The 288,358-nt window shown below is 40.2% G+C and overlaps 10 protein-coding genes and 1 long non-coding RNA gene across 11 annotated transcripts in view; 2 read left to right on the top strand and 9 right to left on the bottom strand.

Annotated features, from left to right (window-relative positions):
• Positions 1 to 908: 908 nt before the first annotated feature.
• On the top strand, positions 909 to 4,422 carry aqp8b (aquaporin 8b). Its single transcript, XM_084743750.1, has 5 exons — positions 909 to 1,204; positions 2,030 to 2,156; positions 2,811 to 3,025; positions 3,440 to 3,574; positions 4,236 to 4,422. Exons 1-5 carry the CDS (start codon positions 945 to 947, stop codon positions 4,276 to 4,278), a joined length of 780 nt encoding a protein of 259 aa, XP_084599876.1. The 5' UTR covers positions 909 to 944; the 3' UTR covers positions 4,279 to 4,422.
• Positions 4,423 to 7,719: 3,297 nt separating this feature from the next.
• LOC146309572 (meteorin-like protein) lies at positions 7,720 to 15,250 on the bottom strand. The gene is made up of 4 exons (XM_084744158.1): positions 15,010 to 15,250; positions 13,517 to 13,932; positions 11,855 to 11,914; positions 7,720 to 8,960 (listed from the first exon to the last, which is right to left on the bottom strand). The coding sequence occupies exons 1-4, from the start codon at positions 15,087 to 15,089 to the stop codon at positions 8,623 to 8,625; spliced, it is 894 nt and encodes a 297-aa protein (XP_084600284.1). The 5' UTR covers positions 15,090 to 15,250; the 3' UTR covers positions 7,720 to 8,622.
• Positions 15,251 to 18,926: 3,676 nt separating this feature from the next.
• cbx8a (chromobox homolog 8a (Pc class homolog, Drosophila)) lies at positions 18,927 to 21,745 on the bottom strand. The gene is made up of 5 exons (XM_084745101.1): positions 21,498 to 21,745; positions 21,333 to 21,376; positions 20,860 to 20,925; positions 20,348 to 20,414; positions 18,927 to 19,925 (listed from the first exon to the last, which is right to left on the bottom strand). The coding sequence occupies exons 1-5, from the start codon at positions 21,564 to 21,566 to the stop codon at positions 19,095 to 19,097; spliced, it is 1,077 nt and encodes a 358-aa protein (XP_084601227.1). The 5' UTR covers positions 21,567 to 21,745; the 3' UTR covers positions 18,927 to 19,094.
• Positions 21,746 to 30,729: 8,984 nt separating this feature from the next.
• Positions 30,730 to 40,208, bottom strand: cbx4 (chromobox homolog 4 (Pc class homolog, Drosophila)). The gene is made up of 5 exons (XM_084744810.1): positions 39,738 to 40,208; positions 39,578 to 39,621; positions 38,846 to 38,911; positions 35,728 to 35,794; positions 30,730 to 33,253 (listed from the first exon to the last, which is right to left on the bottom strand). The coding sequence occupies exons 1-5, from the start codon at positions 39,804 to 39,806 to the stop codon at positions 31,850 to 31,852; spliced, it is 1,650 nt and encodes a 549-aa protein (XP_084600936.1). The 5' UTR covers positions 39,807 to 40,208; the 3' UTR covers positions 30,730 to 31,849.
• A 46,743-nt stretch (positions 40,209 to 86,951) lies between these two features.
• On the bottom strand, positions 86,952 to 125,308 carry tbc1d16 (TBC1 domain family, member 16). The gene is made up of 13 exons (XM_084745103.1): positions 125,119 to 125,308; positions 118,427 to 118,639; positions 115,893 to 116,055; positions 115,295 to 115,603; positions 104,877 to 105,071; positions 103,697 to 103,844; positions 103,416 to 103,580; positions 102,109 to 102,257; positions 97,480 to 97,614; positions 95,168 to 95,354; positions 92,501 to 92,680; positions 90,394 to 90,540; positions 86,952 to 87,976 (listed from the first exon to the last, which is right to left on the bottom strand). Exons 2-13 carry the CDS (start codon positions 118,605 to 118,607, stop codon positions 87,677 to 87,679), a joined length of 2,259 nt encoding a protein of 752 aa, XP_084601229.1. The 5' UTR covers positions 118,608 to 118,639; positions 125,119 to 125,308; the 3' UTR covers positions 86,952 to 87,676.
• A 2,523-nt stretch (positions 125,309 to 127,831) lies between these two features.
• On the bottom strand, positions 127,832 to 139,081 carry gaa (alpha glucosidase). Its single transcript, XM_084744629.1, has 19 exons — positions 138,325 to 139,081; positions 137,124 to 137,275; positions 136,199 to 136,364; positions 135,649 to 135,745; positions 135,402 to 135,521; positions 135,158 to 135,276; positions 134,749 to 134,880; positions 134,464 to 134,574; positions 134,267 to 134,380; positions 133,990 to 134,074; positions 133,387 to 133,504; positions 132,890 to 133,023; positions 132,500 to 132,651; positions 132,184 to 132,332; positions 131,405 to 131,546; positions 130,854 to 130,952; positions 129,645 to 129,809; positions 128,425 to 128,577; positions 127,832 to 128,267 (listed from the first exon to the last, which is right to left on the bottom strand). The coding sequence occupies exons 1-19, from the start codon at positions 138,847 to 138,849 to the stop codon at positions 128,202 to 128,204; spliced, it is 2,799 nt and encodes a 932-aa protein (XP_084600755.1). The 5' UTR covers positions 138,850 to 139,081; the 3' UTR covers positions 127,832 to 128,201.
• A 1,973-nt stretch (positions 139,082 to 141,054) lies between these two features.
• On the bottom strand, positions 141,055 to 150,892 carry samd9l (sterile alpha motif domain containing 9 like). The gene is made up of 3 exons (XM_084745064.1): positions 150,796 to 150,892; positions 147,339 to 147,396; positions 141,055 to 146,027 (listed from the first exon to the last, which is right to left on the bottom strand). Exons 2-3 carry the CDS (start codon positions 147,340 to 147,342, stop codon positions 141,382 to 141,384), a joined length of 4,650 nt encoding a protein of 1,549 aa, XP_084601190.1. The 5' UTR covers positions 147,343 to 147,396; positions 150,796 to 150,892; the 3' UTR covers positions 141,055 to 141,381.
• A 5,649-nt stretch (positions 150,893 to 156,541) lies between these two features.
• On the bottom strand, positions 156,542 to 185,236 carry ern1 (endoplasmic reticulum to nucleus signaling 1). The gene is made up of 22 exons (XM_084743536.1): positions 184,993 to 185,236; positions 176,381 to 176,501; positions 172,914 to 172,947; positions 172,660 to 172,732; positions 171,560 to 171,632; positions 169,980 to 170,102; positions 169,363 to 169,464; positions 169,017 to 169,278; positions 167,370 to 167,448; positions 166,801 to 166,960; positions 165,320 to 165,435; positions 165,032 to 165,226; positions 164,345 to 164,612; positions 164,171 to 164,261; positions 162,771 to 162,960; positions 162,370 to 162,469; positions 162,041 to 162,240; positions 161,641 to 161,788; positions 161,345 to 161,472; positions 159,939 to 160,062; positions 158,371 to 158,438; positions 156,542 to 157,927 (listed from the first exon to the last, which is right to left on the bottom strand). The coding sequence occupies exons 1-22, from the start codon at positions 185,068 to 185,070 to the stop codon at positions 157,382 to 157,384; spliced, it is 3,279 nt and encodes a 1,092-aa protein (XP_084599662.1). The 5' UTR covers positions 185,071 to 185,236; the 3' UTR covers positions 156,542 to 157,381.
• A 151-nt stretch (positions 185,237 to 185,387) lies between these two features.
• On the top strand, positions 185,388 to 186,341 carry LOC146309565 (uncharacterized). The gene is made up of 4 exons (XR_014772395.1): positions 185,388 to 185,602; positions 185,691 to 185,794; positions 185,978 to 186,022; positions 186,201 to 186,341. It is a non-coding gene; the product is annotated as an uncharacterized LOC146309565 (long non-coding RNA).
• Positions 186,342 to 189,171: 2,830 nt separating this feature from the next.
• tex2 (testis expressed 2) lies at positions 189,172 to 229,872 on the bottom strand. The gene is made up of 13 exons (XM_084743813.1): positions 229,375 to 229,872; positions 225,734 to 225,821; positions 207,271 to 209,017; positions 203,978 to 204,178; positions 202,232 to 202,595; positions 200,600 to 200,889; positions 200,244 to 200,387; positions 199,184 to 199,283; positions 194,825 to 194,945; positions 194,109 to 194,231; positions 192,625 to 192,834; positions 191,063 to 191,183; positions 189,172 to 190,152 (listed from the first exon to the last, which is right to left on the bottom strand). Exons 3-13 carry the CDS (start codon positions 208,990 to 208,992, stop codon positions 190,003 to 190,005), a joined length of 3,546 nt encoding a protein of 1,181 aa, XP_084599939.1. The 5' UTR covers positions 208,993 to 209,017; positions 225,734 to 225,821; positions 229,375 to 229,872; the 3' UTR covers positions 189,172 to 190,002.
• A 45,969-nt stretch (positions 229,873 to 275,841) lies between these two features.
• axin2 (axin 2 (conductin, axil)) overlaps positions 275,842 to 288,358 on the bottom strand; it is a 22,258-nt gene continuing 9,741 nt past the window's right edge. Inside the window, exons 4-11 of the mRNA XM_084743721.1 lie at positions 288,318 to 288,358; positions 285,963 to 286,103; positions 284,847 to 285,379; positions 284,306 to 284,482; positions 283,994 to 284,209; positions 283,532 to 283,666; positions 282,344 to 282,511; positions 275,842 to 277,517 (exon numbers count right to left, since the gene is read on the bottom strand). The exon at positions 288,318 to 288,358 is cut by the window's right edge and continues 62 nt beyond it. Coding sequence (XP_084599847.1) covers positions 277,391 to 277,517; positions 282,344 to 282,511; positions 283,532 to 283,666; positions 283,994 to 284,209; positions 284,306 to 284,482; positions 284,847 to 285,379; positions 285,963 to 286,103; positions 288,318 to 288,358 — 1,538 coding nt within the window. The 3' untranslated portion in view covers positions 275,842 to 277,390. The remainder of the gene's footprint in view (positions 277,518 to 282,343; positions 282,512 to 283,531; positions 283,667 to 283,993; positions 284,210 to 284,305; positions 284,483 to 284,846; positions 285,380 to 285,962; positions 286,104 to 288,317) is intronic.

The raw sequence follows: 288,358 nt of genomic DNA, 5'->3' as shown, positions 1-288,358 counted from the left end.
AGGATCAATGATGTTTTGTTTGATATCTCCACCTACTGGTGTATCGCAACTTCCCAACACTCAGTCACACAGACCAAAATTATCCTTGTGTGATAGATAAGCACTTTTTTTTATTATCGTATGTCTGACAGATATAAACAAACAATCTTATAAGAACAGCAAATGATTTAAAGTTACACATTTCTTTTTAAAAAGATCTACCCAATAACGATGTCTGGTTGGCCCTATGTACTGTATGTGTTCTGTAATGTGTGCTTTTTTCTGTTTAATGTGTGACCATTTTGTAGGAAATTATTCATTAGCAAGTGAAATCTGCTGTATCATGAAATTCTACAATTTAACTTATAGTAAGCCATCTTTTTCCCAATTAAAAACAACCTAGAGACTTTGCTCTTGGGTAAATATTTAGCAAGTGCCCTGGCTTGCATCCTTGTTTTGTTTGGTCACAGTTTTAGTATTACTGGTATTTAGGAAACTTGACTTTGATAGAACTGAAATCAAATTCAAAATAAGAGGAAAACTTGTGTTTTAGTCAAATTACTGCATAATTAGCAAGAGGTCTTTGCCATAGTGTCTGTCCTGTCCTGCTTTGACCCTGCCATGGAGAATCTGAAAACACGTTGGTTATTAGGGGACAATTATTGACCAAACTAGCTGATTTTTAAGCAGGACATGGCACAGTTCACCAACTTGTCAGCAGATGCATTTAATATTTATCTTTGCAAGTGAACTGTTGTAGTGATGAGAGGGCATATGATGAACAAACCATCTTGGATTAATAAGAAAAAGGGTCAGTGGGTCCATGACAGGTCAGTGGGGCAGACTATCTTTACACACCAAAGTCCATGTGATTAGCAGGCATAAAGATATTTGTATGCACACTTCAGGGCAGTGCACTCAGTGTCACATCTTCGGCTCTCACAGCTAGACCTCACTGACGACTCATGGCGGATGAGAAGATGGAGATGGCTGAAGCTGGGACGTCTCTTGTGTCTTCTGAGGTTAAGACACCTCCAGCCAGACCTCCTAACAAATTTGAGAGGGTGTTCCAGCCATGCCTGGGGGAGCTGGTGGGAACTATGTTCTTTGTGTTTATCGGGTGCGTGTCGGTCATAGAGAATGTGGAGGCTGCAGGGAGGCTTCAGCCAGCTCTGGTGCACGGCCTGGCTGTGGCCATTATGGTGGCTTGCATGGCTGAGATCAGGTGAGGCTCATCTTCAATGTTCTTTCCAAAAAACATTCTCCTACAGATTATGTATAGTTTATTGTGCCATGCAAAATGTGTGCGTCTTGGATGGACAATAACTAAACTTCTTTTTTCTTCAGAAACAAGATTTTAAAACACTTTTTTAACTGGAACAGTAGAGGACAAATCTCTGCTGGGCAGCCTGAAAAGAATATTTGGATGTTACCCCTTTGTAATCACCAACATTTTGATTAGTAACTGTGATTTAATTACAACTTTTTTCTCAGTAACTGTAACGGATCGTAATTATATTTATTTTGTAATTGAGTTACTCTCCAGCACAGCTACTATCCTATTAGACATTTGTGTGAAATTTTGTCATAATCAGTGTTTGAAAAAGGTTATGGCCAAAAATGTATTTTGTGAGGTCATAGTTATCTCAAAAATTACCATCAATTCCAGTCAGTTCAGTCCCAGTGGACATTTGTGCCGAGTTTGAAAAAAAACAATCTTTTCAAGGCATTCTTGAGATATCATTCAAAGTGAATAATGACCCCAAAACATAATGGTACACACCCACACACACACAACCAATCACACAATCCTCTCTAGGCTTACATTTGGCAGGGATAATAATAATTTTTAACTGTTTAAAAATATGTTAGTTATTTTCCCTGGTGACTTGCTCATTATACTTCGATTTATAGTTTGAAAAGAGCCAGGTAGTCAAACCATACAACGGATCTGAGAATATCATTTTGCACATAGTTTATATATATATATATAAAGCTATGAACTTTGTAACTAAAAGTCAGGCTCTCTCCCTTGTTTTTACTTCTCCAGTGGTTCTCATTTCAACCCCCCTTTCACCCTGGCCATCTATCTGTGTGGAGGGATGGAGTTGTATATGGTGATCCCATACCTCGCATGTCAGCTGGCTGGAGGAGTACTTGGAGCTGCAATGGCGAAGGTGAACCTGTCTCATCTTTTTGCCATCTTAGACCAGGGGTGTCAAACTTAGTTAAGTTAATTGGGCACACACAGCCCAAATTGATCTCAAGTGGGTCAGAAAAGTAAAACTACTGCATAATAAAATAAATAAGCAAATAAATAAATAAATAAAAAAACTTCAAATTTTCATGCAAAGACATAAATATACTGTGTGAAAACATTTGCAGTCAGTGAACCATCTATTTACAAAACAGATGATGACCAACTTGAGATGTGTTTGGTGCAAGTTCAGCAATTTCCAGATCAAGTCAGTCTACCTTCATGCACTGGATTATGCAGATCAGAGTGGCACCAAAAGGCACAAAAACTTGTATTTAGGAATTTTACATAGATTTTACAGATTATTTTTTGTACAAAGGTGCTGACAATATTTTGCACAGTGTTCAGTATCTTTAAACATGACCACAATAAGTTTTCATCATTTTCTCACAGAACTGTATTCTGGTCTGGAATTACTGACTGCCCTGCAATTTTTTACACTTTGCAAAGTCATTCACTGAGCCGAACTGGACCCTTTGGAGGCCCAGTTCCTGCCCACAGGCCTTACGTTTGACACTCCTGTCTTGGACTTTTTTTCTTTGTGCACTTATTATGGTTGAATTGATGCCAACAGGCGATGACCTCAAGAGAGAACTACGCCAAAGCCCATGGGGCTGCGTTTGCTCTGCTGCAGCCAGATGCCGAAATAGCAGGGCCTCTGTTTGGAGAGATCGCCATGACCTGCCTGGTCACCATGGTGGTGCTGCTGGGGGCCGTCAACACCAAGACCAGAAGCCCCCTGGTGCCATTTATGGTGGGCTGCACTGTTATCATCAACATCTTGGCTGGGTGAGTAAAATTAGGAAGGACAAGAAATGTGAATCCAAAATCTTAGAAATAACAGTGATAACTACCATTCGGGGTTTTTCTGCTTGTTTGGTCTGCGGATTGTTGTGAATAACTGAGTCATGATTTCTGGAAAGAGACATTGATGCTGACATTGCTGAGTGCCATCTTGTTCTATGATATTTGAGAGAAGGCAGATATCTCTGTGGTCAACATCTACAAAACCTGACAGCTCATACTAAAATAATCTATCTGTAAAGATCTTTTCATGGTCTTTTACAGGTTTGTTTAAGTGAAAAAAAGGATGTCATTCTGTAGCTGTGATGCAAATAGAACAAAACAGACAATAAATATCATCGTCTTGACACAAATAATTGAAAACTCATCTGAATATCTCATACCTGTCTGTTTTATCAGTGGAGATGTATCTGGCACCTGTCTGAACCCAGCCAGAGCCTTCGGTCCAGCCGTATTGACCAACTACTGGACTTATCACTGGATCTACTGGGTGGGGCCCATCGTAGGAGGCATAATAGCAGCTGCACTGGTTCGGTGGGTGCAACTCACACAGATATCTCTATTTTTATTTATTTCCCTAAATTATGTTGTTGTTTTTTTATTGTGCACTCAGGGGAATATTAATCAAACTGATGATGGTTTAATCACTTTAAGAATGGTGTTTATCTGTTTTTGCAAATTACCTCAACACACTTAAGGCGCGGTGTCAAACTCAGTTGGTTCAATTGATAACTAGCTCTGAAATTGAAAGTAGGATAATTAATGGCAAGCAGGTATTTAAGTGTTCAACTATTGTACAACTTATTGAAAAAATGAAAGAATAAAGTAAAAGTAATAAAGTCAAAATAGCAGTAAGGGTTTTATTTTCAGTTTGTGTAGCCTACGAGCAAGGTTTCAAGTTCAAAATGTATATTTGCATTTAATGAAATAACTGCATTTTGCTCAGCTTCGATTATTAATGATACTCGACTAGCGTAGCACTGCTGGAAACAGCTGAGATCTAGCATACACTGACACCCATTGTTTAGATGCCGTCAGTGCATGGATTAAACAAATTGGAATGCATTCTGCAGTTTTTGGACTCTGTGTTATTATGACACATGTGACTTAAAGGACCCTAATGTAACTGCACTGATAAGAAAAATTCATTACTGACAGAAAAATATTACAAAATATGCTTTTCCTGCTTTTTCAGACTCGTGCTTGGAGACAGGAAGACTCGACTCATTCTGAAATGAGGTCCTACATGAACTTGAGAGGGATAAATCATGAGATTGCTTTATCATCTACAGTTAAAATATGACCAGCTTCTAGTGTTCCCCTGAGATGTTTGTGTACAATTATTCTTTCTTTGCTACGTAATAAAAATCAGCCTTTTTGTACGTTTGTTTTTGGGCTAATGTGACTCTTGTTCCTCAAAGTACAGGTGTTGGAGTTTGATGGTTATAAAACACAGCTTGTAATATTATGATGAGCTTACAGTTAATATGATACTGGTTACACTTCTCGGCAAAGTTAAAGTTAAACAGAGTTGCAGCTGATTAGCGAACTGTGTCAACTTGTCTCTCCGGTCTCTCTTATAATGCCTTCACTGTGTTTTATTTAATTTAAGGAAAATCTAGTTTTCAAACAGGTGCATGACAGGTGCTTGAGTGATGACAATTATACATAGAATCTAAGAAAAACTCTCAAACTCATTACCTTTTGAATATAGAAAAACAATCTTGAGCCACAATTCAATTACTTCAGATTTTCAAGCACAAATGCTGCCCACCGTTAAAAAGAGACCAAATGGCAACCTTTTCAAAGCCAGGACACATCTCTGCCTCAGCTTTGTCTTCCTGGTACTCTGTGCTCGGTCTCTATAGCCAGAGCAGTGAATGCCTGTTCGGCACTGGAGGGTATCATGCTGTTTCCATATTGTACCCCTGGGCCTCCCCGCAGCAGTGGCCCACATGGGAAAGCAGGCCAGGCGGTGGGATAAACCAATTACCCCCCAGTCTGGGTGGACTCCTGCCGGCGCACCACGCAGGAGCTCCCGGCCGAGCCCTCCTGGTCTCGTTCCCCATGAGAGCCTGCTGGAATTCCCAGAAATGAGAATTGTGTGGTCTCAAAAGCCCGCAGAGAGGCTATATTCCACTTGGAAATTTGACATGGTGGCCCCCCTGGTACAATACCAAGGGAGGAGACTTCAAACTGGGCTTCTGTTGGATGAAAAAAAGTTTGTGGAAAGCTGGATTTCTGGCCATCATTTATCAATATAAGCTCTTTTTGCAACCTTTAACCAGGTCTTATACACATAAACTGATAATAAACTATTTGTATTAACTTAAAAAAAATGGTATCAGGGCTGCTTTAAGATTTTAAGTTGACTGAATTTGAAAAGACAAGTTGAGGTGATTTTAAGGTAATGTTCTGTAATCAAATAAACTTGAGAGAAAAATACTGAAAAAACATGTTCAAAACACTATGAAGCTGAACCAACAATGCTCCAGTCACATTGATGAACATTACAAACAAATTTGATTTCTCTGTTCTTTCAGTTTAAAAGTCAGTTCTTCATTTCACACAAAGAACTTTGTGATTTACACTGTAAAAAAATGTTTTAAATTTTTTTCAAGATTCAAAACTAATAAACTAGTCTAATAAACTTTGTAGTAATTCAGTTGTACTTGAGAAAACAGGTTCAATAACCTTAAGATATTAAGTTGAACCAACAACTGTTCAGTCACACTCATGAACACTACAAACAAATTTGATTTCTTTTCACATCGTCCCAGTTAAGACTTATCTTAAAATGTATTAGAGACAAATGACAATTATATATGCTTTCTTCATACTACAAGAAGAAGGGTCTCAGGAGAGTTTTAACTCTCAGGCAGTGTATGCTGGGAAGTCTGCTAATATGCATCAGTGTTTCTCTAGAAATTTATTTTAATGAGTTGATTGAAGTCAGCACAGTATGTTCATTCAACTCAAGTCAGAAGAGTCCAAGTAAGAAGAACGTTTTCTGAAAATAAATACCATAAGTTTTAAGTTTAATTAAATAAATGAATGAATTAATTAAATAAATTAAACTTCTATATTTATGTTAAGTTAGTGAGAAAAAATTAGTTGAGTCCCAAACAATGTTTTTAGTTGGTGAAACATCTTTATTCTGTGTTTCCCTAAAATCAAGTATAAAGTGAAACTGAAAGATAAGACATGCATACAAAGAGGAGCAATAGAGAAAACTTTTAAAAATAACGAGAGCAGAAATACACAAGAAGAGTTCGGACTGAGTGAGAGTAAAAGGCAGGGATCAACCCTCCTCTGGCTTCTGGATTCATGAGCCCTGATTGTTTCTAGATGAGAGCAGCCGTGACAATGCTCATTATGTCTGCCAGAGGCCTTGTCACTGCAGGGCCATTGTGCGGGCCCCATTCACCACACAGTCATTTACACTTTCATTGGCAGCTATTTAGTCCTCATAAAAAGTTCAACACACCAATTTGTGAGCCCTGCTCAGCCAAGGAGAAGTGTGGAATAGGCTACGAAAGCAGTTGCTTTAAAAGTCAATTAATTGTTCCCCTCTTAGGGGAGGGGCCGAGGGGGAGGATCTCCAGACTTTGGGGCCTCACATCTGTCCATTTGTCTTCTTCGACCGTGATGCAGGGGCCACACAGCTCAAAAGAAACGTCCAATTCAGTCTGCGCAGAGCTTTGGCCATCTAAGGAGATTTTGTATTTAATTTTATGGTAGGGCTATCTTATTATCATAAGAATCTGATTACAGGGGAAAAGATGGGATGCAGAAGGAAAAAGGACAAAATAAGCTTGTAGGACACTTCAACTCTAAATCCCATTCTTCTCAGAAATCAGAGATTATGCAGCGTATGATGGGAAAGGGGTGTGTAAGTTCATTTAAGCCTTCACCAAACCAGCTATCAAAAAGAGCACCAAGTCTTAAGGGGCCAGAGCATTCTTATTAAGCTGAGGACCTCATGAAATTTAGATTTTTATGCACTTTTCATGAGCTCTGTTCTCTTCTAAACACTTTATCAGACACACAAATATATGAACTGGCAAGATTCTCTGTCAAAATGTAATCAAATCCTTGCAAATTACAATGTTGGAAATTTTATTTTGTATTTATTGTGCTCCCAAGACAAACACAATACGAACTAAGATTTATATCAGACTCTGATTCTCCTGATTATATATATATATATATATGTATTGTATGCCACATATCCATGGATCAAATGCACATTTGTCTAATTTATTAAAACAGCTAAGGTCAAGATGAAATGTGGACAAGTGACTGGCCAGAAATCTCACAAAATTGTTTGATGTGCCAGTGTTATTTTATTATTTAGGTCCTATTCTGCTGTGTCCACCACTTAAGACAAAATATTAAAAAACTTAGTTCCTTCTCAACATGTAAAATAGATTTTTCAAAATCTGAAAAACAAATCTGATTTATTACATCCAGTCAAAGCTAAGCCAAGCTAAGCATTTCAAAAGTATCCATTACTAAAAACTGCCATGGACTTTCTAATTTAAAATGGTAAAATACAAATAATTTTCCTCATTTTAAAAACAAAGAAATATACAATTTCTACCTGAAAATGCCAGACTAATTGTTCACTATTACAGTGGAGTTTTTATAGGATTTATTTTGCATTATAAGTACAATAATCCTGATGCGAAAATATTTAATTCAAAGGTCATAAGTAGAGTACAGCACATATAAATAGACAAAACAAAGAGGATTTTAAACTTAGATACAGATTAATCAGAATAAAAATTGTTTCACAGTTGTATAAAGTATATACAAGCCTATTCAGTCACTCTTAGAATTAGGGGTTCCAAAAAGGATCGTCCTGAGGGGTGGGGTTCTACCCAGAACCCTGTGCTTCTAAAAGAAACCCTTTTTTGAAGGGTTTCTTGTTTGGATCCAGGAGGAGGAAACGTTCCTGATAGAACCCCAGAGAGAGTTCTGGGTGGAAACATTACACCATAAAAAGGTTCTCTGTAAAACCTGGGTTTTGTAAGACACCTTTAACAAATAGTTCTATGTACAACCCTTTATGGTGGGTTTTAGGTGGAACCAGGAACCAAAAAGGCTTCTTCAGTCAAAGAAGTCTTTATGGTTCTAGTTAGCACGTTTATGTCTAAGAGTGTAGGACAAACTGTCAATTACAAATGGCCATGCTTCAGTCTTCCCTCCCACCTCAGTTCAGAGGGCAGTTGTCACACAGAGGCAGCAAAATGAGCGACGGTTGATGCTGGGAGAAGCACAAAGAGAGAGCAGCAACTCAACCCCTTCTCAGTCTCGCAGGACTGAGGGCAGTGATGGGATAGAGACAAAGGCCGGCCCTCTCTGAGCCTCAGTGCAGGAGGCCCTGCTGTTTGCCCCCGTTCTTCTCCTCCAAATAGGTCTTTTTTACCAGCAGTTCAACAGCTTGGTCCCTGCTGGTGATGCTGGATGCCACCTTGCTGGCACATGACAACAAGGGACCCCACAGTGCCAGTGCAGCAGTGGGGATGCCTGTGGATAGAGACTGGTAGGGTTCAGCCGTGCTAAAACAACACACTTCCTCAGTCTAAAGGGAAGTCACAGGAATTCCGACGTGCCGCCCAGGCAGTCTGGTAGACTGACAGGAAGTCTTTGTATCGTGGGGCACACCCTAACCAAGCTTCCCCGAAGTGCTCTGATCCCATAAAGAGAAACTCTCCGTCCCCAGGCTTCACGTGGCACTGCAGGAGTGTGTGGATGTGTCCACGCCAAGACGAGCCGGGCTGAGATGACCCAGAAGCATCCTCTTGTTGTTCAAACACTCCACTGCGCTGCCAATACAGCCTCGCTACTGCCACCTCCACCAACGAGGTCTGACGTGCAGAGTCATGGGAAACGTTCCTGATGGAGCCTCGGACCACTGAAAGAACAAAGAGCAGAACCATTTCTTTACTAGAGGTGCAAAGAGACTGCATTATCTGTATCTGTATCTGTTCAACCAACTAAATCATCTGTCTCTGTATCTGTATTTGTATAGGAGACCAGAAATGGATGTCTTTTTTTTTAGTGGAGGTCACATTGAATGGAGTAAATGTTGTATTTTCTAACTTAATTTTAATCGGCAACAAATTTCCTGTTCACAAGTGGCTGCAGTGGGTTAAGCACTAAGCTTTTAGTTTAGTGTGAAATTAGAAGTCAGTTTTTTACACTTAGACATAACTACTTGGTTAGGGTTTGGAAACAAAACTTCTTTGTTGAATTTAGAGAGAGATCATGATTTTTCTCTGCCATGGTGGGTGTAGATATCCACACTGGATATTCCACCCTGGGTGCAATCAGCATCTGCCTTTTAAAAAAATAATCTCCGTGCATGAAATCAAATCAGTGACTGATGGAGGAAGAACTGACTTTTTCCAAATGATAAATAGCAACTTCAAACAGAAGAAATATCTGTTTCCATTTAATTATTTGCGCTTTCCAGAATAAGGTATTTAGATTTGAGTGCCTTCTTAATCTTTACACTACATGCATTAAGTAAATCCAATGACAAACCATTGTGCTTTGGATGTAAGTTGTCCATAGAAATTCCCTCCAAATCTTAATAGATTCCTACATGTTTTTTTTTTTCCTCTCTCTCTCCCTGTCTCTCTTTTTGTCCTTGTTTTTCTTCTTCGGGCCATTTAGCCCGGTGGACCTATTACTTCTGCTCTACAGCACAAGTCCCTCTCATTCTGCAGCCCCCCCTCCACATCTGTTCGACCTCCTCTGCACTGCCAGCAAAGCTGCTGATTTCTAGGCGCACACCAGACCAGTAGAACAGTTTTTGACATTATCTCAGAATTACTATTGGTGGAGGAAGTATTCAGATTCTGCATTCAAAATCTTCTTATTCAAGTAATAGCACAGGCATATTATCAGCAAACTGCATAAAGAAGAAAAGATCACAGTACCAACAAAAACAATCACAATGACGTGGTACAGCATTAACATGTAAGGAACATTTTAGGGTTGTAGTGGCTTGTCCAAGTGGAGCTTTCTATTTTATTGCACTGGTTTAACTCATGACACTGAATCATATTTAATAAAGTGATCTTGTGTTTTAGACTAAAATCTACAAATCTAAGTGTAACAGTGAACAAAATTGTAAAATAATAACTACAATATTTTTTACACTAAATAAGTGTAGATGAGTAAAAATACAAAGTTGCATTCAATCTATAAAACAAAGTAAAACAGAAGTTCATAACTTTGCATACTATATTTAATACTTGACCGTGCTAAAATACTTTCAACACCTGAGATTACGTGTCTCTCAATTGGAAACATTTATGTTAGCACCTTATACAACAACCATTTACATCCACTCTTTACAACGTGGGTAACTCACAGAGGGTGCTCAGACAAATCTAATTAATTTTCTCCTTCAGCTTTTTACAGTTTGGCAAAATTACATATATTACATTGATTTATAGCTCCAATATGTGGAGGCCTTGATACCTCAACAAAAAGAAAAATATGCAAATTGACAAAACACAAGAAAATCAAGAAAACATTGTCACCAATTTAACAAAACAGCATTGAGAAGAATGCTGGAAAGTGAAACCTACCAAATACAGAGATGCAAGTAGCACACATGGGACTCCAGAAAGTGATGAACACTCCTGGACACCACAAAACCTTACATTTTACCTCATTTTCTAGCACTTACTGAGAGCTGCCTTTAAGAACAAGCATGTCACGGCCATGCTCCAGCATTTCTGCATTTGGTTGTGTTTACTCACTTTCCAGCATTTTTAAAAGCCATACATGTGTTGTCAAATTGGTGAAGATTTTTTAATTTGCTTGTTTTTTTTTGTCTGTTTGCATGTGTTTTCTCGGGTTGCAGTGGATTGAACTCCGGGGGTGCAAATACAGACAGATAGGCAATGTGACTGAACTGGGGCCCATTGAGTGGGGTGAGTGGGAGTGGGCCCTCAAACAATGTGTTGGGTGGAGAATAGGCAATTGTAAATGAGTCAAGTGTTCAACCCACTTTAAGTCCAAAATGGTGCCATTTGCTATGTATGCCCTCAAAGGCAAACCTATCCCCATCAGGTTTTCTCTTTTTTGCAGGGGAGAGGGTGTTTCTGTGGTATTTTTGTCATATACAGATATGCAACGATGATTACTGGGTAATATGCATGTTGTTGTTGCAGCTGTTGCACAGGCACCAGCACACATGCAACAGGCAGGTGCCCTCAGGTGCATTCATAAAGAGTAGATCAGAGTAATCCAAAAAGGGTAAAAATATTGCTAAGATCAAGTGCTTCTTTGCCTGAAGGGAGAATCTGGATTTTTTTTTTTCCCCAAAAAGATTTGCATGACAGGTTCTGATCAATAATAACACCTACATATTTGTATGTTGTGACCATTTTGATTTTACCTAAATTGAGTTAAATAGGTCTGAACAACATCAAGGCAGACTGCAGGTTTTCATGAGTTTTTATTCCTAAAGGGATAAACAATAGATCTGTGTGACTGTATCATCTGCATTACAAGTAGTATGCAGCATTTTTCACAGAGATGATTTACATATATGGGGAACAGTGGTTCCAGTATGACACCCTGGGGGATGCTTTTTGACACTTCGATACTTTGCATATATTTAATGGTGTGTGTGCGTCATAACTATTAACCTGTCAAAAGTATCTTACACAACTATTGTGCTCACAGGGCCACAGAAGTAGGAACTTAATGGTGCTCTTTCAATGTGTTTAAATAGAAAGGTAAGTAAAAGAGCTTGTTGTCTGTGCAGTAAAATTATTAGGTACCTACCAAAATCACTGTTGCAGATGGCCAGCAGGAGCTCCTTATCATTGCATGGTCGGCATGAAGCTGAGAAAAGAAGGTGAGAAAATCAGTGAAAGAAACATTTTTCATATAGAATGGCAACATAGAAAAGTAAGTATGCCAAGTATGATTTTCCCACTTTTCCTGTTAGTCATAATCTCCCTCTCCCAATCCATGTATGACCCAAAGATCTATGACTGACACTGATTGATGGATGGGTGTCACATCTCCTCCCTACCACTTCACTGGCCTAAAATCTGACACACATACTGGTTCCATTCACCAAAGAAAGAAGAAACCAAGGGTTTGATGAAGGAATGCCGCTCCTTTAAGCATCAGCCCACCAAACCGCCTCCAGATCAAAAAACTCTCACAAGTCTTGACCCCGTGTTTGACTCCTATTGTATCTACCTAATTGAATGACCCCGTGCCAATGCAGGAGACGGCAGCAGTCAAACACTTCTGCCAGTCTGGCAATGCAGAAAAGATGAACCAGCAGCTGTCTATTATGGACACAGAATGACATCACCACACTGGGACAGGCCCGCACACATGGATAAATGCTAATAAACAGACATGCACAATGAAAAGGCATTTGCGGAATCTGCAAAAGTATTTGTGGTCTCAATTCAGGCCCCTTGGCCCGGTGCCCTTCAGCCGCCCTGTGGTCTGCTCTGTCCCTGCTGCTTTGTCCCTCGATGGAAACCAGACAGCCAGACAAAACACAAGACTGACCAGCAGCTGCATGCTCAAGTCAGCATGGTCTATAATTAAACTATCACTATTAGACTTAGGACTGGTCGGTCCCTCGCAAATGGCTTTAAAATTGTATTAGAATTTTTGGTGGCATTTTCTACTAGGCAGCCTTTATAAAGGCTTCATAAGGTGTAACTAGGCTAATTAGTATGCATCAATGCATTATTAATTAGTTACGAAACACTGACAGAGAATGATGTTGATGTTTATTATTTATATTTGGTGTATGTGTTTTAATATATGTTCAATAAGGAGGATTAATAAGATTAAGAAGGAAATAAGAGAATAAGACAGAAAAAACATTTCTATTTGGCAATAAATCAGTTATATGTGTTCATAATCCATTAATAAATGCTTAATAAGTTTTTAATAAGTGGATTTTGGTCACAATCTGCTGCAGCCTTTCTAAGGTAAATGGTCAACACCCCCTTCACTAAAGGAGACTATTCATATCCTGCCTTATACATAGCTTATAACTGATTTATAAAGCCTTAGTTAAGTCATAATTTATTAACCATTAATAATGCCATTTGTGACAACTTATACTGAACCCTTAATAAAGGGTGACTTACTGATGTGGTACCAAATGCATCTAGGACTGATCTTTATTAACCAAAATTAGAGACACTAAGGCATAAGGCATCCTTAAAAAGATTTATATTTAGGGGATCATTTACAGCTTTGTGGTGAGGCCTGCACCACCTTATCATTATGTATATCCTGCTAATTACATGGCTACCTATTTAAAAACTGGCAACCCCAAAACTGGTCTTATTAATGGCTTATAACTGATCTGTAAGGCTTTAATCAGTGACTTATTCTTCGGCATGGTATTAAGGAAATGCATCTACTAGGAACTGAATGAATCAAACTTAGTGAGGCTCTACTCACTCTGCAGCCCTCTGAGGCCCAGGTTGGGTGCAGCACTCCTGTTGCCCAGCAGCTCGTATCTGAAGCCCATCGTGCGTCTGCTCCAGGCTCCATCCCCCTGCGGGCTGGGCTGGAGATAGATGGCGGGCCTGTGCGGACCGTCTGCCCGGAAACAGAACACCTGTTGCTGCTCGGGCTGCAGCCAGCCGTCCGTCACCAGCAGCTCCAGCTCCCCTTTGGTGCGTTCAATGAACACGCTGGCTCCGCGGAAAGAGGGAGACGGTTTGATGCAGACAGTGGTGCGCCGGGCGGAGGACAAGTTGGGCTCCAGGACCACCCGGAGAGCCTGGCCCGGGTATATCCACCGCACCGAACCCTCTGTACAGCGCAGCCGCACCTGGAGAACAATCCTGGAGTCTACGCCAGCTGCAAAACCGCTGGACCCAACGAGATAAAACCGAGCAATATGTCTGATTATTCAACCATGTGAAACAGGTTCCCAAGATCAAATGACTCCTACATGTATGTCATGGATTACTTTGTTACTAATGGCTTTATCTATGGTTAGTACAATGTAAAAAAAAACAAAAAGAAAAAAAAAACATTCAAGAATTTAATGGAATCAACTAATTAACTTAAATAGACATTTTATTATCCAAGTAAATTAAAAAGGAAACTGACTAGCATTTGTTTCAGAACACTTCTGAACTGATTAACAATGAGTTCTCCTCTTTTAACTTCAAATGATGAATTGAACAATGTACTGTACAGAGTGCAGTCAACTCATTTAGTTAAGTTTCTACAGAAACATGGTGCACATTAGCAGACATTATTTTGTGAAAGTTTAAACTCTCCTTAGTTCTTTCTTTCTTATAGTTTGAAGAAAACATATATGATGAACACTATGACTGAACAGTTATTGGTTCAACTTAATATAGTAAGGTTATTTAACCTGTTTTCTTAAGTGAATGAATATCAAGTTTATTTGTCTAGAAAAGTTTGTTTTGAATCGTTAAAATATACTTCAACTTGTTTTTTTTTTTCAAATTCAATCAACTCAAAATATTAAGGCAGCCCAGACACTAAATTTTAAATTTAAAACAAATTGTTTATTTAGTAATACTTTATAAAGCAGTCATAAGCTAATTAGAACAAGTTTTAGGTTGCAGGTTCCAATGATCCCAGTGGTTGTTTTTGTATAATAACACCATGTTTCTCACTGTCTAATAAGCATTAAAACAGTAGTTATAAATGTTAGAAATTAATAAGTCATTAAAGAGGATTACTGATATCATCAAGCTGAAAGTGTTAATACATTTTGGCGCAGATCATCTGTTCGTATAAATGTATTTTAACTGATTCATAAATAATTAGTTCATGATTTATTAACATAAGTAAAGCCAATAGAAACCTTGCCTTTCAAAGGGCCAGTCTGCCTTCAATAATCTTATCTAAATCATTTCCCCTCTTTAAAAATGCAACAATATTACGGATCAATGAAAAAGTTTCCTCACCTTCCAGACCAGTTGCACAGATCTGCCGCGCAGTGCCGCAACTGAAGACCCAGCATGAAAATAATCACATTTGGCACCATCTCAACCACACAGAGATAATAAAAAATCAGAAACAAGTGGACGGCGGTGCATGGCTAGAAACTTTGTCTGCCACTTATCAGGAGAGCAAAGTGCTCTGCTGCTTCTGCACCGCATCTGCTGCCACACCGCGATGATTCAGCTGCACGAGATCATCTCTCTCTCTCTCTCTCTCTCTCTCTCTCTCTCTCTCTCTCTCTCTCTCTCTCTCTCTCTCTCTCTCTGTAACACACTCACTCACACACACTCACACACACACACACACACACACACACACACACACACACACACACACTCTCTAATTAGGACTGATCCAGTTGTTGGGGACTGCTGGCCTCTGCAGCTCTTTGTCTTTGCTCAATAAAAAGACAATCAGATTGAAACCCTTCAGCCATCTGTTAACGTCACTGCGCCTTTCTGCACAGTAATTCACTTACTTACTAACTTCAACTTCTCAGTTATATACTTCACATTTTACAGCCTATATTTTGTTCTTAGCACAACTGACACTCTACATCTCAATGTAACTAGAGCAAATGTCCTCTAGAAGTAGATAAATTGACTCACTAACTGTCTAATATGGAAGCTCATTTTCGCCAATGTAATGAAAACAACAAAGATCCTGCAAGTCATTATAATAAAAAACTGTCTCAAATTAGTTATTATCCCAAAACAATGGGTTAATAGATCGAAATAATGGCTTAGTATCTCAAAATAATGAGTTAGTGCGTCAGAGTTAAGTTATTATTTTTGAGAGTTTCTCCTTATAATGAGAAACTCTCAAAAATAATGACTTAGTATCTCAAAATAAAGAGGAAAAATTATGATTTAATATCTCAAATAATGACTACCTTTCTCAAAAATAATAACTAAATATCTCAAAATAATGAGAAACTTTCTCAAAACAGTTAATTAGTATAACAAAATAATATATCTCAAAATAAGTTTCTCATAATGACTTGCAGGATCTTTACTATTATTATTATTATTATTATTATTATTATTATTATTATTATTATTATCATTAAATCTTTTTTTCACATTGCCTGAATGGGTTTCCAGAGTTATAAGAGCAGTTAACCAAGGATCATGTCAAAAGTAGGCCAACTGAAAAAAACAGAAAAAATAAAGGGGGAAATATAGCTCATGTCTGTGTTTCTGTGCTCGAGCTTCATCTAGTGGCGGGATGATGCAGCGCACAATCCCCTCACATCTGGAGGACAAAATGTAGTCTGCTGCTGCTGTAGGCGCTCACGGCCCACAGACACCGAGGCTGTAACTCAACAGCCGCTAATATTGCAGACGAGTACAAACTGGAAGCAGCTTTCACCAGTGATTAATCCACTGGGACGACGAGGAGCTTCACTTTATTCGAGCCTGCAGGGGTCTTTTGTGCAAAAAAAAATAATTTGGCATCGTTTCAAGGTCTTTCAAGGCTGGTGGCGACATCTTGTGGAGGTAAAACTCCGTGGACCGTAACCAGGCAGGCCAAGCTGCTGCTGCAGCCCCTCTCAAGGTTCAGCTTATATGGGCCCTCGGGCAGCATCAGATCAAAGCGGTTTGGATGGGGATGTCGTGGAGTAAATTACACTCATGTGGAGAATTTGGCCAGATGTTGTCTCAGCTGCAGGAAAAACCTCTGCCGCTCGGGTCACCAAATCTTGAAGTTTGGAATCCGATCACATCTTGTCACCACAACTTTAATTAAATACGTGCCTGCTCACAAAATGTTAGAGTATAAATGCAGCTGTGATGACACATTTTAGTAATGGCAAAAGGGCCGTGTTGCAATGTTTTTTTTTTATGATTTGGCTTCAAATTACATTTGTAGAAACTTCGCCTTTATTTTCCATCACAAGCTCTGGCACACAACGTTGACATTACAGCGGCCTGAGTCGTCTCACATTTAAAATGATGAACCAGAAACCAGACGGAGTTTCCTCACAGGAGTACCGGATGGTCAGACTGGCTCATGTGTCCCAGAGAGACAAAGCAAAGCCAAACTGAATAGAGGCTTTGTGCCTGAAAGAAGTGGCCTCTTATTGACGCAGTGCAGCCTGGATCTTTCATATACTGTAGGCCTATAATGAACCGAGGTGGTGCACATTGCGTGCTGTCAGGAAACGCTGTCACTGATGTGGGAAAGAAAAATCACGGCCTCCACGTGATCCGCGCTTTAAAAATGTCAGTTTAACGCTTAAAGTTCAGTCAACTCAACACGGGGTCACAGCCTGTTCATCCTGTAGTTTTCTGTCCATACAGCAGTGAAATGGGTCACTGATGCCACTGAGTAATCATATTTAAATCATTTAGGTCCTTAAATTAAAACGATCGAAACAATCCCACTCCAGACCCACTGGCAGCTTTAAGGCCTAACACGCACTTTGCAGTCTTTTCGTCTGAAATGTGACCAAGATGAAGATGATTACGATGAAACAAGAAGAATATGCTCGTAAGTTTTAACTGGCAATTAGGTCTAAGATATATTTTATTCTCATGAGATATGGCTCATAACTTTTAAACCATAAAAAGAATAGAAAATTAAACAAAAGTCAGTTCATTGCAGGATTTCTTCAGTTTGAGATGAGGCCCTCGTTGTTTGAAGTGATCAGGTGGACATCAATGTACGGATGTCAGTCTCCTCATACAAAATTATCTATTAATCCTATTGTAAATCCAAATGAGCACATTTTTAATCTTTTTTTAAAATCATTTAATCTCATGCATTTGTTCAATTATCTTCCCAAAATTCTTGTTTGAATATTTTTTTTAAAAAAAAGAAAGAATAATTGTTCAGAAAGAATTATTAATATATGCACCCCGACCAATATATCAGATTTATCGGCCCAATACTGGCTTATCACAGCTATATCAGTCTAAATGAGTATCGGTATATATGTTGTCTGATATGTGCCAATATAAAAACTTTTAACAGAACATAATACATATTGTTTTTCATTTGTTAGCATTATAGGCAGCATTTTATGTATATTTAGTCCATTTTCTTAGTTCAACTTTAAAACACATTTTATATTTAGTTGTGTTCATATATATATTTAGTTGTTTATAATTATTAAAAATAATCAATAAGTTTGCTGTTTAACTGACCTAATAGAACTTTAGAAAATAAAGTTTATTGTTAAACTGTAATATATCCTGCCTCCATTATATAACTTTGACCACTTCTGTGGGATCATTTCATTGCATATTCTGTACATTATATTCTGTAAAAAGAATATCAGCCTATATATCAAGATCAGATTTTTTTTTTTAACTCCCCAATATCGGTTTTGGCAGGTCGGTCGGGTCCTGATATATTCCTAAATAAGACATTCAAACGTTTAATCAAGGATTTTTATATTAGGACTTCGTATTATCTTAAAGACTAAAATACTTTGTGAAACTCTGGGATAATCTTCTAAATATCTTGACGAAGTTGGAGTTTAGTTTTCATGTTCTTTAATATTACCAGCTCTAAGTGAAATTTATTTTTTCGATTATTTGACGTGATCCTGCTGCCTACAAGCATTTCAAACAATGAAATTGGATTACAAAAGAATACATATTATAACCTTCAGTTTAGGACTTTATCAGACGGTGAAAGACATGACAGGAAATTTATAAAATTTGTAACTTTATATTCTTGTTTTACTGGGGAACACTGCCACAACCAAGTTAATATTATGGAATTATTCCACAAATGTTCTAATGAAATTGTTTATGAGTACATGGTTGAACAGCTTCTCTAAAACAAATGATAAAAAAAAAAAACTTTATGGATAATCTTAACAAGATAACAGATACTGTGTGTAGAACCCGCAACAAAACACCCCTTAAACTCACAATATCACTTTCATTTTTAATTTTCTCAGCAGCGTATTAAATATTTGTATGTACATGTTTGAAAGTTACATAGAAAAAATATAGTATTACAGTAGGCAAGTTAGTTAGTGGCTTGTTAAACATTTATTTATAAGCATTATGTTAGCCTTCTGTGACCTACATACTCATCTCTTCTGTCTGAAAAAGCCTTTGTCCGTGCTGCTCTCTCTCACGGTCACTGTCAGGAAGTTCATGGTCACGTCTGTCACGGTCACAGTGTCCACGTTGGCAAAACAGGGGGTCCAGGACGAAGCTGGGGTAGCGGACGAATCGTGGATGTCCTCTGTGTCCTGCAGTGCGGGGATGACAGCAGGTCCAGGACAGCAGTCCTTCCCCTGCTGTCTCCGGTGCTCTGCGGAGTGCTTCAGCTGAGGAGCAGTCATCCTACTGACACACCTAGTCCTGTGATCACTTTTTTTGCGCACATCTGGACTGAATGCGCAGCTGTAGGACAACCCTGAACCACCCACATGTCTCTGCTCACTGGAGGATTTTGGTGTTATCGTGGTCTCCTCCTCAAACCTCTTGGTCAGCTGCATGAGGCTGTGATCTGACGTCTCTCCTCCGTGATGGTGCAAGCGTCGGGGCATTTTGGACTGCTCCAGCAGCCTGCTGCGTTTGGCGTCCGGCTCTGCTGAGCTGCCTCCATCGAATGCATCGTAATGTAAATGCAGCTTCGGTTTGCGGCCTCTCTTTTTGGGGACCCGGGTGGATTCTTGGACTGACAGAGCAGCTCGTGGAGTGGGCCTGGGCCTCCTCTCCGGCTCCGGTGGTCCAACGTGGACACTTTCTCCTCTGTTGACCGTGCTCGGTGGGAAGATTGTGGGAACCACGGCGCGTAAACCCTCCCGGGCCCTCGGTGTTATGACAGGCTCCGGGATGGGATAGGAAACCTGGATCCCTCTGGGAGCCTCTCCTCTGAATTCATATGTCTTTTCTTTGGCTTTGGCTTTGGCCTGAGGACAGAGCAAATAGCGTTTATGAGAGGAGGTTTCCCAGAGATGGAAATGTGAAGTCTCCTGAGGAAATTTAAAGGTCTAAGAGAAACAGCTGGGGATCTGTTGAGGGCCTCGTCCCACAGCTGCTGAGTGAGTTTAAAGGAATGTGTCATATTTATAAAACATATAACATGTAAATGATGCTTAAAATGTATAATCGCTGTACCCAAATAAACCCCATAAAAAGCACGGAGTAAATCAGAGGTTTTCGTTTGGTTTGTATGTGTCATTTTACTAGTTTGTATGAAAGTCTGAAACACAGTGTAGCAGTTTCGAAATTAATAAGACCGTTTAGTTGTCAGAACATGGAAATGATTCATCACTTGTACCGCCTGAAAAGACGACAAGATGAAATGAAAATCATCAAAAGATTCACCCACCTTTAAGAGAAATGTTTCAGGTTTGGGTCCCCTCTTTTTCGGTCCAAACAGCTCCCTTTCACGCTCCCTGATGATTGAAAATCATGAAAAGAATCGTCAAAACACATATGAACAGAAAGTTAAAGATAATATTCATTTTTAAAAATAATTTAATCGGAAAATCTATTTTCCACGTGTGGGGCAAACTCTGCCAAATGGAGTGACATTTCTCTACTTTTTTAAAGAAAAGTTCTCGTAAGAAATCGGTGAAATTAAAATGAAAAATGTGTCAGAGTAAAGCAGATAACCTCTTTGTGATGGAAAATTACATCACACCTTGCGACTTTATCAACTGGAAACGGAATCATTTCGCTCCACTGACACTTGTTACCATTTCCTTTACGAAAAATAAGATTTAAAGATCCAAAATAACACTAAATGTCGGATTTTTATGGACTTTTCTTCGAGCCCAGAATGCGCGGTGCCATCTCGGTTCTGCAGAGCGGCCTACTGCTGCGCTGTCAAACCCTCACCTCTCCTCGAAGGCAGCGAACAGACGTGCATCCAGAATGTTTTCCTCCGGCTCCCAAGTGCTGTACCTGTGTCCCCACAGCGAGGAGGAGAGGTGTGTGTTAGTATACAGTCAGTGGATCACATGTCAAAGTGTACACACGCGAGGGGTTATACTTTTACCAAAGCAATCTCGCTGCGTGAGCTGCAATTACAGACTACGTAGCGGACAGTGACGCATGGTGAACCCAGCCATTGCTAAAGCTACTGTGGACTTTAACACATCACAGCGGGCTGCAGCGCAGACAGTTACAACCCCTGACTGCTGCACACGAGCCACCAGACTAACGATAAACTGCGTTTAGCTACAGTACACAGCAGATATGGTTTTAAAAACACATCCACAAGCTGAAGAACGACAGAGTGTGAGGCGGTGCAGTTGTACGAGCGGCCAGGATGGAGCGCTGTCCTTCACAGCCTCGGCTATTATACTCACTTCTGAGACCAGCCCTTCCATTTCACGAGATATTCCCAGCGACCCTGCAAAACAGATCCGTAATACAATCAGGTTATCAGAGGTTTGCCTGTCGGCGCTGGACAAACAAATGGTTGCGTAATATGTGCGGAGACACAGCCTGCGGCTGAAAAACGCAACGAATACCCGTCTGATTCGCCGTTTAATGATGGACTCGGCTGCGAAGACGCTCTCACCAACAGCCGAGAGCTCCATGGTTCACCATGCACCTCGCTTATTTCTGTCTCTTTTATTATTTTTGGCTTCCCCGTGTCCTCTTCGGGTTGTTTAATTCCGCACATCCCATAATACGCAATCTGAAGAGGACGTCATCACGTCTTTTTCTGTTGCCAGGCACCGCAGTCGGTAGGACGGATCGCGGTGGAGCACATTGGCTCAGTTGTTGCTACGTGCTCCGTGTGTCTGAGTGGAGGGGAGGAGTCCCGCTGCTCTGGCAGCTGTACAGGAATGTCTGGCACAGGGGTACAAGCGGAGTCAGAGGCTCCCGGAGCGGCTCCACGGACCCCCCCGAGGACCCCGTGGGGGGGTCCGTGGAGTCCAAACCAAAAGAAAAAAAAAGGTTAATTTCACAAGCATTAAAATAAATAAATAAATTAAACCAATGAGGGAGGAGAATTGCTGGTTTAATAAAATGTTTCATCCTCACGGACAAACAATTTACACAAAACATCTGTAAATATTATCAATATATGTAAAATCATACGTAATTCAACATTTTAATTCAAATATGCTCACAAACAGAAACCACTGCATAAAAACTGTTCTGAATGGGATCACAAATGGTCAGATATCTGTCCTTCTTGTGGAAGAAACCCCCTTTAGACACACTTTGAGTTTGATTAGTCAGTAGCTTCATAATTGAATATTTCAAATAATTTGTTTAATTCAAGTTGCGACAACACAGTTCATTTTTTACCTACACTTGCAGCCGTTTTCAGTGCTGAATATCGAAAGAAAAGGGCCTGTGTAAAGACATACCATAAATGGACTCCTGCGCATTAACATTTTACGCGCACCTTGTCAGCACACAATCTTTAATGTCTGCGCACGTGAGTCAGAAAAAACACTGCACTGATAACAGAATGGAAAGCAAAAAAAAAAAAAGGAAATAATTTTAAGTCTATCGGCTCTAACATCATTTCAGCGGTTGAAGATTTGTTGCAGGACAACCTGTATTTATTGCGACCAGGTATTCCTGGAAGAAGATACCTTGTATTTCAATAAGACCTTCCTCGCAAAATAAAGGATAAATCAATAAATCAATTGCACTTGAGCGGGAAAGGGAAGTTGCTTTGTGTTGACTCATTACAGTATTGACTGTTAAAAAATTTTTATAAGGCGAACAAAATGATTTGAAAAGCAAACGTTGTCCAGAGCGACCGCTTATTTATCGACTTCTTCCCTCAAAAACAAACATAATTTTTATCAGCCTTCACATGAGTTTTTATTCTCAGGTTCTAAATGATTTAATTTGACTTAATTTGTTTTATTACACGTCACCCTGCAAAGCGGAACCTACTCATCTGTTTCTGCTTTATGTAAAATTAACTATAAAATACTGAGGACCAGCTCTGTTTCTGTAATCAGTGGAATGTTTTGAGCATCTAAACACAATCAAGATTTGATTTTTAATCTTCATTCTTTGTTAAATATGGTTATGAGGGCCTGTTGTTTCTAAGATGAATTTTTAATCTACAACTGTTGGGATATTAACAGTTATTATTATTATTATTATTATTATTATTATTATTATGATTATTATCATTAAATTTTTACTACTACTTAATTTTTTTTTATTTATTGTTTCTGGGTTATACAAATAAAAGGAAGGACTTTTAATTGAATTAAACATAAAATGTTTGTATTCAGTTAGTAGCAAACTATTTTATTATTATTATTATTATTATTATTATTATTATTATTATTATTATTATTATGAAATAATGGAATAATGGAATGGAATAATGAAAATAATAATACTAACCACTTACCACTCATTTTAAACCTAATAAAATGAAACACTTTGAAAGCAACCCTACAAAGTATTATTATTATTATTATTATTTAATTTTTGCCCAGAAGCCAGGCTTCTCTAAAACATACTGAACAACTGTGATGGTGATAAAAAACATTCACTTGGAACATTAATCACACAAATGAATAACTAACACATGAAGTGAGAAAAGGGGGAAGAAGTGCAGAGCTGTTGCTTCATTTTCTGCAGGCCTCATGTGCAATTCTTCATAGTCATCAGCATTTAACTGTAAATGAAATGATTACACATCTCGCCCAAAGAAACATCAGTGCATGTTAGTCTTGCAGCCTTAATACCTGCCAAATCCTCCAGGTCATCAATTTCGGCCTTGAGCTGAATGGAAGGTCAAATAGATGCCACTTTGAAAATTAATTAAATTATTACAAAAAAAAAAGCAGAGAACAGTCCTAGAAATACATTATTTTTATTGTTAGATGTTAACTCTTCCTCTTTTCCAGCTTGTCTTAAATGAGCACAAGAAGAGATGCAGCCACAGATACAGATATTGATGTATATATATTTATTAATTTATTGTGCTGTTAACCTGAACACTGCTGCATATACATATATACTGCTGCATTATAGGTCTTTTTAAAAAAAATACCTTTATGCTGAGATTTGCGTATTGATTACTAGTTTGATTCTAGCTGTGTTTTTATTCTGTATTTCTCTTGATTTTAATTACTGCTATTTCCTGCACCGGGACCTGATTGGCCCACCTCGTTTCGTTCTGTCATATTCATTATGTTCTGGAATGACAATAAAGCATCCAAATCCTTATCTTTCCTTATCCTAGATATAGATATAGATTAGATATAGATATATGTTTATGGGTGCAGTCTCAGTTTATTCACTGTTAAATGAATGAGGCAGGTCTAAAATCTCCACACCATTAAAGTGTTGGTTGATTGTTTGGGACTGAACTGTGGCCAGAAGTTTCCGTTGACCGACAACAAATTATTTGTCCTCTGTGGTGAGTTTAAAAGACGTTGCAGCTTTCAGCTCCTTACAGGTGACACTGTGAGAGAAATCATCACAGTTATTTGGCATGAATTTACCGCAAAGTTTTGGTGATATAGATAAATATTGCCTACAAATGTATTTACCTCCATTTTTTTTTAAACTGCGCTCTGCTTTAAGCTGTATAAACCGTGAAATCATGACTTAATATTTACCTTAAACGGCACCCGTGACAGCAAACAGGCAGGATTTTTAATTGAATTATTTGCCAGGTTAATTGGATGAGGGATTATTTCGCGGATGCAGATGTGTTAAATGAAATCGCAACACAAGCAGGGAGGCGGTGTGTCCTGCGGAGAGGTGCAGCAGCCTCGTGTTTAAAAATACAACCTATACTGGAGGATATATTTGCTGCTATCTGTCTGTTTAAATTCTCCCCGCTGTGGTGCAGACAAAGGCGGGCGCGCCGCGGACAAAAGATGCGTTGTGGCTGCCGTCGAAATATGAACCACCATTTTGATAGTCATAGGCTGTAGACCGACATTTCCTGTCGGTGCTATAATGGCTATGAGGCTGCACGGTTAGTGTTCAGAGAGAAAGACTGCACGGCTGGTGCGGTGCTGAGAGGAGAGGGCTGCTGCGGTTCTCTCCATATTTGGCCGTGAGTCGATGAAAAGTGAGTCTGCAGGAGCCGCAATGGCGACAGCCGCACATGAATAAACAGTGCTGGCTCTGTGAGAAGAACATTATTGGCTCTCTGGTTTCTGGGCAACTGCTGCACACGCTGTTCACTGTCCTACTTACCGGGCGACATTTTCTGCTGAAGGTGGCTCAGACAGAAACAAAAAAAAAAAAAAAAAAAAAAAAAGAAAAAAGAAAGAACACTTCAAGCGATGAGGAACTGTGCGGCTCCGACCTGCACGCTTTGCCATATTTCAGCGCATGAAAGCATCCTGATACACCCCTTCCATTGCCCCCCATGGCTCTGCTTTCTCACACGAGATCTATTTTGGGTTTTTAGGTTAGGTCTATTTGTGTTTAACAGCACTTTTATACAAAACGACAAAGAAATGAAGGCTTAAATTAGGATATTTCTGTTGCTTCGTGGGTTTGGAAAGAAAACCAACAAAGCAATTTCACAATTAACGGCTCCTCTGCTTTTTTTTTTTTCTGTTTATTGGGAACTATTAAATTTAGTGAGCAGCAGCAGCAGCAGCAGCAGGCCTCCGCCGGGTCACACACAGGGATTTAAATTAGCCAAATGATCCCGCTGCTGACACTGTCCTGTGTGTGGAGATGAAACCGAGACTGTGAAGGCTGCTGCTGCTGCTGCTGCTGCTGGAGGGTACGATGATAAAGAGGGAATGTGAAACATCACACTTGGTCTATAAATATGCCCCCTCTGCTCAACGATGTTTCAGTTTCCTACTGGTGCATGACTGACTCACATAGTTGGGGCAAAGCCATGAAAGGCCTTGAGAGATAACCTTCATACGCAGACAGTGTGTGTGTGTTCATAGGTTTTGTTTTCTGCTCATGTAAAGTGTTATCAACTCAGTTTCCAAATGAAAACGTGCTGCATCATGCGTGTCTTTGGTTGACTGTTTGAGACATTTCCCCCATGGGCCTGTTTGGATTAATCGATTGATTGTCATAAATTTGCCCTTATTAGACTCCAGTAGCTCAACACATACCAGATAACAACAATAGTACATTCTTTATTTGGTAACTGATAGATTTATTCCGGTCGTAAAGTGGCCACTGTGTGTGATGTTTGATTTGTAAGTAAATTAGCTCTTAATTCTCCCACTTCAGCGGGTTATTCTAATAAATCATCTCCAACACACGGTCCTAGAGAAGGAGAGGAGAGGAAATGTCTGTAAGAGTGAAAGGTCGAGAATGAGTTAAATATAGAAGTTGGGGTAATTCTTGTGAGAGATCCAGACAGATTACAGATCAGTAAAGGCATCGGGAGCCTGTTGTTGGCCTTTAGGACCTGGAAATAATTTTATTTGGTCTTAGTGTTGATTTTACGTTCCTCAAAGTAGTTCTAGTTCATACAGCCCACTTTGAGTGGACCGGAGCAGCAAAACCTTTACATAATAACCTTTAGCCTAATTTACAAGACCTTTCTCTTTTTTAGTGATAAGAAGTGCACGTGCATTGTGAAAACGTTCGCAATTAATGAACCATGACAAAGCGGTTGATGAATAGTCTTTAGAAAATAAGGGCAGTTTAAGCAATGTCTCAGTTTTTCCACATTCCGGCAGTGGATCTACAAATGGACAAACATTTCTGTATTTTGGAAATGATTAAGAATATAGTATCTTACCTCTTTATGATTCAAACAACTTTCTCTCAGTTTTCTATAAATTTCTACTCCTGTGTAGTGATGGTGACATCACCACTTTGCAAAGTCATCCAGTGGGCCAGAGTCCAGTGGTTGACACTCCTGAGAGAAATTACTTCTTACAGCAAAATCCAGGAGTTCAGAGAGACAGTTTATTCGTTTTAAAAAAAATGAGTGGAGAGGCTGGAAACCTCCGCAAAACTCCGTTTCACTTAACAAGAACGGACGCAGAAAGAGCACTACTTTAGTGACCCCAAAGCAGCCTCTGCATCAGCATAATGTGCAATATTCTCCTTTAGAAAACAATGTATAGACTCACAGAGACATAACCCCCCTCAATCATCACTTATGGCCCATCAAAAATGCGTGGTGGTGTCTGTATCTTTTCACCCTTCCCTGTATTGTTATATTTTATCAATATTTTGCTGGATGCACAAAACGTCTGTGCTTGACGTCCTGGAAAAAAAGACTCAACTTAGAAACTATCTTTCTGGTGCATTTATGAACAGCTCGGACAATAAAGTTCTTTCTTCCTTGTTCTTTTTCCTCTTCAAGGTTCCTGTTTCTGTGTCAGCATTCTTTGATAAGCAACTTGCATAACTAAAGTAAAGACGCCATCACACACACACACACACACACACACACACACACACACACAGAGAGAAAGAGAGAGAGACACACACATTCCTGGGCCTTTATATCATTCAAATCATTCAAGTCAATCTTTCCACCGGTTTAACAGTACAACAAGCTCTGCCTGTATTTTCAGATCCTGCAGCTGCAGGCCTTTAAATTATCCTCCTAAAGACTGAAGGAGGCCAAGTAACATTTAGAAATGTCATGAAAGGTCGGTATTTAAAGTTCATTCAGAAAGGTTGAGCTATATGTGTCTGAAGCTTTGCTTGTGTATCTGTCGTCGAGGGTCCAAACTTGCCCCTAAATTTTACTGTATAGGAGAATTGCTGTGTCATAGTGACACATGCCTTTTTTGAGAAAACAAAGCCCTTTAAAACAATGTGCCCAATGTTGTGTGAATGCCAGGAAGCCTATTGGAGACACATTACATTTAAATGGCACATAATTGACGCCCTTCCCTGCCACATTGTGCTGGACTGTACACACTCAGAAGGCGTGTGGTGGCCAAATACTCACCCTCCATGAAGCCTTTCTTCTTGATAGAGCCTGAGAATTGCATAATAAGCCTTCCCCTGCACTCCTGCTCCAGTTATGTTATGTGTTTACATTCCTGCTTGGGGTCGAGCTACAATAGAAAAATAATGCATGGGTAAAGTTTTAATAACACAAGTGGCCAGTGCAGTTATGCAATACAGAGGGCCCTTTGTGCAGGATAGTTTGTGATTATGCAACACGATCTGTTTTTCTATTCATGGTTCACAACCGAGTTAGTGTTTAATGTTCCATTCTTTCTCTGTATGAGCAGAAAGACTTCAGATCAACTGCAGGACATGAACAATGATACATAAATCTTTCACAGGAATGCTAGAAAAAAGAAAAAAAAAACTATGAAAAATTTGCCCATAAAATAAAGACAAAGTTCAATACATCAGCATGCCCACACTGTAAAACATCATACAGAAATGTAGTGGAATAAACTAATACCTTCTCATTAACTTAATGTAAATATATACATTCTAATACTCTCAAGTTAAACCAATTTAAACATTCTAGTTTTTATGTTCAGACAACTTCAGAACTTAATAGTGGAAAAAAGAAATTTGACCAGCGAATTAGCAGACAATACTGAGTATTAAAAAAAATCCTCAGACCCCTCTGATTGATAGTTTGAAGAACACATAAATGAGAAATTTTTAATTGTTTCTTTTAATTAAAACAACACTAACTGTGATTATTGAAGACTAAACATCTTCAGTGTATTGAACTTCAAGTTCACTTAACTTATCTCAATTGGTTTTACATTTTCAAAACTGGCAATATGACTTTTAACCAATTATTCAACCCAGGTTCTGTTATCTCACTTTTTTTAAAAGGGACAGTTCACCAAAACATCTTCCTCTGACCTGTAGTGCTCCTTACTGTCTTGGCATGAGTTGCAGAGTTTTAGAGATACTGGCTGTAGAGATTTATGCCTTGTCTCAAATATAATGGGAATAAATGGCACAAGTCCTGTGTTGGTCCAATCACCAAAAAAGTAGCATAAAACTAAACTAACTACTATTCCAAAAATCTCAACCTAGTTGCTCAAAATAATCCACAGACCTTGTTGTGAGCAGTTTCATGAAGGAACTACTTTCTTTCTGAAGTAGAATTTGCTGGAATGACTTTCTTTCTACTAGAAAAAAAAAGTAATTCCTACATGAAACTGCTCACAACAAGGTTTGTGTATTATCTTGAGTAACCAGGTCATGTTTTTTTTGGAAAGAGACAATAATTTTTTTAATTTTAAAATGTATTTTTCTGGTATTTGGAGCAAGACAGGACTTGTGTCATTTAGTGCCATTATATTACAGAGAAGGCAGAAATCTCTATGGCCAGTATCTCCAAAACTGCGCCACTCATGCCAGAAAAATCTAGATGGATAAATATCACTACAGGCCAGGGGAAAAATATGTATGTTTGATTTTGGGGTGAACTGTACCTTTAAGGCAGAAGGGGAACTTACATTTTAAAGTTGAACCAGGTGAATGATTTAGAGTGCATGAACGATGATATACATAAATCTTTCTCTGGAATGCTAGAAAAACTATGAAAAGGCTGCCCATGAAGTAAAGACTAAGTTCAATATATCAACATGCCCAATTTGCACCCACCACATATCAATGCGACAACATGTCAGAGGTCATTTCTCTTTCTTTATTGTGGAACATACCATCCAATAAGCTGTGCCGACAGCAATAAGTCAACCAACTCGTGGTAGAAGATACTTTATAACAATCGTTTTGACTTTGAAACAAGTGCAAGAAAGAAGGAACAAAACAAAGCATAAAATAGAGAACAAAACGGAGCAAACAGACTCAAAATATCTTCCAAAAAGGACAAATCACCTGCAGCTTCTGCAAATGCAGACAACATCCAGTAATTGTTTGTGAACAACAAATTAAACGGCAATAAATATGCACTCTTCATTTTTCTTCTTATTATAGCATTTTAGCATTCTCACTGGTTTTGCATTAAATGTGCATGGAAGGCAATTTAGACTCAAATGTAGGTTACATCCAACAGCTTTGACGTGTGAATTTTCAGCAGCATAATCAAAACAGCTCTCACTCACTGGATCGCATGTAACAGTATACAAAGTCAGCCTCGCAACTCACATTTAATCAGTATAACATACTCATTAATGACCCTGGTAGCTTTTTCTAATGTGTTTTCAGATCATATAATGAGCTTAAATAGCAGAATGAGATGAATATCACTAATCTGCGTGACATTAGCAAACTAGCATATTTTTAAAGTAGCCCCAGCATTATATGAGGTCAACAATAAGGTAATAAATCACAACCTAATTATGGTCTGAGTCAATATGTTGTCCTAATGGGAAGTCACATGTTTGATAAATGGCACCATTTTCATAAAGGGATAGTTCCGATTACTTGAAATGGGGTCGTGTGAGGTGCTTATACTAGAGGAATACTAGCACAGAAGCTAAGCAGTGTGCAGCTGTGGACAGGGTCAGCAGCAAAATGTATTTCAGCCATGGAAAAAAAGGTCCACCTAAAAATCTAATTTAGTTTAAGTGTTTAGAGTATTTTCACCTCTTCACTTTGCCTTCAGACAGCCTTTTCTCATGGGAATGCGCTGTTATTTAAGTCAAATATTTGTCTCTCTAAACGAACCAAACTCCATACATGAAATCAGTCATTTTTTTTCTCTCAGAACATGTGAGGTTCTGGTCTACTGCTGCCTTGATCTATTACTTTGCTTGTGTTATTGTGTGACTTTGGTCTTTAAAAAGGTTAGTTCAGATTCGCCATAGTTGCACAATAACACAGACAGACTGATCAATCGAGGCAGCAGTAGATAAAAAACTGTTTTCTGCAAGGCGAAATGAATGTTTTTGCTAAGGGAGTCTGGCTGCTTTAGAGAGAGAAATATTTGACTTGTATAACACTGGTTTCCCATCAGAAAAGGCTGTCTGACAGCGAGGTAAAGGGGTGAAAATATTCTCAATATAGTTTACACTTAAACTGATGTTTTCAGGTGGTTCTTTTTTATATAAATGACAGCTTTCGTCCACAGCAGTTCATTGCTTAGCTTCGTACACTGGTGCACCTGCTGCTTCCCCAAACTGAGGGGAAACCTGCCGACTGCCATCTACAATAGGTAATACACTGAGTGCATAAGAAGTACCTCAAACAACCCCACTTCAAATGATCCAAACTATCCCTTTAATGGTAACTGACCTTTGGGAAAGTACATGTCACATGTCATTCTATAAATGTTTGCTAATGGTTAAATGTGCAATATAGATCGGGTAGCAATGGCATATTCACGGATGGCTTAGTGCAGCTCAATGGCAAGACAAAAACCTGACAAAAGAAAATACCTTTCTTTAAAGTTGTGGACACGGTTGTCTCTGTGTTTACACGGCATTCAGACACACCTACATCAAAATATGCCAAGTCATTGTGAGGGTACCTGTCTGGAATAACAATCAGTGAAATAAGACTTAAAAGAGCACAGCTTCTTCTCCACTAGCAAGGACACAAACCAACATATGAAAATGTAATTAAGTGCTTTCAATTTGATCTTTGATCACCATATACTCAACAGCTTCCTCTCTACCTCCTATCAGGACCAAAATAAGTGATATTATTCATACAAAATATGTATAAACCTTCATACATCTCAGGTTATATAAGTTTGGTACAGGTATGAAACAACAGCAAAAGTATCCCATTAAGCTCCATATGACAAATAAACTGATTTTTTTTTTTAGTGGAATACATCCACCTGAATGCATTCGCTCAAATCCTCGAGGGCACTTACTTGGCTACAACGTCACAGAGGAGTTACAGTATAAAACATTATAAGAAACATATTGAATTTGAATGATAAATTATAAATTTCCACATATACAAAATTCTGATGTTTTTACATATGCACATATTAACACAGGATCATCCGATCGGTCACTGGTAGTCCAACAGTTTCTTAGAAAGAGACATATTCCTTGAAGGTCACAGTGAGGCTGTTTGTCGTGATATCAGTGATTATGATATTTCCCATAAACGGGGAGATTTTTTTAGCAGGTGCTTCTTTAGATTTCTCTGTGGATTTTTGTGTGTCCTCTACTACAGCAGGTGTGTCTTTGACAGCAGGCTCAGGCTCCGGCTGTACCTCCGGCTCCACCTGCTTCCTAGTCTTTGGGCAGCTGAGATCCATCGGCTCCTCTTGGCTGCCGGAGTCCATGACCTCGTATGTACATGTCAGACTGTGGCGTGGGCCACTACAGTGGAGGTCCATAGGTTTGTCCTGAGGCGGAGTGACCACAGTGCTGGGGACACTGAAGCTTCTGGAAGTCAGGTAGGCTTTAGAAACACACCTGTCCTCCACGGGATCTGACAGCTTCCGCTTGCGGTCGCTGGGAAAAGAAGGGATCCTGATGTGGTCGACAGCTGTGGGGGTCAGAATGGTGGCGTCAGCAGCCCATGATGTTGTAGGTGAGCTAGCGGTCAACTGAAGGGGTAGATCGTCTGGTAAATCAGCCTGACCACGAGCCACTTCAGTATTATATTCCTCTGCTGTACTCGGCGAAGGTTTGGAGAAATGTCTGTCCTTTTGGGAACACTTTATCGGATGCTCTGCAGCAGGAACAGAGCTGCCATTGCAGATCTCTTTGGGGATACCGTTCTCTGGGTAATCCAATATTTTGGTTGTGTGTGCTGGATTGTTTTCCAATGGTTTGGAGTTTTGGGGTTTCTCTTCACTGGATGATTCCCCGTGTTTACCCTTTGCTCCGTGAACTTTGTTACTGTCCATGTATTTGCTCATGACAATGACAATACGTCCATTCTTGTTTTTGTTCTTGATTATCTTCATTTTGCTGCTAACAGCGCTAGGCAGCGTTGCGTCTTTAGGATTGGGTTTAAGTGCTTGTTCGCTCTCTGCTTCCTTAACAGCTGGTTTCCTCACCTCCACGGCCAACTCTTTGACTTTGCTCAAGCAGCCTGTGTCTTTGTCACGAACCCATTTCTGCTGCAGGGCCAGTGGTAAGTTCCAGCCAGGATTTGCTGGTTTACTGGCTGGTTCCTGAACTTTGACCACCTCTTTGAGCCTGGAAGCCTGTGCGTCGTACATGTTCAGGTCAGGCTCGTAGTGGTGGTGTTTCTTGCTGTTGAGCTGGTAGATGAACTTTTTCTTGCTGTTGGTGAACTGGTCAGCAGGCACCTCCTGGCTGCTGGGCTGGTACTGATGGTGCTTCTTGCTGTTCAGCTGGTACTGCTGAGGCTGGGGCCGCTGGATCTGGACGGGATCGGACTTGAGGCCACCATCTGCATCCTGAGATGATTCCTCGAAACCTGCAGGAATACTGGATCTTCTGGCAAAGGAAGGTACCTTAAGGAAACAGAGAACACACTGAGTTTAACACATTTTCATCAAAATCTTACTGTCAAATCAAGAATGTTAAAGGGCAAATGAAGAGACCTCAAAATGGATTGACGTTGTGGGATCTCTTTAAAAGGCAAGTCCATTATTGTTTGTTGTTTCCTCAGCCCTTCTAAAGACATTTTCTCACATGATATGACGTAGGTATCTCCATGATGACACTGCTAAATAAACCACTTAGGATGAGGAAGTGGAGGGCATCAGCACTTTTAACATATGCCACTGCTTTTGCTAATGGATGAGTGGGAGTTTCCATTTGAAAAAAACACCACAGATAGAGTGTCACCCTTTAAGTAATCCTTTAATCCTTTAATATAAACAAAAGGCAGCCAAAGTGTTAGAGTACATTAAAGGGGTTCCCCAGTGATTTAAAATTGCACTTTTGTGAAGTTGGGGGCTCAAGAGAAAAAAGAATGGTCAAGAATCAGAGCAACAGAGACCTGAGATATCCTGATTTTTGTTTTACCCTCCCTACCAGGCAAATCGCTATGTCTTTCAAACTTAATATTCCCATGTTGTAACACAAGGCTGGGGGCATTACACGCCTGTTTTCACTGGCTGAGCGTGGATGAGAGCAACCCATCCAGGTACTAAACTCTTGCATCTCCTTTTTGAGTGAAAACATCCACTCTAATTTGACTGGTGGTAAATATAAATTCCGAGGTCTTTGCCAGTTTAAACATAAAATACAAAAACTGCTTACGGGTCGATGATTGTCCTCCATAAAAGAGGATGAACCTGATATATATAACAGACATAGATATATATATAACTATCTTATGTATGGTTGCTGTCATCCGTAACAAACTGACTGTGCAAATCTGCACACTGAAATTAAGATAAACCTTAAGTTAACAGGATGCTGAAGCCCATCAGAAACTATCCAATCAGTGCCCAGCTTATGACCTCCCTCCCACCATCTTGTCCCCTCCCCCTCCTCCTGTACAGGCTGACCCCACGGGCCGTCAGAGGGGCACTGCAGCGGAACGCTCAAGACGCTTTGGCTGTGACCTGAGGTCAGAGAAGTGCCACCAGACATGTCACGCTTTATCCCTGATCGCTGGCCACGTGTGACTCTGGCAGAGTGGTATGCCTCTTAAGGAGTGACACTGCATAGCAATCAGCTTCGAGTCTCTCAAAATATATAATCACATTTGGCTAAGAATACGGCCCTGCGAAGGCCTCAGCTAACATAGTCAAAGCACGGCTAGAGTTCTACTGTCAGCCATCTATTTTTGTCCTGGGAAACATCTGCGAACAGGGAAACGAAAGAAAACGTTCACTTTGTGCAAAAAGACCCTCCAGTTATAAGATCTCTCTTTAAAGGAGAAATCTGTAATATATTTACTGTTGCAAATCATATAATGTCACTGATATGTCATCAGAGATTAAGGAAATGCTAAATTTGTTTGGATTGGTCAATTAATAGATTTGTTGATCAAAAGAAATTTAGTTCCTATTTTGACATCAATTAATCCTTGCAGTACAATATGACAAACATTTGCTGGTTCCAGATTCTTAATGGAGAAATATGCAAACATTTACTTCACTAAATCATTAAATGGCTGTGATATATAATCAGATTTGCCCCTTTCATATTTATTAGAGTTCAAATTAATGCAGAATGTTTGCTGAATGAGTGTTTATGAGTCGTAAACAAATCATTAATAATCTTTTAGAGGGAGTAGATGTTAGAATGGCTAAAATGAGCAATATGTTAATGGAGTCTGGCAGGCAGTTACTGAACTCCATCTCCAGAGTGTGTATTTTCAGTGCAGTGGGCTTTTGTTTTCCGGATGAGGGGCTTGACGTGACATCAACCGCAGACTGATAGTTATAAACATCTGATAAATTGACAGTGTAGAACTTATGCTGACTTGTTATTGTCAAATTACAATGTTGTGCTCATCTTGTGCTCTTGCAGCCTGCCTGAGCTTCCAGTACCTGGAGAAGAAAGGGAATTCACTTCAACCATAGACGGTACATCAAGTAGATATTCAACCAATTTAATACACCGTCTATGGCTCCAACTCGCTATTTGGACAGCAATACTCATTTTTGGATGTGCAAATGCTACATATAGCTGTTTCTCAAAAAACAAACAAACAAGAAACTGTATTTTTGCATATAGAGCTATTAAATATTGAACATGCAGATAAAATGAGTGTACTCGAGCAACGCTTACATAACCTCAGGCAACCAGTCTGGTTTCACGATGAGTGTGGCGACAAATCCAGCTGTAAAACCCCATCCTCTCTGTCTTTCTCAAAGACATCTATAAATATCCCCGAGCATAATGACGGCCGCTCCAAAACACCTGACGGGTCCTTTCCCCTCCTGGCCTCTCATAGAGTGAAACAGGAAAGGCAGGACATTTTCCCAGAAACCATTATGCATGTGATGATGATGAAGATGATAATTACCTGCAGTAAAAGATGTTTTGGTTTTGGCCCCCGTTTACGATATCCCATCAGCTGCTCCTGCCTCTCTCTGTGAAAACAAAACATAATTACATTTTCTTGCACCATATAAAACATCTCATTTGACAGACAGTGTTTCACCTTTTTACATTAAAAATCTAATTACAACACACAGAAAATTACAGGTTTGGCATTTAGACTATTTGTTCGTTTTCTTCCACCTATTCAAGGTCAAAAGAGGAATTTTGATTTGGAGGACTAATGAATGCCCACGTGTGACCTGCTGCAAAGCATTATGGTCCTTATTTGCATAGCTCTCCATGGTAATCGGCCCATTCCATATTCTCATTATCCTGGAGAAATTCAATTAAGGCTACAGCAGGGAAAATCTCTCCCTGCCTTTCAAACATCCCGTCTCCTTCAGCACGCCCTTCCTCTTCTTACATTCAATCTCTAATTAGGGTCATGAGGTAGGGATGATATGGGATAAAAACAACATTGTGAAGCACTTCTGGGATGCATGCTGCTGTTGAAAACATGCAAACCACAATGCGTTGCGCAAAACAACGTCTGCACTCTGAAATGCAGGGCCGTAAATATCAGACTAATAACAAACATCTCTTGGAGCAGTTTTTATTGAGGGAGGAGAGAGCAGAACATGTTATTGTAGTTGCACTGACTAGACCAAGCACTAGGCTGACTGTGAAATATTGCTCCCTGATATAAACCTTGACTCATCATTGGCTCATAAATAACCAGCGGTGGGTGAAGGCCGGCTCCATGTAGGCTAACCGGGCATGCGTGAAACCCAGCCTATTGTTGGCCTCTTGCTACAGATGTTCAAACGATCAGAGCTGCCAGAAAATTGTCACAATAAACTGTCTACATTTTAATGCTATAATGTGTGCGATTTCAAACAGCGTCCAACGGGGTGACCCCTATTCACAGAAGATTTGGCAATTACAGCCTCCCTTGTCGGATCCCCTCCCCCATCCTCTGGGAGCAGAGAGGAATCCACACACACAGTGCAGAGGCAGCACTCCATGACCATCAGCGCAGAGCCAGGCACACACACACACACACACACACACACACACACACACACACACACACATACAGCCAGGCAGCGAGGCAGGCAGGCTGTGGGGGAATATGAGAGCGGTACACTGGAAACGCTGGAGAGCTCTGCGTGTCAATTAGCCTTTTCAGAAATGCGAATTCCTTTCCCCAGCCATCATGTCTTTACCCGGTCCCATGAGTGGCCTGATGGCCTACAGAGAGAGCGTATCTCAAAGGCCTCATGGGTCCAGACAAGATATGGTCGTGCATGTGCTGCAGGGCTGAAATGACAGCAGCATTTGTATTCATTAGCATCTCGACCTCTGAGATTGACATTTATGCCTTTCTGATTATTTTACAGGCCATTATTAAGCTTACTGCTGACCCCAAACTGACAGCAGGTTGAACATTTTATGCATCCAAGATGCAATATTTTGTTTCCACAAGGTTAAACAGAAAATAATGGCAGAAGTTGCTGTGCGATGATGTGTCAAAACTAGTGTAGCTGAACGGTTTTCCCAAACTTAGATTTTCAAATTGTATCTTTAGCCAAAATGGCCGAAATGATTTTTTGATTCTAAAAATGTTTTGGAACTATTTTTTTTCAGCTGAGTAAGTGTTACTCGACTAGCAAGCAAGACATTGGCAGATCATTTCTATATTGTGTCGGTCAGTCTAGGACCACATATGTATGTCTGCATGATGAGTAAATCAGATTCAATATCTGGATGTCTGGCTATCTGAGATTTTTTTGGACATTCGTGAACATGCAAGAACGATGGCAGTAATAAACATGCAATCAATTAAATATTTTTCATTTGTAATATATGTAATTTATTAACATATTTATTGTTGTTTTATGTGCTAAATTATGGCTAATGCTACTGTGGACATCAACATTGGAGATTCAGAGGATGTCATTAAAACTCTCACATTGCCTCCTCAGTGGACGTCTTTTCAACATAGGACAAGATGTTCAAAAGATGTCTTTGGGCTGTATCTTTTGCTCAGTAGGATCAATGCAGCTCTTGTAGTGATGAGAATCCCATGATGCAGCAGTTTGGCCTTCTCACATGAAACCACGACAAACTGCACCTGTTCTGCTGAGGCTTTACTAGGGCAATATATTTATATTATATGGATACTGTGATATGAGACTAGATATCATCTTAGATTTTAGACATTGTTATATCATGATATAAGTGTTGTCTTTTCCTGGTTATAAAGGCTGCATTGCAGGAAAGTGACATTATTTTTTTGAACTTATCAGTCTGTTCTAGTTGTTAAATAATTTCACACTTAGTCATTATATCCACATTACTGATAATTACTTAGCAAAATGAAGTGTTAATATTTTGTTTTGTGAATGCACCAATAGTCATTCCTAACATGAACATGCAGGGTCTGTGCAGATACAGCCACCACACTCATTCAGTGTGTCATACATGATGACTGAAAGAGATTACATTTATATTAGTCTATTTTTTTTTTTCTAGGAAAATGTTGCATTTTATGCCTTTAATCAACTAATCATTGCAGCTCTCATAGGAATGAGAATCTCAGGCAGCAGTTTGGTCTCCCCATATGAAACCACAACGAACCGCACCTGTGCAGTCAAGGCTTTATATTTGCAACACAAACTAAGTGCTAAAAATATGACAATAAACAAATATTTGTAGTTTGTTTGTTTCTATTTTCATTGGTCCATCATGCACTTTCTCGGTTCTCTGTGTGAAACTGGGTCACGGCATGCAACGGGCCCTCTGATTCCTGACGCAAAATTACGTAATAAGACGACCATTTGTTACAATTTATAACACACATTAATGCATATCTCCGCGTGTCCGATCGTTTCCATTAGCATGATTTAGGAATTCTCACTACCACATCCCCAGCCTTTTCCCCTAGAGACAGTCCTGTGGGGAGGAGGGGGAGGAGGAGGAGGAGGAGGAGGAGGGGGTCAGTGATAGAGTTACTGGAGCGCCCCTCCTCCCATGCCCATATATGGTCATGGCTGAAGTGGAGGCTGCGCGGCCTCGTCCGAAGTCCACATCTCTCTCACCTGTGTTGAAACGCGACGAGGAGCCGCGGGTCAAGGATGTTCTCCTCTGGTTCCCATGTGTTGTATCTGCAGAGACGAAGAGCAAACAACTGTCAGAGAGCCGTCACATGTGCACACTTCCTTTTCTAACTGACACTCACTCACTCACAAACACACACACACAGGCCTCAACCTCTGTCCCTTACACACACACACACACATTCCCACATCTTCACCATAGCTGTACAGCCCGTCCCGAGTGGACAGGTGAGGTAATTTAATGTAAAAGATGTGTTTTTGTGGATTTTTACTCCAAGATTAATAACGTCACACTCCCGCTGCAGCAGAGCAGCCGTGAGGACATGCAACTGCGGCGCAAAAACAAACAAATATTCTGTGTATGTGCTCTCCAACCGGTCCTCCAGCACCAACATACAGTCGGCCATTTTAACACCACTGTCTCGTAAATTCGCTGGCAGAGCAGAAATAATTAAAACGGGATTACATGGCTGTGCCTACCCCCTTCCCTCGCATAAATTAGTGAAGGCATCCGCGGATACACTGAAACACATACCAACCGCGCTCTCCCAGTTTACACACACACACACACACACACACACACACACACACACACACACACACTGTACATGCACGCCCTTGATGAATGCCATTTTTAAGTAACGACACTTAATTTCGTTGCATATTTATGATGCATCTTGTCTCAATGACTGCAAATGTTGCATTCGGACTTACTTAGGAGACCAGCCTCGCCACTTGACCAGGTACTCTATCTTGCCCTGTGATGGTGGAGGAGAAGGAGAGAAAAATGTTGGTGAGGCTCACGTCAAACGTCCGGAGCGCTTTTTTTTTTTTTTTTTTTTTTTTTTTGCAAACACTCTCCCTTCTCTGTTACCTTGCGGATGCGCTTCTTTTCGATGCCCTCCACCGCAAAGACGTGCTCTCCGGCGGCGGGGAGCTCCATTCTCGCCTGAATCCGAACCGATCGCGAGGGGGACGAACAGGGGTAGTAGGTGAAGTAGATGTTGGCTACGGCACCGTCGATGTGCCTCCCGCTCGGTGCGTGCTGTGCTGTGCGCGCTTGGTAGTTTTCCAGTTGTATCCAAACCCAACTGTATTCCCTCCACCTCTCTCGCTCTCCCTCCTCTGCACACACTCCTCCTCACACAGTCCTCCTGGCTCTGAGCGTACAGATATTCACAGTGGTGGTGCGGCGGCGAGCTGCTCTTCTCGTGCAATAGCTCCAGCTCGGTGCATGACGTCAGGAGAGGGGAGGGGGAGGTGGAGACCTTGCACAGAGGTTTGGGTTTATCCCGTGCGTACTGGACTGTAGGAGGGATGTCTGTAAATTCAAATCAGCCACTCCGTTACTGTCACAGCAGCACATATGCATAAAATCCACTTGTGCAGTTTGATTTCGATAGCGAAGCTGGAGGGAACTCCTCCTCCTCCAACAGTTGATGTACTATTCATGAGGGGAAAAACACTTGGAGTGGTTGATTCAAGTACATACCATGCGTGGATGTTAATTAACAGTAGATGAATTTTAAATAGATGCATAGACGTGTGAGAAAATATATACACTTGAGTATCTTGAGATTATGTTCTGCGATATAGATGATCAAAAACACTATATTGTGATATCGTGATACATACATAGATTTGTGGCAGTGGTTCATTTTGTGCTGTTTAAACCCCAAACAGTGAGATCTTCACTATTTTAACTACATAAAAAAGCTGTTGAACTTAGATTTTATGCATATGGAGGTGTCTTCTTTATACTATGACAGTTTTCCTAAAATTAAATGAGAAAAAAACAATATATTGCCTTGCTTACAGTATAGCCATAAATGCCAATCCCCTGTATCATGATATGTACATTGCCAATACACAGCCCTAAAATGGGCACAGAAATAAGAAAATCTGATATAACTACATCAGGCTTTTTAATGCTGCCAACTGGACCTGAGAAAACTGGAAACGGCCAGTTTCGTTCAGCACTCAACTATCTCCAAACCCTCTCCACAACAGTCTTATCAGCACACCCGCTTAACAAAGACACGGCACCGTGTCACCAACGCATGTTTTATCACCTCTAACTGAGGCTGATGAAAGACAAGTTCCCCTTTTATATACGACTCGCTGAAAGCAGCACAGTTGTAGATGTGCAGACGGGGGCTTCAGTTCGATCTGCAAACTGTGCCGAGCAAATATAGGTCAGCCACACTCTGATCGTCAAACCAGTGCCATGTCCTCTGGGCTCAACTGCCATGAATTTGACACATGGCAGAGTGTTGCTGTGCAGCCTTCAGTCTACCTGTGGCAACTTTCTGATGGTGAACTCCTTCACTGCCACAGCGCTCAGCTGCTTCCCTCCTAAAATCAACATCACAGCCTGTTACTCCTTGTAATAGTGGCTGCCTATCTTGACAATTTAAATCCAAAAGCATAAACCACATCATGTACCCTGTGCTGTAAATGTCATCCGCATTAAGTCACTTGGATTTATGGGCACTTAATTAGAAACATGAGAGAAACTGCATCACCGTGCATCAAAAACACGTTTCTGTGCGTAAATCGCGATTTGCGCGCATGATTGGCATCAAAAAAGGCGCAATTCGTTTGTATGCTTCGCACGGATTGCGTCAAAAGAGAATTAAACGAGCTAAAAACCCGATGCTTTTATCGCTCTAAAAATAATTCAGCATCACAAGGGTTAAAATGAAGCCTCTAAGCAGAGCGGCAGCGGCCAGCCTATTAAATACAGGCACGATATATCTCTGCCCTGCCATATAAGGCAATGGACAAAAAGCGCCGAAATAGTGCATTTTACACTCATTCATTCCCGAGTTTTGCTCTGGAATCGGGTGCAGGAGGGGGTTAAGACTCTGTCGGTCGCAAACATGCTCGATTAAAACTCCCGATCTTCGCCCTATTTCTGTTTTTTTCCTGTGCCCTTCAGCCGCGGCCAGGGAGCGCATACGCCCTGCTTCCCTAGCAACAGCATGAAAGGAGAGACAGAAAGAGAGAGACGGAGAGAAACACACAGGGAGGGAGAGAATTTAAGTTTGTCACAAACAAACGTGCTCTTGATAAAATGGCACCAAGGAGATGTCGTTTCCTGAAACATTATTTTGCCTCATGAACACATCTTATCGAATCGAAATGCGCATTTCAAAAGCACACATCACGTCCTGAGAGCTTTACAGAGCAAAGAAATGGAGTTGGAGGTGTTTACTGTCAGCTCTGTTTACTCAGCAGGTACCCAAAATACAAATTATGTATCATTTAGTGTTTGTACCGACGGGAATGACGCCTCGAGTCAAGACGGAGATCATCATTTAGAAAATCCTCCGACTCAGACTGTCGGCGGGGTCTGATCACAGCTCGATATGAAGATAATTAACCTGAATATGTTTTGAAATACTTCCAAAAATCTGTATACTTTGTCAGAGTGGGATTCGATCAGCTGATGAGTGAAACACGCAAAATTGCGGTGTTTCCCCCCCAAACTGATCATTCATCAAGTGTGAAGGTTTAGGGAATTAGAAACCATTCATTCGCTCTTTAAAAATATTTTTTCGTCTGTCTGCGTTAGATCTATACTGCGTGAATCATCCGATAAGTTCTTACATCCGCATGTCCTCACTGCGGTCATATGTCCTTCTTTATGAATGTGTCATATTTACAGTGTTGTTGATCCCAGCAGGACTGTGCGCCCTCTCAGGAATGCGCTCAGGTGAGTTCATGTCCCCACTCTGCACTTGTTCACCTCACTTGTGACTTTTTACATATAAGATGCTGATAAAATGCGCAGACTGCTTATCAACCATTTTCCCTCCGGAGTGGTTCATCGCTGACAGATGAAAACAAACTCTGCGGGCAAATAAAAAAGACAAATAATAATAATAATAATAAAAACGAACATATTGAACAGGCTGACTGATCAAAATCATTTGCGCTGATCAGGTCATTTGGTTGAGAAATCGCTGTGAAAACTGCCCAGTCCCGCATTTCACAGCACAGAGACGATTCTCGTGTATTTCTCTCATTTTAAAGGATTTTTTGCGACGTGAAAAAGCCTTAGAAAAAACAAAAAACCCGTTCTAAGTGTTGTTCATATATCTCTCAAAACTGCCCTTGTCCTTTGGTTGTCTGGAGCAGTAATTGTTGAGTTTTTTTAATGCTCCATGAGTGCTTTTGCAGAAACCTTTCAGTGTTTATTTTGTCCTTGCTGCAGCCCGTCAAGGTCAAACTAGCTGTTATCTCCAACATGAGGATAAACTCAGGGTCAGCCAGTCTGTGTTTTTTATCTCCTGCTGGAAGGGACTCTTCTTAAAACAACCTTGGGTGCACATCCCAGGCGGAGAGAAGGGGACGAGCCCCCCCAACTTCTAAAAAAGTATTAAGTGGCCACCCCTCAATGAATTATTTCAAACTAATGTGACTGAAAAATGTATATTTAATAGATGCAGACTCCAATTTTGAAATAATTCTCACACAAACACAAGAATTTAAGAAGGTTTTGTTTCTGCTTCCCTCATGTGTCTTGTGGGGTGAAAACAAGCACTGCAACACTTCATCACACCTTAGTTAATAATGTTACTGAGGGGAGTCTTTGTGATGGTGTAACTTAAGTTTTTACTGTGAAAATATCACCCTACCATAAAACACCTGCTTTTAGAATGGAGTTTGGTTTAAAGTAGAAGTGGAGCTAAAACCAACCTTGTTTCCACTTCTCTTGCCCAAATGGCGATTAAAAAAAAAGTAAATCCCAGCGGATAAGTCCCAGGCTGAATTTCTTTCCCAGTACACCACTTTCTCCTTTTAGTTGTAACAGGATCTACGTTCTTGCAAACGACCTATGGCGTCATTTTATTTCAACAACGATGCTCCTCTTCCTTGATTTATTCCACTCTGAAAAAAGAAAATATATTTCTTTGAGACATATAAAAGCAGGATATACAGTTGCTGCAACATTTGATGCAACTTTTCCTGCAAGTTTAAAAGAGGTTGTCTGGTGGTCTTGAGTGTGATTTCTACACGGTGAAAGAGTGGAGATGGGATGATTGTGAGTGCATGAAAGAGTGTTTGTGGAGTATATTTATGCGGGTGTAAATGCAGGAGGGCCAGGGTCAGGTTAAAGTCCTGCTCTCTGGTCTGGTCTCAGCAGGAAAGCACAGGGAGCTCAGCCTTGTGACCTTTTTTTCATTGCAACATCAATTTCTTTCTTCATTCACACTCTGCATGCACACAGCTGGCTCACACTCGATCCACAAAATGGTGGCTCAGCTAAGGAGGGGGGGAAAGCCAGCAGGCCTCCCCTCCTTGGCACATGCCACCCACAGTGCCAGGAGTGCCAGCTGAGGGAATGGAGAGATGCATGAGGAGAAAGGAGGAGGGAAGCTTGGGAAAGTGTGATTGATGCAGAGGGCAAAGGGAACAGAAAAAAAAAGGTGTGGGTGGCAGAAAGAGGAGCAGAGGGAGGATGAGAGGGACAAAAAAGGAGACTGGAGAAGAGGAAAGATCTCTTGCCATGGCTGAGCATCCGATTCATTCCTCCACAGCGACAAGGAAAGAAAAGAGTTGATTGGTTTAAGGGACAGAATACAAGGACAGGGAGGAGAGGAGGGGGGGGGGGGGGGTACAAAAAATGTTAAGAGGGCCCTACAGCCATTCTCACGGCGCTCAGCGGGCGGTCATTAAGCCCCACTATCAAACAGGCTGATGTAGCGAAGACATACACATGAAACATGCTCACAAATGGCAAAGAAGATACAAGAATGCAGAAAACAGAAGAAGGAAACTTAATCACTGAAATGTTCTTTAATAGGCAGTATTAGACTTGTTGTAAAGTGTCCATAATAACCCTACAAGAAAGTGTTATACAGGTCTGACAGTTCTTTAGTTTACAGTACAGTTCTGTGGTAAAGTGTCTGTAATTACCCACTAATAAAGTCTAATAAGGTTGTAACAGTGGGGAATAATACAGTTAAGCTAACAGTACAGTTCAGTTGTGATGTGTCCCAGATTATTCTCTTAAGAAAGTCTAATAAAGGTCCAATACACTTTACAGAATAGTTTTGTTATAATTTGGCCATAATTACCATTTAATAAGGTCTAACAAGGGTCTAACAGGAGGAAATAATACAGTTTAGTTTACAGTAAAGTTCTGTTTTAATGTGTCCCTAATTACTCTCTAAGAAAATGTAATATGGGTTTAACAGTGGGAAATAATACACTTTAGTTTACAGTACACTTCTTTTGTAATGTTTCCATAATTGCCCTCTAATGAGGGTCTAATAAAGGGTCTAATAGTATCGAATAAAAAAGACATTTATCAATTTTGCTGAATTTCATACAAAGCACAGTTTGTTCAAGTCATGCACAGAAGACACAAGAATGCAGGAAACAGAAGATGGAAACTCACTGAATCACTGAAATAGAAGCACTTTAATTAGCTTCTGTAAATATGCTGTATGATTGCAACATACAAGTCTATTCAGGCTAATTATGCTGTAACAATAGAGATCCCTTTCCAGTGCCTGCAGAGTGGCTTCTGCTTCAGGTGCTAACATAGAAATCTCCCATTTCCTTTGTCTGCCCCTGACATATGTTTAATTATGATAATTGTAACAAATGAAAGCTATTAGGAAGCCATTCATCTTGGCGCTGCAGATTTTAATGCACTATGAAGATGGGGTGGGGAGGTGTGTGTGTATGTGTGTGTGTGTGTGTTTGTGTGGTGGCGGTGGTGAGGAGGGGGCAGCGGAAATTCCTCCTCCAGTGTCATTGTCACGGCCATTGTTGCACCAAGGCGACAGGTCTGCAAGAGAGGGGTGCTCCTCTGCCAGGGTGGGCTCTCCTACACCCCTCCGTCCCTCCCTCCCTCCCTCCTCCTCTCCTCTGCGCCCTACCGCCTGCTTGCCTGCAAGGTTGCCGTCGTGTGGGGTTCACCCCCACCCTCACTACCACCATACGCTTCCCCCATTGATCCCCCTTCTACCCAGGAGCCTGAGCAGGAGGTGTGGGGGTGCCTGTGAGAGCGAGGGGAAGAGGATGAAGGGGGGCCTGTATGCAGAGCGCCAGGCTTTACAGGGGGGTGGTAGGGGTGAGGGCCGAGGCCAGGGGAGGAGGAGGGAGGTGGTGCAGTGGAATTCTGGCAGAATGCGGCTGAATGCACGACCTGTCGATACTGTATTGAGCTGCAGTGCGATACAGGCGAGGAGGAGAGCATGGATACAGCTGCACCGTCCTGTTCCTGCAGTGCTACTGTATGTTGAAATTATTCATTCACTGCCATCAATGATAGATAGTCCACAGCTTTGTGCAGGAAATCACAATACTGAGCTTGTACATGAAGCACAATAGTAAGCACACAATGGTGCGCCTCATGCAGGGAACAATGGCTGAATAATCCACTGAATAATTGTGTGAATTTTTTCCTCTGATATAAGGCAGAAATGATTCCCTCTGCATGGGTTAGTGTGGTTATTTTCATTGGCATGGAGACCTTGCGGTGGCAGCTCCTGCTAAATGTGTCTGTGACCCAGTGTTCAGATTTAGCTCCCTTCAGTCTAATGCCATGCTAATGATGAGTGACGCAGGCCCTTATCCTGAGAGCCCTTTCCTCGCTTTCCTCCTCTCCCCTCCCTCCTCCCTTCCCCATCTCCAGGGAACAGCTTATTTGCCTGTTTTTAATTGCGTTTTAATTTACATGTAAGCCTGGAAGCACCATGATGAGGAGCTGTCTTTCTTTCTTTCTTTTTTTCTTTTTCTTCTTCTTCCCCTTTTCCTAACCACTGAGGAATCATGAACTGCAGCTTTTGCAGGAGGAAGAAGAGGCCAGATTGAGTAATAACAGCTCAGAGATTACAAATGAATACAACAGGAGGGGAAAAAAACACAGGCGCAGGTTCCTCTTTATGGGGTCAACACCGGTTCAGAACCAATCAAGTGTCCAGGGCAGATAGAAACACGACATTGAGAGAAAGAGGGAGCAGGGAGGGGTAAAGGGGGGTGTTGCAAGTTGATGATGTAGATGGAACGGCCATCTCTCCATCAAAATGTAATAAGAGGAAGAATGGACAGTGAGCTTGCAGATAGACAAGTTTAATGTGCTTGTCTATCTATATGGAAATTCAGCCATGCAGGCGTTCACCCTGCTGCTGCTGCTGCTTCTTCTTTTTTTATCATAATTCACTTTGGGATTTTGATTGGCTGCGTGGAGAGCAAAGAGAAGGAGCTTCAGAGGAGGAGCTGAGAGATAAAGCGAGCTTTCTTTACTTGAGCAAAGAGCACAACAGGGATTTAAGATTAGTATTAAATTTTGAGAGATAATCAAGCTGCCATTTTCAGCAAAAAGGTGACAATCACTGAGAAACTGCTGTCCACAGCACAATATCAACAAAGACTGCACTGCTCAATATTATCTATTGTTTACTAGCCTATGCTCTTATTCAATCTTTATCACTTTTCTTTCGCTAACTTGGGCTGTTTACCCATCTTCTGTGCATGCATATTTGAATAAAACCATCCTACATTATCTGGAACTTTTCAGACAATAAGCCATAACACCCTCACAGCTGTCTAATCGCCTCTCACTTCCACACTGATGGCCTAAGGCGAGCCTGTCAGGACTCATTCAGGCAGAGCTGGTGTGCAGCGTGTGCGTCACTCATCAGCCTGCCACGTGCACCAGACATCATATACTCAACACAGGAACTCGGTGCATGTCACAGGTACTGCAGCTCGCCACATCAGAGCGAAATAGGCCTCTTCCTGAACACAACAGCACAGACGGCCCTTTGTCTGCTGCATGTCCTGTATTGTCCCCTTCTGTTGTTGTCTCTGTGCTCCGTGTGTATAGTCATGCATTAGATCAGTAGTTCTCAACCTTTTCGAGTTGAGACCTCCAACAAAAAATGAAAAAATCCTCCCTGTCTGCCTGAGACTGTTCAGGAATTAGATGAAAGCTACTTGCATTAAACTTACAGTATGTAATGTAAAATACATTTTGCAGTGTAAAACATGGCCCCCCATTTCCCATCATGCTTGATGGACTGCAAATATTTCTTTATGTTAGTGTTTGTGTCTGATCAGTTATGTTGGTAATTCTCATTTTGTCCTGGTTTTATATTCAACATTGATGAAAACGGTTGTCATCTGCTTACTCTTTGTGAATCTCACTGATATTAACATTTCGTGCAGATAAATAACAAGCCTCCTAAATGAATAACAATAGAGAATGGGGCTCTGAAATTATAATATAGCTCTGTAGCTCTAAGGGGTCTGAAAGGGAAAACCTGCTCTGGCTCCACTACAGGAGGATTACACATTCCTCTTTTGCCTAACACATCAACAATCTAATTCTTGAATCCAAACATAATTTTATATACTCAAGCAAAACTACAATTACTCCCCTAAAAGATGACTCAACTTAAAGTTAAAATTACCATTTAGGAAGCACACTTAAGCAGAAGTACTATTACTCAAAGTGCTTTCCATTTTTTAGTGTATACTGCTATTATGAAAGTAACATTAGTGTTAAAGTTGGCGTTAACAGCTTTCTAAAGCACACGATTTAAAACACCCACAGATCATGAGCTACAATATCAGCTAGTGGTAATAACATCAAAGACAGCACTGTGCAACTTACTTAAGTGCATGCAGAGGTTAGAAGAAGAGTTTTAAAAGTGGAGATCTCAGAGTTTTCTAGTGGACACACGCAACTGTTGTCTTTTTTAGATTTTGGTATAAAAAGTGAGGCCAGATGTGGCCAGGGATCGACGCTGGAAGCTGTCTCTTGTTCTGAGTTTTGCTCTGTCATCATTACAATGAGGTCAAAATACAAGTGGTGCTTCTTTTCCTTCTAGGCAACTAGTAACTTGTAAAGGTGCTCCTTGTGTGCTCTTACTCCTACACTAAATCCCGTGCACTAAATTCACTGAAAGAGCAAATAAGTTTTAGAATTGCTCCTCCTCTCCATTCTGGCACCAAAGAGATCCCTTCCTGACAAAATCCTCAGTCCTCATTGTGGGCAAGAATGCATCATTAAGTTTTGCCTTATCAAACATGAAACTTCTTTTTGGTGCGATATTCCATGTTTTGTTTGCTTTCAATTCTGTTGCAAAAATTATAAAACTTTAACTTAAAAAAATATCTCCTTTTAAACTTAGACTTGAGTAGGTTTCACTTTTAAAATGTATTTTTTAGATGGATTGAAAAAATAAGCAAGGTCCTCAAAGACAGTTAAGAGACAGAAATCAATCCAATTAAGCATTATCATGCTTCTCTTTATTTCCCTCCAGTCAATAATTTAGCCAACATTTTTTCTCTTCTTCTTTCTTTTTAGTTATTTTAATTTGAGTAAGAGGGCATCTCCATATTGATTAAACTCTATTCATTGACTAAACTGAATTAGCTGTTTATCATGCAGATTTACTCATTTTAAACCTATAGTTTTGTTAAACTCTTAGAATAAATTATTCTTTGTTGGTGCAACCCAATCAAAAACAGAATATTGCTCTAAACACACAGTAATTTTGGAAGATGCCCATTTCCTTTAACGAAGTCTGAACACTGAAGCCTTATGTTAGGTCTGGCTGAAATTCAAAACACCGTTTTGTAATGGAGAGGAGGAAGGACATAATGAACATAATGGCATGTGAGTATTGTTTTAAGATGGACTTGAAAAAATAAGAACATATTCATTAATTATGATGTCTGAGAAACTCACTTTTCAATCAAATTCAGTGCATCAGTATGATCACAACTCAATCTACCTCTAGTTAAAATTAACAAGTGTACTTTTAGTTCAGAACTATTATTTCCAGGATCAAAAATTAACTTTCAGGCTTGAATTTAGCTCAGTTTAAAAGTCGTCAACATTACCCAAACCATGCTTACTGCCTGATATGAATAAAGACATGTTGGTTTAGCTCCTATGTGAGGAGGAATTCCTCACAACAACAACACACACAGATCAGGGTCTCTAGAAAAGCCTGATTCAGCAAAGCTTAAGATAATTCACCAGCTCCGTCTTTGTCAGACATAAGACACACACAGAAGATTGCCTTGCTTACACCAGGCGTCCCATGTGTTCCAATTCGATATGGTTTCTCCATGATATATCTCTCTTGTCCTCATGTGATGGTTATTTAAAGGGAGAGCCATGGATTTTCTCCCCCGTACAACATAATGGCAAATCAATAACGCAGACCATACGGGGAGAACGGGCATTTCATAAAGCTGCCTAAAGGATGGGAGGCCAAATTGGACTGGAGTTCTGGCCAAAAGGAATAGATAGATTTTTAAACTGCATTATAAAAATAAATGCTTAATCATTCTTGCCATTTATGGTGATGAATACAAAATTTCTCCTGATCAGTACGTCACACGGTGAGATTTATCCTCTGAAATCAAGGAATAAATCCACTGCATTAATTTAAAACTATAGACAACAATTCTTAAAGAAATTGCAGGTGTGAATGCTGGCTGCTGAAAAGCTGATGCTAAGCTGCAATTTTGGCTTGAAAAGTTAAATATTAAAACAATTAAATCAATAGTAATCATGTAAAAATGATGTTGAATATCTGATGCTAAGCTGAACTGCTGTTGAATAATAATAAAAAAACAACTAATTTTTTTTTGCTTGCAGCATTCACACCAAAATAGTTTTTTTCTTTACGGGTTTCCTTTGGTGTGTGTGCAGTTCAATTACAGTTGTGGATGCGTCTTAAGTGTGTGCTTACACACATGTGGAACATAAGGACGTCTACTCCAATGTGCCTGCAAGGCCCCTGCGGTGTGTGCACACACACTTAGACACACTTATGCGTGTTTTTCCCATGGCAAAACCTGTCAGCCAGCAGACGTCTGACATCATGCTCTGAGCAAGGAGGAGGTTTTCCACTGCCTGTGTTACAGCGTGTGTGTGTGTGTGTGTGTAGGAGGGAAAGAGGAAGACGATTGTTATCATGACTTATGGATTGGACAGCAGTTTCCTACTGGGCAGAGAAGACAGGAATGGTTACACAGAGGAATGCAGTTGGGGTTTTTTTTTCTTCAGAGCAAAGGGGTTTGCAGGGAGGAATAAGAGGATGACGGAAGGAGAGAATTCAGAGAAAACGGGGAAATGAATCTCCACCAACCACCAGCAAAGGCAGAAAAACCACAGGGAGAAAAGAGACAGATGTCAAAAGACAAGATGCCCGGGGGTCCTCTGTGTTTACACTTTCCATGCTGTCAGTCAGTCAGTGCCTCCTCCATCGTCTTTATCTCTGACACGGCTGGCAATCCCTCAATGACTCACTGCTCTCTGAAGTGCTGTGAACCTGGTTTTGCTGGAGGTGGGGGGGTGTTGAGGATCGACAGCAAATCCTGCTTAATCATTCCCACCACCACCATCACCGCTACCTCCTCTGCAGCCGATAAAATCATGGCCTAACTTTAAATTATGTTGCATCAAACTATCTTAAAATTAAGGAAGATTAAATTACAACCTCAGTTTAGTTTTTACTTCAAATCTAAATTAAATTTAATGCTGTTGCACCAGAACTTTAAAATCTAATTTAAAATGAGATCCAAGTTTAACTTAAACGTACATTTGAAGAATTTTAACTATTAAAATAGCTATCTTTTGTCTTTTCTTGTTTTTATTTATTTGTGTAAACAAGCATCTCATCATCATATTGATTAAACTCTTTAATTTGGATTTAATCAAATCCTGCTCAGTCATTCCTGCCATACCATTACTTACTACCTTCACAGCTGATAGACTTTAGGTATGAAAAGATGTGGAAAATGAGGGAGAAGCACTTCAAATCCAGATATGGTGACAGCTGAAGTAACAGTTTGTGACTGTTCAGCTTTGCTCACGCTCCCACACTGACAAAGGGAAGGTTGTCTTCCTTGTGTCCCAAGTTGGAGAGCCCTCGTTGGGGTGAAGCTCTCACCAAACTCCTTGGGTCAAGGCTGGGGCTCATTTTCAAAGTAAAGAGCCTCTTTTGTGTTTGTGCAGTCTAAGAAGAGCGGATGACTAACAGGCTGTCAGTGTGATCCAGTATTCTCAATGTGAACATGGTCAGACCAAACCTGATGAGCTTCTTATTCATGTTTTCATTGATCTATGGGACTGGAATGCCCTCCTCCAGGAAAACACACAAAAACAGTAGTTAACAAACAACTGAAGTGTAATTTTTCCGACAGTACTGTGTCACTCTTTATACCTCTGCAAAAACTGCATCAGATGTGGCAAAAGTACACACATTGTTCACCAAACTAGAAGCACAGATACTTGTGTAAAATAAAGACTCAAACGTAGAAATGCTGATTCAACTTCATTATTCAAGTAAAAGTGAAAAAACATGTATTGAAAGGGTAAAAGTAAAAAGTCACCCTTTGAAGGACATTTCTACCGGCTGTTTCTGTGCAAAGCTGATGGAACATCATCTTTTCTCTGCAGTCGAGTCTCTTTCTGCTGTTGAGTTGATCTTTTTATGTCTCTTACGTTGTTTTCATTTTGTTACATCTTTCATGCATGATATGAACTGATGGATACACCATGAAACTGTCTTTTCTATGAGTTATTGTCCCATCCATTTAGGTTGAAACCACTCTTACAAACGGAGTCAGTTCTGCATCAGATCTTCTCCATACATATTGCTACCTTGCTGCATGTAATGTAAAATAGGCCTTAGTCTAAATGCTTTGGTAAAGAGATAACCCAAGACGCTTTATGCAAGAGAAATATTTTGCTTAGGGGACAAACTTAAGCTTGAAACTTAAGGTGATTTATGCAACCAGGCACAGGTGCCTGAAAAAAAACTACTTAAAAAAGAAATTTGTAATATATTTACTGTGATAAATCATACAATGACCATGATATGTTATCAAAATCCTTAAATCGTATATTAAATAGGGTTTCAACCTATTGAATATACAATCTCTGGCGCCAACTCGCTATTTGGACTGCAGGACTCATTTTTGCACATGCAATTGATACATATTGCTCCTTTAGGTACAGTAACAAAACATGTGTACCTCATTATTTGTTGTTCTTCCCCTGAACTGCATACATACCCTGTATAAATTCATACACACGACATGTAGACACACAGATACTCATTGGTGCAGCAGATAAAATTGAAGTATGGAAGGGACCACAGTTTCATGACTTTTCCCCTAGCACGCAAACCCACACACACACACACACACACACACACATACACTCAGAAGCACACAGACACGCACACACGCGCACTTCTCCGTAGTTGCTATACTGCCTGGGTTGAGCAGTGGATGACAGAGGGCTGGGATGTGTGATGTTAATCTAACACTTTTGAGCTTGAGAGTGAGCACAGTAGCTGATCTCACACTCACACCTTTCTGTCACTGAATCTGACTTATCACATCTACAGACACATACACATGCACAGGCGGGGACACATGCATGCACACAGAGGGCTGTTCGTACATTTTTTTTTAAAGTTTTGTCGCTCTGGATGTTATTACTCATTGTCAGTGGGGCAGAACAACCAAATAGTCGCTCGAAACAAAATTACACACAGTCAAATTTATGCAAAGAGCAAGACAAGCTTTGTGTTATATCTGGATGAAGCTCACTGATTAAACATTTTGGAAGAGGACAGCAAAACTCCAGGCAAAATTACACTCACACTTCCTGCTGGACCATCCTCACAGAGGTGGGTAGAGCAGCCAAAAAAATCAATTAAAATTCCTGCTACTTTGCAAAAGCAAGTACTCAGGCAGAAGTAAAAGCAGTCATCAAAATAACCACTTCAGTTAGAGAACAAAACTACTTGAGTACTAAGTAAGAACAATGAGAGTAAGGTAGTGTAGTAATTTGAGATTATTTCAACCTTAAACGGAGGGCAATGAAATGACAGACAACCTGCCACATATAGACCAGGACAATATTCCCAATCTGTACCTCACATGTGTGTTCACAAAATAAGACATTAATATTACAGGCTACTCTACTAAATTCAGCAATAAGTAAATATTTAAGAACAAACTAACAAAACCATTATTTGCATTTGCTTGTTGTTTCCTCTCCTGCACTGTGAGCTGTTCATTCATCTAAATATTAGATATTAGCTGCTTACTAGTGTTATTTTCACTTTCATGTTACTGGTGTTGTGGCTTGAGACTCTATGCTTTGAACGGAGTCACGTGGAGGTGTGCTACCTTAATATGTATGTCTGCGTGTGTGTGTGTACTTCATGTCACCCCTGCATAAGTCAGTACCCCACCTGGGCCACCTCGCCTCGGTGGATCATGAATGCAGAAAATATAGAAATAGAAGTAGTGACATTAATGTAGCCATATATAATAGAGTTAAATTATTTTTCTCTAAAGAAACACTTAATTAACAGTAGAAAGCATGCTGCATTAAAACTACTCTGACAAATACAATTAAAAAATTGCTTGAGTAAATGTAACTAATTACTACCCACATCAGGGTGCAGAAACACAACCAAGCAGAGTACGAGGAAAATCCACTGAGTATTTTTTCACAAGATAACTAGATAATCACAGTGTGGGCCCCCCAAGATTGATCAGACCCCTCAGCGGCCCTCTTTCAACATTTTTCTGGTTATCAAGCATACAAGTGCAAACAGAAACTTCTCACTAAACACACACACACACCATCATCTTCCTCGTGCTCCTTGTCATCTGCTCTCACATATTTCTGCAGAACTGCCAGATCGTGTTGTTTATAGCAGCTCAGCTCAGCACACACACACACTATGAGCTGTGAGCACATGTTTGAAAGCTGAGGAGAAGAACAAGGCTGTTTTAGCGCCACATACACAAATTCCCTCCTTTTCGGAAGGCCTCTATGAAAACTCGAGGGCTTCTGATCAGAAAACCAACGCACGCTTCATGGTTGTGAGGAAACACAATGATTCTGCACACATTATAATTATTTCCACACCCGATCTTGCCAAGCGACAACATAGCTGATTCCCCAACATGATATCATCTCTGTAGATGTCTCCCCGATGTCCCTTATTGTGGCTGTTTTTTCTGTAGAGGAGCCACTTCAGAAAAATCATTTCTTCATTTAAAATCATTCCACTATGTCAAGTAGTCCCATACCTGACATAAGATGTCTGCATGGGTGCAGACAGCTGCAGAAATGGAGGAACTGGTTTTTCCCAGGATGGCAAATTCATGAGATGTCCAACCCTGACTCTGATTGGCTAGCACTTTGGTTTGGCTCATTTGGGTTGGGTAAATTTTGGCATGAGGAGTGTGATTGGGTAAGTAAGCTAAATAGAATCAGGTGCCTTTGCCATCCTGGGAAAAATATCATGTCAGAGACCTAGGATGAGCCTGAAAAAGCCTGGATTATACTCCCAAACACGGCACATACAAAGACAGGAAGAGAAGCTTTGTCTGATAAGGTTCAAAGATACCGTTATCCTCTGCCTTCTGCGTAGAAATGGTGAATTTATAACTCCCAGCAACTTAGCATGATATAGTCTCTGGATTTAAATAATGAGTGAAAGAAGTGCTGCATAGCTCTGATGGCTAACGACCATGTTAAAAATGCCAAGGCACTCTGTCTTCTGGTGAAATTATGCTATAAATTTATTCTTCGAGCACATCAGACCCTGATGAAGACCTAGAGTCGATGTGTGTTGGTCTGTTTCAGCAGAAGAGAGGAGTGCCTTAGTGTGTTTTTGCATGGTGGTCTGCACAGCTCACCTTAGGACACTTGTGTTATCTTTTGACAAGTGTACCGCCCCAGTCAAACACTGCTCCCAGACCAGATTGAACCCACCAGTACCATGTGCTTGACACCAGAGGTGAGAGCCCAGTTAGGACTTTCCTCTCTGCCTCACCAGGTAAGTGAAAATACGTTAAGAGCAACGGTATTTCAAAAAGCCTCCTACTTGTTGCACCTTTCTGATCCGCCATGGACCACAAATTCATTGTAGAAAGAGTCATACTGTTGTTTACAGTTCGAGGTGTCCTTGTCAACAATTTTTTAGACATCTCTTTTATAATAGTGCCTTATGGGGGAAAATGTGTTTTGGGTCGCAGGGGAATTTTTCACTGCAATACTTTGAGTCACCACTGGGAAAAATTGGTCACAGTACTGACCGGCAACCTTATCAAGCTTTATATAGTACAACTGTGGTTGCCTGTAGCAACAAGCTAGCCGAAAACACACCTTGAATAAATTTGTGTGTTTAAACATTGTTGGAAACATTTGGGATTATGCAAGTACACAACAGTGTGTGTACTGGTGTTTTTAGACATGTTAATGCAGAAATGTTACATATTATAGCTTTAAATAAAAGCTATGAAGAAAGCCGTTATTATTACTGTTATTGTCAAAATGTCAGCTTGTGGGATAATGTCTGTCCCTGCTTTCTATTCAAGTTATTATACACAGGCCTAATGTTTTCAAATAAAAACTATTCATTCATGAAAAATTGAAATAAATACAATAAATGCTATGTGATAAAGTGCAATGAGTTCAGTGACTATTCAGGACAGTCTTGAAGGGTCTCCTTGAGTTCATGTAGGTCTCTCAGGTCACAGATCCAGCTCGTTCCAAGGAAGACTCTGATTTTTATCCAACAATTTCCTCCTTCTGAGGTCAGCAAGCACGTGTTTAATGACCATGTCATGGTCACAGTCTGTTCGATGATCAAGGCACATCTGGTTTTCCACAGTTCAACATACTCAACACTGACAAACAGTTTGAACAGTTCTTTTTGTTTAGAGGACATCTTTTATTCCAGCAGACCATACATGACAAGTTTATAGTTCAGCCTGTTTCCAAAGCTGCTAATGTTTGTGAGTCGCTACATAAAGTCTAATGAATGGACCCATTTAACCAACAGATTGATAGTAAATGGCTAGTAAACTCCACATAGTAAAAGGGCTGGAGTAACGATGCCATAAAACTGATGTTAGGTCTCGGTCGCATGACCCCAGAGTTTGGCTGCAGTTCTCATGGAGGTATTGATTGAAATGGCCACATGAATGATTGCATCAGTTGGATTATTGATGGACACATGGAGAGGGAGTGTGTAATTAAACAGTCCCTGGTGTGCGCTCTGGTCACCCTGATGCCTATCGGCAATAAACACAAGACAGGCAGAGATCAATGTCTGGGTCTTAGATTTCAAAACCAGAAATCATGGCGTGTGACATGAGTTCATCGAGAGTAAAGGTCCAATTTCTGCATTTTTTGTGTCTGTTAACTTGAGCACAGTTTGTAAAATGAAATATCTAAGAAATTAAGATGCTAAGTGGAATCAAAAAGGGTTCTTTAGCTTGTCCCCATAGGAGACCCCTTTTTGGTTCCTGGTAGAAGGTTCCCACTTTGAACCTTTTCATAGATTTCTACGTAGAACCCAACATAAAGGATTATACCTAGAACCATCTGTAAAAGGTTCCACTCAGAACCTCCAATGAAAAGTTCCAAAGATATTTCTATGGCTCTGTTCAAGATCCATGGAACCTTGGTGTTGTCCAGTGAACCAGCCCACATTTCCATCAGTTTTGTGTGGAACCACTGTAATCAAGGAACAGAGTGTGTTGCACAATACACAACAACCTGGTTCCCAATGAAAACCTACTGTTTTTTGGTTTCACCTGGGAACCAACTTTCCATAATTTTAAACAAATTTCTTTTAGATATACTCAGTTTGAAAATCAGGGCTTGAACCAGAACAGGGCTGGTTCCTTGAAGGATTCTTTGAGTGAAAACCGATTTTAATGGAACCCTAAGTCTTACAAAGAACACTGAATAAACGCTTTCTTCAAAAAAAAAAAAGGCCTCTTTAGAAGCAAACGGTTCATTTGGAACCCTTGTTTCTAAGAGAATATACATACAGTAACAAACATGGCAGATTCCTCTTCATATGAGCTAATTTTCCGTCATGTTTTCATGTCACACGTATGTCCGAATCTTTTTCCCTCTGGGCCTGCGTGTGGTGACCTCGTCCATCATCTGCAGCCGAGAATGACTTTGATTCCCATCTCATCACCTCATCTCATCCATCTCTCGCGAGCTCTCCATTGTCTGAGGCGTGCATTTAAATGACATTGATACATATGGCACATTACAAAGACAAAGGGTCGACAAGGCTCCGGTTTTGGCTCACGTGAAAAAACCGTGACAATACCTTACGCCATGGCTCGCCCTCGTGGCGCTGCATGAAAAATTCACAGGAGCCGGGAAATAATCGGCCCCCTCTTTAACAGCAGCATCCAGAGACTTAGCCGGCTGAGGTGTGTGCGAGGATCCCATTAAAATGCACTACAGAAAATGAGATTTGGGGGAGCCCTGTGAAAAACCATGCATGTAATCATCTCTCTTCCCCTCTCAGTTTATCTGCGAAGGATTTGGAGGAGGCTTTGGTTCCCCACCCTCCCTGCCCCTCAACCTCCCCCTGTACCACACATTAATATTCATAGAGAAGATTCTCTCCTTGCTGTCTGTTGCTGCCTGTAGCCCACAGACTTGGCTTATTAGGAATCTAAAATATGGCTAGCAGACTCTCTATTGGGAGAGGCTATTGTGATTTTCATGCACTGCCTGTGTGGACTGATAATGTGAAGGCGATACATGGCATGAATCACGTTATGAATCCACCATATTTTGTTAATCTTCAGTTTTGGTAAAATATAAGACTTTACGGTCACACTTTATTTTACAGTACACTAATAAGATGAAACAAGAGGTACTTTGTATTAAATTAGACAAAACTATAACATAATATGTTCTTAGACTGTATTAGAACCTTTATTAGACCCTTATTAGACTTTATTAGAGGGCAATTAGGGACTCAAATCACATTATATGCCATATTACAGTGCAGTCATTCATACATACAATATTTTTCTACTTTGATAAATTAGGCAGTAGCAGATATGTGATTTCACTTTAGTTTACAGAACAGTTCTGTCATAACGAGTCCCTAGTTGCCCCCTAATAAAGTCTAATAAGGTTTTAATGAAGGGAAATAATTTAGTTTATAGTACAGTTCTGTTGTAAAGTGTCCCCAATTAACCCTCTAAGAAAGCCTAATAAGGGTCTAATAAGGGGTCTAACACTGTCTAATATAGAACCTGTTATTCAAATTTTTGTCTAATTTGACACAAAGTATGGCCTGTTACATCTTATTGATTTACTGTAAAATAAAGTGTGACTGACTTTATTTGGCTTGTTGATGTGTTTGTGAATTTGTTGCCTTGTGCAGCTGAGCAACTGTGCTGCAGGTTCACACATTGACATGGTTGCTTTTGTGGCTTGTTTTGGTCAAAGCCACGGTGGTGGGGTGACTCAGAATGAAACTCAGTGCTCCACTTTGCCTTTCCTGCTTTGGTTCATGATGAACATTGAAGAGAGGCAGAGAGAGGAGGTGACTCATGCCTGAACTGCCTCTGTAATTACATGCACAAAGTCATTAAGTCCACCTTGCAGAACAACAAGCTTCACAATGACTACAGCGTTTCCTTTCCTCTTGGGGTCACCCAAGACAAACTTCAACAAACTTCCAAGTTCACTTCTCTTCTAATTTATTTTTCTTTCTTAGAGGATCAGGTGTGACAGGATGCCAGATGTTGGCCTACATGCAGTATGCAAAACTTCCATCTGTCTCACACTGACATGTATAGCACACACACAATACATAATACCTGGATGATCTAGAACTTTAACATAAATCAAGGGATTTTCGGCCATTATTTAATCCCCTGAATGCAATTAATAAATGATATCCATGATATAAAAGCTTTTTTTTATAAGATTTTTGTGGGCATTTTATTCTTATTGTGTGTTGTGTCATTGTGTTTAGTAAACCACAGCCCACAATCATCAACATATTTATGCACATAGTTATTTATGCACATAGTCCGTAAAATTGTTATTGTGGAACTTTTGTCTACTAACATCAAAAATAAATTGCCCACCCCATTAACTGCATTAAAATTGCTTATAGTGTGATATAGTACAAGGCAGAGAAGGAGTCACTAACACACATACATGTGCATAAATGGTCAAAATCTTGGTCAAGGCTTCTGCAAACATTTGCTTGTACCCTATCTGACCCTCTTCTCCAGAATACACTAAAGTGAGTAGAGTGCAGTCTCCCTCTCGCTCCTCTTTCACATGTAAATGAGTCTTTAATCTCTGCTGCTGTAATAGACAACCATGGCAACGGAGGCAGGCCTAATGAGGCGGAGGCACAGGTTAAAATCTGCCTGCATGCTCTCACCACTTGCGTGATCAACAGTTTAAATGCACAGACACTCAGTCATGCACACACACATACACCTACACCTAAATGCAAACATTCCACACATGCATATATTCACTCTTGCGTTATAGCCCTGCACAGGAGAATTACTGTTCAATTAAATTAACATTTGACTTACATGAATGGTAAATCGTTCTGTATTATAGACATGTGAACTTGAGTCACATGACTTTGACTCAAGTCACAAATTTAATGACTTCAGACTCAACTTGACAGAATCAACACAGACTTGCAACTTGACTTTAACACCAAAGACTCTATTCATTCTCATGATGTTGACACTTAATTCTCCAGATGCACTTTGTTTGAATCAATCTGACAGCATCCAGTCAAGTTGCAGGAGAGAACCATAATAATGGACATTATGTTACTTAGATCCACTCCTCTGTTTGTACCTTCAGTTGCTATAGTCATAGTAACTGCACATGTTATACTCCTGGTTAATTTGCACTTTATCTTCTCCTATGTTCTCTAAATTGTGTATTCTACATCTTATAATAATATACTGTGTATTGAGCTATTTTAATTTATTTCACTTTCTTTTGGTTTTTGTTGTTTGGTTTATTTTCATTTTACTCTGCTGGTGTCTGCATGTATGTTTATAATGTCCCTGTGCTACAACTGAACATATGAATTTCTCATCCTCTCTATCTATCTAATTTCATTAGTGTACAAAACAAAAATACATTAGTCAACAGAATACAAATTACTGTGTAAAATGTGAGTCGAAAAATTGAGAAAACAGAGAGAAAGGCACAACAATTTTCAACTGCGTTTGACATTTGAAGTTGCCCAGACAACGGTAAGTCGAGTCTCTGTTGTTAAAATGTGTTGCATTTGGTGAAAAGAACATTATGACTTGTTTAGGACTAGAAACTGAAAGTTTAAGACTTGTGACTGGTCTGTCTTGACCTTGATTCAGGACTTGAGTAAAAAAAAAACAAAAAAACCTGAGACTTAATTTGCACCTTGCAAAATAATGCCTTGGTCCCATGTCAACAAAAAAAAAAACAGATCAGAAAGGCCTGAAAGCTTGGTAGGTGTCAGTGTTGAATGTTGTGAACTGAGAAATAAAGGGCCACTTGCAGTTCAAAGTTGGAGCATTTAAAGGCTATTTTTAAAAGTCATACTCATATAAACATATTCCTTTTTAATCATGTCTTATGACCCAGTAAAACAGTCTGTATTTCCTCATTTTCTCATTGTTTTCACTGTGCTTGGGACACTTAACCAACCCAAAACACTGCCTTGATATCCTGGAAATGTGACTCAGCAACCAACTATCTCTGTGGTGCATTTACAAACAGCTCAGACGAAATTCCACTGAATCTACCTTAAAGCATTTGTCAGAATAATTAGACAATCCACTCAAATGAAGCATGAAATGAATCATAGAGTGACAAGAAATCCATTCAATCTGCATGAAACAACCCATGAAGTGTATGATGGACATAAATCATAAGCAGGAGACATCTGAAAGCCCTGAAAGGAACAGAAATACCAAAGACATAACTGACTGCAAACTCATTCAAAGACACATGGAAATGAAGCCGTGCACACACACACACACAGAGACACACACACAGCAGTGATAAAGCTTTGAATACAGCGTTAAAAGGCACTCAAGTAGTGCTCATTTCCATGTGAGTGGTGCTGATGCTCCAGCACTCTGTTGACTGTAATTTACAGCCATATTAAATCCATTAGACCAACATGTGTTTTCAGAATAGTTCAACCCACAGACAAGCTTTTCAGCGTGCTGTAGTCCCAAACCTCAAACTCACAGACACATGCTCTTCGTAGGCAGCGAGTGAAGAAGAATGTGGGAAGATGTGAGGCCACGTGCGTTTGTGTGTGTTTTTTGAGCGCCACAATAAGACAGCAGTGTGTTGCAATTATTTCATGGGAAGAACTTTGTTGTTCATTACCTTTAAATCCTGTTTTACTGGTTACCTCTGGAACAGTGCCTCACAAAATTCCTGTGTGTCACACACAGGTATATTTAAAATGAATCAAAAGTAAAGCTGTCTCTGGACTGAGAAATGCTTTGCATGGTATATATATGACATTCATGCTGCAGGAACGTGATGCCAGAACTGACGCCGTTTGGTGTTTTCATCTCTCTCTTTTTTTTTTTTGTATTAGTTCATGGATTCTTCATGCAAGTCGCAAGTCATGCAAAGTTCATTTACATTTAATTGTTTCAAGAGGTGGAACAAATTACAACTACTCAAATGACTGTAATTAAGCCATTTTTTGGGTACTTGTACTTTCATGAGTATTTTTTTCAAGTCTGTAATTCTACTCTAACTTAATGCATTACTCTATGTAATCTACTTTTTAAATTTATATTTCACTCCTGAGTAGGTCTACAATTTGAATTAACATCCACACCTTGTATCTACATTTTTCTCGCCAGTAAGGCTAAATAAAAACCATGACATAAAGACTGGTTAAAACAAAAACAAACAAACTAGAGGTGCACAGACATTCTTTGTCTTTATCTGTATCTTTTCAACCAACAAAACTGTCACTGTAGTATTCAGATAGTTGACCAGAAGTCATGTTAAATTGGGCAAATATTTGATTTCATAACCTAATGTGTAAAAGCACAACATTATTTATTATAGGCATATAATTAATTATTAATTAATAGCTAAACTAAATGTTATGAACTGTCTGAAGCCCACCACCACCACCTCACCTTTAACTGGGGGATAGTGAAAAATCTGAAACTTTAAAAAATGTTTAATAAATGTAAAGATTCTGTTTTGCACTGGAAATAGACACTCAACAGTACAGATATACAAGCATTTAATAATGTTCTTCAGTTGACAGAAATAATCTTGGTGCATTAAATCAGTGATTGATTAAGGTCGATGCAACCCTTTTTTTAATCATGCAGAGGTAATCATGGAGCTGCCTTTTCTGAATAATAATGAGCAACTTTGGATAGAGGAAATATGCTTCTATTTAATTATTTGTGTTTTCCCGAATAATGTATACAGATTTAGACGCATCCCTAAAACAAAAAATGCAGCAGTGGGCACAGGCTTGAAGAGATGACTGTGACCACTGAGCAGAGCAGCGCAAGAGCAAGTTAGACTGAAGATTAAGAGAAACAGAAACCCCTTTGATTGAATGTCGGTGTAATGCATTAAACATAAATGGTTAAAAAGTAACTAATACTCTGAGTAGGTTTGGAGATTAATAATTTGTACTTTTATTTTAGTATGTTTTACACACAAGTAGTCCTACTTGTAGCTGAGTAATATTTCAGTAATATAACAGTACTTGTTCTTGAGTAAAGATTTTTAGCAACGTTTGAAAAATTGAACACAGGTGTCTTTTTCCAGTAATCATAACCCGGTTATTCAAAATAAACCAGACACCTTCTTGTGAGCGGTTCTACAAAACAATCTAGATGGATAAATAGCACTACCGGTAAGAAAAAGAATATGTATTTTTGATTTTAGGATGAACTGTCCATTTAAATAACTCAATTACTTATTATATAAGCTTCTATATAAAGGAAGGAAAATGAGTTTATGCATGAAAAGATTCACACCATTAAATCTTCTCTCACTTCTTGCTCTAAAACATCTGCATCAGAAACACAACTGTACCAATAACCTGTCACATCTGCACGAGGTCCTCTCACAAACCTTCTCTTGTCTTTAAGCCACACGAGGAGCAGATGTTGACACGCTGCTACGACACCTTTCATTGTAATTATTCTGTGTACACTGACACAGTGATATCACCTCACACAGGGGTCTGTTGCTACACCAGCCTAATTAGCAATTAACAGTCATATAGTCATGAAAACACTGTCTACCGGGACTCACAGGGGGATAGAGGCCGTAAATAAGAAAAGACAGGAAAAGAACAGTTAAATAAATACGTTTACCATATTGTACATAATATACAAGAAGTATAGCATTAATGGCGGAGATACTGTGTGTTTTAAGATTGTTATGTGATCATGTCATTTTGTGCTCATAGAAAGGCATAGACTGCAGAAAGAACACACTCTGACTGTCTGTCTTTGGTGCAATGTTATTTTTGCCCTGAGGCCCAACACAATTAACACCCACTGCCAACTGGTAGCTTGTGTGTGTGTGTGTGTTACGTTGTGAGCATGTGCATGCGTGTGTGTGTGCACATGCATTAATGTGTCTGCTCTAGATACATAAACCGGTTTAATTTGTTTATTCATTCAGGCAAAAATTACTGTTTTTTTTCCCCAACAAAATGTGTGTTTTGCCATAATTACAAATGCACATACATGTCTGCAGATGCACCATGAGGGAAATTTCAGTCTGATTGATTTAGATTTTCATAATTTCCGGCACCTAATTAATTGCTCTTCAGAAGTTAATTTCTCAGTAAATGTAAAATAAACAGGCAATAAAGCTGTGTTTAATTTGGCACACAAGGAGGAAAATTACAGCGACACACAGGCACACAAATATGCTCTGCTTGTCATACAACATCTGTTAAAAAAAACACAAATCTCCCCAGATTGATCACTCAAAGGCAAATCAATGACATTTGGACGTTTTGGAATGTATCAGTAAATCAATTCAACCCCCTGCAACAAGAAACAATAAACCTTTCTTCAGAGGTAATAAAAGAGTACAGCCCATTCCATTAATTTATTGCCCCCCCTGTGTGACTGTGTGTGTGTGTACGTGTGTGTGTGTGTGAGAATGAAATATGAGTGGATAATCACAGGCCAGGAATTCTTCCGGCGGTCCAGCAGGCAGGTCGGTATGCCGTGCGTAGGAATGCGGAACCTGGAAAGTCAAAACAGTGTTGGGTAATGGAACGAGGGGAGAAATGACGTGAGGAGGGTCCTGGAGGACGGGAGCGAGGGAGCGGAAAAAAGGAGTGGTCAAGATGTGGAGGAGGAGGAAGAGGAGGAATTTTTAATCACACTGGAATGAAAATATTTCCAACCTTTCTGTGGCATCCAAATCTGTCAAAGTAATGGAGCAACACACTCTTAGAAATAAAGGTGCTTTCTGGAACCCTTTTTGGCTCCTGGTAGAACCATTAGAACCATTTCAGAGAGCTCTACCAAGAACCCAACATAAAGTGTTATACCTAGAACTATCTATGAAAGGTTTCACACAGAACCCCCAATGAGAGGTTCTACAGAGAACCTGTTTATGGTGTAATGGTTCCACCTAGAACCATCCCTGAGGATTCTGTCAATTCTACAGTGAACCATTCCATAATCCAAGGGTTTTATCTTGAACCCACCTGGGGGGTTCTATCAAGAACTGTTTTATTTCCCAAGGTTACATCTAGAACCCAAGAGGGGGGTTCTAATGAGAAGGTTTTATCTCAAATTGAAGCAAGAAGTTTTATCAGGAATCCTGTCATATTCAAAGGGGTTTAACTAGAACCCACACAGGGGATTCTTCTAAGAACCCTTTTGTATTCCAAATGTTTTATTTCAAACTCAAGTGGGACATTCTATTAGGAACCCTTTTATATTCCAAGGGTTTTATCTAGAACCCACCTGAGGGATTCTACTGAGAAGCCTTTTAGACTCAAGGAGTTTTATCTAGAACAGCCCAGGGTTATGGTACAAAGAATTCTTGATGAAAAAGTCAGAAACTTTCTGTCTAAAAAGGGTTCTTGGAATGAAAAAGGGTTCTTAATGGAACCCTTAGTCTTATATGAGCACATGACAAACTCTTTCTTCAAAAAGTGGTCCTTCAGAAGCAAATGGTTCTATCAGGAACCTTTTTCTATCCCAAGAATTTTATCTATAAGCCACTCAGGGAGTTCTGCTGAGAACCCTTTTATGCTATGGTACAAAGAACCTTTCACAAACACTTGATGAACAGGTTCTTCAAGGATCTCACAATAACAATTGTACAACAATAACAAGGATCTAACAATCTCTGTCAAAAAGTCTTACAAAGAACACTTGACAGACTCTTCCTGCACAAAAAGAGTTCTTCAGAGGCAAATGGTTCTGTGTAGAACCTCAGCCTTTCAAGAAGAACCCTTGTTTCTGAGAGCGCAGTAGGAGTCCGGATATTTGAATCACAGTTTGAATGTAGACACTCCAGGAGCTGAAAGAATCCACCCTGCTTTGAGAGAACATGCTTTTCAGGAACCGAAATGTGCAGAAGCACTCTGTTTAGGTGTTCTGTTTATTATGAAGCTCCAAAATCCCCCCATAAAGGGGGTTTACCACAATAATCACTCTTATTCTCCACCTTCTCCCTGCCTCAAACCTCATCCACGTTGTATCCTCCCATGGCCCATCCAGAATCACTCTAAATCTGTGTAAATAAGGAAATGCTCCCATTTCGATGCACGCCGCAGAAGAAAAGATGCATGAAAAGATGCGTGAGCCCCGTAACACAATACAATTCAGAGGTGTGGAAATCTCCCCTCCTTAATCCAGAAATCAGTGCTGTGGAAAGAGGGATTTGGGGCTGTCACTGCTAAGCTCCTTGTCCCCGGTGTATTATTGGAGCTGCGGCATAGAGGAAAGACACTGCGGGGATGATGCCGCCGCTCGCTGCATTGTAAACAGGTTTCAGTGTTTGGGAAATAAGCATCATGCCATAACTGAATTTCCAGGAGCAACGTAGGAAGAATGATGGCATCAACGGCAGCGGACGCTTATCTCTGTGCTGCATCTGCGTGCATATGCAGCTCTGACTGCTGAGCTGCAGTCTTTGGATGAACGTACAGTAGGTGCTGCCGACTGGTGCAGGAAAAAGTGGCGGGGGGAAATGTGTGCAGACTGCAAAATGAGTGTAATCATTTATTTGCAGTTTCACACATCATCTTTTTTAGCTTGAGAGCAGCAGAGAGAGGCTGCACGTCACCTGAGACACCCACGGTCAGACACTAAGATAAAGAGTTTCCTGTTAATTAACTGTGTTAATATTATTCGAGAACTGTGAAACAATGCCTTGTATCTGCACTCTGAACACAACATTTACTACACCACATAGTATGTTATTCAGTTGCACTTTCTTTTACAGTACACTAATAAGACATAACAAGCCATACTTTGTATCAGATTAGAAAAAACTAGAAACAATATGTTGTTTTTAAGACAGTATTAGACGCTTTATTAGATCCTTATTAGACTTTTTTGAGGGTAATTAGAAACAAACAGTGGTGTAAACTAAAGTGAAACCACACATCTTTCCCATTTAAAAACAACATGTGAACCAGATCTACCAAGTAAAGGCCAACATTATAATGGTGAGGGAATATTTTGTCTGTGGGTGACTCATTGTAATACTTTAGGCAGATAATGCGATTTGATGAAAGATGTAAGATTTGGTCTTGACTGCTCTGCTAATAGTACAGGCCCAGTCAAAGAAGGTGTGTTTCAAGTAGCAGATATGTGATTTCACTTTAGTTTACAGTACATTTCTGTTGTAATGTGTCCTAAATTGCCCTCTAATAAAGTTTAATACAGGTCTAATAAAGGGTCTAATAGTGCCTGATAAAAAAGTTATTTCTGGTTCTCTAATTTGATACAAAACACGACTTGTAACATCTTATTAATATACCATTTTGTGTATGGTGTGTAATTAGGGTATAGTTTGTTTTCTGTCTAATAAAGAACATATTATTTGTAGTCTAATTTAATACAAAATACAGCTTGTTACATCTTAATAGTGTGGTGTAAAATAAAGTGTAATTGTCTAAAATCTTCTGGTGGAGGTGTCATAGCAGAATTAGTAACAGAAGCAATAGTGCTTGAGAGATTCTACATGCAGAAGCAATGCATAAGACATGAGCTCTGTCAGGGAGGTGAGTGGGTCGCAGCTCCAACCCTGTGCTATTCATAGACCCTGCCGATAACAGGTTGACTTCTCTGGGAAAGCAGCAGGCAGGGAGGGGGGGGGGGGGGGGGGGCGGGGTGGCAGACGAGAGACAAAGGAGGGAGGGTGCAGCAGAATTCACCTGTGGAAAGAAACAGAACAGAGCAGAGGAAGAGAGGAGAATGTTTTAGGCTCGGAGCAAAAGGATGAAACAGTGGATAACGAGGAGGAGGAAGCATCTTTCCAAACACCTGCACCTGACAGTTTCACATCTGATTGTCGATGACAGCGAGGGAGAAAAGAGAGATTGCCACAGAGGGGGATGAATGAGATGGATTTTCACCCGAAACAAACATCCACATGTCAGTTGCATCTCAACGTGTAGGCCTGGAGGAAAAATGTGCTCCATCTCTCCATAATGTGTGAAAATAAACTTGTGAAATGAGATGACAGCAGCAGACTCAGGACAGATGCGACGTATCAAACCGGCCTCATTCAACTGTGGCAGCAGTCACGTTGGCCTGGTGTGACTAACTACAATCATGTCGTGTGTGAGCCCTGTGACTACAGCGTGTGTCTGCAGCAGCGATTTCACACATATCCTCACACTCCAATCTCAGACCTGAAGAAGGGATGGAAAAGAGAAACCAGAAATACAAAAGCTACACTCCAGTCCACCCTGATTACAAAGCTGTCCTCCTAGCCGATAGTCGGTAGAATGCAAGACTTGTAATGGAATATTTTACACTGAACAAGATGTTTGTCTGGTACTACATGGCACTTGTGATGCCCAAAGTGCAAAAAAAAAAAACAATTGAAAAACTCAACAGGTTAACCCAGTTAATCAAGATAATCCACAGACCTTATTCATGTAAGAAGAATTTTCTTTCTACCAAGCTACGCCCAGAGACATGGAAATGTACTTTTTGGTCTTTGAGCCGCATGCCACCCAGTCTCTTTATAGAGAAGGCAGACATCACTACAGCCAGAATCTCAAAAACTCTGCAACTCACACCAAAACAATCCAGATGAATAATAAATAGCGCTATTAGAAACAAATTGTATGCTTGATTTGTCCCTTTAAGTAAATGATCTGAGTACTTCTACCACCACATGTCCAATGCAGATCTTCCAGGCATCATCATTTATCATCAGTTCACCTTTAATAAGATACTGGGTTATTATGATTCACAATTAGTGGGAATGACCATTTTTGTATCACAGTTTTCCTTTTTTTAAATCATGATGACGTGCGATGTAGACCACTGAATCTCTGCAGCACTACAGGGCTTCATTATAATGCTGTTATGTCATTTTTCCTTTATCAAAAAATTACAGCTTCTGCAATTTACATATTGCACTTGAGGATACTGCAATTTCAATTATATACAGGACGCCTGAAAAACGATGTTTTGGTGGGACTCTTCACTGCTGATTTTGCAGATGAGTATCTCCTCAAACAATGACATCACACCCCCCAGTGTTTTTTGGTCCCTGATTGGCTCCCTTAACTGCTTTACTCCATATCACAGTGTCCATGGTCTCCCCATCGAGGAGCTCTGCCAACGTAGCCATACCCTCATGCCAGCGGAAATGGCTGCCTCTAATTTAGCTGAACCGGCTGCATTCCTCACCCTAAAACAAAGCCGTTGCTGTTCACCATATTAAGGCGATCTTGCAACAGATACCAGCTCCATGTTGAAATGGACTCTAATCCCTCTTTTCATGCTCGCCTCTTGGTCCTCATCCAGTTGTACTACAATTGACAACTGAACTCCCTCGGGGCATCCGCACTCTCATTTTTTTCTGGCCTTAATAATAATAATAGTGATAATGCAGTTTATAAATAACACATGTTTCATTAAATGAAAATCTCAAAGGGGAAATAAGAGGGTAGAGCCACGTGGTAATTAAAAGCAGGTAAAACAACAGGGAAAAGGCAAAATGTAAAGATGTTGGATAAAAATTAGTGGTTGGCTTTTTACTAACTTAGAAATACTGTTGTAGTTTATTAAGAAATGTGGTAACACTTTGCAATAAGATACACAAAATTTTGAGTAGTTTCCAGGAAACAAATGAGAAACAAATGAGGGACTAACCGCAAGTGAAACATCAGTTAATGAGTAACTCCTAATCAAAATGTATAGAGTTGGTAATGATTAGTTAATAATTAATTAATGAAAAGATGAGTGAGGAACGAATCAATCACTTGATAATCAATGAATGCTTAAAAGTACTTCCATAAAAATTCCTGAAGGAGGACTAGATAAAGTTGAAGTTACCAGAGAGCAGACTGGAAGATCCTATACTAATGAATCATAAGGTAATGGTTAGTTCATCAATATCTGCGAATTGATCATACTGGTGCTTTCTTTATGAATAGTTCCTGATTAACTCTGAACCAGCCAGTGAACGGCACAAAACTAGTAAGGTAATGATGAAGTAGTGATTCACTATTCAGTGACTACTCAGTATTATGCACAACTTAACCTGAAGGGACACAACAAGGGTAAGTAATCGTAAAATAATGTTGAGATAATGAGGGACTACTTAATAACTACTCAGCTACTTTGGTGCCATAATTTCATAGTAAATAGGTGGTAATGATCGAGTAATATATTTGAAATGTCTCGGAAATTACCCGCAAATTTCATGTTTAGTTATGTGATGATTTTGCAAGTATCGTTTTCATGCAGTGGGTGGTAATTACCAAGGAACACACTGAATTTGCAGTTAATTTCTAAGAAAGTTCAAATATGTGAAATGCTAATTACCACCTACTTAAAATGACACTTGCGAATTATCACATACTTACTATGAAATTAGTGGGTAATTCGCAGTTAGTTTCTAAGAGATTTCAAATATATTACTTGGTAATTACCACCGAAATACCATTAAATTATGGGACCCAGAAATAGAAGCGTTATCTTACTTTTTAACCGCTGATGATTATCAATAGAAGACATTCTTTTTTTCCCTCATCCTAAGTTTTAGTTTCCCTATTCATCAAATAGATCCACCAGACCAAACAATATTGTTTGAGGTGCAGCTACTACAGACTAAATATACATTAGTTTTTCATCCATACGTCCTGGTTTTCATTGAGCTATTTGCAATCAGATCACCTGATTGGCTACAAAAATGCAAATGAAAGGTGTGGACATTAATTCAGCTTGCACTCAATACTCAATTATGATTTTTAAAGTAACCAAGTATAGATTGCATGGTGTAATCAATACTTAAGTACAAGTACAGACTTAGAAATCTACTCATAAAAGTACAAGTACCCCAGAAAACTTCTTAATTACAGTAACTTGAGAATTTGTAATGAAATACTTCCACCCCTGGTATTTTGTGTCATTACTTTGTGGGACAAGAAGAGTAAGTGATCGTAAGATAATGATGAGGTAATCATAACTCAATGATTCAGTGATATAGGATCTCACAGTCTGTTCTCTAGCACCTCATAATTAATACTATATAAGTCCTCCACTATCCTCCTTTATTATCAAGTCTTTCCTGATTCATTCCTCACTTTTTTTTTTAATTAACTGATCATAACCTAATCATAATGGTTTACTAACAGTTAGTTCCTCATTCGTTTTTAATTTGTTCCCTGGTAACTCCTCAAAATTTTGTGTACCTTATTGTGAAGTGTTGCCAGAACAGTTCTAGGATTTCTTTAAATGAGTGTCAGCATGCCTTCAGGTGGCTGGCAAGTGTGTTCAAGTGGTACAAAGCAGCTCCTTCCAGAAGTCGAAACCCCCTGTGGTTCATATTAGACCCTGAGGCCTGAACCTGACGGTGCAGTTGGAGGTTTTACAAATTATTTTCTCCCTTTCTTCGTGCTTACATCTGTCTAGCTAAGTTTCAGTCTTATTTCTCTCATTCACACCCCTCACTTCCCGTCCTCTCCCTCGCAATCTCTCTGCCTGAGCCTGCCCTGACCCAGACGTCTGTTCCCTGTCTGAGCTCCTGCCAGATTCCTGCAAGGGGAGGAATGCACGAGAGGGCCTCACTGAGCCACAATTAACATTTCGTCGGTGCTGCGCCCACACCTATGCAGGGTGCTTAATGATGGCATATTCATGAAACGCAAATATTTGCACAGAAAAGCTGTCTCCCAGCGACCGCCGAGAGGTTGGGGAAGATAATTGAAAGGAGCTTGCGGCACTTCTAAAAAAGGGGAGATAAAAAAAAGAAAGGGAGAGCTGAGATAAATGGAGGGCTAGGCTTTAAAGAGACTGTCGGTAGCGAGAGGATACCCTGTGAGGAGTGTGTAGTGACAGGAGAAAACCCTCTCTGTGGGGGACAGAGGCACATGCTGAGAGGGCACCAGCAACAGTGAAAAAAATCCTGGCACATCAATGTGGGGAGAGACAGAGAGAACAGGACAAGGAGGATAGAGGTGTGTGTGGGGGGAGGGGGGACAGGTAGGGTCTTTTTTTTTTTTTTTTTACAGATACAGAGATACAGAGAAATCAGATACAGCAAAACAGTGATGTGATTAAAAAATGAGAAGAAGAACAAATTCACAGCTGACAAAGGATAGAGAGAAAGGAGAGATGATACACGGACGGTTTTCCAAGAGGAGCAGACTGCATACCGTCCTCCATTTCCCCAAAGAACATCCCTCCCTACTGCTGCCCCCAGCTGGGAGCGCACATACACACACACACGCACATGCACACACGAACACACACACATACATCCAGCCTGGCTGTCTGGTTGGGGGAGGGGTACGCTGAGATGCAGGGAGACGGCGAGGGATAGTGATGGAGAGAAGAGCAACAGAGGAGGATGCAACAAGAAGGGGAGGAAGGGAGAGACGGGAGCGGAGGAGGAACGCTGGCAGAAAAAAACAAAAGAAGAAGAGAAAAATTATGTCTGTGTGTTAGGGATGCACTCAAATACGGATACATTATTTGGAAAGCACAAATAAGATGATGGAAATATAGCTGTTTCTTCTCCCCAAAATTGCTTGTTATTATTCATGAAGACTCGTTTCCAAAATGATACGTAATATCATTCAGAGCACTGGTTTTTACTTGTATGTTAGTACATTTTTACAGAAGTACATATGTAAATATCAGAATATTATTATAATATATTATAATATATACACACACATATGTATAATTAAAAAAGAGAGAGATGAAAAGTACAGTGAGAAGATGTGGAAATATATTATTATAATTGATTAAATGGCAAGATTAAAAAACATCAAGTTGATTACTTGATATTTTGAAGGCACAACAGTTGCATTGCCAATGAATGTTAGGTCAGAAAATATAACATTTGCTTGATTTAATGCATCCAGTATAAACCACACCTGCTTTCAGTCTTTTATCCAAATACAGATACAGATACAGATAAGTGTGTTGCTTGAGCAGATACTGACACAGATAATAGTGTTGGTTGTGTTAGTTGAAAATAATACAGATATAGATAATTGTATTGGTTTAATATATACAGATACAGACAATTGTGATGGTTGGACAGATACAGATACGAATAATGACGTCTCTATCGTGCGTGCATGTGTGCCTCCACCTGCACTGCAATGCTTACTCTGTAAATCCCCCACCTGACTCAGCATCCCACTCTGTCCACACACACACACTAACACACACACCTCACTATTCATCATCCATGTTCTCCTGCCTGCCGCTGCTGCCACACACACACACACACACACACACACACACACACACACAAAATTCCAACAAAATCCACCCTGCAGAGAAGAAATTCAGGAGTCAATAACACGGTACACATGCGCTCACTCACACACAATGTCCCCCCCCAAAAAAAACACACACATACATGCACCATCCCCCTTCCAAGCACACTCATAAACACATATATACATGTACACACTCGCACACACATGCAGTCCTAAACGAGACAGCTGGAGCTATCAAACCAAAGCCTGTGAGAGCCAGCTTTCTTCAGATGGATTTGAGATGTGGGCTTTACCGTATCATCTGCCAGCACGCTGCTGGGAATGAGACGTCACATTCATAACAGCCTACTGCCTTATAAGGCAATTATCTCTCTCTCTCCCCCTCTGTCTCTCCCCTTCGGTGGGGGGAGGGATGAGTGGTTTCAATTATGTGCGACAAAGACCAAATTAGGCACCTGGCAATTTCAATATGGCCCCTTTCTCTGCATTAAGTTGATAGGATGTGGTTTTGATGGGGAGGTACACTCTTAGAAATAAGGGTTTCAGTATGGTTCTTCATGAAGGGTTGAGGTCCTACCCAGAACCAATTCCCTCCCTTTTTTAAGAAGGGGGTTCATTATGAGTTTTTTGTAAGACCAAGGGTTCTGTTAGAAACCCATTTTGTCCAAAGAACCATTTTTTTAGAAGAAAGAGATCTTCAAGGATTGCTGAAATTAATTTTAATTTAATTGTAACATGGATTGTTAAAATGAGGCACATTCTAGATGAAACCTTTATAAAAAAAAAAGGGTTCTTGGTAGAATCCCCTGCAGGGGTTCTAGATGAAACCCTTGGAATATAAACAGGTTCCTGATAGGACTTCCCACTTGAGTTTTAGATAAAACCTTTGGAATATAAAAGTGTCCTCAGTAGAACACCCTGCAGGGTTTCTAGATGAAACCCTTGGAATATAAAAGGGTTCTCGGTAGAACACCCTGGGTGGGTTCTTGTTAGCACCTTTAGAAGGTGGAAAGGTTGTGAATGGAACCCCCAGGTGGGGTTCTGGGTGAAACACCTTCTCAGGGTTTTCCATAGAACCTCTCATAATGTGTTTTAGATTAGAGTACTTGTTGTAGATGGTTCAAAGTATAACCCTTTAGGTTGAGTCGTTTCTCTCAAAGGGTTCCATCAAAAAGTGTTCTCTTATGCCAAAGATCCCTGTATGGTTCTAGTTAGCACCCTTATTTCTCACAGTGTAATGTGGTTGCATGCATCTCACGCTCCTTGGTGTTTGCACAGTGGCAAACAAATTGCTTTTGCATTAGAAAAAAGAACATTTTCAAACCTGGAACATCTTGCAGAAAAATGAGCAACAATAGGCAACAATGCTAAAAGTAACAGGAGAAGTTCTTTTGTTCGTTGTAAAGCAAACACTGCTGTGCACATTCCATTATGCCGCTCACACAAAGGCTCAGCAGCAGGCTGTGATCGATCCGTCCGCAGCAGCTTTGAGGGCACATTGAGACTTTACTCTCATTGACTACTTCACAATCAATAGTAGCTGATTACTGACTGGAGAAACTAGCGGGGGTATGTGACGCTGCTCACTGCTGCGATCATGCACTCGGTTTCACACCCTGACCACAAAGAACAGAAGATATATAAATATAACCAGTTGCTGCTCTCAAACACCGTTTCTCTGTGACACCAGCACTCACAACCACACAGAAAACACACTGTATAATGTAGAAACGCACACCCACACAGGCTGTAATGTAGATAATCTCTCTAATGAGGGATGGCAGGTTGCAGCTGTATGGAAGCTGTCATCTGTCGGACTGCATGGTCTGCCCTGCACACAGGGCCGGGAGATAGAATGACTGCAAATGTGTGAATGCAGTTTTTATTTAAATTTCCTTTTTCTTCAAGTTAGTTTAGCACCATCCAGCCGTAAAGCCTGCCATTATCTCCTGACACCATATTTGAACACCCCAAGTCAAGAATGGAAAAATCAACTCTTCGTCTTGTATGAGTGTGCACTCAACCATCTCCTTTTTTCCATCTCCATGTATGGTGCTGCTGTGTGGCTGCAAGGGGACCGGCAAGGCTCGCTGTTCCTCTACACCTCACAGCTCGCAGCTCGGCTCTAATCCACTGAGCTGCTAAGGAAAGAGTGCTGACGGTGCCCTTTTCCACCGACTATCTCCTAATCCAGCTGGCTGCGGGTCTGGGGAAATAATCCTGGATTAGGGACTCCTCCCCATGGAGCGGCCATAGGGTCCCTCACGGGGGCCCCCCGTCACAGTCAGCTGTGCCTGAGGCGCCGCGCCTTTCACATCGTGAGAGAACATAACAGCCAATCCAAAAACAGGCAAATAGTGTCTGATTAGGATTGAATTGCATCAAACCTCGCCTTGTCGCCCTGAGGGTAGCTACAGCGCTTATTGGAGATGAATAATAGTAAAGAGGGATAATGGTGGATAGGCCTTGTGATGTTACAAGTGCTTTTCATCTGAGGTGACAAAGATTTGAATTCAAGAACGGCAGGAATTGAGCCCCCAAACGAAGCACTTTGTTTGCACAGGATACACTCTAATTGGTGCATTGTTGGAAATGACAGCTATAGTCTTAATGAGAACGCTGACATGTGTGTGTGTGTGTGTGTGTGTGTGTGTGTGTGTGTGTGTGTGTGTGTGTGTGTGTGTGTGTTTGTGTGTGTTCCCACCTTAACCTTGAATGTCAAAAGCTAAAAAAAAAGTCGCACTAGCTCAAAGTGGATCAAAAGGACCTGCAATGACTCATAACATAGTCATGGTTATGACACATTGCTTATTGACACACACGTCAGACATCGACATATTTCAGTCCTGAGTCAAATTAGAAACCAGCATCACCGCTTCACAAATAAATAAGGTAAAAACAAAACAAGACCAAAGCTGAGTTGTTCACAGTTTGAGGTGACTACAAAGTGAGAGATCTGTCTTTTGAGAGGCCACAAAGATTCTTCAATCATTTTAATAAGTGAGGGACAAATTATTTGTGTCACAATGAGGTTGAGACATATAATCTGTTCACCACAGAGGGATAATGGTGGTGCTTTCTGTTTGAGTTGACAAAGAGTTGGACTCAAGAACGGCAGGAATTGAAGGAATTGAGGAATTGAGCACCTAAACAAATGGCTTTGTTAGCACAGGATACACTCTTGTTGGTGTATTGTATTGTAAATAACAGCTGTAGTCTTAGTGAGAATGCTGACATGCTTGTGCTAAAAGAAAAAAAGTATTTCAAAAATTGGACACAGAGAGCTGTGAACCTTATTTGTCATTACCTGGGTGCTTTTTTATTCAGTGACTCTTTATCTAAAGAACAAAAGTAAAGTACCTCAACAAAAGATTAGTAGTTAGTAAATGAGTTTGAGTTGGGTTCAAAACTAAATATGTTTCAGTAAATTGCCATGAAAATATGAGTTTTCTCAACTTTTTCGTTTTTACAGAGCTGAAATGAGTCAGTCACACTGCAAAATATCATACAGAAATTTAGTGGAATCAACAAATACTTTCTTGTTAACTTGAAGTAAATATATTCATTTTAATACTCTCAAGTTAAATCAGTTTAAAATTTCTAGTTTTTATTTTCAGACCACTTCAGAATTTATATTAAAACCTTTTAAGCTAAATTAATGTACTGCTTGACTTCACTCAAATTATTAAATTAAGTATCAAAAACAAAACTTGATCAACATATTAGCAGACTTCCCAGCATGCAGTTGCTTGATAATTAAAAAAGCTCTTCAGACCTGCCTGTTTTGTAGTTTGAGGAAAACATACATGATGGAAACTTGTGTCTACTTCTTAAGTTTAAACCACGGTCAGGACATAGAGCGTTATTAGTGTGGCCAGCTGATCAGTAATCAACAGATTTTTCCATCAGTGCATGTGATGTCCTCCCTCAGCACACGATCACCAGTTTATTTACCTGCACAGCTGCCCAGGAGAGACTGGAGCTTGCGTCAGTGCACATATCCCACAGCCCCAGTGAAGCACAACAGGGGACATCAGGCAGGTTTAATGCACGGAGTGTGTGTGGACACATCATGGCAACATCACTAATGGTTGTCAAGATGATGTTCAGCTCCATGCTTTGAATTTCACCATCAACAGTTGATTGCAAATACAGGGAAAAGTCTATTTGTCTTGTTATAATGAACATTTTAAAGGTTAATTCAGTTAGCTCTCATTATAGCCATGTTATTGATAAAAGACAAGACTGGTGTTATTCTATATTTTTCATCAACTATCTGAAGCCCAGTCATCCCTAAGGAGCAGAAGAAAGAAAATTGGTTTGAGTCTGCCTCTTAATTTTCTTCGAGGAATTTGATTATTTTTCTCAATCCAGCACAAAAAGCAGCCATTTTAAAAGCTAAACCTTAAGTGTAAGTTTAAAGTTAATTCAGGGTCATGTTTTAAATTGCAATTTAAAGTTTTGGTGCAACATAGTCAAATTTCATATAGTTTAAAACTAAGCTGAGGTTTAAAGAGAGGTTTAAATATGACCTTTCTTAATTTTATGCCAGTTTAGAGGCAGTGGTGTGCAATATAATTTACTTTGTATGATTTAATCAGGTTTAAAAATTAGTCCTTCTTGGTGCAGCACAGCTTATGTGATTGAAGCAGTGTGCTGGCCTTTGATTTCCTGCTGTTATTCAAGTCATTGTTGGGGATTTTTTGGCAGCAATATAAAAGGTCATATCCATAACAACAAAACATCTTTCATGAGCTGACTTTATAATGCAAAAAGCATATTTTGATTCTTGTATGAATCAAAGAGCTTTTATATTAAGAGAATAAATGCAAAGCAGCGTCTGAGTCATTCATTTCCTCCAATGTTCTGCCTCCACCAAAATATGCAAAGAAACACACATACACATGTGCACACACACACCGGCAGGAAGACCGATGGGGCGAGGGAGGGGATCTAAAACACACACGTACACACACACACACACCCCTGCACTCCCTGTGACTGCCTCACACTCACACGATGTAAACCAATTGCAAAGTTAATGCGGCACATACCACGCTCCAATCCATCACAACACCTGTGACATATCTCAGAAGCATTCAGCATGGCAAAGACTCAAAACAAGCCATAAGCTCTAAAACACACAGAAAGTCATAACATATATCTTCACCCCTGTCACCCTCAATCCTCCGACTACCAGCCTCCACCCTCGTCTGCCTGCAGCTATTTTGAGAAATGCCTCATTTTCATTTCAATCTCCTCTATGATATAGAGCACGGCTGCCATAAGCTGACTCCGTCACCTAAACGCCGCTAACAGTTGAATAGAGCGCAGACGAGACGAGCCTGAAGGAGTGACTATTGTAATGGTAAGAGGCCGAGTCAATAGATTTGCATTCATGGGTGAAAAGACATCTATTTTTCGTCGTACATGAATAGAGAGAAGAGAGTGGATGTGACATGAAAGCATGTCCTCCGTCATACTTCATCACCTAGTATGTATAAAGCTCAGCAGTGGAAGAAGTATTCAGGTCCTTTAGTGAAAATACTAATTCAACACTGTGAAAATACTCCACTACAAGTAAAAGCCCTGCATTCATGGAAGTATTATTATATTCTGGATAATATTACTGCTGCATTAATGTGTACGCTGCATTTTACTGCTGTTGATGTTTAACTTTGTGCTAATTTTACTGAGTATTTTAATCTACAGCAGGGGTTTTCAAAACCTGAGAATGTGGACAACAAGCCACGGTGTCCTACTTTTCCACTCTGGTATGGAAAATCTATTTTTGTTGGCCCATTTCAGGTTTATTAGAGTTGAAATTAATGCAGAATTTCTGTTGAATCAGTTAGTGTCTGTCTATGAGTCGTAAGAAATCATTAGTAATCTTTTAGAAGGAGTAGTAGGCAGTGAGGCTCCAGCTCCGGAGTGTGAATTTTCAGAGCAGTGAGCTTTTGTTTTCAGGATAACAGGCTTAACTTTACTTTGACAGATGATTTAAACCGCTGATCAGCTTACAGTGTAGGACTTATTGCCGCTTGTCATTGTCAAAGTATAATGTTGCACTTGTGCAGCTTCTGTCCTGCAGCCTGCAGGCAGCCTACCTGAGCTGTGAGTCTGGGGAGGAGGCCACAGGGGGAAACAACTTGCTTCAAACATAGATCCTGTATTAAATAGGGATCTGATATAATATACCCTTATTTGCAGTACTCATTTGTGAATGCTAGTATCCAACATATTGCTACTTAAACAGATCCACAAATAACACTAAATATCACAACTCCATTGCCCTATCATTGCACTCTTTCAGTAACTTTAAATATCTCTTATCTCTGAATGATCTCTTACACTTCGTATGAGAGTTTCAAGTTTCACAGCTTTGAAACAGGTCATAAAAACCTCTATAGTGACAGATGATGACATGTAACTATACTAGAAATAATCATTAAAATCCCAGCAGCAGTGCAGCTTGCTCACTGTACCCCTGGAAGGCCCATTAACACCTCCGGAGGGTAGAGCCCAGCCCCCTCCATAAACAGCCCAGCCGGAGGCCCATCCTAATGGGCTAAGCTCATTCCCAGCCTGGCCTGCTCCAGGTGTGGAAGCCGAGCCCCGTAATTGATAATTAGGGGGCAATAACCCAGCGTTCAATGCAGGCCTCACGACAGGAGAGTGGCTTGGCCCCACACTGTCACCCAGTCAGAAGCAGGGGGAAGCGAGAGGACTGAGGAGGAGGAGGAGGTGGGAGGGGGAGGAGGGACATAATTCAACAAGGGGAGCTGTTGGTGGGTGGTTGAAGGAAAAAAAAAAAACGCAGTAACACCTGTGCACACAGGCAGGTTTTAGTGTGTGATGCACATGTAAAGTCTAATAGAGCACCTGAGAACCTGAGTTCAGTTCCACAGAGCTCAAGTGCTTTGCGTAGGTTACTGATAGTGACAGTACGCTCTTAGAAACAAGGTCTCCAAAAAGGTTCTTCTTGAAGAACCTTTTTTTAAAGACCGAGTTCGTCAAGGGTTCTTTATGCGAATCGGGGTTCCATTAAGAACCCTTTTCATCTACAGAACCCTTTAAAAAAAAAAAAAAAAAAAAAAGAGTTCTTCGCGGATTGTTGACATCTCTTTTGTCAGGTGTTCATCAATGATTCTTTGTAGCATAATATTAAAGGGTTGTTGGTATAAACCCACAGGTGGGAATCAAATTAAATCCTTGGAAAATAAAAAAGGTTCTCCAGAACCCCCTGGTTGGGTTCTTGTTAACACCCTTAGCAGCTGGAAAGTATCTGAATAGAACCATTCCATCATGGAGCAGTTCTCTGTAGAACCTTTCATAGATGGTTCTAGGTATATAAAAGTTTCAACCAACAGTTCCACTTGGGACCATTTCAAAGAGTTCTGCTTAGAAGGCAACATAAAAAGAAGTTACTAACTTCATGCCTCACAGTGTAGATAAAACCCCCAGAATATAAAAAGGTAGAACCTCAATAGAACCCCCTGGGTGGGTTATTGTTAGCACCCTTTAAATGGAAAGGCTCTTGATAGAGACCTCAGAGAGAGCTCTGGGTGGAACCATTATACCACAGAAGTGTTCTCTATAGTACATCTTATTCAGGGTTCTGGGTGGAACTCTTCACAGATGGTTCAAGGAATAACCCTTCCAAGTTCCAGTTGTAACTTTTATAAAGGTTCTAGCAGGAACCAGATGGGGTCAATGCAGCCTTTATGGTTCTTGTTAGTACCTTTATTTCCAGGAGTGCATGAGGTTGTAACCGAGGACAGCAGCTCAGGCATATCACGCTCTTGTCTTACCGTTAAACCACAGACCTTATCAATCATGATGCCGTACTAAAAGTTCTCTAATCTCACGCTGTGTAGGAATAAGCAAAGTGCTTCCAACGAGCGCTGCAGCTCTCAGGCAGAGTTTACAACTGGTTGATATAGTTTTTATGGCACTCAGTAGATCCACGTGTTGCTCTGTCATCCTCATACACAGTCATTTAGTTTATTTCTGTGGATAAAAACTGCATTAGCCGCTGAAATGACGCAACGAGGCCAAAGATTTGAGTAATGAGAAGTGGCGTTTTATTCATTTATGTATTTATTGTCATTTTCCCTTTATCTTGTTTTCTGCTATAGCGATGCATTAGCCCTCACAGAAGCTATCAATCAGGGGCTAATGGGTTGTAATTGCAGGCAGGCAGGCCCCCACATCAGAGACAGCGGGGTCTCTGGATGGCAGAATAATCACACGTACAGTAGAGAATCCCTGAATGATCTCAGGGGGTATAGGTTAAGGTAATTTCCAACTCATTTTCCTTTTGAAACCCATTATACTCATCCCAATGATGGCTTCCATTAATCAACAAGGTTAATATAGTGAGGGGTTAAAGAAAGACATGAAGAGGAGGACGTCACTGGATGCCAAAAGAGACACTCCGCAGTCAGCAACAACTGGGATTTCCACATTGATCTCTAGTTTAAAACTGGTTGATATTCAGTCTCAGTGTCCAAGGCCTCTTTCCACCCCAAAAATATGGTCTAAATGCAAACATTCAATCAAAATCTCAAAACAATCTGTGTAAAAACTTTAAACTCTGAACATTTGTTCCCTGGGAACCACAGTTGTCTTTTCAACAGAAAAATGCTCACTGGATTAGAATGTGCTTGGCTCTTCCAGAGAAAAATTTTGTTTTCCTCTCTACGTGACTAAACCAGAATACCTGCACTGCCGGGGCCATTCCCCAAAGACGACTGTCAGCCCGAGACTTCCTTTTGCTTTCAAGGAGCAAACCACCTGACGATGCTGCCTGATGCTATCTCTCCACAGCTGTCCGTGACAGTCCGTTGATCGCTGTCAAATGCCTGAGCCATCACACAAACACAGACACACACACACACACACTGTCGAACAGCCACAAACAAACAGCAGAAGCTGATAAGGCTGTGCTCGATCGTTTAGGGTTAAACTCTGGGAAACAGCGTCTGCTTTGATGTTTTTTCTCATGGGAGGCCTTATATTGTTTGTCAGAAAGCTGGAATGGAAATCCCCCTGTGAGGCAACATTCACACCTCATCTTTTTTTCATCTTTGCAGAGTTAAAGAAAGGCACGCAATGAAGCAACATCTTAACTTATACTCGCTGCTCAGGGGAGAGTCAGAGGTACCAAAGCTGGTCAGGTGCTACGGACGAGAGGGGAAGTAGAGTATTACATGTAACTAACACTGTTAGGGATGAATGATAGTATTGGCAGATAAAGGCCTTAAAGAAGAAATCTGTAATATATTTACTGTAATAAATCATAAAATGATCATGATATGTCATCAGAAATTAAGGAAGCAAACTAAGCTGACATACTTGCCTTTCTAACAGCAACACTGTTGTTTTTTGCATACAGTGAACTGAGTCATTGACATTTTTGGTGTCTTATGAACGCATTTCATTTTAATTAAATTTGAAATTCAACTTGGTAGGAAAAGAACCTTTCTGGAAGTATTTACTGATAAGTTGTATTATGTCAAAGTTCTACAATGTTGCTGATAACCCAATTATAAATTATCTCATACTACCACAGGAAACCACAAGGCCTCCCAGTTTCATAAAATAACAACCTCCCTCTGGAGAAATAAGTCTATTCATGTGAAACGGATCTGGTAAAGGGTGTTACAGGTGATACATGGTCTAAAATTGTGTCAGGGTGTGGAAAATATGTGAAAAAAATGAGGGGAAAGCTCACACAACGAAGATACTGAATATATGTTATCACATACCCTGAAGACTCCACAGAATTAAGTTGTTAGTCAATAGTCTAGTCTAATCGGAAAAATATAAAACTGAAATATTAAATTGTTTGAATCAATGTTTAATATATAGTCTATGAATGAAGCAAGCTGCGTCCCTCCACCTCCTTCTCCCCAGTCTAAGGAAGCTCAGGCAGGCTGCAGGAACACTGCAGGAGTGCAAGATGAGCGAAACATTGAATTTAACAATAAAAAGCCATGACGAGTCCTACACTCTGAGTTGATCACCTCTTTAGAACTGTCAGTTATCTGTCAATGTAAAGTTAAGCCCATTATCTTGAAAACACAAGCCCACTGCTGAAAATACACACTCTGAGTTCAGTGACTGCCTGCCAGACCCCGGACAAATATCGCTCAGTTTAACCATTATAAACATCTTCCCCTTCTAAAAGATTATTAAAGATATCCAACAACAGATAAACATACTTACTCATTCAGTGAACATTCAACATTATTTTTTAAATATCTAATTAATGTGAAACAAGCAAATAAAAACTTTTATTCCAACCCTGAATAAATTTTCCAACAAGCATACGCAGCTGTAGCATTATTGTTAATCTTAATCTCTGATGACATATTATGGTAATTTTAAGATAAATTACAGTAAATACATTACAGATTTCTCCTTAAATATAAGACAAAACAACACACAGACTCTATGCTATTACTTGAGCAGTGTTTAATGATGAAAAGGTGGTGTTTTTTTGTAAATCCCAGCATTGTTTTTACTTGGTATCAGATCACAATCACAAGTCATTTATTGTCAGAAAGGCATTTATAAACTGTATGCTTGGTACATTTTGGTGTTCAGTAAACCATTTCCTAGAGATGTTTTTCAAAAGTATGACTGTGTTTTTATTAATACCAAGAATAGGCTCTTTTTTTCTGAGATGTGTACATTAATACATCAGCATATCATGGAGCTCAACAGCAACATTGTACATTCAGTGACGACTGATCGAAACCCCTTTAAATAGGAGCAGTCATTAATTAGGCTCGTGACTTACAGTGCCTGTGCAGACAACATGATTTCAACGAGGATTTCAATAAAATTTATCCATAGTCCATAGAGGCACACACACACACACACACACACACACACACACACACACACACACACACACGCACACACGCACACGCACACGCACACACAGGCTCACTGTGTACTTTCCTATTGTGTTGTAACCAGTCGTTCTCAACCTTTTCAAGCTGCCACGCCCAAGAAAAATTATAGGAGGTTCAGGAGTTACTGTATAAAACATGAAAGATAGCAAACTCACAGTATGGTCACATTACCAGCGACAAAGCATCTGGCTGCAAATCATTTTCAATGGAAGCCGCCGACATGAAGCCAAAAACTGACGTCTGACCCATGTTGCTGTGTGTCGGGAGCGAGGTGCTACAAATGTGGCTACGTTGGCTGGCCTCAAGTTTATACAGTGCTCCAATGATGCGGTGACGCATCATGTTTTTGTTTTAACACTTCTGCTTCCTGTCTTCCAAAGTTCCTGTGCTGTGTAAACAATGGACTTGTTATTAGCCAGTTTAATTTGGACAGTAGAGGATTTTTTTTTCTGGGTTGGGACAGGAGTGAAAATCCACTCCTGTGTCATGCTCATGTCCTCCTGCTCCTTAACATCCTGGATCATGGTGTTGCACCTGAGGGGCAGATCGCACTCCCAGCTAACAAGATATAACACATAAGACTCCAGCAGGACGAAGGGAGAAGGACTCTGTGTTTACACTGATGATGCTTCATATTCAAACACAGTCACAGCTGATGGTGTTTCCCAGATTGTGAGATGTTGACCATATTATCATAACTGCTGTTTAGATTCAACCTGACACAAATTCTCAAAGTACACTACAGAATTTTTTCCTCAGCCTACACATGTAAATGTATATATGCATGTATTTGGTTTTCGATTTTTATCCTGTTCTGAATTTAATTACGTTTCTGTATAAATGTTGTATTTTGTGTATAGTATGAAGGACCAACAAGTCTACTTTCATTGTACAACCCTGTGTTGTATAATAATATATGTCTTGCATCCTCGAACACTTCACTGGTGACTGTAGCTGGCCACGTTTGACCTTTCTGTAGCCATGTCGCTGGTAGTGTGAACATACAGTCAGTCATATTGCACCACTGGTACAGGCGATGTAATGTAAAAAGCTGCTTCCTGGCTCTCATTCTGTGCTGCTTGCAACGATATTTTATTTTAATCTCTACGACCATCTGGAGACCCTCAGGAATTATTTCACGACCCCCTCGGGGTTCTAGACCCCCAGGTTGAGAACCACTGCTCTAGACTTTGCTCATTTCAACACAGCCGACCAATCTTCTAAACTCTGCAGGCATTTCCAGCAAGCAGCTGCACATGATAACTAACCGGGAAAAAGGAGCATCGCAGATGACTGAATGTCATTTGCAGAGACTGCTCGCTGAGTGAGAGCGCAACAGACCACAAGAGAGGAGGGGGGGGGGGGGCTGATTGAAGGTCTTAATGTTACATTTTAGCAGCAATTTGAAGATGTTTTCACCCCCGAGGAGTGTCACTCAGGGAAAAGCCTTCCAGCGGAGACCATCTCTACATCTGGGACTTGCAAATCACAGAGGCAAGATGACTTTATATATCCCTGTATGAAGCCTAAATTGTCCCTTCCCTCTCCATCTCTTGTCTTTTTTCCCTTTAAAGAGTCCCAGAACAGCCAGTTTTTTTTTCTTTCTCCTCTCCCGGGTTCTCCCCCATGATGACTGCTATAATTAAAGAGACTGGTCATGGAGGAGGAAGGAGGGGGGCTTCTACGGCTGTTCTCCAACTCATTACCAGATGTCTTGAGGTCACCCCAGTTTATACACACACCTACGCGTACATCGAAGAGTTTTGCATTGTTGTTGAGTGAGAAGACGCGAAAAAAGAACCCAGATACATTCATGTGGACTGATGCTTAGTGTTGATAGTGCGTTTGTCATTCATTTAAAGTGAACACGGAGAGGAACAAAAAAAAAAACCTAAGAAAAAAACAAATAACACTGTGCTGACGATTTTTCACAACCCTGTCTAAACATGGTTCAACACAGATGACAAAACTTCAAGTAAAACACAAGGCCATCGATTTCTCTGTCAGGATAAAAACATGATCTATGCTTTCTTTGGCATATCCATCCAATACCTCAGACAGGAAACTCATATTATATCTAAGAATGTGTCAGTGGTTCAGCTCCTGTTGCTCGACAGGTAAAATGAACGCCTGTGTCTGACTTTATCAGAAGGAAACATACGCCTGGTTTCCTCCCGCCTGTCAGAGAACATAATTTTAACAAATTATGAGAATGTTCCTCAGCATAATCTGATGAGGAAATATGCGGAGCCCTGTCATGTGTTTGTCATGTAAACACATTCTTACCTCTGTTTTGGGCTCAAGTGTTTCCCAACAACCATGTTGTGCCCTCTATAATGTCAAGAATTGCTCATGCAAGGATATAATATTGCTAAATATTTGTAACTTTGCTGATATAAACACAAACATTCACTTGTTTGAAAATGAAATGAAACTAAACTTAAAAGTACCAGTAATTCTTTATAATTCTATTTGTAGGTCCACCCTTCTTTGTTAACATGGAGGGTTTGGATTTTAATGTTAAAAATGTCCTGCTCAGACTTGAGATATGCACATATCATTTGATATTCACACAAATATTCCGTTGTGAGAACACACAGGAACTTTTTTTTTTCTCCAGTTCAAGTCCTGTGAATGAATCTCCAGTTTCGTTTGACCCGCGGTCAGAGTCTGCACGAACTCAGGCCGATTGCCTCAGACCCTGATGTGACCCCTGCTCACAAAGCCCATGGAAGTATGCCAAGCCAGCGGCAGACCCCAACCTGAAGTCGCTCCAGACCAGCATAGCGCCTGGTGATTGTCCGTTCTGCTCCAAGAGGAGAGCAGCCTCTTGTCTTTCGGCCCATCCGGCATCGAAACCGTCTTCGTTGCAGATTCATGTGATGCCGAACGCTGTGAGTAACATTCTGGTAAGGCAGTGTTCCACGCTGCACCACATGAAAGGATCAAGTGACAAAAATCCTCAGTAACAGTGAAACTAGAAGCAGGGGCTGTGGAGGGAGGGGGGCAGCAAATAGTTGAGGAATCCAGCAGATGGATCCAAACATTCACTGCACTGACGTGAGCCAAGACCAGCAAAGCTCCCCATCTCCTCCGCCTCAGGACTGTTTCCGGAAGGTGAAAATATCCCGGGTTTTAGAACCTTTCTTGCCCTCCAGTGGAGGCGTGGGAGTGGGGTTTGGTGAGGGCGAGGGCGTGGACGATGGGGAGGGTGAGGACGGCTGAGGGGTGGAGGTGCCTCCATAGGGGCAGCTCTGTGAGTCTGGATGTTCACCAGAACACTCCACCGTGGGGATGTAGCGGCTGTCCCACATCCCCGGGCCACACAGTTTACAGAGATCATGTAGGCTGCATGGAATTCTGGGCAAGAGGCGGAACTGGTAGAGGAGGCTGCGAGCCTGGAAGAGCAGGACAAAAAGTGATTTGGTTTGATTTATTTGTTCAAACATATACAAAAAAATCCAATCTGATGCATACATCAACAGATAAAATGTGATGTAGAGGAGCAAAAAACCCTCAGAAGGGCTGAATCTGGACACCCTGCAGGGCATAAATCCATTAGAAAGGAGAAGAAATTGAATGAATAGGAAAGAAAAAGAAAAAAACAGAGAAACACGTCAAAGGATAAGATTGCACACACTAGCAGACCTTCACATATACAGGTACAGTTTTCCTTACTGTATATTTTTCTGATGTAGGCTGAGACTTAACTAATGTCTGTGGAGGAGATCACACAGAAAGATGTTTTTAAAAGTGTCTGTGTGATCAGCTCTCAGTATTCTTGTAGCTTTATAACTGAGTCTCTGTGGTTTGAAGTTTAGTTTTCTCCTGCACTGGTGTTTGTACTTCCAGGTATCTGCTTTATTTTGCTGTTTCATCAAGAAAACCCAACATTTTGCTGCTTCATAATAAAAACTTCTAAAGAATAAAATAAAGGCACTCAACTAAAGACGAGTAGTCATTAGAAGATACATGTGTTTCCATCACTGACAATCAGAGTTGGAGCTGATTAATACCTGTGACTACTGCAGAGTCATTTGACCCAGACTGAATGCCGATTGGACCCTTTCCCACTGAAGACAAAGCCAGATGTTTTGAGTGGAATGATCATGAAATTGATTACTGAAAGAATACAAATTATGAAAATATGAAGGAGGAGACCTGTGCAAAGCACAATATGCTGTTAAAGCAGTTCGTAGCCAGTTGACTTGATAAACAGTGATGATGGCAGACTGACTAAATAATGGCTGAGATGAACGAGTTTCATGTACACAGTTGACGATTCTTAATGCTCATTTCTGGAGACAAAAAATAGAAATAACCTTCGTGGGATGAACACTCACCCAAACAGGGTTGCAGATATATATATATATATATATATATATGGATAAACCATAGAATAGTATAGAAGACTGGTGACCTCAGTGGATTTTTCTCAGAATTCCAGCACTTTTTTGAATTTTGGTTGTACAGTACTAATCCGCTGTTTTCAAGCTAAAGACTCGTCTACACAGAAATGCATTTTTTTTAAATCAAAAATTGTATCATAATTTTTATTTGTAGCGTGGTCAAAATTCCTGACCGGACATGAAAAAGAACATAATATGTTTTCTTAATATTAAGAAATAATTAGTTACAATAAAAACTACTCACTTATCATAACTGAGTTCTTGATTAAGAACTTTAGCTATTTTAGAGGGGTCCTTATGAGATTAAAAGACAGTTGTGTCATCCACAAATAATACAGATTGTTAGACACATCACATAAATCATTAATAAAAAATTAACAATAATAATGGCCCAAGGACCAAACCTTGAGGTGGAAAATATGTTACAGATATTAAACATAGTGGATTAAAATATTGAAATAAAGCAATACCCTGAACTCCCAGCTAAAATAAAAAAAAAAAAAATGTCAAGGTCAGCAATGTGGCATGTTACCTAAAGCTAAAAAAGCCGCCGTGCATGCTATGGATGCAAAATCTCGGGTAAACAACAAAAGGAGTTACGCCAGCTGCATGCTAACATGAACTCACTGCCTGTGGTTGCAGCAGCACTAACACAGCATCCATAAACATGAGGACGCAGGCACACACTCAGTAGCAGGGATGCAGATCATAAATCCTCTGCATGGAATGCCAGCATCCCATTTAGCACCTCAAGGCCTCTGTGGGCAGGTTACAGTATATCAGAGCTGCTCTGCTGCAGCGTTGGGCAGGGCTGCTCAATGCAAACACAACATTAGTTTGACGTCAGTGGAATTCTGCCATCTTTGCTCATAAACCACTGACTATTCAGATATTCAGAGACTGATAGATACTCCTGTAGCTATTATTTATCAAGTGCTTGAATTTAATAAAGCGCCTTATCATAACATTCACATACATTACCCTGAATAGGCTCAACTCACTCGTATTTAAGATCCTGCTGCCACATAAAAAGGGACATTACCTTGTTGGCAGCACTGTGCAAGAAGTTTTGTATTTTTTCCTGATAACGACTGATTCGTGCCAAACCTTGCGAGCGCTCACCGGTTAAGAGTGTAAAGCAATCCACTGCCATAAACAGTCTCTGTACTGTCACAACATCTAAGTCTAAAAGAGTAAATTGTAATGATACACACGCACAAAACATTTTATGCATTTGACAGTTAATTTTGATGTTACGTTATTAATTTTTAGACATCCTTTCTGAACAAAATTCAATAATTTTAAGGCCTTATTTTAAGAACATCAATTTCAATGCTTTTGTAATACTTTCACAACCCCGCCACATGCCATATAGGCAAGAAAACCCAGAGCATTTACTGTAATACCTTGCGTAGCACCAGTTCTCCATTCATGTGCATGGAGAGGTTGCTGAAGTGGAGCAACATTTGGTCAGTGGCCAGCTGCTGTTCTGTCACATCTTCCCCGTAGAGGACGATGATGGCAACACACAGGAATAGGTGGAAGTAGTCCGTCTATGAAAAGAAGGAAAGATGGTTAGTGAGACGGTCAAAACTGGAAGAAAAATGTGCAAATGTCTGCAAATTATCAGTTTTTTTAAAATCCCAAAATCAAATGACACCATGATCTCTGCATAGAGTCATGCCTTTGCTGCAGGGAAGGTTACCACAGAACAAGGAAAGACAAAGAACAGATATGCACAGAATGCAAATTTACACTGGAATCTAGTTCAGGGAAGCAAATCAAGAGGGTAGTAGTAATATAACAATATACTGAATATCGCAGTAACATCCATACTGGACTGTGACAGTATCCACTGTTATACTGAATAGTTGTTTATTTTATAAAAAGACCGCTACCTAATGCTGCATTGTTTTTGTTTTCCAATTGTACATGCATAATTCAAACAATTCATTCATTGCAAAAGACAATTCATGCATTTTTTTTTTTTTGCATATGCTCATGTCACTGCTGGCTACTTCTGTTTCAGCGTTTTAAGTTAAAAGAAAAAACTGATTTTTTACAAACAAAAAAAATGCTTAAGACTACACATCAGATGTATTATTTCATAAAAGGACATTTTTCAGGTTGTAATTTTTCTTAGTTTTCTTTTAATATTGTGATAAATATCTTATCATGGACTTTTACGTATCGTTACGTGCCCAGGGTGCAGTATTTGAAAATTTATGTTTATAGATGGAAATTGAATTAAGGGGTTAGTTTGAAAAAAGAAAGACTTTCTACAGTGTTTTTGTGCGTACATGGGAAGTAATGTTATTTATCATATCATAAGTGTCCATTAGTTTAAACATTTCAAAAATACTTTACTGATCTGCAGGGAGAAGTTTGTCATGTTACAGATGTTCCCAGTCAAGAATAGAACAATATATGAGCAGAGAGAAATTTGACAAAAATATAGATAGAAGTATTAAAAATATGTGCATTCTACTGCAATATATAACAAATAATGTAACAATATTAAAACAGAAATACATAGATGTAAAAATATGTCGCTTATTCTTCAATATGTAACAGCAATATATAAATATATATCTGTGTATATACATATAAAATAAAAATTAAAAAAGGAAACGTAACGTTATGTACTCAAATGAGTATCAAGATACACTGGAAACCAGTGCTAATAATAATGTTGTATGTATTGTGCATTATTGCACAACATTATTGTCATGTCTCTCTTTTCACAGAAAAATCAGATATCAATCAGAAACACTTTATTCTGGTCCATCTGCTGTACACAGACATTCAACTGTCTAAACCGAGGTTGCACTCTGCTATCTCCTCTATCAGCACCTGCAGCTGAAGATCTGAAGATCGAGCAGGGAGTCTGAACAGATGGCATGAAGCCGAAAACACTGATGTTTGACTCTGCATCAGCGGGAGGAGGTGTGAAGCTGTGTATCATGGCAGTGAGCACAACATAGATACAAGTTTACTGGACCTTGATACAAGACGGAGGGGGAACTGATACTAAAACTGACTACAGTTTCTCACCTGCTTCAGTTTCCATCCTTTAGACAGTCTGCAATATACTACACTGCATATATACACTATATACTGTATATACTGCAGTTTTCAATTTGCATTTGTAAAGGTTTTATTCTTTTAGGAAATATTGTAATTTATCAATTTAAAGTGAACTATATCAAAATGTGGGATTTTATATGTTGAATCTTTACTGAAAGAATCTCTAATCCCTGTTAAATTAAACCCCTCCAAAAGCTTGAAGTAATGTGACATTTTAAAGGGAATTTAGGAGGATTACAATAGCTTGTGGTGACAGGATTTAAAAGAATAACATGGAATTTTATTGCTGACAATGTTAACTGAAAACAAAAAAATCCAAAATTTGATGCTGTAGTGAGACCGTCAAACGCCTCCGTGCGCTCATTTATGCAAAGTTTGTCTTACAATCTTGAGTATGCAAAGGAGCTGTTTGAACTTTGGCCTGACCTGGTAGTGTGCCCAGCAGGCCTCCCACATACGCAGAGCCTCCGTGTCGGGGAACTCTCGTTTGAAGCAGAGCAGGATCCAGCGGTGGCAGAAGAGCAGCTGGAGGCCGTCCTCCCCCAGCCGGGTGAGGTGCTGGTGGAAGCGGGGCAACATGAGACGCAGCAGCTCCCGCAGGTACATCTGGAGGCCGTTCAGAGAGGGTGCACACTGTTTTACTAACACAATCAGACATTTCCTAGAGATTTTTTAGAATCCGTAAGCTGAAATTATGCTTCTTTTGGCTGCATATAAGCAAATGTATGGAGGTGTCATTTACAGCAGCTTCATGTTTAGGACATCACAATGTAAAGAAAACACAGAAAACATAAGGAAACTGAAATCTATTCCCCCCTAGTGAAAGTGTAGCAACTGTTAAGAATGAAAGAAAGGATTGTTAAAAGAATATTTTCTTATACTCTGCTAGAAAAGCACTTCTGGCAATACTAATGTGCTGAAATGTGCTCCCAAACTCTACACTCTTAAATTCTACAAGAAAAAAGTAGAGAGAGAGCTTCCCAACAGGATGTCAGAGCTCGACACAGTCCACTCTATGCAGTGTTGAAATTTGGGAAGTGTGCGTGATGTTTCTCTGCATAGGTTCACAAAAACATACAGGGTTTTTGCTGAAAAAGGGAACTAGCTGGTCTGATGTGCTGTCCAATGACGTGTTCATAGTTGCTCCAAACAGCCACAATTGAAGGTGGGGTGAAAAGCTGGCTAACAGAAGCCCTTTTCACGTATGCACTCCGACGTCTGCCCTGAGAATCAGGTCATGAAAAAGTCATATTGCGATTTTTTTTACGTAAATTGTGACATGCAATACTATAACAATGACAAGTTTTGCACCAAAATTTTCATTTTTACTTCATTTTCTAAGATTTGGATATTGCACTTGGCCATATTGAGATTTCAATAACATTCTGATTAACTGTGCAGCCCCAGTTTTCATACCACAGATGATGAAGAAAGGCATTGAAACATGAGCTCAAAAAATGCTACTGATTGGCAGATAGGCTGCATGAAAACGAAACGATCGATAACAGAGCTGTGAGCTATAAACAGGCGAGCAGAGTGGAAACAAAGCAGCTGCACGGCATGCAAGGCTATCAACACGCCCACCTTTGTGCTCTGGTGACTGAACTGCTCAATTCACACATATGGCTCACCCGTACTTTGGACTTGAGAGCTGGCAGGGTTAAGTCTGGGGCACCGGATGCAGACATTTACATTTACTCTTTAAATATTTTGTCAACTAAAATGTGCGTCATACCCTACATCTACAGCTCGGTACCTTTTCCTCTAGATTTTGCCGGTGGTTAGTCCTGAGACTCCCTCACCTAGTTGTGGATGCCAAATCCAAAAGAAAAGTCTCAGTGTGGACCAGTGTGGTGGAATTAGTAGCATCTGAGCCTACTAATGGTAGGAAAAGTAGTAGCAGCACTGTAAGCCTACAGTGGCCACAAAACTCAGCAAGCAACAAGCAAAATGTGAAAGGTCCTATAGAGCCAGTGTTTGGTTTATCTGTTCTAGGCTACTAGAAACATGGCTATGTATTATGGCGGCCTCCGTGGAACAGGACCCATGCCCTCTGTAGATATACAGTAAGCAGCTCATTCTAAGGTAACAAAAACACAATTCTAATTTTCAGGTGATTATACACTAATGAAAACACACTTATGAATAATATATTTCATTATAGCGTCATCTCAATAAATCTCTGTAATTCTGACACACTGGACCTTTAATATCTGCACCTCCAGGCTGATTCTTTTCTCTCGTTTTGACCAAAAATGGCTCTTTTAAAAGTAAAGCTTGCAGACCCTGCTATAGGCTATATAGAGACATGTACACGTGCTGATACTGTATATAATTATCTACTTCATGTTTATCCATTCAAAACTACGCCTTTATTTTGAAATTCCCCTGGCACGTCTGTGTTACAAATGTCTGGAAGGGTCTAGACAAAAAAAATGTCAAGTCATAATTTAGTTGTTTTCATTAATGCAGCTGAATGTGTTAAATGGACATCTGATATCGTCTGATATGATTGCAGGTCCATGAATGGAATTAATTTAAATCGTACTGTGGTGGCCTTTGTGATATCAGAAAATGGTGTATCATTGTTTAAAGAATCTATATAATATTTTATCACCATGAAACCTGTAATCTACACCCCTAATGCTGACCACATTCAGAGAGTTTACTAGCATTACATGTACAACACAACATACAGATCACAGTAGGTCTGCAAATGCACAAAACACAGTATAGCGAAATATTTTATTTCTTTATGATTCAAACAACATGCTAGCATCACTATAAAATACCAACTAAAGTGTAAGATAATGTGGAAGATGGTTAAGTTACCACCAGGCAAACAAACCGTTTACAATATTGTTTTAAGTCTGATAGATTATTTTGTGCTGATGCTGCTGACTGACAATATTTTTATACATGTTCAGTATCTTTAAATGTGACCACAAGAAGAATTTAAGAGAGTTTTTCAGAAGACTGTATCTTGGTCTGGAATTCATGCCTGCTCTGCAATTTTCTTTATACTTTGCAACCTCTGGCCTAACTCAAGCACACAACCACACACACACACACACACACACAGAAACATCTTACCAGTTGCCTCTCCATGTCTTCATCACGTGGCGAGCTAATGAAGATGGTGTTCTCCATGAGGCCAACGAAGCACCAGAAGGTGTCGCTTTCATCCTGGATCTCAGTGAGCAGGGGGGCCACCAGGTCAGACATGCCCTGGCAGTAGCCCATGTCTGGATTAAACACCGCATAGTTGAGCAGAATCCGCCTGGGGAGAGAACAGCCACGGACATCTTGGTGCTTTTGCAACAACTCAGCAGAAAACTGAACATCTAATACAAATTAGCAACAAACATTTCACTCTTTAGATTTTTTTTTTTCAGTCTCTAATATAGAAATGCTCACGACCCTGCAGCCCGGCCAAACCACTGAAATGTATGGTCCCACCCAAACACTCTGAATGATCCAACATGTGTTTCAGCATTGCTGCTAAGTCCCAGAAAAACATGGCAAGCCCTGCTTTAGCTGTTGCTATGCCAACTCCTCTGGTAACCAGGGAGCTAATTAATGATCTTTCTTGTTTTTCCCCCCCTTTTTTTTTGTATATGGATACTACTTTGAAGTAAACTTCCCTGGCAGTCCTCATGCATTAGTAAGAACTACACAAACAAAGGGAAAACCTTGAGGATGTTTTTATTGTTATTAGTGCAACATTTTAAACTGTAAAAATGGATGTCATTTGCAAAAACTAAGAGGAGGAGGCAGACTTTGCAGTGGCTTTATGTTCGGAAAATTCAAGATAACCAGAATTACTGCGTTGCGGTCGTACGCCACTGCCTACCAATCAAGTCTTGTTAGTCCAGATGTCCGGAATCATATAATATATGTAGTGAAGACTTTGAGGAAATTTAATAAAATGTGTTAAGTGCATTTTTATCACTATATTGACATGTGTGATTCCAGCGAATCATTTCCTGTGAGAAACATTCTGTCTTCACTTAGAGACTGTTTTTTATTTTTTTTTACGGAGGAGTGCAGAGGACTGTTAGAGAGCTATAGAGATATAAAATGTCACCACCACCATCATTTTTAGATATTTGTATGACATTGTGTCATAATGTGCATATGAATTCTTGACTGATGGCCAGCATTGTGTTTTGTTCACAGCTCACAGTGGCCTTGATGAGGGTTTTCTCTATCCAACTCAACCACTTTGTTGAAATTTCTGAAAAATTGCAAAAGCTTTTTTTTTTCAATACCTTTGTACTGGCTTTCTCATATTAGTGAAAATTAAGATTGTATAAAATTGGTCTCATGTAGCTATTGTTATTGCTAATGTGTAAGAATAAATAAATATTTGGACAGAAAATAATTGCAAATATTGCATTTTCTCAATAGCTTGTGATGCAGTGACTCCAAATCAATACCAAACTATCACTATATCACTATACTGCACAAATAAGACACACCATTTTAGCACTTTCTCTTTATTATGTATACATCTATATGACATACAATGATAAGACCCTTTTGTCACTGTATCCATAAATAAATAAATGAATAAATAATTAATTAATTAATTAATTAAATACTAGAGCCAGGAGAAAGAAATGTTAAGAAAAATATTGCACATATCTGCAAGTGAGTGTTTTTTTAATGTTGATTCTTGTGCCAAAATTAACAATGTCATTTGTTTATCTTTTTTTTTTTTGCTCAATCTTGATATAAATTTTTATTTTGTCTGACAAATTGTCCAGGGAAACTCCATGCTGACAAACTTTGCTGACCTCTGACCACCATTTGAAGAAATTCCCTACAGGTGTTTCTGAGATATTCACATATTCACAATAATGGGACGGACCGCCACCTTGAAAACATAATGCCTCTGGCCACAGCTGTCGCCAGCGCACAGGCATACACACGAGAAGAAGTATCTTGAATGACCCAGGCAAAGTTATCTGTAACTTATCAGTAGAAAAGATGCGAGGCATCTGAGGAAGCATGTAATGAGTGCTCTGCATGTGGACATGTGCAGCGCTGGTATCATCCCCAGACACAGCAGAAGACATAATACCTAGACAAATAGCAGGAGCCTCGCTGAGAGTCACTAAACTAATATGCTATTTAAATCCTCCTGCTCCTCGTTTAGAAAGCCATTAGCTCTGAGTATGCATCAAAAGTGCTCAGACGGCTTAGTCAGAGTCAATAAAGCATGAAACTCATTTGCGGCTCCCCCAGGGTTCAGAATATGAAATGAATAGGTACGCCTGTGCGTCGGGCTGAGGAATGGGCATGATAAGGATGGATTGGAGAGAAGGTGACAGAAGGAGAGGGCGAAAGAGACAGAGACAGAGATCTAGAGTGGGGAGGGGGATGAAGAAGAGTGGTCTGACCTCATGATCTCCACATTAGGGTTGTTCTCTCCTCTGAAGAAGTGGTTGCTGCGGTCGGTCCTCACCACATCTTTGTCCACTGTGAACTGGACCTTTCTCCAGAACTCACTGTGCTCCTCCGGGCTCATGGACAGTCTGAAAAATAAAAATAAAAAGTAGCAGGATGCACAACTTGATTAATATATCAGGTGCACAGTCATAATGGGGTTCAAAAACAAAACAAAACACCAGCACTCACTGATAAATAGTTCTAAGCCATCATCAGACTGACGCTCACTTGTGTTTTTTGCTCATAATAAACAGGAAAATTATTTAGTGTCTGTATTTTGTATACTGTCAGTCTGAAAAATATGCACAAACACCAGGTGGGAATGGAAAAGTTAGACACACGCAAAAGAAAAACCGACACAAGCGTACTGCCACAACACAAGAAAAAGCGTGGCAGCAAATAACATACTCTTTCCAACGTTATAACAAATATTTTCATGTTGTTACAGCATACAAAAGAATCACATTATAACAAGAAACTTCTTTGTGATAACATGCTTTAAGAATATACAATTTAACTCGTTATAACAATATGTTATCAGTTTTCACATAAAACTTTTTGCTTTATAACAAGAAACTTTTGTTGTAACAATATATTATTTATCTTGTTATAAGGTGAAGCAATTCATGTTATAAAAAAAATATATAACTTATCACGTATCCACATCACATATGGATACCTACTAAAAAAAACTCAATCATTTAGCACAAAATATTAAATAAAAATTATTTTACTGATTTAAAAATTGTGCTGCAGACACAGAAATATAGACTGTAAAATACTGCAATCGAAGAAGCAGAATAAAGTATTTTAAAAAAGCTGTGAAAAACTGATATAACATGAAAAGTTTCTGTTATACCATGATAAGTTTATATGTTACAGTAATAGTCTTTTTACGTTATAATGTGATACTGATCCGTTTTTCTTTTTGTGGCGTGCAGCAATACACTGCTGTAGAAACCCGCTGCAAGATTAGTTTCAAAAGTTGTGACAGATTAACAAGACAGAAACTTAAGAAAGTTTTTACTGCACAATCTCTAAGGAAATTAAGGTAATTAGGATGAAAAAAATAAAGCTGCATCAAATAATCTTTACCTCAAATGTTACTCTGGTGTAAAACACTAATGGTTATCTGCAAATGAGCTTAAAAATGTGGGGGTGGGCAAGCAGTGGACTGAAGGGGTATTTCACCAGTAAGCACTCCATTGAGGGTAATACCACAACCATAAAACCCCCATCTATCCTTCCAAATGTTGGGGACTATATTAGCAATGTACTCTGTGTATGGCACTAATGTACTCAAGTCCTAACAAGCAGAGGGGATTTAATTAACACTGTTTGTTTTCCATGTGGCCCCACCAGGAATAATGAGCGCACACCTGATGCAACGCCACGCAACTGTTTAGTTTCAGTGCTGACTGTTTGTGTTGTTGGAGCCACCTTTCTATCTTTCTTTCTGTCTCCTGAGAATGCTACTCTGGAGGTCAGTACATGTTTTCAGCACTTTAATTTCTGAGGCTGGTCTGGTTAAGCAAGAATATAGCTGTGTTTACATAGGAATATTAAATAGGAACATCACTCTACCACTGCCCTGCACTAATAGCTTATCTGTATTCATTTAAATATATGTATATATATTTAAATCTGAAGTGTGGGACATCGGTGGCATCCATCATAAACAGGTAAATCTCTCTGTATTTCACAGTAAGCCAGAGTTTTAAAATCCAATGTCTGTGTAAAACTACAGCTGGTGGAGTTTTCTGCTGGTGGCAAAAAACTACGAATGTTGCCTTGATACTTGGGCCCTGAATTAACATTGCTGCTAAAATTTTCATTTTTAATTTTTACACTGATGTTCATTAACATGCCTTGCTCCTATCAAATAAACAAATAAATGAATTAAAATAAATGCCATACATACATGTCAAAGGCGTTTGTGTAAATACTCTCACTGCCAGAATTGGGTGGGTGGGGGGTTCTGCACTGTTTAATGTTTGTTCTTATAGGGCCAAGTATATAGCATGGACCAATGCCACATACCACAGCATTTACAGACTAAGCTAATGTGCAAGGTCAGACCATATATGGACCTTTAAAACACACAAATCTCAACAAGGAAATACACACAAAACAGAAGGGAACAAGTGCAAATAATGATCCAGAAAGCATCAGAGTCATGAATCTGATTTATTACTTCCTAACTAAATAATAAAAAAATGAGAAGATGCACAGTCTAAACTAAACTAATCCTGAAACAATTAAACAATTAGTCAATCAACAACAACAAAAAAAAGAATCAGCAACTATTTTGATATCTGATGAATCTTTTAAAACATGCTCTGGCTCCAGCTTCTCAAGACTTTTCTGTTTATGGTCTGTTTTATTTATTTGACTGCTGAATATCTTTGGATTTTTTTTTTTCTGTTTTGGACAGAACAACATCTGAAGGTGGAAACTGTGAATCAGTTTACTGAATATCTGAAAAAATACACAGTAATGAAAATATTTGTTAGTTGCAGCCCTGGTCTGAACAGAGGGAAATGAACTTCCTCTTCCCTTCCACAGATCTAAACCAAAAATAAAGGTTGTTTGAATTTTTGTCACTGCCACACCTAAAAATGTAAGCACTTCCTCTTAAAACCAGCCACAGGGGACATTTACTTATATTAAACATGCAGCGTGCCAATTACCTGAAAAAACAGCTTTTTAAATGCTTATTTACGCTTATTTAGGCAAAAACAAGATGACCTCATCTAAATCCTGCCATTTCTGTTATTTCATATCATTTTCTCCACAATGACAAAATCCTAATTGTTCATTCTTTTCCTATGCATCTAAAGTAGTCCTGACACCAGTTCGTCAAAAATCTATTTGTTACAGCTGCATTCACTTGCAGCTGCTTAGTTATCCCAGCTAAGGGAAGGAGGATACACGGTCAGGAGACGAGGAACAAAACCACAGACATGTATCCTTGCTCCTAATGATCAACTAGTGGCCCTGAAGGCTGCTCCAGTCAAGTGGTCTTTAAAGGAATCTAGAGTCAGAACAAGGGCTCTAATTACCTGACTTCGATAAGATCTTCTGATGTACTCAAAATGTTAATAGGCCATACGGATGAAACCTGTCCAATTATCATATTCATTATAGACGGAGCAGCAGAATGTGTGAAAATATGTGCACACTCAACCTTTTGGTTGGGGTAAACACAAATAAAGAGCAAGGGATGTGCTTGTGTGCTAGTGTGCATGCGTTTTTTTTTTTTCTTCCCTCTGATGAGAGAGTATTATCTGATAAGCGCTGACATGTTTTTTCTCCAGAGACTTTTTATTTCACACCCGGCACCTCCCCTTAACACTTTTCCTGATTGTGCCTATTGATTGCTCAGCGCCTGCAACGAGAAGCCACATCAGACTCACATATGGTTTAATGTCTGACTGACGGAGCGTTTGTCAGTCGATACCGCAGCCATGTGACAGTTTATCTGTCGTTTTGCAGTGTCGAGAATACTAACGTGTCTCTATCGGCTGTTTTTATATTAATTTATTTCCCTGTGAAATAAACCCTCAAATAATTTTATTTTTGTAACCAGAAGTCAGAAAATCTTACCATATTTTCTACATAACAAACACACATATCCATTTCGGTTACACTTAATCTGAAGGGGTGTGCATAAGACTGCCAATTATTATTATTTCAGCCATTTTTTATGCAAAGTTGACATTGTTTGAGATTTCTTCGTTATGACAACTTGACATTAATCAAGACAACTAAACCAGCCAATGCCTTTCTTATGACACTGTGCCATTATCCAAGACAGCATACTCTTTCGACATCTTTGTTATAACAACTTGAATCAAGATAACATAATCTGTCAGTGTGTTTGTTATGACAACTTGGCATTAAACAAGAGAATATAACATATCAGTGTCTTTATGACACCGTGACATTCACCAAGACAACATAACCTGTCAATGTCCTTGTTACGACAGCTTGAAATTCTTCAGCTTAAATCAACTGTTTGGCTTTATGTTATACTGGTACATTATGAACTTATAAATAAATAATAAAGATAATAATAAAGAATAAAGATGTCATTAAGTGTTATTAAACTGCCAGATGTTTTTGTAACAGTGTCATGAATAATGTCCTGCTTGTCAAGTAAAGCGACACCATTCGAGGGTACAGTACCAAGTTGAGTAAGCTGTAATTAAAACTTTATGGCATGTTTATGACAAGTCCAAAATGTACAAAATCAGTTGAGGTTAAGGAAAATATTCTTGACACACTAATATATTCTCACAACAACAATGTAATAATGTAATATTAACACATAAAGCTAAACCTTTTTTTAAATGTCATGTTGTCATAACAAAGACATTATTGGCTTGATTAATGTCATGACAAATACATCTTTAACGATGTCAATTTTGCATTAGAGATGGCATAACTGACTGAATGACACTTAATAACAACAGTAATAAACATTCATAATGACTCCTCAATAGTCATGACAGGTGTCATAACATGGTCATGACAGTCTTGAGCACATTAAGACATATTTTGTTTGCCTTGATCCCTACCTCCTCTGCTGGATGTCATGATAATGGGTGCGTTTTTGCAGCCTCCAGGCCTCCCTCTCCTGAGAAGTGGAGTCATAGCTGTAGTAGTGCAGCAGGAAGGGCCACACCTCACCACGGATGGACGGGTCGATACCACCGAAGAAGATGGCCTGGCAGAGAGTGAACAAACACAGTTAGCACAAAGGGCAAACAGGGGGCACCATAGTGAGGGGTCGCTTCCAGTGGATGAGGACAAACTCTATGCAAACAAGACAGGACAAGACAGTAGATGACATGACACGGTCTACACTCAACTATCCTCTTACTGAGGTACAGCCAGTGATGGAAAGAGTACTGAAAATCTGTTAGTACTGTTACACTGTTGATACATTACTTAACAAATAAAACAACTGGTGCATTATGAAATAGGACTTGTGTGTAGGCTTTAGTGGCATCTAGTGAGTGAGTGAGTTTAGAAATTGCAAACACCTCATCTCACTCCTCTTCCAGCATTTGGTTTGTCATTTCTAGGCTACTGTAGAAGCATGACGTTGCAACATGGCGACCTAAATGGAAAAGTACTTCCACGGAAGAGGACCTGCGCCCTCTGCAGATATAAACGGCTCATTCTAACGTAACAAAAACACAGCGATTCTTATTTTCAGGTGATTATAAACAAATGAAAACATACTTATGAATATTATATTCCATCCCTGCCAATAAACAACTGCAAAGTTTACTTACTTCTCTTCAAACAAGAGTGAAACTACAGACTTGAAAAAACATGAGTAGAATACTTGAATACAGTAACGTGAGTAGTTGTAATTAGTTACTTCCACCCCAGGCTACAGCAGATGTGTTATTTCAAAAGTGTTGCAAAATGCTGCAAAACTGAAACTTCTGAAAAACACAAATAAACCCCACATAATGTGCATATACAGCAAAAACAGTGCTCTTCTGTTCCTGCATTTGTGTGTTTATGGCGGAAACGTCTTGGTCACAGTCTAACTGCCACTGAGTCATTTCAGTAAGATGGTAAAACATTTAACTGAGTCAAACCAAGACAACTCAGATGACTCACAGGAGGACAATGGCCAAGTCAAACCCACTCATTAGACACTAGGGTGCTGATTAAAACTGAAAGTTATACCCGGTGGGGATGACTTTCGAAATGACTTTCGGTGTGTGTGATTCAGAAGAAAAACACAAGAATATGTGACTGCATGAGCAGCAGCTGGACTGTACGAGCAGCAGCTGTAGACATATTGATGATCCCACAGGATTGTAAAAACATGCACAAACACACACCCACCCACACACAGACGTACCTTACGTAGCTTATACTCCTCCTCCACCTGCCCACTGTGGTTTAGGTGACGTAGCCAGGTGGTGACATCTAGCCGCCGATACAGCTTCTCCTCTGGGTGGGTCTCAGCCGATGGCAGAGTGGGCCTCTGGATGGAAAACTGCATGCAGGATTTCTCAACTGTCACCTGAGGGAGAGGAGTGAAAATCTGAATAGAAAACCCTGAACGAAAAGGATGAAAATTTCCTTCGTTTCTCAATAAAAACTAGACGCCGAACAGGCATTTCTGGAGTGTAACCCGACCTGGTCTTTCAGCTGAGTTTCCCTGCAGCACTTCCACTGTTGGAAGACCTCAGCCAGCTTGTCTAGGCCAGCGTGATGGAAGTGGAGGATCTTATATTGGCTCTCTCTGCTGGCTATCACCAGCTGGCCACTGGTGCACGCCTCATCACTGCAACAGCACGATAAAGAATGAAGAACAGAAAACATTAAGATTCAAAAAATCCATCTCTGATAAGAAATGTGAAGCAATATGGTTAATCAAGGACTAATAAACCATTTCTTTACTCCTTACTTTACTTATCATGCATGTGCATGTGAGTGTAAGAGTGTTAAATCTGTCTGTCTTTCACAGGTTGTAGCTGTCTCAGTTTTAAAGCTAGAGTGAAGATACTGGTGTCATAAGAAAATAGAAGACCTGAGGCACCCACTGGTTCAAATGTTAAGCTAAACTTTGGTGAGGGAAAAACTGGCATGGCTGTATTCAAAGAGGTTTCTTAACCTCTCAAATCAAGAGATCTGATTGAAACTGGGACCTTTAGTCTCCCCCTTTACAGGCACACCCATTTATACTAATCCCATGCAGTCTGGTGCAAAACCATGCAGTAAAAATCTGTTATTTTCCCTATTTTGTATGAATATTTCTGCGTACTGGGGACCCAAAACCCTAAAGCTGAGACTCTTGTGGATTCATTGAGCCCAACTGTATTTATGTGTTATTTGTTAGCCTTCATGTAGCTATTTTATTTAGCAAGACCATTTTTTGAAACTTGAACATCATTCTGGTTACTTGTTGGAATTAATTTAGTTACTGGGGGCAATCTAATCAGGTCTATGACAGAACATTAACCTTCTGAAAAGACACAACTTCCACTGGGACATGCTCAAATCTATGAGTAGGCAATGAGAAGTATTCTATGCATCTTAAAGAAAACTGAGACTAAACTATACAAAAAAACTTTGCATACATCTAGACAAGAAAGCTTACACTATACTATTCAAAAATATGTATTAAAACATTGCTTCTGCATCTGGCAGTTGCGGTGGCATTGCAGAAGGTGCTTCAACATCTGTTGCCTGTTCTCTTTCAGTTTATAATTGTATCCATAATTGATTTTCATAGAACAAACCAACGACTGTCCTGAAACCTACAACAGTGTATGAAACATTTCACAGTAGCGTGTCAAGATGAATCCCAGCTGACCTGAAGAAGAGTCTCAGCGACCTCATGTGACCCAAATCCACCCTGAAAACGCCACACAACTGCTCCAGAGCCAGCACCTTCTGCTGCTCCTCCCACCGCGTGCCCTGCGACTGGCCGCTGCTCTCGGACGGGGCGTGACTGTCCAAGCTGGAGGCAGAGCTTGCAGAGTGGGTCATGGATTCCTCGCACAGCTCCCTGGCAAAAATATGCAAACCAAAAAAAACAAAGTAGTAAGGTTTCAATACTTCAATACCACATTTAAAACAATACAATATCTGTTAATTTTAGTACCGAAAGTACCTGTAAAAAAAATCTAAGTGCTCATGTAAGACCTTAGTTCAGTTCAGTTGTAATTGCCTGAAATTTTGCTTGCAAGCAAAACCAGACAGTGTTCAGACTTTTTCTGTACTAGCATTTTGTGCAGGTTGTTAATTTAAAAAAAACAGAACATTTTGTGTGTTGAAGATTTTTTTTCTTTTTGCTGTGGTATCTATGGTATTTTCTGTATTGGATTTGAACGTATTTGGTATTTTTTGCATTTACATGTCTTGAAATTTATATTTATCATTATTTTGTATTTTATCTTATCCACAATAATAAGTAATTACCTTACTTTACATAATGTCAGCTCTGTACTAGCTCCAGTGGCTACACCATCACCTAATGTTTGCAATTTAATTTTTTGTTCTTTTATTCTTGTGAGCTTTGTGGGTTTTTTGTGTGTTGAAGCTACTGAATGCCTGCATTTCCCTCAGGATCAATAAAGCATCTGCCTATCTGTCTATCCATCCCAAGAAGTATCGAGTATTGTTTTTAGAAACTAATATTCAAAGACAGGATGATTTTACAAAGTAGTTTTCTATGAATTCAAATTTAAATTGGAGCTTGATTGTACTAAAGGAAACTGAGTCATGTTTTCCCTGAAATTAAAAGGAATGAGACTTCTTGGTTTCTCCTTTCTTGTGCCTCACAGTCAGACTCGGAGTGATTCTTCTGTGTGGAACATTAATAATAAACATCATGTGGACAGTGGCCGACGGTGTTTAGCCCCATGATAACTGTGCAGACATGTAGGCTTATCCCAAGCTCAGTCCTGCCCTGTTGTTTTGCGTCTCAATACGGTTCAGCAAAAAGGCTGAGAATGGGAGGAATGCATGGAGGCTTCTGAGGACACACACACACACACACACACACAAGGAAATGTGTACACACACAAATCACACTGTCTGCCGTCCAATTTCCCCTGTCATTCCCCCCATGGCCAGCATGTTGTTCCCGGCACTGAAACCTGAGCCGAGGGTTCCTCTGCTACGGGAGGAGACGCACTACACATATATGTACAGAGAGACACACACATACACAAACACACATATACAACAACACGAAAAACAGACAAAACTGTGTATGTGCATATGTACATATGATATGAATCCTGCATCACAGGAAACACACAAGATTTCTAATTATAAGAATCACTGACTGTCATGTTCAACTCACACACAGACACACACACACATAAGTGAATGGACCGTAGCTAATGACCATAATGCACTCTCAAACACGTCTCGGACCATGCTAATGCTGAGAAACAGACCAACACAGAAATGTGCTAAACCCACTGACATTTGAGAAGCAGACGTCTAAATGAAGTTACTTGCTTACAACACTACTTGCTATAAAATGCACTTATTATGTGTAGAAAATTTAAACTAGAAGTCATTCAATTTAGAAATTTAGTTTATTATATGTCTAGAATAAAAAAAATAAGCTGGTTCTCCTCCCTGTGGTTTGAGTGAATTTAAAAGACCAAACGTTGCTTCCAAAAATGAATATTGCAGCCCAATAATGAGTTGGAGCCAAAGACAGTATTAAGTAGGTTGAATCCTTATTTAATATATGATCTGTGGTTTAAGTGAGTTATCCCCCCACATCCCCCCACATCCCCCCAAGACTTGAGGAAGCTCAGGCAGGCTGCAGAAACAACGCAGACGTACAAGACGAGTGAATCATTGCAGTGACCGCAAGTCCTGCACTGTAAGCTGATAAGCTGCTCAGGACTGTCAATGTAAAGCAAAGCTCACTGCACTGAAACTACACGCTCTGGAGTCTGAGTTCAGTCACTTCCTGTCTTACTGCCTGCCAAACTTCATTACCATATTGCTCAATTTAACCATTATGAACATCTACTCCTTCTACATGATTTCTTACGACTGTTAAACAGACAGATACTCATTTGGCAAACATTCGGCATTAATTTGAACTCTAATTAGTGTGAAACGGCCAACTAAAACAGTTATACTGGCCTGGAAAAGAAATTTCATAGGAGTACACTACAGCTGTAGTGTTGTTGTCAGAGAAGTGAGTATTTCATCCGAGCATGTTCTTTTAATCTCTGATGACAGATCATGGTCATTTTATGATTTATTACAGTAAATACATCACAGATTTCTCCATTAAAATGATCCATCTGTAAAATTACACATCTTTTCTGTTTAGAGAAATTTTACAGGTGAAGATAAGTGGTATGTCAGTATCTTGAAACTACAACGGAGGGAGGCAGGCCATGTCTAATCTATTACACCCTGGATCAATCATGTCTGGCTAATCATTTCCCCCCGTTAGCAGATGGGGAAATAACAAGGCTGATCAATCCAAGCTGCACCGTTTCCTCTGCTATCTTAGTGATTTACTGCTCTCTGTCTCATGTATCACGCCACAAACCAGACTGTGGAATACAAGGAGACTGGGAGAGAGGCACAGAGGGCTCTGCTAAAGGAGTTAAGCAATGTGAAATATGGAGGAGCTTCTTTAAAAAGGACTACTGTACTCCAATGACTGTCAAGCTTGGGGTGTTAACAAGGCCTACGAGTCCATTTACAGCACACATTTCCGTCACTCCTCTTGCAAAACAAAAAAGGAGAAACGTTTTTGCATATTTTTCCGCATGGAAATAAAAGTGCAAAAACCATGGAAAACGTGGCGAGAAAGCACATGATTCTTGGCATTACTACATGGATCGTCCGCTGTGCTGCATTCAAGCGGAAACTCAGCGACTGATTAACAGCGTCTGTCAGGGTCCACAGCCTGATTCTGTTCATGTACTGTAGGCAGCAGCCAAGCCATAAACTGCACAGAGAGTACATTATGTAAACAAGCTGTTTTGATGGAGTAAGGCTGCAGCAACCAGCACATCCCACCAGGCCAGGGTGAAATCAAACTGCCCCCAGGCCCTTCATAACACCTCTCCCCACATACATGAGACTTTGCCCCAGGGGGAGGCGCTGCCAGGTCACCCTGAGAACCATGACCAAGTGCTACAGTCCTCCAGGGACTCCCAGGCCCTTCAGCTAATCCCATAGAGGGATGAGGGAGGGATGAGGGTGAAGGGGGGTGGTGTGGGCTCTGCAGGCACACAGTGGAAAATGGTCAGTACAGTTTAGAGTTTGGAGAAAAACATCTGACATTTTTCTTGTGGTATTCTAATAATCCCAGAGCCAAAAATGCAAGTCAGGTGTACGTCTTTTCCAGGACTTTCACTGGAATAGTAGGCCTGAATGAATGCAAGGGGTCCTCAGATTATTAGAGTGCTAGTTAGGTGTGTCACAATTTCAATATTAAATCTAAAATCAATCAAAATAAGCTTTCAATGATTGAAATCAAAGCCAAAACCGGTGATTCTCCCACTATTATATTTGTCTGTCAAACCGCGCCTTCCTGCAGTGTCTGCCGCATGTCCAAAGAAAGATAACAACCCTTTAAAGATGGCACAGCGTGGCTTATTGGTATCAGACGAAGAGAGGAGAGACGTTAAGGTCTGTGGATTATCTTCAGCAACTGGGTCATGACTTCTGGAAAGAGACATTGCTGTTGAGCTTTTCAAACATATTTTTGTTGGCTCTTTGAGCACCGCAAGCCGAGTGCTACCTAGTTCCATTATATTGAAGAGAAGGAGAGATCTGTGGAGATCTGTTTTTGCATTGGCATTAAAGGGTCTTTTTCTGGTGTTCTGTGTCAAAAAAAAGCCACATTAAATCTTTGATTTCTTTTTTGTAAAGCAATAAAACACAAAAACGTCTAGAAAAAAAGGAGGCCTTTAGTAAATGTTTGGCACTCAGTATATGAAAGCAGAAGATATTTCTGCTGCATTAATTTATTTCTAATGACTTCTTTTGTCTTCTTGAGGCCTCTACAAATTATACAGATACAGCATGGAAGAAAAACACACTGTGTAAATTTCAGTAATACCTAAAGTCAGGTGTCAAATTCAGCTTTGTGCTTTAGTCATGCCACTCTACTTTTGTGTATAATAACAACTTTAAATTACACCCCATTCCTTTAATTTGCAACTCATATTTAAGTAAAAGCGCTTCACTTCGATTTTTCTTGGTATTGTGCATCTCACAACATGACGTCCATGTCTTTTCCAGATTTTTTACCCTTGCAGTTTAGCTGCCATTTTCTCTTGGTGACTTGGAAGACCAAGACAAATTTATATTTAGTGATCAGTGTATTATGTTTGAATGAAATGGTTCACCTGAATTGGACACATTGTGGGTTTTTTACGTTTTTTTGTAAACTCACTGAACCAAACCAGCTATGGTCAGGCAATTATGTTTATTCTATTTAAAAAACTAAAATAGCAAACAAAGGAGCAGCAATTTACTTTGTGTAACGCAAAAAACTGAGCTGTAAAATTTGAAGTTTACTTGCCTTAAATTTAAGTTGCATTAATGTAAAGTGCTGACTTGAAAGCAATCAAATTATTAAGTACGTATGACTTAAAGCAATTATGTTCTAGCTTTAGGTCTGAGAGAAGAAAAATTGATTCTCAAGTATTGTGATTCTTTTTTTTTTATGGTTTTTCGATTTTTGTGATTGCTGAATCGACTTTGTATATATGTAAATAACTAGCACTTAGTGTGTTAGCTCAATGCCAATGTATAATGGAACTTCCCATCAACGCGCTAATGGAAATTAACATTGTGATCGCAGTAACATTATCTTAAAGAACGGATCCATTTTACTTCACATGCTTAACGTAAAACAACATGTGCTCACACTTTCAAACATATTTTTCCTGAAATGAACTAAATGCTGCTTACGTCACACTGCTAACATTGACTACAGCAACCTCAAAGGGTCAAAACTCAAACTCAAATTTCAGTCAATTTCATATATGAAGGAATGTTGATTTAAAGGCTCATATTTGTGTTGTGTGCAGTTTTCAGGGGCTCTAATTTTGGCCTAACATCTTGTTTTATTTTCTTATTGCACTAGCAGGAACAGCTAAAGTCTACCTCAAAAAGTATTTTATTTTCTAATTAATAAATGGTAATTAATTGCAAAACTTCAACAACAATTCTGTTTTTGTGTAGCATGTGACCAGTGATAAGTGGTTAGAGGAAGAAACTGCTTCAGTTTTAAGGCATCACAAACCGAAAACGTTGGAAACCACTCATCTGAGATACTATCATGTGTTAGAACTGCAATGAAAAGCTTCAAGAAGACAGTGCTCACTGACAGTTGAGAGTGCCTTCATAAACTACTGTTAAACTTGAAAGAAACTTGTTAAGAAGCTTGACAGAGATTGCTGTGGATTTCTCTCCCACCACTCTGCTCTTTCTCCCCCCCCCTTTTCATCCACTCTCGCTCTCTCATACGCGGTTCTTTCTCTTTGAATGATTCCAAGTGACATGTTTCCAGTTCCTGGCCCCTTAACAGTGTCAATTAAAGCAAGGGAGAGAGAAAGGGAGATTGAGTGGGTTCCAGGGTTTTGGCTGCTGCTCCGCTCTCTTCAGCGCTCTAATCCGGAGAGCTGACATTCAGCCCAGCACAACAACCCCGGGAGCACTGGGAATCAAAGGGCTTCACACAGACTTTAGTAAGGGAAGGGGAAAGAGGAAAGGGGGGGGAGATATTTGAGAGGTGGGCAATGCCGAAAGAAACAATATTGAGAAAAACAGAGAGAAGCAGCAAGGAGAAAAGATGCAAAATACAGCTGAAGGAATGGACGGATAAGGGAGGAGAGGAGAAGGGAAAAACAGGCAGAAGGGAAGATAGATACAAGTGCCAGAGAGACACTAACAGCGAGTGGAGCGCAGAGGAAGAGAAGGACAGAGTAAAGGTTAGAAGCTGTGAAGCAGAGAGCGCTGCCAAGTCACACACTGACTGCACTTACAGCAAGCCGTGGTCTGAGAGTGGTTAAAGAAGGCTTAAACACACACTGACACAGGCTCGCACATTCTGGGCAACATGTCAGGCCGAATAGCTGCGTGAGGAAACGACCACGGAGGGAATCATAACGTCAAACGGCCGTGAGGTCCGGACAGCAACACAATCGCTGTCCAGATGGCTCGCTTGATTAGAGAAGAGTCTCTGGGAGCACTGAGGTTTTGGGGTTTGTGGGATTTGGGGACTTATTTTGAGCCATCTGTGATATTATAAAACATTTAGATTAAGAGCTGCTTCTCGTAAATGAACCCATCTTGAACTCTGATAGCTTTTCATGCCTCCTACTGAAGTCATCTACCTGCTGTCACTCCCAGGGGACATCCAGCTGTAGTGTAGTAAGCCACCATGTGGCCTTATAGTGTAAACCAGCCCTCACCGCAATCAATTCTTTTATTTTTGGCTCCACCTTGTGGTAGCTTACAGTAACTGAAGACGTAACAAAGAACCATCTGGCTTACACAGCATATTGAGAAGAGTTAAATTTTTGGTGTTGGTGAAACTTGAATAAACAAGTTAAAATCAAATCCCTTATATCAGTTACTTCAAACTGGGGGCTGTGGCTCTTTAGTGGGGTGTCAGGGGGCCTCAGCAAAATGCTGTTAAAAAACAATTTTGAAAAATCAAATTGAATAATCTTGATGTGCATTATTGTAATCCTGCAGTAGATGCCACATGTCATCAGCAAACATGACACACATGTTTTGGTCTTGCCCTCATTTACGAGGTTACCGGACAGATATATTCAAACACCTTGTCAAGGCCTTAAACATTTAACTGACGCCGTGCGCAGAAATGGCCATAGCTTTACCATATCATCAAATAATTAGAAGGAAATCAAAGGACACTCTGGCCTTTCACCCCTGTTTGCACATAGAAGAATATTGCTGGAGTGGAAGTCCGTGACTTAAAGACACCGTGATGTTCCTTAACCTGGAAAAACTTGAGTACAACTTTAGGGGGTCATCTGGAAACTTTGAGTCTGTGTGGGGCTTCATAACTGATCACATAGTTAAATTAAAGACACTGTAAGATCCATCAATACTTAAGTGTAATTGTTCTGTATATTTGTATATTCTTTTATTTTCTCATTGACCTAACCACTATATTAAAAAGAACGGCTGCGTAGTCATACTTTTCTGTGTTTGGTATTATTTTTATTATGTCCTTTATATTTGTAGAATTTTATGTGTATGTTAAAATGTTAAAAATGAGCCCCTAGTGTTTCTTGTATTTCACTGCACCCGTTAAATGAATAAATACATTTAACAAAATATTATTTGCTGTGCCTGTCTTTCTAATTGCAGCCCAGTTGAACAAAAAGCAATTTTCTGATGCACATTAGAATGGCTACAAGTGCCCTAAATGTGTTCTCTGCTTTGAGACCCTCTCAAATGAGTGTCTAAAATTCAGCATCACCTGAAACAAAAGCAGCCTGCAGAGGCAGAAAAAACAGTCGACTCTGGGTTTTTAAAGATATCTTGCAAAAGGAATCCCCAACCATAAGCTAATGCTATTTGGGGGCCTTGGCATGGAAATGTTTGGGAACCCCTGTCTTACATTTAACTCGGTTGAAAAATGGATTATGTCAAAACCAAGTGTCAAAATAAAGTGTCTTTAAATTAAAATAGCTAGTATCATTGCAGTAACTATGAACTATTTATGCTCAACTCCAGACCTCAAGAGTAAATTCACCTCACCCCCAATTGTCATTCACACACACCTTCACCGACTGAAGCCAGAGGCCCTGTTCAGACGTGGTGTTAACATGGGTCCTGAGTCATCCATTCCAGTGCTGTCACAATACCGGAATTTCTAATTTTGATTTAACACCCTGAAAAATAACAATATTTGATACCATTCTTGATACTACGGGCAGGAAACAGCTCAGCGTGGAAAAGTTTCACTGTGAGTAAGTCAGAAGAAGCAGGACTACGTGGGCACGGCAGTGATGTTTCCGCTCACTACTGGAGAGAAGAGACAACAAGAAAGTGCAGCTGGTACTGGAGTATGCAAAAAAAAAAAGAGCGTTGAAAGCATTTCAAATATTCATTCTTAAATATTTATGGATATAATAATATTTCACCCTGTAAATCCATCCTTTGTTTCACTGTAATTCAAATTATGTATTTGGGCTCTCCTACCTGCAGTGGATATTTGTGAACACACTAGTAAACCCAGACTGCGTTGAAAAATCATGCGGTTTTGTGAGTTATTGAATGACTTTGTGAAACACTGTCTCCCACACATTCTTAACTATTTGGGTATTCTTAAAAATGACAAATGATAATAAAAAAGATGACTTGCATACTCGCTATTACAAATGTGACTCAGTTACTCTGAAGCTGACATTTTTTTATGTTTCTGTTATCTCCTCCACCTCCATCAGGCTGACTGCTTAACCTCATTAGGTTGAACGGCAATCAGCAGCATGTGTCAGCTGTAATAAAAGGTCTGACAATGACTGGTTTTACTTATTTTAGAGACCATTACAAACATTAAATGCTATGGAACTACTTAGTGCAACGAATGCCTTTATATTTGACAGAACAGGCTCTGCTCTTGAAGCTGCTCCTCGCTCCTCAATGTGGCAGTAAAAGATTCAGCAGCAAGCACATTCAGACCCTACAGGGAGCTATACAGACCAGAACCCAACAGAGATATAACCAGGATATTAAATACAAATAATGCACAAGGTAAGAAGGTGCTGCCACCACAAAGTACTGGCCTGGAACAGCTGACGCCACGTCCTCAGAGCTCCACCAGTAGTGATGTTTTACAGCCTGAACAGAGCTGTCAAAAGCTATTCTAACAGAAGAGTCCAACAAAAAGATCCAACTTCTTTTTGCAACTAACAAATTCTCCAGAAAGCAGCTAGTATTTTAGCTTCTTCTGGACATATATCCTTGCAAATGAATTGTTTGTTGCCATCAGGATGTTGTTATGTTTTCCTGTTTGTATAACTAACTGCAAGGCCTATTCTATATGCATTACCTGTTCAAACTGACCACTACAGGCTCTGTAGACTTTTTTTAAAGGGGACCTATTATGCTTTTCCTTATTTTCTGTCATATATATAATGTTACAGTGTTGGATGCTCATATTAAATGGGGTCAAAGTGTCAAATAATGAGTTAAATATGTAAAAAAAAAAATACCTGTGAGCAAAATACTCTAGTTTAGTTGTGAATTTCTTTATATGGTCTTCTGCACCAGGTACGGCACAGCCCGCCCACCCACTCAGTCTGCTTTAATTGGACCACTTAACTGCATTCATGTCTCTCAGAAAATGCTTTTTCCGTTTTGAAGGAGTTACATATTTTCTGGTTTTCTCTCTGGTGTCCTCAAGCTTCTCCACTCTCAGGGATTTACAGTGTTTATTATCAACGGGTATTTTTACTTGTTGCTCAAGTAGCTAAAGACTACAGCTAGTTAGCAGTGCACTCCTCAGTGTTTGAGCTCTCACCACGTGCAGAATCAGCTCCGTGTCTAACCAAGCTAACTGACAGTTAGCAGCTGAAGTAGCTGTCTGTTAGCAATGTATCAGAAAACTCCATAAATCACCACGAGTTGAGTCACAGAGAAGACCAGTACACGTTTTCTCTGTGAAATATAATCCAGCTTCACTAAAGTCAGTGAATAAAGTTGTGTTTTTATACAATAATCAGTGAGGATTAGCAGCCAACACTGTGCAACACAACACAAAGCAACTTAAACAGGTACAGTGATACCAGATAGTTGCTGTAAAAGGAAATAATACATTAAGGAAGGGAATGTAGACAAACACCTAAACAACATTTACTTTAAGATAAAAAAAAATGCCAGTCAAAGGCAGCCCTATTACGGTACTCTCACCTAAAAATAACAATTCACAGCAATAGAAACACTCCACTTCCTTTAAAACAAATTTTTGGGTCTTTTTTCTAAGCTGAAATTATAGAGTGAGACAGAAAATGAGAGGAAAAAGACAGGAATATGACATACAGTGGCACTGACATCAACTATTTGGCTACAAGGATGGCCAAAACATCCCAATTTTCGATAATGTGTGGGGCAGTGGTAGACTTGAGGAGTGAAGCGGACAAGGGACCTATTTTCCCCTGAGCTGAATGACACAATAAAACACAAGCTTAACTCTGCTGTGTAAAAATAATAACACAGATCATAAAGAAAGTCGACCATCTCACTGACCTGCTTTCACTGTCCAGGAAGACGGAGCCGCTGCTCTCACAGAGGGCCTCACTGACAGGGGACAAGCAGAAGGGGGAGGAGAAAGTGTCCGAGTCCGAGCCCATGGTGCTGTCCCGACTTACTTCGTCCGACAGCTCACAGGAGCCCTCGTCGCCCTCCTCCCCCGCCGAGGGCAGCTGCTGCTGGTGCGAGGAGGGATCCGCTCCTGCCTCGACCACCAGGCTGTGACTCTCCGTGGAAGTGCTGCTGGTGATGTTCCTCTCCTCATCCTCATCTTCCTCCGGGGCTGCTGGGTGACGGGAGTGGGGTCTGGAGGGGACGGTTGGTTTGGTTTGTCAAAAATGTTTTTTAATCTCAGTGTAACTGGGGCTAAAGTAAAAGGCTCTCTGACAACAAGGTAAAGTTGCGAAAATATTCTTAACATAGCGTACACCTGAAGAGAAATTGTTTTTCTCTTAGGTAGGCCTTTTTTATGTGGCTAAAATACATTTTCTGCTGAAACTGAGGCTGACAGCTATCTACTGTAAGTAATACACTGCCTATGGATACAAACTTCATAAAATGTCCAAACTATCCTTTTAGGAAGGGGCTTTCCTACCGTCGGCCTCTGCGGCGTGCATTCCTGCGTACAGGGGAGCTCTCTGGCGTGATATAGCGCAGCGCCTCCTCATCCTGCCTCTGGATGCGGGAGTTGGGCACCCAGGTCAGGATCAGAGTGGTGCCCAGGCTCTCATCCTTCTCCGTGTGCACACACAGGTAGCCTGCAGGGGGCGACATAAACCACAGTTCAGTTAGGAATAATTATGTAGAGAAAAAATCAGGTGACAAAAGAAGAAAAGATAAGACTTTTTGTAAGAAGCCAGCAGCTGCAAGGCAAAGACAAACATGAAACCTGAGAAGAGATAAAGACACAAAGAGATGACGACACAGAGGGAAACCTGAAACGGAGTAAGCACTTTGCAACACACACACTCACACAGATAGAATGGAGGATCACAGGAGATAAGAGATGCAGAAATGAAGAAAATGCTGTTAGTGTTCATACCAGGGTAAGATTAAAAAAGCAACTAACACAGGGCTCATCTTATAAAAGTGGTTACTGGGATGACAACCACTTTTATCATCTTTTGGTTGCAGAAACTGAAAACACAGTTGCCATTTTTAGTCACCTTATAATTTGAGTAATTAAGATACTATGCCGTCACAAAAAAGCTTAATCATGAAGATGTAACAAAAAAGAATGTTAAAAAAACTTTATCACAGTAATGTTTGCTTATGTAGGATGTGCTACCTTAAACTGGTGAACTGTTGATCATGTTTTGCAGCTCAAAGATGTTGGGATAATTCGCCTATTAAGACTTTACGAATGTCCTTTTCATTTTTCCTTTATGGTCATCTGGTTCTTTCTGAACTGAATCAATTTGCACATTTGTGTGTGATGTTGACGGTCTACTCAAACTTTTCACCACACAACTTAATTTACTTTACTTGAAAAAGAGTAACATGAGTAAACACGTGCAGCGCTGTCTGGTTCTGGTTCTAACAGCAATACTTCAATATTAAAAATGCAAAAAATATTGTAAATATATTTACTTTAGGGTGAAAATTTTGCTGTTTGCTGTCATTATTTTTCATATGTTAAAAAGTAGTTCCTACTGATGGAAACCAAAGGTCAAAAATTGGTTTGCAATTTCTTAAAAATGGTTGCTAATGGTAACATGGCAACAGTTACAGTTGAGTCCTGTAATTCTCACAATTTTAACACCACTAGGCCAGAAGCACACATCTATCACATGCAAAAATAAAGCAAGTTAAAATAGTTTCACTGTGTTACAGCAGTCTTAGGAGAAGGAGGAATGTTAACAGGTAGAAAGCAGCAAAGGTGAGATTTCTGTCTGAATGATGCTGACAGCAGAACATCTGGCCGACAGCTGTTTGTTTTAGACTCATTTTAGCTTTTAGAAAGTCTGATTTCTGTATATTTGTGTTCTGCCTACTTGATATATACAAAACTGAAATCCAAAGATTTGATGATCAACTTTCAACCTATGCTCAATTGAATACAGTACAGGGACAAGATATTTAATGTTCAAACTTTATTATTTTTTGAAAATATACACTCATTTTGAATTTGATGCCTGCAACACATTCCAAAAATGTTGGGACAGGAGCACGTTTACCACTGTGTTACATCACCTTTTCCTTTAAAGACCATCAGGAACTGTTTAAGTTTTGAAAATGAAAGTCTTTCCCATTCTTGCTTGATATATGACTTCAGTTGCTCAACAGTTCAGGGTCTCTTTTACTGTATTTTCCACTTCATAATGCATCACACATTTTGAACGGGAGACAGGTCTGGACTGCAGACAGACCAGTGTAGTACCTGGTCTCTTTTACTATGAAGCCATGCTGTAGTAACGTGCAGAATGTGTCTTGGCATTACCTATTTGGACTAAGCAGGGGCGTCTCTGAAAAAGACATGTTTTCTTTCTTTCCTTCCTTCCTTTTTTGCAGTAGTGATGCTCCTCTACCTGCTGTGCTTGCCAGTTGTGTCTTCTCTCTGACAGCTAGTTGACACACACACTGCTGCAGAGTCTGTATAGTCCTGCCTCCTCTTAGTTACTCAGTGTGCTGTCTTCTTCTCGTCACTTGTCTCATTTGCTCTTGTTGAATGGCTGTTGTCATGTCATAGCCTTGTTTTACTCATCTTTTAATAAAGATCTAAAGTTTTATGCCACAATGTTGAGAAAAGTTTTGCCACATGGTATCGAAAATCAATATTTTTCAAGGTATTGTATCAAAATGAGAAATTTTAGTACCATGACACTACTACCCATAATGCCACGGGCACTAAAACAGCCCATATCATCATGTTACAGATTAATCTGTTTACTTGTCGAATGTTCCAAACAGGTTTTTTTTTCAGCATTTGACAACTTTCCCAACTTTTTTTTAAATGGGTTGTAGGCATTAAATTCAGTATATTTACAAAAATAACTAAAGTTGATCAATTTGAACATTAAATATTTTTTCTTCATACAGTATTCAATTGAATACAAGTCGAAAAAGTGAAAAAGTTTACACCACAAAGACACAGCAGGAAACACACTCTCAACATCAGTCCCGACTAACCTGGATGGTGCTCGGCCAGGCCAGGCAGGGGCTCTGCAGGGTGCACGCAAACATTATTTTTGGAGAAGATGATCTCGCCATCCAGGCCTGAGCGCAACGATGTGCCCCCCGCCCCGGGGTTGAAGGTCAGGAGGTCGGAGGCCTTGGAGGAGGCACGCCGCAGGAGCCGACCCAGAGACATCTCCTCAGGCACCGGGACACTGAGCCCATCCTCTGGATAAAAGCCAGCAGAAAAGGGAGTTTTAGACAGAGGAGGGGAGGACAGTCCATGGTAGAAATGGCATGGGAGTGTTGAACAGCAGGAAAAGACAAGGGCGGAGGACATAAGATAAAACATAACAGCCAGGTTAAGGTCTTAAGGACAGTGTGACACAGCTTGGCACAGATTCTCACCTACACTTCACCTCCTCCATCACAGGTGTGTCTGTATTTACTGCAGTGTCCTTACTGCAGAATCCCCTCTCCCCTCTCTACTTGTTCAGCATTTCCCTGTGCCACATTCTCTCTGCCTGCACCTGCACCCACTTACACAAACACACTCACAGGATCTGTGGCTACAGTACTAGTGTGTCACTAAACGTGACCCACCTTCTGTAAACAACACACACATATACCGGTGGGTACACACACAAAGACAAGTGCAAACACACTTCACTCCATCCGTGTGAAATTCCAAGCGGTTATCAGAAGCCAACAGATGTTGTCAACATCAGTGCCTGACTGGGATCACCATGTCACAGCACCAGAGTTTAACTTGTCTGCTTCGGAGAGAAAGTCTGCTGTGATGAGACAAACTTCAAGTCAAGTTAAAAGAAAAGTGGCTCTTTTGATGTCGCGGCGTGGTGTGTTGCTCAGGGCTTTCTTCTTTGAAAAGGGAATCTTACTTTTTAGGCTCAAAGAACACTAACACTGGGTTGCACCAACAAAGATTAATTTAATCTAAGATTAGTTCTAATCAGAGTTTAATAATACTAGGTTTAAAATGAGTAAATCCAGATTTAAAGTTAAGTAGTTAAGCTGCTCTGCTGCACAATTTAAAACTTCAATGTTAAATCCAAGTTTAGCTATGTAAAACCAAAATGTAAGTGTTTGATTAATATGCAGATGTTTACCCAAATGAAAAAAAATAAATAAAATATAATACGTAATAAATTTCAGTGATATCAGGAGCTACTAAGTGGAAGAGGGGGGAAACTGTATTACTTAGAAAAATGTTACACTGCTTGCAAACTAGATCAAAAATTAACAAAATGTTATATTGCTTGCTAGTTACCTAAAATGTTTTAGGTAAGCCAGCCAAAAAGTTAAACAAAAGGTTAAATTGTTAGCTAGCTGGCTTAAAAGTTTTGAAAGTTACTTTCTTTGCTAGCTGGCTAAAAAGTTATTATTTTGTTCAATCCATCTCAAAAGGCCACTATTTTAAAAGTAAAACCTCTTCATGCATCAGTTAAAGTTAATACAGGATTGTCTTGAAAAATTAAGTTTCAACTTTTGGTGCAACAGATTTATATTTGATCTCAGGTTAGAGTAAAAGCTAAACTGAGGATTAAAGAGAGGTTTAAATTAAATGTTTCTTCATTTAAGCTAGTTTAAAACTTTTGTGCAACATATAACCTATAATTGAATCAGGTTTAAAAATCAATCCTTTTTGGTGCATCCAGCCTAAAAGTTTTTGGCTCACCTCGCATAGTTATTTATTCATTTTTTTAATTATTCAGATTCATCATCTGTATCTGTGGGCCCAGTTCATGTGTTCAGCCTTGTTTTTTTGTTGGCTGAATGCCAACACGTACTCCCCACTCCATCTGAGGAATGTTCCCTCCTTTTTCCTCTTAGGGCATGTTTACCTCTGCCTGATTAAGCAGGCACCCCACTTCCTGATGCCAGGCTGCAGACAGGAAGTCTGCTGGCAGGACATCCACGCATGACCTCGGAGGACAGCCTTACTGTAGGACATCACTGGTCTCACATTTAAACATGTGGGTGTATTTGGGGAGGCAGAGGTTTCTATTTTCACACCTTTAAAATGAATGAGCTGTTTGTTCTGTAACTGGGTTATTTTATTGTTTAGTCTGTCAGACATCAGAAAATTTTGAAAAATGCCCGATGCAAAGTTTAAGAGTCACAGGAGGGATTTTCACATCTTGCTTTGTCTGATCAACAGTCCAATATCTGAAGATATCTGATTTAAAATGGTATAAATTAAGGCTGGGCGATGCAGCTTATAAATAACATCTTGATATTTTTCAACTGTGCTTGGATATACAATAAATATCTCAATATATACATTTTCTCTAAAATAACATTCTTTTGTGGCTTTGTAATATGGACAAAATGAAATGTTATTTTTTTATGAAATACCACAAACAATCGACACTGGATTTTTGGGGCACATGCTGATACCGATACAATTTGGTAAAATAATTCCAATATCAATATACTGGCTGATATTTTTTATACAGAATATAGAAAATACACATAAGCACACATTTTTGTCAGTAGTAGTTACAGCTTGTGACCACACATGTAATGGAGGCAGGATATTTCACAGCTTAACAACAAACTGAATTCTCCAAAATGATATCAGGTCACTTAAACAGTAAATTTTCACCATTCACTGGTATTTTTAATAATAATAAATAACTATAAATTAAACACAATAAATAAATTATATATTAAACCTGAATTAAGAAAAGGGTCAAGTTTACATAAATTGCTGCTTATGAGGCTGTTCTATTTAAAGAAAAGGTTTTCATACAGGTGCATATTGGATTGATAATATTGGTCAGTTGCACTCTAGACAGAATCAATTAATCTAAATCATAATGTGAAATAGTTGCTGTTAAATTTTCTCTCTGTGAGTGATAGCAAATGACTAATAAGGTAGACAGCACTGATTTTATATGTGTTCAGACTTTTCTTCAGGTGTGAGAACATTTGATAATGAAAAACAGGAAGACGAGGTATTTGCTTACCGAGTGACTGCAAGCCACATCCTTTGAATACTACTGAATATCGGTGGCCACTGAGCTATTTGCATGCTTACTGCTTTAAATAACACGAGACTAATCCACTTGTAAATAAAGCTAACAGTGTCTGCATACTGTCTGACTCTGCATTCCTGCAAGATACAAAACTACCTGAACATAATGTGTATTGTGACAGGCTGTGATCTTCATGTGGTGACACACAGCTGTTTTTTTTTAGGAGCATCACAACAGCAGCAATAACACATTTGCTGCTGTGATACTATCCGGTGGTTATTTTGGTCTGTGTGTGATTACAGAGCCACTCTGGTGGGTCAGTTTGATAGCGCTCGTTCAGGCTGTTAAAGGACATTCATCTTTTATGCTGTCAACACCTCTGTGTGCTCACACTCTCTGACCTTTCACTGTTTTATCAAATGACTCACATCCCTAAACTCAGGCCACTCTCACTGTGACCCGCAGACATACTTCACTTTTTTTCAAACAAACTTTGAACAGACTGCCTGCCAGAAAGAGAACTTTTAATAAGAAGGAAATTTTGCTGCGAGTGTAGAAGAAGCCACAAACTTCCACAGTATCAGCTTCTCACCTCTGGGCCACATTAATTAAGCTGTCATGCTGACATTTGAATAGAGGAGCCAATACAGAACACCCCTTTAACGTCTGCGCTCTACACTGATGTGCCTGGGGCAGCGTGAAACAGGGCCAGCCACAAAGAAGCCTGAAAAACAAGGTTCTGTGGACTCTGCAAAGGCTGCTGGGTGAGTTTTGAGGAAACTTTATTGGTGACAAAGTGGGAGTGTGTGCAAACATTAAGATTGTGCTACATCTGAAGATACACAAAGCATAAAAAAAATATTTCTCTTTCAGGAAGTGTTACATTGTGCTTCATGTCTGAAGTAATACACTACGTGCCCTAAAGTTTAAATTCACCAAACTGAAGAGGAGGTTCAAAATAAGCGATTTAACACACATAACCTCTGTAACCACTAGCTTGTGTTGCAACATTTAAATTAATCGCCAACTATTTGGACAAACAGTTAATCTGTTTGGGTCATTTTTTAAGAAAAAGTGTCAAATTCTTTGATTTCATCTTATCAGATGTGAATATTTCCTGGTTTCTTTAGTCCTTTGTGACAGTAAACTTAATATCTTTGGTTTGTGGAAAAAACAAGACATTTGAGGACATAGCTGTGGGCTTTGAGAAACACTGATCAACATTTTTCTCACCATTTTCTGATATGTTATGGACCCAAAAACTTAATTTAGGTGACCCTGGTGGCCAATTTGTTAATGTCAACTGGGAGGATATACCTGCTTCGTTTCATTCAACCAATGAATGACTGTTGGTATTTTTTTAATTCTACCCTCTAACAACAATGACCCGTGACACCAACACTGTTTGGGAGAAAGAAACAAGGTGAGGCTGAGAAAAACATGGCTGAGTAAAAGATAAATGCATGGTTTTATCAGAGCTGAAGCAATGTGGCCATAAAACAGCTGCTAAAAAATTACCATAAACCTTAAAGGAGCAACATGTAGCAAATCCATCCAAAAATTTTACAGCAGTAAATATCGAGATGGAGTCATAGACCGTGCATATAGGTTGAAATCCTATTTAAGTTACTGTATAATCTATGGCTGAAGCAAGTTTTTTTCCCCTGCCCCATCCTCCTCAGACTCAAGGAAGCTCGGAGCTCGAAGGCATTGTAATTTGACAATAAAAAATAAAAACGAGTCCTACACTGTAAGTTGATCAGCTGATTATAGCCTGAAAACAAAAGTCCACTGCTTGGAAAACACACACTCTCGAGTTGTAGTTGCAATTTGGTTCTGGTTCTGTGATTTGGATATTGCACTCGGCCATACTACTATTTCTGCAATTGTAACCTGACATGTCAGATGATTTGTTACACAGAACCATCCTTAGAAACTGTTTGGAAAAGGGCAAGCACTTTCAAAAAAAACAAACCCTCAGCAGGTGATTGGATTAACCATCTGTCTATCACATTTAACATGGGCTAACTTCAACCAGTCAGAACAAACTCTTGCCGAAGCCTGTGGGGAGAAGAGTGAAAACATCTTTTTCACTGAGAGCAGCCTTCAGTGCTGTTCATTGCTCTTCTTTCCATGAAGAAATACTCTTCAGTTCTGATATAACTGATGCTATCAGTGTTTATGCTAAACTCTTCGGGAGCTGTTATTGTTTGTTCGAGACGAGTCGCCTCCATGGATGCTTCTCCCTGTCGTCACACCTAAAACCAGATCAAAGATATATTATACTGAACTAGGCAGTGAATGCAAAGTTGGCACTCATTCAGTCCAATGAGATTTGCTCGCCTGGTGCATGAGCCGAAAACTTTTCTAGCTTCCTGCTTTACTTCCTGGTTATACAGCCCGCTGAATACGCGCAATAGTGTTTCCCCGCTCAGCCCATAGACTTTACATTGTGATGATATTACAGACACTTAAATTGCTTTTTTTTCCTGCTTGAGGAAAGTTTTTTTCAAACATAAAAACTCCATGGATCAAAGACTCACAATAGAAAGAATCATAGCTGACTTTGTCTGGAGTTCAAGCTGTCCTGTCAACATTTTTATAATGTTTCTTTTATGATGGTGGTCTATGGGGGAAAACGCTTTTTGGGCCGGTGGGAAATCTTTCGTTGCAATATCAGGAGTGGCCACTGGAAAAAAAATGGCGGCAAGGCTGAGTGGCAATGCCCTGTCTAGTTCTACAATAAGTCTACGGGTAAGATTAATTGTGCAGCCCTAGGTCAGGTAAAATTACATGTGAAACAAGTTTGAATTAAATTGAAAAATTATTGGTTTTGGCTGGAATAGATTGACTGAAATCTTCAATATAACCTAAATCACACTGACAACCATTTTCATTAACTAAAACTAGACTAAAATAGTTTTCTTTGCATGCAACTAAAACTTGATTTCTAAAAAACAGATGAGGCTGACTAAATATGATAAATAAAACCAAGGAAACTTGACACAGGAATAATACTAGGACTAAATAGCTGACAAAATTAACACTATGCTCTTAGGGGATGGGGAGATGTGATGGAAGGTTGATCTATTTTGGTCGTTTTGGTATCAAGGGAGACGCCAACCCCCCCCCCCCAAATCTCACCTCCTGTGTGAGCCTCGTTCAGTGGTTCAGCTCTACCAAAATAAAAGGTCTGATTGCAGGTGGTGTTTCCCTGTCCTGGAGATGCCTGTGTGTGTAGTAGGAGTGCAGCCTGTGTAGCAGCAGAGGCGTGCCATCATGTCGGGGGCTCCCTCCATCATTACACTCAGTCTGACAACCAGGCAGCATCCGCCTGACAGCAGGAGGGGAGGATGGGACAAGGCTTTTGCCACCACAGCACTATTTAGACACAGGCCCGCACTAATATACCAATGTCCTGTGTGTGTTTTTTTTTCTGGCCTGAGCCTGGACTCTATCTGTACCAGCTCACATACAACATAAATATTTTAGTTTAGCTGCCGAGACCATGGCCGAAACCCTGCAGCTGCTTATATATGACAGTCCCGGCGTCTACAAGCAACTTTAAAGTTTGTTTTAGCGCAAAAGACAACCGTGTTACATCCCTCGTAGAGGAGAGATGTGTCCTTCTTGGTCACCTGTTCCAGCAGGATGAAATGAATGAATAGCAGAGCAGCATGTAGAGAGAAACGGGGCCAAGCGGCTCACCTTCAGTCCCGCCGCAGAAGTCTACAGCCCATGTCGGACATCCATGTCAGCGGGCAGCCGGGGACCGAGCAGCGAGTACCGGCGTCCTCTCTCCGCCTTTCTCCCGGATTTAGCCCAGTTCTTACGAGCTGTGAGTCTTGTTTGTATGCCTCTGTTTTCCGACAGTGACACCACACGTTTGGCTGCTGCTCTTTCTACGGCAAAAATCACACTTCCGGTTCTGTCTTTCAAAATAAAACCATCTATTCTGGTGAATTTGAAAACGTACACTCATCAAAATTCAAAGTGCTTCGTTAGGCCAGCAAATTAAAACAAGCAAATCGCAAAATAATCAATTTTAAAAAGAAAACAGGTAGCTAAAAACAATTTGATGTGTAAAAACAATACAGTGGAAAGGTCAAGGGTAGAAATAACTAATTACAACTACCTAAATTACTGTAATGAAGTCATTTTTGGGGGGTTGTTGTACTTTTATTTTCCAAGTCTGTTATTTTACTCTAACATAAGTATGCATACACTATTGAATCCGCTTAGTCACTTTTAAAATGAGAATTGAGTTGAGTTCAATTTTAATTAATCTTATCTTTGGATTTTGTGCAGATGGCAATGTCCAGATCAGACTAAGAAGAAATAATCAGGGCTCCACAAAGTGGGGCCTTTAGACCCAAGATGGCCCACCATAAGATTAAATTTGGCTAGCCAGATGTTTCTAGCAAAATAAATAAATAAATAAAATGTATTTGTTTATAATAATAAGATAATAATATTTTTTAAAAATCACCTTTATTATTTTTGTGCAGAATGCACATTTCAGACTTTGTGTGTGACAGGTCTGTCAATTAAAGGCACTTGGGATCCTGTTTATATCTAAACAATACAATGCAAAGGTACCATCATTAGAGGGGATATTAGGATTGAACCATCATGCCTTTGAATAATTTGTCAAAGGGGTAGAATGCAGTGATGGTTTTTCCATTTGTAAACTGAACTGGTCCCACTTCCTGTATGTACTTGGTCGTGTGTGTCTAACTTGACAGAATAGCTCCCAGACCAATCCCCCCGAAATTTCGCTGCTTCCGGAATGTCAAACGCTTTTTCTATCACACAAACCGGGAATTTTAGATTCCACATCAAAAACACGGAGTGGAATCGGGGAATGGCTGCACTTCAAAACACAAACGAATATATTTTACATGAATCAAAGTAATTATCCGACCTGGCCTACCGTAAAGATCGTCCTTTTTCATCATAGTGACGTTTTAAAGGTCAGAGGCAAACGCTTGAATGCAGTTGGTCCATCATCAGGACCAGAGCTGGAGTCAGAGCATCCTCTCCCACAGCTTATAACCTATTTTACTTTAGGCAATAAATAACACCTCTCCTCACTACATTCATAACATGCAGCTTATTACCTAAAATCTATGAATGGAGTTTTTAAAAATCCTGTGTTTTGACTCCGAATTTTACCTTAGTTGTGTATCTGGTGATACGATAAATAATTTGTTTATTTATTTAATCTATGTCCTGTACAGTGATAGTGGTAAATGCAAATACTCATATTCACACACTCTCATTACAAATGTCATTTGAAACTGGAAAAGCTCAGATATGCCACTCAGGGCTCGGTTAATAAATTACAAAAAGCATGGCAACCATTCCTGGACTGCTATAATAATGTCTACATTACAAAAAATAGCACTTAATCCATATAACTGACACAATTCCATAGGGTTCAAAATTTCATTTATTTAATTATTTTTCTTTTCCCTTTCTGCACTTCAGTCTGTTTGTTTTTGGTTTTAATTAATTTTTTTTCAATTATTTTCTTTGCAATATTTGTAACTAGTATTGGTATTATTATTTCTGTATTTAAGATAAAATCAGCTTTGTTTGTTTTTAAGATAAAATCAGATCCCATACTGGAGAAATTAGCTTGTTACAGCAGCTTGAGCGTCAAAAGTAGAGAAAAAACATTTCACTTATACAGATATGTCCACAATTGCGGAACTGCACCATAACTAATTGTAATACACACATGGTGTGTAGCATTTTACTGAAATATTCCCCTATAAATTGGATAAATTGGATTGCACAGGATAACAATATATTCTTCTCAAAGAATCTCTAAGAGTATTAGCTCCTTTCAACTGTTGATGTTTCATGCATCATCTAAAGCAGACATTCAAAATGGGGTTTCTGTGGGTTTCTAAATTACTCCCAACCGCTGCACTGTTGTCCTCAGTGGTCACAGTCACCTCTCCAAACCTGTGACTGTTGCAAGTTTTTTTCTATTTTATGTCATGGGTTTCATTGATCCGTTTGTTGAATTCTGCAGAATGTTTTTTTTTTTTTGCTTGTGATGTGATAGACAACATTCATTTAAGATAGGAAAGACTGTTTTTAAGCGAAAAAAGGAACCAACATAAAATGTAGGACACATGGCTACTGAGATGCAAGAATTTGCGAAACCACAAATCATTAATCTTCCAACAACTACCATTTAATACATTTTTAAATAACAGGTAATGCGCTTGAATACATTCTGAGCTTTACAAGCAGCATCTCTATTAATTTTAAATCAGTGAAAATCTGCAGATATTGTGCTGTGCAGATTCCATGTGGGCCTGCTTTTCTCTTCAGTTTTAACTGTTCTTAACTATTATGTTGATAAAAAAAAGTATTGATCCAAGTTAAAAACAATGAGCCCTGCAGATCAATGTCTTTTCACTATTTTTATTCATAAAGCATTTCAGTAACAAACATGATTTAAAAAATACACAGAAAGTATAAACAGTTTTCTTGATTCAGTGTAAAAGTTAGCAGCAGCAAAAACAACCACACAAGAAAAAACTGATACATGAAGATGATTGCTCCCTTTGTTTGATATCATAATATTTTTAAAGAGACGTTTCTCTCTAAAAATACGTCTTTTTCCTCTGGTCTATAATTCTATTTATCCATCTAGATAGCTTTGGTGTGAGTTTGGAGATATCGACTGTAGAGATGTTTGTCTTCTTTCCAGTATAATGAAACTTGGCTTGTGGTGTTCAAAGCAAAATTGTGAAGTAAAGAAGATCAGTGCATCAGAGAGTCCACTGGACTGTAAACACCTTTGTCATGGGCAAAGCCAGGCTGCTCACTGTCAAAACCTGTGGGAGGAGAAAGAAACATGACAGAACAGTTTGACTTGAGACAGTAGACATGGTGAGTAAAAATGGAGGACAAACACAGTGACATCTCTCTGCAGAGCGGCATCATTATCTTTCCGACTAACACAAACACCAAAAGAAGCAGCGCTGAACTCACCTTGGTGTCACTGCGATATGTGAAGTCCCTGACTTTGTCTCCATTGGCTAATACATAGAGGGGTGGCGAGGGGACCCCGAACACCTGCAGCCCTCCCAGCACCAGACCGTCCAGAGCCCCATTCAACCTGAGAGGATCACTCACCACCTGAGACTGAAGGACACATTTAGGGGCAATTTAAAAGCTTTCTTTTGTCTCAGTGGGAAGCAATTTACAAGCAAAATGTCTCTTGTTTTTTGTTTGTATCCATAATTTACTATTTTTTAGTAACCACTGATTTCTAGAAGTCACAAATGTTTTCTCATTTTTGCTTTTCTCTTAGGTAAGAAAAAAAGTGTTAGAGACTGCTTTTATCAAGATAAGAAAACAACATTTCTTCCCACATCTATTTCCTTCTTCACAAATTTGCTGCTTTAGTCTATTTTAGCCTGTCTTTTATTAATCTAATTTAATTTTATATGCAATACCAATACTTCCTATGTGCAATGCTAAAAATGTTAAATTCAACTCATTGAGTCTGTTTCTTGTGTATATTGTGTGTTTTGTATTATGTTTATATTGTTATATTTTGTAATATATTTTTTATATTTTAAAATTTCCTTTGTTTATATTGATCCTGTTTCTTATTTACACTTCTTGTTTACTTATTTATTACTCACAGTTTTTCACCGATGCTTCTTTCTGTTTTCTGTCCACTTTACTGTTGTAACTGTACACATTTCCTCATTGCAGCACTAAGAAAGCATTATCTTATCTTATCTTAGTTCAACAGTCTAAGGGTTTTAGTCTGTTGTTCCAACAAAACAAGAACTTTGGAAACATCTATGGGGCCCATAAACTGACATAATGTGATAAAAGCTTGTTGGACAAGTCAAAAATATAACTACATTAAGACATAATACTGTGAGTCAAATATTAAAAATAGAGTAAAAGGAAATATAAGCTTTTTGTTTAAGCTCTAATCATTTGGGGGGAAAAAGGCAAAAACTTTTACCACTAACCATTTGATAAAACAAATTAAAACTAAATGTATTTATTCCATTTTGATGCATAATTATGAGAAAATAGAAGAGAAATTTAAGAGACTTCTGCTGCATGAAGTCCAGCATTTAAACATAACTGTATCACTCGGTAAGGGGACTTTTGCATTAAGTAGTAAAGTGCAGTAACATGCAAAACATCAGCTTTCCCAATGCAAATATCACTCGTCTCTTCCCTACCTGTCCTGCAATGAAGATCACGTAACAATAATTTCCCATTTCAAAGGTGTCGAGATCGTCCCCGTCATCCCAGAACAAGTCGCCCTGGGCCCAGCCGCCTGCTGACAGTGCCACCGTCAGGAAGAAAGGGTTTCTGCGTGAGGCTGCGGTTGTCAAAGCAGGCTCCTTTACAAGAAAAGACAGATCAAAGAAAACACGTTGAAAGACGAAATAAAGTGTTTCATGTGGTTTTGAGCTTCAAGACATCAGTTAAGATGTCATGATAGTTATAATTCATCTCAACCTGATACAACGTTGATCAAACGCATCCACATCAAACGTAGTTCACTAAAAACTCAAGTTCTGTGTAAATAAAAGGGTAACAATTGTACTGACAAAATACATGCAATGTCCAGTGAAAAATGAAGAAAATAATCAACAAAACATAACAAGAATCTTCTTCAAGGAGCCGTATCAATTATAAGACAGATCTGAACAGTGTGAGCAGATGTACTACACTGATGACAGTAAACTGTAATATTTGTTACACAGTCATTGCTGCTCACTGTTTGTTTATTTTACACCAGCCTCAAACATGATTCAACTAAATAGAAGAAGAAATTGTAGGACTTCTAAGTACTTCTTTCACCTTTTTCAATGTATTGTGGATTCTTCCCATCCTCAAACATTTTATTAATAATTTAACTACACTTTCCGACGATGGGAAACACACCAGAGGCAAATTTATTCAAAATAAAAACAGTTCACAGAAATCATTATACCCCACCAAGACTTAAAAAATGGGTCTGATTAAATATAATTTATGCTGGTAGAGGGCTGTCACAATATAGGATCTTCACTGCATGATTATCTTATCTTATCTAAGTATTAAGTATTCATGATAATGGTATTCTTGCAATATCTACAGAAAAAGTGATCTTGAGTACAGTATGTATGAGTACAGTATGCACTTTACATGAAATTACGTTGTGTGTATCATTAACACTTTTTTAAAAATCACAGTTGTCATCGGTGCTGGCGCATCACAACAACCCCGTACAAATGATGGAAACAGTTGCAAGTGAAAACTCAAAATACTCAGTAAAACTTCAAATCATATAAAAAAAAACATTTAACACCCAGATGTCATCTCCTATTGAAACGAAAATAATACAGAAAGCCCAGCAAAATGAGCTGCATATCAGCAGTTTCTCCAGAGCAAACACCCACCTGCTGGGGGATAATGTGTCCCTCCCTCACGTGGACGTTGATGGTGTCCAGAGGGGCAGGCAGGAGCAGGTACTGCCCCTTACTGTAGTAAGGCTGACCCTGGAGAACAAAACACAGACGAACAGGTAAACACTTCAGTCACTTCTTCATCAAAACAAAAACTGACTGAAATTTTGAGGTAGATTTTGGCTTAAAGGAGAGAGTTCATCCCAAAGTCAAAATACATATTTTTCCTCTTACCTGTAGATTGTTCTAGTGTGAGCTGACGAGTTTTGTAGATACTGGCCGTAGAGATGTTTGCCTTCTCTCTAACTAACTAGACGGTACTCAGTTTGTGGTGCTCAAAGTACCATCTAGCTCCATTCTATTTGAGAGAGGGCAGAAATCTCTAAAGCCAATATTTCCAAAACTCAAACCAAAACGTATAGATACACATAGATACTACAGGCAAGAGGAAAAATATGTACAGTACTTTTGGGGTGACATGTCCATTTAAGGCTCATATGTACCACTGATACTGTGAGATTGATGTATAGGGTTGGGTAACTCACATTGTGCAGGCTGTACCATGTGCCAGGGGGCAGGTAGGCAGCCAGCTCTACTGCCCCCTGCTCTAAGACGGGGCTGATTAGAAGTGAACTCCCCCACAGGAACTGTCTGTCTATGTTCTGACTGTTGGGGTCGGTGGGAAACCTAAGAGGGATTAAAAAAAAAAAAAAAGATAATCATGTTGCATGTGATCTTACTTCATTTATGTAGAATAATGTCAGTCCATCCAGGAAGTTGAGATGTTGCTATGGCGACAATTAATGCAAATTCAACCAGTCCCCATGAATTCTGCACAATCTTGCAATTTTCATCCAATCTCGGAAATTTCTCCCCAAATTTGATTTAACCATTGTAGCTTCCTGCAAGTTCCACCAATCATAACAAGCCCTCACACAATCATCATACATGTGCACCTCAGTGAACAAACTCAATGTTTTTAATTTCCTTTTTCTTCTTTTTATTTTTTATTTTGTCATGGCTAATGTATTGTATTAGTTGTAATTGTAATTAACATTTCTAAATGCCCTGCACCCTGCTTCTTTGTGGAATACCCCTCAAGTGCACTTCCTCACTTAAAAATAAAGAATATTTTGTTTGTTTGTTTGTTTTTGGTAAGGTTACTGAACAATCTCCCTGGAACAAATTGCTTTTGCTTCTAAATAACTTAAAACCATCACAACATGCATCAGAATTTTTTAGAAAAGATGCTGTGAAATCAGGCATTTTAACCCACGAAATCCTGGATGGACTGAACAGAGGACAAAGAGGAGTGGACACATACTCCATGAAGAGAGGCCGGGCCACAGTGTCTGCAGAGGTGTGTGCGTGATGGAAGAGTGTGTAGAGGAAGGGGAGAAGGGAATAACGAAGGTTCAATACACTCCGCATGGCTGCCTGCGCCTTCTGCCCAAATATATAGGGCTCCTGAGGCTGCGGGGCACAGACACACAGAAAGACACAGACAATGAGAAGATATAGAGTTACCTCTATTCATAATACATGAAACAGATGGATTGTTCCAAACACAGTGGAAAGAAACATACAGTGCAAATTCCTAAGTCCTGAAAAAAAGCATATAAACAGTGTCTCCATCTCACAGCGTTCGGCTTGTCATTGTGGTTTCTCATAAATGGGTAGAAAGCCCCGAGCTGCATCCATCGTACACACAGTTCCTCCGTGGTGTTGCCTCCAAAGCCACAGATGTCCGCCCCCACAAGAGGTACCCCGAACAGGCTGAACTGCAGCACCGCTGGGGGTGGGGGGGTGGGGAACAGGTGGAAAAGGTCAGTCTAAAACCATCAAATGATCTGTACTCACTTCAAAAAAGACCTTTGTGATGGTTTGGTTGAACCTTTTATTCTACTACATACAGATCTGTCAAAAACCAGAGCAGCCATCTCAAAACAATATCGCATGCATCCAAATATCAATGTTTGAACATAATAACAGCACAGTGTTATGACCTTTCAGGAACATAATCTCCTCACCAGGGATGGAGTATCGAAGCTGCTCCCAGTCGCTCCTGACGTCACCAGTCCACACTCCTGAGAAGCGTCCAATGCCAGGGTAGGAGGAGCGAGACAGGACGAAGGGTCTCTTCCCTCGTACCCTCATAAGAGCGCTGAGGATGGCAACCAACCCCGGGGTGAATACAGTGTAAAGAACAAATAACAAAAGTCAAAGAACTGTCACAGAAAAGTGGACTTCCAGCATGAGGGTGTTACAAACCAAAATGCTAGCTAGTCAGATGAAGTTATTTGTCAGCTCATCGCCCTCCAGTAGCTGCTCATCAACTACTCAACTACACTGCTGGTTAATCTAAAATGCATACCACACACCAGATTTAAAACTCCAGTATACTGAGAAATGTTGACAGGCTAAATAAGCATTATGTTAACTTGCTTGGCAAGGGCTTAAACGTAACATTCATTTATATGTAAAAGTCCCACAACTTCCTCATTAAATGACTGTTTTTTGTTCTAACCTGTGCGTGGCATAGGCTTCTGTCAGTCCGTACATGTTGTGTAGGTTGTAGTGAGTGGACAGCTTCTGCTGAGCCGACATACAAAGAGTTCCTGAGTTCAACTGGCCTCCAACCACCCCTGTTTGTATGACAGTCAGAGAGACACGCAAGCTGCAAATTAGTGCAACATATTTGGAAAATTAAGTAAGTTATGCAACTAAAGTATATACATAAAATGCAAACCCCAATTTCAAAAATGTTGGGACGCTGTGTAAAACATGAATAAAAACTGAATGCAATGATTTGCAAAAACTTTTTGATATTCAATTGAAAATTCCAAACAGGTGCTTTCTGAGCATTCCCAGTTTTTTTAAAACATGTTGCAGGCATCAAATTCAGAAACAGAACATTAAATGAACATTAAATATCTTATCTTTGTACTGTATTCAAATGAATACAAGTTGAAAAGGATTTTCAAATCATTGCATTCTGTTTCTATTTACTTTCTACCCAGCATCCCAACTTTTTTCGAATTGAGGTCTCTGCTTTAATATATAAGCTGATTATAAATGTAAAACCAATAATATTTGCTAGTAAGGTGCGACACTGTTCCAGTACACTTACTGGGTGTGTAGGGCGGGTTCTCAAGATCACTGTCAGGACAGCCTTCCACTGATCCCTGCACAAAACTGGCTGGTTCATTCATATCCTGGGTGGAGCATGGGAGAAAAACAAGGGAAAACTTTTTCTTTATGTAACTTAAAGGTGCAAACAAACTAAACACACAACCACAAAGTCATGTACATGTGTCAGAACTGAAAACCTGACACACTCGATGTCTTAATGATGGGATCAGTGTCTAAATAACCTGTGCTCTGTGAGTGTATGTGTGTATACTCACAATCCACAGACCGTCCATGGGAACTTTAGAATGAAAATCTCTGATGCAGTCTTCCCACCAGAGTCTCGTCTCTGGATTGGTGAAGTCCGGGAAGGCTGTTGGGCCCGGCCAAACCTGGATACACACATTATGTGCATGACAGACACACCTCACAACAGGAGAGAAAAGCATAAATCCCAAATAAAAAGACGTCCAACCTTCCCTATCAGGATGTGTCCTGTAGCATTTTTAATGAAGACATCTCGTTTTAGCCCATCATCAAAGGGCGGGTAAGTTCCCGGAGGGCTGGTGCTGCTGATCCCTGGGTCCTTAGGCAAAAACCAGGAGAGCATGACTCAGTCACAAGTTAAGAAAGTTTTGCTGCCATCTACTGGAACAATTTGATTATGCAACGTCTTTCCTTTTTGAATTAAATGCTCTAATATTTATTGACAGTTAAATCAGTAAGTTTGTGATGTCTTTTAAACTGAAACGTGCCACACCAGGATGAGGATGTACTTCAGGCCTCTGTTGTGGAACTCCTCCACCATCTCTGGGAGGTCCCCAAATCTCCAGGGGTCAAAGGTGAATACCCTGCGCTTATTTGCATAGTCCAGATCATTCCACTGCACATCCTGGTGGTGAAAAAGTAAAATAACCTCAGAAAACAAAGAATCGAATTAGATATCAGCACTGTCAATAATAACTTAAAGTGTTATGTACATTTTTATGTGATACTTTGTGTTGATTGGACCAACAACCTCTGGCAATGAGTTAAAATTAATATGACAATTTTCACACATTGACAGAATCTCTGATTATGGTCAAATTTGTACACAATAAATGCAGATATAAAGGAAAAGCTTCAATTATTATTTCCACCATATAGAGATTTGTGAGTACTTCATTTACCATGGGAAATTTAGCATTGAGCATGCGCTGGGCCACATGCCGAGTTGTTTTAGTGGTGGTGTAACCCCAGCGACACAGATGAAAGCCCAGTGACCAATAGGGAGGCATCATAGGATACCCTGGGGAAAGATAAAGGGCAACACAGAAAAACACAAACTTTTCCATGGTGGCACAGGGCTCCTTCAAATATACAGTTCACACAGTGAGAAGCTCTTAAAGGTTTTCCTGTTTCCCACACACCTACCAATCACCTGCAGGTACTGTCGTATAACACTTTGAGGGTCAGGACCCAGGAAAACATACAGGTCCAGGATTCCACCAATAGCCACCCAGGTGAGAGCGGGGGTCGGCTGCAACACCACCTCTGCAGAGACATTTGGGAAGCAATAATTAAAGTATTCTTACAGACTAGTAATCTCATTCTGTGTGAAAAGTGTAGACAAAAGAAGTGGGACGCTGTGTGTGTTTTATTTGAACAGACAACTTGGTACCGATTGCATTGCTGTTGAGGAGGAAAACTCCATGTGCAAAGCCGTCCTCCTCCTGTACTATGTAGAATGGGTGGGAGCCGTAGAGGTTGGCATCAGCCTGAAGAGAAAGACGTGTGTCAACATTTACAACTTTTTTAAATATAAAAATTATCATTGATTCCTTTCTGTTTGTTTACACATTTTGACACAAATAATTTATATTTTTGCTTTTTATTATCCTTGCTAGATAAAAACTTCTTCTCAAAACATAATCCATTTAATAGTCAATCATATTTATATAATAAATTAATAAAAATCAATTGCTTTTACTTAATTTAAAGAAAGTCCATCCATCTTTTTTCAAACAACTTTTTTGCTCAAAGATAACATCATGGACATGTCCGATAGACCAGGGGTTGTTTGCTTTTAAGTACTGCAATCACTACTTGATCATACTCTATGAATAAGTTTTTATGTTAAATAAAAATAAATATCTTGCTAATTATCTCCAGACCCTTCAGATTTCTTTTGGTCCTGACCCTCAGGCTGGGAGCCACCGCAATAGACTCACATGAGGCGCCATGTCTCTGTTCCAGAGAGTCAGAGACGTCCAGTTAAGGTCCAGGATGAGGGAGGTGTAATGCTCTCCAAGGCCAGACACAAGGGAAGAGGCCAGTGTGGTGGACAGCTGCAGGTACTGGTCAGCAAACAGCAGCGGAGCGACTGTGGTATTCATACTGTACAGGAAGGACACAGAGAACAAACAAACATGGACTACACAATGATCATGACTGAGAAAATTATCATACAATCGGTCATCTCACAGTTGTGTTATCCACAACTCGAAATATACAATAAAATAAGAGAACTTTGAGAGTTGCAAGACAGGGGTTAATACTGTTGTAACCCTTCAATTTTAAATTTGCTTCCCAGTCCAGAAAAGGATGAGTGACCCTAAAACAAAACTAAACTAAAAAGCCTGATCCATTTTGTGTCACTACATCCAAATGAATGTGGTTCTCTCACAGTGGCAAAACACATTTTCCCACTAGATGGCGCTCTGAGGCCAACCTGTGGGTCCCAGCCCAGTGTTTGAGAATGACTCCCTATCACCAACCAGACCAACCACTGATTCCTGTTTAAAATTTTAAGAATATCTTTGCTTAAGTAACACACCTGTTCATTTTAGCTTGTCATAGACATTATTGAGGTATCTTTGTCTCTTAAACTGGTCGTGGTTGGTTGAACCATTTTGCAGCAATTTGTTCTCCGAATGCAAGACAGGTTTTTTTTTTGCAAACCTTTCATACATCATAACATCTGTTTGTCTATTATATAACCAAAAAGTATGAAAGACCATTCAAAAATAAAGCATAGTCCTCTCAGCCACCTGAATGTACTGAATCAAGCTGTGGCAATTGATTCCAACCTTTTGATAGGAAGGGTACAAAGTGAAAATATACTATAAAATGTACAAGCTGAACAGAACTACTCACATCACCCTTCCATTAGATTTTCGCTGCACTGTGAAGCCAAATGGGTCAGACTGGAATTCAGTGCTAAAGAGGGCATCTTGGGTATCAGGTTTGCTCTCAGGAACACCAGCCGGCAGCTGAACTTCATATCGCTGAGATGTTGAATCCTTTAACTTGAGAAAAACGTCAGTTTAGTTTTTCACCTGCACATTTTAATGAACAGTGTGTATAGAATAGTAGAGGGTCTATTCTCCTACGTATGAATTAATAAATTAAGTTTTTATTATTGAGTCATTTACACAACTACACCCAGTCCACATTGGCTTACAGCACACCACAAATTCCAGAATGAAGCCAGATTCAAATTGCTGTGTATGCATGTTCTAATAATACTATAAAAAAAAAAATAAAAATAATAACTTTTTCACAATCAGATCTTCAGACTGTCATTGTCTACAACAAAATTATAACTCATTGTCAAAGGCAGTTTCTAAGCTAAATAGGAGCAGAGAAATACAAGTAATTACTAATTAAATCTTGCCCTTTTCCCAGAGTTTTTAGACTGTTAGCAAGCATTAACAAAAATAAATATTTCTGATCATCTGTGCATTGTAATATTTTAGCATTTTACTGAGAAATTTCACAGAAAATGACCTCTCTTAAAGCATCACTGTATGCACTGGTGCCCGACTGGAGTCAGTGCTTTAATTGATATCATTTCTTTCCAGAAATCATGACCCAATTACTCAAGATAATCCACAGAACTTGATGTGAGCAGTTTCATGCATGAACCATTGTATTAGAGAGAAGCCAGACATCTTTAAGGTTGACAGTCCAAAACTCTGCAACTCACACCAACACAATCTAGATAAATAAATAGCACTACAGTAACGTGGAAATAATATGTAGTTTTGATTTGGGAGTGACCTGTCCATTTAAGAAATGGGATCAAATATGCATAACATACTAGATATAAAGCTAATAAATAAAAACTGATTTTAAAAAAAGTTTTCATAATGGTGCATATAATGGTGCATATAAGACAACATATATGCAGATGCAGATATAGACTTATACAGCTGTGACATCTATTTTCCACTCAAACCATATTACAGTCATCTGTATCTAACAGACAAACCAACAGGGAACTCAAGCACACCTGCTGCATTACCTTCATGTCTTTAAATGGATGCAGAGGGATAACAGATTAATAGATACTCACAGTGAGGTGTAAGCAGCCTGCAGTCTCTTCTATGACTTCTAGGTGCAGAGTGGAGATGTCTTTGGGGAGATAGGAGGGGGTGGCACGACTCAGGGTGGCAGCCTGGCCTCTTGTGGTGGGGGTGAAGGGACCCATTTTGTAGCCAGGGTACAAACTGGGGTAGAAGCACCAGGGTGGTCCTGCAGAGTCAGGCAGAGGGGCGTAGCAGCAACCCCTGTCTTCACACTCTGTCTGGCTGAGAAGCCTGTCCCTGGCACAGTCAAACCTGCTCTCTGGGGCCATGGTGCATCCATCACCTCTGGAAATATTAGTCTTTTGGGAGATTCCTGTGTGCACTGAGTAGTTCAGTGGTTTTGCTGGATTATTTTTATTAAGTCTTCCGTGTGCTTTGGTTTTATTTAGTACAGTGCAGATTGATCTAACAAATCTGTCATGGTTAGACAAGTGGTTAAGGTACAAAGATGTTGACAAAGCAAAGGCGAGGAGGAGCACAGCTACAATAAAGTTAGACAGCAGACCCATCATATGTCCCTTTACAAGTCAAGGGGTACTTTAAGGTTAACTCTGCAATACACGCCCTGTGCTTTGTGTTGTGTAAATATTCAATGGCAGAGTGGGTAAGAAAGCCATCATAAACTCATAGCTAATGTAGAAACAACACTCACAGTCCGTTTCATTTCGTGGACGCTGAATACCTTTTCATGGTCGTGTCTAGAAGGGGACCCTGGCTTTGCCAAACTCTCGCGGGATTTGCACGCGCTGTTTCTCAGTTGTGCACCGTCTACATACTGATTGCGTTTTAAAATGAGATAACGCTGGAGTTAAAATCTGGTCAGGAGACAGAACACACTTGATTGGGGTTAGGGAAAGATAATGTTTGGGTTAGATCAGTCACACTCGCGGGTCAGGGATTCCCTTTTACACACGACCGAGAAGAGAACCGCAGACTAGCGAAATATTTCTCTAGAGTGAGTCACTTGTGTTTTAGTCCCTGCATTTACAAAGATTTTTACTACAGCACTGTCCTATAAAGTATTACCAGTTATACCATCAGATATACGATGAAGAAACAAGGCTTACAAATCTCGCGACAGTTTCACAAAACAAGGGTTCCCTTCTACAGAAAACAGGTAGCTGTATTGGTTAGCCGTTAGATAGCAATTAGCTAACGCGCATTTCAGTGTTGGGGGTACTATTTACTTTTTCCCTACAAACAAAAATGTGTGTGAGCTGTGATAAACAAGTCGTATTGCGACACAGTCAGCAAGCAGAGGCTGTGTTAAATATATCTACGATTAAATAGTATAGCTCTAACATTAGAAGACGAAGCAACGTGAAGAACCAACTACGGCAAGCGTACTGGCACAAAATACTCAAACACTACCAGTGCTGCCACTGTACCTCAGCGTATTTCTCCCCCTTTAATATTTGTGATTGAATGTTATTTTAGTCATAAACCATTAAAGATTTAATCATTAAAATAATACATACGCTAGTGACCACACGAAATACAATTCAAGGTTTATGCTGCCGTACCAAAGCTGTGTAAGCCTGCTTATCTCTACTAATGATGAAGTTCTTAATTTAAAAAGATCGCTAACTTGGGAAACATTTTTGTATTCTCATCTCGACACATATGAATACTTGTTCACTCACCTTTAGTTATGAAATATCGGCAAATTACTGTTTTTGTAACATTTTTATAATTAATTACTAAGTTGTCTGAATCATGAAACCTGGTTTACTAGCCAGGAGTTCTTTAAATAAAGACAGAGGGCCACAGTTTTCTACAACTAACACTGGTTATCAGGTCATCATCATCATCATTATTATTATTATTATTATTATTATTATATTTATAAAGCTACATGTTTCAGCTCTGACATATCTAGTGTGTATCACAATAAAGAGATGAACAGACAAAGTTCTTTTTAATATTCCCATGTATAAAATAAAAAGATAGTGAAGTACTGGCAGTAATTACCCATAATCTTTGGAATAACTTTACAGACAAATGTCTCACAATTTTACTTTAAATGTAAACACTGCAAAGTTGCAATGTATCAAGGTTTTTTTCAATTTGCTTTTCTTAAATTTGTTGTTGATTTGTCTTCATTTTTCAAGTATAGGCCTTACAAGTCTGCCTTAAAACATCTGATAGTTGCTGCATTGTAAATTCACATCACATCACAAAAGACTAACAGTTGAACTTGTAAGGTGAATATATTTTGTTTAAGGAATGACAGCATAAAAGTAGTTGAAGAAAAACTCTGTATTGTACTCAGAGACATGTTTTACATACATAAAAAAATGTTTACAGGGTCAACTCTTTCTTCATGTTACTATCAAACAAATTTTCTGTTGTATATCAATATGTGAATGCATTCTCCAACTGTAATGGTGCTGTTTAGCTCCTTATACATTTGTTGTTAAAATACTGATACAATTCCCATGAACACATTCCATTAATTCCATTATTTTGTACATTGTATTCTGGGAAATACGGAGGAGTGAGTAAATTAGAACTTTGTAAATGTCCACTGCAGTCCATCTGGACCTGTCTTACAAACAATATGGAAATACCAGGATTTATGAGTCTGAACAAGGACTTAGTTTATATTGTATTACTTCTGAGAAATGATGTATTTATCCACGTTGACACACACACACACGCACACACACACACACACACACACACACACATATATATATATATATATATATATATATATATATATATATATATATATACACAAAAATAGTTAAGAATTGTTCTGATGCTTAAGCTGTACTTACAAGTGTAAGAAGAATATGCAAAATGTAAATTTCAAACTATCTTGCATCTTACAAAACAATACAATACTCATATGCCTCAACATTTAGCTTAGTCTTTTACAAATATTGCTTTCTTGACAAACTTTTATGACCAAGCTTGTGTGCTCTGAATTGATCTTTTCATAATCTGTTCTTGCTCTTGATAATGAGGTGGATACTAGTCCAATAGTTCAGCAGGCTGACATGCAGCCGTTTGTGACAGGATCACTGATCAATGACAAACTATTTTTTCACAACAATGTTGCAGGCAACGGGGCCTCTGAACGTAAACCCCAGGTAGAACGTGATGTTTTCATTACTATGAGGTACTGAAGGTACATGAAGAGGCAGGATATTGAACTTCTTTTTCTGAGGGCCTTCAAGGTACACCACTCCATCTTCAGTCCATCCAGACACACGTTTCAGCATCTTGGCAATCTCTGGCTTTTTCCACGCCTCACCACTGAACCACTTCATGCGCTTCTCTGAGACTGAAAACACCTTTGTGAGTCTTTCAAACTTTCTCTTGTGGACGAATTTATCCAATTCACTTCCACTGCCCAGAAAAAAATGGGTGTAAAGCCTTCTCTTCCGCTGAGGAATGTCCTTCATCTTGGACCAGTAGTCTTTTTCCAGGTGTTCAACAGCTGATTGCACAATTTCATATTTAGCTTCTCTCTCAAGGTCTGTGTCATGATCCTCTGGCCAGAAAAGCAAGGTCAGCAAGAACAGGGCACTTGGTAAACATTTCCTTTTATCAGATGGGAACTGACGACAAAGTGCCTGTAGATCTTTCAATGGAGCTACCTGGTCTACTGAATCTGGTGACAGACAATTCAGAGTGATGTGGGCCACTATGTAATTGACAATATCCCTTTGACCAAATTTGGCCTTTAGTGGATTGCTGGGGTACAGAGAAAGGATGCTCTGTAGAAGAGGTACTGCATTCCTCTGGTCAGTTAGTTTGGAGAGGATGGATGTTATGTTCCCGCCACCAAGATGGTAGATGATCATGCGTTTTTGGAAAGGAGTTAGATTGGGTGGGATTGTTTTCCCGTGTTGTACAAGTGCACCATAATAAGCTTCACTGAAGTACTTCCCATACTCTGAAGATTTTTTTGCCAGCCATTTCAGAGGATGGCTTATCTTCTCCTCAGGACTTTCAGAGGTCTCTTCTTCATCTGCACCAATGTCTGTCTGGAAGTAACTGAGGTCTTCTGAAATCCATTCCAAGGCATCTTGCATTGTCTTGTGCAGTTTTTTCAAACGACCATGAAATGGTTCCCAGGCATCTTCAACTTCCAGTGGAATGTAATCAGGTGTTAACAGGTACTTCATACACTCTGCATGGCCACTGCCTCTGTTTGCAAACACGTCCAATGAAGAGATCAGTTTGAGCAAGCTGCATCCAACCTCAACTTCAGAAAAAAACCCTGAACTGTTTACATTATCCATATCTGCATCAGCTGCTTTCTCACATTCTTGAAAACACTCCAGGGCTTTCAGTGCGGTCTCCACAGCATCTGCTGTGTTTTGAGGTGTCTTTGGTACATTGTCATTGTCAATAGCTTTGCATTTTGCTTGGAACCATTTCCTGTACACCTGCCCTTTTGTGTCAAGTATGTATGAGTTGTGGGGCAGCTGTTTGGCAGCTGTCTCTGCCCAGTGTTTTGCTTCTTCAAACTTTTCATAAGTGTAATGAAGACGCGCAAGTTGTTGTGCAAAGAATGGATCTTTATGGAAACGCTGGAATGCTTCCTTGAGTAACTCAATTGCTTTGTCTGGGCTTTTCTCATTTTCACACACATGTTCAATCAGAGGAGAGAAAAAACTATCATATTCGTCTCCTTTGCTTATTCTGGATCGCCTTATGAAAAGTGCTCTCAAAAATGACAGATATTCATCCCTTCCAAATCTGTGCTCAAAAAGGACAGTTTCACAGACCAGATCCATTGCCAAACTGCTTTGGGTCTTTTGGTTCCCCAGAAGTTGTTGGAGAATTTCCTTTGCAACAAGTGGGTGGATGATTCTGATTGATTCAATGTGTGTCTTGTCATCCCTAAGGTGCAAAAAGACTAGTTTAGCCTGTGGACTGAGTGACTTCTCAAACTCATGCTGGTGAAACCTCTCCAAGTGAATGGTTAAAGCAAGCAAAGCTTCACAATGAGACTGAGAGATGAAAGAGTTTTGAACGTAAGTGTTCAGCAGTGCCACAAAGAGAATGAGCCGAGTGACAACAGATCGATGATCAATGCCTTGGAGCAAATGTTCCACAAACTCCTGAATGTAGCTCTCTTTGAATCCTTCACTCATCAAAACAAATGTCAGGATGAACTGAGGTTCATATCGTTCTTCAAGCACCTGTCGTTTTCCAGCAAACTTTCTCTTCTCCTGGGCAGACAGTTTGTGTGTGACAGACACATTCTGTAATGGAGACTCCTTGCATTTCCTCTCTGGATCATGGGATCGTCTGCAGCTCAACAAAATGAAACATAGAGTTCCATGCTGGATTCTTTTTGTGTTAATGGCAACCTCTAGTTCATTCCTGAGATCATCTAGATATTCTTTGTCCGAGTCTTCAATGAGGAGCAGTACAGGAAGACACCTCTGTGGATCTTGTTCTTCATATTCTCTCAGTTCAACTGCATGCTGCGCAACATCAGCAGCTGAATATGAAGGCCTCACAACTGCACACCTTAGATCTTTCCTGTTGTTCCACAGCACTTGCCTTGCCACTGTGCTTCCGCCACTTCCTGGATGATGGTAGATGTTTATAGTATTCACCGGAGTTTCATCTGCATTACATTTCAAAGTGTCATGGAGGAGTCTGGAAACTTCTCCGTAAGCATCTCGTTCAATTACCTCCCCAACATACTTGTGCTCAGCAAGCCAGAAATTCAACCAGCTGACCCTCCCTCCACGGTAGAACTGCTCTTCAATATTTGCTTTCTCCTCATCGATGAAGTCTTCAGTTGTTTCATCACAATGATCAACTGTCAGAATTTCCAGAGAACACATCTGTTTCTCTATTTGTGTTTCAAGAAGACACGTTCCTTTCACGAAGATTGGCAAGTATTTGCTAGCACATGCTTTAATAGGTTGTACTTGTTGCAGAGTTGCATTAATGTGACTCATTTTCATCCCAACAACACTGGAGTTGTTCACAGTTTCTGTTCCGCATGAACCTTCTGCAAAGTTTTGCCACCTCTGGAAGTTTTTCTGTGATTCACAGATGCAGATTATGTCTTCGTGACCCTCCATGTCTGTGAAAAACTCATTGAAGGTGTGCAAGAGTGGTTTCTCAACTGGTGATGTGAGAAGAAAAAGGACCTGGAAAGTCCCTTTAGGCAAGATTTGTTTACAGATCAGAGACACAGATTCCCGCAGGAAAGTCATTTTTGTCTTGATCCAAGTCATTTCATCACATGGAGCTTCATTTCCTTTGAAGTCAGTCCTGCCATTACAAAAGATCCAGCTAGTTTGCTCGAACAGATGTAAGTGGCTTATGAATTCTTTGATGCTCATGTCACCAGATATCCTGTAGCTCTGCAGTGAATGCATGTTTGCAGCAAGATGCTCAAGGTATCTACTGCAAAGACCCAATATCTTTGAGTCTGGGTCAAAGTCAAACACACAGAATATGTTCATGTTCAGCAACCAGTCAATGTTGCAAAGGTCATCAGGTTTGAATTTGTTTGTGACGAGTATGAACCATTTCTCCTTTTCGATAAATTTCTTCCCACTTGTCATTAGCATTGTGAGTTTCCTCCCAAGGTCTTTGCACATGTCTGGGGCACAGAGGAACTGATTTTTCTCTGCTTCTTCTCTTTGAGCATCCCGATCTTTGACTCGCTGGTAAAAGTCACTTAGGTCTTTGTCACTCACTGGCTCTGTTTTTGAACCAACCCTCCGCAGAATTGTTTCTTTCTCGAATTCTACTTTGTTAGTTGACTCTTTGAAATTTGGCAACCGAACTGCATACACCTTGCTCTTTACAATACTTAAGGAAGGCACAATGTCAACCTCTACCACATACCTCTTTTCTGTGCCTTCTTGATCCATAACCTCAATGAACCTTGGTGGCCGCACACACTGTCGTACATGTTCCTTGTCAGAGGAGACACTCCTTTCAATGTAGTCCAAAGCATCTACATAAATGTCTTTCTCTTTTACAGGGATGCCAATTATCTCACCATGGACATATCCTGCATCCTCCTTGCTGTCCATCACACCAAAGTGTATTGTGCCATTTGATCTGATATTCATACAGCCAATTGCAAATTTAAGAACCTCTTTGGCAAACTTAGCTTGGAGTCTTGTGCGCTCCAATGTAGCAGCTACAGAAAAAGACTTAAATTCATGGCATGGCGATATCAGATTAAAAGCACCTGATTCAGGTTGCAGGACTCTGTGCTTTACATATATGAAATCAATCCCTTCTTGATCAAATGGTCTTGGTCTGCAGTCTTCTTTTGAAGTGAACACACAGTGTTTCTGAGCTGTTTGTCTCTCAAGTAAGGGAACATCTTGATCTCTTTCAGGAGTCTGTGCTGGAGGACTTTCACTTGTTGTAGGAAGACATTGAGCTGATTTCTGATTGTCTTTTTGCTCCAACTTTGTTTTTTTGCCACTGCTGTTCTTTTCCTTCTCCTGAGACCTTTGCTTGGAATTGATGAGCTCATCTCTCTTTTGAAGAATCAAATGAGCAGGCCCTGATTTCATGCAAATCTTTGTCTTCAAAAAGTCCTCATTCAGTGTCAGAAGGATTTGTCCATCTACCTCCTCTTCATAGAGCTTCTCTATGTAATTCTCTTTCACTCCAAAAGATCTTAGCCAGGTGCTTACTTGAGATTCAGTCCAACTGTTGGGTGTCTGGTCAGGTTTGTCAGCTGTATAGCAGGAAATACAGAAAAAAAACAACAGGTTTAATTATAAATAACAGAATCAGAGAAGCACTACAGTTCTGTACTACACTATAGGCATACTTGCAGTTTGCAAATTTAGAGATGATTGGTCTTAGCACATACATTAAACTTGGACAAAATTGTAATGCTTCTATTTTGTCAATCCCATGAAAAGTCAAAAAACAAAAATGTGTTATTTTGAATTTCAATACTTTCCAACTTGTCTGCTGGGCACTTGGACCTAAGTCCATTAATTCCTAATTAAGTCCAGCCAAAACACAGCAATGCTAACTTGTGGTTCTGGCCATCCAGGTATCTTTGGTCTGGTCTCCACTCGGGATGTCAGTTTCTGATAATTTTGCTTTTTATAGCTGACATCTATTAACCAAGAACTAACCCGTCAGGAAATGCAAAATGACATGAAATACAAGAGGCGCTCTAGCCTGGCTGTACCTTGCTTCAGTGAGCTCTGGCATGGGATTACAAAGCGCTATCCTTTAGTATTTTGTGTTGTAAATGTATTACCTTTATTTTTGCTGATACCTAGTCTGTCTCCCTCACCATCTTTAGCCCCCTGTTTAAGGCAGGAATATTGCACCTTTATTCTGCCTCATCATCCGTGTAAAAGGTATAGAGGCGGAATAGGGGTTCAGTTTTGTTTTGCCTCTGATCCACCAACAGAGACAGTAACAGAGCTGTAACAGAGTTCGATCAACATCTGTCAGGTCGTGTACAGTGGCTTAATCAGGGCTATACTATACTATCAAAGCGTTTAGCTGAGAGCATCTTCATGGTGGAAATAGCTGGAAATAAGATTAATGAGAATGAACAGCACCACTGAACCAAAACAGCAAACAGTTCTGGTCTGTAAAACCAAAGCAATGTGCTGAAAGTGCTAAATGCTCCATATAGTTGAGGGGAACTGCAGAGTGATGAATGTGGCTTTGTCATCGAGTGAGCCCACGAGTTCACATTGCACATCATCCTTTGACTCATTGTTAATATCAAAATACTGACTGGTGCAGCTTTAAATTAGTCACAAATACAAAGTAAGATTTTTTTTTTTTTAAGTGTGTGCGTGTGTTATACATGATAGGAGATGGTAATTAGATTATTGTGATTATAGTGTTCCTCCATATGCATATCAAATCTCCGATAGAAGACCAATTTATGATTCATAATATAATGTTGGGAAAAAAAATCATTATATAACTGCTCACAGTTCCAATTACTATACCGCTTGCAAGTCCTGAAGAAAAGGACATCTCATAAAAATTAAGCTGTCATTGTACTCACCCATGATTTCTCTTGTCGTCACATTATTAACTAGTGTTTATATATCATCACCTTCCATCTGCAAAAGAAAACATAACACAGTCATATATCTTGACAAACTTTGTGAAACTGGAATCACAGATAGCTTTAGTTCTTGGGGGTGTAACAGAATGTGTATTTATCCCAAACCCAATCAATACAGGATGTTCAGTGACTTTCTCAGTTCGGCACACCCTGTGTTGTCGAAATAGTATGATAATTGTAATATAATATAATAATAATTCATGTTTACATAAATAAAGGCATAGAAATTCTGCAACTCTAATTTAATGTTTTAATTGGTTCCTCTGGGTTCTTCTCTTTTAGCTGTAGCACAAAGCAAAACAAACACATTTGGTCAAACGAGATGCTGCACTGTTTATTAACTGACACACTGTAACCTGTACTGTACATTTACCGCCAGACTCACATTTGCTAGCAGCCAGCTACTCGCTCTCCCTCACCAGTACAGTACTCTTATGACAGTATCCCTCAATTAAGTCCAGTAAAATGTTACTATTGGCTAGTCACAGCAAACCATGATCCTGCTATTTCACTGCCGTGAGAAAAAAATCCATACTGTCACAGCCCTAGTGAACATATTTCAAGCTCAAAGAAGAAAAACCTGAACAGCTGAGTGCAATTTATACAGTATTATGCAGTTTTTTTCAATTTGAATTTTTGAATGGCGCTGAACGATCAGAAGTGCTGCTAGAAGTTCTGTGTGCAAAAAGTGAGCTCAGTTGTTTAAGACAAGAAAAAGATGATATTGATTGGTATTGGTATCAGTCAATATTAAAGGTTGTGTTATTGGTATAGTGCCACCCCTGCTTGTTTTATCTTTTATGATTTTAACTACTAATATTTTACTGTTGTCATATTCAATGCACTTTTTTTCTTTGTTTTGGTGTGCAGGGTCCAAAATTAACACCCACAGTTGAAGAAAAATTAAATGAAAGTTTAATTTGCTGTAGTGGTGTGTTTATTAAAGTATGCCAACAAACTAGTGAATTTGACAGACACAGAGCTAATCTGAGTCAGTGAGTTGACCCAGAGAAAAGGAAGTGAAATACTTTCATCCTTAAAACCAGGGCCATCGAAGGATGGGGAAGCAGTAATCAGATTGCATGAAATTGCCAATGGAGCAAAAAGGAAGGAGCGAAGGCATTTACATCTAGACAGAGTAACAGATACCACTGACAGGATCAAAAGGGTCAAATTGAAAGGGGCAAGAGGAAGGAAATACAGTTTACATGACAGTCAAGGTGTCAAAACAGCAGGCGGCTGGAAGGAGCAACTCTCAGACATCACTTAATTAAGAGTTTGGCGGGTAGAGTTGGGTGCTGAACTCTGCACTTTTACTGGTACCGACCAAATCTCATCAGTACAACCGAGTACCAGTTAACATTAAATCAATCAATATATGGGAGAACATCTGGGTGAGAGAGTATCACAGAGTATAGAGAAAAAGAGAAAGAGAAAAAACCCACTCACTGAAATGCAAAGCTGGCAAGGGCACCACAGCTAATAAACTTTTTATTTATGCTACAAGTCAACAGTTACTGCTTGTAAGTACAACTAGTAAACTCATGGGTTTTGACAAAATTTTACTGATACAGTACAGTGAGGTAAGTCTGGCACCTCGATATGCATTACTGTGCCTCTATCTGTATCCCTGCATGAATGTGATAAGTGAACACACGTGTGGGTGTGTGAATGTTAAGTTTCTTAAGTTTTCTTGACCTAATTTAATAAATAAAAATGTAAATGTTTCTCAAAAATAAGGAACAAAAACAAGGAAATTACTTTCAAGTTGTACTTCAACCATGACACATATTCAGTACAACATACAGTTGTTAAACTTATACATATCCAAATATTATAAAAGGGTTAAGGTTAATTATTAAAAGTTAATTGTAAGCTTGGGCTGGGGTGGAGTTAAGCGTGTGATGTTTAAAACTACAAAATAACATTTGTTTTGGCCATCAGGGGTCAGCTGTGTGTGAACACTGACATCTTATCACCTTTAAAGGTGTGGCAAACTTATTAGCAGGGATGCATAATATGGATTTTCTTTTTTAAGATGATGCCATTAATTCATGCCCAACAGCAATTAGACAATCAGTTTGTATTTAAAAAATAAATTATAATAACCTTAATATAACCTGCAGTTTATGCACATTTGCAGATGAGAAAGGTTCAGATCAGGTGAACAGTGATGGATAATTTAGGGTCTTTTCACATTAGGTACAACTGCTTTGTACCTTGCCTAAGTATAATAGCCCCCACCCTCCCCCACCCCACTCTCCTGCTGGTCAACTTTCACACTAGTAAAGCTGTTCTGTACCTGAGTGTACTTGCATAATCATCAATACAACATTTGTTTACGTTGTTGCTATGGTGTAGAATAGCTGCCAATTACAAGGTCCAAGTAGCAGTCTACTTCTTTGTTTTGTTACGGTTAGTGTTCAAATCTGATGTGAACCTTACCTGAGGACACATGAACCAAACTCTAGACCACCTTTTCAAGTGGTCCCAGGCACAGATCAGTGAACCGAGTGGTATGGTACACAGCATTAACGTTAATCAAACATGCTGGACTAACTGACATCACTATAACAAAAATAAAGAACAGTTCTGACTCGTCAAATGTTCATTTATTTATTTATTTATTAACATACATAAAAAATGACAAACATACTTTGGCTGTTATAGAGCATTTTGCCTCAGAATTCAATTGATTTTTAATCTGTGAAATCATATATTATTATAGATTATTTTCATAGTTGATTAATTGAGAAAATAATTAATTTTATTAATAATGATTACTTGATTAATGGCTGTTTGGACTATAAAATGCTGAAAAATGTCGTTCAGTGTTTCTTCTAAGCCTAAGGTGACGTTCTCAATTGTTTTGTTTTTCTCACAACCCAAAGGCATTCAGTTCACTGTCATAGAAGACACATTTAGAAAGTTGGAATCACAGAATTTTAATTTTTCTTGTTGTAAAAATACTGATTAATTGGTTATCAAAACAGTTGACGGTTAATGTAAATAATTGATTGATTCTATTATGGATGATATTCATCTGGTAATAGAGAGATATAACTGTGATAGGCCAGTGTTGACCAATAATCTGTTCCTGCTTGTTAACAACCGACAGATTTACAAACCTAGCAGACACACTAACATTACCATTCATTTAGAGCCATGTGTCTGGCTACTTACTCCAATATTCATGCACATTTTAGCTCTCAGGAATTCCTGAAGAAAATATCTGGTTATTTAGTATCTTAATTCTTCATCAGTTTCCCTGTCTGCCATTTGGTGGTGGACAGGGAAACTGATGAAGATGTAAAATGACCTGTTTTTGATGTATTTTGTATTTCAGCACCCGTTAATCCACCAAAACCGATAAAAAGGCGACCATTGTTCTTACCTTAGAAGACCCAGCAGTGAAACGTGTGAGACGCGGTCACAGAAGCGCGGGACTGCTGTGTTTCTGAGCTCTCACTGTTTTTGGTCTGATGCCGCCCGACGGGTTGGGCTGCCCGTACTGCGCATGCTCAGCTCCTCGAGTTTCGTTTTTGTTTAAACTGATTCCAGTACCCGCATACCCTCTGACTGCACTGACTCAGAAAGCAGTGGACACCCCACAGTCAGTCAAGATTAAACCGAGCCTCACATGACAACATCCAGAACTCAAAAAACTATTTAATGGACAAATGTAGCGCTTTTTAATGATACAGTCAAGAAGTATTCATGATGAGTCAAATTAAGCATATTCAAATATACCTAGAAATAGTGGTACAATCATATTGAAAGTTGACCATATGCAATTTAAAAAAAGAGAAGCAATAAAAGAAAAAGGCTGGAAAAAAAAGAAACCACTTTGGTTTCAAAAGTTATGTGCAGAATAATGTCTAAGGTCATCCTCCAAAATGGTGGAAGTGCTGACTCTTACTTTTTTAGTCAGTTGACCCACGAATTACATTAATTATATATGTTCGATAAATAGTCTGCCCTTGCATTTGTAAAACGAAGTTTCTTCATCTAATGTTCAATGTTTAATTTTAGCAATTAATTTAAAATTATAAATTCAAGTAATTATCTTGTCACATTTGTCATACATGTGGAAGACAATATTTTATTTCTTTCTATTTTATTCTTATATTTGTGTGGTTCTTTATGAATTTGTGTGTCTCTGCTGAGAGTCAGCCTGTTTACAACCATTAACATACCTCTGTAAATGAACCTTTTGTTGTATTGTGAGGAGAGCCCAGTTGTCTCCTGAAATCACACCTTACCTTCCCCCAACTGCTCTCCCCTTTTTAGTCTGTCGCTTTACAGTATGACCTGTGTCCTTCTTTATCACAAGAACTCATTGCAATTATAATTATTGACTTTCACTTTGGGTCTCTCAGACGCACTCCCACTGGTTTAGTGCCTGATTCACATTTGGGTTCAGGAAACTTGTTTCTCATCTATATTTACATTAACATTACATGCAAATAAATAGCTATTTTCTGTTTATAATATCAAATAAATGTCAGTCACCCAAAATTGTGTCATTAGTGTTACTGTTACACAAAACTGTTTAATTTTGAAATAACTCACTGACCCTTTGACATTTTTCATGGTTAAAGTGGTTATTAGAGGAAGTGCAGTGGACAAAGGCATGTGGAAAGTCAGATTTCTTCCCTTTTTTTAATGCATGAAGCTTTTAATTCCTTCATTGATGTTGCTGAACTCACAGCCGCACAGGTGAAAGGCTGAACATAAAAATTGATTAACCTGATTAGTTCAATGATTTCAATATGCCTGAAGGCAAGAGGTCTCACACATGGCAGCCATTTACTCAAAATATAGATATTTTTCCTCCAAGTTATCACTGATTCACTGGTGTTGATCCTCTCAGTGTTCACACTAGTAACACCAATGATATTCCTGTATAAATGTTACTTTTGTTATATTGCGTCACTGGTTTTACCATCAACACTGTGATTTTATTAATGTTTTTTTCTAGCAATATTTTGTTTGCAAATTGGTGATTAATGATTGTTGATATTTTAGAGTTAACACTTTTTGTTTGAATATTTCTCAGTTTTGTTGATTTGACAGAGAACATTTGTGGTGCAAATTCAACAAATTCATACAATGTCATTTAAACATGCAATTTTATTAAGAAACATAATTAATCAAATATTTTTTCTTGGTTTTATCATTCCACTACTTTGCCTTTAACGGAATATTCAGTTTGTAATAAGAAAAAACTTTTTAGAAATATTTAATGTCGGTTACATTATATATGACACTAATGAGAAATAAACGGCACATGAATATTTGATAAAATAAATAAAAAGTGTAGAAATACATTAAGCTCAACTTGTTTTGGATTCAACAAGTTGAGAGTTTAGTTAGTGCAGTTTTAGGTAATAACACATGAATTTCAGAAAATGTGTGTCACCCAGATTCCACCATTTGTGTAGAATGGTCCATAAATGTGTGGAAAAAAATCAGTGTATTACAGGGGTAGATGGTATAAACTCTATAGTATGATTTCGGCATATGGTTTGAATTTTGACTACATTTTTGTACTATGCTGACCAGTAGAGCCCTCACAATGCTTGACCAAAACAAGCATCAACCAGACAATGAGCTGAAAACGATCATTTGCAAATTTCGTTGAACAACAGTGGTTACAAGGGCCAGTAATACTTGATATACTTTAGAAAACTTTTTGTATTTTTTTAATTTATTATTCCAATTTTGCACATTAAATGTTCTAAAAATACCTCTGTACTGTGTGAAATATGTCCTTGTAATAACAAGAATGCAGTAATAGCTGCCATGCAGTTTCCCAGCCAGTGTTTTCCTCCATTTTTATTGAAATTTTAATAAAAACAAATATACTGTGATATAAACTGTTCTCACTCATGCCTCAGATAATACCATGATATAAATTTTAGGCCATACCACCCAGCCATTCTATATAATACATATCAATGCTTGTGTAAATTGTGGCAAAACCAGTGACAGCATTAAAATTGATAATTAAGTTCCACAGAACAGCAGAGAAAACAGGCCAAGTGACACTGACAACATAATATTGCAAAGTACAGCATGCTGGACAGGAAGACAGTAAACACAGTCCAACCAAGATGAAAAGGCAGGGTAGGTCACCTGTTTGGCCTGAGCTGTGAAGTATCACCACATTGTATAACCACTGTGTTAACCATTAACCAGTATGAACAAAACAAGACATAGCAAGTCATAAGGCAACCCGATTCAAGAGACCACATGAAGAGAGGTGTGACGCATTCTTACCTGGTGTCTGGATCATTTCTACTGGTTCATGTTTCCAGTCTTTGAGCCAACTTACTTTAACACATCCCAACCCTCTCTGTAGTGCCCTGAAAGCACAGAGTTAAAACTGATATTGATCTCCTCTTTTCCTGCTATGGTAGAGAGTTCCTTTGATTGTTCCTTTCTAGCTAAACTGCATTGTATCCTTCATTGGGTTTAATAAGCAGGTTTTTGATATATCAACATGTGTCACAGTGTGAGACTTGGAGAGGCCACAGGATTTCACACACTGGCTCTGTGTTACTGTGCTTGTAAAAAAAATTCTGCTTTTGTTTGCCAGTCCTCCATAACTCAGACAGAATTATTACACAGTACTGCACTCTAAATCGGTGTTAACTGCAGTGACTAACCCAGATAATTCAGGGCATACTAGCTGGTTGGAGCTTATGTAAACAAAAATACTGTTACCTAAGTAGTTTCTTGTAGACACTCTTGTTGTTAAATATTCCATATTTTCCTAATCCCCACCTTGAGATGCAGCAGTCTGGTGCTTTTCTGTTGGTCTGGATCCACTGCACATCTTGAGGAAATACATACACACTCCTGCACAGGGCAAAACAAACCACCTCCACTGGATACCACAAATATTAAGCTGAGCGTCACATGATTACACCCTGACGTCTACAGAACATTTTTATAAACAATATAATAGTGTCAGTAACCTGTTAATGCTGCTGGCAAGCAGTGCAGAATTATATGAAATGGCACAACAAAGTTATTCAAATGAACTTATCTACTGCAGTACAACCATAATGTTCCAAAGCCCTGCCCTCAAAAGAAGTAACAAAACGTCTCAATTCTGTAATATTAGTTATGTAGTTTAGAGAACTTATAAGAAAGGTGAGCTGACATTTCCTCCACTGATATTATATGTAGAATAATGGGGGACAAGTATAGTGTGTTATAATTAAAGCTATTGTAATCGTGATTAAACCACAAACATAATTTAAATTTAGAATAATGAAGTTCCAGAAAAGGCCACAGAAGTTGACAACTGAATATTTACCTTTGTACTGGAAGACAAAGAGTTAACACAGTCAAAATAAGCAGAAAAAGGTCAGGGATAACCTGTTTGACCAGTGCAGTACAATGCATTTTATCCCCACGTTATATAACTGTTTGTCCACAGCCACACCTCAGCATTTATCACAGAATGACTGTGTGTCAGGAACAGTGCCAGCAGGTCAAGTCATTAACTGCTTTAATGATACATAGGGCAAAATTGTCTGATAATCCTGTTCAAAACACCACCTGAAGGGAGAAGTGGGACCTCCTTAACGGGTACCTGGACCACTTCTACTGGCTCCTCTTTCAAGTCTTGGAGCCAAATACAAACCTCTCAGAGATAAAACCATCATGAGAAATGAGCTGCTGATGAGAAGATGAATATCAGAGTGATACTTTCTAAACTGCATTTTAGTTTTCACTGGCCTAAATCCTGCTATACAAACTGCGATATATTACACATATGTAGGTATGTGTCTTGGAGAGGGCACAACGATTCACACACTGGATCTGTGTTACTGCACTAGTCCTTTTTGGCAAAGGTCTGCTTCATTTGCTTGGATTAAAATTTCTGCTTTTATTTGCAGGATGTTACACTTTACGCTCTGTTACACTGTCTGCTACTTTAAACCAGTGTTTCGCAAATACTCCTCAGTACTTTATTAGTACTCAGGCGGCTCGTTTAAGAAAAAAATGTCAGTCCTGCATAATTCCTGAAATAATTAAACTATAATAAATTCAACAAAAATGTAAATGTAAGTTTAATTAAACCACATTTTATATTCGGTATTCCTCTTTGCAATGCAATCATTAACTGCTGAAAAATGTCAACTGTCATAAAACCAGGAAGCCAGTTATGGTATTGAATGACAGACCAAAAAATTGAGAAAATGTATTTGTGGTTGAAGCGTAGCAATACTACAGCTGAGGCTGAAAAAGCTGAAACTGAGGCAACTACAAGAGGTCACTTAGTTGAGTGCAACAGATGGTGAAGCACCTACTGCAACGTTACCACAACTGGAGATATTAAATGTTCTGTCAACCAAAAATGAAAGTTCCATCCTCATCTACTCACCCTCACACCGACTGAGGGTTGGGTTTAGTTTTTTTAGTCCACAAAACACTGCTGAATCTCCCAAACAGTGGAAGTGAATGACCTCCACATACGTTGTCCTGAGCTGGAACAAGATTTCAAACTGAAGCAGTTGTCAATCACTTGCGGCTGCTAGCAGCGATTAAGACGAGTGAGAATTCAGCTTTCAAGGGTTGTATAAAACAAAGCAACCAGTCAAGTTACAGTTTATATCCATATCTGTACAGACCCATAAAATGTACGTAATGAAGACTGAACATTTTGATATGGAACCTACCACGATATTGACCTGAGATTTTGAAGGAATTTAATAAAAGAAATTAAGTGTATTTTTGATGAAAGTTATCACTATACATGTGTGATTCTAGTGAATAATTTCCAGTGAGAAACATGCCGTTTTTACAGAGGAGTGCAGAGGACTGAGGAAGAAGCATTACACGTCACAGTAAATAAATGCCATCACCTTGATTTTATCCTTTTAAATATGTGTGTAATTTCATTATAATTTGCATGTGAATTCTTGAGTTGTCGCCAAAAATGAGAAAAATAGGCAGATCGGTCCAGTAGTGTACGAGAAGACAATTCAGTGCATACCAGCTGCTTTGAGCACCTATAAATAAAAGTATTTTCAAGTCAAATCTATTAGAAACTGACTGTACTTGAAAATTCCATACCTTCCCAATCCCCACCTTCAGATACAGCAATCAACCAACAAGCAAAGTCTTCGTATAAAAAAAATAGAATTTAATGTGCAAGTCCTTGACTTCATTTTGACACCCTTGAAAAATTATTATACATGAGAGTTCTGCAGCCCGACCTATAAACTTATCTTTGACTGCATAATCGCATGAGAATAAAATTACCCACTGTGTTCAGAGGCCACCCTGAACACCCTTTGGAACAGTCCACTCTTGCTGAGTCAGCACAATAGTCTTGATTGACAAAAGAGAAGCAGTCTAGCAGCATTAACTGGAATCAAGCACATTTAGCATAGTCAATTTTAAACACCTGTACCCACACAGCACAGTGATATTTTCTTCTTTTTTAAAAAAAACAAAAGGCACGCCGGCCACATTAAATGATTTATCGTTGATGATCCAAATTCTGAATCAGTCTATACAAAAATATATATACAGTATCTGTGCAGTGAACAGGCTCACTGAGAAATACAACATTGCACAATAAAACTACCCAAGTGTTCAACATCCAGACATGTTTTCCACAATAGAGGCCAAATATTTCTGGGACAAACTTTTTTTTTTTGGACATGCCATTAAAGAATAAAAAAAAAGTCCTGCTACAAGATAATACCAACAACACCCTGTTGGTTAACCTACTTCCTCGAGGCAGGTTTGTGGACGGTTCTGTCAGAGAACATTTGAACCCAGGTGAGCAGAAGGCACTTAACTAAGGATGCAGCTGCTGGCCCGGCAGTGGATCCCAGGCACTGCAGGCCTGGTCCTCACCAGCTCATGACACAGCAACGCAGTCCCACTTGTGTCCACTCACTCTCGAAGGTAATGCTCCCGTCTGTGCTGGGTCCACCTGACTCTGGTTCAGTTCACACTGGTTCACTGTCCAGTGTAGAAGGATGTGGCAGTGTGCGTTTCTCAGACTCACTGGATTCTCTTTGCCTGAGAGGATCTGTAGGTGATTCAGAGGCAAATGTGGGCTCAGTCTGTGTGGACGGTGCCGTCGCTGCTGGCCGCACTGTCTGAACTGGCAAATGTGATGATACAGGCTCATCTGGTGATGTTGTGGGCACTAACTCGGCAGATGTCGTGTGAGAGACCTGCACAGGCTGTGAACAATGTGTATGTTCCTGGGGTTGTGAGGAGGGTGGTGACGTGTGTGTTGGCAGCTGCTGAGTGCACGGCTCGTTTTGTCTCTGTGGCCCGAGATGCGTGGACTGGGCCTGTGTTTTTGCAAGCTGCTCTGCAGTAGAGTAATAAGGCAGGAATGGCCTCTCAGACGCACAGGTCCGCATGGCCAGGTACGTGTGCATCAGCAGGTGGGGGAAGCGGGAGGTGAAGTAGGAGACAAAGTCATCAGGGATAGAGCCCAGAGTCTCCTGCACCTCAGCAGGCAACTCTCGGTAATGATGTTTCTGTAGAAGGAAGGGAAAATGTTAAATCTTACAGTAGAAAACTTTTTTTTATTGAATATTTATACAATTACTGGATCTTTTGACAACATACAAACTTTTTAACTTTTATATACTTTATACTGCTATATACTTTTTTCTCTTTTTTGTTTACATATGCTACTTTGTATCTATTTGTATTTGTATTTGATAAGTTGAGCATTGAGGAAAATGCACTTTTTTTTTACAGACCAAAACAAACATTGTGAATTACTTTTGGAACATTTGGCACATTTCAATTGGTTTGGAACCTTTTTTATTTCGACAGCTTGGTCAATATAATCTGAATTCGTCATATCTAATACATTCTCAGCATGATTTTACTAGGAAATAAGATATGCCATTTGTGTTATACCTGACATACATGCATACATATTTTATAACAAAAAATGAGAATGTATTCCTACCTTGTTTCTCATGGCACGCAGCAGGTCTCTGACTGACCCTCCCTTATAGGAGCGAAATTTTCGCAGATCTGTCAAAGAAAGGGAGAAAGATCAGTGCAGTTCTCAGAGTTGAGAACAAAACAACATCTGGAGCCAGATGTATAAACAGAGTGTACACTGTAAAACCAGTATTTCCCACACATAGACTTTACTTGGGCAGGCCACCCAGGTAACAGCCAACCAAGTAGATTTGGTGACGCATTTAGCATTTTCATTTTTTTTAATCCATCGATCCACAATAAAGTAACTTGGTCTAGCAGATGCTCTCCCCCTCCCTGATCTGTTCGCTCTGCTGCTGCCTCACAATCTTATTTTTTTTGTAAAATCTGACTAAAATAAATTAATTTAAAGATGCACTACTTTGGCTTTGTTTAACGTAGCTGTAAATGGAAATACTCAAGAAAGTGCAAGTGCCTCAAAAATGTACTTGCACAGTACTTCAATAAATACTCTTATCTACATTCTACGACTGGTAATTCTAATTTTTGAGTTTCATTTTTACTGCAAGTGTGTATCAGCTCAACATATCAGTTATCCGTGTCCTTGATTAATCATAATTGGTATCAGTTTCAATTGGTATCCAAGTTGCATCAGCTGACACCTGATATAGAGGTCTGAGCATTATAAATAGCCACAGCTGTGTGTAATAGCCTTCTCTAATAAGGAGCTCTGGTGCTGCTGGAGAATCTCACTGCTGCTACATGATCAGTTAAACTGCCCTTCTTCGTCATTCTTCTCATCGACAGGTTAAATGAGTGGTAGTATCAATATGCAAACGGATGTCTGAAGGCGTTACTTCATCTATTCATGGTAGAGAGGAGTAGAAATGAAGCTTTTACATGTGCATCCAGTTTCACAATGACAGAATATGCAATTTATAAAACAGAATCAGGCGTACACATCGCTTTATAAATCTGGGTAAATAAATGTTGATGCATGTTTCTGTCTTTGTCAGTCACCAGACTCCAGGGGGCAGATGCATGGCAATGATTAGATTCAAGACTGAAACTGCACTAACAGTCAAAAAAGTATGGCAAGTATAAAATAATTAGCTAGTTTGCTATATAAAAGGTATTTTAAACACAAGTATACTTTTATACTAGGCTGTTGTTATATCTTATGTAGTGTACCCACATAATAATCTACCATTAGTCATTTCCCATAAGGAGAAAAAAAAATCCTGGTCAATTTATAACTACATTGATTCCATCTGCTTTAGTGGTCGATCAAAGACTAAAGAGAACCAATCAAGGTTGCGCAACTCAGTGGGTAACAATGCTGACGGGAAGTGGAAGGTTTACTTAACCACCCACTGCATTATTTTGTGGTGACAGGATACAGTATTCAGTGCAACTATGTCAGTGTACATTATGCACATGCAAGCATTTCTCCAACTCAATCTTAAGTGAAATACTACCTGAGTCAGCTGGTGGACTGCTATACTAACAACTTAAAAAACAAGGAGAGTTTTTTCCAACACGGGCCTCCAGGAGCTTGTATCTGACATGAAACTTAAACCGGTCCAATACCTGTCTGCAGCGGCACTGTGATGTGCTCTCTCCAGTCACCCTTGACAACAGCCCTCCCTCCTCTCTCCAGCTGTCTCACGATTGGTCCGTCCAGCGGTTCCTTTTCTATTCTGTCGCTCACATCCTGCAGGAAACCACAAAACATTTCCGTGAATTTCAACTAATATGCCAGGCAGCCCGCAGTCATTCAGAACATTAATATACACAGAAAACACTCACACTAATTGACACAAACCAAATTAATGAACAAACACTTCTTGTAGAAGTGAATGGGCCCCATTAGTGTGAAAGAGGGTGCAAGCACAGTTCCAATCTATAAAACCATAATGTACATTACTGAAGTTCTGAAGGTTCATATGTGACTGTAAAGACTGACTGAAGATGGCGTTTTCATACATCCTACAAACATCTGGAGTAAAGAATCAACATTTTATACAGTCCAATAAAAACAGCCCGGCATTTCTGGCAAAATCACATTAAAATACCCTGCATGTGCACACATTTGCCTGTATTTGCTTGAATTCATGAATACGTGTTTTAAATAATAAACGGAACATGCATGAGGATTTATACAATTTCAAAGATACTGAGCAGTTTAAAGGGATAGTTCATCCAAAAGTAAAAATTCAGTCATTACCACCCTCGTGCCAATTGAAGGTGAAGTTTAGTTTTTAATCATAGTCCACAAAACGCTGCTGGAGTTTCACTGGAAAACAGCATTGCAGAATCTCCCAAACAATTTAAGTGAATGGCGACCAGTCTTAAAATGTGAAAAAACAACCCAAAACACTACGTTTTTAGCCAAAATCTTCATTGCAGATCCTTAGCCATATTCACATGCGCATGCGCACCGTCTGCACTAAGAATCCAAGCTATGTGTGTGTGTGGTGTGATGGTGTGTGCACACAAGTAAATGACATGTTGGGGCTTTAAGAGACTTGGATTACACCAGATTCGAAAACTGATCTCCATTCATTTCAATTGTTTGGGAGATTCTGCAACTGTGTTTTCCTGTGAAATTCCAGCAGTGTTTTGTGGGCTAAAAAACTAACCTGACCTTCAATTGGCATTAGGGTGAGTAGATAATGACTGAATTTTCATTTTTGGGTGAACTATGACTGTAATTGTTTCATTCTTTTTAACAACTTGGCTGGTTGGGCATGTAAGTTGCTGGATTTCTTAGACAACATGGCATTTTACTCGCACTGGGCAAGCAGGCACTCCTTATTGTTGAGCCCTGCTGAGTGTGTGTGCACAGACCAGAAGCAAAGCACAACTGTCATCTGTTCTGCACTAAGATGTGGTTTGAGTAAGCAGAGGTTTAAACCACATCTGGAGCTGCCAAGAAAAGGTGATCTTTACAATCGGCAGTGAATCTGTCACAGAAGTTAAAAAAAAAAGCTGACCTGAAAGAACTGCAGCTCCTTCTCCAGGCTCCAGAAGAAAGGGTGTTTGAGAACGCTCTCAGCTGAAGGCCTCCTGTGTGGCTCCATGCTCAACATCTGCTCTATGAGATCTCTGGCTACAATGTCCCCTGATAAATGACACAAACATGCTGCTTTTGACTGGTGTGCTCACATGGTATGATCACACAGCATATATTGTTAAAAAAAACAAACAGTTTTTTACTTTGCAAAACTGTAAATGATTGAATAAAACATCATGTGATCTCAGGAAACAAAAGCAAAAGTTATGTCCTCACCATGTTTGTCAGTTTGCAGATGGTCGAGGCTGTATGTGCCCAGTAAGATGTTTGCTTGTCTCTGCAGAGATTTGCCGAAAGGGTGACTTCCCTGAGACACCACGTAGTAGAAAACACAACCAGCTGAGAAGATATCAACAGCGCAGGTCTACACGAGAAAGAAAGGATGAGGAGGTTAGAGTGTGGCACACAATTAAACAGACACTTACCACAAACACTATGTGTATACAGTAGCGCTAGGCCAAACTGAAGATTGTTGACAGTCACTGACCACTGAGCCCTCTACCATTATAACACTGATTACAAAAAGTATGATTTTGTGTTTCTGCTGGGAATTTTAACAAATTACAACACAATAATAATGAAAAAGCACCCTGCTGCTTCTCTGCCACTGACTCACCGGGTTGTCTTTGCAGTCCTCACTGAGAACCTCAGGGGCGATCCAGCCCTCAGTACCCGGCACCCCAGACCTTCTACTGAAACTGTGGCGGCCCACTGCCAGCTTTTTACACAAGCCAAAGTCTGAGATCATGGCCCGGACCCGACCGTGAGCATTGGGCATGGACACCAGGATGTTGTGGGGTTTCAGGTCTCTGTGGACTGAAGGAAAAGCATGACCATGAGATAAACAACTGTCAGTTACTTAAGTGGTGTAGATATTATCATTGTCAGTTTTATTTTACCAAACAATAAGAGGGTGAAAGTGATTTTGTGTTCAATGTTGGATACCTATGTTAAGAGAGTGAAGATGGGCCAGTCCTGACATGGTCTGCTGAAGAAGCATAACTGGCTCCAGTCCATGACGGTTAAAATCCTTCTTCTCCACATACTACAAAGATGAAAGACTGCAGTCAATGTAGTTCAGTAATTGTAAGGGAGTGTCTCATTTTCACATAGTTTGAAGATGCGTAAAGCACCAGATTAATTTAAGGATGGCAAGTTCTTTCTTGTGTGTTTTGTGCGCTGTGAAAAATGCCATTATGACAGAGAATCCTGGTTATTTCCTCCAGTTATTTCTGAAGATGGTACACTTATACTTACAATGTAACTGCATGCCATTAGCGAAATATTTGACAACACACAATTAGCTCCAAAAAGCTGCTCAAGTGATCTATTAAGCCATTCATTACCTCCTGAAGAGAGGCAGCACACAGCTCGATGGCGATGTACTGGAACTGACGGTCCCTCTCAGTGCAGAAGTAGCGGATGACATTTGGGTGCTCGTCTGACTCTCTCAGGAGCTGGACTTCCCGGTCTGCAAAGCTGAAGCACTCTGGGAGGATTCTCTTCACTGCCACTGGACGGTTGTCAAACTGACCCCTTGTGGAGAAACAATGGAAATACAACCAGGCTGTGTTAGGCTTTCTCAAAACAGGCTTGAATTTCTCTCTCTCTTTCTTTCCCTCCCATTTTTGGGATTGGAAATAGTTTGATCCTCTCCCTCCCTCTGTGGATTTTTCAGATATTTTACTTGAAATATATGGCATCCCTTTAGTGAGTTTGGGATTAATTGGCTAAAGATTTCTCTTTCTATCCTTTGTATGGTTCAAAGATGTAAAAACATGCAGCATGTTTCAGCTCTGGTCTTCATCAGGGTCATCCTGAAACACATTAAAAATCACACTTAATGAGGATGTGAAGCAGACAAAATAAACTTTTTAAAAAAAAATATATATATAGCTGTACAGATAATCAAATCAAATCTCAAAGAGTTTATTTCCAGGAGGCAGTTTTTCCAAGAGTTCCTAAATATAATTATGAGATTTTATTTTTTGTGATGCATCTTGTTACTCTTTCTACTCTGTATAACACAATAGCATTGCATAAAAGTCTGTAAATGATTTAAGTACGCCACATTGAACAGACACATTTACGATTAAAGTCTTTCATGTACAAACTTGGCACCATCTCTTGGTTGCAGTTCTTCAGTTTATGGACCAAATAGGGTATCACTCATGCCCATAATTGGATACTCTCCTTGCCTCTCTGCTAGTCTGGAACAATAATTCGCCTGAAGCTACACAACACAACTTAACACATTTCCAAATGTGCCCTATTTGCTAATATGTGTACATGTAATAATACTGTATGTTGTACTTTTCTTTTTTTTAAATCTTTTTTCTGTTTTAAGCTCTATTTAAGTGTGATGAAGACCACAGCTGAAACATGCTGCTCTAAAATAAAGTTGTTCCACGTACTACAGTGTTGTTGGAGTTTTACCTCTTTGAGTTCTTTTTCCCTTCTCCCTGCACCTTGTAAGTAGAGGAAATTATACCAGAAAAGTCCTACCTGCTTCTTCAGTCTCTTTTATATATCTTAAAGTGATCTCTCCCTCGCTGCAACACACACATTCACTTTTTACGGTCTATTGCCCTCAGTGTTTTAATCTGTCAATATGATGGACGGCCTTTAGATTTACCCATCAGTCTCGATTAATGACAGAAACTAATTGGTTCACATGACCTCTGAATACAATGTTGTCATACTTCTTCAGTATTTTACAAATTGTTACCTGGTTGCTCAGACTTACTTGTACACAATGGTGCCCTCAGCACCGTGACCCAAGACCTCTTTGGGACGGAAAGTTATGTTTCCCACTCTGACAATATTGGAGTCCTCCTCTGATAAAACAAACACACAGTTGCAGACAGTGAAAACTGGGAACAGAGAGTGTGTGAATTAATTTCACTTCCTCAATCCTTACCTCCATCTTCGTGCTCGTTGGCAGAGCTTCCCAGCTCAGACAGGGACAGGTTAGAGTGGTTGGAGGCGCGGGGGGTGACGTTGGGGCTGCTGTGGTCTGAGCATTCAGAGCGAGTGCGGGCCACCTCCAGAAAGTCGCTGTCTGGGACCAAGCCCAGGGCCACTTCTGCAGGGGGGAATGGGGGCTGCTGTCTTTGGAGCAGCCCCAACCTCTCCTCCATCTGTCTCTGGAACTCTTGGTGCTGCAGCTGCTGCTGCTTGTGAACGCTCTGTAGTGACAGAAGAGTGTGTGTCGTTTTATTAACCCAACACTATAAAACTAAAGAGTGTTTTCAGCACTTTAACACAGTGCTAAACATAAATAAAACAGAATGTAGTGGTTTGCAACAATTTTTCAACCTATATTCAACTGAATACATTACACAGACCGTATGTGATATATCACCTCAATGTATATATATACACACATGAACAATATAATTAATCATCTTGAACATTAAATATCTTGTCTTTGTAACTGAATACAAGTTAAAATGATCAGAAAAATCTTGTGCATGCATTCTGTTTTTATTTATTTTTCACACAACATGCCAACTTCTTTGGAAGTGGTTTTTGTGCTGAGATTTTCTGCCATTAGTAGGTAGTTGCAGGCACCCACCAGTCCACTAGGTGGTGGTGTTTGACTTACTTTGGGGTAGGTAATCACAAAGGCCACCCAGCCGGCCAAGAGGAAAGTGGAGAAGATGATGGTGGCCATGTCTTTGAGCATAGTGTCCACAGGGGCCTCAGGACGCACGGGGCGACCACTGGTTCCCGGTTCTTGAATCGATGTTTCAGGCAGAGGAGAATTGGGGGCGTCATCCATACCACTATCATTCACCTTCTACGGGATTGTGAGAAGAAGAGTGAGAAAATCCACACAGATGTTTTGATACTTGAAAAATGTGCTGAACAATAATTCTCATGAGTCACACACCTCCTCCACTTTCTTGTCAGTGGTAGGTGGGATGACATTGCCTTGATTGCGAGGAAAGCTGTCAGGAAACTTCTCCAGGATCTTGGTGTGCGCTTCAGGGGGCGTCTCATGATGACCTGAAATGCAGAAAAAATTTAATCATCATTATCATCAGAATCCTGGCCATTCACCAAAACCAAACACTGATTTCAGTCGTGACACTTATTTATAGTTTTCTGTTGAAATGACAAAGAAACACTGTATAATTAATTAAACTTATACTCATATAATTATCTCCGCCAGGCATAAGTACATACAAATCTATCAACTGGGCTGCAGCTACTGTCTGCAACTAATCTCGCATACTACCAGTGTCACATATTAATATGTTTTGTGCACATTAATGACTTGATGCTAAATTACCTCTCATGGTTTCCATGATTCACAATTTATGAAAAGCTCTGAAAAACCTATTTTACTGACTGCTCTGTTTTATACCTACGGCTGATCTCTCTCTCCTCTTAACTATCAGGTAGGAGCTGCAAGTCATCAACACCTGCTAGGTTAAAAACAAGGCTTACCTAGGACTAACAAGGCTTAAAAACTGACATCCATAGAAAAGTTTTGTCTCATTTTAAACCTGCAGATCTGCATCTGCAGTATCTACAGATTGATTTCATACCCAACATACTATGATCAACTACATTTAGGCATAATACGAGATAAATAAATAAAAAGGGAAGCAACTTCAGTGTTGTGGAGGTGGTTTGGTTACAAAAGATACCCTAAAATATTGTGATATTATATAAGGGCCATATCACCCGCCTCCCCTGCTTATTTGTTGCAATTAAATTCAGATAGTGTGGGCCATCTAATCAGTTTTATGCCAAAACATTAACCTCCTGAACATACAGTCTCTGACTTTTGAATGCGCAAAAGAATAACGTTTAAATTGAGAAGTTTGGACTTATCATCCTATTTATTATTTCCTTTTAAGTTTATACAGTTAGGTGAAACCAGAATGCCCAGTTCTACTCTATGCATCTTAAAGGAAGCCGAGACTATATTACACAAAAACAGCATTTAAAAAGTTTGTATAACTGTAGATAAGAATACTGATACTAAACAAAAAACTTTATTCAAAACTTTGCAAATCTTGGCTGGTTGCATCTGGCAGTTGTGGTGGCAATTCAGCGGATGCTTTAGCATTTGTTTCCTGGAAGAGATGTGCACTCTACTGAGTGAACTCTTCTAGTTAATTTTACCATCCAGCAGAGGGCAGCCTTAGTACAACAGTCACAGTGGACCATTCAAGGCCCTGGACTTCATATTGTGGTGAACAGTACTGAGAGTACCCTGGCACATGAAGGGTTAGTGAAACTATGACTTCTTCCTTTTAGATGGTGCCCCCCCCCCCCCCTCACTGTGCAAGGAAATGGCACATTAATCAGAGAGTGGGTACTTTTAGATATTATATTGTGATTTATGTACTGATGTCGTACCTATGAGGAGCAGGTAGTTCCTCATGAAGTTGATACGATTTCGTTCCCGGAGCGCAGCATTGAACTTGACACTGGTGCTGGGTGTGATGACACACTCCTTGTCCTCTTCAGTCTCCTGGCTGTCAGGACCCTCCAACATGGGAAAGGTGCTGCCACGAGGCTGTGCAGGCACACACAAGAAAGACACAAAGAAAGGATGAACTTCCTGTCAGGATTACACAAGAAAAAATCTTAGCCATGCCAATGAGGCAAAGTGACTTGAGCTGGGGCAAGCTAAGACACAGCTGGAACAGGATGTACTCATGCCAACTCACTGGCATACCTGGTGCTCAAATACACCCATCTTTTCTTTTTCTTTAAATGGAAACTCTTTGGTACGTGTGTGTAAATATGCTCAAATGGATAAAACTCAAAAGAGGAAAAAGAAACCACAAAATAAGAAGATAAAGTGCGGTGAAAGCTTGACTTGCATATATTTTAAATGGTAAATGTACGTGTTTTATGTTAATCTCTTAGTGATAAGGATTGTGTTTTGCCTAAATGATGATATTCATGTAACTGTCACTCACCACCACAGTGACTCCATCATGCACCAGGGAGGGAGAGGCATACAGGCTGGTGGAGTATTTACCCACATACAAAGTGGCCCTGAAAAAAGAGGAAAGCACAACAGGACAACAGCCTGCTTACTTTAACAAGTACAGTACACTGTTGTTCACATTTCATGCTGAACAGAAGTGTGACATACAATCCGGAGAACACGTCTGGTTTGTATGTTCTATTACAGCTTCAAAATGGAGAACTTTCAAGGTCTCCATCATCTCTGTAAATAGGTGAAACTTTCAGAGAACCAACCACTGAAAGTTCTGCTTGTTTTTTCCAGCAGAAGCAGGTGTGAACAGAATATATAAAAATAAAAACAACACTGCAGAGTGAAACCAGAGCTGAAACCAGGCCTGTTGGTACCCACTTTGTAGTTATTACATGTCTAGACTCTATCCCAACATTAAGCAATCTCACATCTTACAAAACTAAATCTTGATTTCACCCTTTCAGTAATTTAGGCCCCTGTGATTAATAGCAGAAGGTTCCAACATGTTTAAAGGAGTGTTTGGCCCATCTTTGTTCTTGGGATGGTATCATAGAGCAAGACAAAGTTCAAAACCCTGATCCTGAAACACTTTATAATAACCATCATTAACAAATGTTGATAGTTAATTAAATTTCAGTTAATAGTTATTTCACTGTTAACAAACAATGAAATTATAATTAATAGTTACGCTATAATTTGTTATTGTATCATTAGTTAAGTGTAAAATAAAGTAATTGCTTTAGAAATTATAAAGTCTAATTATAACATAGCTAAAAACAGACAATCACAGTTACATTACAATTAAATTAACAAACTAAAAGGCTTACTGTTGCACATATTGTTATAATGCTGTTATAATGCTAAACAAATATACTATGTTAAATATTTGTTGATCATTACTAAATGATTTGTAAACATTTAAGAAATCATTACACAGGAAGAAGGATCAGATGTTTGTACAACTTTAATGGTAAATAATTAGTTTGTGATCCGCCTATTAACATTATTACGATGTCTATTATAAAGTTGCAACTGATAAGGATAACACGGTACGTAGTTACCTAGTAACTTTCAAACGTTTTGCTACATACACAAGTAACATACTTATTTTAGAGTTTACCCAGTCATGGCACATTTATTAATGCTAACTTGACTGCAGAACACTGCATGTGCAAAAATGATGCTAGAGGAGAGCCTACAGTCACCGAGCTACTGTATTTGTCGAGTTGGGAGTGAGAATGTGTTGTGAGTAAACATTATCCAGATGGTTATTGGAAAGTTGGAATTTATATTTATAATATTTGGTAAAAAGTTAGTACTCTGTAGTACATCTATAGACATTATTTGTATGGCCATTATTAAGTTGAAACTTATGTTTACATTACTTTATAATTGCTTAATTAATGTTTATAAAGCATATACAAACATTATCTGAGTGTTTAACAGTAAAAAAAATGCTTGATCAACTATCAGTTTTGTAGCTATTAATGATGTTATTATAAAGTGTTACCCCATCCAAATGATAACAAATCAAAGTAGTGACAATCAATCAATAAAAACCTACAACAGTGAACCTTAACAAAAGCTACAGGGATCAGTCAGTCATGCCACTCGGTTTGCTTACATGAACTTGTTTTTTGGTTTCTTCTCTTTGGGAAATGGATATTTCCACTGGGTGATGCGGCCAACCTCTCCAGACATGAACGTGAGGTAACGCAGGGTTTCCACAGCCACATTGGTGTGGGCAACTTTGCGGAGGCCCTCGCGCTGCCAGATATACATGGCCACCACCGGGGAGTTGTAGTTCTGCACCCACTGAACGTCTCCTGATTCACTGTCCACAGTCACCACGAGGCCGTCCCCGTTGGACACAAAATGAGCCATCTCTGTGGGGAAGCAAAGAGCGGGCGAATGAAGTGCACAGTCTGTCAGAAATTAAACAAAAGAGCCAAGACATCCAAGAGTCTTACTGTATTTGGTATCGTCATCAGGAAGGGTGGAGGCGTAGTCAGAGTAGGTGGCATTCCAGCGCAGCTCTCTGCTCTTGGTGTCGTACATGGTGATGGTATACTCTAACAGGAAGATGAATGACAAGGGCATTTTCACACAGGGGTAAAAGTATATGTTCTGCTTTCATTTACTTATGTAACACACATAAAAGCCAGGTGTTAAGGATCCATCTCTGGATGTTAAGTACAAAGTGGTATTGAATTTCCTTTGCTTCAAAAAAATGGAATTCATTGAAAAGAAAACGTGGAGACAGTGAAACAAAATCCAGGGTGACAAAGAGAGTGTTGACTTGACACCAAGTTAAGGATTTATAGCAAGTATTCATCTTCCAGGGCTCTCATGCTCGAGGCCCTTGTCTATAATTACAATCCCATCTTCCCCAGCCTTAAGCACTGCAGAGACAGACTGGGAGGGGGTGGGCAGTAGGTAAATAAGGGTTTGCCAACACTTAACACTGGGGGTAGAATATGCAAGACAAATAGGCCTGTTGAATAGCCAGATTAAATCAGTAATTAAATTGGATGAGCTGTGATGATGACAAAAGATAAGGCAGGGACGTTAGGATTGATTTAGTTACCTGTGCGTCCCAGATAGAGAAGAGATGAGGAGGGGCACAGCATCTCAGCAAAGGAGGACGTCAGGGTCTGCTGTTTCTCACCAGTCAACAGGTCCACCACATACCACAAGTCCTGCTTCTTACCTGGATGTGAGCACATACAGAAAGACAAAATGATCTACCTGTGTCATGATCACAGCATTTAGATTGTTCCTGAGAAAAGCATAACATGTATTTCAGTTTGATAGTCTTATCTTTTAATAAAACGTTGCATATGTTCTTTTTTTTAACTTAACACTGTAATTCTACCACTAGGGATGGTGCTGATTGTTGTAAAGTTGTCTGGACATAACACCAATGATCTGCTGGTCTTTGCAAATCAGGACTATATGGCATAGCCGTCAGTGCTGACAAAAAAGTTTAAGTTGAAAACTGAATCGAATTGTGACCTTACAATTGAAAGTCAAACCAGACCATGGATTTTAAGAATTGTGACATCTTGAGTCAGCATGTCTGTCATCATGTCAGCTATAAGAAGGTATCTCAAGCAAACAAACAAAACATTTGAGTGCAATTTTAAGTAAGTCTAAATAAAAAGAAGCAACAGTACTAAATGAGTCGCGTTGCGGGTTGTGCATTTCATCCTTAATGGGAGTGGAATATTACACATATTAAGCATGATGTTCTTGATGGTTAGGTTGAGCAAAGTGCATCCATACATATTTATTATTAACAGCTTAGTGGTTAAACAGAGGGAAAAGCTGTTACTGGATTGATAGACAGATAACCAAAGCTGTGGTGTTGGTATCAGACATGAAAAAGAGGTCTCAAGCCATCTAATGCAACTTATTTTCTCTACTCTATGTGTGTGTAAATGTTTTCTGTGGTGTTTTTTTATTAGCTGAATCGAGGGTCTAGTGATTAATAAGACAAATTTGTGAGTCTAGCCTCTCAAAAAATTTGATTTGACCAATACATGAAATTATAAAATTGACTAAAAGGTGCACCGGTAGAAGCCAAGTCACATGGCATGCAGCCATTTAATCTCAACAATGATGGGTGTTTCCATTCTCTCGTTAAACGACCAGCCCATCACAGTGTCTTTGTTGTGCCATCTCACCTATTTTGTCAGTGCAAGGCGTGTCAATAATAACATAATCATAGATTATTAAAGTTGAATGCAAAACCCATATCCAGATGCTGAAGTGGGATGATTTGGCTTGATAACACACACAGATTTAAAGAGTGAGAATTCAAGTCTGTGTCACTTTTAGACCTTTTGCTTCTCCAATGTGCTTTGTGAGCAGCAGGGTCGGTTGAATGAAAACAAAAGCTTCGGCGATAATGACTGTGGGGAGGCAAATGTCACCCGCTTCCCTTTCAACAAAGACGCATAGTCACAATGGTAGATTACCTTCCCTCTGTTAACTGTTGTAAATTCAAAAGAGCACAAGCTGCGACCACAGGTTGAGTGGAATTCAGTTAAAGCCAGATAACACCACCATTTAGGTGAGCTGTCACACCGGGACATGGACTGCATGTTTATGGATGAGGAACCTACAGAGGGCATGATATAATTCCTATTTGAAAGTTAGCCTTACCCATGTAAAGGACTCCATCAGAGCTGCGACATGGAGAGGCTTGGACCAACTCAGGGATGGTGAATGGTAATTTCTGTTTAGGGAAAATTAATAAATGAACATTAGATAATCATTACATGCTCTGTGCTATGACAGTTATGTGGAACACATTTCATGCAGCACCACAGCTGCAGCTTCAGAGTGACGGTGCATTATTTCAGCACTACTTATATACACATATGTGGCATGTTTTTCGGTTGCACTTCTTTTTACAGTACACTCATAAGTCGTAAGAAGCTGAACTTTGTATAACATAAGACAACATCAACACAACGTTCTATATTAGACAATGTTAAATCCTTTATTAGGCACTTATTAGTTTATATTAAAGGGTAATTAGGGACAACAGAGCTGTGCTGTAAATAAAAGTGAAATCAGATATCTGCTGCTACTCCATTTTAACAAAATATGTGAAAAAGATTTGCAAAGTAAAGGTCAACATTAGAGAGGTAGAGGATTATTTTGTCTGTGGGTCACTACAAAGACATATCATAATACTGTAGGCAGATAATGTGTTTGGATCAAAGAAGATCATGGCTACTACAGTTGTATGGGACCAGCCAGAATGTGATTTCCCTTTAGTTTACCATACAATTCTGTTGCCATGTGTCCCAAATTACCCACTAATAAAGTCTTATAAGGGTATTAACTGGGAAACTAATTTACTTTAGTTTAAAGGACAGCTCTGTTGTAATGTGTCCCTAATTAACCTCCAAGGAAGTCTAATGAGGGTCTTACAAAAGGGTCTCACACTGCCTTATAAAGATCATGCTTATAGTTTTTACCTAATTTGATACAAAGTACAGTGTATTACATCTTATTAGTGTACGGTTACGTTTACTGTGTCTAATTAGGATAGCTGTGTTTGTTTACTGACTAATAAAGAGCATATTATTTCTAGATTGTCTAATTTAATCTGAAGTACTGCTTATTAAGTCTTCTTAGTGTATCATAAAATAAAGTGTGGCAAAAACATTTCTATAAAACAGGGAACTGAGCAGTGTTTCTTAAGAAAAATAGGGGGAGATCATGGTTTGTGATAAAAAATTATTTCCTCTTACTGTGAGGCCCTCGTTGTTCTTTCCTCCCAGAGAGTACAGGCTGCCATCATTGGGGTCAGGCAGAAAGGCGGGTCTAGAGTAAAGTTTGAAGAGCATGTATTACATCTTCAGACCAGTAAAGGGAGTGACAGATGAGACAAGCTCAACAGGTTACCATATCCATTTACATTCGCCATCTTTTGTAACAGACAGGTGCAGTACACAAAGATACACACATATACACCCATGCAGAAAAACAACTCAAAGGTACATACTCTGCCACATGTGTGGGGACCTGAAGAACTGGATCTGTGAGGAGGGAAGAGGAGACAAGATACAATTCAGGACTGACAGGAATATTAACCAACAATGGAAAGTATGGCCAGTAGCTGTTGAGTAAGAGAACGACATGAACATCGGTGACATTCATCTGCACACAACACAAAGTCCAAATGAAAACAAATTCCCCCGGGGACAAACGTGCAAGGCAAACAGCTTTTCTGTGAAGACGTCCAACATTTAACACCAGTGATGGGAACAAAAAAAATGATTTTCTAATTACCTAATTTTAGATTTTTAAAAAAGTACTATAAAATATGAACCTGTTGATGACCCTCTATGATACCCAATATCCATCTAACACACTGATTAAAGCAGAAGATTTTCCTGTTATCCTGGTACATTAAAAGAAGACTGGTCTGTTTTCTAATATTAAAAATGGACAAAATGGCATGGTAAAATGTATCTATTGTGACTGGTTTTACCTGAAATATCTCCCAGGGACAAGTACTTAAAAGGACAATATCACTTTTTTGCATGTTTAAGCCCATTTACAACATTTTTCATGCATTGTTATTACCATCAACCAGGGCTGTATATAGGCATGAATCTGGCAGTATGATACGTCTCACAATGAAGAGGTTATGATACAATATGTTGTGTTTGTGATACTATAAACAAGGCAAAATATTCTAATTTTAGGAAAAGTGTCTCATTACTACATGCGTAAAATCATAAAAAGTTTAGACGTTTTCTTAATGTAATCAGAACTGTGGGATCTGCAATTGCATTTAACAGCACATGAAACACAGCACTACAGTTTGTACAATGTGAGCAAAGACTTGTGGTTACTTCTTCCTGTCTCAGTTTATATTGCTATGTTGGAGTGGAGTCATCAGTAACATCTTTCAAATCACCTTTGAAGATTTATTTTTATTGAAAGGCTTTCTTTTTTTCCTTAATTTTAATTCTTAACTATTGAGTTGCGCTGTAATTTAATCATGACATTACACTTACAGGTCTTCTTTCATTGGACAGATTGCACAAGTTCTAATATTTTATCCTTGGTATTTTATGTTTTTAGGTTCTTCTTTTGTTTCTTATGCCTGCCTGCAAACTCAAACAATACTGTGTATTTTATTGTGTTTTTATGTGCAAAACACTTTGTCACTCTGGTTTTGATAAGTGCTGTACAAGTAAACATTCTTCTTCTTATTATTATTAAAGTCACTGCAAGTTGACTGTAAAATCATGTAGCATGACTAGCAACGATTAGCTGCCCGGACAAAGAATGCTACAATAGCTCGTTAAGACAAGAGCCAAAGCCTGAAGCCCAAACCACCATTGCTATTAGACAAACACGCACCTCCCTGCAGTGTGAACATACAGGGCGTGGACCAGATGGTGCTGATCTCTGGAGGTGCCCAAAGGGGTCAACAGTAGCAGGGGGGGAGGTGTGGGATTACCTGAAGGGGGTCTCAATGACTCTTGTGCTCAAGAAGCATCAGCATTCATTAAGTGTAATTGCGGAAGGTGGTGACAAAACAGTGGTCCTCTATGGTACAGTATGCATAGAGAGACGCTAACCACAGTTGGCTGAAATACAAATACACGCTCGCAGAGTCAACAGAGAGTGACAAGCAAACAGTGAGAGGATATACATGTGGGCTGCGTTTTACTGTTTTGGTCAAGGGAAAAGATTTCTGCTTCCCCCTCATCATGTGGGTGTACGGCTGCCTTACTGGAGCTCAACAACAGGTGTGTGCAGAGCCTGGTACAGAACTGGTGACATTTATATTCAACAGCTCTTCCAGAAAAACAGATGATGCGGAGGAAGCAGCCTCTGCCTCTGATTATTAATGACTTGGGTATTAGGTGAACCTAACAAGGACTCGTAGGTTCAAACCACAGTAGTTTTACTATCTCATAAAATCTTGTGGGCCTTAAAAAAGTGAGAAAATGTATGTTCAAAGTCTGCAGGTCCAGGTCAAAGAAAGATAATCTCCATGAAACAACAGTAAATGCTAGTTTCAGGTGATGTTTAAAAATAACCATTCAGTGTATCTTATCTACTCTAATGTAATTCCCGAGCGTATAGTGCCTACATTAACATGGTAACCATAGTACATGCTGTGTGTGCAGGTGATACTACAGCAAAGTTGCTTACCCTTGCCCACTGTGACCTTGATTACAGGCTATATTTGCCCCTCTCTAAGTTAATAATTACCCAGTTTCCATGCCTAGAAGATTATCTCACCACGTTTTCCCCAGCTTAATCCCAGGAAACATTCCTAAAAGTCAAGACGTACAATATAAAAGCCCTATCAATATTTTCTGACCAAATTAATTACAGGCATCTGCTTTAAAGGCATAATCTGCAACATTTTCCTAAAAAAAAAAAAACAGAAAAAAAAAACAGTATAACATAAATATGTTAACTAATTTTCTCATTATTTTGCAGTCCTCAGGATGTTTACCAACCAAAAATGTTGGGATCTGACATCCTTGAAATGAGACTGATGAATGAACAGTTTGGACAAATCCTAGTGATTCTACCTTTAAATAATCAGAGTTTAAATTTTTTTGGTTTCTCATTGGTCACATTTGCAAAGCTAGGTCTATTTTTAGTCCCATGTTTACTAAGTGTGCAAAAAAACCCAAACAAACAAACAAACAAAAAAACCCCACTGAATTGTGATATCATGATACATGCAAAGATACATGGCAGTGGTTCATGTTGTGTTGTGTTTAAACCTCCAACTGCTAGATAGCAGGGTTGTTGTCTATCTTCAACGTTTTGGTTGTATAAAAAAGTAACTCACACTACATGCATATAGCAGTGGATTCTCTTTACTCTGACATTTTTCTTAAAATTAGATTTAAATTTAGTATTATATCACCTTACAGTATTGCAGTATTACATTGGAATATATTAAATCGTAACCCTTGTATTATGATACATATTAGATTCTTGCCAATACAGTGCCCTGATTTCTACAAGAATAATGGTGGAAAACCAACATTAAACAGTAGAAATGTATGGCTTCTTGTTGACTATTAGGACTGGTAACGCATCCAAAACCTCTGGTTTAAACATAAGTGGTGCGGACAACCTTTTATCCACAGTAAGATCACAGAGAGTGCTTTTAAATAAAATCAATAGATTACCAAAGTCGAGGCCACATGCAAAACATTTATGCCATATCAAGTCACACTTTGTTAAATTTTTAAGTTAATTACAGTCTTCTACTATGCCTTTCATTACATGAATTACACAGAAAAGGACAAATGCCCAAACCACTTCTTTGTGGTTCAAAAAACATCAGCGGTGTCTTTTTGTTTTCCCTGTGGCAGCACACAAAAGCATGTTGTTTTTGCAAATGTAACCCGAATAAGGAACTGTGCCTTGAGAAAAAGGCATCCAAACAAAAAACTTGACTCAACTCTGCTCCTCTCCCCTTACCTTCTTTCAGAGTCCATTTGATAGAGCCTGACTTCTTGCTAACAGCGTGGAGGTTTCCATCGAGGGTGGACACAAAGAGCAGGCTTTCGGGAAGGGAAACTGTGCTGGCACTGCAAAACCCCTACAGAAACACACACACAAAAAAAATCTAAGTGCTGTACAGCTGGCAACCACATATCTACTCAGCATTAGAATATCACACACACATAATATATAATGCTCATGAATTTCAGTGATAGCATACTGATCTCAGACATTAGCAAGCAGGCATGTGTGCGCATGCATGCTCCCACTCAAGTCCAGAGGTTAGGTAAAAATTGCTGTGCTCCTGCACTAAGGCTGTGAATAATGATTTCAGCCACTGATCACAATGACATTGCTAATTCCTCACACGTCTGGACCAAAGATGAATAATATGTTGAAATTACAGCATGCTAATGAATAGGTGTGTCACAATTCAACTGGACTTGGGGCTATCCCATTATTGGACCATCGAGTCTTTATTTGTAAAGATCAACACATCATTGGTTTCATGACCTGACAATTCTTTTGTCTCTGTGGTATCAAGTGTTTTATAATGGCCAGTTAGGTATGCTATGTTGTCTTTGATGTGTTTTTTTTCCTACTCTGCCTTTCAGAGTACTTGAAATTGAAAGCTCATTTCGATCAATTATCAATTTAGTGTTAACCCTACTAATGATAAAATTATTCACACACTAACCCCCCTAGCTGACTAGCTAGGTAACAGAGGGCAGGTTGCTGGATGAGCTCTCAGAGTTCAAAGTATCAGCCGGAGCTGAGGGTTGGAACGTGGTGTAAGGTAAACAAACTGGGCAGGAAGCTGGCACGGCATGGTCAAAACTTCAGCATTACATTCAGGCTACCAACCAGCACGCCCTATAAAGTTGATTTAGCTTTTTTTTTTTTAATTCATTAGGATTTGAGTAAAGAGAGTGCTTCAATTCCTCTCTACACAGATGAATAGTGGGCTGACAGGCCATATGGGAACCCTTCTCTCCAGAACCTTTCACTCCCACTCAGAAATACAGGGGATAGGAACAGAGATGATAACACTTGGATTAGTTTAGACAGACAGACAGGGCTGGGCAATACATCAATATCGTGAAATGAGACTATCATCTTAGATTTTGGATATTATATCACGATACAGCATTACATTTTGATTATTGATTTACCTTGAAAGTAGTTTTGAATGGAAAAATGACAGAAAAGATGATTTTCAGTCTCTCAAATATTAAGATTTCCCAATTTTGTCAGTTCATTATAATATTTAAGTGAATACGTTTGGTTTTTGGACTGGACTGGTGGACATCACTATTTGGAGACATTTTATAGACATAGCAGCCCCAAGATTAAACAAGTGACAAGTCTTTGTTGTTGTTTGATAACCACTAAAAAATAAGCCAATTTGTACAGAGGCAAGTAAAAGCTGACTTTGGGCAAGCTTTGGACCTGGCATTCTGATTATCAAAAATCTCATTTTGTTAGCATTTTGTGAGAGCATCAAAAGTCATCCCTACAATATTGTCGCAATCTTGATACAGAGGTATTTGGTCAAAAATGAGTCGATAATTTGAGAAAAGGCCATACAATAACAGTCATCAAATAAGAAGAAACCACAAAGAAAGGAAAAATAAATGAAGACGCAGCAAGTCCAGTGAAAACAATTGAACTAACCACAACAGCAGCTAAACGATGCAGCCTCATGACTTGGCTTATGCCAGAATTAGCTGCACTGTGGGCGATGTGTGCTCCACTCACCCACTATGGAATTCTAAAAACGCCGCTCTAGATAACCGAGCCGTGGGCTTCTTATGGTTTTTGGCACCAATATGCAGGAAGAGGTCCAGCAGGGGTGTTTGAGAGCTGTGACTGCCCGCCAAACCCCAGGAGACAGTATGAACTCAGGTTGACCAGCTTGTGTACTGTGATAGAAACTGGTCTTCTTCGAGATTATATGCCACTGGTACGCATTAGCTTTCTCAACTAAATGAAACATCTGGGAATGCCACTAAACTTGCCATCTTCACCAAAAGAGTCTTAGAAGTGCTGAGCAGCAGCAGAGCCAAACCTCATCCTCCTGTTGAACCACAGCGATATTGATCAGCTTGCCTGACTAATCCCCCTGAACAGCTCCCTAGGGGCAGTGCAAATAGCCCCTACATATAATGCAGATTACTAATCTACAATTACAACCACACTCTTCTTTGCATTTAGCCACTTTTTGAGGAGACAAGGAACATGGGGGTTGCTTTTACATCAGACATGAACAAACCACCAGAGCTACTAAGTCAGGCTTGGGTGTGGCGTATAGACTGCCATTGCAAGGCACTCAGGGTGTTCCTCTTGGTCACACAGTTTGCATTTCCTAATAAAATCAATGTTATAAAAATGACCTGTGCATGACAATCTGGGAGGGGCAAGCTGTTACTTTCTGCACGTCCAAAAATGAGCACAGTAGTCCAAAAAGCAAGTTGGAGCCATAGATGGTATACTAAATAGGCTAAAATCATATTTAACATACATCTATGGTAAAAGCAAGTTGTCCCCCCTGCTCCAACCCCTCCTCCTCAGACTCAAGGAAACTCTGGCACACTGGTCAAATAATAACAAAGATTAAAGTTAATCGTGATGTCATATAAAATGTCAGATACATACTCTAAGAGAATGGGACGGACATTTTTCTATTTGTCAGCATCAAACCAAAAGATATTCTGCTTAATATGATAATAAACACAGAAAAGAGGGAAATGTGCATGAAAAAGTACTTCAATGATAAATCAATACTCAAAATAGTTTAAGAGTTGAATTCTTTTTTTTTTTAAATCACTCCCCTGATTGGGCAAGTGATTTGCTAAATTTACTAGCCCAGTGCAGAAAGACTTTTGACTTTAAGGACTTGTAGAAACACTGCAAACAGAAACCAACCAAGGCCAAAACAACCCCATAAACTGAAAGTTCCACATTTGCCTACCGATCCCCTGCTGTAGTCTCACATCCTATACACACACATTTGTGTCAATATTGTGCACCTGTGACTGTTCCCACTGAGCTGTAAACTCACGAGCATCACACAACTGTACTGGAAGAATCATAACTAACTTGTTTTTGGGTCCCTGGTAACCTCTATCAGGGTTCTTGGTTTCGCAAGCAAATTCGTCTCTTAACATCTGTGGGCCTCTTAGTTTTGGATGAGCACTGTTATTCAGCAACAGTTGAATATTCCACGGTATTATGCCTCAGAAACATCTGGTTTACAATGTCTGGCTGTTATGAAGCTTTTTTAGAAGAAGACCTTAATGTCGGGACATTCCCTCTCATTTCCTCATTCTGCGTTACCCAGAAATGTTTAGCAGTTGCGTAAGCGAGTTACATAATGCAACTGAACTGGGAGAAACCAGAGTCTTGGCAAGTTCTGAGGTCTTCACTCTCTTGTCTGCAATAAGGCCAGACATGGCTTAAAGAGACACTGACTACAATGCTCATGATATCACTGCTAACGGCAAGTCTGTAAGTCCTGCATGGCAGACGAACCTGAACACAGCACAGGCTGTCATTGGCAGCTTTCCCTGAGTATACACAAGCACTCTAGTAGTACACCAGCTTTCAACCACTTTGTCATCCAACTTTGTCGTACAACCACTTGATGTTCATCACAAAGAAGTTGAGTAGTAGCCTTTACAGTCTTCCGGGGGGACTTTATCTGCAACAAGTTTGTAGATGAATTAAATGTTGCCAGAGGATTCATTCTTCTGTTTGTCTTGTATAATTATTATACCAAAATTAGAATGCACGTGCAGGTTTTTTTAAACACAGCTAAAACAAATGGGCAACTGACTCTTTTTCTATTGCCAGTAGGTAAGTTTGCCTTTCTGTTTTTTTTCTGATGTGTGCTGGAAAGCCCAGACTCATGTGTGCAGGAGAACAGAGAGAAAGGGGGTTTTAAAGTGTCTGTGTGTTCAGCTCTCAGTACTTTTGTAGCTTCTAGTTAAATCTCTGTGATTTGAAGTTTAGTTTCTCTCCTGCGTAGCTGTTTGAACATTCAGGTATTTGCTTTTTTTTTAAGGTTTTATGTTCACTTTCAGCTGTATGAGTCGTGTTACTCCTGATTTGGGCTTCTGGTTTAGCTGTTTCATGATAAAAACTTATAAATGACAAAATATCACGGGAATATTTGTAGAAAATAAAATGATTATCCACCATGCAGATGCTTGTGGAAAGGCGTGTGGTTGTCAGTTAGGATAAATGCAGACCCAAAATTGTGTGCCTAGAACTTTTTTGTTTGTTTTTAACATGGCATCAAAAGAGGTATTGAGGATCATTTATTATGCTAGTATTGTGTCAAAGTTGAAAATTCTGGTATGACAGCTCTAGTCTGCAGCAATAAGCAACCTGTTTGCAGCATGCCTGGGTGCAAAAACCAACACAGGAACTAACAAATACTAATCTCACGCCTGATAACTTGTCATGGGAGGTGTGTCAGTTTCAAGCCATCAAAAATATGTTTGGAAAGTCAATTAAGAAATCCTGAAGAAACGCAGCATCAAGATCAGCCTGATGATCCATCAGTCTTAAGGACCTACATAAAAGCAGTTATTAGAGGCTTCCCTTCAGGCCTGTTTAAAGATGACACAAGCTTTTGTTTGATTTCCTTCTCAGAAACAAACATGAAAGCTGAATTATACCAGAATAAGACCGGTTAAGACCAATGCCTTGGAGAGATGACTGTTCAAAAGTCAACATGTTTAACATTTTAAAATTAAGTGGGGATTACTTGAAAAACATCTTAGCAACCTGTCTTGTCAACAGAGCCTATCAGCTGCACTCTGCATGATGTTGCTTCAGCGGGGAGGATGTCACGTGTCGGTCCCTGTTCAGGCACACTCAGTCAAAGCACAGCCAATCTACTGTTGTGATAAGATAGCGAAAGATCACAACTTTTTCTTTTTAGCAATCAGCCTGCCTTATTTCAGCTACAGCTCAGGGACATATTGTGGTCTTAAGTCAATGATAAGTCTTATAAGGAGTACTGGTGTTGTTATAAAGGACTGGCAGATGGATGAAGTGACACATGAGCATGATGTGCGAAGAAGCATCTACAAACAAACTAATAACTGCTGAAACAACTCGCTGCATGCATCACTGATGCATCATCCTAATGGAAGATCAACTGGTCTTAAAAATAGACAAATTATAAAAAAGAGGCACTGAAAAGAGAGATACAAGTTGTTTTTCTCTTTTGCTATTAAAACACTAATGCTGCAGTTTATTGTGAAGACACTGTTAGGTAAATTACCTTCATATATATATAATCTTTTCTCCTATCATACTAGCAAATATAGCACCAGATCTACGAGCCAGATTCTTTTAAAAGTCCCCAGGATACACTTGAAGCTTCATAAAACTGCTTTTCCTGGAATGGGCTGCAAAAAGTAATTTCTTTAGAAGCACTCCTGTCTTTGAATAACCTACCTTTAAATGTATTTTACAAACAGCCTTTAAGGAAACATGTTCCTACTTTACATAATGCTTGACTAGAGCTGAAATATGTTATGGATATCAGAGGTGTGGCCTGTGTGCTTTATTATTTCCCTTGTGTTGTTTTTTTATGTTCTGTATGTTTTCTAACATGTGAGGTTATGTTTTATGTGAAACCGACTGTGCTGCTATTTTGACCAGGAGATGTCTAGAATATAAATGGGATCTTCCTGGCTAAATAAAAAATCAATTAAATAAAACTAAATAATTTCATTTCTATCTCTCTTTCAGAGCCTAACCGATATATTGTTGGCTAAATATGGGCGTGGTATGGGCCTATATCAGATATATATCAGCATATATGTTTACCGATATGAAAACCTTTTTTAAAGAACATATCAAGCAGAAAATGATACCTGGGATCGTTCAGATTTAGCACAACAGGGAATGTGCTGATTGCTGATTAGCTATGCTTTTTGTTTACAACCTGCCCCTAACTGACTAACATATTCAACAATTAACTTACACTGCCCAGTACTGATTCTACCTTTGCATAGTCATATCGGTGTAAAATCAGTCCATAATCAATAAAGAAAATGTCTGTTTTACTAACCACAAGAAAATTCAATATTGGCCACCGTATCAATAATCATATATCAAATAATATTGGCCTCAAAAATCATGTATCAGTCAGGCTCTACTCTCTTTCTCACATACACATGGATGGACACACTTCTGTAAAAATCTATAGATAGCCTTTCATCATTTGTCACCCCACTCCACCAGCAGACTGTCTATCTGGAGAACCTGAGACATGATAGGGGATTAAAAGGCTACTTTAATCTGCTGCTTAGCTTTAGTGGTGTATTAGCTTGGTAGCTAATGTCTCTGCCTGCAGATTTTTTCTAGGGGTCTGGCTATGGAATCAATTTTCTGTTTAGTTTTCTTTTGGTAATCAGCATAATACATCACAACCACATTTATATTAGTTTATATTCCAGCCTTCCTTTGCAAAGTACATTGGTACCAAAAACAGAACGTTTGCATATCAGATCATTTCAGCATAACAGTTGTTTGAGTGGTTACTTTGTCCTGGACTGGTGCAGACTGGGCTTGATTTAATCAACCTAACCCCAAAGATTCATCATGTGCAACAATGCCAAGCTTTGCCATGGAACTTTTTAAATTAGAGACTACAGATGAAGCTGTAACAGTCTGGTAAGTTTAGGAAAATTACAAAACTTTAATGTGATGCAGTCTTTAAAAACAGGAAAAGTCAACAGTTATGTCATATTACAGCATAAAAATATCTAAGTTGATATCTAGTCTCATACCAAAATATCGACACAATATCCATATATTGCCCAGCTCTAAAGCTGAGACACCATTTCTTTGCATTCACCCTCAATTTGTACTGATTGATCTAAATGTGCCTTCTGTCTGGAGCTTGTCTTTAAAGTATTTATGTATACAGACATCTCTTGGTGACCTCAGTATCAACAAACCAAATTTCATCCAACATACTGACTCTTCATCTTGCAGTGCTTCTGCATTATGCACTGCGAAGGGCCCCTAAATACTAAATGATTACTTCTAAGGCTGCTAGTGTGTAAGCAACTTGTGTCCAGTCTTGTAAAAAGATGCTGGGTGTTGAGTTAACATGCAAGCAGTATAAATACAACCCAGATTCCCCCAAAAGTTGTGAATCTGTGTAAAGCAAAAGTAAGAACAGAATGCAATCAAATCCAGGATGAGTGCATATTTATAAAAAAAAAAACAATAAAGAATATCAGTTTGACCGTTAAATATATTGTATTTGTGCTGTTTTCAACTCACTGCATCCCAACTTTTTTGGAATAAGGGCTGTATTAGCATATCACAAAGCCTCACACACTGACCTCAGTATATGACAGAGGGCCTAAATTTGAACACTAGTAATACAAAATTGCCTATGTTAAATTTACTACTTTAAATGATTCTGAGATACTTGGGGGAACTTGATGAGATGAAAATATTAATAACATTAGGGAGAGTGTAGCTTTAAAAGCAAAGTAATAGACAAATATCTTTGCTCATGTCTGTTTTTGGGAAGCTGTTCTTATAACTTTCTTTTTCTAATGTCTGTCATTGTTCCTGTCCAGGTCCTGCCCAGATCTGTGTCAAGCTGCTTTTACTGTAAATAACAATGATTGTGATAATTGTTATGAACTTGTTTCTTAACTTTAGATATATTTGAAGTCAAAAACTGTCAGAGACTAATCAATTACTAATTGACTATTAAATGAATCACCAACTATTTTATTAATCGTTAAATACTTTTTCTGGACCAACTAATTGATTAATCAAAAAAATGATGGACAGATAAATTATCTAAAAACATTTAGTTACAGCCCTACTAATATGGACTGTCACTGAAATTTAAATAAATATACTAAAACTGTTCACATGAATACACACAGCTAATCATCATACTCATTTGGTAGAGAGGTATTTTTTTAAATTCACTCACTCAAGTTTCACAGAAAGAAAATTATGTGAAGGAATACGTTTCCTTGATTTGTGAAACTGGACTGATGGGTTGAAATGTCGTGCATTGAAAATTAAATGTTGGTAAAGTTAATTGTAGGTTTTCCTAAACACATATTACTTAAAAACGAGTGATTTTAGCTAACTAGCTAAAGAATCTAGAAGGGAACCCCAAACCTGCGAAAGATCTCGCGAGAGGGATAATTTGAACCCAAACCATGGTCTTTTACAGACCCCGAAGAAGTGTTTTCTGTCACTTAACCTGTCCAGATTTTAACCAAATTGCTGTCAAATTATAAAACATAAGTAGTTTGCACAGTGTGGACAATAGCGAATACAGTCTCGCGAGAGTTGCGCAACTCAAGGGTTCCTTTCCCGTTAGCTTACTCGTGTCATGCCCAGTCAACACGCAGCATACAGACAGAATTAAAGAATCACTTACTGACAAATATTTCACTTTGGACTTGTAATATTTGTGTCAGTAAATGCAGAAGACCATTAACGTTGAGTGAAAAGTGTAGTCTAGCCGAAAACTCCGAGCTAATATTACCTAACTTAAGCTAGCTGATCCAGTTAGCTCCTCTTACCTTTTGTGGGAAAGCAGCGCAGCAAAGCAACGCCAAAATGCACCACAGCCGGGTCCGACTGCTCACTGTCCAGTCCATATTTTCTGGTCTCAAACCGGGATAGACAGCTGGTCCGGACGACCGTTGACTACATAGAAAATGTGATTTGGCTAACAACCAGATGTTACGACTTATTTTTATCAACGTTGTTGAAGGCACTGAGCCAGCAGCAGCCGCGGTGGGTACAACGTTAGATCCGCTTCTTCCTGAACTGAAACTGTGGGGGTTGGACTTTGGGATGGATATCCACACAAGTGGAGGAGGGGAAAATGAAGAGTCAGTGACAGCCAATCAGAAGAGGCTCGCGCACACCGGATGTGCTATAAAATACATCCGGGAGACATTTTCTGCAGAAGTCCTGCCTTCAAGGCGTGAAAGCATGCTTTCTGTACTCAGACGCGAAATACCTGAATTTAATATGACTGGAAAAAAGCTTATTAGCTGCATATGTCCTCATCATTATTATGATACATGAATAGAGTTTGCAGAAGATATTGTTCCCAGGTTGATGAAGCATTATGATGCGTGTTGGAGCAGTGTGACTAGGCCGCTACGCCGTGGAAATGTGGAGGTAAGTTAGATTTTTTTTTTCACGTTAAATGAAAATACAATAAGTTATTTAAAGCTTATGAACAGTATGCATGCTGTGCTATCCACAGGGCCGGTGATAAACTCAAAAAGATGCGGTGTTTTTTGAGGTGCTGGCACATACACACGTGGGCAGAGGATGGTGGTCGGCCTAGGCCTCTTTGGTCTGATGACAGTGAGTATTTATTAGGAAAATCTATTTTTAATCTCCTTTTTTGGGTTATGAATGATGACTTTTGTGCGTTAGACTTCTGATGTGAAAATGAAGTCAACATATTCATTCTGACATGAACCACAGATAGCACTTTTGTGGTCGTGTGTTTTAATAAGTGCACTTAAGACATTTTTTAATTTGCAGGAATGCAGGAGGTGGATTTTGGTGTCCCTGGATTATAGCAACATGGTAAGTATCCTGAGTGAGCAGAAAATGGCTTGTGGTGGTTATGAATGATGATTATGATGCGTTAGACTTCTGATTTAACATTGAAGACAATTTACATCTGACATAACCCACATCATGTCTTTTTCGTTTCTGGTGTTTTAATAATGTAGCTCACTTTAAGTTTTTTTTTTCCCCACAGAGATCAGACTGTGATGCTCAAGAAACCAACACAGTTCTGTAAATAACAAGGTAACTCTGGGTTTTGCTGCACATGTATTTTTGAACAAAATTTATGGATGTATTTTTTAACTGTTGTAATAAAGCGTTTTCAACAATCTCAGTATTGTGTGTTTCATTCTTTTTTTTGTTATGTTTAATTCACTTTTAGGCACTATTCTTTCAACCTGAATGGCCTTTTCATTGGCCATTCACACAGGTCAAGAGCAGTGCAACATCATGTCTTGTCATAACTGGGGTTTCTTGGCAATTCCACCAAGTCTCTCTTTTAAAGCAAGATACAGAATCTACATGCAGATTAAAGCAATATCTTTTAGAGGATATGTGGAATATTTAGCATTAAAGTTTGCAGTACTGCTGATTTTGTGTCAGTACAATTCAAATAAAAGGTAAAAAGTTTAAAACTGAGTACTATATATAGTGTTAATGATAATGATTAATCAATGATTGATAATAATTGCAATAAAACTGCAAATTAAAAAAAAGTAACGTATCATTTAGCAACTAGCTTTATTATTGATTTGACAGTTTTTTGTGTGAGAATGTGTGTTACTTTGTTTTATATTATTGTAAATTGACTTTCTTTTTGAGGAAAATCAGTTTGAAAAAATAGTTTTAAAATCTTTCACTATAAAAAAACAAAGGTATTGAAATAAAGTTTTGGCAACCTGTAATCTTTTCTTTAAGATACTTCACAAACTGTTCACAGTGAGCTGTGAACCCGATTTGTCATTATTTGGGTGCTTGAAAATCAATTGGTTGCAATCTAAAATTATTATCCATTATTCATTTTCACTTCAATTAAATCAGCAAATTTTGAAATACAAATTTTTGGTGTTTCTAAAACTTAAAGATTCAAATTTATCTAAAGAAGAAAAGTAAATTATCTTGAAACTTGATTAGTTGGTAAAACTTACTCAGAACTTAGAGTTTGAGTTGCCTTGAAATTTTGCATTTTCTCTGCTTTTTTGTTTTACACAGTTGCAGCACTAAACACAGTGACAAAATCTGCTGTGCACGGATGGATGTCTTCTAATGAGAACCTGGCGGTCATTTGATTTTCCTCCTTTCCTGTTAGAACCATTAAGCCGCACATATTCTGTCCAAGCAAAAGGTTTTATTGATCCACAACGATCAGAACCAGAACATTCTGTGACATCACTGAACACAACAGCAATGTTTTCATATTTTCATCACTGTGCAAATGAACAACACCGAAACCAGTGAAAACAAAGGGCATGTCTTGACAGACACAGTAATGGCACAAAAAGACATTTTCTCTCTATCCTCAACTGATGCAACAAAGGTGGTGGCTCACTATGGAGGAATGTTTGATTATTTTAAAGGCACTTTCTGCCTCATACACTTTGCCAACACACACATTTAAACATAAAACATGTAAAATAATAGTTGCCTCTAAAGCAGCCAGGTGTCTTGGCAGATTACTGTTCTGGTTTATTGGTGTTATTCCTCTTAAATGTGTACAGTACAGAAAGAACAGCAAATCAATAAATAATACAACAAAAAAGAGCATTCATTAGATGGATGTCTGCTGACAACATTAAATAATATGGCTAATATCCAGTATGTTATTTATTAAAATAAAACAGGAAGAGTGGGTGTGTTTCCCACTCTTTTCACCTCAAAAACCATATTAACCATGTTCACAGAATCACTCCCTGCAGATTATATCTCCGTCATATGAATTTCCAGCTACAGTTATCCAAACTTCGGCTGTACATCGCTGGAGTAGGAACACAACATAATGAACCGATTGCTTATTTATCACTGTTTACTTCATACAGTAGCCTTCAAAGAGGACTGAAAGATTGCTTTGGCAATAAAAAGAAAATTATTACTTTTGCTCAACTCACATGAAAAGAAGTCTTGAAGCATGTTGCGTAGAAGCACGTCGTCAGTGAATGAGCTATTCCTTGCACAGCTAGGGGAGCTGCATTCCTATTTATACATTCATCAGACCTAGGCAATGTTCAGCTGCTGTGTTTGCAGATATGTTTTAATTCGCCCCTTTAGAGTCAGTTTTAGCTCTAAACCCTACCGCACCTACCACACAGTCAAAAGCAGGCAGGCTATATGTAGGCATAGTGTCCATGTTGGATTTAAACTGACCCAGTATCTTCAATGGACACGGTGCCATTCGTCTGTTTGCATATAGGTGCCAGGCGACTGGCACAGGCAGCAGTGTGGATGGGTGATAAATGAGTCTTGATATACCTGTGAAATGTGTATTAAAGGGATAGTATGGATTTGAGGTGCCTATCAATGGTCAGTATATTACCTACAGTGACTGGCACTGGCACAGCCCCAGTTTGGAGAAGCAGCAGGAACACCAGTGTAGAAAGCTAAGCAATGCGCTGCTGTGGACAGGGTCAGCAGCAAAACATATTTTAGCAGCTTAAAAAATCACTTCAAGTGCATGCTATGTTTAAAATATTTTCTCTACTTAACCTTGTCATCACGCTTGGGCCACACTCGCTGTGTGTTCCTGTGCCTAATGGCTATCTTGTCAAACTGCTGTGGCTTGCATGTCGGTGGTGTTCACACAGACAGCGTTTCTGCAGCTGCACTGCTCCTACCAGCCCTATCCTTCTACGCTGAGTTTGCAGACGAGTTTTGAGAGAAGAAAAGATTTGTAACTAGGGAGCGGTGTGATTTCTGTTCCCCGTTGTTCAAAAAGACACAGGGAGGTTCACCGTTATGTGGACCAAATATCGCTCTCTCCAAAGCCACAAGACCTCTTTGGTAAAAACAGTAAGTGTGACTTTGGTGTTTTTTAGGATTAGTTTGGATTTACCAAACAAACGAACCAATCGAAGCAGCGGTAAACTATCAGCTCCCGTGTTTTGCGAGGTAAAATGACTGATTTTGAGTCTGAAGGCTTTGGAGAGAGTGATATTTGGTTTGTGAGAAAAGGCTGTCTGATGACAAGGTTATGAGGTGAAAATATTCTAAATATAGTGTACGCTAATATTGATTCTTTTTAGGTGGCTAAAATCTATTTTGCTGTTGACACTGTCCACAGCAGTACGTTGCTTAGCTTCTTTCCCCGTTACTCCTGCTGCTTCTCCAAACTGGGTGCATGTCAACCACCATTTACAGTAGGTAACACACCGACTATGAATAAGTACTTCATACGATAACACTTCAAATAATCCAAACTATCCCTTTGGATACAGGGGCTTTCCACAAAATCATCTTTCCCTCAGAGGTTTGCTCACTCAGACATACACACTCTTCATTAAAAGTTCTCGTTATAGCAAACAATAAACCACTTGATTAGAAAGGTTGCACATAAAGTTTACACTGTACAACTATCATGTTTGGTGCAGCTGTACATCACAGGTATTATGGTTCTTCTGGTTGAATCTGATGGCTATTGGTCGATGCATCACCACCACGCACATGTGTTAAACAGTCTCAACATTCCCCATGTGTTGTATTTCATCAGAGAATTAATCATGTTTGATGTCACACAAATAAAATGTGTGATCGGATGACAATCTATGAGTCACACGTCTCCTCCGTTTTTTTTTCCTGCTTTTAGTTTTTCACAAGCTCGCCCAACATTTCAGTCCAGTGCTGTGAGTGCACTTCATGACTGGTGCAACAATGGGACTGGAACATGAGTAAAAACATTGGAGAGTCGGTCTGGCCCGTTGCTGCACCTGTGGGTGTCTGAGGGGGACTTGTCATATTGCCATGGTGATAAAACGTCCGTGGTTATACACTTTGAACAGCAGTCTTCACATGTCCGAGACCTCAGACTCCTCTGGTTCTGGGTCCTTCAAGGCATCGTTTGTCACAGTAACCAAGTTGGCATTTGAACGTGTGTCCATGGCAGAGTGCATTATGGGTAGCCATACATCATCCATGTTTGGCATCACAAATATTTTCTGTGGGAGGACAAGCAAAGTAACAAGCAAAGTCATCTCAGTTTCATCAATAAAAAGAGGAGGAGGATGCTGAAATGTTTCTATTCAAAAGATGCTGTGAAGAGAATGGAGCTGAAACTACTGATTCATTTGCTTTTGGAACTAAAATAAATCCCAAATAAAGACAGATGCATGAGATTATTTATCTGTTAACAAGAATTGCAGAAACAAAAGACATAGAACCCCATGTGTATTCTATAGAGGCCAATTTCCACCAAAGTGATGAAGAAGAAGTTTCTCATAATTCTAAGATTATTTTGAGAGAAAAAAACTCATTATATTGATAAAGTTTGAAGAAAAAATCCCATTATAATGACTCCCAGGATAGTTCTGGCAGAAATGGGCTTCCACAGTATCCATCCCCGCACTGTCACATGTCTGGAAACCGGTGAGGCCTGAGTCCAACATTTGTTGAAAGCCAGAAGTATACACTCACTCACAAATGACAACAGTGTGCACCGCAGCACTGTGTTTTACTGGAGGGGGTGGGTACGTAATAATCACCCCCAGAGGAGTCAGGCAGGGATAAATGTAGATGTGTGGGAGACCTGACGGGGACACAGTAGTTTGCAGGTGTGCCTCAGGGCAGTTATCTAGCAGCAGGCGTATCATTACTTTGGATATATATATGAGGGGTGGGAGAGCCACAGGCACACTGCTTTGAAGTGAATGTAGGTGGGCAGCCATAAATTAATCCTCTTTTATAACCCTTAAAACATCTCTCTTTACCCTTGAGAAAACATTTAGCCTCTCAGTCAGGCTAGCTATGACATCAGCGACTAACTATATTGACAATGTAAATCAATTGTATTTGTAAGTAAATATTTGCATGCACAGTTTCTCGTTTTTTGTTTTTTTTTTCTGTGTGTACCTGGAACTCCTGGTCCAGTTTCTTCTCAATCCAGTCTGTCACATGAACTAAAGTGACCTCCCTCTCACCCAGTTTAGGCCGTGCTTTCAGCTCCAGATGAGGCGGACTCCGGAAACCATACCTGACAGCCGAGTAGAAACATCAGTGGTAATAAAAATTACATAACATACATCATACAAACTGGATTGTAGTGCTGCAGGATTGGGTTCTCAGAAAACAAGCATTTATTCTACTAAACTAAACTAAACATAAGGCACTTTGATGAGGAAATGTGCTCCACAAATTAAGGTCACAATGACGCCGTAGATCTGTAGTTTTCAGCCTTGTTTGCCTTTGTTTGACCCTTTAAAATGAAGCAGAGTCTGCATCTGCCCTCTCATCATAGATCGTGGCCTCAGCGTTTACATGAATTATGAGCAGTTCAGACAAAGAATGACTTTCCCTGCTAGGATTGTTTCATTTGAAGGATGTTTAGAGGTCTAAAGAGGTGAAAGTATCCACAATAGGGCGGTGACGATAGCAGATTTTCACTACATGATAACAATATTATTGTAATGTCAGTCACACTTTATTTTACAATACACTAATAAGACCTAAGACGCCAATTTTAGTATCAAAGTGAAATCCCCATTTGAGAACAATATGTGACCTAGATCTACCAAGTAAAGGCCAAAATCATAGAGGTAGGACCAACCAAAGAAGGCGCGTCTCAATGTGAATTTCACTTTAGTTTACAGTACAGTTCTGTTGTTATGCATCCTTAATTACTCTCCAATTAATTATAAGGGTCTGATAAACAGTCCAATACCGTCTAATAAAGGGCATTTAATTTCCAGTTTTTGTCTAATTTGATACAAAATATGGCCTGCTGTGTCTTAGACTTAGACTACTTACTTAAAATAAAATGTTATCAATCACATTCAGCTTTAACTTTGTTTATTGTGTGTTTTGTCTCTTTTCTGGCAAATAAATTACACTCAAAATACAAGTGAAGGAAGGTCTGTAATTCTAACTGTGCAACAGAGTACATAAAGTGCAATAACACTTAATAATAAACAGTGAACCTATAAACATACGTCACAAAACTTAACAATATTATTATGTGTATTATTATCACGATGTCAGTATTTTATTTTTTAAAATATCATGGTTATCATTAATAGTGGTACCTGTAGTTCAAAAGAAAAAAGGAGAAGAGAATTATCAAAGATATACATAATTTTGTCTTTCTTATTCTTTTAATTATGTGGTGACCCCTCAGATTTTTCACAGGTTGGGAATCACTGTGATCATTATTATCAGACATTCATTATAATTAAGCTTATAAAGTGCACAGTGTAAATTTAAGGACTAAATATATAACATCTTTAATGAAAACACAAACCTTTGTACACTTATTGTGTTAAATGTTAAGTATATTTAGTTTACTGGTGATTAAACCTTTTTAATCTTTCACTGTCTGTCTTTGTCCAGCAGAGGGTGCTGAGTGATATTCTCAAACTACAGATTCACTGACTACATCCTACAGTCTTCAATGCACTCCTCCCTGGAAGTGAACATACCATATCCTGTCCGTGGGGGGAGGTGGGATGTTGACAGCCAGTGTCCCGCGGCACTCCTGCACCTCCACGGTGAGCAGCAGGGGCGTGTTGGACACCTCCTCCATCTTCTTCTTAATGAACTCCGTCTCTGTGGCTTTCTGGAAGTACTTCGACTTGGCTATCTTGTCCACAAAGCGCATGATCTTGCTGGGCCTGTGGCCTCCCACATAGCTACGTGAGCAGAGCATGGAAACAGAGAAGGAGGAGGAGGAGGAGGGGAGGCAAGGACTGAGTCACACTTTTAGAAATAAGGGTTCCAAAAGGGTTCTTCCTAAAAGGCTAACGTTCTACCCAGAATCAATTTGCTTCCGATGAACCCTTTTTGTAGAAAGGGCTCATCAAGAGTTCATTTTAAGACTATAAGAGCTCTTTTCATCCAAATAACTCTTTTTAGAAGAGGTTTTTGTACCAAAATATAAAAGGATTCTCGGTAGAACCTCCTGAGTGTGTTCTAGACAAAGATCTACCTACCTTGGTAGATCACCTTGGTTGGTTTTAGATAAAACCCTTGAAATATAAAAAGGCTCTTGGTAGAACTGCCTTTGTCAGTCCTAGTTAAAATCCTTGAAATTTAAAAAGGCTCTTAGTAGAACCCCCTCAGTGTGTAAAAAGGTTCTCTGTAAAACCTCCTTTGTGGGTTCTAGATAAAACCCCCTGGAATATAAAAAGGTTCTCCGTAGAGTATCCTCGGTGGGTTCTAGATAAAAAACCCTTGGAATATAAAAAGGTTCTCTGCAGAATCCCCTCAGAGTGTTCTAGGCAAAACCCTTGGAAAGGTTTATAGTAGAACCCCCTTGGTCAGTCCAAGATAAAATCCTTGGAATATATAAAGGTTCTAGGCAGAATCCCCTTAGCATGTTCTAGATAATACCCTTGGAATACAAAAAGGTTTTTGACAAAACCGCCTTGGTGGGTTAATCGTGGAAGGTGGAAAAGTTCCGGATAGAACTAGCAGAGAGCGTTCTGAGTGGAACCATTACACCATAGAGTGGCTCTCTGTAGAACCTTTTGATAAGGGTGTTCTGGGTGATACTGTTCACAGATGGTTCTAGGTATAACTCTTTATGTTGGGCTCTAGGTAGAACTCTGAAAGAGTTCCAGGTGGACCCTTTATATACAGTTCTAACAAAAAAGGGTTCTCCTATGGAGATAAGCTGAAGAACGCTTCACGGTTCTAGTTAGCATCTTTATTTCTGAGAGTGCAGGTTCATCATTTATTCATAGCAGCATCTCTTGTTGCTCAGCACCCACGATGGAGGGGAGTGACTGGGTGCTACATTAAATCAGCAGCGATCTTTCAAACGTGTGGGACTGAGTGGGTGGGTGAGTGGGTGGGTGGACCGAAAGGGCAGAACGTTCTGCTCCAGCACATCACTGTGAATCTGTTTCTGCCCATTTTCATCTCAGATACGTGATCATGTTGGTGTAAAGAGACATTAGCTTACCCCTCGCCTCCAGGAAGGATGGCTTTGTCACTGAGCAGTTCTGGGGGATCCTCTTCATCCGATGAGCCAGCACTAGACGACTCTTCATCGCTGTCTGCCAGACAGTATGTCCGTGGCCTGGACCTGTCACACACACATAAACACACACTCACTGCTGCAAAGTCAGGCTCTAATGGCTTTACAAACAGAACCATTAACAATTAAAGCTAACAAATGCATCTCTACTGATACAAATCACAGGAAATGAATCTCCAATGACTCACTCAAGAAAAGCAAGTACAACCCAGAACAAAATGTATTGTTTCAGTGACGGGCAGCTATTCCCAAACTCACCAGTCATTGGACAAATCCACAGTGGTAGGCGTCCAGAGAGAGGATTAGTATATTAACAGAAGGGAGGAAGAGCCAACAGACAAAGGGGAGGAATTGTGAAAAAACAGATGTGACAGCTAATATGGTTCTAAATGCAAATCTACCCAATTAACATCCAGTTCAGAGCTCTTTGTTCAGCAAAAGAGTTAATCCGTCAAACATCCTATTCTGGCCTATTTACTGCGAATGAATTGTAAGACAATAATAAGAACAAACATGGAGGAGTACGAACAAGCTGTGAAGGATCACTCTCAGAAATCTGCATGACATTTTTAAAATCAGCCTCTTAAGCTCCATTACAAGCCGTGAAAGAGGAAATTACAAAGTGTAATTGAAAGCCTCACCACTCTTTCCCGTGCTCCCCGAGCCCCTCGCCCTCCTTCCCCAGACGGGCCAGGTTCATCTTGGTCTCCAGCGTCATGAGGAAGGAGCCCGTGTATGACACCTCCAGATCAAACCACAGACCTGGACACAGACATATCATGTTTCGTTATTACACGGCTTTGTTCAATACTCAATTTTGATTGGTCAGTTACAGCATGAGGTCTTTTATTTCTGTATGGCAGACTCTTGCTAGCGACGCAGGTCTGATCATAGACTCTGGATGAGCCATAAAATAATTTTTAAAATATTAAACTCATTTTTTAAGTAAGTAGCCATATAATAAGCGTGATAATGTACAATGAGCAGGTCATTATTGTGAAATAAACCACCTCAGGGTGATTCAAGACCCGTCCGCTTTGTGTCAGAATCCTGCACCACCCTGTCAGGGGTTTATTTTGATGATGATCCCTTATGTATTACACAGCTTTGGTAAATACTTGATTCCAATTGGTCAATTATGGCATTCCAAGATTGATTATTTCTGTATATCAAACTGTTGCTTTGAAGAACAGACTGCTACGGACCCAGTTCTTATCAAAAACGAGGGGCAAAAATTTATTTTTAAATTAATATTTTGTGTCAAATTATTGATTTTTTAAGTAAGTAGGTATATAATAAACAGGATCACGGACAGTGAGCCCTGATGCGAAGCCCTTACGTATTAAAAGCACCATACTTTACAGCCCCAACAACACAGCAGCATCAGCAACGACCAACTCCGAATTATGTTTCTGTGAATAAACATGAACCTCCCACCTGGTGTCTAATTGCTGTGAGGTCCCCTGCAGAGCTGCCAGGAAGAAGTCCTATCCTTTAGCAAACACTGCAAAGGTTAGCTCAAGGACAGCGGGACCTCCTTATTGGCCTACTTCATCAGGCTACTTCCTGTTTACACATGACACTTCTCAGAGAACAATTTGGATTTCGATCCCCCTGCTGTTTGCTCATTCAACCCTAACGTCTGCATCTGGTAAGTGTTGTTTTATTAATCCTCTGCCTCGCTCCTTCCTCCTCTTCATTTTCCACTCTCCGCTCATTGATTTGTATGTGTGTGACAGCAGTGTCAAAGAGACAGCATTAAGTCAGGACACATTAGCCTGTGTCTCATCGTCTCTGTCTACAACGAGACACATAGGAGGGAGAGACAGTCTGGAGTACTTGATTAATTTTGGAGGAGTCAATACACAGGATCTGCACTACAGACATAAGCGTGTGTTTCAACACAGAACGAGGAAATACATCATAATAAGTGCAATATTATATGAGACAAGATATTGCCTTGAACTTATGTTATTTCAAACAACAGAATGATCTACAGAATACAACCTACTGCTCAACATCAGCAAAGCCAAAGAACTGATTGATGATTTTAGGAAAAAGGAGACAAAGACAAACACTCATGTCTACATCAGTGGAGCTCAGGTGGAGCAGGTAAACAGTTTTAGGTTCCTGAGAAGAATCAACATCACAGACTGTCATGGACTTCACACATCTCCACCCTGGTAAAGAGGGCTCAGAAACGGCCAAGTTCTCGTCAACTTTTACACAGGAGCAACTGAAAGCATCTTGACTGGAAACATCACAAACAGGTATGGGACAGCCCAGGACAGACAAACTGCAGCAGCCCAACGGATCCTAAAGGAGAATAGCCCCCAAGCCACAGCCTGTTGACCCTACTGCCATCGGGCAGGAGATACAGAACTATCTGCTGTCGTACCACCAGACTGAAGAGCAGCTTCTTCCCTTAGGCTGTGAGACTGCTGAATCAATCAATCAAAGAGGGAAGTACATTGAAACCTCATCATAAAACCTTGTAAATAATTAATAAACTGCCTTGTATCCTTTGGATGTGAACCACCCAGGACAGGAAAAATTTACAACAGGTGATTAAAAGAACATCATGGGTATCCATCTACCCAGCATCAGTGATACTGGTGAGGTGAGGCACCTGTGCAGAACTCAAAGGATCCTACAAGACAACACCCACCCCAGCCACAGTCTGGTCACCCTGCCATCGGGCAAGAGTTACAGAAGTATCCGCTGCTGTACCACCAGACTACAGAGCCAGTGTTTGACATTAATCAGGGACCTATAGCCCATGGCCAGTAATTATTCCATGTAGGTGGCCCCCTGTGGCCACCAAGTTTTATCAAAATACTATGAGCCTTCATTAACACAACATTAGAGTTCCACAAGCAGACAAATTCCCTTGTGCGGTTTGGTTCAATAATCTACTAAAACAGTGAACAGTACTCGCCACCAGGTAGCTATCAACATGTCGGGGCTACTGAAGCACAGGTTTACTAAGCCTACTCAAACTGCTAAACCGAACCTTACAGAAGAACCAGAACCAGAAAGAGTGGACTATGAGAAAAAGAACAAAAGCTGAATGGAAGCAGGAGGTTAAGCGTCTAGAATATGACACATCTAAGGATGTAACGTTGCAGTGTGTTTGGCCAGTTTCTAAACATACTACAGCATGGTCATATTATCAAGGTTTCGGTTCTAAAGTAAAAAAAAGAGATTTAATTACATCAGTACTACTGAGCTCTACTGTTCATGAGTCTGTGCGCATTTAGTGGTTCTTGGAGCACAGTATAAACATTATAAATCGAATCATGTCTTCCCCTCATTAAGGAGTCAGGAAGCACTCTCACTCCCTCCTTATCACCATCACAAGAGATAAAATAAAGAAATACATGCAAGATAAGAAATCAGGTATGTTGCAATCGAAGCAAATGCATCCCGTCTGGTTCATGCAGATTTACAGCATAGCACTTTTAGTGATGCCTTTCCCTTAGGACTAATTATGGGCTAGGATCAACTGATGATGCTTTGTGAGAAAATTTCTGTGGGTGTGTAGGTTCAGACAGACCACATTAATGAGCACTGCAGACTCAGCCATGGAAATGTGGCTGACAGAGAATGACTCATGACTGGCTCGTTCGACTGAACAGAAAAAGGTGTTACACTGTCAGTGCTCTTATGTCTTTATAGATGCAAGATCTGATTAGACTCTTTGAACAAACGGTGAATATTTTTGACTACTCATGCGTTGCTCTGTTCTCTGCTTAAAAGCAATGCTAATAATTGAAGCACTCCACCACCACCTGTTCCCTGCTTCTCCCTTTCTTAAGCTTCACTTTCTCACTAAGCCAACCACACTCTTAGAAATAAAATGCTAATTAAAAGCATATAGAGTTCTCTGGTTTGTCTAGGAGAACCCTTTATGGTTTCTGATAGAACCTTTTATAAAGGTTCCACTTGGAATCCTTTCAGGGAGTTCTACCTAGAAACCAACAAAAGCCATCTGTCAGTCAGATGTTCTACAGAGAAGACTTTTATGGTGCAATGGTTCCACCCAGGCCCCTCTCGTGGGGTTCTATCCATAACTTTTCCTCTGTCTAAAGGTTCCTAAGAAGAACCCACCCAATGTGTTCTACTAAAAACCTTTTTACATTCCAAGGGGTTAACCTTGAAACCCATCAAAGGGGTTCTGCTATTAATCTTTGTATGTTTTAAAGCTTTTTCTAAGAACCAACCTGGGTTTTTTTTTACCTGGACCCCACCCAGGAGGTTCTATCAAGAACCCTTTTGTATTCAAACAGTTTTACCTAGAAACACACCAAAGGAGTTCTACTGAGATCCCTTTTATATTTCAAGACTACTACCTAAATCGCACCTAGGGGTTCTGGACCCTTTCTTCAAATAATGGTTCTTCAGAAGCAAATGGTTCTGGGCAGAACCTCAGCCCTTCAGGAAGAAGCCTTTTGGAGCCCTTATTTCTAAGAGTGCACCTTGGTAAGAATTAATATGCCCCACATCTCTGTATTGTCTCTGTGTGTTGAACCGGTCTCTTTGCTGGCGCTCAAAGCAGGCGGCAGGCAGGGTGAGTCAGTGTTTCAGTAATGGATGAGGGAGACCTGAGACGTGAAGTTTAATTACTGTGGCTTAATAGAGCGAGGCGCACAGAGGGGCTGGACTCCGGAGTAGAGAGGGGGAGAGGGTTGAGGGGAAGGGAGAAATGTCTTAATCCAGGGAGAAGAAGAAGAGCACAGCTGAAGAAAGATGAAGAAATGGTAGGAAAGGGAGATGAAGGAGATAGATAGATTGAGGGTAAAAGAAAAGTGAGGGTATGTCGGAGTATTCTGTCAGAAAAGCAACAAGGCGAACTGATAAACAGCCTGGGTTATAATGAAGGATAGCAGAAGAAGGGGGAAGAAGACTAACAGCAGGAAAATAATGAATCTCTCTTGTATCAGACCACCAAGCACACTGTGAAAAAAAAATGACATATGTAGCGTAGTCTCTCTTCCTACCTTGGTGGTCCACAGTGGGTGCAGAGGCATGGAGGATCTTAGGAATGGAAAAGCCCATGTCTAGCTCTGTCAGTGTCAGCTCATTCATAACATATGGCAGCTGAAGACAAAAAAAGGAGTAACAACCATCAGAGACACAAAATTGCCTCTTGAACTGATCACACCGGAACACCAAGAAAACGTATGTACAACCCATGTTCAAAAAAAGATTTAGCATTGTGTAGAAGGTAGAAAGTATTTGGGAACTCGGGACATTAATTGCTTAAGTTTTAAAGTGAAATTCTTTCTTATTCTTGCTTGATATATGACTTCAGGTGCTCAACAGTCCAGGGTCTCAATTGTCATATTTTGCGCTTTATAATGCACCACACATTTTCAATGGAAGACATTTCTGGACTGTAGGACAGACAGTCTAGTATCCAAACTCTTTTACTGTGAAGAAACACTGTTGTACCACATGCAGAATGTGTCTTCGCATTGTCTTGTTGGAATAAACAAGGACATCTCTGAAAAAGACATCATCTGGATGGCAGAATAGTTGCTCCAAAACTTGTATGTTCCTTTCAGCATCAATGGGTCCTTCGCAAATCTGACAGCTACCCATGATGCTATGGGCACTGACACACCCTTATACCATCACAGATGCTGGCTTTTGAAGTTAACACTGGCAAAAATCTGGATGATCCTTCCTCTCTTTGGCTCAGAGGTTGCAAAAAAGCAAATTTTTCCACTTAACATTAGTTGCAGTTTTTCACAAAGTGGTGAACCCCACCCCATCCATACTTGTGAAAGACTGAGCATTCCCACAACTTTTCCAGTCTTTTGTTTCTCCTTTCCTAACTTTTTTTGAAAGCGTTGCAGGCAACAAATTAAGAATGAAACATGATGAATTTACAAAAAACAACAAAGTTTATCAGTTTGAACTTATATATTGTCTTTGCACTAAATTCTATTGAATAAAAGTCAAAAAGAATTTGCAAATCATTGCATTTTGTTTTTATTTACATTTTACATAACGTTTCAGTATTTTTGGAATGTACAAGATAGTGCCAGTACTCACCCTGATCTTGCTGAGCTTCATTTGGATCTTTTTGGAGACTACGTTGGCCCAGTACTTTTCTCCCAGGAAGTCCCAGAATATCCTGCCAAGAAATGCATTGACCCAGGCCTCAGGCTCCACAGTCTCCTCTGAACTCCTGCGTATCTGAAGGACACACACACACACAGGTGGGCTTTGATCTTCTTGACATTAAGTTAAGTTTTCAGGTTCTTGTCAAAGTCTATATCATGTGGCCAGATTAACCTGTTTGGGGGCCACGGGGCACATATATCCCCTAACATATATCCAATTAATCAAATCACCTTTGCCATGTTAGTTGATTGTTCATTTCCTTTGATCATGTCCATGTTTCTTACCTTTTTGGTGGTTTTGGGGCTGCTCTCAGGACTGTGCCCGGGGCTGTCAGTGGCAGTCGGGCTTCTTGGTGGTGCCTGGGGGTTGACATACTTGGCCATGTAGACATTATAGTCCAACAGCATCTTCTGCTTCATCCCTCCAGCAGAGCCACATGTGAGAGCAGAGGCGGTCTCTTTGTGGCGAGACTGAGACAGCTCCTCCAGGCTTCCCCGGCTGCTGCTCCTGCTGTCAGCCTCCAGGCCTCCACCAGATTGGGTGCTGCTACTGCGGCTGTGGGATGGCAAGAAGGCTAAAAGTGGAGGGAGGAAAATGCAGTGAGGGGAGGTTAATGTTCCCAATCCAATGCATCATATTTCACATACATAATACATCCTCAGGATTTTGGATAGTCAGCATCTATTTTTTTTTATTAATTTCTCACAACATACTGCAACGCTCTGATTCAGCCGACTTTACACCAGATGACACACTGCATCATCTCTCTGACTCATATTAGCACTAAAATAGTCATTTTCAACATAATTGCTATGTATATCCACAAAACAGCTTGAAATCATCTTTCCAGTAATCCTGTTCACCCCGCACTGCCTTTATCACTGGACCCACACACTGCTAGTGTTTCTCTTTGAATTGGGCCTTATCCTTGCAGGCTTATATCCCACAGTGGAGACCAATACTATAATATGCTGCTTCTCTGTGCATGTAATCCTGCTGACCCATTCACACTGATCTGTTCGCTCAGTTGAGGGGATTGGCAGTCCCTAAGCTGGGGCTTATGCACAGATCTGATGGCTGTGCAGTTACATACTCAAGAGAATGACTATTCTGACTGCAGGAAGTAATGTGTTCCTGTGCAAACACACTACATCTGTTGAACGGGTGAGAGAGATTGATAAACCCACATACTGTCACAGATGAAACTGTACTTGAGTAGAGTTTTCAGGTACTTATATAGTACTCACTTACTTAGTATTTAGAATTTAGTATTTCTGGCAACTTTTTATTTTTACTCCCTACATTTCAACACAAAGATCTGTACCTTCTACTCTTTTTCAAAACAGGCTTGTTACTTTAATTTAAATGCATTTGAAAGAAATCATTTATTATTTTTTATCTTGCATCATTCTACTCCACTTTCCAATTTTAACCTAAATGGGTGGGACAATAACATTTAGAATAGATCATTCCTTGGTGTATCCATCAGTGCATATCACAACATAAAAGATGCAACAGGATGAAGCAAAAAAGACGTAACAATATGAAAAACAACATAAAAGACATAAGAGGACAAAAACAAGATAACAATATTAAAAATGCATAACAAGACAAAAACAATATACAAGACACAACAGCACACAAACATTGTAATGACATGAAAAAGAGGTAGCAGACGAAAAACGTAAAATACGCAACAAGACATAAACAATATACAATGTAACAACATGAAAAACAACATAAAAGACTTAACAAGACAAAACAGATAGAGAGGGAGACTCGAGCATGGAGAAAACAGCCAGGAGAAATGTCCTTCAGAGGGGGACCTTTTACTTTTACATTTAGACTAACACTTTTATACATTGCTGTTTGCATCTTGGTGTGTGATACTGTACGTGGTTCAGTCTCAAACTCACCACTCTTGCAGATGCCAGGCAGACCGCCACCTCTCCCCTCTGACTTCATTCGGGACGCCAGGAGAAACCTCCGGAACCACTCTTCCTTTTCCCGACCCGTCCTCCCGAACAGGTAGATTGTCAGGTCCCCCCCTCCAGAGGTTGGTCTTTTGGGTTCCTCTGATGATCCTGATACTTCTGCTTTCTCGCATTTGTCCGTTCGTTCTAGCCTCTCACCCAGCCCTGTTAATTTGTCCTCTCCAGCTTCAGGCTTCTCCCCCTGTGCTTTGGACATGAAGTCCTCCTGCTTGGCCAGCTCGATGCAAATGGGGTACTTTTTGTTCCAAACCCTCTTTCTAGCCAAGCTTTGGGGCACCAGTTGGATCTATGGGGGCATACAAACCAAGTTTATACAATTAAAAGCATGAGAGGTTGATGATATTGATGTTGTTGTGGTGGTTTTGAGGCAATAGACTGCCCACATTAAAATAAGGACATAATAAATTGTGTAGAGCACAATGAAACTGAAAATAGTATGTGGCAGACTTGCCCCAGGGTGTGAGTGGCAGCAACTTGGGGCTTGAAACATTTTGAAAATAGAAACAAAAAACAATGCAGGCAGCAATGCAAATGACTCATCTATTATGTATTTATATTTGTCTAACCCAAAGCTCAATTTGGCTTTGACCTACAATGTAAGAACATGTCCTTTGTTCCTTTAAAGGGATAGTCTGGATTATTTGACGAGGGGTTACATGAAGTCATTATGCATCGTCAGTATATTACATACAGTGTGACAAAGATTGTTTCTGTCATTTTTGATGGTTCTTCTCATGCTTCTTTCTGTATTCATTTTTCTGGTCAGTTTGGTTTTAATTATTTAATTATTTGATGCTATAAAAAGGGCGTTTCACGTCACGATTGACAGCTGAGCCCCGCTTGCATTTGAGTCGGCCGGCTGTGGGTGAGGACTGAAAAGCACGGCTCAGACTGCACAGACTCTGGCTACAAATGACGTCAGCAGTGCAAGATGGCAGCGCTCCTATCCGGGATATTTTGGCTGCAGTTTTGTAATGTGGGACGAAGTGGAGACACAGCTTCCATCTTTATTTACAGCCAAGGCTCCAGCCTAACACACAACACAGATTTTAATAACGGTAAAATATTATCATTGCATGGTTGTTGTGTTCTCTGGAGGTGTGTAAAATGATTAGACCTTGACGATGAATGCAGGTAACATTCAAGACTGACTAAACATCCACACTGAAGACGGTGAAATGACGCTTTAGGGAGCCATTCAGCTCCAAAGGAAGGAGAGCAGGGTTGTTGCATGATGAGGACAACCGTAATGACCCCTTTGCTCCATGATACACTGACAAGAGAAATGTCTTCTTACTGCCCTGCCTTCAGACATACGAAACCATCGAGTCAGCACACTGACACACAGTACATGCAGCTGTGTGTACAGGGTCATAGACCTCTGATATTCACTCGATGTTTACACACAGCATGTGACTCTGAGTAGCTTTGTCACTGAACATGACCTATTAGCTTGCATGCACTCAGGCAAAGGCAAATATGAGGGGACGTGTGCTTGATGTCACTATCAGTTAGGCACACAAAAACAGCGGGATGCCAGAGGAGACACACACACTTAACACATTAATGCCCCCCTCATTTTGTCCTTCTATCACAGACTTGTATTTCACAAGCAGGCACAGGAACACAGGTCAAAGCATTTCAGCGTCTCCCTCCCCACCACCACACCTTGCTGTCGGTCAGGTCATAGATCTTCTGGCTGATGTAGGTGACGTCAGGTTTAGGCTCGTTGTGTGTGGCACGGCGGGAGATGTTGCGGTTGGGCTTGGACAGTCGCAGCACTGAGCCCTCTAGACGGACGTAAACAGAGTGGGTCAGCGTGGCGTGGTACATCTCGGGGTCGTAGCTGTGGATCTCATTCATCCAGCCCTGAGAGATTGAAGGAGGTTGAGAGGGGAAGAGTTTTAACTTGAGGGTGACTCAGAATTTATTGTCACAGCATGTATACACACATCATACTCCCAGTCAAAATCAGTATAATTACTCACTTGTTTGCATGCTGTTACTGTGAGTTGATATTGTTGTTTATATTGTACTGATTTGTTGGTTTTGTCATTATTTTTAACAATCTAGAAAGTTACCCATGTACCACAATGTCTTTACAAGGTAGAATGAGTAAGATTTGTCCCAGCAGGTCATGTTTCTTGAGTCTTGTTCCCAGTAAGTCAAATACTGTCACTTTGGGGTGGTAAAGCATCCCGAGCACAGAAAAATAATGAGAAAATAAACTTGACTATAAAGATTCAAAGTCATTCAGTTAAAAAAGATACTTCACAAAAGAAAGCAAAGACAGGATGAAAACTGAACTTGGTGTTTGGTCTTAAAGAAGGCTTCATTAGTTGATGAACCCTGGTTGATGAATACTGGATATACTTGATAGTGGATATTTGATGCTGGTTCTGATATTGATTGAAAAAGAAAAATGGCAAAATGTTAAAAAGCCTTTATTCAGATGGCTATTTCATAGTGGAAGCATAAAAACACTGACGTTAAATTGCGTGTTAAAAGAGAGCCGGGTGACCCACATTCTTCACATATGTTATGTTATGTATTCAAAACTCTGTCCTCAGATTTTGCTGTTGTGCTCTGTGCATGCATCATCTGTTGCACATCTGTCCATCCTGGAAGGGGAATCCCTCCTCTGTGGCTCTGTATGAGGTTTCCTCTTCTTCCTGTTAAAAATGTTTTTTTTTCTAGTGGAAGGTTTTCCTTCTTCTTTTGCAGGTCTGAAGGACACGGGGTGTCACACACTGTACATATTGTAAGCCCCCCTGAGGCAAATTGTGATTTGTGATATTGGGCTATATAAATAAAATCTGACTTTACTTGACTTAAACCAATCACAGTCATCTTGGGTAGCATTAAGCCCAGGACAAAGTGACTGCGCTGCTGTACAATAGTGTTGAGGGGGAAATTTTTTTGCTGGAACATGCATGTCAGGAGGCAGGCATATTACCATTAGTGTTCAAGGAACTAATTTGCCGTTTTCAGCATGTAGGCTGCAGCCTGGAGGTTGTTCTTGTTTCCTAGGGAGTTAGGGAGCGGATGCCATGATGCTTCTTAAAACAGAATACCAATGGCAAACTTATACTCGAAGTGTGCATCCGTTGCATCCATTATATATCATAATAAAATTCTTGCTCAGAGGTGCAGTGCATTCAAAAACGCAACAAAAGATAAAATGGCACATCTGAAACATTGATTCTGTTGATCTTTAGAGGGAAGAAGAAGAGAAAGAGGAAAGCTGGGCCCCACTGCTGTCGCCCTGCACTTGTGTGCTCTCGGGGTCTACTGTTCATGTGTGTATCATGTTCTGCACAACCACAGAGCTCCTCTTTTGGAACAGCTGTGCCCTCTAGTCATAAGTCTCTCCTGTGCAACAGCTTGGTACAAACTAAGACACACACACACACACACACACACACACACACACACACACACACACACACACACAAGTGCCCATGCTTACATAACTCCCTCAAACGACTAAACATTTCTCTTCGAGGAGAGCTTCTGCATCATGGAGTGAGGTTAACTAAGAACAATGTGGTGACATTCTTATTCAAATGCTCAAAAATAAAGTGTAGTCACCACCGGAGAAAAAAGTGTAATGTAACCTCAATATGTTGCTGCTGGTTCCCATGAAACTGTACTGAGTTTAATTCTCATCCAAACTCCCACTTTATCAGTCCCAAAGGAGGCTCTGAGTGCAAAGCCAATTCGCTTGAAACAACAGGGGAAATCTCTGTGCTTGGCGATAGCAAAAGGATGTTAAAATGACGGAGCGAGGAACATATTGTCTAAAGATACAAAACAAAACCACTGGGGAACAACAATCCTACTCACTATAATTTAGCTTATGCTTGATAGTAAAAAACAAGAAATTTGAAATTCTTTCTCCAAGGCATGGTAAGATAAATGCAGTGTCATAACTATATATCATACTGATGCTATCAAATATATGTGTAAAACCTGTTGGGCTAAAGCTAATATTGGTTATCTTGATACAGAACAAAGAATGAACATGAAGTGGGAGCTACAGAAGATCTTACAGAAACTTGCAGATCCCATCTTAACTGTTTCTAACTGTTAAATGCTTATAACTGTTGTTATAGCGATCCCATATGTTTGTGGAGTAAGTAAGCGGATTACTATTACTGGATTGTTTTTTTTAGTTTAATGTCCATTCAAAATTCATCTGCAGCTCATTGTGTAACCACAGCAACATTAAAGAGCACAGCTGTCAACGTTCTCACCACTTCCTAACTGGAGGTGAAATGAACGACCGAGCAAGTGAACAGCTGATTGCTTTAGTTTTCCTAAATGAGGATGACCTAACCTGCTTTGTGCATCAGTGAACAGGTGACATGTTGCTTCCTTGAAAAATTACAGGTAATCATGGGAAATCAGAAATTCTGTAGTTGATGAACAGTTTCTGAGTCAAATTTTAACTTAAAGACAGGAAAGTCCACATCCAGTCATGTTTTAAACAACATAAAATGCTCTGCAAGAAATAATAAATTGTGTCTGATGTGTGTGTGTGTTTTTTTCAAAATAAGTTAAATACCTTGTTTAGATGTCCTACATATAGCTCTACACCATGCCTTCATTTAGCATTCAAGTTTTCATGAATATGCAAATACTCTCCAAGGATTGTTGCAGTTTACTAAGTTAAATAAAATCTTCTGTTTTTCATTTGATCTAACCCTTTTTTTTCTTTATTTTAAAGGCAGAAGGCAGAATATAGTTGCATTACAGCCTCCTACCAGTATACCAGTGGAGAATATTTTAGTTGTTTGTGTTATTATGCTTTTGTTAATAAACTCATTTATGTTGTTTATTGCAGATAATATTTGGGTGTTTTTTCTTATCAATTTGGGCAGATTTTGAGAAATTATTAGGCTGGAAAACATCTGGGAACACTGATCAAACTTGGCTATCCAATGTGTGCTATGTCTCACCTTGAAGATTCCTGGTTCTTTGATATCCAGCTGGGCGACATTCCAGGGCTCTATCCTTCGCCTCCCTCTTCTCATCCCAGAAGAGGAGCGTCGAGGAGAGGACAGCCAAAGGACCAGCAAGGCCAACATGAATCCAGCAACTACCCCATGCACCACCGCACAAACATTTGGTGGCACTGGAAGGACTAAATACCAGTACACCAACTGTGTCAGGAAGATGAGACCTGTCACAGGCACAGCCTCAAACTCCTCCTCAATTTTCTCCTCCTCCTCTGTGTCAAGTTCACTACACAACCCAGTGCTACCAGTATGGGGCGGCCGGGACCCGGGACGATCCCCATCTGGTGTTTCTGTATCGGTACATAAGTCAAAGTCTTCACTGTACAGTTCACAGAAGTCCTCGTCTTCCTGTCGAGCTACCAGGGCCGACATAGAGCAGCGACCCAGGGTGAGAGAAGGAGACTTGGGGAAAGTAAATGAGGAGGCCTGGCTGAGGGCTGGAGCTGGTGCCAGTGATGGGAAGGAGAAAAAAACAGAGTCGGGACCCTTGCCTGTGGGGGTTTCTTCATCTTCTTCACCCTCTGCCCCTTCCTCCTCCTTGATGCTATAGTTGCTGTTACCTTCTGCGTGTCCATTTACTGCTGTCACTCCACTGAGCTCTGACGCACTGGAGGACAGTGATTTGGCACGATGAGTGGCACTTCCAACACTCCCCATGCCAGACTCATCCCCCATGATCTTACTAAAAAGCTGCAGGGGGTCTGACATCACCTCTGACAGCCGCCGCTTGGTATCCTCTATCCTGGCCTCCACCTCTTGAACCTTGAAGAAAGACCTACCATCTGGGGACATGATGGGGGAAGAGGGGGCTGTTTTAGAGTCTCCACCTGCGTGAGTGACAACGACAGGACAGGAGGACAAGCGAGGCTGGGAGAACTGTTTGAAGAGCTGCATGTTGCGAGGTGGAGGCCGCTGGGATGGTTGTACTTGCTGTTGCTGATGAAGATAGTGATGAAGAGGCCCTTCCTGATGTTCGGCCTTTGAAGTGTCCGTGGAAAGAGACTTCACAAAAGATTTCATTAAGTGACGATGGCGTGCATGTGATGGTGCAACGGTGGTAGGCGCGGGAGTGGTTTCTCGAGACTCAACGTCATTGGACAAGGACCTGACCAGGCTGAGGAAAGGCTTGGAGGAGGACAGCGCTGCAGACTTGCAAGGGGAGGAGTAGCCGGAGCTCGTGGACGGGGGATTGGCTGAGGGTCGGTCAGAGGGCCAGGAGGAGCTGGCTGGAGGGTTGGAGCTCAGGTGGGATTGGGTGGAGGTGGGGATGATAGTCATGGCTGGGGAGGGTAAATGTGGGTGAGGGTCTGAGGGCTCAACAAAAAGGCTGGTAGTGGAAGATCCTAAAGAGGTCTCCGCACCAGCAGATTCAAACAACAGGTCCTCTTTTGCCTCCAAGCCTGTGGCAACAGCCTGGTCATCAGCACCTGATGCTTCTAGACCTTGAAGTCTCCCATCGAGCCCAGACTTATCTCCAGCAGATACTCCATAGAGCTCCTCTTCCTCTTCATCTTCCTCCTTCCCCAGAGCAGAGAAGTGGATGGTGATGGTGTCACGAGATAGGGAGCGCTGCACCTGCAGCTTGGGTCCGGGGGTGTGACGAGGGGGAGGGGTGTCAGCATGCTGGCCACTTCCCCTGCTGCTGCTGCCCTGACTGCTCATCACCACCCTGCACAGGGCTCACAGCCTGGGAGAGAAACAGAGACAGAAGCAGCATGCTGTTTATAACCACAGAAACATTGATATAACACATCAGTGCATGCAAAACAGTCTCATGGTTTTAGGTGTCACTTTTGTTATATCCTGTTTTTTTGGTAACCATCTTCCCTCATGTTTATTGATTACTTTACACCCTGTCTTTGTCTTTTATCTCATCTTTTCTGTCCCTGATTGGCCTCCTGTGTATTTAGTCTATGTCTTGTTTCCCCGTGCTTTTTGGACTTATGCTCTGTTTGTTTATCAATTGTATGGACTTGGATTCTGTCTGTCCCTCTGGATTTGTTTGCTTTCACTGAACTTATTCATTGGTTTTGTTCTATGCCTTTGATTTTGTATATTAAGACACTGGGACAGCACCACTTCTGCCACTCTTTAGGTAGGTACCTAAATGTAGAAAGGGAAGAAGACTGTCAAAAACACATCTGATAAAACATGTGCAAGTGCAGTGTCTAAATTAAACTGCTCAGGATGGTGATTGTAGAAGGAATAAAATATTTTTTTGTAGATATTTTGACGGGCCAGTGGGACTCTGTCAGGTTGACCTGATGGACGAAACTAGAAGGATTCTTGCTTCCCTGTTTGACACATACATGGCAGAAAGGAGTTTGAGGAACTGCAGCTAATTAAAGAACTTCAGGGATCCCTGCATGCTCCTCACACTACACACACAGACACACATGGGACAGAAGAGAACAACCTTGCAGATCCTTATTCATCCTAATGTGAGTAGACTGGACAGGTATGTCCATGCTCCCTGATCCATTAGCCCTCATTATGCAAGGCTGTAGCTGACAGACTGAGTCGCTCTCAGGCCTGGCCTCTCTCTGTCTTACCAGCATCCTACTCACTCACTCACTCCCACTATGGCAACATGATTAATGGGTCACTTCAGAACACACGGGCCTTGAGAAGAGGGGCCATCAACATTTTGGGTGCATTTAACTCCACCCTCCACAGGGGGCAGGCTACCGCTGTGAGGTGGTGAAGATGAGAAAGGAGAAAACAAAGAGAAGGCTGCTACCCCTGCTGCTGGATAGAAAATCATTACTGGGAAGAAACTGTGATATTATTTTGATTATTTGAACTTTAACCTGCATAAATTGACTACGCCTCTGCCTTTCTGGCAGCTGGCACCCACTCAATCACCACTGTGTAGTAACTGTACAATCCCAACTCCAAAAAAGCTGGAACACTGTGTAAAAATTAAATAAAAACAGAGTGCAATGAGTTTACTGACAATGGTTTTACAAAGTGTTCCTGAGCCCTTGCAGTAATATCCTTCATACAATCACGTGTTTCACAAAGTGGTGCCTCTTAGCAGTTAACCTGTTTACCTGTGGAATGTCCTTAACAGGTGTTTTTTTTCCCACAACTTTCACAGTCTTCATTGCTCTTGTCCCAACTTGTTTAAAAAAAACTTGTGTTGCTGGCATCAAATTAAGAACAAGCATACACTGAGAAAAATCAATTAAATTTATGAGGTAAAACATTAAACATACCCTCTTTGTATTGGTTTTTTATTTGAGCATATGTCCAAAAGGATTTGCAAATTATCACATTATTATTTATGTCTTACGTGTCCCATCTTGCACATGTTAAGTTCACTGGCTAGCCGTTAAATTTGTCCATCTGCCGTTTGGTGCTGTGAATGTAGCTGTTACTATACTGTCAGTTTATTAGAGATTTTTTCATTGCGCACGGATGCTGGAGATGTTAACAATGTGAGCGGTGAGACTGAACCTGAGCTCAAATGAGTCGAGTAAGCTTACATCCTTGGTGAACTTTCTGCTCTCCTGTCACCTGTACTGAGATATGCTATGTGCTAAGCTCATCTGTGTTGAAAAGGAAACAAAATTTTGTAAATGCTTAAAAGATGTTGGGGGACCTGCAAAAGCAACATACTGGATATTCACAGCTTAAGTTAGCTAATGTTAGCAAACACGAGCTAAGGAGATAGCTAATCTACATCAATCATTAACTAGCTAATTAGCTAGCATTTTGCTAACATTAGCTAACTTAAGATGTGACCCTGTATGTTGCTTTAACTGGAAAAAGGAAAAAGTTAACCAAGGTGCAGGTACATTACTGTTATTTATTTATTTATTTGTTTGTCTTCTGACTCATTTAAATGAATAGCTCAAATATTATTGCTCTTTTTGGTTGTTGTGTTTGTCATGAAGTCATTACATTTTCTCTCTCACCAGGCTATGAATGTCATGTATTGCATTATTTCTGTGCTTTATGCAATCCTAAAAGACATAAACGTATACATAAATATAACAAACCCTCCCTCCCCCACCCAATCATAACAATACACAGGACATAATCACAGCACAAAGAAGCTGTTAGGCTCCAGTGATCACAGGAACAAGGCGTCTATTGTGTAGTCTCAACACAGCAGAACTGAAGTCATTCATCATGCAGTGATTTCACCGAATGAGGCTTCAGCTTGTTATTGAGTTATTGTGCTTGTTTATTCTTTCACATCGCATACAGTCCATCATCTCTGGTTAGCATTATCAAACAGGCAGAGCAAAACAAGCACACACACATATACACCCATTGGCATGGACAAAAATGCTGTTTAGACACACACACACACACACACACACACACACACACACACACACACACACACACACACACACACACACACACACACAGAGGCTTTTGGCTGCCTGATAAAAATGGCCCGTAATGGAAGAAGGAGGGACGGAGGGAAACAACAGAGCAGTTAGCTTGTGTGATTGTCTGCATTTCTGAGAAAGCTCCGGCACCCCTTGGGGCTCTCTGGTTGGCACTGCATCTCCAGAGATTGTATTTGCTGGGTTGAAATAACAGAGCATTTGACTCTCCGAGCCAGCCATCCACTTGGCTGTGCTACAATGGGTTTTGTGTGTCATTTTGAGTAAGTGAATGTGCAAGTGTGTGTGTGTGTGTGTTGCCTCTGCCATGGCTGCGCTAGGGGCACTGAGATCGAATAAAAACAAGGAAAAGGGAGACCGAAAAAAAAAAGACAAACGAAAAGAGGAAAGATGAAGAGCCTCGGGGGGTCTATGGAGGCTGCAGACGACCTTTCAGAGACAAGCTTTTGAAGTGGAATTCACTTAAAGACGACAGAAAGGCAGTGACGGAGGGAGAAAATGGGCAGGATGACACAGACGAGAGAAAGTGACGGAGAGGAGGGAGGAGATCAGTGGGGAGACAGAGTCATGGAGATGGAAGCGGTTGTTGTTGTCATCAAAGCCTGAAGGACGTACTATAACGTTGTGGAGGTCGACGGGGTGAGCACAGAAGGATGGTTCCAAGTTTTTCCTGGAGTCAGGTTTTAGGAAGCCGCAGCCAAAAGACAAAAGAGACACAGCATTTCAACCTCATGTATGCTGTAACTGCTGTTTGTTGAAAGAAAGACAAAAACTACGGGAGGGACCATGCATTTCCTTGTTTCTTTTGATAAAAATGGAAAAAACAACTCTCTGGTGACTTGCTGCCCCCTATTTATTTTGCATTCAACAGGTGGCCAAAGTAAAATAAAATTATATATGTACTGCTATTAATTCAGGTTGTACACAGGCTTTAAGATCATTGGTTTTATGAAATATTCTTTAGATGACCCACAGATGGAAACATGTCTACTTCTTTTCAGATTGAATTAACTGCAACCATGCGCAATATTTGCTGACACACCCACAGATATTTCATTTCATCAATGCACTGCTGCCATTAAAAGCCCCATGTTTGTCTTACCTGCCTGTGCATGAGAGGAGAGGAGAGGAGAGGAGAGGAGAGGAGAGGAGAGGAGAGGAGAGGAGAGGAGAGGAGAGGAGTCTGGCACAGAGACAAGACTCATCCAATTAATCAAAGCAAGCAGTGCCACTCTAATCAGCTAAAGCCAGCTCCATGGAAGACGAGAGAGGAGGGGAGGGAGGTTAAAAGCAGCGGGGTAACAGAATGATATAAGAGGGTGAACAGACAGCAGAAAGAGGGAGGAGGTGCAACTGGAGCGAAAAGCAGAAAAATGGCACGGAAAAAGCTGTGCAGTGAACCACTACATAAAAAACACTTCATATTAAGGTGCTTTCAATAAGTGTTAGTTAATAGGTAATAAGGCCTTATAAGATGCTTATTTATATTAATATGTGTTAATAAGATTATATAAGTGTTAATAAAATCATATTTAAAATGCTAATTGTTAGATTCTAAGACATTCATAAGTACTTATAAGAGACTTATAAGTGAACTGTTTATAGACTTCTTAAGGGTGTTAGCCTATGGGTTTTGCTCCCTATTAACACAAAGTTGTTGCAGGAAAGTAGTTGCAATGTATATTTTACAACATGCAACATGTTATACAACATGTTATTTTAAATGCCGGCGATATGTTGTCCCAACGTTTCCACCACTTTTTGGACACTGACATATTAGCAACATTGCAGTGACATCATTACGTAAAGTAATGCAGACGACGTTAAACAGACATTACACAAATACAGTACAATGCCTGTTATGTTGTAATGTTTCAACAATGTAGCAGCAACAGGCCTGGAAATAACAATAATAATAATGATAATTTTAAAAAAAACATGGCTAACTGCTAAAAAGTGCATAAAAAGTCTTTATTAACCTTAAAAAGCATTGTTCATACTTTAGATCTTGTTGCCCCAAAAACCATAGTTAATTCTTCATTTTACAATAAACACATCTATGAAATATAGTCCTAGCATACATTAATGTTAATAAGCATCTTACTACCTATTAACAAATGCTTATTACACGCACCTTAATATTAAGTGTCACAGAAAAATAATGTAATATACAAAAATGGATAATATCCGTTATTTGTTCCCACTCCAACTGAAAATACATCGACACACATTCAAATCAACATATGAACTCATGATAATTGGACACAAAAGAGAAAAACATGAGAATGAGTGGTTAAGAAGAGGGAGGTACAGACTGGGCGTAGAAAGAGAGATGAAGATGTATTTACGGTCAGTTTGTGTCGCCTCCAGCATATCATGTCCCTCTATTCCCAGCTGACTGAAAACCACCAATTTATTCAATTTTTTTAAGAACCACGAAGCGCTCTTAATTGATTTAACATCTCCAGCTGTGCTTCAAAAAACAGCATTTGCCACAGTTTCTTTTATTCTCTGTTCGTTTCATTCCTACTAAAAAACGCAGCTGATGTACAGGGTCTGACAGATGCTGCAGCAGAATCCATATGCGCCTACTTTTCAGTCTCTCTGTCTTTTTTTTTTCTGACAGAGACTCACCTGGTCTCCTCTCCTCTCCTCTCCTCTCCTCTCCTCTCCTCTCCTCTCCTCTCCTCTCCTCTCCTCTCCTCTCCTCTCTCTGCACTTGATGGATGGGTAGATACTTCTAGACTGTGACACACCCTGACAGATATCAGGCCCTGAGGAGGCGTCTGGAGTGGGAGAGGAGAGTGTGTATGTGTGTTTCTTCTTACCCACTGTCCTTATACAAGAGTCACACAAACACGAGGGAGCATGCACCAGGGTGCATGTTCACATTTAAAGATCATTGTTGTTGTGAAGGTAACAAATTCTGCCCACCATACATTTATACATTTATCAAGACATGTGATAGCACAGTAATAAAATTTAGTTTACAGGTCAAAAAACATGTTTAAATGTGGAGTAGCCCTTTGATGGATGGATAAAAGAGCGGCACGATCAATGCAAAATATATTGTCTTTTTTATTCCATGCATTTTGTGAAAATATGATGCCTTTATTGCCCATAATGCAACTCAATCACTAACAGGTTGGTCTGACCACTTGGGTGTGTTATACAGCAAGCAGAGATGAGGAGTGGGCTGCAGAGGTCTGGTAACAACTCTTCTTTCTAACTCCACACCTCCAGATTTTCTTCATTTTCAAACTCACGGTCTTCAGCCTCAATCGATACAGACTCACAGTCCATCACTTGAGGCAACTTATCATCCTTCTGCAGCCTCCGGAGCCATAACTTTTGTCACATATGCTCTAGTGTTCCCAAACACCTGTTAAACCAACTTTAATGTGTAAAATCAGTTTAGTTCGCCTTTAAGAGTTTTACAGCCCTTCAACACAAAATGGCCACAATATATCTGTATTCGTGGGAGTTATTTTAAGGTGTAGATCAATACCAGTGACTCAACAGTTACTTCAGCAGGTGCTGAGATTTTTTACTTCTAAAAAAACATTTTCAAGCCTATTCTCTGATTTGGAAATAACACATCCACAGCCCAAGAAAAATATTTGCATCATGATATATTTCACAAGTATTCCTGTTGGATTTTTTTTTTTTGCTGTATTTGTTCTTCGGTCTGTCTACTTCAGACCAAACTTATCTGTGCCAGAATCTTGTCAGCGCACTCGATAAAAATCCCAAACTACTGAATACTTCTCTTTGAGTAAAAGTGTGCTGATGTGATTGGATGCGTCAGCAGGTGTCAAGGACAGACTGACATGACCCCTGCTGAAGGATGTTAAGTTAGCATGCCGAATTCCCACAAAAGGAACATCAAACAGAAAGGTAAAATGGGAGTAAAGAAATGAAGGCTGGCGTCTGGAGCATACTGCGCAGATGATGGTGTGAAAAAATGGGGCAGGAGGAAAATGAAGAGCAAGTCAAGTATAAGAGGCAAGTTGGTGAGGCATTGAAAGGGGAGGGTGACAGCGGGACGATAGATCAGATGAGACAGAGAGATGGGAGATGAACACAGGACGCACACAGTCCCTCGGAGGCTGACGGAGCAGTCCATTGACACCAACAGCCCAGAGACACGCACAAGAAATGATCTCCTTGGTCACATGATGTATGCAGTTGCTGGTAATAAGCAGAGAGCACCTGAAGCAGGTAGAGAGCAAGCGAAATAGAAAAAGACGCAAAGGCTGAGGAGGGTCCTTTGTCCTCCAGCACACAACAGACACAGAGTCACATGGACACAGCAGAGAGAAGGTAAACACAACACAAGCCTTTTGTGCTCATGCTCCACTGCTCTCTCCAGGGAACACTGGTCCCAGTCATCACTAGCACCCTGGTTACATCACATGTGTATTCACCACTGCACTCTGACATATATGTAGATTTACTGTATACTTCCATAACAGAATCAGAGATGGACAGTAGGATTTCATTAAATGTTCAGCAGAAACTGCTTATTCAAATAAAGTTAAAGTCTTTTTGTCATTTTAACAATGACAATGGAGTGTTAAAATGATGGATGACCACAGTATAATGTAATCACAGAAAGGTTCTTTGGGGTCTTTTCATGCATGACAACATAAACAACTTTAAAACTAGTCTTAAAATAAGTCTTTTTTTTAATATAACTTTACTTTCATGATACTTTGCTTAGCGCTAAGCTGTCTACTACTTCCAGCTGCTATCTGAGGCTGCAGCTGTTGCACACTGACATAATGGGAAAAAGAAAGTAAAGAAATTAACACAAAAAATCAGAAAAACTTCAAATGATGTGGGGAAATTAGGAGAGCTCCTCCTCTCAGTGTAGGAGAGTTAAGGTCAGACCCACACTGAGGCTGCCTAAATTGTGAGAATTATTGTGAATCAGTTTGTAGAGTGTATATTTGTACTTTAAAATCACAAATTACTTAAACTATACTATATTTTAATTTGCAATGAGACACTTTTTGATGCATTTGTTCCCATCTCTGAATGGACTGCAGCAAGGGAGAAAGGAGAGACATGATAAGACTGTCAGATTTTCACTGGTCTTTTCTGTTGTTTCTTCTACAAATCAATGACACAAGACAGGAAAATAGACAAGGAGCGCTTGAGGAGGAAGAGATCAACATGGATGAAGAGATTCATCTTCACCTCATCTTTATAAGGCAACACACAGGTTGAGCTACACCCTGTTTTACTTAACACAGAGTGAAACTCTGACCTGACTCTGACAGTGAGAAAGCAGCAGCTCTTAAAATAGCTTTGAGGGGGGCATTGAGGTGTTAGTCCCTTAACGCTGAGGCGGAAAACTTAGAGCACTCGCTCGAGGACAGAAAGATGGATAAATAAAGGGGTGTGCATGGAGGAGAAGAAAAGGGAAGGACAGAGCCTCCAGGGAGAAGACTGACTTTCCAGGAAAAGATGAAAAAGTGACGCAAGCACAAAGTTCTGGGCATGACGCCTGTCCACAGCGGTGTCTGCAGCACACAAGCCAATGCTTATTAAGGTCTGATTTAAGACCAGAACCTCAGAATTTTTGGCATTTTTGCTGTAAAAATGACAGGAGCGACAGTAGCTATTAATTGAATTTAAAGTGCTAGCAATTAATTTTCTTTTAACTGTTTGTTTTCTGTTTGCAAAATTGTTCATTCTCGATTGATCAGTCAACTGGCTGACTCATGTTATCAGCTCTATTCAACAATATTAAAGGGTAACGTTGGTATTTTTTAGCCTGGTGTAAGAATAAAGTGTAAGATCCCTTGGTTTAAATGGAAACAGTTGTGTTGTTCAAAGTGACCAGATTCCATTGACAAATGCAATAATTTTACCTCTCAGATAAAATCATGGATTTGGAGAATTGTGAGAATATAACATTCATAGATATTTTTTCATTGGTGTATAATCACAAAAATAAACTGCCATCATTACAGCAAACAGCTGAATGGGACTCATTCAAAACATTACTTCGGACACTACTGACTTTTTTTTTTCCAGTGCAGACTGTTTTGATGTAGCTGTTCCAGTATTGGACCGTCATCATATTGACAGTGAACAACACTGACTCAATATTAATGTGTGATGTGTCAATACGCCTGTTTGACCAATAGATTAGTGTGACAGCAACACAAATGCCCACGTGAGCAGCTCCATTGTGTGAGCACGTCGAGCGGCAGCATTATGAGCTCCAGCAGCGTCAGAGGAGACACGGAGCAGAGGTTTGATGATGAGCGCCTCTCTCATGAGAGCAGGAGAGAGAATCCAACAACAATAAAACAACACAGCACTCACGCAGCTGCACCGGATCAAACCAGTTCCTAACCCAGAATTCACCGTCAACATGTCAAACATCAAACATCACCATGCAGATCATCGGGTGGTTGCCATGCCAACAGTGAAGCTTTCATCTTGTTCCGCACTTATCCCCCAGTCCTTTTGTTTGGTCGGGCAGCTCCTCTTCACTGTATAACCTTGGTCTCCTCGGAGTGTGTGGAGTGTTTGTTAACATAAGATCTTCAGTGAAGGGTTGTGTGTGTGTGTGTGCGTATGTATGTGTGTGTGTGTGTGTCTGTGTGTGTGTGTGTGTGTGTGAAGCATAGGAGCTGAACCAAAACACAAAACAGAATGAAGAACAGCTGAAGCTCAGATCTAGGTCTTTGAAATGGGTGAAAGACAAGAGAGAGAAAATGTGTGTTTGTACATCACTCTTAGAAATAAAGGTGCTAACAAGAACCATAAAGGGTGCCAAAAGAAGCCACCATGGGGGTTCTACTGAGACCATTATTATAATCCAATGCTTTTTCTACCAAGAACCTGTTGTACACGCCAAGGGTTTTATCTAGAACCAACCATCTTCCCAAGAGCCCCTTTATATTATGTTACAAAGAACCTCTTTCTTCCAAAAAGGGTTCTTGATGGAATCTTAAGTCTTACAAAGAACCCTTGATAAACCTTTCTTCCTCAGAAGTAAATGGCTCTGGGTGGAACCTCAGCCCTCTAGGAAGAACCTATTTGGAACCATTTTATTCTAAGGGTGTAGGAAACACCATCTCAAGGATGAAAGAATGCCTGATCAATTAATAACTTCTAATTATAGTTGTCAACATCAATACACTCTCTCCTGATAACTCCAGCGGTCGACTCCGATCTTCTCTGTGAGTGCAGAGACATAAACATGCTCGTTTTCATCATTACAAGCTGCTGATTTGCTCAAGTAGTGCCATGTGGGCTTTAATGCTCCACTTCGATAAATATCGATGTCTGGCGCCGCCTAACCCAATTTGACAGTTTAGAGATCAAAAGGTGGATGAACGCACAGTCCTGACTGCACACACACAAACACACAGACATCCAGATATATTAAGCAATTTATAATCTGTGCAAAAGCTGCTTGACAGCCCACAAACAGCCGGAGGGTTTGGTATTAGTCATAATCCGCCCAATTACATGATGAATGGATGATGGAGGGAGGGAGATGTGGGGGGGCAGAGACGGAGAAAGACAGAAAAACATCAACTGTGAGTGTGTTTACTGACAGATATCAATATTAGAAATGTTGTTTTGCTTTCGTCCTGTGTGACCACCGGCAGTAAGTGGCCCATGATACTTTTATTAGAGCTGTTAGACAGAATTGTGAGAGTGCAGGGAATAAAGTTCAGTGTGTGTGATCATGATAATAACCTGTGGCTAATAAGACAAGAAAACAGATAAATATAATATTTGGAATTAGTATCCATAGATAAGAAAAAAAACAAAGAATTATATATTTACACTTATGTTTGCACACAGTATTTGCCCCGGATATCTCCGTCTAGTCTTGGGAAAGCAGTGCTGCCAGCCAGACCGGCCATCATTAGAAAATTCTAGGCCATTGAAAGCAGCTGAAAATATCTAACCCATCTATTTTCCCCCCATTTTTTTTGACAGTGATGTGCCACACAATGGAGGCATCAGCACAGAGACTGAGCAGAATTAGCATATTAGTTACATGATCACACAAAGTCAGCAGTACTGGTGGAAAGTGAGAGCCAGGCGACACTTTTCTGAACTGTCAGCAGGAGAAAAGCTACAGAACGCCTGTGAAACAGTTATTAGATTGTATCATCTAAGATGATTAAAGATGAGAAAAACACAGAAATTCACTTGTAATAGGTGAGTAACCAACTTAAAGTAAATAAAACATGAATAAATACAACAGTATTGCTTTAGCATACACTTTAGCTGCATGATAAACTAGGTGGCTATAGTGCAAAAGGCCAATACTGTACATAGTCATCTAACATAGGAAACAGCATCCATGTTTACATCCAAATGCCTCTCAACTTTAATTGAATTGGGAGTAAACTGTCTAAGAAAATGAAAATGACTGCATTTCCAACCACTACATTATGAGATTAGTATCAATTGTTTCAGTGAGATAAGCAGTAGGTTGGTTTTTCTCACATTTTCTGCAGTTCTCACTACTAAACGCAGCTGTGGCATGATGTTTTGCCACTGAATCTAACTGAGGGGGCGTGTTCTGGTGGGAAAGTGATATCAGCGCATACCCTCTATTCTCCAATCACAAAAACATTATACCATGTCAGAAGAGGGGAGCAAAACAGGAGTTTCCATCAACTTTTTCTAAAGCGATATTTCAAAATGTGCATAAAAATGCACACACTCTTCATAACACAAGTGTCACACTGTGTATGTCTAGAAGATAAGATCTCAGGATGCATAGATCACATCTGAATCCTCTGTAGTAATGGAGGGCTGAAGGGCACAGTGTATGGCTCACAACAACGTCATTCATAATAAGGTTTGTGTTATTCTGTATTTTGCTATTGTCAACAAATCCCATGAAAAGCTCAAAATCAACTATGTGTTACACCATTTCTGCCTGATCTGTGGCGCTCCCATTGGATTCTGGTGGAAAAAGGGGCACATAAAGTTGTTTTTGGAAGTAATTTCTCAAAAGAGTGAAGCACTGTAGTTTTATGCAAAGATCATTCAAACATAGGAAAATTGTACATTTCATGAGTTGTGCATCAATACACACTTGGTGCGCAAGTAGTGAATGTAACAGCAGCAGTTTTTAACAGTGGAGCTCTACTGCATATCACACTTTGCTTACACAGACGATACTTGTAGAATTTATTATTGGTTTTGGTTTGCTGATGGTGAAGTGCCGGCACTTTCTGTTAACCTACACTTAAATTGCACTGCACCTCATACACTTAATTTGCTTCCATACTGAGTGCAGTGTGTGCGCAGTAAGTGTGTATTCAGTGTGTATGTCAAATCTCTGTGTGTGATCTGGTAAACAAAGACTTCCTCCTTTCTCTCTAACGTTCACTTCCTGTTTGGCGAGATAGCCGCAATAAGAGGAAAGCGCCACCCACTATTCTCTCACACACAGATGTATCTTCAGCAGTTGAGGAGTGAGTGCTTTATCAGGGAACTTTTATTAAATTCTAAGTCAAAGATCTGAATCATCAGTTGGACACCCCTCAGCTGACCGAGGGTTCTGCCAGTCAGATTATAATAACAGGATTAAACATATAGACGCTTATGAAATTGCACAAGGGAATCATAAATATATGTTTGTATTAGCTGGCACACTTTCTTCTGACAACATGCACTCATAAGAGAAGGTGAAACAAGTTGTTAAACATGTTTCAGCTCTTGTTTTTTAGCTGCATCACTGCACACAAAGCAATCCAACAACATGGCAGGCTTCAAGCTTTATGATACGAGTCTCAAAATCACCTCAGTAGTAAAACTAACTGTTATGCAAGCGCAGAGGAGTGATAGAAAACAGACTGCAGGAGACGTGCTGTCAGCCACTGCAGCCATCCCAGCGCACCACAGAGCAGTGAGAAGCTCCGTAGTGCGCTGGGATTTTATACCTGCACTTTGAACGGAAAATACTTTTTCTTTTTCTGACTGTGGATGTTTTTGCATCACAGATGGTGAAGAAGGGCATTAAAACATGAGTCCTACAGGTAAAACATAATCATGTGGGCTGATGAAAGAATTTCGTGAGGTGCTGAACTGAAAAAATGAACAAATCTTACAAAATATTTGCTAGGGCTGCACAATACAGTAAAAAAAAAAAAATCATTTTGTGATTATTTTGATTGAAATTGCAGTTGCAATATGCTATATGATTAGTGGGACAGATAATTTTTGCATTACAATTTTCATTTTTACTGGAAAACAAAATCAAAATCGTGATGATGTGATGTTTGTTGGGATCCGCTTCGGAAAAAATATTTTTTCTTTCATCTGAAGAAAGAAGACTGAGGCATCTATGCAGCACTACCACACTTCATTATGGAATTTTCTCACACTTCTCCTTTTTCAAAAAATTGCGATTTGATTCTGGTTCTGCAGTTTGCACTTGACCATATTGCGGTTTCGATAATATTGCGATTAATTGTGCAGCCCTAATGTTCGTATTGAACAGGCAAATCTAATTTAACTGACTTTCTGAGTAGGGTAAAGCCCTTTTAAATTCATATCCTGCTGAACAGCTCATCAATAAGTGCACACACACGCAAGCACCCACCCACACACACACACACACACACACACACACACACACACACACACACACACACACACACACAGAGCACAGACAGCCATGGCAGTGTCAGAAGCCATTAGTTGTGACACTTGCGGCTGCCCGTCACAGTGACAGGCGCCGATGGCTACTCCACTGGCTTTTCCATTTAAATAGAGTGTTGTGTAGGATAATGTGCATGTAGAGAGTACATGTGTGAATACATTCATGCATGCGTGTGTGTGTGTGTGTGTGTGTGTGTACTTCCCTTGCACATGACAGTAATGCTGCATGTCTGTTATCTTACACTTCACATCACTTCAGATTACATTTGCATTTACTTCACCAGAATTCTGACCACAGATAAACTACATGGACAAAAGCATGAAGCCACTAATAAGTGATGGTTGAACAAGTGATGTTTGCGACTTGGCTGCAGGACTTTGCTCACATTCAGCCACAAAAGCATCATTGAAGTCGAGCTCTGATATTGGGTAACAATTCTGCATTCCAGTCCAAGTCTGAGGTCCTCCAGACTTTTCCAGGTGTGCAACAAAAAGAAAAACAACGTGACAAACTGACGGTACTTTGTCACATGTACATACAATTGAACTTTCAGGCACTTTTATAGTTGGAAACATATCTAAATATTCTATTGCTATATGACAGCATACATTATTTTAATGAAATACAAGCAAATATGCTTTTAACGGTTTACCACTTTCACTGTGCACTTCTATGGGGGCTGTCATTGTTGTGTGACGTCAGACAACTGCTTCCTCATGAGGTCAGTAATAAGTAGGAACTCTGACTTCGAGATGTCGTTCCATTGTACTTCTGCTAGCATGAGGTCAGAACTTTTCGAGTTGTGAGTTGTCTGGAACGCAGCATAAGGCCTGGCTTCTAGGTGTTGTGACTCATCCCACAGGTGTTGAATGGGCTTTAGGTCAGAGCTTTGTGCAGGTCGGTCAAGTTGCTCAACACCTAACCACCACTTTGTGAACATTTGCTTTGGGCATGGGGACACTGTCATGTTGAAACAGGAAAGGGTCTTTCCTAAACTGTTGCCACAAAGTTGTCTGCGAAGATTCTCAGTCATCCAGGTCATGGTCTTTGCTATGAGCTGTTGTAGGCAAACAGACTTTGCTTGAGTTTCTTAAAGATGTTTCACTGCTCTTCCAAGAGGCTTCTTTACTCTTTACATATTGGCACACAGTTGGAAGCACACCAGTGTCTAAAATATCACTGTATGTTGTAGCATGAACCAACCGCTGTTTTTGTGTTCTACACAGCCTGCAATCAACTAAAGACTGCTTAAATGTCATTGGTCAGTAAAACTCGGACAACCAGAACACATCCAATATCAAAATCCTCTCCCATGCCAACAGATCCTCATTCATATGCAGATATCTGTTTATGGAGGTTAAAACACAACAGACCAATTCCTGTTGGGGGCTAACATCATGCAAGGATCTGCCCTCAGCCTTAAATCAAGAGACACATTGGATTTAAATGGACCTTTGAGGACAAGCCAATGAAATTTTAAAAATGAAAGTGGAAGCGCTATAAGACATTTACCAATTCAGTTTGATATTTAAAAGAGGAAGTTGAGTTCTAACAACAATGGGATGGAACTTTGCCTCTCAAAACAACACATATATCTTATTGTAACAGCTGATCACCTATCTTTTACCTCCAGGCTTCCTTATTACACTTAACACTGTTTTATCTGGCTCAGGTTTGTATCAGTTGACAACCTGAGTAGGAGGAATACCGCTGGTAGCTACCTCTAGCACCAATGCTGGGGATATAACAAAATACTTATTTTTTTAACAAGCAATTAAAGCATTAGTTTTGCAGTTCAGTCTGTTATTTAGTTACATTTTCAAACAGTCCGTCTGTTACCGTAACAATTTTACATTTTCAACTTTTGCATTTTCACCACTACAAGAAGTATTGGCGCCTACATCTGTCACTAAAGGAGACTGAGGGTGACTTTTTTCATTTGAGACAGACACAGCCTACGGTCTTGGCTGCAGTTGCAGAGCATCTCAAGTCAGGTCTCGATGTATAACAAATTTTACATGATCAAATCTTTCTTCAAGCCAGTACTCAAACACCACCCAAACCAATGCACCTCTGGAGAGGCTTTTTAGCCTGTTAAGTCTTGTCACTTTACTTTGCAGTCAGACAGTTTTTTCAGATGGGAAATTGCTGTTATGTCAGCCTAGTATTGCTCTCTCAAAACCAGCCAAACTCCATAGTCAAAATCTTTAATGTTACATTGTAGAACACAGAAGTTGCTTGTCTACAGCTGTACATTACATTATTATGTATGTATCTTGTCCAGCTGTCCAGAGATCAAGACTGTAGCAACTCCTGTGTTCTGTGAGGTAAAACTACTCGTTTGTCTGGTTTTGGTTGGTTTGGCGAGAATGATGTTTGGCTTATGTGATACTGTGGTACTTTACCGTCAGAAAAGCCTGTCGGATGGCAAAGTAAAGTAGTGAAAATATCATTTCAATCAATTTTTTAGTTGCACCTTTTTAAGTGGCTAAAATACATTTTGCAACTCAGCCTGTCCACAGCAGTTGATTGCTTAGCTTCCATGCTGGTGCCCAAGTCAGTACCTCAGTCGGTTAGATTAAGGTTCAAAATGGTTCCTAGACTGAAATAACTACAATGAAAGACATGGTCATATTACCATGTGCACTGTCCCAGACATGACCAACGTAACTTGAGTCCATCTGGGCTTAAAGTTAACAAATCAATGCCACTGACACACTGGTCCAAACCATGAAGGGAGGAACGTCAGGGTCGACTGCTGACTCAGGCAAGACGCCCCCAAGCTGAATTATTTTAACTTTGAGAAACTTGAAAGTTCACAGCCTGCAGCACAACACGTGTAAACATAGCCACAAGGTAGGAACACACCCTGTCACATCTTCAGCTTGCACACTGATGTTTTCTTCGTTATATTTTTGCCTTTTTCTGTGAATCTCCAGTGTGCCATCCAGCCCCCTTCTTTTTTATTCTCAAACAATAACTTATTCAGATGGTTCAGCTGCCACTGTTTGCTTTTACCCTCACAGCAATTTGTCTAATTAAGCTTAAGTAGAGTATTCCCTTTGGAGTTGCTGACACAAGCCCCCTTTCATCTACAAACACACCGCAGTGTGGGACACACATGTTGGTGTAAAGGATTAAAGTCATAAATTCAGCATGTGAAAATGCAAACATGTATACAAACACGTCTTTGCATTCAGACAGATGACATGAAGGGGATTTGGGGCTGAGTGAAGAGAAGCCGAGATGAAGGAGACACAATTAAGTGAGACGGGGAGCAGCCATTCAAGGCCATGGATCAATTCCAGCACTGCCACCTCCCACACACACACACACAAACACACACACACACACAAGGTCAAAGGAGGAGACGTCTTACCTTGAGATTTTAGAGGCATTCAATCTCCTCTTGCAACACAACCTGCACACACTGAACACCACAGCCATGGATCATGGTGCCGACATGCCTAGAAACACAGAGACAGGGAGATACATTTGTTTAACAGGTAACTTACAACTGGATCATATCAGAATAAAGATTAGAGCATCAGAGTCAATAACTAAAAGAATGAAAAGCAACTTTATGCGGATTGTTTAGAGGAGTGGTTTGAAAAGTGGCCCCTGAATCAGCATGCATGATCTCCCCTGGAAGGGCGTTTCAAAGTCTGGTTGCTCTAACAGCAAATTCACAGTCACCTTTAGTTTTTAGCCACAACTTTAAAATGCATAAAAGGATTTTCAAAGATATAAGGAGGTGCAAAACCAGATAGACCCTTAAAAGTGATGAAAAGTATTTTAAAAACAATTCTACAAAAACCTAAAATATGCAGAACCTGGTCACATTATTTGGAACCAGTTAAAGAAATGGAGAGACTTTTAGGAGAGACGTGTACAGTTGCAATAGTTGAGACGTGATGCAATGAATGTATGAATATTCCCTTATCTATAAAAATGGGACTAGACAAACTTTTTTACATGTAGATCAGTGTTGAATATCCCACCATGATCTCTGACAAGGGGCTTTAAATTGGAAGCCAGTGGACCAAGGCTTTCGGTATCAATAACAGTTCAAGAAATGTGTAGGTTTATACCATTAATCATAAGTGCTTCATTAAATAAACGGTGAAACATGTTACAGTAAAAATAATTACATACCGTTGTCCAAAAAAAAAATCGATATAAAACATTTTTGCTGAAACAAAACATTAAAGTTCTGGTGTTTTGTGCAAGTGCCATTGTGGGCTCATGTTTTTACACTTCATGATGGATCATGATCATGATCCCACTGATGTGCAAACCAGCTGTCAATGACTGTCCGTACTTTCTGAAGCACTGGTGACGATTGAAGCTGCGGACGTTATCAGTTACGTGATATTCTTCATTCGACACAAACTCTGGTACAATGTATTGAGGCAGTGCACTTCACAGGAGTGAAACAAGTTTTGGGGCTTGGTATCATCAACCCACCTCTAGATTTAACCACTGCTGGAAACATTAGGTGGAATGTAAGTACTAGGGTTGTCACAATATCAGGTTTTCATTTAACAAATACTGTGGCCAAAATAATTAAATTATAGACATTTGAAAAAAAATGCTGTCAACCAAATACATTCCCTTCCTAGGTCTTCCTTTTTTTCCCCCTTTTCCTCTGTGCTCCAAGAACAGTTGAGCAAGCCTGGTATCTCGGTCAAATTTCTCCTTTCCTGTTTCCTGTACTTTATGTTTATGTTGAAAAGAAAAAACAATATTTTGAAGATGGTCAAAAGATATTGCTGGGGGACCTGTAAAAGTGTCATATATATATATAGGCTAGTCACATCTTAGACTGGCTAATGTAAGCAAAATGTTTGCTAATTAGTTTTATTACGACTTATGTAGATTAGCCAGCTAGTTGTGTTTTTCAACACAGATGAGCCTAGCACATAGCATATTAAAGCACAGGAAACAGGAGAGTAGAAAGTTGGCCAGGGTTCACCGAAAAGGCACAGGACTTCGGAAGAGTCAATTGTTACATTTAATGACTTTAAATTCACAAAATCATTTTAAAATCAATATTCTGTGTCAAAATAGTATTATTATTGTTAGTAAGTAACCATATATGTAGAGGGACAATGTACGGTCAATGGGTCATTATTGCAAAATTAACCTCTCAGTGTTGGATCCTGGATCCAGTCCTGGATCACCCTGTCAGGGTATATTTTACAATAAGAATCAGCTCACTGTGCATCATCCCTATAAATCTTAAACCGATATTGTGAACTGGCTTGCATGAAACATTTGAACAGCTATAACATGACCAATTTTTAAACATGTTTTCATACACCTGTACTAGAAGCCAATTTACTGCTCTTTAAGGACCCAGTGCACACGAGGACACTGAGCAGAAACTCCCTCTAAATGATCTGATAAGCAATGTCACACAGGTCTACAGTCATCTCTCCCTGGAATAAAGGCTTGGTGTAATTAGATGACACAGAGATGAAAAATTGAGTGATCAGTGTCTTGTATGTCTGTGATGCTGTGGATCTGCTACTAGAGGGAGAACCAAGAGGACTGACCAGCTCAGACCTGCACAGTTCACAGCAGATTGAACCCACTTCATTTCAAAGGCTCAATCATTCACAAGCATGGATAGGGTGAGGTTCACCACTTTGCAGAAAACTGCATGAGCAAATAGTTCAACAGTTTGTGTTTCTCAACACAAAACCGCAAGGAATTTGGAGAATTCATCATCTGCAATTCATAATATAATTAAAAGATTCAGAGAATCAGAAAATCTCTGTATGTAGGGACAAGGCCGAAAACCAACAGTGAGCCTGTGACCTTTGACCTGTCAGGTGGCACTGCATTAAAAACTGCATTAAAACTGGTTGGTCAACACAGTTTGTCATTGCATCTACAAATGCAAGTTAAGACTCTACCATGCAAAGTGAAAGCAATAAATGGACAACATCCAAAAACACTGCAGACTTCTCTGGCACTGACCTCACCTGAGGTGGACTGACGGTGAGTGGTAAAATGTGCTGTGGCCTGACGAGTCCACGTTTTTTGGAAACCATGGACATCATGTCCTTTGAACTCAAGAGTAGGACCATCCAGATTGTTACCTATGCTAACTTCAAACCCCAGCATCTGTGATAGCTTGGGAGAGTGTTAGTGCCCATGGCATCATGGGTAACTGTCACATCTGTGAAGGCCCCATTGGTGCTAAAAGGGACATACAGGTTTTGGGGCGACACATGCTGCCATCCAGACAACATCTTTTTCAGAGACGTCTCTGCTTATATCAGCAAGACAATGCCAAGATTTATTTAACAATAATGACACTCTCACTGTACATTGTACTGTTACTTACCAAAAAAAATCAATAATTTGACACAAAATATTAATTATAAAAATTATTTTACCACTCCTCCAGAGTCTATGATCAGAACTGGGTCCATAATGCACAACGAGCGGGTCATTATTGCAAAATAAACCCCAACATATAGGTTTATTTTGTCATAATGACCCGCTCACTGTACATTATCCCTTACATATAACTCTTTCCACTGTTGTTGTGGCTGTGGGCCTGCTGCTAGAGGGAGAACCAACAGGACTGAGTAACACATGAAGACCTGCACAGTTCACAGCAGTCTATGTGTGCCACTTCCTAGAATAAACCCACTTCACATGATCCAAACATTGTGAGGCTTATAAATCTACATCAGCCACAGAAATGTGCTGTATAAGGGAAGTACACCACAGTACACTGGGCTGTGCTGTAGCATCCTGACAGCTTTATTTAACGTAGCTGCTGTAAAAAGAAAGGGACATTTCTGCTCATGCCTCTCTTTTCTATCAACACTATAATCATCTAAAGCAAAATATTTAAAGGCTGCGGCTCCTCTGGCAGCCATCCGCCCCTTTGTCCTCCACACATATTTAGCCCTGCGCTGCTTTATGTCTGACTGTCATACATCCACGGACCCAACAACAGCTGGTACTCAAAGCAAACCGACAAAAAAAGAGCAAACGCACCTTTAATCTTGCCGTGGTGATCGCATCTTCATGTGCAGCCAGGCCACCGGGTCGCTCTGCATCCAGGCTTTCGATCTGCGTACAGCGATGAGGATCCCTGCGTGAAGCCCGGAGCCTGCGGAGGGGAAAAGGGACGGAGGGAGGGAGGCACGGCGGGGCAGGACGCCGAGGGGCTGGCTGGCTGGCTGGCCTGTGCACCCGGGGAGAGTCCGAGAGCAGTGATCAAACCTGATCCCCGGCACGGCTGCCCAAGCTCTCTGGGCGTGTGTTGTTTGCTGGTGAATGGGAGATGGTCAGCGCCACACCCCCTCCTCCTCACCATTTAAATGATATTTACTCCCACAGATCCATCCGTCCTCACTCCGGTGATTCATATTTTATTGTGTTGCAGCAGCAGAGTGTGAATTGCGTCATGGCGTTGCAGTATGTCTATAAGACGCGGGTTCCCCTCCACAAACAGCCCTGACTCCCAGTAACACAGGCTGCAACCACACAAGTGATCAGCTGGTGAAAACACTGTGGCTCAGAAATAAACTGTCTCTTTATCTTTTTTTTTGGATATCACTATATTTATTTATTTTTGTCAAAAAAAAAGTGTAAAGGCAAACCTACCACTGGATCACATCCAGCAGGTGCACAGTATTTCTAGTGGCCGGCAGAACCATCCGAATTTGGGCTCGTTTAATCTGATTATATTCGCTTGGACAGGCTGCCACCTACCGGGCGGATGTGATTACGTCAAGGAAAACTCTCAACGTGAGTCCTGCATCTCCTCCGCGCGCACAGAGGCGTCTGTCTGCGCCTGCGCTGCCTCCTCTCTCTCACCAAGGTTATTATAGCTAAGTAAAACCAGGCCTGAAAGTAACTGATTACAAATACTGTAATTAAGCAGACCTTTTGAGTACTTGTGCTTTTAGTATATTTTCAGGTCTGTACTTTTACTCATACTTGGGTCGTTCCTGACTACTGGTGACTTTTCCATCCCCATTATGTCTTAACTTAAAATAAATTAAATGTTTATTACCAAAAGCTTTCATTATAGATTGAGGTCTTCTTTATAACATTAACACAAATAAAGAATGTCATTTTTTTGTTCTTGAAATTTCCCTTTTTTATGGCACATAAATCCTTTTTTGTGAATCACAATTTTCATGCCATATGTTTGCAATATATTTATAAATAAATAGAAATATGTCTTCATTAATGTGTAGATCAAGTTAAAATCTGCATAATTATACATATATATCAATGCAAACCATAATTATTATTTATTATTTTTATAATTTACTGTGTCTATGTAATAGCGTTCCACTTGTTAGTTTGTGGTTTATTTACTTTATGAACGAAAAACAATACATTGCCCTATCAACTTTGTGTCTGATGATTTTTTTGCAGGTTTTATGATGTTAACCAGTATGTCCTACTCTTAAATTTCCAGCCTGTTGAAGAGTTGAACCATTAATGGATTACCATTGGACTGGTAAATTTCAGACTGGCATTTGAAATGATCACAAAGGACCACAAATAAAGTTATAGCATATGCTACATTATTCTTAAAATTTAATTTACATGATGGGGCGTAGTGTGTGTTTTGTTGCTCTTACTGGTCGAGCACACCTAACGTTTTATCTAGTTGGTTAACTTTAACTAAAATGAACTGAAAAAATTAAAAATAAAAGCTAATGAAGAATGCAAAACTATTATACTCCTGTCTCTTACTTGATATCACCTGTAAAATATTATTTATATGATGCCTCTGGGGTGAATCTCAGCAGCATGAGAGCAGAAGTCTGAGTGGTGAAGGCAGCCATCTAGTGGACATTGATGCTTCAGGCATGGCAAGGACTACAGTAAATCTCACAGTTTTATATTTTCTGACAGAAAATCAGGAATTTACTTTTCACTATATTTTCTTCTGAACCACCCAAAAATACAAAGGAGTAGTGATCAATATATTTTCAAAGACAATATTTGTTTTCAGCATCTTATTGGATAATGTTACTGGCTCTCCACCCTTTTTGTATGTCTTTACGGATGTTGTATGTCTCTTTGTTGTCATTTTGTGAGTCACTGTGGTCATTTGATGTCTCTTTGTAGTAATTTTGCCTCTCTCTCTCTTTTTTTTTTTTGTCATTTTGTGTCTCTTTGAAGTAATTTTAGAGCCACTTGAGTACTTGAGTACTGTACTTAAGTACATTTTTTGAGTAACTGTACTTTACTTGAGTATTTGTTTCTTGGAAACTTCTGACTTTCACTCCGCTACATTTCAAAGACAAATATTGTACTTTTGACTCCACTACATTTCTATGAAGGTTGTTGTTACTTTTTGACTGAGCACATCGTTGAAGTCAGCTGTTGCTGTTTTTCTTTTCTAAAATGCAATTGGTCACATGCTGTGTTCCTCACAGAGGGAAACCAATCACAGTAGCTCCTCTCAAATGGGACTGATGTAAATGCAGAAACATGTCCAGGCGCACTAACAAGAACAAGCAAGCTCTCCCTCTTTCATTCAAACAAAAAGCGGTAATGGTGACAGCAGGAGAAAGACTAAATTAAATCTCAAGATGTTATTATAATTATTCATTATTCCATGTAGCTTTTAAAGTTGGGTTTTTTTTCTCAGGGTGAAAAATACAGCATAATTCATGTATATATACTGCCTCTGAAGACAGAAAGAAATCTCAGTTATTTAACAGACTTGGAGAAATCCTTACAGTTGGCTTCAATCTCATTTTATGTGGTGATTTTAATACAGTTACATCAGAAAATGACAATAGTTGTCCTTTGTGTTTTTGATTGTATTTCTATGCTGAAGTTTTAATAGGTGTTTCTATAGGCTTTGTGTAGCAGAGTGGTTCTACAAGCATCAGTGCATCATTAGATGATTTCAGAGAGTTACAAGCTTCTGTAAATGCATCATGAAAACAATACAGCATGTATTGATATTAGAAAATGTATGTTGTAATTTGTACTTTTGAATACTTAAGCATTTTTAAAAACATGTACTTTTGAATACTTAAGCATTTTTAAAAACATGTACTTTTGAATACTTAAGTATTTTAGTACTTTAACTCAAGTAAAATTTTGACTGAGCAATTTTCACTTGTAGTTGAGTAATATTTGACCAGGAGTATCTATACTTTGACTCAAGTACTGGGGTTGAGTACTTTGTCCACCACTGATTAGAGCAGGACCCTGCTCACACGGGAGGACACAACTGGTTTGTGGATTAGCAGCACCACCCTCAGGCCGGAGTGAGTTTTGTTTCAGATGTCATTTTTAAACCATAGAAAGGGAGAGTGTAGTTAGTGTAGTGTACACACTTTTTGCTGGAGCATCAGTAATTCAGTGGGTTCTTTGTGCTAGATCTTTCAAACTTTGATACACAGTACTTGTCCACTACAAATAAAACTGACTTTGACATCTGCCACACAATCACAGATTACCTGAGTTAATGTCAAATACAAAGACTTCAGTTTTTACAGCCTATTATTGGGTGAGTTGTAACCAGGGCAGGAATTTGGCCTTGTGCCTCTCAAAACATGATCTGCCTTGCAGCCACAGTGGCCTTGATACCCCAGCCACACTGCCCAACTGATTTTGCCATTTTCTCTACTGCTTCTTTCCTGTCAATACATTTTTTATTTTTTTTTTACACATCTGTGACTTTGTGTTCTGAGATTCTGATTGGGCAACATCAATTGAAATGCTATTCACATAACCAGTATTGGGTTAGATTTTGAACCTGGTGGAAGCACAGGAAAACCAGACAGTTTAAATGTGATACTGAGTCACAGCAGAGACCGAATGTTCAGGATAAGTAAAGGGAGCATGTGAATATGGACAGAAATTTCAACATGATGTAAACTTTCTTTGACTACGAAGCGTAGGGCTCCTACAGTTCTGTAGTTTACACTGCAGACTGGAGTCTCTGTTAACAGAGACAAACAGTGGGATCTGTGTCATATGCTTGTCTCCTCTTCATTAGCACTACTGGATGCATTATATTCAGATAGTAACTCATTATATATTGCTCTCTATTTAGTGTGATGTCATTATATTGACTGACTGATTTCCAGTGTTCCTGTACTTAGTGTTAAGTAAGGGAAAATTTAACTAAAAATCAAACCAACCTTACAATACAATACAACCAATACAATGAATGTAAGGTACACGTTTGATTAAAAAAATTTAAAAGTTTATTTTCTTACCTAAAAATCAATTTTTGGTCATGAAAGCCACTACTCTGAGCTCAAAAAAGAAATGGGAGTAAACAGTACCTCAGCTCTTTTCTGACTGGTTGAACCGATCTTGTAATTTTCATTTATCATTCTTGTAGGTCTAAATTGATTCTTCAATTCTCCAGTTACAATGGAAAATCTGTAGCCTGTACACACAGTTAAAGTTGTAATATTTCATCAACTAAAATATGCATCATAGTCTATGTTTATGGCTCAGCGCCTTTTCCTCTAAATTTTGCTGATGGCTAATTTTGAGTCTCCCCAGCTGTGGATGCCAAATCCAAAAAGGAAAAGTCTCAAATGAAGCTGTTTAATCAATGCTGCTGCTGACAGATTTTTGTCTTTCCTATCAAAATGGCTCTTTTAATAATAAAGGCTGCTAACCCCTGGGTTAAACTGACAACCCAGTGTTATAACACTCCCCAGTCTCTCCTACGTCTATATTCATCTGTTGTTTTCGCTGACGTGTATGTGAGGTTTAAAAAAAAAAAAAAAGAAAAGAGGAAATGCACAAAAGAAAAAAAACAAGCTGGGTCAATTATCAGTAATATAACAGGGGCTTGGCCTTTTGTAAGGTTTCAGTAGCTCTCTCTACCTCTCAAAAAAGTTATTTAACATTATGATTCACATCAAAGCACTCAGGACCCCTGCTGCTAAACTCAAAGGCCAGACAGCCCATCTCCACTCTGACGCTCTAATAACCATCCCTTTATGAAGTTCATAAAACCCACTCCTCACTAGATCACTGCAGATGGTGGAGCAGGCTAATAGCTGGAAAAGTAGCACCGACTGCCACCTCGTTTGGACTCCTTTGAACTGAACGCAGATTGAACGGGGGCGGGGGGGCAACCATATGCATGTTATGTGTGTATTTGAAAGGACTAAATCTGTCAGTGTATACGTGTATGTGTGTGTGTGTGTGTCCTCGTCCTTATCCTGTCACAGCGGGGGACAGACATGAAAGCCTTTCTACACTGTTTGGTAATTGCAAAGACCTCCGTTCTGCCTTAACAGCATAAGAGACGACAACCTCATCAGGACACGGTCGAATCCACACATCAACACACACACACACTCTCATAGTGTACATATGTGCACACACCTTTGGGGCAGCTGACCAATCAATAGTCTTGACTGTGTAAAAGTACACAGAAGAGTGTACAGGGCGCTTTTTCTTTTCCACACAGGCCTTTCTTTGTTGTGTGTAACCTTTTGATCTAAATGAGAAAAAACGGGGGCTTAGGTAGGCCAATGTGTTTGAGAGGAGAGGTTATGCTAAAAGGGGTAGAGGGGGGTGAGTTGCCACCTTTTCATCTTACCTCTCCTCTGTTCAGCTTTATAACGAATGTCAACGCTGATAACAAAGCCTCATTTGCATATCATAATCCCCATCTCTCGACCTTCTGATCAGGTGTACTTGGAAGTACGGCTGTGTTCTTTCAAAAAAAAAAAGAGAGAGAAAAAGATAGAGCGCAAGAGAGGAAAAAACTCTGTTCACTTTGAAAGCTGTTTGAAGTTCTCTGCCAGAGTTCAAATAACACTAAAACATGTGCATGGCATTGAGTGGCTGATTTGTATTAAAAAGAAGAAAGGCGGAGGGATGGAGGGATGAAAGGAGGTCAGGGAGGGGAGGCTGAGGGAACTTTCTGGGGCTTGTAAGGCCAAAATCCTCTGGATCTCCTGTCACTACACATGCTGAAGAGTGCATTCAATCCTTGGACTTAAACATGATGTGTTAAAGGTCCAGTGTGTAAGAATTACAGGGATTTATTGGCTGAATGTGCCAGACATAGAAAATGTTCAGTGTATGTGTTCATCAGTGTATAATCATAGAAGTCATTATATTTACCTTGCTAGTGAGCACCAACCAGGATTTCAGTGCTGATTTCCAGTTGAAATCAATTGGTTGAAATTGATATTTGGTTAGTTTCAACATCAATGCGTCACACAACACAGACTTGGTTCATCATTTGGATCATTTGTTCAGTTGTAGGTTGAAAGAGAGACTATATTGATTAGTGTGAAGGCATTTCTCCAAAGTCGTATTTTACTGAAAAAGGGTTCTGGATGAAACCTTTCACAGATGGTTCTAGGTACAACGCTATATGTTGTCTTCTAGTTAGAACTCTCTGCAAGGCTTCCAAGTGGAAACTTTATTTAAAAAAAAGTTTTAGAAAGAACCAAAAAGGGTGCTCTTGTGGGGACAAGCTGAAGAACCCTTTATGGTTCTAGTTAGCACCTTTATTTCTAAGAATGTAGACACTAATCTTACTCTGACCCTGACAAAAATGTTTTCTTTTTCCTTCAGATTTTGTTTTTGTGTTGCATAAAACAATCTTGAAGGTTCCTGAATGGCAGGGGATTGAAATGTTATCTAATGTTATCTTGATCATCCCAGCAGCTTCTTTCCTTTTTGTCCCATTCAGGCTTCACGCTAACAAATAGCTGAGTGAAGCTCCTCCGCCGGGCTTCAAAGGAGCTGCTGCTGGGTGATGGCAGGCCGGGGAAAGGAGGCGTGGACTTGTGGCACGGCTTACGGCAGAGGTCAAGGTGTGTGTCTGTGTGTGTCTGTGTATAAGTGTTATTAGCAGCTCTGCATGTCATAGCAACAGATCCAAAGGTCACAGACCACCCCAACTGTGTGTTCACACACTTCATCATCTACCGTCACACCGATCAATAGTGGCTGGACTGTTCATACAGGGCAGAGGGGTTGGATTGCTACCAATACGCTATGTTTCTGCCTTCTCTCTGTCAGATACTCCTTCTTGGCTTGAACACACTGTTCTCAGCAGCCTACAGTTTCTGAATCCCGGTTGTGAAGACCAGACGTCCTTTCCCATGAGTGAAGAGGGCCTCCAGCAGAGCTGCTTCAGCTCCTCCACATTCTCATAGTCCTCGGTTTGGCCGTAGTTGTAAAGCTGGGCCCTGGGAGTCGCCCGCCTCCACTCTGATCCACTCAGCCCGGCTCTGCAGCAGAGGCTGTCCTGCCAGCTCCTTTATCCCAGCTACCGCACACACAGGGCGGGCAAAGCCAGACTGACAGTCCCCCGCTGCCTCCAGAGCCTCCGTCTCATTTCTCCCTGTAGCCGCCCACCACCCCTCTCAGCTTTTCAATCTTCGAAGCAATTAGAAGGAGATCCCTTTCTTTTGTCGTCTATCCGTGGAAAGAAGAAAAGCGAGAGAGTGAGAAAAAAAGAAGAAGGAGGGCCAAGTTGTTGGTGGTGGTGGAGCTCAGGCCTAGCCAGGAGCCACTTGTGAAGCACTGGGTATTAGGACTCACATGGTTTGTTTGGAAAGGCTTCTCCAGGGGCCAAAGTGGGATTACGTTGCAGATTGCAAGTTCCCATGGAAGGGGCCTATACCAGCGAGGGCTTTGGTGGGTGGGTTTCAGGTTGGGGGCCATAGAAGAGGTCTTTATGAGTTTGGGGTCTGTCTGAATGGAAAGGGCCAACTCCCAGCATGCTAGCCCTCCATTTTAGATGGACACAGAGAGGCTATTGAAGTTACCCAGACATCCCCCCTTTATTTCTATCCTTTTCTCTCCCTCTCTCTCTGCTCTTGAAGGCTTAGCTGTTTGCCAGTCAAGAAGAGAGTAAAAGACTTATTCTTGTGTTCATTTTTCAGGATGAAAATACCATCTGTGATTTTGAGCAAACATAATATGATATGACTGCTTCAACCACAGTGTCTGACATTAAAGCCGTGGCTCTTAAACCACAAGGAGATCACCTTGAATTGGTTCAGTTGAACTTAGCTGAAATTTAGCTGAAATCATATTAAAATAAAGTTTTTAAGACCATCTTTGAAGACTGAAAATGATTCAAGCAACAGTTGTTCTTAATCCTAAATTATTCTAAGGTTTCTAAAGGTTTCCAAAAAAGGTTCTTCCTGAAGGGCTGAGGTTCTACCCAAAACCGTTTGCTTCTGGAGAACCCTTGACTGTAGAAAGGGTTTGTCAAAGGTTCTTTGTAAGAGCAACAGTTCCATTAGCCCTTGAAACCCTTGAAGAACTCTTTCATCAAGAGTTTGTCAAGGGTTTTACTGTAATATAAAAGGGTTCTTGGCAAAGCCCCCTGACTGGGTTCTGGATAAATCCCTTGGAATATTAAAAGGTTCTCTTTAGAACCCCCTCTGTATGTTCTAGATAAAATATTTGGAATATAAAGAAGTTCTTGGTAAAATCCCTTGAGTGTGTTATAATTAAAACCCCTCAGTTATCTCAGTTAAACAGCACATATTAGGTTTGTAACCTGGGTGATATTTCTCTTACAATCAAGCAAGTTCTGTGTATTAATTATTAACTAAGTACTTTTTTAAAAAGGCAATACTGGATCACAACATTTCAGCAGCAATGAAAGAATGTTAAAAGAAAAGGAAACAAGAACAACAGACAATCATATGAAGAGAGAAAAAGGATGAGAGGGACCCGAGGGACCCTGGTGAGGCCTTTGAAGCTGCATCATACTGTTATTTTCTCTAATATGTGATCAGATGCTGGAGAGAACCATTTAAAACTGCCAAAGAAAAAACAGAGAGCCTTTAACGCGATCAATTGTGTGGGGGAAAAAAATGGATTCCTCAACTTGAGTGATAAAGCTCATGTGTTTAGAAATAAGATGAGAGAGTTTAGATGCAGTGGGAGTGCAGGACTAAAATATGTTAAAGTGTATTAAAGGACACATCCAACACATCAAAATGAATGCCAAAACGGTACGCAATTCAGTCAGGCTTATTTATACCTAGTATTAAAATGTGATCTGTATCTGGATCTGTTATCCAGATTCATGTGCGGGGTGCGTTTACACCTACCTAAGATCTGAATATAACACAAACCAGGCTGCCTTCATATCTTGGCTGGCAGGTCTGAAAACATTCCAACCACAAGTATTTACACTCTGTATTAATATGCATCGTTCCTTAACTGGACAACATGTCTGGGTACAGATCACATTTTAATACCAGGGGTAAAAGAGGTGTCAGTTTCTCCACCTAAGAGACTATCTAGATGCAAAAACTCAGAAAATGTTTTTTTGATTTTTTTTTATCATCTGAAAAGTCAGACCTTGTGGTGGACATATAGCCAGTCAATCGATCAAACTGTATTAGTATAGTCTAAGGTATTTGTGTACACTGGTGACTAGGAAACAGTATTTTAAAGATAGTAAAGCTATAATATTTTTTCATTAAAAAAAAACAGTGTACCAGTATATTGTGTCTGCAGTGGAGGCACGTAACTCCACCCTCTAGTGTTGAGCTTTTGGTACTACACACTGGATTTTGTTCCTTATGTAGAGTTTCTTTCAAATCAACAGGTGAGTTTTTTAACACATGTAAGCAGAAGTAGAATGTACCAAAGTACAGGTACCTAGAGTACCTTACTTTACCTTCACTTTATGCTTCTACTCTGTTATAATGTACATCTCAGAAGCAAATATTATGTATTATAGAATGCTTTTTACTCCACCACATTTGTCTGACAGTTTTAGTTACTACTTACCTTATAGATTACAGTTTTTCCAGTGAAAACCACATATCTCTAAATTTGGTGATTTTGAAAGGGATAAACTGAGGGATGTGTGAATGGGCTGAAAAACTCTCCTACTTCCTTTAAATCCCCATCTGGAAAATGTATGTAAAGCTGAAAACATTGATGTTTTTCTGAGCTTGTAACAAGTTGACTTATTAGGTTCTCACAAGACAGCAACATTGAAACGTTTGATAATCTTATAGAATATGATACTGCTATAGATCTAATTACAAAACAATATATAATGTATTTAAAATGAGCTCATCCTCAAACATCTATAATAATGCATCATACACATTAATACTAAATACACTGCTGCTTACAGGTATCATTATTCCATTCTTCTGAACATTATATCTCAAAAACACCTTGAGCGATTGTCTTCAAACCTGGCACAAATGACCACTTGGACTCAACTATGAACTGATTAGATTTCGGTGGTTAAGGTCAAAGGTCAGGCTCATAGTGACCTCATGTCTGTCCCATTCTTGTGAATGCGATATCTCTGGATCGCCTTGAGGGAATTTCTTCAAACTTGGCGCAAATGTTTACTTGGGCTCAAGAATGACCTGATTACATTTGATGGTCAAAGGTCACTGTCACTCTCATGAATGAAATATCTCAGGAACGCTTGGATGGAGTTTCTTCAAATTTGGTACTAAGGTCCACTTGGACACAAGGATGAACTGAATAGAATTTGGTGGTCCAAGGTCACTGTAACCTCATGCCCATCAAATTCTCATGAACACAATATCCCAGGAACCTCTGAGTGAAATTTCTCCAAATTCGGTACAAACATCCACTTAGACTCAAGAATGAATCGTTTAGATTTTTGTTTGGTGAAAAGTCAAGGTCAGTGTGACCTTAACAAATAAGTTTTTGCCATAACGCAAAAATTCTGAAACTAATTATGAAGTCTTTCACACAAATTTCTAATAGGATATTTTAAGTATTGGAGAGTAACTACTTACATGCAACTAGTTACATATAATGACATTACAAAATAATTGTAATTGTAATCTGTTAAAGTTATTGTGAAATAACTTTCACTATTAAATTGCAGTTACTAATCAAAAGACTGGTGACTACAAAGGGGTCATATTCAAATATTCTTTTTGGGTTTCCCAGTGAAGATCTGCATTTTACTGAGTGAACACTTCTAGTGTTGTATTTAAAACATTTTCAGATGTGATGTGCAATTGAGTGTACATTAAAACAGAATATATAATGACTAAAAATCCAAGGCTACAGGCTACAGTTTGCAAATCAAAAAGCTAAAAAATCAAAACAAACAACACGATGATCTAATACACTGACATCCTGATTTTACTCAAGATCTGCTGTACTGCACATATTAAACATACAGCTTCTTCAGTGTAATTATAATCATAGCTTTAAAGAGCAAAACAGCATCAGTGCAAAATCAAAAACACTTATGAAATTGTGATGAAAACTTTCATTTCACTTAATGTGACTCAATAATTTTAGCTTTTGTAAGAAATGCTCCAGTTCAGGCTTGATATGTGGAAGCCATCACCACTCGAACTTATGAATCAGCATCATCGCTCTCCAGATGTCTCCCACCCCTTACCCTCCTCTTTCTCCTGCCCTTCAATCTTTCCTGTCACCTATAGACCCCCCCAGCACCCCATCAGTCTCTGTCTGCAGACCAAACAGCCTCGCTCCCCCTCTACTCTCCCCCAACCCCCTCCAGCCATATCCCTTTGAGGTGTGCCGCCGCAATGCATAAATACATAAATCTGGTGTCAGTGTATGCATGTGTGTGTGTGTGTGTGTGTGTTGGGGGATGTCAACATATAGACGACAGGCCGGCAACCCCACAGGCAGACCCCCTTTCATGTGTCACCAGATCACAGACGCTCAGTGTTTACACACCAGACCCATCCAGACACACAACCAGACCCCTCCCAACTCTACCCCGGCCGTGTCCCCCAGAACCTGTCACCCTGGCTGGGGAAGCTCGGGGACAAAGGCTGGGAGTCAACCTGGTGGTGGTGCCAGACTGGCTCTCTGATCTGACCGACTGCCACAGACCTGATGGGAGATACGACCGGAGGTCGGAGGTCAAAGGGGCCATAAAAAAGTCAGCTGATCTCATCCAGTTTGGCTCCATCTTCAGCCACCCTCCTCCAACACACACTTGATTTAAAGGGATAGTTCGGATTATTTGAAGTTAGGGCTGGGTATCGAACTTTGATAGTTTTATGGCACGGAACAAATAGCTTCAGTGCTATCGAATATCGAAAAATGCCCTGTCACTCTATACCACATTTTAATACATAAGGAGTAAATCTCATCAATGATGACACTGTGATGTTTTTTTTTTTATTTTAAACATGGTAGACGTGCAGAAAAAACACTATGATATGACCAGAGGTGTTGATTGTTGTTTTTTTTTTTGTTTTTTTACCACTAGGTCTTTGAACAGCTTCTTCCTTAAAAGTGAGCAATTGTATTGTAATGTGTCATTTAATTTTGTTACGTTGAAATGGATTTGGTATTGAAAAAAGTATTGTTCAGGAACTGGTAATGAAGCCAAGGTACTGGTATCATCGGTACTGAAAATTATAGTATACACAGCCCTATTTAAAGTGGGGTTGTGTGAGGTCAGTGTTTTACCTACAGCAGATGGCAGGCGGCTCCAGTTTGGAGGCAGAAAGGAGCACCAGCACAGCAGCTAAGCAATGAATTGCTGTGGTCTAGAGGGTGACACAGGAGTGGATTTTCACTCCTGTCCCTTCCCAATCCAATGACAGAGTAAAAAAAAAAACTGTTGTAAAAAACAGAAATTACTACTCTACATCTACTGATGTCAGTTTGTGTGTTATTGTGAGATTTCAGTGAATCAAAATAACCCTTTTAAACCCCAAAGTCACACATTAATACAAACAAAATATCTGATTGAGGCAACCTTAAGGCAGCAACTCCTGTGTTATGTATCCTGAAAAAAATTACTGATTTTTGCCAATGGAGTTTTGCTGAGTGAAAAAGAGCTAAATTTAGCTAATGTAATGGGATGTCCTGTATAGCATACACAAAAAGTAGGTAAAAAAAAAAGTGGTTTCCTACACCAGTGCTCCTGCTGCTTCTCCAAACTGTGAGCCTTGCACCCACCAAAAAATCAGGACTATCCCTTTAATGTTGTGTGATTACAGTGATTTGGTTTTTAGGTCACTAAACCTCAGTCTGACAGAAGTCACACAACCAAAACACATCATTATTCCAGTGCCAGGATGTGATTTCATCGGCTAGAGACTCTTCTTTCACAAAACACTTTCATATCATCACCGTCTTCAGCTTGCAAACCTCTCAGAACGTCACACAAGAAACTGTTGCTAACAGACTGTTAATGCAGGAATTTGAGCACAATGATAATTTGTGCAGTTTTAAAATTCTGTCAACTTAAACTACTTTCACACATGAAAGATGTATCTCTGCATCAGTGCATTCAGAAATGCCGACTGAGAAAACAAGAGCAGAGGATCAAAATCAAATCAGGACAGCATGACGATAGCGTTTGCTTTCCATAAAACAGCTGAATTCAACTTGAAGTTCTGCTGTAACAACACTGAATCATTTTCTTCCTCCCTGAAACAAAAAGAAAGGTAAAAGAAAACGAGACGAAAGGAAAGTAGCAGAAAACAACAAAGCTAAAGGAAGCATTTTATCCCGCTGTGTTAAATTGGGTGTGACTACGAACGATTCGGAGGCCCTGAAAAGGATGAGAAAATACACCCACCCACCCACACACACGCACACACACACACAACAAAAACAAATTAACATCTAAAATGCTCCGGCTCGTTTCAACCGTTCACTTCAAACCGTCATCAGGCCTCTAATGGGGGCCAAGTTCAAAGCTCCACTAGACTCCCGCTGCTTTGCCGAGATGGAGGAACAACACTTCCGTCTCCCTCTCCTCGTTTGTTTATCCTTTGCTTTGCTCTCTTCCCTGCTTCCATCTCTCTTTCATTGCTTCCTTTCTTCATTTTTCATCCCCCTTTTTCTCTGCTGTTGTCAGGCCTGGGAGTAGCATTTTACATGTAATGGGATTACATAATTAGTGCTCAAAAAGGTAACTGTATTCCATTACAATTACAGAAAAGGGATTACTATCTTAAAATTCATTTTAAAATAAAGAGGAATGTACTACCGTTAGCATAGACCAACCACTGACGCAGCTACACAGATCAATATGTCAATAAATACTACTGCTACTACAGAAAAACATGTCTGTGGATGATGTGTGGATACAAACATTAGCCCCAAAATTACATTACAGCAGCTTATTTGAAGTTTGAGTGTGAAAAGTGAATACCTACTTAACAAAGTATATTTAATTGTGCCTAATTGCCACCATTAAACAGTAGTTACATGACTTTAATATTGTGATCTGACTGCATTTTTAACAGGCATTTAGTAATTCTATTGGAATTCATTTTTAAAGTAACCATTCAAACACTGGCTATCACACTGTCTCCTTCTCTTATTCCATTTTCAGTATTCGTTCTGCAGTACATTCGGTTCTCTGCAGACCCCCTTGCTCTCGCGTTCTCCCTCTTTGTATCTCAATCCGCCTTTCATCATGTATGCCAGTCTTTCAAATCTGACAGACATTGATCAGCACGCAGCAGCGGGGATGCTGTCCTGGTGCAAGTTTGTTCAGAGAGCCCAACATCTAACCCTGGATATCCAAACAGAGCCTTGAACAGCGAGCTCTCAAAAGACAATCGCTGGTCCGAGATAGACAGTTGCTCAGCACTGCCCTGCAGATATCTGCCAGGATCAAAAACCCTTCCCGTCTCCCCCCACTCTTTCTCTCCCCTCGCCTCTCTCTCCCGCTCTCCCCCTTTTTCTCTTTCGAAGATGGCACTTCCACAAATGTTTAACTCCAGCTATCTGCTCATTAAGAGGTCTTCAAAGCCTTCCATTGATGTAAAAGCATCCATTTGAATTTGTAATCACCCTTTGCTGTACGGCTGCTGCGCTCAGCGTAATTTCCCCCGGATTTTCTGATAGCCGGCTCAAAGAGCTAACAACCCGTTTTCTCCTCTCCGAGTAGCAGGAGAAAGAAAGAAAAGGACTTTATCAAACTTTTGGAAGCAGGGAGGTGCGTATTTGTGAAGGCCTTGGGTTTGTTTATATATGCTGACAAAGAAAGTAAGAATATATAGAAATTCACTCTGCCGACAACGCTCACAAGAAGATAAGAGTGGTGAGAAAAACCCACTAGAGCTGGATAAGGTTTGTTTGAAGATTAAAGTTCTGTCATCGTCATAGAACAGGCTATTTTCTTGAAAGGCACTTATATGGACCAAAAATTGGTTTGTCTATAGGGAGCGCCTTTAACTGATATTGCCTTTAATGGTAGGGTTTTTTTTTTAATATATTCCACTGCGCAAACTTTAAGGTGTCTGAAGCTGTGAGAAAACACACTTTGCCCACCTGATACATTTTAAAAGAATGCCAAGCAACACATTCGGTAGCGACCTGCATGCATATTTAGCTCAAACATCCTCTGTGTGTTGAGATGATGGAGAGCCAAGCTCTGTCACTCCATCACGACACCAAGAAGAAAATATTAAAAAAAAAAAAAAAAGGCAGAAAAAGAGGAAGAAATCCGTCAGATCCTTGAGGCAGAAGAACATACCTTTACATCTGGATTTCCTCACAGGAAGGAAGTGTTTGAAATCTAATACATAAACATTATTCCCCCGACTCGCCAGTTTTCCCTTCACCTGCAGAAAAACAGGCTCTTCTTCTGAGCCACAACACAGTCCTCCTTCAGTAGGTTCAATAAGAGGGCTGACTGGGATTTGGCTCCTGCCATGTTTCATCAAACACACTTGTCTTCAGCCATCGCAGGCCTGTCTGTCAGTCAAACAGCTGCTCATAAATAGCACTTCCCCCAGGTTTCCACTGCTGTCTTCTGAAATGTGGATATTAAGTTGGAGTTAAAAAGAATTTACAGTTGAATTCTCGGGATGGACTCAGAGCTAAAGACAACTGGGAAATATGGCCTGCTAATGCTAACACAAAACCACTTATACTACTGCTAATACTCATGCAATGCCAATAGGCCTACAAAACTAACATTAAAGGAAACAACATTGGTTTTCTTTTTGTGGCTTGGTCACATTGCACTGAAATGTGGATATTGCATTAGAGTTAAAAAAGAGTTTACACTCGAAATCTCAGGACTCACAGCAAAAGACAACTGGGACATGTGTCTTAAAGGCTGCTAAAGCTAACGCAGAACCACTAATGCTACTGCTAATACTCTCACATTACTGAAAGGCCTATAAAACTAGCATTAAAGGCGACGACACGGGTTTTCTTTTTGTGGCTCGGTTCGTACTCATCAAAATAATTGCTGAGGTGTTGGGGCAACAAAGAGCAGTCAGACGATCATTAAAGGATTAAACAAGCTAGTTAAATGTGTTTGGAAGAGAAAACAAAGGTTAGTGGTCAGATTGCAACCCAAACTGTCCTCAGGAAACATCCATCACAGTGTATGGGAGAGTAGTGACAGACAAGTCAAAGGTAAAAATAATTCTAACACAGAATGAGTCCTAAAAGTAGGAAATGAGTTAGCATATTAGCACTTTCAGGTCTCTTGTCTCAAACGGATTTTGTTAACTGCCTGAAATAAGATTTGCAGTTTCCACAAGGTTAAGAGATTTTCACGTTTTGTTCCACAATATAAAATACATCAGTATAGCCTTCCATGTTGGCCTATGAAAAAAATCTGTCATCAACATAGCTCTCTTTATATTGAGCTAATGCTAATGCTAACACCTGCATAAATACTGATGTTCTTTTGATAAATCGCAACACTACATTTGTGTGTGTGTGTGTGTCTGTGTGTGTGAAGTGAACCGGTGGCAGACATGTCACCAAGACCATTGACTCCAGCCTAATCCCTTCCTGATGGCCTTTTCTTCAGGCGCAGATGGAGACTTGGGGCTCTTGACCTTTGACCTGCACCACTAAATCACATCAGTTGTTGGCTGTGAGGGCCACAGGGCCCCAGGACTCCACAAGGCAGATGGGCAGCTGCCCACACACACACACGCACGCACTTGACTACACATATTTTGCGCACGACTCTGACACATACACAAAGAGGTGCAGAACCAGGAATGCTTTCATGCACGCATCCGTATACGGCATGTTTTATATGACACAATAAAACACATACAGGTCAATACCCTTTCATGCACTTGCAGGGACACACAGATCGATGTGTACACACACACACCCACACGCCCACACACACAACACCACTAAATAATGTTCTTTTTTCTTTTTTTAAAGTATTCTCTGTCATCTGTGTCCTTTTACTCAGCCACATCACACACTCTCTCAAGCTCTCTCCTACACTTTGTTTTAAACTTCTCTTCTCTTCTCCTCTTCTCTCCTCTCCTCTCCTCTCCTCTTCCGTCCTCCTTTTCAAACTCTTCTGGTCTCCCTGTGATGTGGCTTCTCTGTTTCTGCTGAATAAAACACAGACTACCAGAAAGAGAGAGAGAGAAAGAAGGAGAGGGATGAAAAGAAATGTAGACAGCAAAGAAACAGAAAGACTAGGAAAGAAAGAGATGTGGAGAATGAAAGAAACAGAGAACAAGAAAAAAGAAAGCCAAAACTTCTTCAGTTTCTCATTTTTTTACAGTAAAATCAACAAAACAGCCCACCTTGCTGTTCTCTGTTACAAAAATATGGCTCACCTACAGATACAGTTGTGTAATTTTAGTTAGTAAGTTTAAATTAAAAGCAGTAATTTTTCTCAATAATTATGTAAGACGGAACCTACAACTGCTTTTTTTTGTATCATGCTTGTGTTTGTGCATGTGTGTGTGAAAAACAGACAGCAAATTTTAGGCAATATCTCAGGAACTTTTGTAGGGAAATCTCCCAAATTTGGTACAAATGTCCCCTTGGATTTGCCTGGCAGAAATCTGCACTCTTCAAGTTTTCATTATCAGTTACTCTGCAGATTATTTTCATAAAATCTCTGAAAATTGTGAAAAATGCTCATTACAGTTTCCAGGAGCCCAAAGTGACTTGTTCAAATTGCTTATTTATAACAGTTGACAGTTTAAAAACAAAAGACTCTTCATTTAGTATCATAAATGTGAAAGAAAAGCAGCAAGTCCTACATTTAGGAAGCTGGAACCAGCACTTGTTTGATATTTCTGCTTGAAAAATGACTGAAACAATGAATCAGTTATCAAACTAGTAGGGAACGAATTTTTTCGATTGTCTTATCGACTAATCATTGCAGCTTTATAATTATGAATGAATACATGAATTTTCGTGATACATAAATATTTGAGGTGTTTTTTTATATATAAATCTGTATAATAAGCACACATTAAATTTTTCTTTCTCCGGTGTTTCAGACCTGCTGTCACGTAGTATGTTGAGGAGCCTCACACAGTGACAAACACACCTTTGAAACTCAACTTTGAACAACTGCTTTGCATGAGAAGCAGGCGAGCGGAGTCGTAATGTGGGCTGGGTTCCCTCACACCGACGTGCTGCTTGCCCACGCTGCGCTCCTACGGAGGTCCTCCTCACTTTGTTGTCCTCACAGCAGGCACCTGCATTCCTGGCATAGCTGTCTCCAAAGTTTCAAGAGCAGCTCACTATCTCTCTGTCTGTCTCGCTGTCTCCCTCTCTCTGCTCAGACCTCCATTGCCTTGTTGCCTAGAGACGAAAAGGAGCGAGAATGGGGACAAGGGAGTGAGAGGAAAAAGGGGCCTTACCAGAGGAGGATGAAAGAGGAGAGAGATCAGAGGGGAGGACAGGCCAGCAGGGGAGTGATGAAGTTTGTTTGGGATGCTTTGGATTTTTACGGCCATTGTGTGGTGCCAATATCCCCTCTTTGCTTCCCGGCTCCCAGCTGAAGGGGGACAGGGGGGTTTCTGAAGGTGCTGGTTTACATTTTTCCAAACAACAAAGAAAATACACAGTTTAGATGACTAATAATGTTCAGATTTTAGTAAATGTAGGTAACAGGGTTGTTGACAGGTATCATTTAGTTCACACAGTACTGTAATCTGATAAATTGTTAGTGTATTGGATTAGTATTATATCAGTGTATTGTTAGTGTATTAGTATAATCTACTTTTAAAAAGAATACTAAATTTTGTTTGGCAAATTGCAAGATTACTTTTGAAAAGTCAAATTATTTTCAAGTCAGTTGTAATACACAATTAGCTTTACTTTCATTTCACTTAATTAGAAGTGTAATTAAGTTCTGTTACAAAAAGTGCACTCTAATATAAGTTTATTTAAAGCTGTACTTCAGCGTATATTGAAAAAGTGGGACAATCAAGGTAAATTTTAATTTCATTAAACAAGCATGTATACAGTGCATACAGTGTATACAGCCATATACTTTATATATACTTGAAGAGGTTCCACTTTAGCACATAAATGTAAACTAAATACACTTAAACTTGTGCTTTTCTACTATCTAATTCCATCTAAAATATACTTACTACAAAATTTTCTGTTCCAAAACAGCAAACTTCAAGTTAACTAATCATTAAAGCACTTGAAGTATACTGATGAGTAGTCTGAGAGCGCTCAAGTATGCAAGGATTTAATATATTTATTTTTCACCAGGGTGAGACCATCTGGACATCAGCTGTCTGAGAATAACATGATATCAAAAAGTGACCGTACGACTAAAGATGTCAGAACTGATGTTGGATTAAGGAGGGATGTGTTCAACAATCTCCATAAGTTTCTAGAACCAACAATCTGATGTTCACACACACGTCGTGCTGTGACTAACCAGCTGTGAGAATGTAAGATGGGTTTGAATTGCATTACTACAGGGCGACTCTTAACTGCATCTGCCAGCAACTCTGGAAAAAAAGCCAGTAAATAAACCTTGAGTTTGGACTATTTCTTCATATTGTATCACGTCACACTGGCGAAAAATCCCCGGGTCCATTTTTAAACAACATGACATCAAATTATGATGTTTCCATGAAAGCTACAATGGAAAAACATGAGCTATCTAAAGGTCCTTCATGGTAAATGTTTGGTTTGGTCAGACCAACAGAATGAAAGCAAAATGCGACTCTTGCATTCAGCGATTATGAGAGAACAACATCAACATCTCAATCTCAGGGCATGTCGCAACACATTTTGGTAACTGTTGCAAGTAGGAGGACACACTGACAGGTGAGGAAAATGGTAAAGATCACAGTATATTACCTTGGAGACAATGAACAGTTCAACAAATACAGTATCTGCTTCAGGATAACATCACAGTCTGTGAAATGATAAAATGTTGATTTTTCTGTGAGATGCAACCAAACATTCTTATGAAAGTGAGGTTAGTAAGAGATATACAGTAAGGCCAGGTCTTTTGCTGTTTGCACATTTTTTTCTCCGAGGCAGCAGAGTCATGATGTAAAACATACGCTCTCTACTGGCACGCAGCAGTGGAAGGGGGTTGTTGTGAAAGTCATTTTGAAAACAAATCCATAACAAACTTCTAAAACTCATGTTCCATGGTTACAAAACACACACACATGCACACACACATGCGTCTGTTCACCACTTTGCTCCATCTGAACGCGTGTGTGTATGTTTGTGTGAAAGAGAGACACAGATTTTCCTTTTGGAATCTCAACATTCCCGTTTCCTCCTTGCCTCTCTTTGTGCAGCCGTCCCAGCTTATTTATCTTTCCCTCCTATCCCAAACATGGGAACGCTCCCCGTAGCTCTGATCTCGCCTGCCACCCTGATGTGTCCACACACCGACCTCAGTGAACCCCTGTGCTCTCTGTTTTCTCCTCTCTTCCTCATTAAACCTCAACCCTCCTCTGCATCTTTGTTTTTCCTCTCCTGTTGTGCTTTGAGAATTGCTTTGGGGCAGTGAGGAGGTTTGGTTAAATGTCCTGTGTCCTCCGTGACGTCACCAGCTGTTGTTCCCTGTCACAGCGCCTGAGGTTTGCCTTTGAAGCCAAAGGCTGCTCGTGAAGACGCATCTGATGGCTTTTGCCCTCTCTTTCATTCGCCTGCTTTCATCCCTCTGTGCAGCAACAGACATCAAGGGAGATCGCTAACAAGCATGTTATTTAGACAGTGATGTCATGGCCATGGGGATGTTGTGTTATGTCTGAGGCCGAGCAGAACCGGAAGGGAGAAAACACAGGATTTAGACGTGGTTAAATCTGGCTTCAGCATCCAAAATATAATGACAGTAGACGGTTATATCATAAACTGCTCAGTTCAGCTTTTTTCACCCAATCTTTTCCCTTTAGTGTGCTGGAGAAAACCATCTCTAGACTCTTAGAAACCAGTTCCAAAAGGGTTGTTCCTAAAGTTCCTCTAGGGTGCTCTTCCAGTGCAGGAAACACATTAAAGTGCCCTCTAGGGTGCCCTATATACTAGTAGGTTTGAGGTTCTACCCAGAACCATTTGCCTCTGAAGAACCTATCTTTGAAGAAAGAGTTCTTCAAGGATTTAAACAGTCCTTGAACGACTCTTTTGTCAAGAATACCAAAAATAAAAGGGTTCTGAGCAGAATCCTCTGGTTGGGTTCTAGATAAAACCCTTGGAATATAAAAGGTTCTTGTTATAACTCCATGGGAGGGTCCTACAACCCTTGATATATAAAAAGGTTCCTGGATTAGCCCCGTGATGGGTTCTAGATGAAACTATTGGAATGTAAAAGGGGTTGTCATTAGAACCCCATGGGTAGGTACTTGTTAGAAGGTGGAAAGATTCTGGATAGAGACCCCTTAGAGTGTTCTGGATGGAACTATTGCACAGTGGGTTCTGGCTTTCACAGATGCTTCTAGGTATAACCCTCTATGTTGTGTTCTAGATAGAACCTTCTGAAAAGGTTCCAAGTGCAACCTTTATGCAAGGTTTTACCAGGAACCAAAAAAGGGTAAGGGGACAGTCAGCAGTATCCTTTATGGTTCTAGTTATCCCGTTTCTTTCTAAGAGTGTGCAGCTGACATGACAAAGCTATGACACTCTTTGTATAACATTATCAAAGTTGTTTTGGCTGATGAGATCATTGTTAAAGCTGCAGATTAAAGTCAAACATCACATGCTGCTCTGACTGGAGCACTTTTAAGTAACTCTCAGCTGGACTGTGGTCTTTGCATGGCAGCCGCCCATGTCCAGATCACAGCGCTTGATAGAGGGCCGGCTGGAGCAGCAGCAGCGTGCCCACCCTGAATAAGGCCTCTATTGTTGGCTGCAGGTGTGTGTTTGTGCGTATCAGCGGTACTTGGCAGAGAGGAGGGGAGCAAAGCGAGGAGGGTAAGTGAACACCTTGAGTCAGCATTTGCAGGTAAGGGGTCGGGAGGGCAGCGATGGAGAAAACCTTCAGAGAACAACTGGAGGAGGGGAGATGGAAGGATAATACTGATGTGTAAATGTGGTAAAGATTTAACAAGCAGGGAGAATCAGCAGCCAGTGGAGTATTAGTGGTGTGTTAAGCAAAAAATGAGCACAGAGCATGTGTAGATTTGGATATATATTTTTTTATTAGTTATAATTATACATTGTATCATTCATAACTTAAGTCTGCAAGATCACTGCTAGATGCTACTAAATCCTACACACTGGTCCTTTAAGATGGATTATGTACAAAACATTCATTCATACAGGTTGCTTCCATCCAGACGTCTTTTTCAGAGTCCTTCTTGGCTTCATAGTAAAAGAGTTCAGGTACTAGTCTGCCTGCCTGCAGTCCAGATCTTTCTCCCGCTGAAAATGTGTGGTGCATTATTAAGCACAAAATATGACAATAGAGACCCTGAACTGCAGAGCACCTAAAGTTGTGTATCAAACAAGAATGGGAAAGTATTTTCACTTTCAAAACTTCAACAATTAGCGTCTTCAGTTCCCAAATACTTACTAAAACAAACAAACATGCCCCTGTCCCAACTTTCTGGAGCATATGGCAGGTATCAAAGTCAGAATTAGTGCATATTAAAAAGAAAAAGAGTTTATCAGTTTGTCCTTGGTACTATATTCAATTAAATATAGGCTGAAATATTCTGTTGAACAAGGAAGACAGTTTACAAACAAAAATTTCTCCTTAAAATGAGTAAGCAGCTAACCTGAAAGTTAATTTAAAGCCTACATGATCATCTAAATGTTTGCGTTTCTTGCCTCTCAGACTGTTGCAATGTTTCACAGTTTCTATAGGTAAGTAGGTACATATAATGTTATCACAATTGATAACCAAACCTACAAAAATAAGATCCAGGTTTTTTTTTTACACCAGCATTACCCTTTAAAGGACAAGGACCAGTATTATTTCACATTACTGTAACGTAATCATCAATTTAAATGGCCAGTGTGTGAGATTTAGTGGCATCCAGTGATGAGCTTGCAGCTTTATGTTCATAGGTCTGATGTAGTATAATGATCTCCAAGAGTAGTTTGTGGACACAGGAAACAAAAAGGACTTGGGGAGGTCATTCAGAAAAACACTTGCAGTTTAATCTTAGATTCAGAGTGTATCTGTGCAAAAAAGTACAGAGAGTGACAAGTGAGAGGAGTGCAAATGTTTCAGTCCATGGGGACTTTCCCCAGTGCAGAGGAAGGAAATGTAGCACAGGGCATCATATTTATAGGAATACTAATGACCTACAATTGATTTTGGCTTTCCAGTCGCTTTATACCTTATTGTTTGTTTTTGCTGTAAGAGATGTCTTTCCTTAACCTTAAAAAAACATTTGCATTGAGCTAAAAAACAATTTCTGTTATTGCATTTGAAGAACTATCCAGTATCAACACTGTGCCATTGAGTTGCAGTAACAAATCATGGAAATAAAGCAAATAATCTCCTATTGGCTAGAAACACACAGCCAAATGCAGATCAGTGTAACTGTAAAGGGACAGGCTCATAAAGAAGTAGCTTGCTTTGTTAATTGATGGGTTTTGGCAGCCAAACTAGTACACAAACTAATATATGTCTGTTTCATTGTGACATGTTCATATCCAGAGTGTGATTTTGATGTGCTGAATAAGTAAAACCTGCCAGAGTTGAGTCCCTCATGTCGGCGTGTCTGCTGAAACTAAATTTAAAAATACAAATACTGAAGGTGCACAACCCCTCCTTTGATACCAAGATGAGCCTTTAAAAACAGCACGTACTACCGGACCGTAAGCATGCGCCGTGAGATACATAGCATGAAAACAGGTCTCAGAAACTGATGAAAAAGATAAAGAGGATATGTTTACAATCCTGCAGAGAAAAATCAGGGCCAAATATCTCTGTGTAAGCTACACCAAAACATGTTGAAAAGTGTGCTGCTGAAACTTGGTATGGGTTGGTCCAGAGGAGGAGGAGAGGGGGACTAATTTGAGAAGATGAGAGGTGACAGTCATCCTATCCAGCCAAACAGGTCTGGCACTGCTGCAGACACAGAGTGCAGGCACACACAGGTAATTAAAGTGTTGGGTGACAGAGTGTCGCTTCCTTTTGCATCTCAAAGTTGGAGCCGCCATTGGACACTTTGCTTGTCTTTTCAATTCTCTGTTTTCCAGTTGGAGTGTCTGTTTTGCAGGCTTGGCTGATGGGCTGATTGACTGACAGCCTGACTAAATGTTTGTCTGGCTGCCTGACTGATCAGCCGACTGATTGACAAGTTGGATAGTTCTTCTTTCTGTCTATCTGGCTGCCTGTTTTTCTATATCCAATGTTGCTGTGATCATTATTCACGTACATCAATCTCACATCCATGCACAATTTGAGAGCAGAATGTATGTTTCCTTAAAGGAGCAATATGTAACAATTGCACACCCCCTCCTCCCCAGACTCGAGGAACCTCAGGCAGGCTGCAGGAACACTGCAGGAGCCAAAGATGGCACAACAGTGTAATTTGACAATAACAAGCAACGAGAAGTCCTACACTGTCAGTTGATCAGCTGTTTATTACTGTCAGTTGTCTGATAATGTAAAACTAAGCCCGTTATCCTGAGAACAAAAAACCCAGTGCTCTGAAAATTAGGGACAGGCACGATCAATCAAATATAAGATTAAACGTCATGCGTCATCACTAGTCAGCACCAGAAATACTAGGTGGTTAAACTATTCAGCAATATTTTACTCTTGCACAAAACCAGCCAACTGTTGACTCTAAGATGTTACGCAGCTGCCCGCCACAGGTTCGGGCTGCTGCCCCAGCAGAGGGCAGCCGCCATCTCCTCTTGCTACTGCCCATATGGCCTGAATGTTGTTATCAGCAAAGTGGAACAGACACAGCACAGCGCAGTTTGTCAGTATTTTATGTTTAAAATGAAAGTTAGGTTGAATGTGGGCTGTGTCACAATAAACTGGCATATAACTGCTCGACCAGAGCAACGTGTAACCACATCCAGAACAGGCACGATCGTTAACCTGCAAGCAGGCTGCTGCACTGCGTTAGCCACACTGTGTGACAGCTAATGTCAACTCCGGCTAAACAATGTAGTTTATGTGCAGAATCTGAGATCCTGCTTGGTCTGAAATATTGAAGCATTTAGTGAGTTGTTGTCATGTTTGTTTGACAGGGAAATTAACATTTTGCTCAATTTAAGCATTATAAGCAAAATTAGTGACTTGTTACAACTCATAAACAGGCACCTATCCATTCAGCAAACATCCAGCATGTTTAATTAATAGGAAACAGGCAAAGTATTTCAGTTTAGCCTATTTCCTTAATCTCTGATGACATACTGTGGTCACTTTATGGTTTCTTAAATATATTACCGATTCCTCCTTTAAAGGCTTAAGAATTTGTAGATTTTTTTTGAAGACGGAGGTTGTGCCAAGCCCCAACCTGAGCCAAGCCCTCGAGCCAGTGTGTTCTCACATTTCAGCCACCAGGATTGGGCAAAGGTGAGACAAGAGGTAGATTCACTACAAAGAGATGTGTGTGTGTGTGTGTGTGTGTGTGTGTGTGTGTGTGCGTGTGTGTGTGTGCGCGCACATTTGTGTGTGTTCAGTTTGTAATCCAACCCTGCCAGATAGCTCCAGGGAGAAGGACATTCTCTGTTGTTGTTTCCCCTTTCCTACATTCCTGCCTCCTCTTGACGTGTGGCACCAGAAAAAGTGAAGGAGAAGGAGGAGGAGGAGGAGGAGGAGGGAGGAAGAGATGTAACAGGTTGTTTCATGCCAAACTGATCGCCTCCGTGCTCCCTCCCAGCAGCGAATCACATTCATTCTTGCAGGCACCTGCTCTCATCAGGGCTGAAAAAACACACACAGACGCGTGCACACACACTTGGTCTGCACTGCCTCCTTTGAGCCACCTTCCAACCACACTGCTCCGCTGTCAGGACTCAGAGCAAACAAGAGTGTGCCCCGCTCTGAAGTGAGAGCAACACTCTATTTTTGAGTACAGTAGATGATGATGAGGCCACACAGAAGCTTTGTGCCAAGCGCTCAGGGCTGGGGAAGCCAAGAATATACAAAATAAAAGCAGAGCGTGACAGCAGGAAAAGAAGGTATGCTCAGGTATTGTTTGGAGTCGAGCCTACTGTGTGTGCAGCAGATTCAGAAGTTTGTTACAAAGAGCAAAGTAACTCTGCTCCTGAGGGAAGCTCTACATCAGCTGCCTGCACTGAATTCTAATATCAGCCACTTAAAGTATGTAAATACACTACATAAAACTGCAAATAGTATTCAAACTGTATGCTATGTTAAACTGTGCAGATACTATCTAACTGACGTGAGCAGATATGTGAAATAATCAGCAGTTATAACCAGGGCCGTAGCGAGGATTTTAGAGATACCAAGGTCATGAGTCCAATATATATCCGTTAGTGACTGAAAGACATGGCTTTGAAGTGACTTCAGTGTAAACCCATCCATGGCTGATTAATTTAAAAAATACACAAATACGGAAATAAAAGGGTGTGTCACCCACACATCACCCACTAATAGAGGATTCAGCTCTGTCTGCACATTCTGTGTTGACATGGTGCAAATAATATCAATGCATGTCTAATATCTTTCTAATACATTTCTTCTTTCTTCTTCACATATATATTTAGAATTTTTAAAAGTGTAAAAAAAAATTGATGCAAATTATCTGAAGGGATACACATGAGTATGGGGGTGGTATATCTTAAGTTACTCTCTTCAGGATGTGCTCTTAGGTACCAAAACTTTTGGTAGAGTGAATCAGTACTCGTTAGTACCAACATACTTATGTCAGTACCGTTAAAAGTATCAAGTTTGATACCCAACTATCAGACAGCTCATCTTGCTTGAGCTAACTGTGCCCCTGGAGGAGAGGATGGAGGAGGCTGAAGTACAAGGAGCTGATGGAAAACTGCTGTAGGAACGAGTGGAGCATCACTCTCTTCCGTATGGATTTAAGTGTAATTCTGTGCTGTAAGATGTTTGTGGAGGTGACTGTTGGCAAGGAAGCATAGAAATGTGTTCATGTGTCATTGTTCAGAGACAGACAAGACCGTGGCATGTGTCCTAAACACACACACACACACACACACACACACACACACACACACACACACACACACACACACACACACACAGACACATACACACACACCCAGACACACCGTCATCGCAGCTCTTGCCTGGCTTCCATCGAGGGTTTAGGCGAGCTTTGTTAACATGATGTCAAGCAAACTTCAAAACAACCCCCATCTCAATCCTCTGCTCTCCCCCACCCCATCCCCTCCAAACACACACACACACACCCACCCACACACACACAAACACACACACATGCACACACACACACACACCCTTCCTCCCTTCTCTCTCTTAATCTTTTTCTCTCTCACACACTCTCTCTTTTAAGCATCGCTGCTTTGCTGTCAGGAGAATAAAGTGATCAGAAGCAAGAAGAGATCATGGCAAAGTCTTCTGCTCTCTCTCTCTCTCTCTCTCTCACACACACTCATGTCCATTTGCACATACACACTATATAAATCTCAATACACACACTGATCATGTATGTTACAGTAATTAAGTCACACACATTAGACAGCTCGAGAGATTCGCAGCTTGATGTCTATCTGCAGCCACTTGAGAAGTAGGAGGGTGTAATATGTGTGTGTGTGCAGTATACACTCTCCTACGTTAGCTAATTAAAGCAGAGCGTGCTGCAGGGGGTCAGCAGACCTGTGTGTCGCATCCCTGACATGATTGATTGTGACTGTCAGGGCTCTCAGCTGGGTGTCTCCCTGCGTCGGGCCCGAATAAAGGATTACACAGGCCCTTGGTAACCTTGGCTGGCTTTGTGTGCCTGGGTCCCGCATCAAAGACCCGGCGGGAGACATTAGCATTTTTAATGAGCGGGCCGGGCCCGTGCTGGCGCAGAATGCATGATCACTTTCATCAGAGCAGCACAGAGCAGAGACGGGAGGGTGGCACAAATGGAGGCCAGTGCAAGAAAACTGCAGACGCATAAATACACTTAAACATAAATAAAAAATAAATATGCTACATGTCACAGTACACTTCTTTAAAAAGCTGTGCACCAGCAGCAGCATCTTTCCTACTTATCTTCATCATCCTTTTCCTGAAGAGATGAATAAAGACTTAAAAGCTTCACATCTCTCCGTGGTTCAGCCCTCTCCCCCTCCTCTCTTTCTTGGAACCTGCTATGAGAGCCTCTTCTAACAGATGTAAAGGCAGGATGAGGCCCATTTTGTTTAAAAAAAAAGTGCTCCGTGTTCAATTAAACTGAGAACTCTTAGTGGCCTTCAGAAAAGTTCTTTCCTGACCTGCACGCTATTAACTCTTTAACCCAGTTTTTGTGAAGCGGTGGAGCCGTCTAAAACAAACACATGCGAGTTAGAGCCATAGACGGTATATTAAATACGTTGAAATCCTTTTTTTAATACACTGTCTGTGGTTGAAGTGAGTTGTTTCTTCCTCGTCCCCGCCTCCCCGCACTCAAAGAAGCTCAGGCAGGCTGCAAGATGAGTGCAACATTGTAAACTGACAATAACAAGCGACAATAAGTCCTACGCTGTAAGTTGATCAGCTGTTTATTAACTGTCAATTGTCTGTCAATGTCAAATTAATACCTTTATCCTGAAAACAAAAGCTCATTGCTCTAAAAATACACACTCTGGAGTTTGAATTCAGTGACTGCCTGCCAGACTCCATTAACATATTGTTCAGGTTAACTGTTATAATTATCTACCCCTTCTGAAGGATTATAAATGATTCTTACAACTCGTAAACAGACACTAACTCATTCAGAAAACATTCGATATTAATATGGACTCTAATTAACATGAAAGGGGCAAACAATAGCAGAAGTTATCTGCTGAAACAGAAATGTTAAAGGAGGGCACTGCGGCTTTAATGTTGTTGCCAGAGAAATTAGTATATCAGCTTAGCATGTTTCCTTAATCTCTGATGAGATGTAATGTTCATTTTATGATACATTGCAGGAAATATATAACAGATTTCTCCTTTAAGTAAAGCCTGGCAAAAAAGAAAAGTGACAACACTCGGCAGTGAAGACAGAAGAGAAACAAGAAAGAAAGAAGTGCCATATTGCCTTGAGTGGAGGATATATGTTCAAAAACTGAGTGGCACACACAAAAACAACCCTAAAACATTTCCAGCATGGTGCCTAACTGTATTTTGTTCATTTGCTCGAGACGCCAGCACCAGAACCTCGAGGAAATGATGAATAAATGCATGCCTCCTACCTTCTCTCTGGCTGAATATTGAGAAAGCAGCAACAGGGGCAAACATATGCCATTTGTGCCATGTGACAAGCACATTAAATCTTCATCACAGGAAAAAGCCTCTTCATTGGCAGCTGTAGTTTCAACACGATGCCAAGAGAAGAGCCAGAGGACAAAACAATGGAGGAAAATAAGAGAAGAAGTAAAACATCATCAACAAAAGCCACAAAACTGAACAGTTGCAAGGAAACAGGAAGTAGAGTATGAATAAGAGGAATAGTGGATCAAATTCAAATCCAGTTAGGTAACATCATCAGCCTATCAGCCTTTGATGTTTCCTTTTTGCTCTCTGCGGTGTGCTATCATCACAGACTCCTCACAGACAGCTTGGAATAAACCCTAAACTGCAAAAACAGTTGCTCCAAAGCCTGAGATGCAAATTTACCACAATAGCGAGGATAGCGGCTAAATCTCTGCCCGTGAATAGCCCGGAGAGAGACTTCCAAGACTTAATATCCCTTTAGAAGTCTATTATCTCTGCCTGGCAACTCGCATCTCGACAAAACACACAATCCCGAACAAACAGAACTTTAAAGTAAGCTGCAATCCTTGCATCTGGCACTTTTAAATGAGTAAACCTTATCAACAGTGCGGCCCAGTAAAACAAAGAAGGCTGTTTATATGTCTTTATGAGCTGTTTTTCTTTTCCTTTTTTCTTTTATAGTGTATCTTCCTCACACACACACACACACACACACACACATACACCTCCCCCGGTTTTTCCTTTGAGGATGACGTTTAGATATGGACATCGTTTGATGTGACTCATCAAAGCAGAGATCGGGGTGTGACAGGAGCGTCTCCCGATGTTTCCCTCGCTCTCCCGCTGCTCGCTGAGCGGACACACAGTCAGGAGCCGGGAGGTGACCACTGGAAACTTTTTATTTGATCAACTGATAGTTGCACACAGGGCCTCTCTTCAGCTCAGTTCAAAACACAAATCAAGGATATAGACGTGGCAGGATGCATATGCAGAGAAAGGTTCCCTGATGGGCTCCACTCTGTACGCAGCACATAAAGGTGCAAAGGACATGAAGGTGTGTCAAAGCTGTGTGTACGTTGTGGTCTTTTCACAACATCTGCACTGGTCTGCGCCCTCTCCTGAGAGAAGATAGAGAGAGATGAAATGAGAACAAACAAGTGCAGGAGAAGAGAGGCAGCTCTCAGCAGTATCCTGCCTGCTGGACTTTAAAGAGCAGGAAAGAGACTGCTCGGCCTTTTCTCGCCTGCTAGCTCCGACAGATAAGGAGAGACGCACCAAAAGGAACATGAGGGACAGACAGAGCGAGGAAAAAATAAACTGACAAGCCTGTGCAAGATGATAACAGTTAAAAAAAAAAACACCCGGGCCCATTAATCTGTCAAGAATCCATGATGATAATTACATGCAATGTTTGCGTTCAATCAGTGTGAGAAATCAAACATGCTGCTCAGAGATTTACAGCCGTGACAAAGACAGACGTGCTGGTGTTAAATGTACAATAGAATATAAAGTTCTGGGTAATGCTTTATAATAACCACCATTAATAAATGGTAAAATGACAGTCAATTAAATTTTAGTTAATGGTTATTTCACTGTTAACAAACAATATTAAGTATTTGTTAATGATTACCAAATTTTCTGTAAGTTTTTAAGAAATCGTTATCATATGATCTATCTATCAATATTTTCTGGATGACTAGTACTACGTAACGTAACGCAACGCAACAGAACGGAAAGGAATGGAATGGTTTTTTGGTTGGTGAGGGATTTTTAGTCTTTATTTGATAGGACAGTTTGAGATAGAGAGGAAATGAGGGAGAGAGTGGGAAAGACATGCAGCACAGGGCCACAGGGTGGAATCGAACCAAGGTCCACTGCTGAGGACCTACTAACTGAGCTACCAGGCCATCCCATAATATGCTTAAATAGTTTTGCTGCCAAACCCAGATGCTGCATATTTATTTTTGCTAACTTGATGTAGAGCCTTGTTTGTGCAAAAATGATGCTAAGTGGACCAACAGCATCATAGTTTGAAACACGCTGGGCCACTGACCAAACTGCTGTATTTGGTGAGGAGTAAGAATGTGATGTCTATAAATATTATCTGACTGGTTACTGTAAAGTTGCAGCTGATGTTTATAATATCTAAATATATAATATATAAAACTATTAACTAAAGTTTTATCCTTTATCAATAATGGTTATTATAAAGTGATTTGCCACTAGCGTTCTCCTTCACATTAAATCATCTGCAAGAAGACTGGTTGTTTATTAATGCCTGACACTGGGTTGGATTTTCCTTGAAATCAGATGAAATGAGTCAATGTTTACATTTTCCCAGTCAAAGTTAGTAGCATGTTGGCCAGTTAAAGAGACAGAGGGAGATTTATTTTACATAATTTTAATTTTGATGTTACCTTTTGAGGATATATACAGTGGAAACACGACCACTTTTGGCCATAGGGGCCTCCAAAATCAACAAAATTTCCTTGTAGTAGCTTTAACTTAAAGAATATAAGACAAAATATTTTCTTTCCACATCTGAAAAATATGAAAAAAATACTCTTAAATTAAAGAAATATTTCTATATATCTCAATTAACTTTTTCCACAGACCTTTAAGTTTAAGTGCTTTTAATTGGAAAGTAGCAGATATGTGATTTCATTTTAGTTTATAGTACAGTTCTGTCATAATGTATTCATTAAAGTCTAATAAGGGTCTAATAAGGGTGTAATAAAGGGTGTAATTCTGTCTAATAAAAAATAGAATTAATAGCATTTCCAGTGTTTGTCTGATTTGATACAAAGTACAGTTTGTTACATCTTCATCTAGATCAAAAGTCAGGGGGTCACCAAAGTTAAAAATAACTCATGCTGAGGCAGGCGTGAATTTCACGGCAATCCACCAAATAGTTGTTGAAACATTTCACGAAAAACACAAATATCAACCACATGGATGGGGAAGGAGAAGACTTGTAAATTTGTTTGGTTTCATCCTCAGTGGAACATGAAGGTCTGTACCTAATCTTAAGACAATACATTCAATAGTTGTTGATGTCTCAGACTGGACCAACACAGTGTGATCCACAGAGAAAATGAAGTGAACAGAATTTAGATGAATATACCTTTCTTCAGTCTATCTTGGAAGCTGTTTACTGCATGCCAAACATTAGATCAACTGTCTTTCTGTGAAGGGAAAAAGTTGAGCTGAGCGACACCATGCTCAGGCCAGTTGTCTGTTTTGCCACATCAAAGGCGATCCCTGCTTTAATAAATGGTGCTGCACGCCTTCGCCCACTGCTATGCTGTTAATGTGGCTGGTGTGATGGTTTGTAATGGTAGCAGCGATGGGGTGACAGGCAGTGCAAGGGCAACTTTAGCTAGCTGAGCTAAAGTGGTGAAATGACTGCAGAGTCTACAGCTGCAGTTCAAAGCCTATCAGCGTTTGAATCTTAACAAGAAGGAAAAAAGGCCCCTGTGCATAGGGAGAGAGGGCAGAGCCGGGCTTAGATCTTCAACCTCTGTGCACACACACACACACACACACACACACACACACACACACACACACACACACACACACACACACACACACACACGCACACGCAAAGTCACAGCTCAGGCAAACACATACACTGACATCAAAACATAAACATTAAAGGGCACACAGACAATCACATCAAGACACACAGCAAGAGCCACAAGAGTGCTGACACACAAATATACAAAAAGCAAACAAGCTCATACGCACACATCAAGAAATCACAAAACACACACACACGCGCGCGGCATGAGCCCTGTGTTCCTGGCCGGCCAGCTGTGGGAGGTCACACAGACATGACAGTTCTGCTATCAGGCCAGCATTAAGGCCTGCCGCTTTAAACACAGCCTTTTGAAGTCACACCAAAGTCAGACACTAGGATCTCTCATCTCCCATCTCCCTTTTAACACTGCAGTGCCGACATTTCATTCTGCCACCCCTTTCATGCTCCCAGCTTTGAATTCTGCCTTTTAAAAGACTAATTTTAACTTCTTCAAGGCTGGAAAAACAGGCAAAGGCGTGTCGTTAAGATTCTTCCGCCTGACGTGCTTCTTTTTCAGCCAAGTAACGAGTGTTCAAAGGTAGCCGAGGTCCACCAAAGTAACGCCGCACCTCTGATGTTCAGTGTCAGCGGGCTGATAAACGGGACATTATGCCTTTGACAGGTTTTGCACATCAGCTTTTATCTTGAGGGAATCACATTTAACTCATTTTGAAAATAATCCTGATACCAAAGCGCCATGGGAAATTATCCTCACAGAACATCTAACAAATCAGTGAGATAAATGTATTAATGAGCAATTTATTTTCTTCAGCGTTTGCCTCATGATTCCATCATGAGGTTGCAATTATCCAAACCTTGTAAAACAAAACCCATGTTGCTGAGTTGTTTAAAGGAGAACCATGTAAAACCCTAGTGTTTAATAACATGTACTGCAGTCCAAATGACAAGTTGGAGCCTTAGACAATATATTTAATAGGTTGAATAGGTTAAATCTATCTAATATATGATATATGCCCTGCGATGAACTGGCGACTTGTCCAGGGTGTACCCCGCCTCTCACCCAATGTCAGCTGGGAAAGGCTCCAGCCCCCAGCAACCCGTCAAGGATAAGTGATTACGGATTGATTCATTCTGTTTTTTTGAAGCACTTGAAAGTGGGTTGGTTGCATTAAAAAATCCACTTTACAGACAAAAAAAAACGGAGAAAACAGTATTGTTGTGAAACATTTTTAAGCAGAATATTAACCTCCCATTTTTATTTATTCATTAATTTTCTCATGTTATCACATCTCCCCCCACTTCCCCCATCCCCTGTCAGAGAGACCCGGGGGCTGGAGTGCTTTTTTCCCCCCAGCTGCGTCGTGACTCCCAGGGGCTGCAGTGTGAGTAACCTTGCTGTGTCCCGGCTGCTGTTTAGGTCCGGGGACCGCAATGTGAGTATCCTCGTTCTGTCCCATGGATCTGCAGCTGAGCACCTATGTATTTCATGCTACATATTCTTCTTCTGCTGCTGTATTCCGGCGGTTTTCTTCTTCTTCGAGTGACAAAGTTTTGACAGATGATCTATCTATCTATCTATCTATCTATCTATCTATCTATCTATCTATCTATCTATCTATCTATCTATCTATACAGCATGGTAACTGGTAATGGTGGTCATTTGAGACCCCCATTATTAACTCAGTGATGTCAAGTAAGAACAAACCTGTCTTAATCCTGCAGCCAAGGATTAGACCACAGCTGAAAGAGATCCATGCTGGTGAGCTTTAAAGATGGAGAACAGAGAAGACCATGGTCAAAATCATTACTTGATTACCACATGGCCTTACAGTCATCACTGCTGTTTTGTTGGCTCTCATCACCTGACAGTCCTAGGTCCACCTGGACTCCGCTTCAGTGATGTAATCTCTCTGTCCTCGGCCTCTACCTTGTTGGACAGAAAAAAGAAGAAAGGGAGTGGGGAGAAAGAAAGAGCCAGGGAGGGAGGGAGGTGAACTGTGAGCCGAGGGTCCTCACTCCTGCTGGTCTGCCTGGGAAAGGAACGGACCTGGCTTCACATCACACACAGCCTGCATCAGCATACGTGTGAGCATGCATGTGAGTGCATTTGCTTGCAAGGGAGCGCGTATACTGGTGCGTGACTGGGAGAGCGCAGAAAGAGAGGCGAACTGTTTCAAAGCAGAGAATTAGAAAGGATAACAGAGAACGTGTGAGAAGGCAGGGAAGAATCAAGGAGAGGGTGTGTGTGAGCAAAAAAAAAGCCTTCATAAATGTGATGAAAGAAGTCATGAGGGGTGTGACTATGGGTGAAGGCTCCACAGGTGCACGAGAGAAGAAGCAAACGGGGTAATTGATCGATTACATTTACAGAAAACTGAGGCTTACACAAACCTTTGGTGTGTGCTGAACAAAACTTTTCAGGGGCAAAGAGGGCAGGGGGAGTCATCAGAAGTAGGAATGAGGGAGGGGAGGGAGGAGAAGGCTGTGATCCAGATGAAAAGCAAAAAATGCCAAATGTGGAAAAAGAGCTGCAGTGCTTGCGCGTCCCTGGCTGGGCGTGGGTCAGAGCCGGAGTAAACAAACCCACAGCTTAGCAGCGCGTTTGATCTGTTCAACTGTGAAACACTGAGTGGAGTAAACAGAAAAATTAGACTGGGTCAGCTACAGAGGAGGGCTGTGGAGGGGTATGTGTGTGTGTGTTTGTGTGTGTGTCTGTTTGGATGTGGGGGGGGGGGGTTACATACACACCAAAACAAGTTAGCTGTTCCAACCCGAAAGCAAACGGACGAGGGTTCTCACCATGCTCTGTGATGACCACTTTTCAGCACCTCAGACTCAACCTGTCATCACTTATTTTGAGTTTCAATGAAATACGGCGCCTTCCAACAAAGTGGGCTTCTGAGTTAGACAAGGAAGTTATTCTACCAGGATATGAACTGATTCCTGTAAATACTTTATATATATATATATGTTTCTTCTATGATCTGTTTATGAGAACTGGCCTCACCAGAAAAACAACAGCTTTAGTCATTTGTTCAAACATCTTACAGTGACCTTTCTGTTACAGCAGCAACGCACGAAGCAGTAGGACATTCTTATATCAATGCAAAAAGTTTTAAAGTTCCCATAAAATGGCTAGCGGAGGGCTTATTGCTTACATGTTTTCCTTCCTAACACTAGCAGGGAGTGCAGTCTGATTAGCTGACTCTTCCTTGACTGAGGGAGTCTAGTGAACACAGCCAGACCAGGACCAAAACAGCCTCAGACGCCCAACAGAGGCCAGTTTAAATACACCGGCAAACATTGAGATACGCTCACTTTTCTTTGAGGGAAACAGGAACATTCATCATGATGGATACTGTAATAAAATAAATATTAAAATGATGTTATAAACAGCACTGACAAAAATGTTAGTGTCTGTGACAGGCACATTCATTACAGTCATGGAAAAGTAAGTAACTAAATAAATAAAGTCTTGCTCTTGCACTTTTTTGTTTGAGGGAAGGTAACTTATTACTTATCCTCTGGAAATAACTGCACCTTGCACAGAACTGTCATGGGGTTTCCTCCATCTCGGACACAAAAGATGTGCTGCACCTGAGAGGAGTGTGGTTTGTAAGCCTGCATCGATGCTGGAGGGCTTTATAACCAACACAAGGGTCATTTTTTTGATAACTGATAATGTTTTATTTTATGGATCTGTCATTTGCTGATAATTTCCCAAGAATTTTCCACAAAACAAATATATAATTTGTCACTACAGGGGAAATTCTCCATAGACATTGAAATGTATTGCCTGTAGATAAATGTCTGTGACTAAAAGGCTCCAGGACACATTAGTTATTCGAAACAGATTAATTGGAGGTGTACAAAGTGACAACTATCTAAATTTTCTTTCCAAGTAACTTCCTGAGAAATGATGAAGAAACTACAAACCTATAAAATAAAGAATTACAGAGATGTTTTACCCCGATGACAAACTTTTTATTTCACTTTTTGTTATGGATGATTTTGCCAAAGATTATATCACATTAAATCATTGGCCTTGCATTGTGGGCTTTTTTTGTTTTTGGGGGTGTGCGAACATGTAAAACAGCTCATTACCCAGAGGGCTTTGGAGCTATGTGGGTGTTGCTGCTTGTATCTAACAGGCTAAAGGGGGGGGGGGCTGCGGTTTGGTGTTCACGTGGTTCACAGACTGACTTTACTACATTCTGTAGTGAATTCACAGAGCCCAGAGGCATCATGCTAATATGCTCCCACACACTTACAACCAACAAGAAACCTGATCTAGCAGATATAGAGTGTTACAAAGGAAATGATAGATTTGTAATATGAGAATCTGCACTCCAGTTAACAAAAAAGCTCACCATTTGACTTTCTGATTTCAAAATGAGGAATCTGATTTGTTGTCATGCTGCTGTATTTATCAAGAGGGCATAAGAGCATTCCTCACTGTAAAAAATCATTCAGGAATTTTGTGGAATCAATTAACCTTTTCTCATTAACTTCACAAAAATATACGAGTTTTATCTGTTCAAGTTAATTAAACGTAAAATTTCTAGTATTCATTTTCAGTTTTCACAATAAGGAAAATGCTGTAAAACCATAATGAATGTTGGTATTTAATTCAGTCCATTATACTTAAGATTTAATAAATTTACATGGAGCAGTTTCTTATATAAAATAAAGTATGAAAGTAGTAATGAAGTAAGAAAATGTACAATCCCAATTCTAATATAGTTGGAACACTATTTACAAGGTAAATAAAAACAGAATGCAATGATTTGCACAAACCTATTGTTAAATGTTATGTCAAATTGAATACAGTACAAAGAAAAGACATTTAATGTTCAAACTGATAAACTTTGTAACTTTTTAAATATATACTCATTCTGAATTAGATGCCTGAGGACACATTAAAATTCTTTCTCATGTGACTTCAGGTGATCAGTCCATCTCAGATGAGCCTGAGAAGTCAGCAGTGTTTCTGGATGTTGTTGATTAATGGTTTTCACTTTACATGGCAGAACCTTAACTTGCATTTGTAGATTTGTAGTTTTCATGCTGAGGGGTCAAAGGTTATGGGCACTCCATGTTGGCTTTTGACCTTGCCCCTTACAGCAGAGATTACACTGCTTTCCCAGTTTTTGTTGCTCCTGTCCCAACTTTTCTGATGCATGTTGCAAGCATCTAATTGGCTGTAGATTTACAAAAAACAATAAAAGTTTATCAGTTTGGACATTAAAAATCTTGTCTTTGTACTGTATTCAGTTGAATGCAAGTTGAAATATATTTGCAAATTATTGCATTAAGTTTTTTTTACCCTTTACATAATGTCCCAACTATTTTGGAATTGTGGTTATAAAAGAAAATAAGATTTATTTGTAATGTTCCTCAGTGTGACTGAGGAGTTATTGGTTCAACTTGATATGTTAACCTTAATGAGCATGTTTTCTCAAGTATAAATGAATTAATATCTAGTTTATTTTTACTGGAAATGTTTAATTTGTTTAATCATTACCTCAACTTGACTTTTCAAATTCACTCAATTTAAAATTAATCCCAGCATTAACTTTTTTAAGTTAAAACAAATAGTTTATTTTTACAGTACTTATTGTCTAATAATCAGTGGGATGTTTAGATTGCAGATGCAGGTCAGAGCAAAGAGAAGCCAGACCCACCATCTCTGAATGCAGCGCCCCAAACAAGAACCACATGTCCCAGTCCTGGTTCTTTAATTCTTCCCTCTCTCAGACCCCAACTTCCCTCTCTCCGCCCCATCCTCATGCCCCAGCCCCTCATGCACCCTGGGAAAAAAAAAAACGTGGAAGCTCAAAGATTCAAAAACACATGTGGTTAGCCATAAAACTTCACATGCACTCTATGTACCCCAACCCCCCTCGCTCCCATCCCCTCCAACCACTCAGCCAACCGATACACACACATCGACCTACAAGAAGGAGAGAAGTTGTACATAAGAGGAGACGTGGAAACAATGGGACGAGGAGGAAGCAACATCAGGCAACAATCTGAGCTGTCTGTGGCGGCGAGCAAAAACAAAGAAGTTTGGGGGGTTGGTGGTGGGACAATGGCGACAGTCAGAAAGAAGGTGACTGCAGGCTACCATTCCTGCACGGGCCCAGAACAATGCCTATCCTGTGGCTTGGTGGGGCTGCGCTGTGCACTAGGTGAAATTCAAGACAAACGTAAACACCGAAGGAGGACAATGGTGCTCACTCTCTTTACAAAAGATGCTTTCCTTCAGCTGCAGGGAGGATGCACACAGAATCCCCCGGCGCGGCGCGGCCAGCTATCATACCTCACGTCCTCAGCGCCCTTTTAGCAGCGCAGCATCTGATACCGCAGCGCTACACTGGTGGCAGATTGAGTTTCTGGCCCTCAATGTCAAACTCCTGTCTTCTTCATTTCCCAAAGCATTTGTGAGATACATAATCTCTTCAGATTCTTGCCATGTGATTAGGGAGGGAATATGATTCCTTTTTTTCTTGTCAGTACTGTTGGAAACTTTGAAAGATACGTTTCAACCTTCAGATGTTTTGGTCACATATGTTGGTCATTAAGTTACCAGGCGCTTGTCTTCTAAAAACAGGAGCAATCCAATGCATTGTTCCGACAGGGTTCATACGGGTACTGGAGATACTTGAAAACGCTTTGATTTTAAAGGAGAAGTCTGTATAATATTACTTATAGTATTACATTAAATGACCATGATATGCCAACATAAATTAAGGAAACATGTTAGGTTGAAATATTTCTTACTCTGGCAACAAAGCTACAGCTGCTATGTCCCCCTTTGAAATTTCTTTAATGTTTCACATCACTTAGGGTTCAAATTAATGCAGATTGTTCATCGAATGAGTGTCTTTTTATGAGTTGCAAAAAATCATTAATAGTCTTTTAGAAGGAGCGGATACTTATAATGCTTAAATTGAACAATATGTTAATGGAGTCTGGCAGACAGTCACTGAACTCCAACTTTAGAGTGTGTATTGTTTTAAGCATAACAGGCTATTAGGAAAACAGAATTTTGGTTGTAGCATCTGTTTTAATGTGATGAGGCAGAAATGAAATAATCATTTTAAGCATATATATATAAAGATCTTATTTATCACAGCTGTACAGTGCTAGAAAAGCTTGAAAATTCTTGAGAAGTGTTTGAGTTTGACTTTGGAAAAGGTATAGGAACCTTGTGCAAGCTTCAAGACATAGAATATCTCCTTTAATGCTATCCTGAAATACCTCGCTCTCCTATAATGCATGTCTAAGTGATGCCTATATTCCTCTCTTTCAGTAATAAAACATTTGAACGGTCTATAAGCTACAATAATAACCCTGTTAATTTCTTTTTGATGGATATGTTCTGGTCCTTCTTGGCCAGGCAGCTGTCATTGGCTGATACAGAAGTCTTGGAGTGTGTCATTGGTTAGAGCGGAGTATCAGGCTCTATAAAGTCACGTGATTGGTCACATGGTAGGGGGATCAGCTACCGCAGTGGCGCCTGGCCAGGTTCCAGATGAGGCCCCCTGGTTGACCACAGTCCCATGGCTGTCTGGGTCGATGCCTGTGTGGAACAACTCGCATGGCTGATCCAGGTTCCAAATGAAGGGGTTCAGGACCCAAAATTGGGGGTCTCACTCTCTCATATCCGTCTATGGTGGAATGATTGGAGTGTATTTAAATGAGGTTGAGGTTCGTGGTGACAGACAGTGAACAATGAGTCTTTTCCCATGTCTTCTATGCTCAGCTGTGCTCTGGTTTGATGTTTCAGACTCTGCATTAACAAACATTGTGTTTGAAGGAGCTGTGTGCAGGAGTAACTGGCATCTAGCATTGAGCTTACAGATTGTAAACACCTTGTCTCACTCTCCCCCTTCAGAGTGTGTAGGAGAACCCTGGAAATCTAAAGCTGTATCTGTTCTGGGGAAACATGTCAGACTCCATGAAAGAGAACCCGCGCTCTCTGTAGATATTAATAGCTCATGCTAAGGTGATGAAAACAAGATTCTTGCTTTCAGTTGATTATATACTGATGAAAACATACTACTACTACTACTGAATATTATATTACATTTAGGCCATATTCTGCCGCTATATTACTATAAACCTTATACAATGGCTGTTGAAAATACATTTAAAAACGACCACTGAAAAGAACTGAAATTATAACTGAATTAAAAGTATTTTAATGTTTTATCTATTTCTCTTTGGTCATCTCGACTACTTGGTGTCTATAAAGGTCTCTCTAAAAACTGGATCAGACGGCCGCAGCTGATTCAGAATGCTCCACTTCTCACTAACACCGAAGAAAGTGGATCGCATCATTCCAGTTCTGAGGTCTTTACACTGGCTTCCTGACCACCACAGAATTGATTATAAAACACTGCTCTTGGTTTATAAAGCGCTCAGTGGTTTAGGGCCAAAACACATTTCTGATCTTTTGCTACGTTATGAACCATCCAGACCTCTCAAGGCTGAAGACTTTTCCGGTTGCCTCTGCCTTTCATTAAACCACATCTGAGTGTTTCGATCAATATCATAAACTGCACTCTAACTTTTACGTTCCTGTCTCATCTTATTTAACTCTTTTAATTTTATTGAGATGTTCTTTTTTTTATATTTGTTACAAACCGGCTCAAGGAATGCAACAAGAAGGGGAGTCCACACAAGGGGTTAAAGTAAAAACAAGAATAATTTATTAACCTAAAGCTAACGCAGAATGTAACACAACCCAAAAAGACCACAAGGTGGATGCCAGCTGGAGGAAGGGAGAGACAGAGTGAGCAAAGGGCCCAGCTTTTAAGCTCAGAGGCCCAGGTGAGCTCAATCAGCTGATGACCCTCCCATGTCAGCCAGTGGACAGCTCCAAGCTTAGGGAACCAATGAAGAGCCTGTCCATTATCACCTGGAGACAAGAGGGGAGGGGAAGGGGAGAAAGGGCAGACAGGAGGGAAAAACAAGAAACAAGCTCTTTTCCTGACTGGCATGTAACATATTCCACTGTGTTCCTTTTACATTTTGTCTCTTTATCTCACCAGGATTTGTAACAGTGACATATTTCATTTACACTCTGCAACGTGCAAATAAAAGTCTATCGTCACTTTGGACTGAAAAACTACATCCAAATTTCTCAGCTGAAAGAAAAAAGTGCCACACTCAGGAGTGCTGCGTCTAACTGATCTACCACATCCTCCTGTTCATTTCAGTTTCTTTGCTGGTGCATATATCTCAGAGTAGTCAACGCTGTAACTGATACGCCTATGTACTTGTGTGTAAGTGTTTGGCTGCAGCAAGAAGCTTCAAATTGGAAAGTTCTCCCATTCTGACGTCCTGGAGGCTTCTTGTAGGCAGCACACAGACTGTACCTACATTTTATATGAAAATGCGTTGAAATTGCGTCTTCACACAGACCAGATTTCACCCACCAGGGAAATATAACTTTGGAGAAATGCCTTTGCAGTAATCAATATCGTCTCTCTTTCAATCTACAACTGAACAAATTATTAAAACGATTAAACAAATTTGTGTAAACTGCATTTTAGCTGGTCGAAAGATGGTCTTGAACATTGAAATCCTGATTGGTGCTCACTGGGCTTTAAATCCATATCGCCATGTTTTTCATTGTGATAAAATCCTTCATATTTCAGATTGTTTGTACCTACTGAAAAAGGCATCTCCGTTGCTTTGTAATGGATTGTCTTTGAAGGTGGTCAAGGTCACGTCTTTTGTGCTACAACAACCCATTTGGAAAGGGATTTGCACAGCAATGACTGCATATGGACGTCAAAGCCTCGCCTCCACCAATCAAAGCGCATCTGTGTGATCCTGGTTCCACTTCCTGTTTTCCTGTTCCTGTGTGCCGCTGTTCACAGTCAGAGCCTTTGATCTCGACTCATGTGGGCGGGACAGGTAACAGACGTTGGATATCATCGGGGGAAACAATAGCAGGCAGAGATGTGGACATGAGGGGGCTGAGGTGGCAGGTTGGCACACAGTCGTGCCAATTCATTACCGGCCACAGCTGATTTCTTATAGCGGGGAACAGTCAGGAGCCGTGATAGCTGTCAGTGCTCGTTGTATAAGACGAGTACCACCTGACATTAAGAATGTATGGATGTGACATAAAGTTGGAAAACACTGGGCATCATTTAAGAACATTTTTAAAGTCTTATCTCAACTTTCTCTTACTGTTTTTCAAACAAACGTGCCACATCAGATTGAGCAAACTGTATAAATGACCCACCTATATTTGAGTACACTTGCATGACACTTTTGACACTCATGACTCTTAATGATTCCTTCCTGCCACTTATATCAGGAAGTGATCATTACTGAAAGTGGTATCAGAGAGTAAAAAGAAGAACTTATTAGTCCTGCTTTCAAAGATCCATAAAGGAAAGTCTGTCATTTTAGTAGGTTCAGCAGTGGAATGAAGGTACCTGCTAAAGCCGAGCTGTTAATCTTCACCTGAGGATTGTACTGTCACTGACATAAAGAAGAAATTACTCAATAGGACAATGGCTTAAGAAAAACATGTTGCCACAGCAAGGTGATCTGTGAGTACAACAGGAGGTCGAGGTCAAGGGGAAATCACAGAGCCGGACAACATAAATGGCCATAGTCTAAATCAGTGTTTCCCAACCCTTGTCCTCAAGGCACACCGCCCTGCATGTTTTAGATGTTTCCCTGCTCCAACACACCTGATTCAAATGATCAGGTTGTTATCAGGCTCCTGCAGAGGCTTGATGATGAGCTGATCATTTGAATCAGGTGTGTTGGAGCAGGGAAACGTCTAAAACATGCAGGGCAGTGTGCCATGAGGACCAGAGTTGGGAAACACTGGCCTAAACAGTCATAAAAGGGGATTTTTACTGTCAGGCATTGTAATGGAGATGTTCCCCTGAACAGCAACCTGTATAAACCTGTATGTGAAAATATGGCCACTACACCTGATAGGAGGACAGGAGCTTTATGTGCAAATTTTGAATTATTTTATTATTTGAAATGCATAGATATACTAATGTCAGCATAATTATGAACTGCAATTCACAAACCCCACAAAAAGATGGGGCCCTGTGTAAATGATAAATAAATTCTAAAAATATTATATATAATTTGTGCTTCATAATGCACCGGACAGGTTTGGACTGCAGGCAGGTCGGTCTAGTACCTGAACTCTTTCACTATGAAGCCACAGTATTAGCATTTACAGAATGTGTCTTGGTATTGTCTTGCTGAAATAAGCAGGGATGTCCCTGAAAAGGATGTTTTGATGACAGCATATGTTCTCCAAATCTTGTATGTACCCTGCAGCATCACTTGTGCTTTCACATATGCACAAGTTGCACATGCAATTGTAATTATTTTGCATCTACGACAGCCTATACGGGAGTGTATCACATTTTCTCCGGTTGAAGGGCACCCTTGAGGGCACTTTACCATGTTTTATCTACCACAGGGGCATCCAAGAGGACACCTTTGCCCTCCTGAGTCCACCAGCATTGCTGAAAAGCTACAAAGGTACCAGCCAGATAATGTTCTCCTGTGACCTTATCAAAAGATTTAAGTCATACGAATATACACAAATAAACTCCTTTTTGTCAGAGCACTTTTAGCAACCTTCAAAAATCTTAATACCCACCCAAAAAAAGCACCTGCATGTCTGAATAGCAGTCTAGAGTCTACCTAACCTGGTGCACTCTTCAAAAAGATGACCCCATCTAAAATAGCCCTCCATACAAAGATGGGTTCACAGGGCCTTCTGACAGTGGAGCGCCGCTGAGTGAGAGCCTCTTAGTTCTAAAGAGTCCAAAGGATGGCCTTCAAGTGTATGCACTGACCTTTGCTGATGAAAGGGCTGAAAATGGTATTTTAACAATATCATGATGCCCTTTCAATATGAAAGGCAGCATAAGCAACACTGTTAGCCAATGAAAACTTAAAAGGAGAGTGGGTGGCAGAAGAACGTGGTGTGGCAAAATGTGTGTGAAGATACCAGTGTGTATGTGTGTGAAGCTATAAGCTATTACATATTTAAATTAAATAAGGTACCATGTAGGCAGCCTGGTGCTCACTATGATCTTAGCTTTCTTAACATCTTACACAAGTGCAGGTCCCAGCTGATACTGAGGAAAAGCTTGACAAAAGCTGTGTAGAATTAATGTTATAATGTGTGATTAATATTAAAGTGTAAAGCTGGGCTTTGTTGAAACGGTTGCCCATATGAACATTTATGCAAATTTAAAGACACCTTCCTAATGTGCTTTCAACGTAAAGGTGTGTTCCTCATTAACATGTTATTCAGAACACCAGAAAAAGATTATCATATGCGGTTTGGCAACAATAACAGGAAGTCAACTGCATCTGGTTGCATTTTGCAGTATGGAAACGCTCACGCTTTTCTGGTTATTCTGACCGACAGTTGTCTGCACAGTGGAAGATGTGTCACATTGCCTGAACCGCAGACTGTACAGACAGATGACAGAAGTCACAATGACAGATGGCAGCGCATTCAAGGATAAGTACAACATATGTTTTGCATACTTTTTCTTTTTACCCCAATTCTGCACAACAGACTGTGATGGACGTATGAGCAAGAGGGTCAAAGTTCAAGGTGTACTGTTATAACTAAATTTAAGTCCCAATAGTATCCATCCTTCATGTAATAGTACAGACTTCATAAGGGCAGCTGCAGTTAAGTTAGGGGGCAGCTGGTCTAACTGATTTTATTTTTGCACAGAATAAGGGCTGTTGGTTTTATCCATCACCTACATAAAAACACAGGGGTCTTAATGGCAAAACTGTTTCAAGGTTCATATGGGCATCAGTACTATTTACTTAAGATAGACTTGAAAAATTGTGAGCCTATCCTTTAAAGACAGATATAATCTTCAAATATTTTAGTCCTCAGCCTCCTTGATGGTCTGAACCTGTGACTTACAATCATGCAGCAGCCTGTGAGTTATCACCTGGGACCCTCAATGAGTCTGAGCTAAAGACCACATTATGCTCAAACTGTTCATGAAACGGTTAACTATGTACACAAATGAGTGAAATGTACTTATGGCTTGAATTTGCCAAATGTCTCATTAACACACACTTAGTTACTCTCCCTCTCCTTCTTAGACTAAACACGCAGCGGCTCTGGTGGCCAAATTAATGCTGCATGTTTTAATTTCCAACAGGGAGTAAATTAAGAGCTGATAATGGATGCAAATCTGGCAGAGATTTCTCACCGGATCCAACGAGTTGCACTCTCCACAGCGGGGTGTGTGTGTGTGGTGAAGTTTGTTCTACACACACACACACAGACAGGCACACATCACCATCCCAACATCCCAATTAGAGGTAGGAAAATCCATAGAAGACCCCATGACAGCACACACAGAAACAAAACCATAGGAAGCCATTTGCTAATTTGAAAAATAGAACATTTTAATAAAGGCTACATCTCTTCATAATTACAATAATTAAAGTACCGAGGCATCTTTTCAACTGAGCTCTATAGAACGCATAATTTACAGTTTACAAGTGGAGCCAAGGAAGCCATGAAAAATATTATAAAACATAAACATGATGAAACGGATACTAAAAGGCATAAAAATATCTTTTCAACATAAGTCCCCTTGTAAAAACCAAGGGAGTAATAGGACCCTGAAAACTGGGTAAAACACGGCTAGAATCCATGTAGGCACAGCTACTGTACTCAATTAAAACACTATGGACATAGTGTATATATCATCACCATCATTATCATCTGCAGCTCATAGTGCAGGCTTCAAATACACACAGAGTAACCCTACTCAAAGCAACTCAGTCACACAATCACATGGGTAAGCACATTGGGGGCACATTATAGAGCTTTTTGTTGGTAAATATTAATATTGGTGTAAACACATTTTGGGGACCTGTTCAGGGCAGTTTCCTCTTAGTAAATACGTAGGCTATTTGTGCGATGCCTGCGCCACTGAAACAAAGGCACTAAGACGCGACAGATCAAGGCTAGCTGGGCACAGTCCCAGAGTAGGGAATTAAACATTAATAGCATTTTTGTTCCTTTTTTCATAGTACACTCAGGGCCCTTCAGAGCAGATGGGGACACAGCCACAAATAGCACTGCAGTAGTAAATATATTATCAAACTTTTTAAGTGATAGAGAGCCATTCTCAAAGCTTCAGCAGTAAGCTCTCCAGCCAAGAGATCAGAGATGTCCCACTAAATCTCCAGGAACAGGAGTGAAGTTTTTGAAGAGGTATTTTTGAAGTTTACAGTTCAATATGAGGGGCAGAAAATGAATAAAACCCATTTCCTTTGCTTGAGAACTGATTCTCAGACGGGGGGGAGAAAAAAAAAAGAAAAAAAAAAAAAATCACGGATGTGGAAAATTGGAGAAGTTTCTCCAACTCCAAGCAGCTTGTCCATGGAAGAATAATAGGGTTGGGGCAGGCATATTTCCAATAAATAGCAATAGAAATCTTAACACAGCAATACGAGCATCACAATACAATGCAATGTACATGTATATCTGCATATACATATTAGCGGCATGCTAGCGAGTGCCCGTGGGCAGACGCTAGCACAGGCGGGGTCAGGTGGGCCGTCAGTCTCAGATTTGAACCCACCGCCCCGCTTCTTTGAGGAGTGGTCATTCACCTAGAGTCTTTAGAGTTTTCTCTTCTGGAAACACGGAGATGTTTCAGTCCAGCGACAGACTATCCTTTATTTTCTTCACTTCAAGGCGGGCTGATAGTCCTGTAAGAGCGATAACTTGTCCTCCTTCCTTTATTCCATCCTGTCCGCCTGCCCAGTCCTCGTCAACATTCCTTCAACATCTCCAGTCCGACAGTCTTAGCTTAAAAGACACATACTTTGAGTGTAAGTGTGAAAACATGAAGGAGTACATCCATGGAGGTGTGAAGCGTCTGTTGGAGTGTAAATCCACAACACGAGCCAAGTCCTCACTCCATCCTCTCCACCTTGCCCAGGATCTTGCCATCATAGGTGGGCAGCAAGGAGCTGTCGTCGGACACCTCCTCAAACACCGCGCCGCACTCGAACTCATCACTGGCCTTCTTGAAGTAGTACCTGCAACAGAGAGACGGAAGAGAGAGTTAACACCCAAAGAAGTATTTTTCCCCCACACACAACAAGCATGATTCAAGATACATCAAGGGTTTCAGACCACCTTTCTGTTGGTAAACATTCTGATATTTTGTGGGCGGAGCTTAGGTGGAGGCAAAGCAATTCCCAAAACATGTTGCTAACAAATTTTGCTGGCTTGTTTCTTAACAACAGCTGAGTTTTTTCTGAATATGTACGTGAGAAAATTTAAATTCTTGACATTTTGTGAGTTCATTTTGTTTATTTTGGCTTTTGTCTTATCACGTTTAACCATAGTTGTCTTTGTTTTTCTCTGACATTTTAGCTTGGTTATGTAGCCTCCTACTCTGTGTTTGCCTCCACTTTTTCCTTCATTTTGCCTCCAGCTAACACTGTGATGTAATCATGATGTCAGCCCAAAAAGGGTGTATAAATCTATAAAAAGGCAAAAGAAAGACCCTAAAAGTCAAACAGCTTGTTGCCACCCCTTTGTTCAACCTTTTTAAACATCAAGCCTCATTTCCGCCATCCATGAAAAGCCACTCAGTACACAATCAGCCAAGCCTGCTGAGCCTACAGACTTCGGCTTCTCAGGGTGGGGTGGAACCTGCTGCTCAAACGTCTTGGTCTAAAATAAGCGGCTCGCCCTCTTCATCCCTCCCTCCGTTCCTCCGCTCTTTTACTTCTCCCTTTTCCTTTTTCTCCATCACGTTGTTGTGAGTTTTGCCCCGGCTAACAGGGGCCAATTAGGCCAGCGTGCAAATGAAGGGGTCCTTTGACAAAGGCTGAAATTTTGGGTGCCTGCAAGTCTGCCTGTCATTACCCCCACCCCGACTCCTACACACCCGCTTGAAGACACACGTGCACGGGCTTCCACTCGCTCCTCATCCCCGGTTTCATTATTACAGGGACAAAGAAAAGAACAAAGTGTAGGAGGAGAAAGAGCAAGTACACCATGTCCTTCCTTACCCCTGTTGATAGCACAAGCTCTTGCTGAGCGCTATAGGAAGGGCAGCAGACTGACAACTTTCTATGTGTGTATGTGTGTGAAAACATAAAAATCTAAGGAGGGGCTTCTTGTCAGCCATGACTTCACTGGGCCATTAATGATGCAACCCCCCCACCCTCGTTTTAGAGGAAGAGAAACCAGCAGGGGTGGATTGGTTTTTGGGGAGGGGGGGTGTCTCAGAATTCACTCATTAACTATGTAATGGAAAAATGCCTTGGTTTGCTCCATGTGTGGGGTGACTGGAATGCGGGTATGTTTGTGAGCATTTTGTTTTTAATGAGACAGGAGGCTGACAAAGTAGAACATGCAAAACTTTTAAAGCCCGAGCTTAAGTCTTTAAAAAAAAAAAAAATCAAGGCCTAGCAAAGATGCCCCTGTGCACATGCGCTAATCAGCATGAGGGCGGCCAGTTATAAAAAGCAGCAACATTTGAGATCATGTGCAGAGCAGTACGTGTATCCGTCCTGAACTGTTCAGTACAGGCACATCGGATCAGTAGGCAATTCCCTCTGTATGCTTTGTGAATCAAACTGTCAAAATAATCTATTTCAGTGATTTCCAAGGCGATGATGTGGGCTGTGGTCTGCAGGTGGACCTCAAGAAGCCATGACAAAATAAATAAAATAAATTAAAAGTTTCAATTTTATAAGTTTGACCATATTATTTGACCATAAATATTTTGAGTACGCAGAACTAATAAAACGAAACTATTGAAAGTTTACCGCAATCTTCATTTATCTGAGTGTTTAACAGGTGTCGCACCATATTTGATGATCTGTCACATTAACTTATCTCATTTCTTATGTCACATTGAGATTTTCAAATTTACCTCAAGGTTTGGCAGTGCAACAGTTGTTGCATATCAGATATAGTATTAGCAAGGACTTAGCTATAAAATACACATAACAATACGGGGTTACTATTCAATACATCCTGATATAGTAAGCAAGATGATATATTGCTATTTTTCTTTTTAAGGAAAACTGTCATACTATACAGAACCACCATATGCATAAAATCTGAATTCAAAAAGGTGACTTTTTTGGGGCCCCTATAGCTCAGTTGGTTGAGCGTGCACCCCATGTACTGAGGTTGTTAGTCCTCTGCAGCAGCCGCCAGTTCAACTCCCGCCTGCTGCCCATGTGCTGCGTGTCATCCCCTCTCTCTCCCTCTACCTTCTCTCCTCTCATATCTTCAGCTGTCACTATCAAAAATAAAGGCGAAAAGCCAAAAAAAAAAAAAAAAAAGTTGAGAGAATCGAAAACACAATATCTACTGGACTGAAAATGTACCAAACCCCAAAACAAAGCTACACACCGAACCATGGGAATTTGTGTACCATTCCACCCCTCTTTGAAATACCAGAGTGTCTCTACTGTTAATGAGTACGACAAAGTAGATAAATAAGAGGTCATGAAAGTGGATGAGACATGTCTAATAATTGTATCCTAACTGGAGAAGGAATGACATGAAAAAAAGAAAAAGCTGAGCCGTCCCACTGTTTAAAAAAAAAAAAAAAAAAAATCTTCAAAGAGCCATGATCTTTTTTGCTGAGAGAGACAGACAGAGACAGAGAGCCTGAATTTCCACTGGAACATGTTTTATGTGGCTAGATCTGTTTCCCCCCCTCTTCTCCACATCTCTCTCTCTCTCACTCACTCTCTCTCTCTCTCTCTCTCTCTTACACACACACACACACACACACACACACACACACACACACACACACACACACACACACACACACACACACACACACACACACACACACACACACACACACACACACACTCTCTCCATTTGCACTGACATCTGGCACCAATATCGTCTGGCAGGGCCCAGCAGTACTGTTCTTTGTTGAACCGCTGCCATGTTGAAATGACCCAACTCCACACATTCTCTGGCTGCTATTAAAGCACCGCGCAGCTCTCTTTCCAAAAATGTGGATGGTATGACACAGGAACTGAGACAGCGAGCCAGAGAGAAAAGAAGAAGAAGAAGAGGAGGGGGCAGGACAGACAGATGTGGAGGACTGGGAGTTAAGTGCTTGTCACATTTGTTGATCCAAAAATGCTGCACACATCTGGACAGGAGGATGCTTTTATCAGTTCTTTTGCTTTTTTTTCCTCCAGAAACAGTTTGATACCTGTAATTATTATACACAATACCCAGCCCATGCTTATCCTGGAGACCGTGGCAGCCTAAACAATAAATGTTTGATCTTTTCCCTTTAATGCCCACTGGAAACGGAGCAATCAAAGTAAAATCTCTCTCCGCAAACACACATCGAAGCTGCGTGGCCTCAGTCGGGGCCCTGAAGTACAGCAAACAAGCGAATCTGGCATTTAACAATCTGCCTTTCAAAAATATCCATAAAATGATTACAACATGTGTAAACATTGTGCGTGTTCAACACAAACGCATTCATGTGTGCACACATGTACACACACACCAGGGCAGGAAAAAGCCGAGCCCCTGATAGCATCAGTGAAGAATTTGCACGCTGGCCATTTGTGTGAGTCTTTGTTGGTTGAAATGAAAGGGGCCGGGGCTTCAAAGCCATGTGTATTAAGTGTGCCTTAGCATGGAAATCAATACCAGATGGGACCCAAATCGCTGCAGTTCAAACTCTTCCACTAACCCCCGCACCACCCACCCTCCCTCGCTCTTGTCCTTTCCTTTTCATTGCACCCCCCTCAACACACATACACACACGAGAGGCCTGAATCTGACTGCACACACACAAAAACAAACATTGATAACAGTGCTCTACACAGACATGGATAAAGCACTAATAAATGTGAAGAAAATATGAGGTCACAGAGGCTCTGAGCATAAATCAAAAAAATTTAACACTAGACAGTGTAGCTGCTCAACAAGTTCTCGTTTCAGTTTGTGGTTACATTTAACTCTGGCCGGTTAGATCGTGCCAATTTTAATTGCTCACGATGTTTTAAATGTCAGATTATGCTCATGATTGCAGATTTCAAATTCAGCCATACAGCTGCCATCCCACTGAAGACAGTGAAAATTACTCCTCTTCCACTTCCTCCACAACCTGCTCATGTGATTGCCACTTTATAAAAGTGTAGTTTTACAGTGCACTTTCACCATTTACAGTTGCATGCTCAGATTGCAACCTGTAGACCAAGTAATTCCATTTTTTTTGTCTCAAACACTTATATTAAGGACAAGGAACTGAACTGTTTCATTGCCCGTAGAATTCCAACTATTTTGATAATCATTTAGTCGTTTCAGTCATCTTTCAAGCTAAATGTCAAACATTTGCTGGTTGTTGCTTCATAAATGTAAGGATTTGCTGCTCTGTCATTTATGATAGTAAAGGAAGAGTCTTTGGGTTTTGGACCATTTGTTGGACAAAAGAATCAATTTGATGACGTGACGTTGGACTTTCTGTGCAATATATTGATATGTGTGAGTACTGCTCTGATAAAAATTAAAGTGTTTCTGTTAGGTGAAATGAGTGAGAAACGCGTCAGACTGGCGTGTGGGTCAGACATGGGGTCTGCCAATTCCTCCACTTCTTGTCTGTGTGATTCCCACTTCAAGTTTTATTTCTTGAAACAACCTGTCCAATATCTGTAGTTGACATGCCAACAGGCAACAATCTACAATTTCATTTTATGTTCTCAAACTGTTTTACATCAAGGCCACTGAACTGATTTTTTTTTTTATTGCTGCACAATATCACAGAGGCACCACTAAAAGTTCACATGATGTCAGTGAAGTCACTCTTGTAAAACTTTAACCCACATCTCTGTGTATCGGAATCTGCACACACCTGTAGTTGCCCTTCTTGCGGAGCTGCTCCTTGAAGTGTCCCAGGGTGAGACTGTGGCTCTTCATGGTCCTCCTGTAGGGGATCTCTTCACCACAGAAGAAATACGTCACCACTGTCTCACCACTGCAAACCCCGTGACTTCCAGCGCCCTTTTTACACTCCTTCATCCTGAAAGAAAGCAAGGAAAGAAAAGGGTGCATTAGAAAGAGTGAACACTCCTATGATAGTTAACAGTCAAAAAGTACAATCAGAAACGGAGCAAGGCTTGTAAGGGGCTCCGACCAACAATCTACTACTTTCAGCAGAAGACACTGCTAGACCAGAAATACAGTTACAGCACCCTGACTGGAGAATTCACTAGTGAGTGACCCAGTGCCATCAGTAAGTGTGCACTTGTGTGTGTTGTGTGTGCATGGAGAAGGGGCACAGTATTATAAATTCCCCTTCAGCTATGTCCAAGGCTTTGTAGGCCCACTTCAGAGGAGCTCTCTCTTTGCTAAGCTCTGCTCGCCCCAGCCGACTGCCAGCTCACTGAAGGACAGCCAATAAAAATGATACATATATATGAAAGGGATGTCTCAGTCAGGTGGTGCAGTGACTACACACACTCCCCACACACAGCACAAATACACAAGATTCATGCAAACAGAGGCAGGCATATGTGTGCAAAGCTTAAAATAAGCTCTGCAAAGGGGGTCACCTTCTCTTTTCAGCAACTGTATGTATGTGGGTGTGTGTACATACAAGTATGATTTGTGTAGGTTTGCACATGACTACTCCAGGGTTCCTACATCATTTTTCCAGACTTTTGCTCATTTTTTCTCTTTAACTATACTCATATTATCTTCCCTTGAATACTATATTATTGTTCCTCTTGTATTTTCTGGCTCTCTTGAACTTTACATTTTAAAGAACAGAATACTGGCAATAGTCTGGAAACACAAATATCTTTCCAACTCTCTCTTAATCTTTCTCTACCTGTCAAGATCAAAGTCAAATTCAATGCTGCATAGGAACCCTGTGACTCATCTGTCTCCCTACGTGTGCAGTGAGCAGTGCAAGTGTCAAAGTAGGAAGAGTTAAAAGGGTAGAAGTACACTGCAAGGTGGAGGCTATGGCTGAGAGGAGGAGGAAGAGGAGCAGAGAGGAGGAGAGGAGAGGGAGGGCGGGACGCTAGAGGCATCGTACTCTTCTGATTGGAGACCAGGGCTGGTTGTGAGGAGGCCAGCCGGGCTGGGATTGGCTAGAGATGGAGGGATGGCGCCCTCAACCTGGACAGGCACTGGGTGGCTCTTTTCTTGCTGGACACTGGACACTGAATGCCTGGGAAGACACATGACAGAACGTTTATTACTTGGCTCAATAATTCACACTGAGGTGTCCTTCAGTGACATCAATATTAGGGATTAATAGGGGTGGAAGAAAATAAGAAATTCTCTTAATCATCGTGGTTAATTTTCTTTTCATGATTCCTCAGTTGATCTTTTTCTTTATATAATTCACTAAAGCTCATTCTGTTAGCTTGACGCTAACACATAATGGGATTTCCCATTAATATGTTAAAATTAGCTTTAAGATCAAAAAGTGTTTTATTTACTACTTTTATATGCACAATCACTTGATCACAAGATATCTCAAGTTTGTGTGTACCTTTGCTTGGTGGTCTTCGTGGAGACCTCCTCCAGTCTACGGCAGGCCTCCTCCAGCTGGGCCAGAGTGTTGGGAGGGGGCAGGGGAGGCATGGCGGGGTCCTGGATAAATGGCTGGGCTGGCTGGTGGCTGCGTAGGTGGCCACAGCTTCCACCGCCACCCCACGTGTGCGTCTGGGCAGAGGAGCCTCCAAAGGATTTCTTGGTGCTCTGGTTACTGCGAAGTAGAAAGAAAACAAAACAACGTACATTAACAACATGCAACAGTGGGACAAAAAGTAGGACATTTTGGACTCTTCTGAACTGCTGCTACCTGTGAGACTTGTGCCTGCCTTGCCGTTTACTTTCCAGGATCCACTGCAACACATTCTGGGTGGGGTCTGTTGTATCGCTGGGCAGCTGTATGGGCCCACAGTCCTCCATACACCTGTCTGCTACTCCGTCCTCGGCCCCTGAACGACACACACGCCTGGACAGAGAGCTGGATCGCCTGCAAAGAAGAGACAGAGATAATTAGTGTTGTTTTTATACAATCAGCACGAGACAGCAGAAAACAAACAGGTTATGAATAGCAATATAGCAACATCATTTATGAATAATATTTCAATTTTGCTATGCTGCAATATACAATATATATCTCAATACAAGACTCAGTGTTAAGATTTTTTTTTCCACTTGCCCGCTACTTGCCTAAAGTCAGTTTTTACTTGTCCCTGTACAAATAATAACTAAGACTTAAGTTAACTGCCATGTTTAACATAGGGCCGCACCAAGACAATGTCTTGTCTCACATCACCGTATCAATATAGTATTGATATATTCCCCAGCCCTGATGTAAAGCACTTGGAACTGACCCCATGCTGCTGTCCGCTGCGATGGCCCCACACATCTCTCTTCCCAGGCTGCGGCTGCGCTGGTAAGGCTGGCAGGGCTGGCACTCGCCGCTGCTGGAGCACAGGCCGTGCACCCTGAGGGCTGCCTCCCTCTCAATCTGCTCCTTTGTCTTGGGACTGGCATGATGGTGGATGTAGTGGTGGTGGATGTGTTTAGTGCTCTGCCTGCTTACGAGGGGCCTGCTGGGGCCCAAGGCCAGAGTGATAGCTCCTTGGTCGGGACTGGAGACAGAAGAACTAGAGGGCCCGGTCCTTACCAGGGCCTTGATCCCGAAGCCTGCCCGCATGAAGGGCTTGTGCTCTGGGGAGCTGGAGCGAGGTGAGTGACGGATGATGGCTGGGGACTGACAGCCCGGTGTCTTCAGGACACGGGAGAGGTGATCATCCAGAATCGCCTGGGGGTCCTCGTCAGACGAGCCAGGGAGGAGGGTCAAGGGGTGTGGAGAGAGCTGGGGAGCACTTGCCATGATCTCTGTGTCTTCTCTTTCCTCTTCCTGGTAACAAAGCAGACAAAGTCATCAATTGGAGAAATAAACACACTTTATGACTGACTTCAGGACTGTCACGATATTAGATTTTCACTTCATAACTATCATGGCCAAAAGAATTCATGATAACTAATAACTAATACTCAAATAAAAGCTACATTTGAGAGGATGCTTTTGTGTAAGGGCAAGTGGGCATTCCTTATTATTGAGCCCTGTATTATAGAGTAGAAAGAAAGTAATTCTTACATAAACTGCTCACAACAAGGTCTGTGGATATCTTGAATAACTGTGTCATGATTTCTGGAGAGAGGCAATGGTGTTGAATTTTTCAAATGTATTTTTTGGCACTTTGAGCACCACATGCAGAGCACCATCTAGTTCCATTATATTGGAGAGAAACAGACATCTGTGCAACCAATATCTCCAAAACTCTGCAACTCACACCAAAACTACCGTGATGGATAAACAGCACTAAAGGTAAGAGGAAATGATTGGAAATTGGTTTTGGGTTGAACTGTGTTATTGTCAATACCAGTGTATTGTGAGACCCCTAATTGACTTTCCAAGTAAAAATCAATCTGAGACAAACCTCCTGAATCTGTTGCAGCCTCTCCTCCAGAGAGTTGATGGTGTCCTGCTTTCTCTTCAGGCTCTCCAGGCGGGAAATGAGCTGGGCTGCAAACTCTGCTGGCTCCATCGGGACCATCTCCTTGGGAGGACGGCGAGTACGCTTTGGGGAGAAAGAGACACATTAGCTGTCGTCATCCCTCCATGACCGAGCCCCTGCCCTTGCCAACTTCTACAAAAGACATCCACACTGCTCCTCTGCCCTCATCTGTCTACATGTATGCATTGTTCTCCACCAGCGCCCGCTCTGCCACTGGTGGGACTGATCAGGACACTCTCAGAGGCACCCAGGGCTACAGGGTTGTTTCAAGGGGTGGCGGGCCTAGTGTACGGTCACGCTGGGCCAGGCCTCGGCTGGTTCCCTCTGTCATCATCAGCAGGCCTCTTTAAAGGCAGCTCACTTCAAAGGCTTCCTCGTCAAATATCAAACACTCAGTGGGGGGAGAATAGGATGGTGGAGGGAGGGATGGAGGGATAGATAGATGGGAAGCAGTGGCTTTACATCTTGGAATAAAAGCCACATATCGACAGGGGGTGGAAGAGAACTCCAGGGAGGAAAGGATGAGGGATTAAAAAAAATGGGGAGAAGTTGAGATGCAGAGATGTGTGCTTGCAGGAGGGCAGAGAAAGAGAAAATGAAGAGAGGGAAGAATTGGAGGAAAGAGATAAAGGTGCCAAAAAAGGATCAGGCAGGTTGAGGTAATTTATTCCGCCCTTGTCACACACTGGGCACCTTTGAGGTACAGTATAGTGACAGTATGAGAATGTGTGTGCGCACACACACACATCTTAAATTATTAGCATTTTTGCGCTGGGGCTTTCTTGATTTTTATTCTTCTTTTTTGTTTCTCCCATCCCTTTGTAGTAGGGATGAAGGGGAGAAAAGAGTGAGAAAAAGAGGCGCTGTCTGATGGAGCCTAGGGCTGGTGCACCATGGGAATGGCAGCCATTGCCAAAAATCAGACGGGAAACAAAAACAAGAATAAAAGCGAAAATAAAGCAAAAAGGGGGACAGCGAGAGAAGAGTGGCAGAACCAATCTGTGGATCTTTTCATTATACAAGTAACACTTGCTGCATGTCTCATAATGTTGGAAAAAAAGGAGGTCGCATCAAGTTTATTTTATAGGAGCAATATGTAGCCATGCCGCATCCAAAAATGAGTACTGCAGTCCAAACAGTGACTTGGAGCATAGACTGAATGTTAAATAGTTTGAATCTCTATTTGATATACGGTGTATGGTTGAGGTGAATCGTCCACCCCCAGACACTAAACCCAATCAGCAAATTTGGAGGTCATTGCCGCTGTAGTGTTGTTATCAGAGAAGTAAGTATACCAACTTAACATGTTTCCTTACTCTCTAATGACATATCATGGTGATTTTATGATAAATCACAGCAAATATATTACAGTTTTCTCCTTTAACAAGCTGCTTCTGTTGCTGCTACTTCTGCAAGATGTTCCCTGCCTCGGTTTCCTGCTCTTCTCTCAACCTGGAGTTAGCCTCTCCAAAGCCTTACGCTACAAACTCCCCTCTGACCCAATGAGAGCTCACATGACACGCTCAAACTCTTCCTAAGATCCCTCAGTTTAGGAAGGGGGGCTGGCTGAGAGTATGTGTGTGTATACATATGTGTGTGGGGGGGTGCTGTGGAAAAAAAAAAAGGGGGCCAGCTCTGTTGGAAGTTGTCACTTCCCTGTGTGTTTGCTCCATTCATCCTTGGATCAAAGCGCTGCGTGTGCGTGCATGTGCGTGTGAATGTGTCTGAGTATCTTTGTGTTTTTGTTGAGGGAACCGGGGCTGATTTCAGAGCCCTCGGGATAAAGCGGCAGAGATCTTCCTCATCTTTCCCCTATTCTCCATATTTACAGCATCGGTAGGGAAGAAAAACCCTGGTGTGTTCCGAGCGCTGCGGCGATAAACAGCTTAGAGACCTCCCCGTCTCCCGCAGACTTCAAGGAACCCTAATGGGGGTGTAGGTGACACCAAAGGTAGCGAGGGGGCTCGTGTTTGTATGTGTGTATGTGCGCTTATGCGAGTGTATGTGTGTGTGAGTGGGAGGCTGGATCTTTGACGTTACTCTTCAGATCTTTGCTGGTGTTGTTGAATTGAGAATGCCGAATACAGTTTGTGCGGTACTATTCATAGAACCAAGAGAGACCCGGAACAGAGGGTGGTATGGAAATTACACTGTGGGACCCAGGTTCAAAAAGACTTCTGAACGTGTGTGTTTGTGTGTGTATGTGTGTGTGTGTGTGTGTGTGTGTGTGTGTGTGTGTGTGTGTGTGTGTGTGTGTGTGTGTGTTTGTGTACTTACAGGGAAAGCAGGCAGAGAGACTTGGCTGTTCATCCTCATGT

This window comes from Lutjanus erythropterus, chromosome 19, assembly GCF_056507025.1.
Source record: "Lutjanus erythropterus isolate fLutEry1 chromosome 19, fLutEry1.hap2, whole genome shotgun sequence".
Classification (NCBI taxonomy): domain Eukaryota; kingdom Metazoa; phylum Chordata; class Actinopteri; order Lutjaniformes; family Lutjanidae; genus Lutjanus; species Lutjanus erythropterus.
This window is presented reverse-complemented; position numbering and strand designations above follow the sequence as displayed.

Excerpts from the sequence above, each read along its gene's own strand:
- gaa (XM_084744629.1), bottom strand. The coding sequence starts at position 138,849 with ATGATGGGTCTGCTGTCTAACTTTATTGTAGCTGTGCTCCTCCTCGCC. Across the intron at positions 137,276-138,324 it reads CAGGCTGCTTACACCTCACT|TTAAAGGATTCAACATCTCA; the intron begins GTGAGTATCTAT and ends GTTTTTCTCAAG. Across the intron at positions 128,268-128,424 it reads CATATCGCAGTGACACCAAG|GTTTTGACAGTGAGCAGCCT; the intron begins GTGAGTTCAGCG and ends CTCCTCCCACAG.
- aqp8b (XM_084743750.1), top strand. The coding sequence starts at position 945 with ATGGCGGATGAGAAGATGGAGATGGCTGAAGCTGGGACGTCTCTTGTG. Across the intron at positions 2,157-2,810 it reads TTGGAGCTGCAATGGCGAAG|GCGATGACCTCAAGAGAGAA; the intron begins GTGAACCTGTCT and ends TGATGCCAACAG. Across the intron at positions 3,575-4,235 it reads ATAGCAGCTGCACTGGTTCG|ACTCGTGCTTGGAGACAGGA; the intron begins GTGGGTGCAACT and ends CTGCTTTTTCAG.
- cbx4 (XM_084744810.1), bottom strand. The coding sequence starts at position 39,806 with ATGGAGCTCCCCGCCGCCGGAGAGCACGTCTTTGCGGTGGAGGGCATC. Across the intron at positions 35,795-38,845 it reads CTCGTCGCGTTTCAACACAG|AGAGAGGCAGGAGCAGCTGA; the intron begins GTGAGAGAGATG and ends TTGTTTTCACAG. Across the intron at positions 33,254-35,727 it reads CAAAACATCTTTTACTGCAG|GTACCTTCCTTTGCCAGAAG; the intron begins GTAATTATCATC and ends TGTTTCCTTAAG.
- cbx8a (XM_084745101.1), bottom strand. The coding sequence starts at position 21,566 with ATGGAGCTCTCGGCTGTTGGTGAGAGCGTCTTCGCAGCCGAGTCCATC. Across the intron at positions 21,377-21,497 it reads TTAAACGGCGAATCAGACGG|GGTCGCTGGGAATATCTCGT; the intron begins GTATTCGTTGCG and ends TCTGTTTTGCAG. Across the intron at positions 20,415-20,859 it reads TTCGCTGCCTTCGAGGAGAG|GGAGCGTGAAAGGGAGCTGT; the intron begins GTGAGGGTTTGA and ends TTCAATCATCAG.
- tbc1d16 (XM_084745103.1), bottom strand. The coding sequence starts at position 118,607 with ATGTCTCTGGGTCGGCTCCTGCGGCGTGCCTCCTCCAAGGCCTCCGAC. Across the intron at positions 102,258-103,415 it reads AGGAGTATAAGCTACGTAAG|GCCATCTTCTTCGGTGGTAT; the intron begins GTACGTCTGTGT and ends ACTCTCTGCCAG. Across the intron at positions 92,681-95,167 it reads AAGACATGGAGAGGCAACTG|ATGTACCTGCGGGAGCTGCT; the intron begins GTAAGATGTTTC and ends AACGGCCTCCAG.
- ern1 (XM_084743536.1), bottom strand. The coding sequence starts at position 185,070 with ATGGACTGGACAGTGAGCAGTCGGACCCGGCTGTGGTGCATTTTGGCG. Across the intron at positions 165,436-166,800 it reads GAACTACCTGCTCCTCATAG|GTCATCATGAGACGCCCCCT; the intron begins GTACGACATCAG and ends TCTGCATTTCAG. Across the intron at positions 164,262-164,344 it reads CAACGAGCACGAAGATGGAG|AGGAGGACTCCAATATTGTC; the intron begins GTAAGGATTGAG and ends TTGTTTTATCAG.
- tex2 (XM_084743813.1), bottom strand. The coding sequence starts at position 208,992 with ATGAGCAGTCAGGGCAGCAGCAGCAGGGGAAGTGGCCAGCATGCTGAC. Across the intron at positions 199,284-200,243 it reads TGAAGCTCAGCAAGATCAGG|CTGCCATATGTTATGAATGA; the intron begins GTGAGTACTGGC and ends TTTTGTCTTCAG. Across the intron at positions 192,835-194,108 it reads ATCCTTCCTGGAGGCGAGGG|CTATGTGGGAGGCCACAGGC; the intron begins GTAAGCTAATGT and ends CTGCTCACGTAG.
- LOC146309572 (XM_084744158.1), bottom strand. The coding sequence starts at position 15,089 with ATGGTGCCAAATGTGATTATTTTCATGCTGGGTCTTCAGTTGCGGCAC. Across the intron at positions 13,933-15,009 it reads CTGTGCAACTGGTCTGGAAG|CGGTTTTGCAGCTGGCGTAG; the intron begins GTGAGGAAACTT and ends CGTTGGGTCCAG. Across the intron at positions 8,961-11,854 it reads CATCTGCAACAGTGATTTTG|TGGTCCGAGGCTCCATCAGG; the intron begins GTAGGTACCTAA and ends TTGTTCTTTCAG.